General features: G+C 42.1%; 7 protein-coding genes across 10 annotated transcripts; 3 read left to right on the top strand and 4 right to left on the bottom strand.

Moving 5' to 3' along the window:
- Positions 1-43632: 43632 nt before the first annotated feature.
- DCP1A (decapping mRNA 1A) lies at positions 43633-77269 on the top strand. 3 transcript variants are annotated; one of them, XM_086469987.1, is made up of 10 exons: positions 43633-43767; positions 44789-44829; positions 46638-46765; positions 56153-56219; positions 61485-61623; positions 65837-65956; positions 70068-70823; positions 73330-73395; positions 75395-75613; positions 77152-77269. In XM_086469987.1, the coding sequence occupies exons 1-10, from the start codon at positions 43633-43635 to the stop codon at positions 77230-77232; spliced, it is 1752 nt and encodes a 583-aa protein (XP_086326113.1). In that variant the 3' UTR covers positions 77233-77269. The 3 variants fall into 3 exon arrangements, with proteins under 3 accessions (XP_086326113.1, XP_009944481.2, XP_086326114.1); XM_009946179.2 differs by having other exon boundaries at positions 70059-70823; XM_086469988.1 differs by lacking the exon at positions 65837-65956 and having other exon boundaries at positions 70059-70823.
- Positions 77270-91218: 13949 nt separating this feature from the next.
- On the top strand, positions 91219-120584 carry TKT (transketolase). Of its 2 annotated transcripts, XM_086469650.1 has the most exons (14): positions 91219-91345; positions 96788-96905; positions 98511-98624; positions 99289-99386; positions 101059-101250; positions 102084-102202; positions 103926-104119; positions 104707-104871; positions 106460-106616; positions 112974-113104; positions 114443-114526; positions 114706-114799; positions 116483-116605; positions 120286-120584. In XM_086469650.1, the coding sequence occupies exons 1-14, from the start codon at positions 91239-91241 to the stop codon at positions 120471-120473; spliced, it is 1884 nt and encodes a 627-aa protein (XP_086325776.1). In that variant the 5' UTR covers positions 91219-91238; the 3' UTR covers positions 120474-120584. The 2 variants fall into 2 exon arrangements, with proteins under 2 accessions (XP_086325776.1, XP_086325777.1); XM_086469651.1 differs by lacking the exon at positions 114443-114526.
- A 2727-nt stretch (positions 120585-123311) lies between these two features.
- TMEM40 (transmembrane protein 40) lies at positions 123312-132570 on the bottom strand. Its single transcript, XM_086470376.1, has 11 exons — positions 132517-132570; positions 131568-131707; positions 130836-130989; positions 129247-129354; positions 128351-128404; positions 127808-127843; positions 126343-126375; positions 124814-124879; positions 124435-124506; positions 124278-124352; positions 123312-123516 (listed from the first exon to the last, which is right to left on the bottom strand). Exons 1-11 carry the CDS (start codon positions 132563-132565, stop codon positions 123431-123433), a joined length of 873 nt encoding a protein of 290 aa, XP_086326502.1. The 5' UTR covers positions 132566-132570; the 3' UTR covers positions 123312-123430.
- A 17169-nt stretch (positions 132571-149739) lies between these two features.
- BRK1 (BRICK1 subunit of SCAR/WAVE actin nucleating complex) lies at positions 149740-150215 on the bottom strand. The gene is made up of 3 exons (XM_086470302.1): positions 150077-150215; positions 149892-149974; positions 149740-149804 (listed from the first exon to the last, which is right to left on the bottom strand). The coding sequence occupies exons 1-3, from the start codon at positions 150192-150194 to the stop codon at positions 149778-149780; spliced, it is 228 nt and encodes a 75-aa protein (XP_086326428.1). The 5' UTR covers positions 150195-150215; the 3' UTR covers positions 149740-149777.
- A 124-nt stretch (positions 150216-150339) lies between these two features.
- Positions 150340-203453, bottom strand: FANCD2 (FA complementation group D2). Its single transcript, XM_086470649.1, has 43 exons — positions 203359-203453; positions 202486-202620; positions 201826-201893; positions 200845-200948; positions 200249-200312; positions 199103-199155; positions 196564-196642; positions 195692-195816; positions 194343-194430; positions 193300-193404; positions 192033-192133; positions 191435-191543; positions 190662-190697; positions 190136-190279; positions 188870-189004; positions 187357-187488; positions 185208-185315; positions 181948-182057; positions 180487-180544; positions 179661-179786; positions 178258-178331; positions 178029-178169; positions 176755-176855; positions 175931-176046; positions 174472-174580; positions 172478-172576; positions 169649-169758; positions 168033-168179; positions 166787-166903; positions 165752-165880; positions 165437-165552; positions 163702-163815; positions 163111-163238; positions 161663-161762; positions 159178-159300; positions 158342-158435; positions 157736-157807; positions 156118-156156; positions 155403-155477; positions 154254-154328; positions 151164-151310; positions 150550-150624; positions 150340-150423 (listed from the first exon to the last, which is right to left on the bottom strand). The coding sequence occupies exons 1-43, from the start codon at positions 203435-203437 to the stop codon at positions 150340-150342; spliced, it is 4344 nt and encodes a 1447-aa protein (XP_086326775.1). The 5' UTR covers positions 203438-203453.
- A 1241-nt stretch (positions 203454-204694) lies between these two features.
- On the top strand, positions 204695-210028 carry EMC3 (ER membrane protein complex subunit 3). The gene is made up of 8 exons (XM_086469838.1): positions 204695-204876; positions 205031-205088; positions 205624-205717; positions 206417-206521; positions 207207-207288; positions 207436-207515; positions 208121-208203; positions 209788-210028. Exons 1-8 carry the CDS (start codon positions 204722-204724, stop codon positions 209914-209916), a joined length of 786 nt encoding a protein of 261 aa, XP_086325964.1. The 5' UTR covers positions 204695-204721; the 3' UTR covers positions 209917-210028.
- Positions 210029-214436: 4408 nt separating this feature from the next.
- Positions 214437-259310, bottom strand: USP4 (ubiquitin specific peptidase 4). Its single transcript, XM_086470540.1, has 22 exons — positions 259156-259310; positions 258902-259029; positions 258461-258591; positions 254810-254936; positions 253490-253635; positions 253225-253286; positions 243810-243956; positions 243048-243165; positions 240243-240416; positions 238186-238344; positions 235739-235963; positions 233024-233107; positions 232177-232271; positions 221573-221764; positions 220493-220581; positions 219295-219510; positions 219148-219218; positions 218424-218539; positions 217385-217534; positions 216571-216674; positions 214918-215006; positions 214437-214775 (listed from the first exon to the last, which is right to left on the bottom strand). The coding sequence occupies exons 1-22, from the start codon at positions 259308-259310 to the stop codon at positions 214674-214676; spliced, it is 2880 nt and encodes a 959-aa protein (XP_086326666.1). The 3' UTR covers positions 214437-214673.
- Between the last annotated feature and the right edge of the window lie 4064 nt (positions 259311-263374).

The following is a 263374-nucleotide window of genomic DNA, read 5'->3' as shown; positions in this document are numbered from 1 at the left end:
GCTGCCGCCGCCCGCTCCTCCTCAGTACCCCTCCTCCGGCTGCTGCTGGCCGCCGCCACAGGGTTAACTCCCTCGCTGCTGCTGCTGCTGCCGCTGCCGCCGCCACCTGCTGCTGCCGCGCTCCTGCGGCCGGGCCGGGCGGGGGCGCGGAGCCGCTCTCTAATCGCCTGGAGCTCAGGCAGCCGCAAATAGAGCCGCTACCGCCGCCGCCTTAACCCCTCTGCTGCCGTCTTAACTCCTTCGCCGCCGCGCGGCGACTCCCGCCCCACACGCCGCCTCACCTGGTTCCCGCCCCTCCACCGCGTCGCCCTGCCCCACGGTCGCCACGTCCCGGCGAGGCCCCGTCCGCCCGGGGCCGCGCAGTGCCCCGTGTACCCTCGCCCGCCCTCAGCCCCTTCCCCTCCCGTCCGACCCGCGCCGCTCCACACGGCGGGTGCTGGTGTAACGCCCGGGACACCACCGAGACGTGGGCGGCTTTAGCGGCCCCCTCTCCACGCACTCTGGCGACTGTGTGCTTCGCTGTGGGCAGCTCAAGGCTCCCCGGCCCGGCCTTCTCCGTCCACCCCCGCCTGCAGCGCTCCCACCCCAGCTCGGCTCCTCGCCCCCGGGGCCTCCACTCAGCCTCGCCTTCACCCTCAGGGAAACCCAGCAGGTGACCCCAGCCCCAAGCTCTCCGCTCCCACCCTGACCTGTTGAAATGCCGTCATTCTGACTTCAAGCTAACGCTGAGATTTTCAAAGAGTACCCAAACAGACAATCTGCATAATTTGGCTTTGAAAAATTGGGAGGTTGGCATTGCCTTTCACCACAGAACCCTAAAACCTTCATTTGGGCTTTGGTTTTGTTTCATCGGCCTTGCAACCACCACAGAAGCCCTGTGTGCTGATGGACATGGCGGGGGGGGGGCATGGGGGGGGCTAGGAAGGAGAAAACTCAGGACCGCTGCCTTCAATACTGCAAGGCAGTATTTCAGTCACTACAAAAAGTAATTGATGAAATAAAGTGAGGTTTGTAGACATGCAGATTCAAACCAGAATTGACACTTCAAAATTAAAGTTTATTTTCTCTGCAATTAACATTTTTCCCATTTTTTTTGACGAGCATTTTATCATAGTTTTTTTCAACAATCCACGATCAAACCTGGTTGTTTTGAACCTTCATTTTTAACAAAGGTGGTATTTTGGTAAGAAAACATTTCAGTGAAACTACTTCTACCCTCCCTTTCCTCTACCACTCCCTTAGTCGTGTCCCTATCTGCTTTTAGCCATCCTTCGTCCACAACTATCTCCATCTAACTAATAACAAATAACAACTACAGACAGCAATTAGAAGAGCAATAAAACCTTAATACTGCCAATATTCTCCAGGAACCTGGTGAAGATTGCCCAGCCTCTAGCTTTATAAGAAGCTCTCCATTAGGCAGATCCTATCCCTTTTGGCGTTACCTAGGTAAGCTAAGGGATAAAACCCATTAGCAGCAAGGCTGCTTTAGAGAGAGATCATTTAAAGAAAGAAAACCCCAGTGCCACTTCTTGACCTTGGTTTCAGCACTTTCTTTTTATGATCTTCTGACCTGATGGATGCAGCTATTGCAGTCATGAGTCAGTCTGTTGGCTTGGTCTAATTCTGAAGGTACCACACCCACTTGACAGGTTTCCATCATTACAGTGCATGTTTTTCCAGATTAAAACAGTCTACTATGTACTTAGGTACTTGCCTTAAATGTCCATGAAAGTCACCAGAACTTATTTTCTCGACAGTCAGATATTTAGGTGTCAAAAATGCTTGGTACATTTTCAAAAGTATCTAAATCAAGACTAGTTGCCTAACAACCACTGCAGGCACTGAAAGTAGGCACCTAACGTGCTTAGCAGGAGCTAGTGCCTAACCTGCTCAGGCATTTAGCACCTTTACAAATCTAGACTAGGGTATCTAAATCACTTTTTCAAATAAGGATTATGAAATTAAGCACTGAGGCACTACTGAGAAATTCATAACTAACAAGGCCTGGATCTAACATAAGCAAAGGGAAATAGAAAAGGGCTGCTTCCCTTGCAAATATTTTCATTAAATTCTTGGATTCTGTCCTCGCCAATGCCTATTTTCTAATGCCCAGTCCTTATAATGGACCACAGCAGTATGTACTGGAAGCTACCAAACACTCCTCAAACCCAAACATCACGAGCCTCCCAATAAAACCATGAAACACAATTGGTCCAAACCTGGGAGCATATAGTTTTGCATATTTCAAAAGCTAACTGGCCATTTATTGCTGGGTGAAATCATCCAGTATATTTTCAAAATCAAAACTGTAGTTAAGAAATGCAAGTCCTTTAGAAAGTTTTGAGTAAGTATTCAAGAACACTGGTACTGTTTAGTCACAAAAGAGGTAATGACTGAAGCCATCGATTCTTCTCCAAACAGCTGTTTTCCCTCCTTCTTCTGGAAACTTGTGTCTAATTGTTTCACTAAGATTGCTTCACTTTTATGTCACTTTGCTCTTAGTTACTCATTCCTGAACGAAATGGCCAGCGCTATATGGATGTTTTAGAAAGTATACCAGCTACCATAGTAAGTGATGACATTGCAAATGGAAACAGCCATTGTTCAGCAAAAAAAGAAACACGGGTGTCCTCATCTGTCCTACACTCTGTGCTATACCATATTTAGGGCACTTCCTTTATCTGTTCAAGAATGGTAGAGCAGGGAACAAATACATTATTGCAGATTTGCAACTAAATTGCTATCCCTACCGCTCGATAACATGTATTGTTTGTCAGGGATTTGTTCTCTGTAAGGGAAAGAGGTGGCCAAAGAAGCAGCCTTTTGTGGACATCATAGGAGCGGAAGCCCTTTAAGAATTTTGGAGCATTGCGCAGAAGGATAAACCTGCTTAACCAAAACTTCAGCCACGATGAACTCGTGGAGCGGTGCACAGCAATACTGTGCAGCAGTTCATTGCAGGAAGAAAGAACAAATCCAATTGCAATTGCGCGTGGGAGGAACTTACGTAACAAATACGTAATTTTATAAAAAATGGGAAGCAACAGAACTAGCCTAGTCCTTAACATGGCAGGGATTCACTCATGCAGGTTAATCCATTATTAATTCTAATAGTCCAGCTGAAGTTATTAGTATGCTAATATATACTAAACTACCACTATCCTTATACACGGGAGGAATACTTTCCTGGAAGATGGCTATGTTGCAAATGAGGACTTGCAGGATTCATTCTCATCCATGTTATTATGTCTTTCTTTTTAATTTTGCATATATTTCAGGTGCATCCTCTTCTTCTGTTTGCCTAAAGACTTCTATTTTCATTCTTCTCAGCTGAAGAATGGTAGAGCTACTGATTGAGTTTGAAGATGTTGTTTGAATTTTTATCTAAAAAAGACCATGATGAAACTTAAATATATCTGTATATTGTTTATGTCAGATCAGTGAATATCATCTTTCTGATGTTCAGTGCAAGTAACGGTGACTCTCTAAAGAACTTTAAATAGCACTTTGTCATTACGAATGTAGTTTATATGGACAACTATAAAAAGTGCATACTTCTGAAAACCCATTAACTGGGATCTCAAAACTAGATAAAAATGTGCATAAATGGATTTTAAAATACTTAATCCACTATAGAATAAAGATGATGAGAGGGAGGTTTAATTGTCCATGTTATTGACCTTATCTACACTTGAGATTTAATAGGTAAAAACTTCCAAGAGGATATAACACTGAATTTTTATTCACCCTCTACAAGAATAATCATTTCTGGTTTTGCATAATTATTCTTATTAATTTGTGTGAGTAAAGTATCCTAATACTCAGTATAATTTTGGTTTTCTTCTCTCCTATTTAGTGTTTGACAAAAACATTCAAGATACAAGAAACCTACCACACTGAGGTCTTACCATGTAATCATTTGCATATAAGCTCAACAAAAATACAAATTTTTGAAAGCAAAATGTAAATGAAATGAGTAATACCACTTCAGTCTAGCTGGAGATCTAGCTGTACATTTTGTGAAAAAAATCTCATTGTGGAAACTTGTACTGAAACAGAGAGGTAAGAAGAAGGAGGGAGAGGAGGAGGGAAGGCAGTAGGGTGCAGAGACAATGCTCTTTTCATTTGTTTGGCTCAGCTACAGCTTCAAGTAGGTCTCAGATTGCCCATGGATTAAAGAAATGGGTGATGGTCCCTGGCAATGCTCACCAACTCAACAAAAGTCCGAATTTCTTTTTTCCATCCCCTCAGCAGAACTTTATGCAAGGGGACCCAGATAGCAAGGGACAACTGCAAACATTACTTTGAATTAAACACTTGCTTGTATATATCTGTGAAACTATATTTTTCATTATCTCTATATGCAAGTATAAAACAGTGTAATCTGCTCTGAACATACTGAAAATCTGTTAAATTTAAAATCCAGTTGGATTTTTTTCAAAACAAATTACTAAGAATGTAATGAAATGTGTTTTTCTGACTAATTAGATTCTTTGGCATTCTGTGGCTTCAATTAGGATGCTATTACTCAGCGATACAGTTTATATTCTTCCAGCAGTTCCCTCTACTAGCTATAGTTCTTCACAATTTTCAGTGTTCACCATATCTTTTCACTAACTTGCTTTGATTATTTGACTGAAAATACAGCCACTTAAAAGATACTGGATATTCAATTGTTCTTTATCTGAAAGCTTCATTTCCTAGCAGTCTTCTTTTTCATCTTCTCCCTGTTCCCCTCTGATCTACAGTCATGGATTGTCCTCACATTTTTGTCCAATGATCCCTGGTTATTAATACATACTTTCTTCCACGCTCTGTGTTATCCACCTTCCAGAACTCCTACATGCCTATGCCAGTCCCGGTCGATTGAGGCTCAAGAAAATTGGCTTTGGTGGGCACCAGGCTGGGTTCCTAGCCAGAAATTATTTCCAACTATATCAGTGTGCTAGCAAGGTGAACTGAAATGGTGATACCAGGACTACATCACCTTAAATTTAGAGTATCCATATTTAGGATAGAAAATATTTAAACTGTTGACTGCAGGAACACATTTCAAACTGTCATTTAAGTAGATTCAAAATTTTCTCTGAAGAGTTTCATCTCTATTTTTAGTGCTCAGTAGAATGATGATTTCACAGATGGGCAACATAGCCAGCTACCAAAAAAATTCCACTACACATAATTGTGCTTGAAAATGTCACAGTAAAATGGATGGATGACTCACAGCATCAGCACATGTGCCTCATGCAAACAAATAACTTTTATAAATACAAGTCACACTCCAGCTTCTGCAGGATATTCTGACAGTGGCTTGTGATAGAGTTTCAAAACCCCGCACCGGAGGCTGGAAGACTACTAAAAACTGCACAGATTTTAGACAGAAGCAAACACGTTTATGTGTGGGCTCTCCCACGGCGACTGCAGGAGACAACAGCCAGGCAGCACCAGCCCTCGGTGAGTGCCATGGGAGGCAGTGGGAGAGGGGGTGGCCGGGTGCAACAGCATCAAGTGGGAATTCCAGCGCTGGGAGCTTCTTCTACCGCCCACCGTGAGTGCCACCCAAGGTGCTGCCCAAGCACTGCTCCCAAGTGGAGCCCAGCCCAAATGAAAATACACGTTTGGGTGAGAGTCCTCACCCTTCCTACGAAGCCCTTTGATTTCTCCTATGAAAGCGCAAATGTACCCTTTCAAATGTAAACTTTGCACTTTTAAACCAGCTTCTTCTGCTGTCATATCTGTAAGTATTTTTGCCAGAACAAGGAAAATTCATTGGCTCTGTATTAAATATTAAGAAATTGACACTTAGAGATATTAGGGAATAAGTAAAAATACATGTTTTTAAACATGGAGCAGAGTGAAATCAAATTCTCAGTTTCACCTGTCTCTGCTCCAGTTACTAAACACAACACATTACCTGGGGTTCAAAAAATGTTTCTCCTGTGCCAGACACAGGAAACATGAATTTCACAAATTTCTCTGCAGAATCTTTCCCAAATAGATATTTTAAATTATTTTGAGAGACATTCCGTGTCAAAAGCATCTCTTGAAGAAGACTACAGCTGCACAGTTGAGAACACCAAGGTCAAGGAATGTCCTACTTCACTCTGGGGCTGTATCATGACACAGTTTCACGTGATCCATTCTTGCTTTTACAGGAATATGCACTACACAGTGTGTGAGACGGACTACACTTACAGCAAGAAACTGACGGTAAATACTTGTATTTATCTTTTAATCCGATTAATTAATTCATGTATTCAGCAATGGATATGACACAAAATGTATTCCAAACTTATTTTGTTGGAAGGCAAATTTCCACTGCAGCAAAGGCATGCAGGATTTGCCAGTGCGTGTTTCACAATCAGTAGGGCTAGCAGTAAGCACAAAAACCTCAGAGTAAGTAGGAGCTAACAACTGCAAAAAGAAAGCTTTCTATCTGTGCTAATTGGTACCTACTGAAGAAAATGTAGTCATGTCTCTTTGTTGGTATTGGCACCCCGCACTGAAACAGGGACCACAGATAATAAGAAAATCACAGGCCTATAGAATGAGGGAGGAGTCACAGTAACTGCATTAGAGAATGGGGAAAAAAGCATAAAATGCTACTGAAGTAAAACACAAGTCTGGATTTTCCGATCTGGATCAAACTTTTAAGGTCTTTTTCCTTTAAAATTTTACATTCTTATAAGTAGATCCAATGAGTTGCATTACTCACAGAAGGATTACATTAAATATTTTAGAAAGTGTGGTATAATCTCAACATTAGATGATACAACAATCATTTTTAATGTGCCTCACAACGTAGAGCAGAGACTGTCAGATAAAGATCCCATCTTTGGCTTTAACATGAACATCTCATATATATGTTTAGTCTTTGTTTTTATGACTACCTAAACACATGTATGAGATGCATATTGTTCAAAAATTTCTGTCCCTGTCTTTCTGAATGCTGTAGATTATCAAGATTGCTACCCTTCCAAAATTTTTTCTTCCTGGCTCTATGGTGACATTCAACAAAACATGGAACCATGTTAGGTCAAACCTCTGACAACAGTGCTTTCACTGGAGTCCAAAGAGTTTGAAAGGACAAAAGCATAAAAAAGGAAGCAAAGTAAATATCCTTTAATATCATAAGACTTCACTGTGTAGCTCTTGACAACACAAAGACCAGCTTAATAGACTGGGGAAACAAATCTCTATAGAAAAGCCAGAAGGTACCATGCTAGTAGTAGACAAGGCAACAGAGGAGCTTTCAATCAGTAATAGACTAGATGCAAATAACACAATTCCTTCACGACACAGTGGACTCTCTATTTAAGTTTTTCAGCTAGCAGGTGCACTCATCAAAAGGTGGGGTATGGTTTGTGACTTAAAGGGTTTGGGGATTGGGTTTTTTTCATCAGAGACACCACTGCCAACACATGCCAAATGATGATATGCTACGATGTGTTTAATTTAATGTAAATGTTCCAGTTTTGCATCATACTAATATTTCTAAAACAACTAACAAATTCTGTCACACGTTTGCTTTTTTCTGCATGCCCTTGAAACTAATTGAAAAGCAGCGAGTGCAGCCAAATCTCAATATTGTGTAATCACCCGCCTCACACAGTTGGCTTGTTGATGCAGTTCACTTATAGCTTTGAACTTATGTGTAAAGCTCCTTCCAGTGACCACGGAACTGGCATCTCAAAGTAGGGTGCCATTTCCCAATGAAGGGGGTGTATCCCATTATGGATATCTGCTTGAGATAGCTGACAGACCTGTCAACATGCTCTGCAATTTCAAACACAATAAAGCTCTATTATGCATGCAAAATAAAACTTGGGCTCAGGTGGATTATGTCTTGGGGCTTTTTGAGTTTGCTATTGTAGAGCAGTTCTCCAAGCATTTCTTTATGCGGAAACCTAGCTATGAAAACGTTGGACACTAATACCTTCAGTCATTTAATATGCATGCTGCTTTTTTTTTTTTTTTGCCTGGGGTCTTTATTTCCTGTCAAATAAAAGGATTATTCCTGAAAATGACTCTCACTAGACTCGGCAAGATTTTTATCCATTTCTGCATCTGAAAGGTTTGCATCATCAAATAAGAAACTAGAGATTATGGCTATGAAAATATGTGAATAAAAGCAAAGGGACAGATGCCAAAGCCATAAAAATTACTAAGGCATAATCTGTGTTTGCTGTTCCATATAAACAGACAATTTAAAAAACAAACAAAACAAACAAAAAAACCAACTAACACCAACAGAAAACAACATAGAGTACAATCTCAAAATTTGTTTTCAGCTTCTAGCCAATTCAGTATATGGGGGGGGTTTGTTTTGTTATGTACAAAGGCCAGTGATTGAGCTTATTTATGGGCATATTTTAATTCTCTAGAGATTGCTTCCTCTTGTCTCATACCAAATTTAGAAAATTGTAAACAAACCAAATGGTGAATTTCACTTAGAAGTTCAATTTAGATTAAGTTGATTTCAGTTTAAGGGCTCTGCTCAGCTGCAGCACATTTTGACCTACTTTGTGTACTACACGATGGGTAAAACAACACTTGATGAGAAAGAAATGTTTTTTAGTATGCCTCCTGAGAGCTCATGTAGCTCATATAGGTACCAAGCAATATAAAACACATTGAGTGCCCTACGCATACAAAATCCTATTCTAGAGTCACACAACGTGGGCATGTTACAGCTGTACCTTCTGTGTTACACAGTCTCTCATAAATTCCAGCACAATTTTGATAAAAAATTCAAGATTTTAAACAAAGTTGAAAGAGACAAACACAATTACTTAAAAAATCCTAGCAAAGACTTTGTCTCGGCCATCACTATTTTTGATGTCTCAGAGGAACCTCGGAACTGCTTTAGCCCTCAGTACATCATGTTCTCGGTGGAAATACAAATGATTCTGACCTTTGCCAAGGAGATCCCTGGCAAACGATACAGTTTCTTAGCATCTTGCAGTCAAGCATATACTTGAAGAGTCTCCAAGGTAAATTAAGGTATGTCAGATATTAGACCAGCCCCTAGATGTAGTCCTGGATTGCCAGAATGTAAAGATGCCTGTGAAGTACCTCTTTCCATCAGTGCCATCTCTCCACAGAGCAGTTCTAATTGGAGAACAAATTGTAGTTGAATGTTTTCTTTGAGAGTAGAAAGCAGAAAAAAGAGCTCAAATATTTCAGGCAGTTTCAACAAGAAAAAAAAAAAAAACCAACCTGCAGGTCTTTTATTACTTTCGGTATCTGACAGAAGAAAAGCAGGCTAATGCTGACTTCCCTGCTGCCCATATTCTTGAACAGTAGATCTCACCTGGAAACACACTGCAGGCAGGTACTGAGGTACACACAACATACATATGCCCACACATGAACACTCACTCTAGCTAGGGAGTAGCTTATTATAATGAGGCATTAAAATGTTCCTCATTGATGGCAGTGAGGCATGGTGCCGAGATGCCTGGGAGGTACAGCTTCAGAACTATGGAGAGAGCAAATGGAATAGGGACTTCAAAAAAGGGTTGTTGTGAACCTATTTTTTAGAATAACAAGCTGTTAAACTAAGAATACATGGTGAATCAAGAAATATAAATATAGGAAGGGATGCTTCTTCAGTAGGCTGGATTTTTGTCAAATAGTCTACACTGTAAACCCACATGAAATACTCTTTTTCTCCATCCTTCAATTCTAATTCTGTTTTCAGAGACAATATTTCAACATTGTAACTCCATCAGAAACACTACTTAAATTATATTCAGATAGAAAGGGTTGGAGTTGGAGTATGTGTACAGAAAATGGATTGGGTCTTGCCTCTGATGCACAGGTGCCCACTGTAAAACCAGAAGCCATGTATGCATAATGCTTTAGCTGATATACTCTACAGACTTTTTCTGGCTTCCTAGAAATTCAGCACACTATCTGAAAAACACAGCAATTTAAGTTTATTTTTTTACCTATGCCTAAGCATCCTGCTTACATACAGTTTTACCTTTTGACAAGCAAAATCTGTATCTATTCAGTCTGTGCCTGTTGCATCACCAAGCACCACCTTCTCTGCTGTTCAAATGAGCCAGCAATGTGGCAGTGGCCTGGGGGCAAAGGCTGACTCAGAACCACTGAAGCTAAACATCAATGCTTCCCCTAAATAGGCAGACACTTCAATATCATTGACTTCCATGAGATCTGGTATTTCTTTCAATCCAGCCACATCCAGTGCTAAATAATGAACAAAACAGGAGCTGGGGCAAGGGAGGGAGGTCCAGGGACTGTGAAAGCATGTGCAAGATTGGCTATTCTAGGCATAAAAGTGATGTGGAAGACTAAGAATGTCAGAAGAGCTCTTGAGGAAGAATAGAGGGTGTATGACACATATAAGAACATGAAATCTGAAGAGGATTAAGAGAATTATGAACTGAAACTGAAAGGCTGTAAAAAAAACCCAAACTCAACAACAGCACTGTTTAGTGCTGTCAGAACTGATGAATTGAGAAGATTGCTCAGAAGGGGAAGAAAAACAATAAAGGATCTCAAAATATTTAAGTGATGTGAAGATCAACAAGGAATTAGCTACTGAGCTGTTAACAGAACCTGTGCCTGAGAAGACTTAACAATATGACAAGATAAACCTAGAAATGTAAATGCACACTTCCATTCAATATCCATGCAGTAAAGAGCAGTGAAATGCCAGAAAAGAAAACATAATTTCCGGAGGACGATCCTGTAAAAATAAGATTTTAAGAGCAATAAAATATCAACTAACCTTTGTACTATCTAGAATAAACAATAACATAGAGAAGCTGTGAGGCTATATTATTTGTGGCAAATATACTTGAAAGAAAATTTCAAACAACAGTGACCCTTTAACAATGATTTTGCAGAAAGAGCTCAAGATGAACATAAAAATAAGTGAATGTTGCTCCAGCCTTCATAAACCAAATCTGAAAGAACTAGTAAAGCACAGATTGTTGCAGAAAACACCAGATTTAGGATTTTAAGACACTGCTTAGAAATCTCCTTACTTTTCCCATCTTGATTTAAATATCAAGAATTCTAATTAGTGAATATTAATAGGAGAAACTAATTATTATATTGGGAAAATAAGTCTCAAATGGAATAAATGATCAAATAAGAAATAAAATCTGTATTGCCAATGCTGCTAGCACACTCCTGTAAAATTCCAGACCTAAGGTATTCATTAACCAATGATCTGTTAGTGGTTAGAAACAAGGACAGTATGTTGTAGTCCAAGATGTCTGCTAGACAGGATTTATTATGGTACCTGTTGTGTATAATCTTTGAATCATACCAAAGCAGGTACGAGCCAAGAGCCTATGAGCCAAGGACATGTTCCCTGACCATATATGGTCAATTCGAGGAGTAGTCAAGACCTCCGACTCGTGGACCACCTACCCAAATTATACCACCTATTCAAAAGGGAACAGTAGAAGACTACGACAGAGGCTGCGCACTAATTTGCATCAGAAGCGAGAGAAGAAGAACCAATCATCGAGAGGGTGAAATTAAATATGCATTGTATAGACTAAATATGTATGAATTTAATATATAAATATCTGTTGATTGCAATGTGCAGGCAGACATCTTTGGGAAGGATCCCATGTCCCCGGTGCGCACGGTGTACATCATTAATAAAGGACGTCTCTACTTCTCGAACTTTGTGTAGAGAAGTTTTTCTTGCCACTGCAGATTTGCAACAAGATGACTCATTGTAACCTGAGTGGCCAGAGTGATCCTACCAACATTAGAGCATGAGATCAGTAACCATGTAGAGCATCAGGAAGAAATAAAAAGCATTCCATAGCAATCCACAATAGGACAACCTTTGCAAATGTAGTATATTTGCAACTTCATTTTCCATTACTTTGAAGTGAAGTCAATCTGAGACAACGGTCTGCAACCTCCCTCTCAGTTCCTGTCCTTGTTTTTTCATGGAAACTAGTGTCTCACTACTTGGGCAGAACTATTGGAGAGCAGCAGCACCCATATTCACAACATCAGGGAAAACTTAAGACTGACTCTATTAAAATCTGATGGCAGATCTGAAAGAACGGGCATTTCAGGATCAGTCATGAGCCTTATTTCAGCAGTGGAAGACCTTCACACCAGGGTATCTACCAGCTCTTTGTATAAAAGGTCAGCAGGCCCATCCTGCATGAAATCACTGGCCCTAGATTTAGCAGCATGAAGGAAGGAACTCACAGACCCTCTTAGATTCGAAAGATACTATCAGACAAGATTAAAGAACGTAATATTTTGTTGTAACTTAAAGTTAGTTTAATTAAACCTTTTGTATCTAATAATTTAGTCAACCACAGAAGGAGAGAGAAGCTAGAGCCTTCTTGGCTTCTCTACACCTGAGCGCAGAGAAATAAACAGTAACACTGCTATTTTTTTGATGAATTACCATATTTTATGCTGTGAATAGGTTATTGAACTGTTGCCTGAAGCCTAAGAATTGCCAAAATAGGCCGCAAAATACATTTTATCCCACTATTCTCTTAATCAGATTCAGAACACTTCTGCTCAGATTTTGCACACTAAATAAGCTCACCGCTATGAAATTTGCTTTCTTTTTCTCTGTAGATACCTGTTTTTCTAAATGCACATTCAAAAACCTTGTGGGTTTTTTCACCTTTATGTCATTGAATGCCTGCTTAATTTAAATGTCTGTGGACATGCTCCTTACCTGCTTACTGACCTTTCCCTAATAGCCTACACTATCCCATGTTTCAGGCTGTACCGAAACTACTATGGATGCTCTATTTGATGACATTACATTGAAGAGATTCACGCCAAAACTCTTTGGCCACCATCATCACTGCTGATGTCAGCATGGCTTTAAGAGCCCAAAGCTAGTTAGCTAATTGCTTTACAGAACAATCACAGGCAACACAGAACTTGGAGCCAAGTGTTTTGCTGGAGGAAGCAGGCAAAAGGCCATTGAAGACACTTATTCCATCAGGCCAAAATTCACCCTTGCAATGACAGCCAGCACAAAGGTTTATGTATGTGCTTACGAAAACAAAGAGCAAGGCTTGCATCCCACGTAAGCGCAATACTAATTGTCTGTATCAGACTGAATTTTAATTACAATCAATCCGATGATTTGTGAGCACCCCAAAACAGTAACCTTCATTGCTTTATATTGATTTTTATCAACATCAGGAAAGGTTGTGCATTTAGGATAAAATCATGGAATGACTGAAACCAGAGGGAGCTCTGCTGTTAATTTCAATAGTGTTAGAACTTAACTTTCTGTGGCAGAAACTATTCCAACAATGTAATGAAGATTAAATGGAAGAAAACTGACTGATGTTAGATAACAAGCCAGTGACAAGGGAGTGTACAAGCAGGCAGAATTCAGACCCATATTTTTAATAGCCTTATTTATATCAAAACCCCTGTTACATAAGATTTGTCACAATAGATTCTACACACTATAAATCACTACTAAAATTAGTTGTAAATAAAATAAACTATGGTAAAAATTATTATCTGAAGTGATGAAAATGGCACATTTTAATATTAAATAACTTTTCATGGAAAAGGAGAAGGAAAAAGTTAAATACCTCTATAATAGAGTAAAACTGAGAAATTATGTAATACTATTGAAGTAACTTATGACAATTTAAAGACATTAAAACAGGCACTAAACTAGAATAAACATATATAAAATCAAATTTGTAAAGATAAACTAAGAAATCTTGAGGGAAGTACATTGCATTGAATAGCGTAATACTTTTTAATGGAAAAACAGCCTTAAAATCATGGTATTTTGGCAATGAAGTTGCAGCCAGGACAAACATTAGAGCTTAGTTTTAATCATCATCTGCTATTTAGTATGGGACATAAAGTATTAAAGTAGTAAATCTCTGGAAGTCTACAGAGAAATCTAAGCGACTATCATATTAATCTGAAAAGTTTCCTGAACAATTTCTTTCCTTTTCTTTTATAGAGCTTTAGTAATGTGAAGACTTTTCTAACTATCCATGATGATATAGTTACTTTAAGCACTACTAAAACTAACATTTTGTTTGTGTGCCTGCAGCAAAGTATGAATGAATGTGGCCATTCCAGAATAGCCCTCAAATGTCTTTCACTTCCTTTGTATTTAAAAATTTAGTGCAGTACTTTGGTAAAGCAGAATGCTCTCTTAGATGACATGCACACCGAATTCATAACCAGCCCGTGATGGTTTTGAGTTCTCCTAAAGATTAATGTGCTCTTGTGAATTACTTAATAACTAGCAATATGGTTTAAACTCATCATTATATGACCTCTAAATAAACTATTATAAATCTTTAAGTAGTAATGCAACCTATCATCCCAACTTGCACTTCTGTGTGCAGAAATTCCAGCACTGCAAAGACATCCTATGCTCACTGATCACAGAATTAAACACTTCAAGAGAATAAGTATTCAAATTTTTACTCCAGCAATGTTAATTCTTAAAAAAAAAAAGTATCATGTGTTAAGTTGTCCTCCACTGCTACAGGCTTTTTTTTAGATATAAAGCTTAATTATTTAGAAACAGTTTTATATCTCAGTGACATATGCACGTGGTTTTGTGATGTGAAAAATACAGTGTCAGTTATCATTGTTAAAATTTCCAAGGACAATTTCCTAACTTGGAAGGAGAATTCAGTACTAAAATGCAGCTTGACAGAAAAAAAGCTAAATCATGCCAAATTTGAACAGAGTAAATGGAAGGACCAAGGTAATTATAGATCTGTCAGCCTGACAGTGATCTTGGGCAAAATAATAGAAAAGCCAGCACTGGAATTTTTTAGTAACAAAAAATTAAAAGAAGGTAATATAATGCATGCAAGTCGGCATAGGACAATGGAAAATCTTTCAGACCACCTTGCCCCTTTTTTTTCTTTCAAGACTGAAATGTTTTTATAAAATAACTTCATTAATGTATTATATTTACTTTTCTCTATGTTATTTGACCTGTCCTTTTGATTACTAAAAGAGGATGGTAACATCAGTGTGGCATACGATGTATTAAAAATTGTCTGATGCACCTTATGAAGAAGGCGTACACTGTGGGCCTGCAAGGGACTTTGCAGTACTGAAAATCTTCAAATCAAAGTTGGGTACTTTTCTAAAAGCTCAGTTCTCTTTCAGTCATAGCTGCTTGACATGATACAATGATTCATTCATAAAATTACATAGATCAAAATAGACAGTAACAATGGTCTCTTATGATTCTAAAATCTACAGCTCTAGACTTTATACACTGTCATGTAGAATCACCCTTAAGTGAAGATCATTCTTTCGACAACTTTCCAAGGCACAAATTAATGGTTCGTATATCTCCACACGTTCAAAAGCTATTACTGAAAACAGGAAAGGCTATTAGTGGATAGGTGGGATTGTGGCATTTTTATAAAAGCCACTGAAATTTCTTCTTTGAACTGAACATGAATTCCTTCAATTTGTGTTTTGAGTTTCAAAAAATAAACTCAATAATGTCATGAATTCAAGCAGGAAAATGAGAAAAATATTTTTATAGTCAGTACAGGAAATGCAGTAAGTCTGATAGACGTATAGACCTTCCTTTGCATTATATTAATGTATCAGTATCTCGACAGAAACCTTATGTTTCATTACAAGCAGACATATTTATCCTCCAGAAAGTGCAAATCCTGGATTTTGTAAGATTTTATGGAAAATATTAAAAAATTTCTAGGGAAAAAAGGAAGCCAGCTCTTGACCAAAGCTCCTCCTGGAAAGATGCAATAAAATTTTCCACCTTTACATTTAACCATTTCATTTCAACTAAGCAATCAAATATTTGTCTCAGTCTGTGAAACTTTGGTATAACAAGAGTTACCTATTAAGAAAGCCAAGCATATAAGACAGCATAAGAAACTATTCACAGTAATTCAAAAATGTATATAGAAGCTCACAGTGTGAGGAACTACAGGAAGCACAGGTCTCAGACAGACATCATTTAATTCAGCTAAGCTAGTAGGAAGTAGAACAGTTACAAAGCATCAGAGGCAAGAAGCAAAAGAATTAGCAGTGTTAGCATAAATAAACCTGACTGCAGATGAGAAAATACAAGTATCTGTGTGCTTTGTTAGGTTAAAGTAACTTTACATTTGTGAAAAGATAATAAGATCTTTGCTGTGAGATGGTATTTCTCTCACTTGAATTGCCATTGTTGGAGAAGTTTCCATCTAGAAAGTGTAGACCTTCTTCAAAGCTTTCTCTCTGATCCTTCAGTCGGGTAAGCTTTCCTTCTTAACAGCTTGGCAGCCTGTTACAAAATCCTGTTTGACATTGGTAGATTTATTTACAGAGTATCTATACTGCATCGTGCTTCATTTACTCTTTGTCTCCTTTTTAAAATAATATTTTCTTTAATGTTCTTCTAGATTTACTGTGACGATTGCCTAATCCATTGGGGGCGGGTGCCTTGGAAGTAATTTGTTCCAGCTCTGGAAGTCAGGATATGAATGCAGGTGCCTGCAGCTAAAGGTATGGCTAATGGCTTTGCTGGAGTCTGCCTGCATCAGCGATTCAGAGGCAGCAGGATTTACAATTAAAAATTGCATTGAAAGGGAGGGAAAGATACCATATGACGGTGGGCTGGGACATTCTATTCCCATGCTTAAATTGTCCACTTCACTCACAGTGCTGAAGTTACAAACTAATACATCTGTGCATGTTCATGCTGAGCTAAGTTAAATTTATTTTTAAAAGATCACACACTATGTATTATACATACTATATTTTCCTTAAAATAATATTCAAACGTAATTTTTACCAAAATTATGACCACATCTTTAGTGCAAAACCAAGTAGAAACAGCTTCTTCATATATAACTATGACATGCCTTTAATTCCCTTTTCTTCTGAAACTACAACAGCCAGAAGAATACATTGATTAGACTTCTGAAACATAGTGAACTGTTGCTTTATGATCCCATCTTTTGTCAGTTCCCAAAACAGCAGCAATGGTACCTCATCTGCTACTGCCTACTTTCATTTCCAAACTCACATTTTAGTGGTCATAGCAATTTGCATTTGCAGAAAAAGTAAAAAACATTTTCCTGAAAGCATCTTTTGGAAAAAGCTTTTCCCTGCACAAATCCATTAAAAATCTGGAAAAAAGAAGCAACTATTGAACCTCCCATCATTTCATCATAAATGTTATTTAGTACTGAAAAACTGAAGTAATAGAACCTTAGAAATAGGCTTAGCTGGAAAGCAGTTCAATATGCACAGGAAGAATTTTTCTGGCACTTTTACACAAAATGAACATTTCTTTCTCCAAACAGTGGTTTTATTTATGTTAGGAAGTCAATCAGTGTGAATAGGGCTAATGAAGTAGATGCCAAAATAGGGCTGATCTGTCCACTAGGCCTTTAATTTCTGAATTGCTGTGGCTGCATTTTCACTTTTTTCAAACACAGGAATGTCCCACTAAGCAGTCTGGATACATCATCAGTTGTTTCCTATTTACTGCAGTATTTTAAATCTCAGAATTAAAATTGCAGGGTTTAAATTCTCCATCAGCTGTTAATTAGTATCTATCTCGAGAATCAAATAATTTTAGACTATTTTTAAAATAGATGCTATGTATTTTCCCTCCTCTTTTTCTACTTTCTTACAGTATACAAGATTCTCATTCAGTTTATGTATATTTGACATTATTGAGTGTAAAGGACAATGAAGGAGATAATAATCCAGATTATTTTGTAGCCCAATCTCAAAAATCAGAAAAACCTCTCCCAGCTAAAGGCACACAGATGAATGAACTGTTGTTAGCAATGAAATGGTTTCAGAAACATTAAATAACTACTTCTCTATTTTTCCTGCCCCTCAACTCCTCTCTAGTCATTGTGGCTCTTTGTCAAGTCATGCCTCAAATTGCATTCACAACAGCAGGTACAATTTGCATCTCAGAGTGTGTGTGTGATTTTGATGCTTAGTTATCACTAGAAAAGTATTTCTTCTGTTTGGTTCTCTGAACGTTACTTCATGCCAATAAAGAGAAGGCTTTATTGAAGAAACTAAATGTTCTTGCTTAGTACAGGCCCTACCAGGTTTCATCTCAACTAGGAGTTCAGGCAGAAACTTATGATTAGCCCTGATACCAGCAAAGCCAGTTGCAGAATTGGCCGTTTTCATTTATCCTCATTCTGAACTGGGCTAAGAACTAAGCTTAAAATCCCAGTGGAAGTTTGACTTCAGGCTCATCCTGCACATCAGTCTGAAAAGGAAATACAATGTGCAAAGCTGTGCAGCAGTCATAAGAATGAAACTTTTCTTAGCTGCCTGAGAGGATGCTCAGAATGCTCACTGAGACATTTTTTGAGCTCAGCTGATGAAAGTATTGCCTGATCCGAATAAAACTGTTGTTCATTATCAATAAAATGCTGGACTCTTAAAGAATTGTATCTTCCAGGAGACTAACTGACTCTCACTTCAGCAGCAGAGTGACCACAACCCATCACTATAAACAATGGCACTGAAAGGTCCACTGAGTGTAAGAAACAAATGTACAAAGTAATATTTTTTTGTCACTGGCTACTTACGGAATATATTTGTATGTGCGCCCATTAACACACAACAGCAAAGCAAAGTTCCACAGAGAAATGAAACTCACCAACAGGTATTTGTAACCTGGCTAGATGTATAGCTTGAACGGAGGTGTCAATACACATTTTCACTGTTACAGCCAAGGAGCATAAGAGTGACTTGAAAGCTGAACCATCATATTCTGCAAGGTTTTCAGTCAGTATACCACAAAACGGGTGTAAAAGATATAACCAGAGTTTAAGTTTTTACATTTTCTCAAAATCAAGCATTAAGCCTTTTTTTTTAAAGTATGGCAGCATTAGGAAAATTATGTGGGTTTATTCCTTTAAACTCAAGCCAAAAATTACATACCATTTGTGCGAACACAACACAGCATTCCAAACTCTTTTGCACACTGCATACAGTGCATACTACAACAGTGGTTCTAATAGTTGTAAGAGCAGATAAGGTCAACAAATAATTTATTGAATGACCTTCTAAACACAAAAACTAGAGGGATTATATTTCAGAAGACAGTTGTGTGAAGATTTACCTCTATAAAATTACTAATTACCTTCATCTGCCTACATTGTCCGGGAAGGGTATGTGTCCATAAATACACTAGCTGTCACAATGTCGCAAGGCTTTGTGCAGGAAAAAAAAAGGTGTAAGCAAGGTTGGGTTTAAAACTAAAGCAAGTAGAATTTATATGAGACTGATTCTCATCAACCAGAAAAAGATCCTCAAAACAAAATTTGCCGTACAACTGTATTTGACTCCAGAACATTTGGAATAACATTCCTGTATTTCATTTCAAGCTATACAGAACAAATATATAGCTTACTCCTCACATATCAAATATATGTTTTTCAAAATTAAATGTTCTGAACAATAGGAATAATTTTTCTGTCCTTCTGCACAGAAACCTCTGGAGAAAAGGACAGGAGGGCTCTCCCTTGGAAGAAATATCTCTAAACAGAAGGATACTAGGACTTCACTGGAGAGACAGAAGAGACTCACACTCTTCAGTGACAGGAAAATACGTATCTCAGTGGTGGTTGTCCCACTTTCCACCTATGCCACCAGAATAATCCAGAAACTCAGTGCCACTAGTTTCCCCCACTCCTTCACAAGCACATCTTTCTTGCTTCTCTCCTTTGCTCCCAGTCCATACACATGGTTTTGTATTAGCTGAGACTAATGTAGACTCTAGGTATCATAGAACAATCTCAGACCGGTGAGGAAATGGAGTGGGCTGCCCTACAAGATCTTTCCCTCGCTAAAATTCGTAATTTAGTGTTCTCTGTAGTGATGAGGGAACAAATTTATGAATGGCTGGGTCACAAGAGAATTAATGTACCACAGCAATGGAGCACGATATGCAGATTGGAGGAGGAAAAACGTGGAGCTCAGCATATCGCTTCTTTCTCATGTAAGCTGATGCTCAGCTTATAGAGGAAAACCATACTAATGATGCAGCTGATGTCTTGTTAGAAAACATCTGAACTGTGACCAATTTTTCTTGGCAAGAATTTTTATTCTGTATAAAAATGAGATGCTTAGTCATTTGGAAAATAAGGACTAAATCAGTGATGTAACTTCATTCAATGATGAAATTTCAAAGAGTTTTTTTTTCCTTTATTATAAAAAAATCTTTTAACAAGTCTATTGAACCAGCCCATTAATAAGCCTTTTTCCCATCAGCATCAAAAGGGAAGTGAGAGCATAATGTCTAGAGGATAAACAAGGATATAAGACCTTTTCTTACCATTTTAAAAATCAAAGTTTCCATGTCTCTGCATAAGGCTGTATGTGTATGATCATACACAAATAAGAACGACAAGCAACAAATATCCTTGACAATTTTTAGCCTCTTGCTTTACATGAATGAAGGGCAAATAGAGAAGAAAATGTAATGTGTCACGTTGACGAATTTTTTTCTCCCCATAAGATATATACTAGTCCTCTATAGGGAAATCCGCAGGAAAGTAATTCTCAGAATAGAATGCAGACTTGCTGACAATGTAATACATATACATTTAAGTGGGGAAAAGGGAAACACCAAACTAGTTAGGACAAGTTTTAGCAGCACTTCATCAAAGTTGGTGAGTGAGCCCAAAGACAGGGAGGGAGCCGAAGGGACTGTTGTCTCCCACAGGTCTCTGCCATAATCCCTCTGAAAATGAAATTCTGGGTTTTCTTTTAGCATCCAGCAAAAAGGAGGCTGCCTGAAAAAGGTCACTGGGCAGAGGTGGCTGAGAGCACACCCACATACCTGTGCACAGGGTTTCCATGTTACCATATATACCAGAATGTCCTAGCATCAAATATTGTGTCTATAGTCAGGGATGTGTGGCTTATTGGGTAGAATGTATATATTTAGTTTTCTAAATCTTTCCTCTTGACTTTACACATTGGACTTCCTGTAAGCTGTTTGGAAAAGTGGTACAATGGACAAAAGGACTAGAATTTATTCTAGTATGCTAGTGCTTTGGGAAGTTTTCTCAATGTTTACTAGACACTCAACAAATCAGTATTTATATTTATATTTTAGCTCATGTCTGTGTCTCAAAGAGTGGTTATAATGAAATAAGAATAGTGCTTAACACTCAAGTCTTACTAATTGTTGCATAACTTTGGTTGTACACTCAAGCAAATACGTGTGTCTGTCTCCTGTACCTTATCTTCCCAACCCAGGAGTTACCGAGATCATCATGTATCTGTTCTGGAGGTACTGTGTAACTGCCAAGGTTTCTTTATGAACTCTTTATCTTACACTGCAAAACAAGAGTCCAGAAAAGCATTCATAAATACACATCTGGATTTTATTACCATTGTCACCCAGCACAGCAGGCTCCTAAACAAAAAACTTTGGACTTGCATGTCCTCCAAATATTTTAAAATACTTTACAAAGATGAATGGACTAAGCTTCTAATCATCCTTTTAAATATAAATCAAAAATCTGTATTTTACGTGGAGGTAAGATCAGGCAATGAGAAATAAAACAAGTTTTGTTGCAATTACAGTCTGGGGTAAGAATAAAACACCCAAAGTTCTGACTTTCCTTCGTCTGCTGTGATCTGCTCTGGAATATGGTGATGGTAAAGCAAAATGAAGCAAGCAGGTTACCTGGACATTTTCCCATAAATTTTCTTATGCTCATATGCTTTATGACCACCAGAATACTGTCAATGAAGATCCCAGAAATACAGAAAACTCTTCTAGCTGAAGAGTCAGACATAATCCAAAGAAGGCTGTTATCACCTGCTTTGCAATTCTGACTCTCAGAAGCTTCTTCTGACGACTTTTTACCTTCTTTAATCAAACCTCAGAGAATCATGATATCAGCCCCGTTGCTGCTGTTCTCACTCTTATTAATATTGTCCCTCAAAAGACTATTAATAACTGGTCGTAGCTGTCAGTTCAAGAAACCAAGCGCTACACCCAGTTGTAAGGGCAGTGTGTCTGCGTGCCTTCTTTAGCTAGTGAAATCTTGAAAGTCCAAGGGGAGTTAAAAAGAAATAACGATCTGAAGAGTTTCTGCTGTTTCTTATGGAAAGAAGCTTGCAGCAGTGTTCCACATTTGTGTGATATGGTTCCATGAACTCTCAAAATCATAGCCCAGAGAACCTGAGAAGTGGGTGCAAGTCCTGCAATACAATGCTGTCACACATGAAAAGCAGAAAAGAAAATGAGAGCAAAGGCAGATATGATGCACAGTAATCTCTTCTCCGTGAATGAACATAATTTCCATACAGTAAAGCAAAGAAAAAGTGGGATGATTTCAGACAAAGCAGGTGAATTCCTGAGGCATAAGTATTTCGATTTGAAGATCATAATAAAGAATGAGAGAAATACAGCTTTCACAGTGACAGGGAAGTACAGGAGATCAAATGAAAGGTTGTACCCTGACTCTACTGACAGCAATGAGCTAATCTGTTGCTGGTATAACACTGAAGGGTCTTCCTTCAACGATCCTGCCAGAGCTATTGGCCTCCCTCTAGGCAGGTCTAAGCACCCACTGGTTGAGTAGTTTAGTCAGATTCACAAGACAGAGGACAACAGTTTCACTACTAATCTTTCTTTGAATAGACTGGATTCATAGAACAATATCAACTGGAAAGGACCTCTGAAGGCCACCCTGCTCAGGGCAAGACAAACTTAGAGCAGGCTGCTCATGGCCTTGCCTAATCCAGCCTTCTCCATGTCCAAAGACGAAGATTTCATTTTCCCAATGGGGAAATGGGGCTGAGCTTCATAAGGCTCACATCAGTCGATGTCTGTAGGCTGTTAACATCCCTCTGCACATACATTATGCTTTGTCTTTTTTAATGTATGCATACTATATTTATTTTGTTCAAATTAATACAGTGTTAATCTCAGTGACCATGGAAAAATATATGGTGGAGCTAAAGGGATTATTAGCATTACCTGGTCACACGGTAAAGCAAGAGCTTCTCACCCACTCACATAGTCATTGCATCCAACTGGAATCAGGCAGATATTGTCCAGAGGCAATTCTGAGAGCCAAATCCTTGTCCAGTATAAAATGGCAGGGCATATCCAAGATGAGAGGGCTTCTGCCATTTTAGAAAAGCTAGAGTTCTAATACAAAAGGCCTCTTGAAAATTTCTTTTGCTTTCACTGAAATCAATGGGAAACTCACAGGAGCATTACTTCCAGGTACATGCAGGCAGTGAGTGGGCACTTCAGTACGGATTCATGTCTTGTCCATGCATTATTTGTGCTGTGGTAATGTCAGAAACATTTTGGACACCATCCATACACACAGGAATGCAGAAATCCTGCTCCAAATGACATACAATCTGAAATATTAATGCCTACATCATCAACTAACACTTCTTTACTATGAGCTGAATTTTCTCACTCTTAAGGCTTCACTGTATTCCCCCTCACAATAGAAAACATGCTGTTTCTTCCACCTTAGAGGACACTGTCCTTACCTCAGTCAGAGGTATATAAAATAAGGCGTCATTAGAGTGGGTGTTCACAGCGGGTAAAGTTGATGGCAGTGCTGGAACGGCAATATAGTATGGAACATCTTGCTAACAGTGTTCTTCCTCCCTTCAAACCTTGAACTTTTCCACACCTCTAAATGAAGAAGGTAGCCCCCAGAGAGGAGTCCTTCCACCCCACTGAACAACTCACTCAACTGCACACCTTCTAAGCCATAAACCACTTGAGTCATCCCACTGCTCAACACAGGATAAAAGGAGAAAATAGCATTAAAGATTTAAAGTAAAGAACACAGCAAACTCAAATGATGGCTGTGCCATTCACGTCACTACAGCTGAGGGCTTCTCAGCACTTTCATTATAATGCTCATTTCTCTGCTGTCACTCCAGGCTAAAATTTGGCAGAGTATAAAACTTAAAGCACAGACAGACACAATAAGGACACAGTGAAAAGGAATGCAAAGGCTTCAAGGGCGGCTTCCTAAGATACCTTCACATGTCAGGAACAAACAGTATCTTACAAAGCATGATGCAAGAAGTTAAGCTGGGAGAACTATCCCTTCTCTCATTAAGACAGTGTGATAGAGAGGGAATTGCACTGAAAGCTCAGTGGAATATATTGTTATGAAACTACTATGAATGGTTTAAAAAATCCAGAAGGCTAAGTATTAATATGGCAATTTAAGTTAAATCTATGCTGCAGCACAATGGAAACAAATAAGCTAGAAAGAAGAGGCAGACCATACATAAATATTACATCTGAACAATTGATATCAGAATTCACTCAGTGTATGTATGAAAATATGTCTGCTTGAACTGGTTTGGGGAGTGGAAAGTGCCACTAGTATAAGAGATTTCTCTCAAGAAGTGTAGAGTACCTTTCTCCCTTCCTCCTTTCAGAGTTGAGACTGTTGCTCCAACTTTTGTTGTAATGTCCAAATACAAGTAGAAATCAAGAGTGAGCATAGCATCAAAGTATCTCTTATATTTCAATAGTAAGCCTTACATTGTAGGGTAGCACGAATTATTACTGCCATTGAAAGAAATGATCTCACTCTCACTCTGCTTCATCCCCTCAGCTCATTTGTCAGCCTAAATACTGGTACCTGTATGGATGCAGAATGCCATGTGGGTGCAGAATGACCCAGAGTAAAGAACTAAGTTAGATTGAAACTAAGCTATGATGGCAGGTCAGTTTTAACTTGAACGAAGCCCTGAGCAGCCTCATCTGAGATCAGTACTGATGCCTGCTTTAAGCAGGAGGCTGGACTGGGTGACCTCCCTTCCAACCTGAGAGAATCTCTTTTCCTATGGATCAGCTCGTGGACAAGGTCAGAGAGGTTCAGAACCACTTCTTGCAGTAACAGAGATAGTTAGGTTAAAGTGTATGTAGAACAACAGTATTAGTTATTAGTTATTAGTTTTCATATTTTTTAAAAGGCTTTAACAGGTTTGAATACTTTCATAGAAAATGATAAGAACAGCAAAGATACAGTTACTGTTACACAGACGTGATGCATTGGATGGTTTATTCACTCCCCATCTTTGTCAATAGGTGCTGTGGGACTTAGCGCAAGCCATTTAATTTTGTTTCAGCATCAATGAAGATGCTTATCTTTAAAAAGCACTTAGAGATGAACTGTACTATCTTTGCAACATATGATTTCTGTTATTACCTCAGTGAAATTTTATGAGGATTTGAAGAATTCCAGTAAATCAAAAAAGAAGGTGCTTGTTCAGAAATAGTTATAACAAAGACTTTAAGATAACAATTATATAGGTCACCATATCCCATTGACTTTGTTAGGGTAGCATCTTCCTTGATTTCATGAGTGAGTGCAGGTTTGGACTGTGACACTATTTCAGTAGCTCTTGAAGAAGGGCAGCTGTGCACCCTTCATAATATAGGGTCAAGTGTTTGAGAAAGTCTAGCACACCATTCTTAAAGCAGAGCAACTGCTGAACACAGAAAAATTATATTGTACTCATCATATGAGAGCTCCAATGGATGTAAGAAACAGGGAATTAAAGGCAATATTAAAACAAATGCATGTCCACGCAGCATCAGTTTAATTGGGTAGCAAAGGAATTCTTTTCACTGCAGTAATTAATAATGCTGTTGCTTAAGAACCACAGTTCTGTCATAAGTTTATCAGGCCACACATACATGTTATAATATAAAATTTACTGTCATTTATCACAGAGAAGAGGTGGAACTCCTCTCCCCTGCTTGCCTGTGTTGTCAGGGAAGGGTACGCTGTTTGCATAAGATACAGGTCACACATTCAAAATCATTTTCCTGGCACTCTCAGTCTTTTTCCTTTGTGCAAAATGCTGATGCTTTTGAGATGCAAAGATTTAGCGTGTCACTGTGCTAGCGTAACAGATGGCACAGGAGTGTAGAATGAATGAACAATGAGGGACCACGTTTCACTTTTGTCAGTGTGTGTTATTTCAGTGGTTCTGATACAAGGCATCTATTATTTACTCTTTTTAGATCAATGTGCTCACTTTGTTTAACACTACCCAGTTAACAGACATTTTTTGAAAAAATAGGTAAAAATTCAGTGCAGCATGCAGAATTAATGGAAGAGCCTGGTCTTTTTAAACCTGAAGTCCTCATTCCCTTCTAACAGGACCCCAGAATGATGAGTATTGTCTTCACCTTGTATCTAACCATACAGCTCCCCGAATCAAAACCAAGTGTTCCTTAGTCCTTTGCTTCCAGGCCTCCTCTGCAAAGTCTTGCGCAACCCTTCTGTGTCACTGAAGACCCAGGTAACACCTGAGGCAAGATTTTTAAGCAGAGTTAAGCATTCTTGGGCAAGGACCTTAGACTTTGCACTGACTTTTTATACAAGGATAAAGCTATACAAGGATAAAGCTTATAAAGAGTAAGAAAAAGACAAAATAGGTCAGAGGTCTTCAAGGCAGCATTCAGATGGGTGGCCATGTTTATCCACTCACTAGGCATGAGGAGCAAAGACAGTGGATTAAAAAAACCCGTTTTTACCCACAGGTGAACAGGAAATACCTGTAATATAAAATGCAAAGTATAACCGCTCCTGTCCTACAAGTTAAGGATCACGGAGGCTCAGCAACATTCTTACATTTTGTCAGACCTCAGGCAGCTGTTTCACATATTTCAATAAGTACAGAAAGGAAGGAGTGATATTTTTAAATACTAGTGTATATGCTAACATGGGAAGAGGATGTATCAGGTGGAAAATAAGTTATAAGCTCTTCAAGTGCAGGTATTAAAACATCAAGCTATGAAAAGCACTGCAGTGTTCAATAGTAACAGTCCAAACATTACAGTCTAAAAATGTTACAGAAATGTTTACATAACCGGATCTAAGGACCTAATCCAATGCTCACGGACTTCAGTGAGACTAAAAATCTTGCTGTAACTTCTTTTTTTTTTTTTCTTTAAATAATCCCTTGGAACTGTAAAAAACAGTTCTGTGCCATGTATTTGGAGACCAAGGGTTTTCCACTTATAAAAATCCCAGAAAAGCCATTATTTTGTGAAGTAGGTGCTGTCTCTGAAGGTTAAGTAACATTGGCTAGGTTTAGTTTTAAGGTGAAAAGAAACATGATTTTTTTGGTCTTCATTTCCCTCGATTTTAAACAATGTGTTACTGATATACACAGCTCTTACATGCTACACATTTTTTCTCATCTGCCAGCTCTCGTGCTTTGATAGTCAAGACTGCAAGAGGAAGCACACTGCCTTGTGTAATAAGGACACAGATCCTGCCTTAGGGAGCTCTGTGGCAAAACCCCTTTTAGTTAGAGTAATAAATCGTCTGTCCTTCGGGAAATTCAGGCATTTCAAAATTTATTTTCCTCCTAAATGGATAAAAAATATTGAAAACCCAGAATGTTTAGTAAAATGTGGATCGCACTGTCTTTTGATTTGGCAATATCATCCAGGCCCTGTTGAAATATTTTTACAGTAATATTATAGTCTGTACGTCTGAAAGTTTGAACATGAAAAAAGATCCAAATGAAAAATGGAACCATTGAAATAGAGCTCTCAACCTCATTTTTAAAACATTTTGAATGCTTTCCATAGCAAGTTCTTCTTCTGTATTACTAGAAGACATTTTGTATTAAGTATTTTCCAACAGCAAAAAGCCATTTTCCTACAGCTTACTGGAACGTTTTAATTTTATCAGCTTTCAAAGAAACAGTAAAATTAAAAAGACCTACCTGAAGCTGCCTGAGTTTTAGGAATGTGTCTGCACTTGCACACATTTTATAAATCATACAACCTGTGTCTGTGATCCATATTCAGAGAGGGAGGGGAAAAAGAGGCTAGAAATAACAGCTACTAATTTAATGCCTATACCAAATTCAGAGACAATGAAGTTTAAAGGTGTTTAAAAGCTAATGCACTGGGTTTTTTCTTAAGTCAATATTTTATATTAACAGAAAAAGGAATTACGATATCACTCTTGAAAAGATATGAACAAATACTTATTTTTTTTACCAGCTTCTTTCTCGCAAACTGCTAGACACCTAGAAGTTGCTTTTTTTTTCCAAACATAGCTTCCACATCACATTTTTTTACATAGTTAGTTTTGAAGGCTTAAATGACCTACCAGCCAGCCAGAAATGTGTGTCAAATTATTCAGTATCTATTACCACACTATTCTCTAAACCCAAACCCCAGATGTTTTATTTGGATTCTGAGTGTATAGAAGACATTCAAGCACGCAGGATGGGCAAGGCCCAGTATGCTCTGCAAGTGTCTCTGCCCAGGCTGGAAATGATGTGGGAACTTCCACTTGGTTGGTCTCAGTGCAGTTTCCAAACAGTGCAAAACGGACTTGAGGGGAGCAAGGTCACAGAGGATGCTCGTCCGTAGCTCTGCAAGGTGGGAACTCTCATGTTGAAAGGCATTATTAGCTCTTCCTGCAATGATACCAAACTTGTATCAAGGAAAGCCTGATATGTAACAGCAGCAAAATGATCTCATGGTAGATACTTCATCCACTATTTCATTCCCATCCAAGCCCACGTGGCAAGAGGAAAAGGAGCCAATTTCATGCAGAATGCAGGAATAGACCCATTACACCTGCTCCTACCAGGAGGGTGATGGAGCAGGGGAAGTGCCTCTGATTCAGAGTAAAATAAAAACACTCGTGCACAAATGGATGAGTCAGAAAAGAAACTTTTCACAGTAGTTTTGCAATCATTTTTCCAGTAGAAAGTTATATTAATTACTTCCTGAAGGCCGTTATGTTTTAGATCTAAGTGTAAGATCCATGAAGTAGATCAGAATTACAGTGAAAAACCAGCAGCCAGAACAATTCTTTGCTAGCCCATACTTCGAGAAGGTTAAAGGCAATTTAATCTCTGCCATCAGCATGGAGGCTGTGAAGTTGTAAAACCTCACATCCAACCCTCTAGCACACCCTAAACGAACACAATCTTAAGGCTGATCCCTCAGCTGGGGAAACAGGCTGGTTTAAAGGCACCTTTGATCCTCTGCCATACAGCAAGATCTTGTTGCAAAAAAATAGATATGGGGCAGGACCTAGAAGATAATCAATTCACTGGAGAAAAAAAAAAGCCTCCTAGGCTTTGGCAGGTCTTTCTCATACATATGGAGTGTTTGTGCATTATAAAACGTGAGTGAGATCAGTCAACATGTCATTATTAATTAACAATAGGAAGTAAAACGGGAAAGCCAAAGCCTGAGTGCCATTGACATTGACAGCTCCGATGACTTTTTTATCTCACAAGTTACTGGTATGCTTTCTAAAATATCAGAAATAAAACTGAGTTAGAGTCCACAATGCAAAATGCAAGTCTTATGTGACATCAAATAGAAGGAATCCATGGAAATTGCTTCTCTTAAAATCATGATCTTCATATACATTGCTGAGGCATTTGAAAGTGTGCATCAAGACAGTGAAAACAAACCAGGATGAAATAAAACTCCAGCTAGTTTTGCAAAAACAAAAGACAGCCGCACCAGTCGGTGAGAGACAAGTGCTGCAACAGTAACCCCTCTGATGGCAACCCTTCAGATCTTCATAAAGAGCAAACTGGCACCACCATCTGAAAGTTTTCTGAATTCAGTGTAATTCTTTACCTAATTCCACTTAACCATTCAATTAAAACAAAAACATTCTAAACAGCCTTTAAAAACATTTCCATAAGGAGAGATTTTTTTTTAAATAAAAAAGGAATCATTATTGTTTTAAAGGATTACTAACGCCTTCTGCCTTGAAAACTAACTACTCCTTTAAATGATAAAAAAAAATATTTAGAGGACCATGAGGTCCTGCTTCTCCTTTACCTGTAAGAGTATTCACTTTTACTATTCGTATGAAAAATGCTCTGAGCTGACTCAAGGCCAAGCCTGCCAAAGCCCAAAGATGGCCTGATCTGTGTTGTCCACACCCATGATTTCTGATCTGTAACAAGAGGACAGTGCAATGTTTCAGCCTTGTTCTTTAAAACACTTTGGTCCTGGTGTGAGTTAGCTGTCGCTATTATGCAAAAATTTCTTTTCTGTGCTATTTACTGCTTTAATATTCTAAAACTGTGGGATGAAACATCAGCAAAACTGCCGTACCACAAACACCTCTCAAGAATGGGCAAGGGTTTACTCAAGAAATAACTAACAGACATCAAAACTTATTATTTAGATTTCTGCTTATTATATACGAATATCTAAAATGACAGTTTCTTTCTTCATAGCATACACATTTTGTTAAAAACAAAGCTTCATGATCTCACACAAATTCAAAATGTGGCAGAAAAGTTGTAGATAAAACTAAAATCTAAATTATTTTAACAAATAGACTACAGGTTTTTAATTTTTTTTTTATATGACCATACCATGAAGTATAGTCTTATACATTTAAACTAGTGTTACCAAGCCAGGTTCCAAATTTTACTACATTTACTTACCTACTTACTGCTTTGCAAAAAAAGTCCCTTCAAATTACTCTTCTACAGCACATTAAATTTCTCAGTGTACTAATATACAGAGTTAATCCTTGCTTTCCCTGTAGAAAAGCTGCAACAGATGAACTACAATGCGGTGTAGAATAATGTTTTAACATGCCTGTGTTCAGTTTTGCAGCAACTATATATTGGAAAGGAGTACCTGAAAGACTGGAGTGTGCTTCCATCCCGGTTAGCATATCCCAGCATTAAAACTGACCGTCGGTATTACTCATTAAGTAATACCTAGTAAATACCTATATATACCTTTTGTGGGCTAAGGTATCTTAGATACGCTGCAAGGACTGGTCCTAAAAGAACAGGGTTAGACCTAAACATTGAATCTACTGACCTTCAATTTTCACAATTTATTTAGTAGTATATTCTATATATAAACAGCAAATTGTCTGATAAGGCATTACAGTAGCAGAGAGCTTGTGCTTTTTTCAAATGGATGAGAAGAATGACTATGGTACACAGCCTCTCTTTTCAAAATAACAGCTGTCTCTACCCTGCAGGAAACAGAAGAAAAGAACTTGGGCTTTTGGACCCCACTCCAGGGGGGTTCAGCAAAAGAGGTAAAGAGCTGGCAATTTTCAAAACACTGCCTTAACACGTACCTGCTTGCATTCACCAGTCAATTTTCTGTTTATAAAACAACAACAAAAATTATTACTGGAGGAGGGAGGTGGGGTGGTGGGAAAGAGAACGTGGTGGTATGACTTGAACTGACAAAATGAGGTGCTGATTCCAGACCATATGTACTGAATTCTCCCCCAGAAACTGAAAGAACAGTCACTGAGTCCATCTGGTCCCCATACCACAGAATAAAGCCTCCTTTGCTCACAGCACTCCATGCAGCACATGTATGAAATTTAACTTCACCTTCCTATAATTATCTTAGTACATTCCCCAGGAAGCTTGTCTTATCCACTTGACAGCTACCAAGTGATCTGGGCAGACCCCAGTGCTCTTGCTGAGCCAGTGGCATGTTAATGGACAGCCACACCACAGAAGATGTGACAGGGGAGCTGAGCAAAAGGTTTATCATGCGTTTCCTCCGTACGTTTCCCAAGCTACTACACAAGCATCAGCACTTAGTGGAGCTGATTCTCCCTATCTAAGCAGCCTTGCTAGGGCTATGACAATGATTCCTGTTTGAAACGTTATGCTGCATTCCTGAGCAGACCAAGATTACACTAACTGTGGAAGAAAAGGATAGTCAGTATTTCCTCCAAAATTATGCCGCATCCTTACTTGAGGAACAACTGGATCTAATTCACTGAGCTCTGTGAAAGAGAAAGGTGTGACGGAAAGGTTTGTAAGCAATTGAAAATATATGCCCTGTATTTCCTTACATCTCTTTTTGCCATGGAATATACCAAGTAATTAATGCTTTGTTATAAAATACTATTGGGGCTGCCTAAATAGTCTTGTGGTTATTTAATAAATCACTCGGCAAAGGAGTGAATTTAGCCAGGTGTCCACTGGTGAGGAGACTGCTAATTAACTGATATCCAGGCAGACAGCAATTATCCTTCTCCTCTCAGACAAAAAGGATATCTCTATTCCAAATACGTGTTCAGAAAGAATTAAGAGCTCTGAAATGTACATCTCTTCCAGTAGGAAGTGATTTGGAATGGAGTAGTAGTCAACCCGAAGATCTCAAGTCATTTGAACTAGATACAAAAGAAGATAAAATAAAGAATCTGAGCTTTATGGAGGGAGTCAACTGGCTTCAGAAATAAGTTTCCAGCTGGGACCAGATTGCAAATGCCTTGATTCACACTGCAGGAGTAGTTATTCACGCAAACAGTCCCTGTAAAGCCAGGGAAACGAACTCACGTGAGCGTGTAGTCATGACTGTGAACATGAGGCTTGCCATCTGACCTTCAAAACCGACAGAATTTTGTGCTGCTTTTACTGAAAATACTACAGCGACATTCGGGGTTGGTTTTATTTTCCTTATATATGATTTTGCTGTCATTTAATATCAAATGCCTTAGGAGGAAATTGATTTATTTTTTAATTTATGCAGAGTTTTTCATTCTGATACATTTGATCAAATCAGCCAATTTACAGGCTGATGTCTCAGCAACAGATTTCTGGCAAACAGGATGCCGGGATTTATCAGGCTTCCACTCATTTTGTTTTCTGGAATGTCCAGCCATAAAGAAGACTTCCCATGGCCACCTGGGGCTCAGGCTCTGCTGATGGGCACCCACCCGCCTGCACGGAGGCCAGGAGTCATCCTAACAGATAAGTGTGAGCATAAAGGCAACAAGTGACTACCATGTTGAGTAGGAATCAAGGATTCCTGGAGTGTCCAAAAAGGTCTGCACTCTTAGTTTAATGGCCCATGAGAGAAAGGATGCATTTAGAATCAAGCCAAATAAAGCTGTTATGATTACAAGGGTTTTGACTGATTTAGATAAAGGCTGAAAAAGAAATGTAAGAAGTACAATTAGTGACCTAAGGGGAAAATTCAAAAGCACAAATAAGATTTAAGTGCCAAGCTGCAATAAGCAGTTGGAGCTAACATTTGAAACCAGAATCCAAGCCTAGGAGAAGAAGTGATCTATCACCCACAGACCAGCAATCAGGCTAAATGTCAAAGGTCAAGAGCCTGAGTCAGAAACCAAGACACAAGCCAAGGGTTAGGACTGAAATAGGTCCTGGCTGCAAACCAAAGGTCACAAAATGAGCATTTTCAAACAGCCACACACCTCAGCTACTGACTAGTCAAAGAATAAATTTAGATACTCCCTTAAATAGCACTGGTGCTAGCACCAGTGAGCATTCACAGCGGTGACCATAGTCATCATGACTGTGGACTGGCTAAAAGGGTCAGCCCAGCCTGCAGTCCTTAAGAGCCCACCACTGAGGTCAGTCTGGGTCATTTGGATCCAGAAGAAGACTGGTAACAGCTTCCCCAATCACATAGACGAGTGAAGCCCCTAATGGACACACATATGCTCGCAAAGTTTCCCAGCAGAAAAATAAGTTATGGAGATTTGCAAAGTTCCTCTCTCCAACAAGCTCAGTGAAAGTGCAAAAAAGGCAATTCCAGCTGAAATATGAGAAGAACCTGGGCCCCAAAAAGACTGTAGAAGCCTTGGAAGCCTATGAACTAACAGATCTTGTCACAGATCTACGTCTTAGTTGCCTTTTCCTCTATTACTGTTTTGCTGATTATAGCAGAAGTATATACACAAGGCCTGCTGCTGCTCCTTTGGCTACATACAAATAAGCAAGATACTCTCTCTTGACAATTTTACAGAGTAAACATTTTCTAGTGTTAGTTTATTTTTAACGAGACACGGGTAACAATAGTACCAAACCCAATCATTTTATGTATAAATAAATATAATAAATTAATCTTGATGTCCCATTATATGCCTCATTAGCATATCCTCTGGAGGATGCTTGATGGTTTTGGGAGCCTTTCAAGAACCACTACAACACTGCTTAGTTAATTGAAACTACAATTAAGAGATATCTTAAATAACAATCTCAGTGAACAGTTTGCAATTAGCCCATATACCAGAATATGTTTTTGCAAACATTAATAATTAAATTCTGACTAGAAAAGTCAACTTAAACAGATAGACTATAGACAATTTTTTTATCTTGTACTCTTATTTTATGTCAAGGTTATAAAGACCTAATGGGGATTGGAGTAATTTTAATAAGTCTGTCTGCTCTGCTGACATGACAGTAATAAATAAAATACATTTGTACAATTATCTTAATTATTATATTTTCTTTTTTTTTTCTTTCTTGAAGTGTTTGACAAAGTGCCCTTATACTGGCAGTGGTGCTAACCTGGTAAAGTCAGTGTTTCACTTACTAGCTTTCACTTGAAGTGGATTTTACTTAGTAGAACTCTCATTGTTTAAAAACAAACAAATAGTTACCACCCTTCAAACCTCTCAGCAGTTGGCATGGAGCCACTAAGCCATGGAGAGCGCTTGGCAGAAGTGTGACCATTAAACAAGCACCACGAAGTAGCGATTAGGGCTTAAAAAGGAATACCTGAAATTGAATTAATGAAAAACCCCTGATATCACACAGTAATATTTCCGGGATTTTTAAAGCAGCAAGAAAAATAGATCATTGCTCCTTTAATTTCAGAATTCCCAACAGCTGTTAGTAAGCCAACAGCAGGGCCTAGCTCTCATGTCACAGAGGCTCCTGAACCACATGGTGGCCCTGAGGTGCTAAATCTCAAAAGTCCGCACAGCCTACTTGGCCATCTCCCCATTACAGCTCGAATTTATGACTGAGCCCAAAAACACCAAGAAAAATAACCAAGATTAACTATAATGGGAGGATTTTACAAAAAATATATGCCCATGATACTACCAAAGTCAAACAGTCCCCACACGGCCATCTTTGCCTGCTAAGACCTTCCTTCAGCCTGAGCTCCCCTGCTACTCCTATGCAGACACTCTTGCTACTGAGAGCTAAAGCAAAGAGCAGGAGGATCAGCCTGCCTTCTCTCTCCGGCTGGTCCCATACTCCCCCTCCACACACCACAGCTACACCAACAGCTCTCCCTCCCTATTCAGCTTGCCTCCTAGACATAACCACTCATGAATTATTCAGGTGACAAGTCTGTCATGAAAACGAAGCTGATGAGAATTTTTCTTAATCCAAAATAGGCAAAAAAACTGCATGCCAGTTTTATCCCAGAGTGAAAATGTTTTACAGAGGTAATTTTTTATTCTGTTTTTTGGTAACTTCTTTTGAATTCTTTTCCATTAGGGTAAAAAAGTGGACTCAGGTCATTTCTGCCCTGTAGGACAGTTCATCACTTCTGCAACTCAGTTCTCTTGGTTGGCAGGTCTGTTTTGTCATGGAAGTGTCAGGCTTCCTAAAAACACTCTGTCTCTGTCTGACCAACATTAGGTGCACACATGGGGAAAGTCAAACATGGCAAGTTTGACCTACCCATCACCAATTTCCATGCCAGCTGCCATCAGCCATAGATTGCACTTACAGGTAGAGAAGGAGCTGGGCAGCTACATGAACACTGGGTTTAGACCTCCAGGACTGCAGAGCTCTGCTGAACTGGCCAGCCCAGGAAGGCATCACGCCAGAAGCAAAAAGCCTCCTCAAGCCGGTTTTGTAAACATGCATTGTTTACACTGGAGCTCTCAAAGTCTGTTAAATTTAACTGTTTTGAAAATCATGTAACTTATACAGACTTTAGAAGAGGTAATGATTTTGAAAATGAGAAATAGTCATCATATTGACCATGAGAGTTTTGTCATGTCATGTAAACGGTACTCAAGAGGTGTTTAAATAATTATTTGTGATTATTACAATCTATTGGAGAGATGCTCATCAGTTCTTCAATCCTTACCTGACAAAATGTATCACCCCTACACAAGCTCTTTGAATTCATCATTTCAGTACACTAATTCCACATGTAAAAGTAATCTTATTGTGAAATACCACTGGGGAAAAATTACATTATGAATGCAACAGATGGTTTCAACACACAACATATTAGTTAGTTCTTTTCCCCTTGAAAACATACCAAACTAAGCAATGTAATCTGTAGATTAATCTTTAAAGTTACACTCATTTTCAAAATTAAAATTCACTAAATCTGTACACAGAATTTTGTAGAAAATATTTTACTAGTTGACTGCCATTTTGCTTTACACATATGACTGCACACAACCCATTTGAAATCAATTAAATAAGATATTATTACTTTTGTTCTTAAATAATTTGCTACTATCAGATCACTTACTTTCTAACACCAGTCAAGGGACATGAGGTCCCAAAATTAAAGGCTGCAACTGCACATCTACCACAGCACTTATGGCCTGCCTGAACTACAGCAGTTTCTTATGCTAAGGTCTGTGCTAGTTTGGTCACAAATTTCCACAGCATTGCATGTTAATGCCTTCCCCTTCAAGCGCCCTTCCTATGCCATTCCTCACACACCTTAACCACAAGGGTCTCCAGAGGATCTTCAGCAGACAGCTTTATGGCTCTCTTCTGAGTGACTACAGCAAAGGAATTCTCCATCAGCCAGAACTTAATTGGGGAAAAGAAGTCAAATGAGAGGTTAGGATCTCATCCAGTTTATTTACTTAGTCATGGTGTAATTAGGCTTCCTTTTTTGCCAGTATTTAGCCTGCCTTCCTTACCGCCTGGAGGAAGGCCATCCCATCCCAAACTGGGTGGGTCAGCCTCAGAGTTTCAGTTCAAAGCAGAAACACGTTGTGGATTCTTGACTGCAGCTGTTAAGAGCAGAATTTAGCACACAACACACATTAAATCCACATGGTTATCTCACTGAACACTCTTGGACTTGATACATCCTGGAGAAAGCTGACAAAGCAAAGAGCAAGAGATACATGTGCTCACACTAAGACTTAACCGGCGCTGTTCCTCACGTCTCTGGCTACACGTGTATCTTTCCGTTTGCAGCCCAGATGAGCACCCAGAGAAGGTGTTAGGTGGCAGTGAGGGGCCTGGGGAAACCCACCCTGCCAGAGCACAACAGCATTTCTGAACCTGCTCCTTTGTCATGACTGCAGCATCAGGACGACAGCAGCCAGCGCAGCTGCTGCCCTCACCTTCAAACAAGGTCTTGCAATAGATCAGCAACCCACCAGCCCTTCCCCGCATGAGTGAAATATCATCATAATGCCTACTGTTTGTATTACTCTTTTTAAAAGTATTTCAATTAAATTTATAATGATGAGTAAATACATTGATTTTAAGTCTGGGAAAACGAAGTTACAGAGAGCTGAAGTGGTTTAATAACCTATGAAATGAATGCAGGTGTACTGATTCCCATTCCTCTGACACTGCAGAACCTAAGAAGCATGAAAAGCAGCCAAAATCACCAGGCTGTTTTACATTATATTTGCTCCCCGTCATTTCTGAAAAGTTCTAGAAGCTATTTACTCTCAGAATTGTATTGCATCTCTTTTATTAGTACTGTACCACATCAAGAAAAGCCTGTTGAAAAACACACACTTGGTCATAAAAAATTTATCTAACCTATTTTATAGATGATTGCTCTGATATGTGCATATTCTGCAAGAGGACCAGCTAAAAAATATTTAAAAGGAATTCTGAGTTGCTATTTTACAGCAAGGCTTCAGAGATAAAGAAGCATATAAAACCACATTTTAAAATGTATGTGATAATCTCAATATTCAAAGGGCTAGATACAAAGAGGCATCAAAAGTGGTCAGGAACCTTAAAGGATACAAAAGAATGCTTACAAGGAAACAAAAATACAAGCAAACAATAATATCATAAAACTGGCACAGTATATTTAAGGTAGATAACTCAATAATTAAAAATCATCCAAGTTAAAAACTGACATAGTTCTACTAAAGCAGCTTTCTCAAGGCTCAGGGTACCTACTATGACGTACAATTATTCCTGACGTATTTCTCAATTCTGTACACAGCAGAACCTTGCTAATCTAATTGTCTTTTTTTTTTTATCTGTGCAGTCTATAATCTGCATAAGAAGACTTCAGAGAACCAGCTACTCTGCCTTGTGATAGTAATTGCATATTGTTTTTCCTAATGTTATTATACCAATAAAACAGGATCTATGTGTAAAATGAAATAAGCAACAGAGAATCCCTGATAGGGCAACCTTTGCCACTGCAATATTTTGTCCAATTGCTAATTCGCCACAACAGGGATTTGCAATAGAATTCATTTTCAGTAATGAAATTAGTACAGTTCTAATATATTCAGCAGCAGGCCTTGCATCTACTGTTGGATAAAATATGACAAAACTGGCTAAAAGTCTGTTCAAAGCCCTATATATTACCTCAAGTACATAAATCAATAGAAGCCGGGCTGTTACACCTACGTCTAATGTACTTACAGAGGCTGCGATCACTAGAAGAGTTGTGTTGAAAAATAAATTGTATTTAAATTTTTGGACAAACCTAGTCAGGAAGAACACAATACTGGATATTTATGCAATAGTCCCAGGAATAATATTTTCTCTCTAGTTCTGACTTATGTCAATGACAAATTTCTCTCTTTACTCTGTTCAGTGACAGATTATAACTAAGGGTGAACATGATATAATTTCTGAGCCAAACCTCTGTGCTCTAGTGAGTTTTATCTGTCTAATTTCACTACCTACCTTAGTCAGAGAAGAGCTGTCATATTTTGATGCAAATTCCAGCAATTTACATGTTTCAAACTGGCAGGCAATGTCTTCCTAGAAAAAATTGCCACCCTTCCACCATCCCCTGTGAAATGGCAAACCAGGTTAGAAAGACAGAGGAGATTGGATTACCTGTCTGTGCCAGATCATTGTTTCTAGGAGATAATCCATAAATGATTAATCCCTCTAATGTTATTGAGCAATGCAAGGAGGGCTGCCTGTGACCTATTTCAACCTCTTGCACTGTTGTTGTGGGAAGAGCTTTACTGTATAAACTAAATTGAGTATTTTCCATTCTCTGGGGTTTATTGAATTGTGAGTGTAATCTAAAGCCTTTTCTTTGTTCAACTTTTTTTCAGCATCTCTCAGAAGGACCATAGCTGTTGGTAATACTCATGTCCAAAATGGCAGTGAACACACAGATGGCTAAATGTCATTTTTATATCATTTTCCTTGTACTTTATTAAATCACATTATTTCAGTAAATCACTGTTGTTTTTAACGCTTCCTGCTTCACATTTTTCAGAACATTTTGCCAGTTGTACAAGGAGGGGGGAAAAAAAAAAAAGAAAGAAAAAAAAGTCATCCATTCCCGTTACAGAATCATGACTGCAACTATTGCATGACAAACTATGGACAAAGTAATTTATAGTTAAATTCAGATTACAGTATTGCAACATCTGAGAAATGCAGATACTCTACAATGTAGTTATGTATTATCTCTAATTTATGTACAGCACAGAAATAGTGAAAAAATCCCATACCTACAGCTGGGTAAGTCATCAGCCCCAGAACTATTTTCCTATACCTTGTCACTTCAATGTGATGACACTCCAAATCCAGGAGTCGCTTTACACACCATCCTATCCCATGGATTTTAATTATTTAGACTACCACTGCTCTGTATCCCTCCAGACTGTATTTGCAGATGTAGTCACACACTCAAAAAAACACAACGCTGTTGACAAAATCTAGGCCAGAACCTGTCACCTTTGGTGTGAAGAACTGTAGAACCAAATGGTTGGCTTATTTCTTAATTCTGACTTAAACAATTGACTTGGCAGCAGTGAAGAGGTACTGCTCTCCTGAGAAAGGTGGGAGAGAAATGATACAACAGCAAAACAGAATAATTACCTTAACTAAAAGGCTCTGCATAGAGGTAAGAATAAGTATGTAAAGATCATTCCTGACAGATACTGATCCTAAAAAACAACAGTGAAGACCTGTAACATCCTTCGGTAACTTGTTATGTTGCTTAACAATTCCAACTGACCAGGATTGTCAGGATCTAGCCTAATTATTTTTGCTGCACATTAACCTGATTTCATGTTGTCCTTTTGCCAGCAGGTGTGGGAAATGGATTTCTGTAACAACCTTTTAAACATCACGTGTAAAATGCCATGCTCTTTTTTACATTTTCTCTTTCTTTTGACCCAGCAATGTAATAATTTATTTTGCTTTCTCCTGCAAGGCATGCACTCTAAGCCTTTTGACATTCCTCCAGCTCTTTGCACAGTCTTCTCAGTTTGTCTATAATTACTATTTACTGTACCATTCAAACACGACATTATGAATTGACAAATATATCATGGAATTAATTGCTAAAAATCCAAGAAAGGGATCATAGTTGTACATCTGGTGGCAATCAGCTAATGTTTTAACAAGTTTAGTTTTGTAGCCAGAGGAAGAAGGATAAAAGGACTGTTGGTGACCAACAGATACTGCAGAGTATCCAAATTTTAAAACCTCTCAGGTAAAAGGGAAAAATTTTGCTGACCTATAGTACTGTAATGCTAGAAAACTTTCCTCTAAAGGTGGAAAAAGATTTTTCACAGCTAAAAGTGACATATCTGTTTGTATAACATAACTGCAAACAGCAGAGCAGACATCAATGGAGAGACCCAGCCACGCTCACAAGCAACTGAAGGTGTAAAAGAGGGTCTTAATTATTTCACCTACCTTAATATTAACATATATCAAGTAGATAGTAGTACTTAGGGTAATAAATCATTATATACTGTTCTATAAAACCTCAGGCAAATAACTGAAATATAGAACATAATATTCTCTTCACTTGTTGAAACACAAATGGAATCTGTCCCACTCACAAAGAAAACATCAAAAGGGCATTATGTACATCACCCCACTTCTGCCTGGTTCAGTGCAAGAATCAGGCAGGAACAGAGAGTGATAGATGAACATTTCCCCAGCAGTAACTGCTGCATAGCTTCAAGGGAGGACAAAGAGAACAAGCCTGAATGGACACAACAAACATTTCAGTTTACACTGAGGTCACAGCTTGAGTCTAAGTATACTACATACTTTGGTGTACTTCAAGGTTGAGGAAGCAGATGGCAGGCCATATGACTCATTTCTGATATAAAATATTTTATTCCAAGGCAACAGTGAAGAAGGGCAGGGAGAATAAATTCACTAAAATGCAGAACTGGAATTAGCAGATGAAGGGAAAAAACACTCCATAACCAGAAAACACTACTTCTCTTTCCTTATTGATGCTTCTCATCTTTCACTTTTAATTCAAGATGAAGCCAAAGATCTCACACAGCATAAAGCTGTCCTTTACTTTGAAAGATACCCTTGCTTTACCGTAATCTTGCAGAAAGGAGCGGTTTGGTGTAGGTGTTCAAGATGCCATTTAAAACCAGCTCTTGAAAAAGTTTTTGTCATTTTCTTTCTGTTTCACTTGAGCTCTTAGAACATTGACTGTCTCTTTATAAAGATTGTTTTTGAACTTTAACTTTCTCATACTTTCTTTTCCTAACATAGAGTGTTATTGAATAATAACTAGACATTTTACATCAAAGTATGGTTGACATCACAGTAAGTGTCATTGCTTGCCCTTGATGGAAACAGTTTTATGTACTTTATTAACAGAACCAGTAAACCCCAAATTTTATGGATTATACTGGGCCCTCCTATGGTAAAATCATTAGAAGGGGATGGAAGATTTATGGAGCTCTAAGACATTCTGTATGATCTTAATTTTATTTTTTTTACTGATGCTTAGGTCTTGGGATTCAGGGATGAGTGACTGGGACAAAGTACACAGGAGTTTTGTGTCCAGATTACATTTTTTTCTAAGAAATGTCTTCACACTAGAGCTGTTTGACACCAAAGCAGGTAAATTAATGTTCTCTCCAAAAAGCTTTACTTCTATAATTTAAAAAACCATATTGTACTGAAACTTGATATTTCCACTGCTTGTCAGAAGGACTTTTTATGGAACCACACAACTGCTAGATCCTTGCTTATAGCTTCTGCACAAAATATCTGCCATTGTGGGAGAGGATTATGCTGTAAAGCTGTATTAAAATCAGAAGTATGTCCACCTGCAATGGAGAAGAACATGACCCGTGGCAATACACAGCTTAGTGGAAATTCTTTACATTCTTAGAAGGGTCAGAAGCTTGCCACAAACATGGTTTCATTTAGAAATTTACAATCCTGATTTTTCCTGTCAGATTTCATAAAATGCTACAAAGATAATTGAATCTCAGCAATCTTATCTTTGAAGTCATTCATGCCTTGGTCCTAATAAATATTGTATACTTTCTTGTTACTAAAATCCACTAATGATTAAAAAAATTGCAGGAACAAAGCTCAGTGCACTGAATGTTACCTTGTTCTTATTCTAGCAAACTTAAATATGTACTACATAGGACAGTTGGTGTGTTTACTGTACCTCAGAAAAATATTTAATTTTAAAATTCTTTTAAAATATTGAAAATTGCATACACTGCTGCAGACTGTGAAATATCCCGATACCAGATAATGACAAACACGTGAACAAACACCATCACCGCCAAAGTACCAGAAGCTGATTCCTCCAGCCTGTAACCCAGCTCATCCCACTTCATATGCCAGCCTGCAGCAAACTCTGAAGTCTTTGTATTACTGATGTCAGTCAATAAATAATAACAATAAAAATAAGGACCTCTTGCAGTGTGAACAATGCACAGATCTTTAGCTTAAGCTGTTCCATTGAAACATAGAAGCTATTTCTCTTCATGACATGTCCAGATGTGGAGAGGCAACTCAGAAGTCACCTGAACACCTCACACAACGTAGTCAAGGGCACCAAGTACAGGGAGTGGAGCTGGGTAAGGGTGGCCGATACGATCCCTTCTTCGACGAAGCACTAAAAGCCCTTTCCTCACAGCATCGTGTGAGCAGAACCTGAGCGACAACGCGCCTGACAGAAACCCCCTGGATGGAGCCAAGCCGGCTGGCAGGGAGCGAGGCGGCGGGGCGGGAACGCAGCTCTGCTCGGCGGGGCACGGCAGCGGGCAGCGCCTTCGGCCGCCTGGCAGCACGGCAGCGGGGCGGCCGGCGCTCAGCTGCGCCAGCCCCGGCAGAGGAGCCCGGCCAACCCTGCCGGCCAACCCGGGCAGCCACGGCGGCCGCCCGCCGCCCGCTCCGCCGAGGCCCGGCAGCGCCGGGGAACGCGCCACGGCCCGGCTGCCGCGCGTGACGCTGAACGCCATGAAGCCGGTTTTCCGCCCAGCCGCTGACCTGCGGGTCACGGCCCTTTGCCACAAGGCCGCTAACCCCTCCGCGGCGCTGCCGTGCGAGCGCCAGCCCTCTGCCCTGAGTGTCGGCAGGGGCGGGCGGCTGCCTCGGGCACGGCCGGCGCTCAAACCCCGCGGCCGTGGGGCACCGCCAACGCCCCACGGCCCAGCGGGGCCTCGGGCACGGGAGACGCGAAGTGGGGGAGAGGGGAGCCCGGGGAGGGGGCGCCGGGTCCCGAAGCGGCGGGAAGGGCCTCGCTGCTCCGGGCTAGCGGGGCCGGCGGCTACCGCGGCGCAGCCCCGGGCCGGGGGCTAACCGCCGGGCGGAACGGCAGGAGCGGGGCTCGGTGTTCCGGCCGGCGGCGGGGACGGGTGCGCCGGTGACACAGCGCGGCTGCTTCTTGCCCGCCCCCGTGAGTGGCTGCCGGGATCCAAGATGGAGTCGGTGAGCAGAGAGGGGCAGGAGATCAGCCTGGCGGCCCTCAAGCAGCACGATCCGTACATCACCAGCATCGCCGACGTGACCGGGCAGGTAGCGCTCTACAGCTTCAGCCCGAAGGCCAACGAGTGGGTAAGTGCGGAGGAGCGGGCCCGGCGCTCCCCACGCCCCGCTCGCTCGCCCGTGCCCTCACCCCAGCAGCCGCCTGGCCCGGCGCCTCCGCACGGGGCCCGGCGGAGGCTGCTCTCGTCAGGGGGGGAGTTTGGCGTTTGGGCACCTTCCCCCCGCGGAGGCGGCGGCCCCGAAAGGCGCTTGTGCCGGAGGAGAGGGGAGGAGAGACAGTGCTGCGGGCGGGGGCGCAGCGCCGGGCACTGCTCGGGACAGCCGTGCCCGAGGCAGCTGCGGGGCTGGAGTCTGTTTTGGTCTTGGTGGCTGTTGCTGGGTTGATTTTTTTTTTTTTAATTGTAATTTGTTGTTATAGCACATGCGTGTCGAATAGAGGCCTAATTCACGAAGAGCGTATTTTTGAAATACTTTATTTTTCGTCGTTGCGTTAAAATGCAGTTTTTACTTGGCTACCGGTTTTGTGACAAACCTATAACAGCAGAAGTTTGTGGAACTCCACGTCGTATGCAACACTGGCGCTGCACGCAGCTTGATGTGCTTGCGGGTCACAAGCACATGGTAAAGGTCGTCTTGAAAACTGGGGTGTGAAACGGACTCATGGTCCCTAGTGATATTGTTTTGTTGTTGACTGTGCTGGCACTGCTGCCCTTTAAGTAACACTGTGGAAGGAAATCTCTCTGATAGTTGCAGGCTAATGGGCTGTAGGCCATGTTTAAAATAAGGAGTTGAGAAGGGTGTTCAGCTCTGACTCGTCAGGCTCAGCATAGGAAGGTTGCAGAATACTGTATGTCACATCTTCAGATTGATAGCATGAACAAAATCTTCTGGAAATGGGTTCAATTTCCTAATCTCACTAAGAAAAAACAGGTATTTTCTGAGAATAAGAAACTGAATTTTTAGGCCTATGATGTTAGACTTCATGGAAAGATAAGGATATTGTAAATCTCTGTAATTAAAATGCTATTCAAAAGCTACGTAACTGTGTGCAACAAGCATATCCCTTAAATGCAATTGCTGTCTTTTGCAGGAGAAAACCGACATAGAGGGGACCTTATTTGTGTACAAAAGGTAAGGTTGGTTGGGTTTTTTGGGGAGGATGTCGGGGGATGTGTGTTTGTTTTCCTTCCTTAAGAAGCAAGGCTCGGATGGCTTCCTGTGTAGCTTTCATACCAGACTTACTGCATCAAGTAAACAATTACTTATTTGTCCAGCTGTTAATGTCTGTGTGCTCATTTGAAAACAATAAACTCTGCACCTAGGTGAATAACTGTCAAAAGCACCTAAAAGTACTGCTGAAAAATCCTAAAACTTGATGAACACTGCATATATGTCCACACAAGAACCTGGTTTATGGAGCTTATTTTGTTAATCCGGTAGCATTTGTTAATGTATCAATTTTGTTAAATGCTGAGTCTTCCTTTGTCTCTTAAAATCCATAAAGTTGCTTATGAAAATAAGATGACAAGTTAAATAATCTGTTCTAATTTGCTATCAGGAAATGGCAGAAATTTTTGTAAATGGACAAAGTTGCCTAGAAGCTGGAGATCTGCTAGTGTATGGTTCGGGGGGCTACTTGATTTCCTCATCAAAACTATGAAAAAAGTTTTAAATTATATGGGATGGGGGAGAGTCGGGGGTGGGGAGAACTGGCACATAAAACCAGTCGTGAGTTTAAGTTTTAAATTACAGGCAAATCAAAATCTTAACAATTAAGTAACTCTCGAATGTAAGAAATATAAATGATGCAGACTTAACCCATCCTGAAAGAGACTGTCATAGGCTAGGTCGTTAGAGTATTTTATGCTGACACTGTGAAGGGATGCTAGTAACCAGTTCCTGTCTATTTTACTTTAGCTCCAAGCTTAGAAATACTTAGTGGAGAAAGCCAACCAAACTAAAACGCCAAAAAAATAAGCAAAAAGCTTGCATGTGACTAGCTGATTATTTCAAACAAGTTCTGTTAGGGGCATTAAAAGACTAACTCATGATGGTAAGGAATTTTTGCCCCCTCCTTAGAAGCTCTTGGCAGGTTTTCTTGTTGATCATTCGGTAAAGATGGCCATATTATTACAGAAATTTTAACATTCGCTGGGGATCTATATCTGATTTTTACCCTGCCTTCATCACACTGCTGTATGATTGTATGGCTGCTTATAGGCACAGCTCAGCGGGCTGACATGACATTCATGCAACAAGAGAAACAGATTTAAAACTATCTTGAACTTCCAGTGCTTGCTCGCTTGAAGTTTTCTTTTTCCACCTGGTGTCTAGCAAAACTCTAGATAATAAAAGTTGTTTTGCTAAGCAATATAATTCTGAATAATTTAATATCTACTTTGAGGACACTGGGTTAAGTGTTTTAAGAGTCTCTGTTTAGGAAGAAATTACTGCTTGTGGTTCCTCTCTGAGTGTATTTCGTGTTACTTACACTAACAGCTTTTTTAGTTGTTGTACCTATTCACAGTAATGTAGTTGTTGCTCTTGAAGTTGTTTGGGTTTTCTCCTCTTTTAAAAGATTCTAAAATGCCTCAAAACAATCTTATATAAAATATTGAATACACTTGCATTTTGATCCTGGACCTGCCCTAGGTTATTTACTAGATTATTTTTTTTGAGGCACGTCTTTGATTCAACAGTTTAGCAGTGTAGAACTGTAATGTTAATCTTAATCCTACTTTGAGGTAAGTGTAGTTTTAAATTGAAATTAGTTGCATGCCAAGAAACAGCATAGAAGAACAACTATTAGAGCTTCAGGACTGCTAAAGCTTCACCTAATAAAGCAATGGAGATTTGAAAATTAATTCACAACTGTTTCAGAAAATTGTATAAGTTGATCTAAGTATTAATCCTTGTTGTTGTTTTAATTGAAAAAATAGGTCAGCTTCTCCTTATCATGGTTTTACGATAGTGAATCGACTGAACATGCACAATCTGGTTGAACCAGTAAATAAAGATTTGGAGTTTCAGCTCCATGAACCTTTTCTTCTCTACAGAAATGCTAGCTGTGAGTATAACTTTCTTTAATCCCTATGAACTTCATGTTCTGTTTTATAATGTAGACCACTTCTGGTTACTGTGATGTCGGCCTCAAGTGTAATATAATGGGGCAGGTTCCAATGAAATGTTGTCTGATGTTTTCTGTCTACGGTGCTACTCTTACTTAAATAGCTGTGCTACTATATTATGATGACCACCTGCTTTCAATAAAGAATGAATACAGCAATATTGAACTTTGTTAGTATACTTTTTATTTAATGATCTGATAGTATTTAACACCAAGAATAGTTCTAAGGGCTTCCTCTTTTGCAAGCAAAAAATTAATCAGTAGCTTCTTCAAGAAACTGAGAAAATTGCTCAGCTCTAGATTGAAGGTTTCTTTCTCCACAGTAGCTTTTGGACTGAGGAGATACATGTCTATACTAAATTTCCTGGAGTCTAGACTCCCGCATGTCTGGGTGTAGGGATAGTCATTATACAGATGAGTGGTAAAATAGTAGTCAGTATCTTCTTGCTGCTTTTTGTGTTCTGGTAGTGTTTTGGGTCATCAGTCAAACTTCAGAGTTCCAGTATACTGTGTTTGGATCAGGTACGTGCTAAAAGTCCTGTTACTCCAAAGAGCTCGAAGTATAAATTGTGTAACCTTTGAAGAGAGGAAGAAGGAGTGTATGTGTATATGAAATTCACCTTGGGTTAAGTAGATAAATAAAAGGCACCCCACAGAGCAGACGGTCCTCCTGATACAAAGGTGTCATCTCATGTCCTCTTTTCTAGGCAAAGTTCTTGAAACTAGTTTGCTTCTGTCCAGTGCCAGGTTCCCCTTACTGAATTACTCGGAGAACCTGTATGCTGTCTGGGTACAGTAATTGCTCAACTCCATGTCTTCTTCCTGTCAGAATGTTCCCTTGAACTACAGATAGAAACACTGCTTTTGCTAAGTTTCAGTGTACCTAAAAGAACAGTCAAATGCTAAATTCTTCCCGTTTCCCCCTTGGAAAGCCTCTAGGATCTGTGGGGAGTAGGATAGATTCCATTATGGTGACAAAGAACAGCTTAAGGTAGGTGGTCTCCTCTGTTTAATAGTCTTAGCCATCCTCCTTCTGCAAGTGTCATTGAGAGAAAAAAGTCAAAACTTGTCAATAAATTGAGAAGTCTGGGAAATTGGGGAAGTAAACGGCTGGCAGGAAATTGAGGAGGGAAAAATATTGCATTGAGTTGGATCTTTAAGCAGGTTGGTTGGTTTGGAAGGAAGAGGAGCTGTAGATGATGGTGGTAGGAGTAGGGGTGGCTGAGGTGGCAGTAGAGGAAAGAATTGAGGTGATGTAAGGGAAACAGGAAGCAGATTCATTTGTTGGAACTGCTGATGCTATCAGGAAGCAGGAGCTACTGTGGAATTCCCATGGTGTATGCTTGTGGGAATGACTAGGGGATCACTTTAAAGGAAGCAATCGGAGGAGGTAGGCTGCGTGTGAGTTCATTGGAAACCCCTAAAGCTAATTGTATGCCTTGCATTAATAAAAGCTCTCCTTTTCCTCTGGGACACTATTGTGTAGGATCTGTGGGAGGCTCATGGCAGTTAGGATAGAGATGACATAGAAAAGTACGAAGACCAAAGAAATTCATACAAAGATGAGCAAAGAAAATATTACAGACTGAATATGGGAAGTAGTAATTCTGAAGTAATCAAGAGTATTTCTTTTTTTTTTTTTTTTCCTCTTACGTCTTCCTTATAGTCATTTTAAAAGATTTTGGTCAGAAACTGTCCTTTATTTGATCACTCTGTCCTGTCTCCTGGAAGAGGGTGGCAGCATGTCCAGAAACAGTCTACATTGATTGTGAATTGAAGATGTTCAATGTAGTTAGTATGTCATTAGTTATTTCTCTGACTGCCACAAGTAAGGAGCAGTTCAGTTTTTGTGTGCTCTGCTAGTGTTCCCTTTGTTCAAATACAAGCTTAAAAGCATAGAAAACAGCATCTAAGCTTTTTATTTCTTACGATTTCAGCACCACTAGCTCCCTTACATTTTGCTAATAGTTGTGTTTTGGATTTTCTTCGTTATATGTGGTTTCCCAAATTTTCTGACCTCTGAATATCCCCTGAATTAGTTTAAAAAAAAAAAAAAATTATATGATTGAAACATTCAGTGTTAAAGCTGTTTGCCTCTATCTGCATAGTATTTGTGAAACTTTAAAAACCAAGCAAAAAAAAAAAAAAAAAAAAAACCACAAACCTTCAGGGTTGATCTGGATTTGCAGCCAAATTTCAAGATGTATATGTTTTATTTGTATGGGTAGATAAGGGGATTGTCCAAGTTCTTTTCTTGTGGAAGGATGTCCTTCATTCTGCTCAGCTGCTGGCTGGCATGAAAAACCTTTGCATTTTTGGGACTAATTCAAATAGGAGTTTTAAGCCAGTGGATGATACAGTGTGTATCCCTAAGGGCTTAATGTGAAGTTTTTCTGAGATCCTTTAATGACTGAAGAGAGTGGACTGCTGGGTTGTGCGAGAAAAAACTACCGCTTATACTGAGTGTTGGCCACAGCCCTGTTTCTTGTAGAGTGGTTTTTTTCTGTCTGGCTTGAGAAAGTCTACTGTGACCATGAGGAAGTCTACTGTGATCGTTAGAAACTCTTTAAGAGTAAGTTGTCCTGCTAAGATGGCTGAATGATTGAACTAGTGATTCCATTTCCTTAGCTTACAGATGGGTAATGGTTCAGGCTACCTGATAAAAACCTAAAACCACATTTATTAATGCTGCTGTTTGGCAGACACAAACATATTTTATGCCTGTATATTTAGGTTGTAACAGGATCAATGACAAATTGTGGTTTACGCTTCCGTGGCGTGTGGTAGAAATATCACATCCTGATCAAAGCAAAATTATGCCACCACATATTTGGGGAAGGTTCCATGTCAACAGTCTTTATAACTGAATATGATACTACTGTTTTATAAATGTCACTTTTTGACTTTGCTCTGGGATTCTGTCTTGGCTTAAGAAGATAATAAGGGCAAAGTCTGTTATGTATACCAGATCAGACCTCTGGCATTTCTGTCTTAAATGGCATTAGAGCTGTTCAGGGTATGTCAAGTGACGTGTTCCATGCTGTGCAGAGCCATTAACAAGGTATATGAGAAACTTTGCAAATAGTATGTAAAGATTATTTTTGCTTGGGTGGAGGCTATAAGAATGGTTTGCCTGTCTTGCTCAATCACAATATTTTTGGTGAGGTTTACTGTTCTTTTATAGTTTGGTTTGTTCAAATACTGATTTTTAATCTACAATGGAAATTTTAGTTTGTTGCATATCAGAACTTACTTCTATTAAGCTGTAGACATGAGATCCTTTATCCAATTGCACAAAGGCTTTTTCATACTCCTAGAACAAGACTAGGTAATTGCCATTTTATTCTCTTGGGAAAAGAGGCCAGACTTATCTTTCATAGTTGTTGGGGTTTTCCCCCTGTTTTTGCAGGGCGGGATATGAAGAGTCTTTCATGGGTGTTCTGGAAGGGGAATAGACCAAGCGATATGGTACCTTTCTTATATCTACCTTTTGTGGAGTTCAGAGTGAAATGGAAGACATTTGGGTCAACTTGTTATTTGTTATTCTGGTTAGATTGAAGACATATAGAGGCGCTTTTAGCCATTAATGGGGAAATCTTTCCCAACTCCAGATTTTTCTTTATTCTCTAAATCATTCTGGCTACGTAATACGGTTCAAGCCCCAAAAGAATACTTAAACCCAAAATTTTGAGAAAGGCTATGCCTACTTTAAAAGTTATATACTTTTAAAATATAGAAAATTGCCCAGAAACTTACACCCTTTATTCATGAGACATCAGATCCTAAAGCAAAAATGACAGGGGCTGTGACTTAAGAAGCTGTGAGACGTTATACCGGTTACATGTTAAATAGAAAAAAAGGTTTTCTACTTTTCATTGTTACAGAGAATCAAAGAAAGCAAATATCTCCACATGTGAACAAATCAAGAAATTACCAAAATAAAAGGAAATTGTTTGTTTGATTTAATGTAATGTATTTTTAATTTAAATTCCTCTTAAAAGGTAAACCTTTTTTTTTTTAATACTTAATGTGCTATTATTATTGCTTAATCTGGAATATGTGTTGCTAGGTGCACTTGATCCTTGTCTAACTTTCCCTCTGGACGTGTACATATTCTTGAGAGTATTCAGAGTATTTTTTCATGAAGCACTGAATTTCCTATTTTTTTTTAATGAACCTAAGCTTATTTCCTCTTATCTGTATTTTGTGAAAAGTATGTTAAACTTTGTTTAAAAAAATGCATGCAGGTCTGCCAGTAGCAGTAATAGTAGCCCAATCTGAAAGTTCAGTACTGTAAATCTGTAATGTGAGACTTTGGAACTGATAGTTGATAGTTTGCTTAATAGAGGAAAATGAGTCAAAGTTTTAAGCAATGGCCAACTTACCTCTTAAAGTCTGCAAGAAGTATTCTTCTAAGTCTTTCTCCTTTATAACTTTCCCTCTCTATTGGTGGTGTTGATCTTGATTAAAAGGCTTTTTAATCCAAGCTATTTCACTTGGGAGGTCAGGCAGATTGATTTCCATGGTGCTGAAAAGACAGATGCTGAGCATAAAACTTGGGTATTAAAATAAATGTTCCTTGTCTGTTGTGAGGTTGTTGTTTATTTTTTTTCTTGTTTGCTTCTTATTCCTGTCAAGGGTAAGAGCAAAACAAAAATAATGGATTTCAGAGAGGTTTGTACGTTTAAGTGGAAAACTCAGTGACAAAGTGCTGTCTTCTGGACTTGTTGTATTATCATTAAACTTGTATTCAGAACAGCAAAAGCAAAATGAGTTACATTATTTCAAATTACTTTTAAAATTCTTTGAAAGAGCTCCTGTCTGGTTTCAAAACAGGGCAACTTTACTGGTTAGGAAAGTCTCTCGTTATCACCTTTGTTTCCAGCTGGCAGTGCGTTAAGTATAACATATCTCTGTGATTGCTGAAGCTGAATGGCTGTCCAGCAAGCGCATTAACCCAGTGGTTTAGTCTGAGATAAGAAAGGAACCTGTTCTTGATACCTTAATCGCAGAAGAAGCAATGCAAGCTAGGGGGAGGGGAGGGAGGAACCATTGAAAGCCGTTAAGAAGTTCTAAAAATATTTTGTTTGCCCTGAAATATGGCACTGTAACTGGAAAGGTTTTTCCACTCTGGTTCAGTGTTGCAAAGTAGCCATCCTCTCACTGCACACTGGTTTGTCAGATGGCAGTTTATTAAAGTGTTCCTGATCTTGGATGCTGTTTGCCACCTGCTGAATTACTCCAGTGCAATTGCATGTGGGATTGGGCTGTGAACTGTATTTGTGAAACGGCCTTAGATATTCAAAACACTAAGAAAGGGAAGGACTTTTTTATTAATTCTAGTGGTTTACAAGTCTATGTGGCAGGCTAATATTTAAATTGAGGAAAATATAAGTAGTGAATAAGGAATCTCGGTGAAGAAGATGTTAGAGGAGATTGACTGAGGAGAGGTGGCATTTCAGCTAACCTTGCTACTGGAAGAAATATGAGCTTTGAGAGAGATTGCTTTATGTGCTTTTGCCTTAAACTCTATTTGAAGTGTAAAATGGTGTGTATGCTGTATGCGAATGATACATATATGTGCTTTTCTTTATGGGGTCAGATCGGTTTAAGTTGACTTCCATGATTACCTTATAGGATGGGTTTCAAAATACAAGTTGTTTTTTCCAGAAAGAGTCTGAAATGTTATTGTCCTCCACTTCCAGTTGTTCTGCTTTGTTGTGTAGCAACACCCAAGTTGGAACTGTAAAATAAAATTTTTCTCTCTCTTCTATCAGCTCTTCCAACTAATTAAGGTAACTTTCAAACAAATCATCTTTCTGAATGAGATGAAGCTGTATCTGCACAAACAGCTAAACTGCACAAGGCAAGAGTGATGGTGTCTGGAATTTATGACACTGGCAGTGCTGCTGAGTCTCATGTACACTTCTTCTGGCATAGCATTCTCAGCCTACGTTTTCATGAACCTTTTAACAGTTTTGTCTTACTGTGCTGCCCCCAGCTTCTTGCTTCTGCCCTCTCTTGTGCTAGATGGCGCGTTTGCGAAGCTGATGCGCAAAGTGTTGAGGAGCTCATCTGGACTAACATGTATCTAGCTGACATAAGGCAGAGGGGGTGAATGGGGTAAGGTGATTTAAAGACAAAGCTGTTGGAATGTGAGCGTGGTGGCACTGCTCCTTTCTACTTACTTAAAATGAAAACTGAAGTGGAACTACAGCTTTGAGGTGCAACTTCATTTTATGTTGCTAAAAAGCGAGGCCTGTGTCTCACTGTGGTGCTTTGCTATCCCTGCTCTTAATTCACGTCTGCTAACTGGGCAGAATTGGAACAGTAAGCTGACTGGCCCATGAAGGAATGGAGACAATGTAGAAGAGACCAAGACCTTCCTTTTAGTGCCATCCAACTGTTAGGCTTGAGCAGGAAGACTTCCATAATGCTTTTGTGTTCTCAAAATGTCTGTCTTCCCATAGCAATTTCAATCAAGTTTTAATGGTTGACCCAGTCAGGTTTGGAGAGAAGTTGAGTGCTATGTGTTTAGATAAATTTTTGTGCGTCAGTGTTTCTAATAAAAATTACATATGTCAGAGAAGAATGTAGATGAAGATAACTGACTTCTTTTAATTTTATGAAATCTGGTTTGTCTGTGATACAGTTTACTCATGACTTCATGTGTGTCAAAATATAGTGTGAATCCAACCAAAAGATAATTACAAACTGCTTCTACTTGATTACTAAAGATGCCACCTGCCATTCAGTGTAGAAAAGCTGGATGGAAAGTGTTGAACTAGATGGAAAAATGAGTCACTTAATTTGGTGACTTCTGTTGGATGAAACTCTTAAAAGAAAGATATGCCATTACAGACTCACAGAATGTTAGGGGTTGGAAGGGACCTCGAAAGATCATCTAGTCCAACCCCCCTGCCAGAGCAGGAGCACCTAGAGTAGATCATATTAGACATGTGAACATTCAGCTAATATTTATGCTGGGTGTAGTAAAAAGATCACAGATTTGAAAAGAATGGGGAACTACCAACTCTGTTTTTCATAAAGGATGTTCATCGCTGAAGTTGCGTGCGTGTAAGAAGTATGTCAGATACAGTAATGCAGTTGGGACACACACACGTACATCTGGGGCAAGGGAGCTGAACTGATTGCACAAATGAGTCCTCTTTTGAAAAGAGGAAGGTAAACATTCCAGCCTGTTGGACCATATCTAAGTTAATGCCCAAGTTTACTTGTTCCTAATCTGCTTTACGTCTTTGTAGAGCTGTTAATGTTTTGCAGTGACTCCCTGTGATTGCTTGCCAGTAGTACAAAGTGGAAAAAAGCCTGAAAGTCTGCACACCAGACTGAGATTTGGATCTACTTCTGGTCTTGTGTAGGCCTGTTTCTGGCAGAATTGAGTGTGACTTTTATCATTTGTCCCATTAAGATATCATTATAGGTTCCTTATCTTCATTTCTTCAGCAAGTATGCTTTTGAAGATGCTTTCTTCTCTTGTCAGTCTGTCTGATAATGAAGTCAGGGAAGGGAGCTTTTCTTTAGTGTCAGAATATGCTACATGACTAAAGAAATAGCTCAAAGTGGAAACATTTTCAGGTTTCTGTGCAGTAGACAATCCAGTTGTATTAAACTGTAAATATTAATGAATATTTTATAAGTATTGGCTACCTGTATGAAATGCTTTTTTATTTGGCTTATGTCTTTTTTAAGAAGAAAGTTCCTTAAATTGTGCTGTATTGATTTCTTTGTCTATGACTTGAAAAGCTTTGTTGTCTATTACTTAAGTTGTAACTTCTAAAGAAACAAACACCCATAACAATATAGCTGTTATTTAATAAAATTATTTTTTTTAAAAGCAGCAAAGTAGAACTTGGGTTTGTCTTAGGATATTGTTATAGAAATGAGGTGTGGGCATGATTTTTTGAGGGTTTTGGACCAATGCAGTAAGCCTAGGGGAAATGGAAGGTCTAGAAAAAAAGCTTCGTAAATAATTGCCCTCTTTGCCGTGGCTTGAATTAATTTTGAGTGGGCTTTGGATGAGATTTTTGAGTGTTTTAACGATGAAAAAAAAAAGTGGAGGGGGATTTAACTTTGAAATAAAAATATGCATCAGGCTGGAAAAGGTTGTGGTTTGGTTTTTTTTTAAAAAAAAAATACATTCCTTTTCTTCACTTTAAGTCTTATTTATATAATTGGCTAGTGATTTCAACTTCATAAAAACATTGGCAGGAAGTGGAATATAAAGGTCTGTTTTAAAAGGCTAAAAGTATCTTTTCAGAAATTAAAAATATTATAATGGGAACATATGTCAAGTGTCCAATTGCCTTTGTACTTGCACACTATGCACTGACTAACTTAATAGGTGAACCAAGATTTAAAATAACCTGCTTTGTGGATTGGATTAAATACAATTCTGAAAAGAGTTCTGCAGATTTGTTTTGTTGGCAGAACTGTGGGGACAGTTGGGGACAGTGAGGAGATGAGTGTGTGGAGGGCATCTCTGGAGTGGGATTCCTGATGAAAGAAAAAAAGAGCACATGGTCATACTGACAAAGTTTCTCCCTCTGATGGAGTATCTTTCAGCTCAGTGATCAGGGTTTAACTCTGCCAACTTTCAGTGGAATTTTACTTATTCTGAAAGCCACAGTGGGGCTTAGTGTCTTGCTGAGCTGGAACCCTTTTGCCATCATTGCTTTGTCCTTTATCGATACCTTCAAACAGCAGGGTTCAGTGTGAATCTAGCTTTAATCTGCTCCATGAACATGATAGTACGATTGGAGTTTTGGTGCTGCTTCCTTCCTATACAATTACTGCTCTTAGGAAAAGGTTTTGGAGAAGGAACTTTCTGGAGAGCCTCTGACTGAACTGTCATACCGTAATTCAAACTTGAGTATTTTTGTTAAGCTTCAAAAATTGACAAATTTTAAAATGAGTGTTTTTAAAAAATGTGGATATTCTTTAACCTAGTTTAAATGGTAAAGTCAGTATTTCAAAACAAAGTTGCAACTGTAGCGAGAAGACATCTGGTAGTTAAAACATCATTTTCCTGCCACTTTTATTTACAGACAGTGTCAACATTTTGTTGTTCTTGCATTTAATCTGACTGAAGTTGTATTTGTGTTTGCACATGTGCTATTCCCGATTACTTTATAAATAGTAGTTGGTCACGCACAGAATAGTTGAGTTGAATGGAAATTGATGGTAATTCATATGTTGCAGATCTAATGGGCTGCTGGTTTTTTTGCTTTTTTCCTATTGATTTGATTTCTTTATTTTTTTAAACCTTTGTTTTACACTTGCTTTTTTTTTTTTCTTATTTTCAAGTGTCAATTTACAGTATCTGGTTTTACGACAAGAATGACTGTCATCGAATAGCAAAACTCATGGCTAAGTAAGTACTGTGGTCATCTTATTCTGCAATTCTTTTATGCAGTACAGAAAAATACAGTGTCCTTGCTAATGCCAGGTTTTTTAGTAATCAAAATGTTGGGTTTGTTTTTTAAAAAACTATATAATCAGAATTTTCAATTACGTGGTAAAAGAATCAGTTTATTAGTTGGTGTTCCCCAAGGAAGCAAGTATGAACACTGTTTATTACTGTATATTTTATTTTGTATAGGGATGCTAGCAATAGATCCTCTGATACAGAAAGTATAATCAAATAGATGGTGGCTGTGGGTTTTTGGTTGGTTTTGTGGTTCGTTTGGTGGTGGGCTGGTTTTTGTTTGGACTTGTGCTTGGTTTTTGGGAGTTTTTTGAGGCTTGCTTATTATTCCTGACTGAAGTGAATAGACTGGAGAATAGTGGGAGGAGTAGGTGGAATCTTGGAGTTAAAGTGATGTTAGGAGAGTAAGCAAAACTATGAAATAATAGGGGCTGATTGTTGCTAACTTCTGGATTGTTTGATTTATTTTTTTTAATTTTTTCTTTTTTTTTTCCCCCTTTTGGGGATAAATTTGGTTTATAAAGCTGCCATGTCGCTTGCTCTTATTTGATAGTTTGAAGGGCTCCTAGAGATGTCATGCAGCAAGATAATTTCTGATCTTAATTTAAAGAAACCTTAAAAGACTATATTTGCAATAACACCAGTTTGTTAGTTTAAGCTGCGGTCGCTGTAGCGATGCAGTTAGTGTATCTGTACTGTAGATGATGTACTGTACCTGAAAAGGGCTTCAGACTAGAGTACAGAACTTTGGGTGAACAGCAGAGGTCAAAGAAGAGTGGAACTGGTTGAGCTGTTAATGTGGCTTAAAGTATTTTGTGATCGGAGGCTGTTCCTGCACCTTTCTGTTCCTTCAAGTGAGGTGCCTTGCAGGTTAAGCCAAGACTTTTTACTGATAGAAAAAGATGAAAATTAAGTTAAGCAAATCTTCAGTGTCCTTAAGAAAGGAAGGAACTTGAATTGTGTGACAGGGTAGTTATACTAGCGAAAATGCAAAATTGCAAAATGCAGATGGACCACACAGGGTATCCTCTCATCCTTTCTTCTCTGCTTTGCTGCTTTTTTTTTTTTTTTTTTTTTTTTTTTTTTTTTTTTTGCTATCGCACTGCTTTCCTGAACTTTCTTTTCTATTGCGTGCCTTAATCAGCATGTTGTGTCTGGCAAGTCAGGACAACTTGAAAACTGGCAAAATTTAATGATGTGGAAACTAGTCATAGTGTACGTGTTTTAAGCTGAATTATAATTTCTTGGTCTGGGGTTTTTGCTTTGGGTTGTTTTGGAATTTCTCCACAGGAGCAATGTAAGACAACACAAATGACAGGCTTTGATATCAAGATCTCTGTCTAAATCCTTATTTTTCTTTTCTCTCATCCTGATAACCATATACAGTTCCCATTTCCCACTTCTCTTTATTCTCTTCCCAGCCTTTTTGCTGTTGTTTGGCTTGTCCAAATACAAGGATTAATTATAAGGGTTAATGGAAAACAATTGTGTGAAACTGACTCTCAGAAACTACTACCAAAGCAAATAACAAAATGTCTATTGCCACTCCTTTATAAACATAGCATCGGAAGGGCATAGCTTGCTTCCTTTTTTTTTTAATGCACCTTTTAATTTAAAACCGTGATTAATGTATGAAGTGGGAGAGGGAGCTGCACCCTGCAAACACTACTATATTCTGTCACACACAGTTACACTGCAGATAGAAGTGTCATAAAAGCAAAACTTGAGTTCATTTGGTATTAAACTAGTCTAGTCACTATAGCACCAGTCGTGGGCTACAAATACCGCAGGAATCTTTAAAAGTGTTATTGGGTAACAGACCAGTCTAGCCATGGCACAGCAGTCCATAAAGCACATCTACCCTTTTTTGCTGAATTCTGTAATATTCTGGAAATAACCGTAACCCAGCAGGTTCATTTAGTCTGGGAATAATCTAAACTTTATTGTCATCTCCTTTGTAAACTACTGTAGAAGTGCCAAAGCTGGCATTACTGCTTCGCCCCTGTTTATGGTGCAGATTTAAAAAAGTAAAATAAAATTAAATCTTAGAGAAGGAAAGCTGCATTTCAGCACATGGTAGCAGGCTCCATTAGGCTTAGTTCAGTATATTTTGAAATAAATATTTATGTTGTCTTCCACGAGTATTAATTTTGTTCCACAGATTTTTTTTGTCTTGAGTGGAAATCTGGATTTGCACCCTTTTGTTTAGGTGGTTTTTTTAGCACTGATAGGAAAAGTACTGCCTTTATAGTACCTCAGAGCTTCAAAAACATAACCATAAAAGATTTCAAGGAGATTTGCATTCTCTTTCCTGCTGTTTGACTTGACCTTATTGTGCCAGACTGAGTTAACAAGATTGCAGGACGTCCATTTATATTTTGGTGACTTATCTTTCAAAAGAAAAGTAAATTAGTGTTTGTAGGCTTTGTAATCACAAACTTCACTTCTCACGTCCTCTCTCTGCCTGACCCACCCTCCACACTTTCTGTGAGATTGTGCCAGGTACATTTTTCAATGCTATGACTGCAGATATTCTTAAACAAACTGTCACAGCAGCTGCTGTGTCCCCGAAGGAACGTGTGCCTCTTCCACTATCTGATATTATGGAAAGAAACAGCAGGCCTTGCTTTAAAAAGATTTAATCCTGGATTGCTTACAGAGCATGCTCAGTGCACAGATTTGCATCAGTTGGCGTTTTTTCCCCAGCAAAGGTATTCAATGTACAGAACTTTTTCTTTTTTAAAAAAAAAAAGAATTCTAGAATTTTCTAAAGTGAAAAAATTTTATTGGAGTCATCAAATTCCTAACTTTGGAAGGAAATAATTTTGGTCAAGTTAAGTCATGATGATTGTTTATGAGGGATGAACTTCCTAGAAGTAGTAGGACAAATTAGGGTTTTTCAAATCTTCATGAGACTTGCATTCTGATGTGTAAATTTGCAGAGTTTTCTTATTTTTAGGTTGGTTTATAAGCTTGTTTTACCCTGTTTGAACAATCAGACCCAAAGTGGCTTCTGAGATACAGGCAGCAAGCTAGAAGTGGGAGAGTATCTTAGAGAGTTTTGGGGATATCCTGTTTCACATTTACCCCATCACCACCAGCTGAATGTAACCTGCACAGGACAGAAGATCTCCATCTCTGTCTATTAGACAATTATCTACATGAGAAGTTTTTGGGTTTTTTTTTTTGGAAGAATAACAAAGTAGTAAACTTTATTTAAAGTAACAAACACTTCAGAATGGACAAGAGGAAAATATTATGAAATGGTTTTCAGAGATCTTTGGGGAACATTTCTGTAAAATAGATGTACTCATTGAAGAGGTTTTGCTGTGAGACCAATTAGTGCTATTTTAATGGGAAGATGTTTTATCAAAACCTTCTGGACCAACTAGTTAAGAGCAGAAAGAGAATCCCAAGACCGAAGCCTTTGCTTCACCTATCAGGCAGCACATACATGACTTCAGCTGTCCAGAATTTTCCCATTAACTGAAGTATCTATTTTTGTGATACAATTATGCTGACATAAAATCTCAGCAAAGTGTTCTGGTTCTTTTAGCTTGCCCTTTGTCATCCCCAGTTTTGGAGTTGAGTTTGGATGGGGCCTAATTCAGGACTGTATGACCGTGTGGGGTAATAGAACAAAATGTTCTCTCAGGGTGTCACCATAGAAACATTTGTACAGTATTGAGCTGCTTCATCCAAACGGGCACATGCTGCAGTTCTTAGAAATTGTCAGAGTCTAGATTGGCCTCCCTATTCTGAGTTACACTTGCAGATGAATGCCTGCTTATAGAGAAGGGTGTAATAGTAATGAAAGCTGGTTAAATAAGCAACTGATATGTTTTCAAAATTACTTTGAAAAATTTTTAATCAAATTGAATTGTTAAAAGCCAAATCTAACCCTTCTTCAAATAAATGCAGCTAAACTAATGAAGTAAAGAGGTTTAGTTGCTGGAAAATTGGAGAGAAACTTCCAAGACTTGAACTATTTTTTTGCCTCAGAAATGGCAACATAAAGGTGCATATAAATATCTAATTACTCTAAGTCTATAAAAACTAGAGTTTGTCCTGAATCCTAACTGACCCAAAGAAACTGGAGGCTGGAATGATTGACACTTCCCGTGATTGTTATGATGGTACCTCTTGGCTCCCCCATCAGCCATCAGGTCCACAGCATGAGAGTTCTCAAGCAACATGCCAGCTCCAGAGCTTTGCCCTGTTTACAGTGCTTGTTTTTCCTTACATATTTGATTAATGCAGGCTTAAAAAAGAAGGGATTACAGGCTGGTGTGTGTTTATTTCAAGAGGATAAGCTTTAGCACATTGCACAGCCATGTATATCTTGTGAATTGCATGTGGATTAGGAGTAGAAGTGTATGCTGCCTTTACTTTTATTAATGAAACAGATCAGGTACACATCATCTTCTTACATATCTTGACCATTTCTTAAACTGAAGTTTTTTGGTACTTGAGGCAGGTAGAGGTGGAGCAGAAATGGTGAATGAACCATAGGCACCAGAGGCCAGAGGAAAAGATGTGCTGTAAACCTGCAGGCAATAGGCATGACTGCAGGGCAGCTAGAGAAGAAAATGGTTTGCCCTTCTTCCCAGAGCCTTAAGTGGGGGAGGAAGGGGTGACTTGCTCTAAGCCTCCTTGCAGACTGACTCCAGAGACATCTGGTGTGAGCCAGCTCTCTCCTTTCCCACTGTCTTTGTTTTGTTTTATAATGACAGGCCTCATCCTAAATCAGATCTGTTTTGTAATTGATTTTGTTGAATAGCATGGCTTGATTTGGCTAAATATGGAAAAAATGCATGTTAGGAAGTAAAGGTTAAAAGATGTATTATATCATAGACAGTAAAACACATGTGCTTTTTGTATATAACATGTGCTCAAATGTCCACATATTTTATCATAAAAATGTCTAAATATGATAGTTTTACTGAAGTAGCGTTTGCCGTAGGCAAACTTTGTGAGAGACAGACCAGTGCTGTCTGTATTGGAGATAAATCATACGGACCATATGACAGTTGACTTGTATAAACTTTGTAGCAGATGAAAACTTGGGCAACTTTGGTCAACTATGTGTTAGGTTTTTATTCAGGCAAAACAAAATGTGTTAATATGCTGCGAGTACATCTTTCTTTACTGCTTTTTGCAAGACGTTGACTGCAGATAAAATTTTAACATCTTTTTCTTTTCCTGTTATAGGGTGGTAGAACAAGAAGCTCAGAGATCGCAGCAAGTTTCCCAGGACAGAAAAAGTCCCAGCAAAACCAATGGCTGCAGTGAAAACAGGCCCATTGACATCCTGGAAATGCTTAGTAAAGCCAAGGATGAATATGAACGAGTAAGGAAATGTCTTTTTCTTTTCTTTCCCCCCCCACCCCCAAACTTATGAACAAATAAAAACTCTAGTGCTTCTGAAGAAGGGGCTTAGGACATCGTATGGAGTCCACTGTTATTTTTGAGGGAGAGATCATAGAAAATAATTCTTATACACTAAGTTGTCCTCTGCAATGCACTCTAACCCAAGATTGCAAAGTAGTGCACCTAATCCATAATTTAATGGGCCTGTATATTCTTACTTTAATTGCTACCTTCTGGGGGGAGAAAAATACAGTTTTAAAACCAGATGCCTGGAGATGCAGATGCAACGAAGTATTTTTCTGAAATAGGTGCATGGGCTGTTTAATCGCAGTGTTTGTCTACTGTCTTGTTTTGTTGTCAGAGATCATAGTCAGAGGAAACGTGAACAAATGGATATATATGTACCCCTGAACATGTCTGGTTTTGTGATCTTGAAGTTCCATTAATGTAAATATTGCTTATAGTGGCTGACACTTTCATTTCTTCGTTTTTTTCCTCTGTACTGAAAGTCGCTGGAGGAGATCTGCTATGATTCATTCCATAATCAAGAACATTGTTTGAGCTGCACAATAAAATGCTTTTACATGTTGAATAATATAACAGAAGCCCAGAAACTTTGTGTACTGTCCCATGTATGTGATACAAGCACAGCTGTACAGTGACTTAGAGAGAAGGGGTAATGTGGGGAAAAATTGGTATTTTAAGACAGTGTGGGATTTGCATGTTGCATGAATTCCTAAGTTTTATTTCTGTAATTGTTACCTTAGTGGTCAACTCTTCCTATTTTTCATTATTTTTTCATTTTTTTAAGAAAGCCTATCTGGAAACTAGTTTTTAACCCATCAGCTGTGTTTTGTTTTAAGAGCAGGCATTCTCTGCCATTGTTTCAGTAGCATTGTTTTCAGACTGATGACTTGTTCCCTCCCTCAAGTACGCTGTACTAGGAAACAGCCTCTGATTTCAGGCAAGATAGGTTGAATATCAATGGTGTGAAATGTGGTAGGCGCGTTTTACGACTTCTACTGCTGTGAGAAAATTTTATCACTGGGGATAGCAGATAAAAATTGTACCCAATGGCGTTTTCTCTTTAGTTTTTAGAAGGTCTTGTGGTATTAGAGATTTAGTCATTCGGTGCATTTGTAGACTCTATGAAGCATATTTTTAATAGCCATAGACTAAGTGTAATGATACTGTTCTTCTGTTCCCCAATTTACTACTTCTGTCCTATCCGCTGTGTGTCTATCCTTTTAATAAATTAATTTGTTTCAGAAGGGTGAGTATAGTATCTTTTGCCAGTGCTGAATTCACATAATGGAGAATATTAGTTCTTTTAGAAGGAATTACTTTATATAGTCCTGAGGACCACATTCATACATGAAGGATGAATATAGAGTAGTGTGTAGGAGACCCAAAAAAAAGAAACAAAGGTTCTGAACATGCTCTCCCCAAGTATAATAATACAAGAATGTGCAATAGTAAAGTAATGTGTGAGTATAACATGGCAGAGCTGTGCTATGTTTATTTCTTGCTGTACTGTGGGAGAAGAGTTAGCACGTCAGTAGACTGCTTGATGCCTTCTGGAGGTTGCTTGTGCAGTAGGTCACAGCAGAGTTCCTTTAAGTACTTGGGATCTGAGTCTTTGTAGGATTCTAGATTGTTACAGTACAATGAGGAGAAAAGAATGAACATGTGGATTAAGTGTTGTATGAGCCAACTAGTCACTTTCTGACATAGAGTGAAGGCAGGAGAATGTGACAAACCGTACAATATAGTTGACCCAGGCTAGATACTAGTTTCTGAAAATCAGTAATGTGGATTTTTAATGCTTTAAATACAGATTGGAAAAAAAATGCTTTTGATTCTCTGAGCATCAATACTGTTTGGGGAGGAGGTGTCTTTGTATGAAGGCCAGCATTGTGGAAGTAGCAGCTTTTGTGAGAGCACAGAAGGAATTATCGAAACCTGGATCACTCGTCTTTCAGTGTGTTCAATTGAGATGGATTTGAAGAAATTGAAGGCTTTTTGGAAAGAAAAAAAAAAAGGCAAAAAAAGAAAATGTGCACCCCAAGAGCTCGCTGTTTTGGTAGTGCCCTCTTAGCGGTGATGGAGCTTTTCCCCCTTTTTGTCTTTGCATTATTTGATAATACACGTTTCTGCCAAATGGCTCTTAAAAATTACTTGGGATATTCCAGCTTCTCTTCTCCTAAATTTCCAGTCTTTTTCAGGTGAGAATACTGAAAAGCTTTTGCTAGAAACAGAGTTCCTAAGCATTGTGGGTGGAGCTTTGTAGACAAGTAAAATGCTGATAAACAGGCAATGGTATGCAGATTTTGTGGTGGACAGTCGATGTCTGCGGTGCCTGTGATATAATAGGGAAATACACAGAGCATGGACTACAGTAGAGCTGCTATATAATTTTGTGTCTTGATCTTGATTTTGTGTGTTTGGTTTTCTTGATGCTTTCAGAACACTAGTGAAACTAGAATAATTATTTCATTTCCTTTTTGTGTATGTGAACTGTAAATTGAATCTATTGAACATAATCCCATGGCCTGCTATGATTGCAGTTGTGTAGAAGTTGCCAGATAAACAGAATTGAGCAATGTTGGTCACGTTTCAAACAAACTTCCTTGGAGAATGTTCTGTTGACTACCTCTGCTTTAGCAACAAACCTCTGGCATGTTAATTTTGAAACTCCTTGTAGCCAAGGTATGTCAATGTTAACATGATGAGGTAACCAACTTGCTTTGAAGATGGCTTCTTGAGAGACCTTCCCTGTCTTAACTTTTTTTTTTATGTTATTTTGTGGCACTTGGTAATTACACATGAATTTGCATTTAGAAGCAGAAAGTACTTATCTGCCTGGTACATTCCAGATGGATCATACAGTAATCCTTGTGTGCAGCCCATGAGATTGGCAGAGTGTCAGCATGAGAAGAGGGCAGAGAGAGTGAAAAAGAGATTTATGAAGGTCTGAGTGATTTAATCTAGGATTCCAAATCAGCTTAATCCTTCAAGTACTTGCTACATCAAGTCCATATGTGAAAATGAATGAATTTTGAGATTTTTTTTTTTTTAATGAAGTGAATGGATGCTTTTTATAGTGTGGTGTTTTGTGTGTGTGTTTCGGTATAAACATGGAAACGTACTGCAGCTCATCCTCTAGTGAAAAGAAAACTGTGCTTTGGCTGATTTTTGTAACCACAAGGCATCTGGGACTTCAGGTGCAGAGCTTTGACCTTCAAGTTAGTGGCAAAAGTCAGAAAGATGGGAGAAGTTGCTTCTCACCTCTGTCCCTAAATCACAATTATAGTTTTGATTTAGTATTTATTGCTTTCAATTAGAAATTGAAAATAAAAGAATAATGAAGCTCAGATTGTTTTTTAACCTATTGTTAAAAAGTTTAATTCGTATCTTGCTGCTGTGGGTAAGTGACCAGAGCAATCGTCATGTGTTGTGCTAATGAGCAGCTATATCATATGCATAAGGTGTAGCTTACCTGTTGAAAGCTAGACTGTCTACAGCTTTTTTTTTTTCACTGGTCATTTAAACTGTAATACAGTTTCTGGTTTTGTTCATGTATGTATTTATTAAAGATTAAAGTCAACTTCATCTGTAAACATACTGTCTGTTACAGTGCAACTATCTGGTCTGTTTTCTGCCTTGTTCACAGAAAACCACGTTAACACCTTCTGAAAAAAACATGTACACAGTTGATTAAATCTGGTGGAAATAAGTCAGTGACAAGCTCTCCTGCCAGCCACTTAGAATGATTTCTAACAGGATGCTTTTTCCAAGTTGTTTCTAGTTTGGGCTCTTGATTTAATGAAATATAGCAAACTTCCTCATTAGCAGCTAACACATAAAGGATATAAGTCTGCCTTTTTTTTATTATTTATTTTTATTTTATTTCTCAGTGAAAAAACTATGAAGCCTGTTGTTTGGGTTTGTTTTGTTTCTGTTTTTTAATAAAGAGTAAAAGCTTTATGAATACGTACCAGATGGTGGATGTCTTGGTATGATTTTTATTTCCTAAAATTTGGGAATTCCAGAGCGTTCTACAAAAATCAGTGCTCTGTACATTGTCTGTGTTTTGGTCAAAGTGCCACATAAACAGGATTGTAGTAGTGGATAAATGTAGATTTAAAACACATGTATTTGTGTTAATTTTTATTTATTTGTTTGTTTGTTAGAATCAGATCAGCGACTTAAGTATTACGTCAAGTTCTGGGATGCAACAAAATGCAAATCCACCAAAGCCAGAAAGCACAGAGCCTTTAGAACAAAAAACTTCATTACAAATGCAAGAGCAGGTATGTTTCATCCAAACCTAAATAAGGTGCTATTTATTTTTTTTGTTGTTTAGGACTTTTGTTTTGATACCAAATTGGTTTTTTTCTTAGAATGCTTGCAGTGTTTTCTGTGGAATGTATTACTGGTTTGAATAAACTAATGGGTTTGAAGACTTTTAAGGATCCTAAATTCTGTCTTTTGACTTAGCGCTTAAAAATATGAGGCTATGTCCACACTACTGTGAATATCCAGGTATTTTTAGATGGGATAGCTTAGATTCTGGAAGAAGTCAGTCCATGGTAATGTGCAGGATGACTTGCAGAGCCAGGAACCAAGAAAAAAATTCCCTCTGCCACATTATTGGACCAAATATGGCATTGGATAGCTGTATATTGTGTTGTAGACTTTAACACGGGAACTCAAGCCCTGTTTCCTCATGTTTGAGACATTTATTTAAGGTTTATCTGCGCTGCCTTCAAAGCGATAGCGACAGTCCTGCTAACTTAAATCAACAGTGAATTGCTAGACGACATGGGAAGCACTTCAGTTGTGACAACACTGAATTCTCTCTGGCATAGCTGAAAATGTATTTACCTATCTTCTCCCACACTTCGTAGCTTGCATTGAACCTCTGCTTGTGTGACTGTTTGGTAATGATATCAGTCAGCTTCGCTGATTCCTTCATACTTAGATTGTGGAAAAAGCGTATGTGGCTTTGTGTTGGTTCAGGGGGTTTTGTTTTGTTGGGGGCAGGGGGGAGTATTATTTGTTTTGCTTTTTTTTTCTATGTTAAGAACTTTTTGACAGTACATTCCTCCCTCTGCAGGAGGGGAAATACTGTAAAAAAAATTTCAGTGTTGCTGGGGAGGGATGTTGCTCAAATTGTGGTAATACTAGTGCTGAGATATATTTCAGGTAAGTGTTAGATACATCGTGTTGAATCAGCTTGTATCCAGCTATCTACGAATTCTAAAGCTTGTTGTTACTGCTGTAATTAAAGTTTAAACCGCAGTAGAAATGCTAGAAAGTAACCTCTGCTTCATTAACTGTTGTCTTTGAACCACAGGAAAACTTACTGCAACATACTTAGTATCATCACTGGAGCGGCTGGTATAGGTAGCAATTGTAAAGCTTTTGGCTCCATTTTCTAGTAAGCATTTCTCACAAGGAAGCTGTAGCTTCATATAAGACTTTTTAGAGATAAATTTAGGGAAAAAAAAAATCTGCAATAACGAAATTCCCTGTAACACCCAAGTAACTTCGGCCTGCTTACAGTGCCACCCAGTGGGCCCGGAAAGGGCAGTAGTAGTTCTCAGAAAATACCCCATTGAGGTAAGCTGCAAGGCCTGCCTTGTTCTTGCCATAGTTTACTGTTGTGTTTCTGATGCAATAAACCACCATGTCTGGAAAATGAAATGCTCTATGAAAATGGGCACAACCTTGCACTTAGGTACTTGTAAACAAAATACTTCCTTTGTAGTAGCGGTAGAATAATTTCCAGTACAGATTTAGGGCTAGGGTATGGGCAACAGGAATCTGTTTTAGGGGATGGGGTAGTAACAGTTAATGAATTAGAATGAGGGGTGGGAAGTTCACTGGGATTATTGGCTATTGCAGCCCCCTCTACCCCCTCAGCAGCACTTCTGCTTTTGGATCAGCACAAGTGGTAGGCTGACCCCTGGCAGCCAGCTCTGCTTGCAGCATGCCTGGTCTTGAGACCTGGCAGCAGGGCTGCCTGGGGCTTTGTTTTAAAAGAAGATACTTCCTTTTGGGTCACTCTGTATAGACTGTACACAATCAGCTGAAGTGTGTCCCCCCCCCCCCCCGACAGCGCATGGGATTGCAGAACAGAAATCAAATAACTAGTAAAGGAAAAATTGGAAAAGTAACATTCTAACAAATGGCTCTGAAGATATTAAAGGGAAACAGTTGGTATGTAGGACAGGTGAAATGGTATATTTTCAATTCTGTTGAGCTATTTAAAATAATAGCTGCAGAGATATTGGAAAAAAATTACCTGGGTTAATATAAGTTGTCATAATTCTGTAAAAGTAGTTAACTGGGTTCAAATATACCACAAATGTGTTAGTTCTTAATCATGTTTTTGATAATGTGGACAACTGGAAGACTACTGGAAAAACATTCTATTTCAACTGTAAAAGTACATTTTTCATCTAGTTGAAGCAGGTGACCAGTGAAATTAAAAAAAAAAAAAAAAGTGTACATATAAGTTGATTGCCTGATTTCATTTCATGCTAAAGATATCACAGATTTGGGAATAAAAATAAATGTCTTCTCTGTGATATTCTGAAATTCAAGGTTTTTATCTTGTCAGTTCAAAATGATTATCAGTTGTGTCTTGAAATGCTTCCGTGCCAGTGATTGGCCAAACTGAACCAGGACACTGTTAAACTTTATAGTGCCGGCTCTGACTACTAATTCATGTTTTGATACAGCTGAGATTATTTCTGGAGAAACCCTCTGAGCAGTACTCTTTTCCTATGAAGTAAAGTGATCATGTTACCTTTTTGCAGCCCCTGCTGATAAGGATCTTCATAACACACTGAGTTGATGATACGCTCAAAATACACTTTAGCCAGAGATGGGACAGGCAAAAGATGTGTTTTATACTTCAGACTGGAAATTAACTTCATGTTTGTGACTGTGTCCATGTAAGGGGCTAGTCTGACTTGGATCAGAGCATGATAGAGATTTCTGTTTATTACTTGACTATTGTAATGTATTAATAAAGGAAAGCTAGTCAATTTATCGCAGTGAAATGAAAAACCTGAGTTTGAAGTGAGATAGAAAAGTGATTTTTCTCTTAACAGAATCTTTACAGCTGAAGGACAGGTCTCCAGAACAGTAAGATGAGTGGAGAAAAGTAAGAACAACTTTCTGGGAAGAAACATAATTAACAAGAGTTTTAAACTGTAGAATGTCTCAGCTGCAAAATGTAATCGTGCCTGACTTTAAGCTAGCTAAAAATTAATAATAACAATGGCAGTAGAGATTAGTGACCTGGGCAGAAGTCAATATGATTTCAGGCTTAAGGTTGTTTTGTTAGACTACTTGCATGCTACCTGTACAGCCATCCCTTCGCTGCTGTTATCTGTGCTAGTAAAATTTGAGCTAACATAGCAATGTCATGGTACAGTAGTTGTCACTGTAAAATAGCATCTTTGTTTAGACTTACCATCAGCTTGAATTGTGCTGCAGGCCATTCAGTTTTCTGAACAGAATGTTGTATTTTAGTCCAGCTGTTTTACGTAACTTCTGGTCCTGTGCAACCTTAAAATGAGGAAAAAAAATTAAAAAAATTAAAAAATAAAAAAACCCCACAACCATCCAGGAAAACCTTGAGACCAGGGGTGTTAATAGCTGTTTCTTTTCTCTTTATTGAAACATTTTAAAATACTTTCAGCAAAATATTAAGAAGGTGATATCCTTAAAATGGGATTTTTCTAACAATGTCAGTAGTGTAGGCTAGATGTATATTTTTGGGAGAGACTAAAGGAACAGTAGATGACTCTGTGTGTGTGTGTGTGTATATATATACATGCTTTTCAAGGAGATATATATACATATGTTTAGGTTTATACAGATTCTTTTACCTGTTGTAACTTCTATTGCATTGTTAATGGAAAGGGTAAGAACTGTGTAGGCATGTATTGCTAGTTGTGTACTTTCAGGTTTCTCTTGTTCCTTTCCCATCTTTTAGGCCACTTAATTATTTCCAACTCCATACATTCTGTGTGGATTTTGTTCAACATGTATGGTCTTCCCCCGCTCCCAAAAGTGCCTTGTGTAGTTAGGGCTGATCAATGATGGCAGGTGCCAGCTTGATGACAGAATCCTTAGCCTTCCACGTTCTTTACTGCTAGCACAGAGTCTGTCCATAGAAGGCTGTAGAGAAAAAGCTTACATAGACAGGATGTTCCTTGTAAATTAAGTTGATTTCAAAATTCCTGTAAATTTGGCACACTTGATATCTAAACTGTGTTTTAAATGCATTTGACCTAGTTTTCTTTCACAGTTTTCTTGAAATTGTAATAGACCGTGTGAGGTGCACAGTGGTATGTATATTTCTAAACTGAAAACTTCCTTTTCCCTTCTTTCTAGCCATTTCAGTCAAGGCAGAAGCATCTGACTTTGGAGGAACTGTTTGGGACCTCTGTACCGAAGGAACAACCCACAGCTCCGTATCCCAATCCAGAGAGAATGGAGAAGTTGCAAACTGACACCTCTGCCAGAGAGCAACACAGTTTGCTCTTGCCTTTTTCCTTTGACCAGTCAACGGTAATACAACAATCCCTAGGGAAATCTGAAAGTCCAAGCGTTAAAACCAGTGCCAATCCTATGAATCAGCAGGAATGTTTAACACCTATGCTAATACCTCCAGCTTCAGTTTCCCAGCCTGATTTAAAAAATGTTTCAAGCTATTCAGTTCGTTTAAGCCCTGTTCTTAATTCAGCCTCAACAATGGAAGCTGCCCCTGCTCAGATGCTTCCTGGCCTAAAACAAAACAACAGTATAATGCAAGTTATGCAGCAAGCTGCCAAGCAGATATCCCCACTAGTGAATCAGCCACCATCCGAAGTGAACGACGCTCCACAAAATCTGATGGCTGGCCAAAGCCAGTTTATAGCACCCTTGACATCAACAAATACAGGAACTGTCTCAAATATATCCCATACAAGTGTTGATCTTCTCCAGAAACTCAGGTTGACCCCACAGCATGACCAAATGCAACAGCAGTCTCTCACTAAGACTTCCTTAACACCAAACATCTCTGCCTCGGTTGGCCAACTTGCAACACCAGAAAGCTTCAAAGAATCTCACAGTAAGCCATCAGCCTTGAACAGCAAGATAATCTCTCCCTTTCAGGTATTCTGTGGGGTTTTATGTCCATGAAGCTTTAGACTGTTTTTTAGACTACATGTATTTTCCCTTGGAAAATGTGTTGTTATATAGTAGCCTTTTAAAAATAATTATGGACTTCCACTGTGTGATATTAATTGAATCGCTAACTTAGAAATCCAATTCCATAGTTTTATATCATTAGCATCTGCTGTCAGTGACAGACCTGTCTGTAGAGGTTTTTCAAGCTGATGCTGCTAGGGGATGAATAAGTCCTAAAGAATACAGCTGTACTTATGTCAGAAAAATGCTGTTAAGAACTGATGATCTGAGAAGGGACAGAAGGTTACAGGGTTATCAGTGTTATGAGAGTTGATGCTGTGGAAGTCTAGCCTGTCCTACTTCGAAGCTACAAAATTAACAATTTCCTATTTCTGGTTATTTTCCTTTGGATGTTTTGACCCCATTTTGCTGGCGATACCTGTAGGCTACATTGAGATATTGTTAGTTGTTTAGTAAAATGGATCATAAACTGATTTGTTTTGTGTAACTGATTGCCTTGGTTTGTTTTATGTTAGTATCACTTACAAAGGACCCCTTAAACTTCTTATTTCTGGGAGGAGGTTCTATTGTCTATGCCTTAACATAAGCCAAAGCAGTAAATCTGTTTTGAGAGACTAGGTGAAAATGTCACTGCTAGCCTGTAAGGTTAATGCAAGTGGCTTTGTGTTACAAATTGTTTTCTATCAGTTAGTGTTGGTCTGCTGTATAATTGGCTACCTAAGTAGTAAAGACATTAATGAGTTTGGACTTTTTTTCTCCAGAGGGAGTAACTTTTTGTAGTGCCTGCCTCTGAGGTTATCCAAAGACTTATCTTCATTTTGTTGCATTATTATTTTATTTTATTTACATTCACACAGACTAAGCCAGTGTTTGATCATGTCTTCTTGCATCTTGGGTAGAGTGATAATGCAAGAATGAAAAACACCAAACAAAACTACTTACAAAAGCTACATCTGCATGAGTTTCCTAATTTTTATTATTATCCAGTGCTTGCCACTGGGTTTTACCAAGGTCTTTGGCAGCCATGTCTGGGTCAACCGCTACTCTTTGTTATGAAGATGGTGATCGTATCGGAGGTCTAATCAAAAGCTCAACTTTTCAGCCTGTAAAGTGTACTAAGCGTTCTTATAGAATACCCTATATCTTTCAAGTGTTGTTTTTCTGTCCTCAGAAGCGTTATCCCTGTCTTAATATTTAAGAAATGGATGTGTTTTCATTGTGCTGGCTTTCTGATTATCTTACTGCTGCTGTTGAAAACTTTCAAGAAGGCTGCTACGAGCTAGGATTATTTTACTAGTGATCACATTTTAGAGATGTTTGGACTGCTTCATTTTGCAGAGAGAGGAGAAGATCCAAGTACAGCATTGAGCAGCTATCTTGATCTAATATCAAAGAACTGTACATTCTGAGCAGTATTTTTCTTTTGTGTACTACTAAACCTTGATACACATGTAACTGAATGTTGTGACATCTTCGAGCGTATTTGGCTGGGTTTATCCATAACTGCCCTTGACTGCGTTTATTCAACGTCTGCTTGACAGCCTTGAGAATTAGCTCATCATATGCCAGCCTTATACCGTCTTTTCTCTCCATTGTGTCCACATTGTGTATACATTTTCATTAGACAGAATTCTCCATAGCCCAAATATATTCCAAACTAGCAAAAGACTTCTTAATTCTTGTGTAATTAGACTTTAAGAATTTGATCTTGTGTTCGTTACCACTTCATAAAGCTTTTTTTTTTGTCGTTAAGGACTATCAATTCCCCAAGTGTTTTTTCATTGCAGTTCAAGTAAGCAAAGTATTGTCTGTTGCAACCGTTTTTTTCCTGTTCTGTGTTGCTAAGAGGTATTCCAAAATGGCTGTAACAGACCTTTTGAAGTATGCCCTAGGAATTTACTAAAGTACCTTAGCTACATGCCTTTTGTTGTGTTTTCTTATATTTTGTAATACTTGAATTCTATTGTATTGTAGTCTTGAAATCTGACTAAAGAAATAATCTGGATGCTGTTTGTAAAGGTATAAAATACTTCTAAAATTCTAGCAGAAAACAGCATTTGATTTTTGTGGAGGTGATTAGATAAAACTCCTAGGAAAAAATACTGAATTTAATCTTCCCGGCAATTTACCAACTGATTACAAGGTACTGAACTCTTCACTTCGTAGCATTCATTTTGTTCCCAGTTTCAGTGGTTTAATGTTTAGATTTTTTTTTTTAACTGTAGTGGTCTTTCTTCCTATGTGTTTTGTTATGGCTTTACAGGTTTGCTGTAATATTGAAAGCATAAAACATGAAGTCAAATCTTTCCACTTTTTCCAGCTTCCCATTGATTAAATCAGTTTTGCAAATGGATTGAATTACATCTAAAAGTCTGAAATTTGCATTTTTGTGCTTTCATAAAAACAGAACCACTGCTGGAAATTGAGCAGTGGGTGCTAACTTGTGAATTATGCTTTCTTTTTAACTTAGACTGTGCAACAAAACAAGGAATCAGAAGTATTTCCACAGCCAAAGACTTTATCTAAAGCAAGTCAAGTAAGTGAATAAGTACCTCTGGTAATTGTTTGCTGATTTTCTTAAAAAAAACGTGTTGGCATGAAGCAGAAACACGCTGTACTGGAGCCAGGGGGAGTTTTGGCAGAGTGCTGTGAATGACTGCACTTTTTTGTTCTACGGTGCCTCTTATTGTTGGTACTAATGCAGAAATGAGAATATACTTTCAGATCTGCGATCTTGCTTTCAGTCTTCACTATTTGAACTGGTTTTTAATCTTGTAAGCAGTGGTACTAATGCTATGATATTGCAGTAGGGTCTGTTAGCCTTAGCCCAACCTTAAGCACCCCAGAGGCATAAAATGCAATCCTTGCCTTATTGTCTCTTTCAGTTTTCTTGAGATACCTTGTGTTTTATAGAAATCATACCAAGCAGGGGAAAAAAAAAAAAGGAAGATAGAAGAAGAAAAGAATAATAAGCATTTCATACTGCAGAACTTTCTAATAGCAAGTTTTATTGATCTAAATACAGGTTCAACATTATTAGAACTGCCTTTGAATAACAGTTCAAAATAATGTCAATATAAAATGTCAGGTTGCAGTTTAAAAGATAACTGGTAATAATCAATTCTTCAAGAACTGTTTTTGATGACCTTTTTGTTGCGTGTTCTTTTCAGAATGCCATCTGTAATTTAATTCTACTTTTTCCTTACCCATACCTTCCTTTTTCAGATCTGTTAAATTGCCTCTCTTGTCCAACTTTCGCTACTTAAAAGCAGTTTTAAGTAGCACACTCAGATCTGATGGTGAAGGCAGTAAAAATGGTCCTGCTTAAAGTAAAATACTGGTTTAGCTACTGGACTGCCATAAGACAAGCTATACAGTCTGCTTATGACACAGTAAATAATAAAAGCATTTTATATGGATTTTGGAATTTTAAGAAACATGTGTATGTTGTGTGGTAAACTGCATGTGTTGGTTTAAACATGTCTTCAGCTGAAATCCCACACTGTAAATCTTCACAGCTTTGACTAGAACAGAATCAATTTGCTAGTTCTGCTGTTGTTGATGATGTTTTGTACACATTACCTTCAGATGGTTTTGCAGGTTTTTTCTTCTGAAGATTTTTGATTATCCAAGGGGAACTCTTCTGCTGACATATCAAACATCTGTACATGTCACATGTAGTCTTGCTTTCTTTTGAGTGAGATTGGCTTGTTTATTTTCTTTTCTTTTTCACATTATTGGTCAGTCTGGAAGCCTGAGCAAGATGTAGACTATCACACTGAATAATGATCAGTTATCTGGAGATGTCAGAGTTGCTCAAAGCTGTGGTTTATTCACATCCACTTTATGCAAATATAATATTCCTATACATTTGCAGTCCGTGTTTAAAAGGAAAAGTGGTAAAGATACTGCGTGGATTTCTGTAATGAAAGGGACACAGACCTGTGGAGCAATGAGGTGGGAAGATGGTCCTCAAAAGATTCTTGTATGTCTCCCCCCCTCCCCCCAAGGGAAAAGGTACTTTAAATGAGAATATTTCCATGTACTCCAATGCTTTAGTTGTAGTTCCTCAGTAATTTTAAATATCTTTGAGGTACTTCACTTCAAATTATAAGTGTATTTATTGGAGACCATAGAAGCAGCAGTGTGGGAAGCAGGACTAGCCTTTCTGTAAACCCCTAAGGAAAATAATTGCAAAACAACTACAGGCTCCTTTGATTGCCTAGGTGAAAAGCTCAACTTTTATTCTATGTGTTACATTTCAAAAATTCTGGAAAGTAGCAACCGCATGAGGAGAAAGGAGTCTGCATACAGGAATATTGAGCTGTTACCTTATTCAGCTTTTAAAATGAGAATTACTATTGATACTGTTCTTCATAGGTAGATATTTCTTCATTAAGAGCAGGATTCTGTAATATCTGACTGAATAGTAGTGGCTACGATTTACTTAATTTTTTATGCTTGCTTCTCCAGCCTTTATAACAACATTCATTCTTGCTAGGCACAGTGCTCATTAATTTTCTGTTCTCTTACAGGTTGCACCTCCACAGTTTGTTACAGCCACAACTGCAGTAACCCCTTCAATCCTCTTGTCTCCTAGTGTTTTTCAGCAATCGGCTACAAAAGCTACTGAAATGGAGAATAAAGCAAATTCTTCTTCGCCTTTAACACTTGGAGCAACAGAAATTCAGACTATACCTCCTACTGTTCTCAGTAGGTCACAGCTTCAAGAAGCACTGATACATCTAATAAAGGTCCTGTCTTTACAGAGCTTGTTTGCTGAGGGATGGGGTTCCAAGTACAGTAGCCAGTACTGAGAAATCCTGTACCCCTATAATTCCTTTTGCCCTGAAGCATTACAGAAGTTGTTCTTTTCTGTTGGAAGGGGTAGATTACTTCATACTGTACACATACTATGGCAGAGCTTGCTCCGTTTGGTTGCAAGATGGAGGACTTAGAAGGACAGAGCTATACATCAGATGTGTCCTTTCACATCCGTATGAATTTGTGGACAAGTGAGGAAGAAGTTGCACTAGTAGAAGCCCTGGTATGCGGATGAGAGGGGTTGGTTTTGTTGTCTCTAAGTGTTCCTGCTTTCCCAAGGAAAGCTTTCCTGTTTCAGTTCACTAGAACTGTTCCTGATCTTTAACTGAAGTATGTGTCTTTGAAATGGAAATTGTAAAGTTCTAGTTCTCCTATTTCTAGGGACTAAAAAATTCTGATGTTGGGAGTAGCCATGCATTGAGATCATTTTCACCTCTGATGTCATGGTGAGGTTGCCATGAATGACAAACCATTCTTTGTTAACTCAGGAATCTCTTGCCCCCTCCATGCTGATCAGTAGAGCTTACACCCAAAATGCAAGTGTAAAAATAACAAATATTTTCCCAGCGTTTAAGTTGTTAGGACCAGGAAGGGCCACTACCAGATCCTGTCATTAGATAGGTTGCCTGATTTATCTATGTTGTTTATTTTTGCATAACCTCTTTGTGTATTGGTGTATATGGTTTTTTCTCTTTGAAGACTTAAACTGGGTAACTTGTAAGTCTTGGAACAGAGCTCAACTGCCAGAAGTCTTATTCTCATTAGAGACACAGTGCACTGATTCTCACCCAGTAGTCTGAAGAACATCATTGTGACTTTAGAGAGCTGACTGGAATATTTGTTACCAGTCTTCCCTTTACATAGAGGGATAGCGAATAAGCATACCCTGCAGCACAGGAGTACTTTCACAGCACTCTGAGCTGTGCAGATCTACATCTTCTAGCGAGCTGATTAGATACCAGTTTTGTAAACTTGCCATTTGAAGGAATTAGACTCAAGAAATACCTCTAAATATTGTCTATAGACTAAACTAATTCACTTCCCAGTCATGTTTTGACATGAGAATTCTTGTATAACACACTGCAGTCCCTTTCAGGCTCATCTGACAGATAGAAATAACATTACTTGTGACATTCGTGCAGACTTTATTTGGGAGCCTGTACACAGGATGGAATTTTCTGTGTCTAAGGTTTGGAGTCTGGAGGGAGGTGAAATTCTGTGGCCCAGGCTGACCTAGTGACCGTTGTTTGAGCATCCAGTGAGCTTAGTGATCTCTTTACCTGTCTTACTGGCTTCATGGTTCAAAGTCTGTATGTTGTCCAAAAAGCATTGCCTGGTTCTCTTCTCTTGACTCTCAGATAGCTAGCACTAGAAGGAATACTTATGCACAACTTAAATGGTGTTAAATTCAACTTTTTTTGCATCTTTTTACTAATGTTTCTAATGTGATTTTTTTTTTTTCCTGCAGAATGATTCCCGTTTTCTCAGTACTATTCATGAAGTCTACTTGCAAGTCCTAACCAAGAATACAGACAACATTAAGCTATAATTGAAGCTAAATCTACTTAAAATATATCCATTTTAGAAACAATTATGCCTCGTCTATAAAACTAATATTTTTATAAAAGAATATTTAGTTTTCAGTGTCTTGAATTTGAACCTGTTAGGAAAGATTATTCCTTAAATACTCTGAAAGTAATGTTCTCAGAATTGATCTAGGCTTTCACTGTGATCATCACCAGCAAACCTTTATTTTTATTGGGGAGGGGACTTCAGTTGCATTTGAGCTCTCATTAGCATTAAGTGAATGTGCAAATGTTTGCTCTTGGCTTTTCATTTCTAGTGGTATTGACTGTTCCAGGATTACAGACTCAATACTATTTCAACCAGCAGATACATTGTACAGTACACTATACCACACCAGAACAAAATTCAGTTGTGGGAACCTAGTTCCAGTTTGAAGGCCAGGAAAAGAAGAGCAAAATGCCTTGTGATTAAGTTGGCAGGTGTGGGGAAGGGATGGATCTGGAAGCCAGGCCTTTGGAGCTAAATCTTTAAGAAAAGGGTTAAAAATGTGATGTGCTCAATACATTAACTCTGCACATAAATTAAGCTTTTAAATACTCCATTAATCTTATTTGCTTCTGCATCACTGACATTAAACAGGTATCCAAGTGAATAAGGCCATTTTCTCTAAAAAAGCAAAATTTGAAATATGCAAAATCCTCAGTGATTGTTGGTTTGGGTTTTTTTTGTTGTTTTTTTTGAGCAACAGAGTAGTTCTGTTGCATGTTGAAGTTCTCTTGTTTTAATTTGTAGTTAGGAGACCACCACTGGAAGACCCTCTTCCTGTTCAGCAGTGTTTGCTATAATTTAAATATTTTGTTTCCCCTTTAGCTTAAGGGTGGACCATGTCATAGTTGGCTTTCATTCTTCAGTTGCATTGGAACTGCAGTGTTGAAATCTATGCAGATGGGGAACAAATGCATGCTTTTCTTATGCTGCCCTCTCCCCAGATTGTTAATGCACACTTCGTACTCTGAAGTTTATAGTTGAAATGTTACTGCTTCTTATATGTGATTTAGTAATTCACTAATGTAAGAATTTAACTGGATACTTTCCCATTTGAAATCAGAAAATTTCTAATTATGGTTTCTTATGCTGCTCTATTGGTTTACCCATGGCTTGTATTTATTTCTTAAAGGCATGCAAAGGTAACTGATAAGGCTTCAGGTCCCAACTTTCTCCAGTAATAGTAGTTTTAAAGGATGCTTTTCCAGTAGAAAAGTTTTGGTTTATTGAGTAAATAGATAATCTGTACTAAGTTATGATGCACTGCTGTTTTCTTTTCCCTCAAGTACTATTGAAATATGAAGAAAAAAAATTGTTTGGCTCCTTACAACCTGTATATGTATATATATCCTAAAGATTAGTTAGTGTTGATGTAGTCAAGGTGCATGGTCATTTCATTGGAAACTAGTAATTGAGCTTTAATTGTGACTTGTTCACAAATCAATATGTTTTAGATACAACAAACATTTACATTTTTATGTATTTGATCTATTTTAGGTTTTTCAATAGGTTTTTTTAGTGGAAATCATATTTTGTTTAGCACTACCTGCCTTCTGAAAAGCTCTTCTCAGCCTTTGAGTTCAGTGTTTTCAATTAAAATATATAGTATTTTGTTAGAAAAATGTGCAAGATTCAGGGAAAGATGCTAATATCATGCACGTTCATCAAGAAATATATCGGCTTTAATGGTAGCATTTGAATTCAGCAATATAAACTCAGCCTTGTTAAGGAAGATAGGAGCTTCCTACATAAATTCTAAGGTTATAATACTGTGTATGTGCATAAACAGTGAGACTCAAATTAGATCTGAGGTCTAAACTGATTTGTTTTGTTGGGTTTTTTAGAAAAAGTTTCACTAAAAGGGACAAACTAATGAGCAGTTCCTCTGAACAAAACTGGGTAGCCTAAACCAAATAGAGAGTTGCTTTTTATCTGGATTTAGCAAAAATGAAGTCCATAACTTGACACTTCTGGACAGCTTCCAGTTTCTTCAAAGGAAGATTTGATAAAGTTTCAAGAATAGAAGTATTGGAAACTGATAGCGCGTATTTGTACTGTTTGTTAAATACAGTCATGTCCAAAGATCTATAGAAATGGTAGGAAGGAGTCGTATTTTGAGTTCCTCAGTTACATACAGTGACAAAAGTAATACTGTTCAGAGTAGCAATGCTGTTATGAGAGTTTGACTCTACTTTGAACATCCTTAACTTGTTTTCAGCTGTGCAGGAACCCCCAGTAACACAGATCCTTACTTTACTTTGGTTTTGTAGTATACTAGTAGCAATACATATTGGTTTACTTCCCCTCCTGCCCTGACTTTCAAAATTAATTGGAAGAGAACCAGAATGAAATCCTAGTTACTAGGCAGGCTTTTTTACCACAAGCAAACCTGTTCATCTTGAACACCTGCACATGCTTGTTCTAACCTCTCTACATGTAGCCAACAGACACTGGAACCAGCCTAGGTGTCACCCGGTACACCACAGAGATTTATGACAAGTGCCAGGGTAGTGAACAGTTGCATGGTAAAACACAAGCTCAACTACAGTGTAGAATTGGAGTATTCTTTTTTTAAATAAGGACTGTGTTATTTAACAACATTTTTTTCCTGCTTATTTTAACTTTTTGTATAAACCTAAAATCACCAGCTTGTTACAGGGCTTGATTCGTGTTATCTGCATGTAGGGATAACTAGTACGTAGCAAGTTACCATGGCTCATGACAGGAAATTACTGTAACCGTTTTCAAGTGTTTGATTTGGTTTTGGGTTTCGGTTTGTTTTGGGTTTTTTTTTCTGATAAAATTACTGGCTTAATGGGATTTTACCCATTAGTTCTGAGAATTAAAAGCTTATTAGTTTAGACTATACTCCCCAAATTAATTGCATTGTCTACGCATGTGTTTTGTGGCTAGTGTTAAGTCACTTAAAAACAAAACAAAACAAAAAAAAAACACCAAAAAAAAAACCCACCAAAAAAAAACAACAACAACAACAAACCCCAGACCACCACCACAAACCCGATCCTAATCAAAGCTGAATTAAAGACAGTTTTAAAACGTACAGCTGCTGAATTGTTCAGGAAAATCAAAGTTCTCACTTTTGTAGTTAGACTTTATCTGCTGTTATTTAATAATGCAAAGTTTATATGAAAGGTGCATAACAGCTGTTAACTTAGAAGCAGTATATCTTTCCAAATTAAACAAGATTTGCAGAATGATTGAATAAAGTTAAAAAAAAATGATTCATCTTGATTTCATATAAAATGTTTAATTCTGTGTATGAATACTGGATATAATATTTAAACACTTGCTGTTGGGTGTATCTCACTTTTGCTTGCATTTCTAATTGCTTCAATTTGATATATTTCTGAAACCCATTATGCCATGTGTAGTCACTGATATAATTTCTGAAATATTTTTGAAAACAAAATTAATTTGGGACTTCCTGTTTTTAAAAGTATTCTAAACAAATTGGCCACCTTTTTGCCAGGTGTTGCTTGGGTTGCTTTGTATGGCATATCTTAACAGGAGGAATGTGTGCAATATATATCACCTCAGTCTTGTCTGGCAACGTTACGAAAATGTTAAGATGCAATATCTTCTTTTCACTTCAAGCTGGAAAAATTGCAGTATCTCTCATTTGGTGGTGTATTTATTTTTATCTATTCAGTGTATGGGCATATGGTTAGTTAGGTTTTTTATGTACATTATGTGCTTTTAGTAATTTCTGAGTTTTATCACTTTTGTGGATGCACCAGTTGTACCCATTTGCATGTTCTTTCAATATGAAGACCATGGGGAAGGGGGGTTCAGGAAAGATATCTGGAAACCGGAATGAGAATAATTGTAAGTCAATAAATGTAGATACTGCATCATTAACTTTTTTGGTATGGTATGGATTTTATAGCACCTATGTATGTTTGCAGTTATTAAGTTATTGCATAAATGTTTAAGAATGAGCATTTTTCATCCAAAATTTTGTATGTTTGCAAATATATTTTTGTAATAAAACTTCAAAACCAATGTTTCAGCACCTCCTAAAACCTTACCATGTTTCTTTTATTTCTAGAGCTCTAGCAGGCTGCTAGAAGGGTAAGTTCGGATTTTATTTAGGGTTAATATTTTCCAGAGAATAAATTATTTTTCTTACTTATTTCATACTGGGGGCAAAAACAAATTGCATTTGTTCACTAAAGAAAATGCAGCATGCCTGCTTGAAGGACAGTTGAGAATAGCATCTGTCACTTGTAACAGCTTCTGGCTATCCTCTGTACTGCTGCGAGTAGGCTTGCGTTTTGAATTTGATAAACAGACCAATTTCCTTTCATGTTAAGAAATGCAGCTGCAAGTTCACTGTCTCAGAAGTACAGCTGTAACTGGGTTTAGTGCCTTCCCTTACCACTTTTTTTTTATGGTATCCCCTCTCATCTGTCTAGACATAGCATACGGTACTCAATCCAGTGTTGGGCTTTGATCATAGAGGTTGGAAGTTGCAGTTGTCCTCTTGCCATATCTGATTGGTATCATGCAACTGATAGATCCAAATTTCACAAAGTAAAATAGGGAAGCTGAGGAGGAGGAAAACCATAGCAGAAGTTCTGTTGGAATAGTCTTGAAATTAAACAAAACCTTATGCCAAAGTGCTTTATCCCCATTATAACTACTCATAAGAGTTAGTGAGGCATACCACATGTCAGGAGAGGCCACTGAAGAATGGTGTTTGCCGCTCTAGTAGTTAATATTGAACTGTCTCCTGCACTATATACAAAAGCAGATTCTTCTAATAGAAGACTACCATACAAAGCAAGTACAGAAGTCATGGATTTACTGTAAGATAATTGAGAAAAAGTGAAAACCGCTGAAGCTTAGAATCTAACTTTAAATTCCATGTTAGATGTGTTGCCCGTTTGGTCAATATTGAAGTATTTTTTTCCATTGTTGATGCTGTTAACCCTTTTGTCTTCTCTGGATCCAGGTATTCCTGGTTACTGTTATTCCTCTGAAGTGCTACCCTAAATCTTTTTGGTCTTCTCTCTCTTGCTAGTTTGTGTTCTACTGTTGTTTTCCAAGAGTACGTGACAGAATAAAGTCAGTCCCTACTACGATGGTGATACAGCACTAGATAGACTCAAGGAGTAAGCATTAGGCTTCCTAAAACTCATCCACCAAAATTCAAATTTTATTTGCAGTCTTGCAGTATGTTTAAAAGCCAGTTGTGTTATTTCAAAGTTGTAGCTTGTGTTCATGGGCCAAATTAATTGAAGTCAGTGGACTCATGTATTTGGTAAGGATTCAATTGTACTTCATTCTGGATATACAAGATACTAAGATACTGGGGCGGTTAACATTAGTATAGAGGATAAGAAACCTGTCACTCGTACAACTCTTCATTATGAACAGGGTACAGTGAAATCACTATATACAGACTTTAGTATAGCTGAGATAAATTTCTCTAAGTTTAGTGACCTAATCTGAAATTCAAAAGTGTAGAAATTGTATGTTAAACAACTCTGAAAATTATTTTCAGTGCTCAATAGTGGAACTTTTTTCTTTAGTCTTCACACAACTTCAAGTGTGAATCAGCTTTTTTATCTTCCATATTTTAAGATTGAGGGATTTACTTTTGAACTGACCTACTAATTTAGGAGAGTTAAACTTCAGTGATAGACCTGTAACTGAAATATGGCTGTTAACGTAAAGCTCATCATTTGTTGGTTATGCAACATTTTTTCACTTCCTCTTAGAATCCTTCTTCATATGAGGTTCCTAATTATGTTCAAAAAGTATTGGGAAAAGAGGGCAGCGAAGAGAGAATATTTTTATCAGTTGCTGCATTTTTGAAAGAGCACTTGAAATAAAATGAAGGGGAAAGGACCAGTGAATAGAAGATTCCTGAGAAGTGAATGGGGAAGGAATCGCAGAAGAGTGTAAGTAAATGTGAAAGGGAATACTGCAGAGACACAAGTATGGTCTGTGAAGGTATTTCCTGAAGCATGGCAGGATTTAAGTTACAGGTTTGTTTCTGTACTGCTGTATGTCTTTGTCAGGTATTCCTACAGCTCAAACGCGGTTTGTCTATAAGAATACAGAATAGTTCAGGGTGTGTTCAAAACCAGACTGGTTAGGCATGCTTTCCCTGCTTTAATTCTTGAGGTAGCAATACGTAATTTGTCAGGTCTGCTATGGGTTTATGTCCAGTTATAAACCAGCATAATGGAGTTGGCTGACTCCTGGCAGTATCTGATTTTTATCTTTGCTTGATGGCCTCACGTTATAGCTTAAAATCTGCTACATAGGAGAAGGCTGCTCATACCTAGTTGCCCTTTTTCTTTCATTTTAAATAGACCTTTAAAAATACTTCTACCGTAATCCAGTCTTTAAAATTCAAGAAGCTCCATTTTACAAAATCAACCTTGGGAAATACAACCACAGAAGAATAAGCTTGCTTTATATTGCTGGCTGAAATGAAAGCACTTGCCCTTAGGCCTTACTTGAAAACATGCAGGTATGTGATATAAATGCATAAGTTGTGTTTCTTTTCTCCCCATAAATAAGTCAAGAAGCTCTAAGAGTATCTACAGAGCAAAGATCTCCGAGCCTGTCTCATGTATGCAAAACTCTGTGGTCTTAATTTAGAGAGCATATGGCTTGCACATCCTGCTTTGCTTCTTGTGGCTCATAAGAGGGATGGGAAAGGCTTAGCAGGTTATCCGTCTGACTTTCTCATGTAGACTTGAGGTTTATGGGTAATGCGAAGTGCCTTCTTTAGTTTACATATTAAGCATCAAATAAATTAGCTTCTGTTCTCTGGGGACACAGTTCTTCCATGAAACAAAATTGCTGTAAAGACGGCTTCTGCTATCTTAAACTTACCCCAAGAATTGAGATACAAAGGTGAAATTAGAGCCTACAGGATTGGGGTGTGTACACAATCTGTTGTGGCTTACAGCGAGCCCTGTTCCTGGTGTAATCTTCAAGATGGAAGACACAGAGCACCCATTGTAGGGAAAGACCTCTGCTTTTCAATGATTGAATAGGAAAATCCCACCACAACAGAAGCCCTTACAGAAAACCCAAAGGCTTGGTTAGAAACACATGCTGTACTTCTAATAAGGGGTTGAAAATAAACAATTCAGTATTCTGCAGACATGAGGATAGCTGTCTGAAGGAAACTGCTAAGACAAAAGATGTATGTGACAGTAGCGTAGATTGCATGTTACATGATGTAGCTCTATCTGTATCTTCATTTTAGATGGCAGCCTGATCTTACTACTACACTGATACCTGTTCCCATGCAGTAGGTATCATTATTTCTTGCAATTCTTGATGCCGTGTTGCACAGAAATTGGAGATATTTTTAGTTCTTTTTTAAAAAACTTTTAAATTCATTAGCAGCTAAATAATGTTATTACTGAAGACTATCTGAACAATCTGTTCCAAGTATAACTGAAGTCACTGCATTTCTGCACATGCGGAGGGAGGTGCTGGTGACACATAATGGTCTGCATGATTAGAGACTGCTTTGGCATAAACCCATCTCAGCCATTCTTGAACAGTTCCCTTCTTGAAGGGCTTCTAGTGCAGCTGTTCTTTCAAAGGACAAGGAAGTCAAAGCCTGTTGTCTTGCAGAGGACAAGCTGAAGAAAATTTCAGTTTCTTTCCATACGCATTACAGCACAAATAAATCCTGCTTTAGTTGGTCGTTATAGCTGTCTCTCCTACCTTCTAAATTGACACAGCCTATGAAAGCACTGCTGTCTTAGCATAAATTATCGATGATAACTTTATTCTTTTAACTTTACCAAATCCAGTTATTTGACTACAGATATGCTTTTAAACGGAATCTAACTTCGCAGCTTGTTTGAAGAGGAAGTGTTATGGAAGCTGGATTATTAAGAATCAGATAGAGAAAGGAAATGGGATGAAGTGACTATGGAACACTTATGTATTCAGTAGGTTTTTCAAGCATAGATGCAGGCAAATGCCTCAAGCTCCTACTGCATAAGTATTTCAATTTATGCTAACAGATAACACAAAGAAATTGCAACCAGTGAAAATTCGGTTTGTAAATTTAAAAAAAATTTGTAAACAATATTAATTTAGCAATTTGGTAAACTAAAGTAATCTGAATACCCTCAAATATTGCTGTATTAGCATTACAAACTTCAATTTAAATACTATAATTTTGTTGCATTGCTAGCAGACATACTTCCTTAAATATGATCAAACAGCAGAGCAATTACCAAAACCAGTCACGGTGAATTCCTTCTAACTGTGCAAGATGTGCAAAGATTTGGTTTTTTTCTCTGATAGGCTACATGTTAGGTAGAGATTAAAAAAGTGTCTTTGTATAAAATTTCTCTCAAATTATTTGGCCTGTTTAGTTTAATCTGAACTTTTGTCATGTATCATAAAATTGTCCTAATATTTTGGAAACATTGCAAATTTTGCTTTGTTTTCCAGTCTTTTTTACTAAATGACATTTTATTTAGAGGCAATACAAAAATTACTATGACTTTAAAATTATTTTTATCCAAAATTTGGCTGCTTGTAGCTCAAAAATGGTTTGTTCTGTAATGGAGCTTTCCATAAACATTTTTCCTTTGCAGATTACTTTGTCAGCTTTATCTGAGGAGAAGGTTATAATTGAGTTGAACGACAAATACATTCTGCACGTATATATCTCTTTCTTGCAGCTTGCTCTTATGGATTTCAAAGATGAATTGATTTCCCTGTCTGGATATTTCTGGATCAGGTGTTGCATGAGAACCTTGCATTTTCCAGGTTGCTGGTTATAACTGTTTGTAGCCTGTGTAGCAGACACAACTGCTGTTCTGTGGAAACTAAAGGATGTTTAAGGTGTTTTTCATGCTCCAGTGGTAACTGCAGAGCTGATCATTATTTCACAGCCTGCTGAATATTCTTTTCACAGGGTGTTTACTTGAGTGTGCACTTGTGCTTAACTAAAACCACTTGCTATTGCTGACAAAAGTACAGAATTTGAGTAAGATGTGGCAGTATGGACTGAGTCTCTGGAAAAGTTGCAGCACCAGATCTGGTCTGAGAACATACTGCATTCCCATGCACCAGACTACAGTGATCGGAATTCCACTGCATCCCTTGTCTTTTTTAAGGTACCCTGCAAATGAAATGAAACCCTGTACACTATACAGAGCTGTTCTTACAGTCCGTGCCAGCAGTAACTGGCAGATTGCTTTTCAGTTTGGAATCTGTTCTGTGCAACTGCGCAGCCCACTGGTCTCCTCCCATGCCTCCACTCATTTTCTTTACTCACTATGGTTTGGGTTTTGTAGGTGATGAGCTACCTACCTACTCAGTGTACTAGACTTTGATTTCGGAATTTCCTTTGAGAACAGTTTTTAAGGCAAAGCTGGGCACATAACCCCATGGTAGCTACACGGCCTGAATTTCAGCAGTGCTGAGTGCATGCAGCTCCTGCTCTGGCAAACCGGGTTGCATGTACTTACGTCAGCAATGCATTTTTGTGGTATCCCAGCAAAAGACAGCCATAGCTTAGTTTCCATGCTTCTGCTGCACATAATGCCCTGACTGTGAAGTGTGTGGAGAAAGGGATGGAAAAATCCAATTGTGCTGTATATGTATTTAAGAAGCTGTCTAGTCTGGTAGTTAACACTGAAGCTAACGAGATGTGATTGTATATACTGAAGTGAGACTGTTTGTCCATACATCTGCATCCTTGTTTTAACCATATTGCACGTGATTTCAGAAGCAAATGCCAAGAATGTGGAAGAAATGTTGACTCTTGTACACAATGTATACCATGACTTTAGCTATTGCTTCACAGTCCATTGCACTTGGTCAAAGTTGTAGAAATAACATGCCACTTCAGTAGATCAAAGTGGAGGCACTGGCACAAGGTGGAATTTCATCTTGTGTATGCTTGAGCTGCTGTTTTAACACCACAATACCATAAATAAGCAATCAGTGATGGAGCATGAGGATTCAGGAAAAGGAGGGTGAGTTGTGGGCAGTAATCTCCCAATTATCTAAGTTAAGTCTATCTTAAAGTTTTTCTACCATCCGGATAACAATGGAGGAAACTAAGTTGTGAGCCATAGTAATAGCGGTCTTATCCAGATCATCCCCCTCACTTCCTTACAGGAGGGAAAAAAGAAAGCACCGTATGTCCAGCCTGAGAAGGCAGTTGATTGCTATTGCTACAGCACGCTTGAGAGGCAGTTTGTTAGGGAGCCATCCTTACAATGAAGATTCAAGAGCGCATCTTCACTGTAATCACAGAGACTTGATCACAGGCCTTACTCTTCAGCCAAAGAGTGAAGTCAGCCTGGACCAGTAAAGCCAAAATTGAGGCTATGATCTAGTCAGTGTATACTTAAAAGAACGGCAAGGGAAAACAAAGGATGTCGACTAAGGAGCAGGGAGTGACTGGACTCTGGTTTAGTTTTTTTAGACAGTTTTCTCACTTTGCCACTACCAATGATGCATGCAGAGAGAATCTGCCTGGCAATGCTTACATATTAATCACTGTGTGTATACATAAAACATGGAGTAAATTAATCTATTAGAAGCAAAACCATAGTGTAGAAATTACTGGATTTTTCTCATGATACCTGCTCCCATTGTGATATTTTTCTACTGTGTTTATAGACACTACTAGCCATCCAGAAACATGAAGTACCCATATCTCTAAAATAAGCTTTTTGTTTCCTGATGCAAATGTGGCTTGGGAACTTTTGGAAACTTATTGTCTGCAGCTGAAATTGGAAGGGTGTACAGCCATGTTTTCTTAATGTAGCTTCAGTCAACACTAAGCACTGTGGAGCTTGGCATCATAGCGGTTATTTCACTTAGGCGTGGCCTCGTTTGAAGGATTTACATTATGCACCTCTTCTAAACCACAGATGAGGGTAGACCAAGTTATCCTGCCTAACCTTGCTCAACTGACATTGTTATCCATGTCACTGAGATGATGGTTGAGCCAGCTGTCAACATGTGTCTAAAGAAGAGTGTTTAAATCGCAGGAGTGACAGAAAAATTGCCATTCACTTCCCTAGCACAGCCAGTATTTTAACAACTGCCCTTAATCAGTAAGCATGGAGCAGAGCTCAAGCTAATGAATGCTGCTGTGCTAATAACATGGTTCTGTGGCTTCATCTACATCAGCAGGTAGCAGATTCCAGTATAGCAGGTCTGTAGAGCACATCAGACCGTGCTGAAGACTCAACGTCCACACCATATGTGTGTTTGAATTGTGCTCCAGACTAGCTCTTGTCTGTCGGGTTGAACTGAATACTCATTAATGACTGGGGTATATTAGCTGCCTTCTCAGACTGAATCTTCTATTTCATCTTTATTTGAAAGGACTCCAGTTCATGAGCTCTGAGACTGCTCTGCAGGGCAAGCCTCAGCACAGTAAGTAGGGATGATCAGGAGATTTGGTCCAGGACGGTAATTCTGGCTCAGAATTACCTTCTGACCATATGCCTGCAGACAGAATCAAGTGTGGTCTTGCCCTGAGGAAGGCTAAGAGGTAGTGGAAAGGATACAAGGAAGGACAAAGAAGAGGAAAAGTTGTCTAACTTGCTCAGAGAGATTGGTAACCCTCACTCCACAAGATTCAACTGGTTTTAGGCCTATTGGAGGCCATGGCACAGGCAGATCTCTAGTGAGATATTTGCTGGTATACAGCCTATGTACACTTCAGGATCAGTTAAGGATCTCTTATGGGGAACTTAAAGTTTTAATTTATTGTTACTTCTCCAATAGTTAAGGTAGGTTTTATAGCTGAAAATCTGAAAAGGAGGAGCCCTGAATCAGTATTTCTCTTGTAGATGCTACTTGTAACTCTTGAGATCTTTCATAGTCTCCTACTGACCATATTCCTTTGGGCATCATGGCACCAGGAGGACAAAAGAAGTCCATGTATTGTTGAACCAAAGTGGATTTCAACAGGAATATTGTGGGGAAACTTACTAAGAACAGCTGTTGATTACCACCGGCATGTCTGGCAGTCCTTTTTCTATGTTTCCTCAGCTAGGATCTCTTTGCTTTGATTTCCTACACAACTAGCTAATTTCTAACTATCAAGTATTATTTAATTTCCAACTTGCCACTGAGATGTAGCATGTTATGGGGTACATGATGTGTCTTTCTGTACCCTGAGACAGAAGCAAATGTGTACAATGAACCTTGAAGCGCATTACCAACTTAAGTTCTTGGCACTCTGCTCTAAGGGGGCATTGCTCTGCTGTTGGAAGCATTATAGGTCATGACTTCAGAGTTCATATATTTAAACGAAGCCTTATGCAATTCTCATCAGGCTTTTCCATATCCCAGTTTTATTGTCCATACCACTTCAAAGTGTATTACTGAAATTAAAAGATTTGGGTAACTGGCTCTGCAAAAAGAAAATAAAATAGTTGGCCCACCTGATTATTTTAAAGTAGAATATAGATCGGAGCATAGCAAATGGCAGTTGCAGCAACTAACCTTTGCATAGTGCTCTCTAAAATGACCTCTGCACTTTGCCACTGTCAAGTCTGTTGTTCGGCTCAGCTTTTTCCTTCTTCCTGGGATATAGCCTATTTCCAGTCTAGTTTTTCTTCTAAGGTTTTTTTATTGAAAGGGGTTTTGAAAAGGCAACTGATGGAGCAGTTTAAGAAAACAGTTTAGCTAAGGGAATGGTGTCTGCATTTATTTCTTCCAATAAATCGGTTAGTTTATGGAAAAAAGTTTTATCTTACCCTGTAAAGAGTTTCAATGTTGCTTTTTAGCTGCAATTTGTCAAGTGAGCATGGATGGATACTCTGTAAATACAGGTGGCTTCCTTTTTTTCTGAAACCCAAAGTCTTGGGAGTCTTGAAGGTGTACTGTTTTTAATGTAAATGGTACTCATCAATAGTGTCTTCTGAAATCAGATGATGATAGCACTAGTTCACTAGATGTGATGGTTTACATTTAAATCAGATTTTAAAATACTAATGTATTTTAAAATCATCTAATACAGCTTTCAGGACAAACTACCCGTGGACAGAACACTGAAATACAGAAAGGGCCGTGCAGGAGTACCAGGTTTCATGAGCAACATGTGAAGTTGATTTTTTTTGTTGTTGTTGTTGTCTTTTTAATTTTTTTTTTTTCAGATTGTGACTTCTAGTGCTGCTTGACCTTTCTAGAACAGATATGAAATATTTAACTTGCCTAGTGAAGTCTGTAGCTTTAATGCCACAGTGTTCAGAACTGCTAGAGAAAACATATTTCCTTATTGAGAGCTGGTGAAGTCAATCTCTTATGCAGAAGTTTCTGTATTTGTCAAATTTCTATATTGTAGAAATATGAATAATTTCTTGAAAGGAAGCCAGGGAGGATAATTCTGTTAGCACATCTCCCGACTGCCTCGAGGAATAAGGTTTACTGCTCAGAGGCACTAGATGCAGTGACATTCTGGTACAGACCGGAACGGGCTTGAGGGGGGAAACCCTCTAAAACGGCGCTCTCGCACAGGGTCTGAAACACCCGAGCGACAGCCCCTGCCCCCGAGCCCGGCTGGTCCCGGGTCCCGGCCCCCCGCCCTCACGGCCGCCCTGCTGGCCGCCCGGGGCTGCCCGGGCACCGCCGCCCCACCTCCCCCTCACCGCCTGCCCGGTGCGGGCGGGAAATGGCGCCAACGGCGCCTGCGTGCGACCGTGGGCAGGCGCCCAGCACCGCCCCCTGGGGCCGGCAGGGGGAGCCTCCCGCACCGCCAGGCCGCGCCGTGCGGACCCGCCCCGCCCCGCCCCTCCCGCAGGCGGCGAGGCCGCGTCCGGCGCAGGCGGGAGGCGGGGCGCCCGCCCGCTCTCTGTCCCGCTCTCCGCCCCCACCGCACGGCCCGGCTGAGGCGCGCTGCCCACAGCCCTCGCGGAGCGCCGCCGTCCCTGCCCAGCCCCAGCTGCCACCGCCGCCCGAGCCCCGCTGCCGCCGCGGCCCTCCTGCTTCGCCCTCATGGAGGATTACCACAAGCCCGACCAGCAGACCCTGCAGGCCCTGAAGGACACGGCCAACCGGCTCCGCATTAACTCTATCAAGGCCACGACGGCGGCCGGCTCCGGGTGAGTGAGGCAGACGGGATGCGCCTCAGCCCTGGCCGCTGACCGGCCCCGCGGTGCGCCCGCCCCTCCGGCCAGCCGCGGTCCCGCATCCCGGGTTGTGCGTCCGGTTGGCGGCGAGGCGGAGGCGGGTTGGCGCTGGGAGGGGCTGTGCCGGGCTCCATCAGCCCGTTACCCGCTCCCTGGGGACACGCCGGTGTCTCTCGAGGACAGAGCGCCCCCCCCCCCCCCCCCCCCCCCCCCCCCCGCTCTTCTGGGCTCTCCGTTTTCCGCCCGTTGTGCAGAACAGCGAGCGGGCGGGGATGCTGGGGGCCCATCCGTGCCTCCCGCGGGTAGGCGGGAGGGCTGAGTGGGGCGGGCCCCGGGGTGGGACGTGCGGTGCGCCGGGATGGGGGGCCCGAGCGCGGGGTGTGGGGGAGGGCTGGTACCAGGAGGGGCTCGGCTAAATCCCCTGCATCCCCCACCCTGAGATCCCCTCGCCACGTTGGGGGCTTCGCGCGAAGCTGCTCCATGTGGAGGTGCTACATCTGGAAATGGCGGCCGTGGGCGAGCAGCGCGGGTGAGGTGTCGGGATCCCGTGGCCAGAGGCGGCCCGGCCTGGCCCGGGGTCGGCAGCCGCCCCCTGAGCGCGTCCACGTCGGTCGCCGGGGCCGGCGGGTGTTGTGACAGCGGAGAGAGGCCGGGAATGCGAAGTTGATGCAGGACTGAAAACCAAAGAATTTGTGCCTGAGGCGCAAGCGGTTTCTTTTTCATTTCGTGCCCGTCAGTTGGAACTAATTCTGCACAGAATTTCAAGTGAGCCCAAGTGGGATTATCTGTGAAATGCCCGCGGTCTCAAATAGGCAGTTTATTCAGGCCTCTGGACAGGATTTAGTGCGGGCTCTGATGTGTGCAGATTCCAGGGTTATCCTTCCTTTGATCGTGCTTTACCTATGGAAAAAAATCTCTGCAAACAATCCACTTTTACTCACGTAAAATTAAAGCTATTTTTTCTGCTTGAATAATACATTTAAGTGCTTCCATATAGAGTGCTGGCCTTTTTTTTTTTTTTTTTTTATGGCCCATCTTTTTGCAATTTCCTCCTTTGGACCTCTTTGAAACTGGCTGTAGTGTTTAAAACAAAACAAAACAAAACAAAAACTTGAACGAATCCTTTGGATGCTGATGTTTGTGTGGAGAAAGATGATGTGTAAAATATTTTAAAACTTCTTTGAATTGCCTTACACAGCCCTGTGTCTGGCATGGGCTACCTCACATGGCTCTTTCTCAAAGCATACAGAAACTGAACTTTACTCATTCCTTTTGCATACAGCAAATGAAAATGCTGCTTTGGTTCTTCCTGTGAAATGGGGCGTTGGGACACAGGGAATCTCTCAGCTATACATGCAAGTGGATTTTTACAAAGCTGTAGCCTGTTTGGTCCATTCTGGAGAGAGAAGTACAGGATACCCAACAATTACTCTTTTAATTCCCGATTTGTTTCAAAGCTATGATGTACAGGCAGTATTACACAAGCCTGTGTGAAATAGTAGGTAAGAAAAATTGTGCTAAATCTACTTGGTAGAGCTTGGGCTTCAGTCTTGAGCTTGTAGTGTGTATTTTAAGCAGGCCAAGTTGTATGGTATCAGTTATCTGCAGATAAAATTATTTCTCTGTTTTGTCTGATGTGCTATTGAAGAATAAGGCCCTTGCTACAGCCTTTGTTTCTCTTCTGCGGTCCATGAAATTCATTCTTTCCATACTGATGAAGAAACAGTAAAAGCAGTTTTACCCAGGCTTTTTATTCTGGTTCACGTATGCTACAATGCTGAGTACTTCTTGTACAAAGGCATTTAATTAATCAATCCAGCATATTCTAGCAGTAGTGTTGTGTAGAGTCTGAAATTACTACACAACCCGCAATGAGCAGATTATGAAAGATCGGCTCTGGAGGGAAGATTCTGATGACAAGTCATGTATTTTCTTAATAAGATTTGGTTACCAAGATGATGTTGTAGTAATGTGCCTAAAAGAAAAAGACATTCAGAGTCTGTTGCAGCGTTGGGCAAATCACATACATTTCTAAAACAGCTATAGGTTATGAATGTGTTTTCCAAAACCTGAATGAGGCAGTAAGCTTTGCTTAAATTGCTGGTATACACTAAGAATGTAGAAATATGTTTGAATGCAAGTTAAATTTAAATAGATGCTTACAGTTAATAAAAAAAAGTTGTCACGCTTGCATTGATTTTGCTAAGGAAATTTGTGTTTATTAAAGGTTTAGTTTGTAAAACTGAAGGAAATACTTGCAATAAAAGCACTTCAAACAAAACAGGACCTGCCTCCTTCTTTCAAGGAAGTAATTTCTGTAAATTGTGGCATATATTGCAACACAAGTGGTTCCGTGGCAGATCTGACACACCAGTTCTTGCAGTCTTTACTTGTTCTAACTTCTGTTAAGCAAAGTACAACCTTTGTCTGGACAAGAGCTGAAAGATCAGGCAGTCTGATCCTGAAGATGCTTAAACATATCAGTTTGAGTACTTTACCAGCTGTAGTGGAAAAATTCAGTGAACTGGAGAAAAATCTTGTGCTTAAAATGCCTTAGGTGGGGTAAAAATTTGATTACGTTAGTTGTAAAGATTGAACATGCTTTCTTTTGGGCATGGAAGAAGTTATCCTATTAGATAAGGAGTGCAGACATGTTCATCCAAACTGGTAGAGTCTCTTTTGTAGCTAATGATAAATTTCTGCAGTTTTGCAACAGTGCCTGGCTTCCTAGAATTAGATGGTTAAATTCTTAAAAGTGGAAGTTGCAAGAGTTTCTTAAGAGACAGTTAAGTTTCATAATATGTGGTATGATCACTTGTTAAAGATTATTTTCTCCATCAGTTTTTTAGCTTTTGTCTTGCGCTCAGAATTCCATTTCAACATGCCACCACTGATCTTTTTAGCTGAAATGTGTAGATGTGTGTAGATGGAGCTAATATAAATTGATACAGTCTAATAGAAAACTCCACAAAACTACGTTGGAGTAATTATTTTACTCTTGGTTTGTGTGGATCCAGGATTTCAGTGTTCTAATATACTTTGGTTTGGTTTCCTACTAAAAAGACTGTATTTCTTCTAAGTTAAAAGGCAGTTCTCCAGTAGAGGTTCTCTGGCAGAGAAGCGTGTTAATCAGACCACTGCTGCAAAGTTCTGGGCTGTTTGTCAGTCAGGAACAAAATGTGGAAGATTGTGTGAGAATAGTGGCAATGACTTGCTGTGGGTTTTTTCTCCACTTGTACAAGTAGTCCACTTTGCTAGGCTTAACAAGTAATTCTTTTAACAGAAATTATTAGAAAGTACAAGTTAATAGAAGACCAGCAGATGTCGTGAAGATGGCTATATTTAAAGAAAATTGTGTAGTTGATTTTAGAATGATTTCTGGTATCCGATATGTAGTTAAATTTTGGGTAATTTCTGTTCATAGGAAGTAATTTAATTAACCTGTAGTTTTAACAAGAATTTTTAAATATTTTTTTTTCCCAATTTTCAGCTTATTTATTAAATTTTTCTACCTTTTTTTATTTCCACATGCTACCATTTTAGGTTGTTTAAAACTTTTTTTACCAAGACCAGGAGTTCATAGAAGTATGGTTAAGTATAAAGTTAATAAAATTAAAGGAATGAAAGCTTTAAACAAGCATGTAAGGCTTATTGATTAACTCAAATACATAAATATTTACTAATACGTTTGAAACATGGTTTAAAGCTAATTCTTTTGGTTCCCTGTGTGTGAGTACTTACTAAGGGATGGACACTAACCATAATTCGTATTTTGCTAGTGTTTTGCATGTTTTTATTCTCTTATTGCAGCACTGTTGGGGATGTTGGGAGGGAAGGTTTATTTCTACCAGAAGAGAGTATTCTGATTAAAGTTCTAGTGAAAGTGTTGTCTAATCCTAACATGCATGGTAAATGTACATGTGGGAAATTGAATGTGACACTTTCATAGTACGTTTATCCTGTTTTACAAGTAGGGTGAAATATTTTAAGAGTATTGTGTTAAATAAACATTGAGGGGTAGAAAGTGAGGTGAGACTGTAAGTTATTCTCAAAGCAGGTGCAGATTTCTGCAGCCGTAACCTTCTTACTGTTCACCATTCACTTTCCTGTACTTCATTAGCAACCACTGATGTCAAGAATGATCCTGTTTACACCAGTATAATCTGAAAAATGCTACTTTCCACACTCAATAAAGGTTTTTAAAGAGCCTCCTTACTCCTTTTAAGCTTTATCACAAGTGAAAAGCCAAGGCTAATATACTTGAGTGGTCAAGTAGTGCCATCCCTTCAAGGTACATGAGAGACTTGCAGTGATCATTATTTAAGTTACAGTAATGTAGATAAATAAAAGTAGTTGCATGCCCTTCTATTGCGCTTCAAATGAGATATATACCTTGTCTTGGAATAACTCGATATTTGCCACTTGGAAATTACCCTTTTCGTGTAACGTTATATTCACTTGTTGGTACTATGTGGCATCGTTGCTTCTGAAATGGGCCTGTGTATTTCTAAGGCAAGTTAGAAGTATTAATTTGTACTGCTGTCAAAAATCGTTGCAGAAGTCATCCCAGAGAGTTCAATGGGAGACACTATCCCAGATACTTGTAAGTGTTTGATAAACCAACTAGTTCACTATTTCAGACTGATACAGATGTAAATGTAGAAAATGCTGGTTCCTCTCTTAGCCAAAGATTAAGCAAATTAGTATTTTACAACATGTATCTGGATGTTTACTGGAGACAGTAAATTTCTGTCTCCAGTTTCGATAGAAGATGACATGCAAGAATTGTATTATTTGATGCTCTCTTTAGAAATCAGAATTCTAGTTCTATCAGCTCTAACATGGTAAAATGAAACGGGACCTATGTTATACAGTTCTAAGTGTTCCAGAACTTCCTGCAAAAGTTAATCTTGGATTACCAATCCCTGCCTATGTGACGGGATCTGAACAAGTCATGATGCCTCACTTTTCATTCCTTCACTCAGTGAGTGACTGAAGTACTGTGGAAAGCTGTCTTTGTTTCCTTTGCATCAGTGTGAATTTCTGCTGTCAGACAGATCAGTGGGGTATGGTTTCAGGCACAGGGTCATACTGCTTCCTGGGCCGCACAGTCACTGATTAGGGTGGTGGTCCTTGGCATGAAGAAGAACAGAGAGCTCTAAAAGATGCATCCTTGAGCTGTCACCAGGGTCTATCTTTTAACATCCACTTTGACTAGATAAGAAAGCTCCCTTTGTCTCAAAGTACAACTAATTGGCATTGGGGTAATGGTAGATGGGATGGGTTATCAAAAATGCTTAAGACTGTGTATTTTAATGCTAAGGAGTAGGGGACTAGTAAAGTGATATTTTAAAGATACCGTCCTGAGCAAACAATAATGAGAAATGGTAATCTTGGGTCTGTCTTAACTTGTAGCCACCCTACATCATGTTGCAGTGCAGCAGAGATTATGTCTGTGCTGTTTTTCCATACCATGAGGTACAAAGTGCAAGATCCCAGAAACGCCAGCAACGACCGGTTTGTTCTTTCAAAGGTAAAATAATAACTATTATGCTGTACTGTTGCAGTCTGCTAGTAAAGAGCTGTCTGTCTGTAAGTTAAATTGACTTGTTTTCCTTGACTTATGCTTACTTATGCTTCATCTATGCAGAAGTCTATTGGAAATATTTGAGAGCTTGGAATTTGTCTACTTCAGAAAGACAAAAAAAAGACTAGTAGAGTTTAGTTGTAGCATAACTCAAAAATAATTAAAAAGTGTGTGTATAATGTGTCTTAATAAGTCTTCACCATGTTAAGTTGTTCTAGTACTAAATAATAAACGTTACTGTACTGTCTATAAAATCTATCAAGAAATATTCACATCTGATTTATTTTGGCATAGCCAATTTTCTAACGAGTAACTCGCAGTTAGCTTTTGTGCTCTACTTGTTAAATGCAGCCATGCTGTTATGCCTGCAGTCACGTCACAGTGCGCACCAATTACTGTCAGCTTTTCAAGGAGCATTATATGAAGTAGTTTTGTGGTAGGTCAGTGAGTAGATTGCATTCCTACTGTGCCAGTATGATATTAGAGTCAATACTACTTCTGAAGCTACTGTGGTTCAGAAAACACGTGAAACCACAATCTGGACTGGCCATTAACATTTCTATCCCCTTTTGCACTGTTCCCTTGCAAATCACGGGCATTTCGATCATAGGATGTAAAGGCAGCTGAGGGGCCTTCAGAAAACATAATGATGTAAAAAATGGCAGATTAAGTACTCCAGTGAGGCAGGTTCCATCTTTGAGTCAGAGTTCCTCACATGGTGGCTTACAATAGTGCTGCATAGCTGATGGTGTATGTCCCTGCATTGGGTATAATAGCTGTTGCCACTTCTGATTGCCATTCTGAAATAAGTAAGTGCATGAGAAGCAAGCAGCTAATGCTCAGGTGGTAAAGCACTAAGGGAGAGTCGCTGCTTCATGTTCGCTTTACCTCTCTAATTAGTCAGGGTTTCTGCTTAGAGTCACTAAATGGCTTCAGACCTCTGCATGCTTTTTTGACTCCTAATGATTCCATGGGTGGAAGATAACTACTTTGCAGTGGTCCAGTTGGACGTGGCCACAAGGATCTGAGTGTATGAAGCTTAAAATTTTGTCTGTTGTCACTCACTACATCTTTCCTTGGATACATATGTATTGAAGAAGTTCTAATGGAACAACACTTGCTCACACATCTGCTTACTAGTTAAGTGAACAGCGCTCTGTTCTTGAAATTGGTACCTAAGCAAATTGATTCAAGGTTTTTTGTTTGGATACCGAAACTACTTTTTGGAATTGCACCTGCATGGCTGAGAGACACCTTACTTAGAGATGCTAATTTTCTTGAGAGCATACTAAATAGCTCTCAGGAGTGCTGCATTCTTTCTGAATTTCTGTCTTAACTGTAGTTAGCTATCTGGTGTGCTCTAAGCAGGGGCATGGGGGACTTGGAAACAAGCATAGGTGTCAATGTTGCATTGTAAAAGTTTTTGTAACTTTTACTGCCTTCTTAGTGGACATAACCCAATTCCAGGGTTTGTCAGCTTCGTAGAATTTTGCCTTGATACTAGGATATTGTGAAACTTGTGCTTTACTGAAATTTTTTGTTTCTCTCTAGGGTCATGCAGCACCGATTTTATATTCTGTTTGGGCAGAAGCTGGCTTTCTACAAGAAGCAGAATTACTGAACTTGAGGAAAATTGATTCTATCTTAGAAGGACACCCAGTACCAGTGAGTGCTCATAACCTTTGATATAAGGTGGTGTTTTCTGTAAAACAAGAAGTGCATGTATTTTGCAGCAATTCTTGGTTGCCAGCTACGGTACAGGAAAGCTAAAGACTTACAAGAAGGGTGATGGTATTTATGGCTTCACAACTGAATCAGTGTCTGCATTTGAATGAGCATGTAAAAATGACCTTTATCGTTGTAGTAAAGTTCCCCTACAGTCCTGTATGTCAATATTTTCCATTTTAAAAAGGTTTATATAAAGGACAAGAAAAGCCATGGTGGAACTTTTAAGAACCTTTGAGGTATTTCAGGAGTTTATATCCAGTTTGGTCATCTCATTGGTCTTTCCATTCCCAGCTAGTTGTTTCAATTGATTCTTTTTTACACAAAATCATCAATTCTTAACTGTTGCCATCCAAGGCACAGCTGAGAAATTCCTGGGCCGTAGGTACCATTCCCTCTCAGAGGACCTAGTCAGCTTGCGACACTGATCATCAAGGTACTGCATTGAAGGAGAAGAAGAGGAACAGGGCAAGATTTGGAAGGAGTTGCACTGTGTTGTTATAGCTGAGAAGCTGAATTTTGATGTATGTTGAACCATCTTCTAGCACTGGAATTTACTTCTCTGTTTCTTAACTCAAAATAATTGTTGTCTTTTTGTTCTCAGAGACAAGCATTCACTGATGTGGCTACTGGATCCCTTGGTCAGGGTCTTGGTGCTGCATGCGGAATGGCATACACTGGCAAATTCTTTGACAGAGCCAGGTAGTTCCATCTTCATATCTCGTGATTACAGGCATTCAATGGGGAATATTTTGTGAGAAGAAATTATATTCTTATCTCAATCAGGAAAAAAAAACCAACCACCTTTATTCTATTCTCTGTTCCCCAACAGTAATTTCAAATTCAGGTTTTAAGTTATAGATTACTAGCCTGATATTTACAAAGCCATCGCCAGTGAAACTACCAAGAATTTAAAGATAAGAAAGAATTAGTGCATATGTGCGTTCCTTTTGTAACTTGGCAGCATTGCAAGAGATGTTTGTGAACAGAGAAGACTTACTAGTTGTTGGAACAGCATCTTCTAACTTCCAGAGAGTAATTAGTGGCCATTTTGAGACTGGTATGTCTCCCCTTAGAAGGAAGACACAAACTAGAGTTGCATCTGTTCAAAGTCAGATGACAAATAATGGGAGAACATATATCTAGATAAGGAACTGTTGCAGTCAATAATAGCAACATTGAATCATAAAGTAGGCCTTCATAATGTTATCAGAAAGGCACTCAACTCCATAGAGACAAAAATGACTGCTTCTGCCATTTGTTTTGTGCACAGGAAAAGTCTAAAGGCAAATCTGTATGAGGAGGAGAATAGCCTGATGTAGTTGATATATTTTATGTGACAGTTCTAGTACATTGGAGCATAGGCTGCCCAGTTAATGTGTCCTACACTTCACTAGCTTGAAATCATTTCTGTGAAAGATGACTTGCTGATTTTAATTGAGTTTAGCAGATGCTACGTGTGGAAAAAATCTAACCAGTGCTTACATGACAGAAGAAAACGGTGGTCTTGCGTGCAGTACTGGGGAGCAGCTTATGTGGAAGGAGTTCAGATTTAGCTGAAGGCGAGTGGGATTCAGGTCAGAAGTCAGTTATGGCTTAGTGTCTAATGAAAAAAAATTACTGACAGCCATCTTGATTATTTTGTTTTAAAATTGTGTATTTGAAGGCTAATTTACTATTCTTTTTTAATTTTAATAGGTAATAAACATTTATAAAGCTTTGTCATGGAGTGGTAATAAAAGAAAAATACAGTGGTTGAATTCTGTAGAGATCAGGCAGTATGCCTGCTAACTGAGTTTTACCTAAATAAAAAGCTTCGGTCTTTGGAGAAATAGTCTACAAAGTCATGTCACACTGGTTAGCTTTTTCCTGAATTTTGAATTTGGTTATGCAGCATGCTTTAATCCATAGTTGAGTTCATCCCCAATTTATAGTTTCCTGAAATTAAATTATTGTTCGTCCTTCCAGGGAGTACATGGTAGGAATGAGGAAGCAGACAGTAACCTTTCATGCATTGTTAGTGCTCTTGCTGAGTCACAGTGACAGTGTTTAATGGGCCTGTTCATTCAAGCCTTGCAATAGGAAGCTTAAGACCTGATTTTTTTTGAGACAACAGTTTGAAAAGGAGTACAGTATTTCTCATCTTATTTTTTTCACATGTAACAGTTCAAAAGTATTTTAATTTAATTTGTCTAAGGTTACATAAGATTATCTGAGGTGAATGCATTGAGCAATGGGAGTTGAGTTCCATAGAGTAGAAGGAGCAGTGGATTCTCAGTAAGAATTGTTAGAGGGGTTTTGCTTTTGATTTAATTATGCTTACACATCAAACCTAATTTTAAATTTTTTTTTTTTTTTCAATTTCTTCTTCTAGCTATCGAGTCTATTGTCTGCTTGGAGATGGAGAGTTATCTGAAGGCTCTGTTTGGGAGGCAATGGCCTTTGCTGGGTTTTACAAGCTTGATAATCTCGTTGCTATATTTGATGTTAACCGTCTTGGACAAAGTGACCCTGCTCCTCTGCAGCATCATGTTGAAATTTACCAGAAACGCTGTGAAGCCTTTGGGTATGTGATTGGAAGAAGTTCAGTATACTCTGAATAAAGCAATAAACTCTGTAGGGTTTATTTGCTTTTCAGAATTTTTCAAATGAACTTTCAGCTCTAAGAATGCCATCACCGAGAAGGTCTTTCATAATGCCTGGTAATGGTTGACTTTATTGGTGCAGCAGGAATATTAAAAGTGGCATAATTTTTTGTTCAGAGGAAAAATAAAAGGACTGCTTACTCACATAAATTTGTTAGAGTATCTTAAAGCATTTTTTATCACATTAAATACAGATTTTATAACTGCTTGTGTGATAAAATGTACTGTCATAGCAAGTAGATCAGAAAAAAGGGTATGGAAACCATTGCTCATAAAAGAATTTTTTGTGTATTGGCTTTCATTTAGTTTAGAAATGTATATTTCTAAGTAGATGCAAAAATGCATTATAAAAAACTGTCAGTTACAGTAACAGCCATGCCAATTATGATGGAGCATTTTTATTTTAATAACTTCCGTAATTTTTTTTTAATTGATTTCTAGATGTTTGATTTGCCCTTACCTTTGTTAAAAATGTCTGTTATGTCTGAAGAAATTTAAGATAACTTAGTTATCTGTGGGCTGTGAATTTTGCTAGTAGCTGTTAATCCCTCTGTGACTCATTTTGCATTGTAAAAAAGGGACTGATATTTTCCGATCATAAATGAATGCTAGTTCGTGTTTCTGGCATACTTTGGATCTCTTAAAAAGACACTGCATTGGAATGAAGTTAGTGTTCATTATTGTTATTGCTAACTACCAGAGAGTGTCACATGCTAAAACCCTTTAGAAACAGTTGATCTGTTTGTGTTCTTAGCTGGCATGCTATCATCGTTGATGGACACAGTGTGGAGGAACTTTGCAAAGCCTTTGGCCAGGCCAAACATCAGCCAACAGCCATTATTGCAAAGACTTTTAAAGGCAAAGGCATATCAGGTAATAAAACATCTATTGCTTTGCATACACATGTGTGTATAATGATATGTACATAGTGCTGCAATGAAGGTGTAGTCATTAAAAAATATGGTTGTTTAACATTTCGTACATTAGAAAAAAGTTCATATCCTATCAGCTTTTTGACTTGATCATATTACCATACAATCTGAAAACTCAGAATTTCACCCTATTGGTTTTTTCCTTTGTTGCCTTTTCTTATGGAGGACATTAGATTGATGCTTCATTGGAAGCAGGCGAAGGTGTGGCTCTCAGCTCTTTACATTATCCAGCCAGGTGCGCTTCCATGTTGACTGGGCTTTTACAGATCCCCAGTTGCAGACTAGGATTTCCTCTGCTGTCAGCTGTACTTGAGTTGTTACACTTTAAAAAGTCTTTTGTAGTCTGGAAGATGGCGAGGGGAACATTGGACCATATGACTTGGTCTTGAAAATTGCCCTAGCAAAAGAGGGAAACATTGCCCTTGATCCCTAGTCTTGCCCTTGATCCCGAGACTCACGGAGGCTACTCAGAGAAGGGAGTAACTTTGTCACAGAAGCTCCCTGTGTTGCAGATAACTGGATCTGCTTGTTACCATCCAGGCAGTATAAATGCATAGAAAACGAGGAGGGATGCTGCAGTTACACTTTTGACAAAGCTGCATGAGACGTGGTACCTAAGCTACCTGGTCATACTACAGGTTATTTCATATGATCTGATGTGTAATTCATTGAGATACAGGTACAGCAGTCCATAGAAATTATTTCATAGGTTAGCAGCTGTTTGAATTTTGGAATTCATGGTGCCTCTAAGATCCTTTTGTAGTTTTCACCTGGTGTGGAACTTACCTAAATGTCATTGTCCAGGGAAAAGATATGTACCTACACATTTGAGCAATAGCGCGCAGAAAGTATTTCGAACTCTTTGTACTTCTCAACAGCATTAGTGGTAAGAAAATTGTTTTGGATCTTGCAAGCAAGATGTGTGCTAGCTACTGAGCATTGTATCCGTAGAATGGAGTGAATGCATATTCAGTGTGTCAGGAGTTGCTGTGATTCTGTTCAGCTACAGCTTTTAGCAGCACTCTGAATTTGTCTTTCTGAACAGATAAATATTAATAATGGGAGTGAATATCTTAATTCCTTTTCATTGAGTAAGCAAGCAAAATTCATTATTCTTGGTGACTTACTCAGTGAAAAGCAGCATATCAGCCAGAGAGGTAATTTTGCTGTTAGTGAGGGTGCACAAAGATAAGAGTCATCAGAAGGTATTAAAATAAAGCTGTAAAACATCAGGTCTTGTTTGAATTAAACAGCTTGGTTAAGTGTTGGTTGAAACTTAGCTGAGTTTGTTTATTTAGGCCTAACTGTTGATATTTCATGTTAACTGTTCATGCTGATTTACTGTTTACTTCTTGTCACACTTATGGACCAGGTCTTTTAAGTTCCAATTTAAAAACAATTTCAGTGGAAAATGATGGAATTTCATCACTGGTTTGGAATATATGGAATTTGACTATTTCTCTTACGTATTTAAACATGTCTTCTCTTAATGCAGTTGAATATTACTATACTTATTTACAGTGGGAATAGTAAGGAAGTTCTTCCTTGGAAGAATATAATAGACTGTCATACTCCACTGCACTTTTATCTGGGTAAAATCTGCAGCTAAAAACTTAAATAGCTTTTATATTTCTCTTATTTGCAATGAAATTTTAAATACACAGGTGTTGAAGATAAAGAAAGCTGGCATGGAAAACCCCTTCCAAAAAACATGGCTGAACAAGTCATTCAGGAAATAGATGACAAAATCCAAAATAAGAAAAAGCTTTCTCCAGCCCTCCCAGAAGAAGATGCACCTGTAGTAAATATTAGAAACATTAAGATGCCATCTCCACCAACTTACAAAGTCGGAGAAAAGGTACTCCCTTCCTTTTTCGCTGTTGGTCAGATATCTTTGAAGTGTGAGACTGTTTAATGGATGGCAGGAGGTTTTATGTTATCCCTTGCCACAATTTCAATTGCCCGCCTGTTCTCTCATATTTTGAGTATCCTGGTAAACACCTGCCTCTGTGGTGTGACACACAGGCATTCAACTTACTGGATATTGAAAGGACATATGAAAATAGAAAGACTCAAATCGCTCTTCTTCATTTTGTGATCATTATCAATTATCCATTATCCCTACATATTATTTTATGTGTATTTAAAATCAAAGAAACTCCATGAGATTCAGTGGAGTTCCATGATTGGAAACCAAGGTTTTCAAAATTTTCTAGCTGGATTGGTAGGGAGTTGCTGATCTCAGCACAGATGTGTGTCCTGATGCTTCACTGTATTTTTCTTTTTTTGTTTACTCTTCTGTGTGTCGCTGTTCTCATATGTGCTTTGATTGTGTTGTGTTTCGTTTTTAATTGTGTGCACTCATGGAAAACCAAGAAACTGGGCGAAAAAAAACTTCTAGAAACAGAAAGTTGTAACAGTACTGCTGTATCTTTCTTCTCCTAGTGGGCTACCCGCAAAGCTTATGGTGTTGCACTTGCAAAACTGGGCCATGCTAATGATCGAGTGATTGCTTTGGATGGAGACACAAAGAACTCCACCTTCTCAGAGCTTTTTAAGAAAGAACATCCCAGTCGCTACATTGAATGCTACATTGCTGAACAGAACATGGTAACTGGTCTATTGGTTATATGGAATACTGGTGTTACACAGCTGTAGGAGTAAGTCAACAAGGAGAGAAGGGATGGAAAGAGTTAACAGGATTCAGGCAGTTCCTGCCCTGAGCCTTGAACAAGAGTAAAGGAAGATAACAGGGAAGTAGGTGCAGACTGTTAGACCTGAGAGGAGCGCAAGCCTGCAGGATAGCAGCCAATGGGCTTAGAGGAGTGGCGCGTGTACAATGCCTGTACACCAGTCACAGCTTACTTAGTGGCGCGTGTACTAGTAGAGAAAAGTATATAATGATGATGCAGCAAACAATAAAGGCCTTTGGTTTATCCCCAATTGGAGTCCGTGCCCTTAATCTCCACACACAGCAGGATCTGAGACCATTCGGTCTGAGTCTTTAAAAAGCGGGGTTTTAGTATTTGCTTTTCATATGTGTGTTCACGGATGTTTAATTTGACTTGCTCACTTCTTAAGGAGAAACTAGGCTATGGCAAAAGCTTACAAATGTGATACAACAGGAACGCTTCTAATCATTCTTTCCTAACTCCCCCTCTTTTTTTATTTTTGTGGTCATATTGTCTGCATTTCAGCAGAACACAAGGAGATGTCAACATGTAAACGACAGTAATTCCATAGTGTGATTTATAGAGATTTACCTCTGAAAAGACTTTTTAGGGTTTTTTTTTTTCTTCACAAGAAATGGAATGTCACAATGTGACAATGAGTTCTATGCTAGACTGAGGTATAAAGATGAGAACGGAGAAACAGATAATAAATTTAGCCTGATGGCATTTGTACAGAAAGGACTAAAATAATTTGATAACTCATCTCTTTGACTGAGTCTTTGGTTGCTACCTGTATGGGTTCACTGAAGCACATGAAATTGAAGACACAAATTCAGGCAGAAATTTGTTGTAGTCTTTAATGATTTATAGCCAAAGAACCCATGGGCTGTCTCTTGCAAATTTTCTACTAGGGCAGTTTCAGGAACTTGAGTCAGGCCTTTTGGATTTACATCAGCTTAGGAGAAGAGATGCTTAGAGCAGACCAGTTTCTGTGTAAAATAAATGAATGGGGTAATTGTAGCAATAAACAACGTAAAGACCTTGTTCTAATTTCCATCTTGCTGAAGAAGGGCCCCTTTAGTAAATACCAGTTCAAATAACACAGGTAAATCCATTCTCACTTAGTAATGATGATTTTTGTCTGCTGGAGATAGTAAAACCATGTCCTTTGGACTGAAAGCGTAAGCCTTTGATCCAGGAAAAGAGAGAGGGGGATAAGTCTTAAAACTCTGTGAATGGCTGCTTGGAGCAGATAAAGAAAAGAAGCTGCCAGTAAGGTTCAACAATAACAGCGAGCGGTTGAGGCGAGGAGCAGAGGAGATGCTGGAGGATAGATACTGGGAGAGTGAGTTGCCTCCTTTTCTTTTTGGAAAGGCCAACAGTTAGGAGCAGGACGGGACAGAGATTTTTAGTCTGCATTGAGAGCTTCTTGCTAAAGTTTTATGGTAGGAAGTCCCACAGATGATCTCCTGGAAATACTGATAAATGAGGAATTCACTGTTCTTGTACAATCTCTCTCTTTTCAGGTGAGCATTGCAGTTGGTTGTGCCACTCGTGACAGAACCGTTGCTTTTGCCAGTACCTTTGCTACTTTCTTCACACGGGCCTTTGACCAGATCCGTATGGCTGCCATCTCCGAGAGTAATATCAATCTCTGCGGGTCGCACTGCGGTGTTTCTATTGGTAAGGGCGGCCTTGACTTATTTATCAGCAGTTCCCATCCATTGAGTGATAAGTGTTTAGCAGGGAAACGGATAATGCTTTGTGGAGACAATCAGTAATAATAGCTGTGATGGTTATAACAGTGGCACCATTTATAGGAAGAAGTCATATTTGCAAAAAACAATCAGACACATTGTATTTAGAAAGAATGAGAAGGATTTTAAATTTTCATCAGCTCATGTGCTTTTTTTCTCGTTTATTAGTTTGGCCTGATAAAAATAGGACTTTTCCTTACAAGTTTTTCTACTTTATGAGTATGGAGTGATATAAAGGGATTGATTTGAAAGTGAGGAGGTTGGGTTCCTTTCCATCTTTGCAGTTGACGTCCTCTGTGATGAGAACAGTCATGTGCTTACTGTACCTTTGTTTCCCATTCCCTAAAATGAGAGACTAATGATACTTATTCTTGCACAGATGCTCTTGTCCACCATCTCAAAAATCCTTAACAAGGAATAAATATTTTTATTTTATTATGCCTTTGAAGATCACAGATTTTAAATAATTGCTTCAACTTATCTCAGTATTTCTTACTACCAGTTAATTTATTGATTAAAAAACCCAGAAACCTCAAAGTACTAATGAAAGAAGAACTGTGAAGCTGTTACGTGATTCAGGAAATGGAATCATAGAACAGTTTGGGTTGGAAGCGACCTTTAAAGGCCATCTAGTCCAACTCCCTTGCAATGAGCAGGGACACCTTCAACTATATCAGGTTGCTCAGAGCCCTGTCCAACCTGACCTTGAACATTTCCAGGGATGGGGCATCTGCCACCTCTCTGGGCAGCCTGTGCCAGTGTTTCACCACCCTCCATTGTCAAAAATTTCTTCCTTATATCTAATCTACATCTACCCTCTTTTAGTTTAAATCCATTACTCCTTGTCCTATTGCAACAGGCCCTGGTAAAAGATTGTCCCCATCTTTCTTACAGGCCCCCATTAAGTACTGGAAGGCCGTTATAAGGTCTCTCCTGGAGCCTTTTCTTCTCAACACTGAACAACCGCAACTCTCTCAGCCTGTCCTCATAGGAGAGGTGCTCCAACCCCATGGTCATTTTCATGGCCTCCTCTGGACCCGCTCGAGCAGGTCCATGTCTGTCTTGTGCTGAGGACTCCAGAGCTGAACACAGCACTGCAGGTGGGGTCTCATGAGAGTGGAATAGAGGGGGAGAATCACCTCCCTCGATCCGCTGGCCACACTTCTCTTGATGCAGCCCAGGATGCGATGCGCTTTCTGGACTGTGAGCGCACAGTGCTGGCTCATGTCCAGCTTTTCATCCACCAGTACCCCCAAGTCCTTCTCGGCAGGGCTGCTCTCAATCCCTTCATCCCACATCCTGTATGGATACCAGGGATTGCCTGAACCCGGGTGCAGGACCTTGCCCTTGGCCTTGTTGAACTTCATGAGGGTTCTCGAGCTTGTCCAGGTCCTTCTGGATGACACCCTGTCCCTCAGGTGTGTCAACCGCACCACTCAGCTGGGTGTCATCTGCAAACTTGCTGAGGGTGCACTCGATCCCACTGTCTGTCATTGATGAAGTTACTAAACGGTACTGGTCCCAGTGCGGACCCCTGAGGGATGCCACTTGTCACCAATTGAGCCATTGACCACTACTGTCTGGATGCCACTATCAAACAAATTCCTCACCCACCAAACAGAACACCTGTCAAATCTGTATCTGTCCAATTTAGAGAGAAGGATGTTGTGGGGGACCGTGTCAAAGGCCTTACAGAAGTCCAGCTAGACAATATCCGTAGCTTTTACCTTGTCCACTGATGTAGTCACTCCATCACAGAAGGCCACTAGGTTGGTCAGGCAGGACTTGCCATTGGTGAAGCCATGCTGGCTGTCCCAAATCACCTCCCTGTCCTCCATGTGCCTTAGCATAGCTTCTAGGAGGATCTGTTCCATCATCTTTCCAGGCACAGAGGTGAGACTGACAGGTCGATAGTTCCCAAGGTCCACCTTTCTACCCTTTTTAAAATTGGGTGCAGTGTTTCCCTTTTTCCAGTCACCTGGGACTTCACCTGACTGCCATGACTTTTCAAATATCATGGTGAGTGGCTTGGCAACTACATCAGACAGTTCCCTCAGGACTGTGGGCTGCATCTTGTCAGGTCTCATAGGGCTATGTATGTTCATGTTTCTCAGGTGGTCACGATCTTCTCTTACAGTTGACGTCCTCTGTGGATCTTCTCTTACAGTGGGAGGGACTTTGCACCCCCAGTCCCTGTCTTGCGGTCCATCCTCTTGAGAGGTGGGGGAAGAGATTGTCAGCGAAGACCAAGGCAAAAATGCTGTTGAGTACCTCAGCCTTCTCCTTGTCTGTTGTTACCAGCTTGCCAGTCTTGCTCATCGAAGGGGGTACACTTTATTTGACCTTCCTTTTCTGGCCAACACACCTGTAGAAGCTCTTTTTATTATTCTTTGTATCCCTTGCCAAATTCAGCTCCAGCTGTACCTTGGCCTTCCTGACCCTATCCCTACACAACTGAGCAGTGTCCCTGTACTCTTCCCAGGATATCTGTCTCTGCCTGTGCGTTTCCTTCTTGCCCTTTAGTTTGACCAGCAGGTCTTGACTCAGCCATGCTGGTCTCTTGACTTTCTTTCCTGAATGCTTACACCTGGGGGTCAAGAGCTCTATGGGAAGCATCCTTAAAGATCTGCCAGCTCTGTTCTGCTCCCTTGGCCCTGAGGGCTGTTTCCCAGGGAGTCCTGTTGACTAACTCCTTGAACAGCTGCAAGTTTGCTTTCCTAAAATTCAGGGTCCTGACTTTACATTTTGTCTGACCCATATCCTTCAGGACTGTGGACTCCACCAGTGCATGATCATTGCAGCCCAGGCTGCCTCCAGTCTTGATGTCACTGATTAGCTCACTTGCGTTGGTGACCATCAGGTCCAGTATGGCATCCCCTCTGGTAGGGCTGTCTATTACCTGGCTTAAGAAATCGTGCTACTTTTCCAGTAGATGTTGGGGTGGTATAAGTCCCCAGCAGGACAAGAGCCTGCAAGCACGAAGCCTTCTGTAGCTGGAGTAAGAAGACATCGGCTCCCCTTGATTGGGTGGCCTATAGTAGACAGCAGCCACAAGGTTCCCTTTGTTGCCTTGGTCTCTGGTTCTTACCCGTAAGCTTTCAACCTGCTTGTGGCTGTTCTTCGTAAACAGCTCTTTGTACTCCATCGATTCCTTGATGTAGAGGGCAATGCCTCTGCCCCTCCTTCCTCGCCTGTCCCTTCTGAACAGCATGTAGCCATTGATAGCCGCACTCCAGTCATGGGATTTGTCCCACCAAGTTTCAGTAATAGTGACTAGGTTGTAGCTTTCTAGCAGCATGGTGACTTCCAGCTCCTTTTGTTTGTGGCCCGTGCTGTGTGTGTTGGTGCAGAGGCAACTTGGGCTGTTGGCCGTGTCACCTTCTTAGAGAAACACCCCTTAATTCCTTTGAGATATTTCACTGGTGTTTCTCTGTTGGCTCCTGTTACCTCAGGAACCCCCAGCTTCTCTCTGTAAGACTTCGAGTGTGCTGCAGTGTAGCCAGCGCGCCTCAGAGCAACAGGCTGAGGGCCTTTGCTAGCTGTGCCTGCTCTGGTCTTTGCTTCCCATCATAACTGTTTGGTACATGTCAGATTATACTGAGTTTTGATTTTGGCTTGAGGGAGGAAGGGAGTTTTGTTTAATGAAATGCATAGACATCATGCATGAAAGCAGGAGCAGACTTGCATGCCAAGAAGGAAAATGCCAGTAGAAATTCATGCTTGAAAAACTGCTAGGTATCTATAGGGGAAAAGAAAGAGAAGGAGAGCTGACAGGGGTAGTGGATTAAGGCTCTCTGCATACATCAGTGTTTCACTTGATTCAATAGTTTTGGCTAGCAGTATGGTTTGGAAGAGGCTTGGGGTTTTTTTTAAAAGCAAAATAAGTTAGTTTAACCTGTCATATTGGTAAAGATTTAAAGATGCTTCGTAAACGTGTGTAGTCTCATCCAGAACCTCAAGCTTAACTTGCAGCTGTATAGAGTATGCTTTAGTAGTGGAGACTGTAAGTAGAGTATATCAGATTATGGCTTCTGTATGTGTCATTAAGGGAGGGATTCTGTTACAAGCCTCTTTTCTGTTTAAAATCAGTCCTCCCACCTCATGATAGTCTAGTTCAATCCAGTTTAAGTCTTAGCAAGCAGCAAAGGGTGTTGGTGCACAAGCCAATTAGCTTTGGTCTTTGCTCATTTAAGAAGATAAAACTCCTTTGGGTTACCTGAATTGTCTCCTAGAACTACACTGCCAAGTTTCAGTTTTCAGCACTTGAAATGTTCTGCTGGGAACTGTGATTGCGAAGTGCATACTTAGATGTATAAAGTTGTTTGAGTTACAAATCTGATTCAGGCCTCAACTCTGGTTTTCAAAAAAGAATTTGAACCCAAAGTTTTGCAACCAAGTTGTAAAAGAAAGTAATTCAGAGAAATCCTTTAGCAGTTAGAAAATTCAATTTTAAATGGAAGGGTATGAATTAAATGTTCTTCCTATTAGAAGTTCGGGCCTGCATGAAATTCAGAATCCTAACTAGATCTGTGGTGAAAATTGAAGTTTTATATATGAGGTTCTAGGTAGACCTGGGCTTCTGCTGCATTGAAATTTGGACCCATTAAATTTACAATAAATAGCTATCTCAGTGACCTTCTGAACTTGTACTAAGTTCACTCCTAGACCAATAGTTGCTGGTGGACTGAAACATGTATTGAAACATTAAGTATATTTTCAAGGTCATAAGAGAATAATGGAAAACCTGTATTTTCCAAACTGAACATGTAGGGAAATAAATCACAGTGTATGTGTGTCAAAAATAGAAATATCAGTTGTTTAGACAACCAGTTTTATATTCTAGATATTTGATACTGTTCATATTAAGCACTCACATTTTTTTTATTAAGCTATAAATGTAGGTTTTTGCAGATGTAATTGAAAATTACTCTCTTTTGATCTGCATTACTCTAAAACCAAGTAAATCAGGATTTTTTTAAAGATGCACTTGGGGCCGAACTCAGCTTAGTGCTAGTCTGTAAATTACCAGTATGAACTGTGAATGCTGGTATTATTGGCACCATGTTAGCAAAAGTAGGACAAGCATGAGTACTCTGTTTACCTTGGGTAAGATTCTGATTCAGATACCTGTTAATTTTGTTCTTCATAATTTTGCTTCTCTTCTGTGTGTACATTGTGTGAGTGCATTTTAGGAAAGGAAAATGCCACTGAGATCCCACTCATTCAGTCAGAGTGCATACGGGTTTAGAAACTGTGATGTTGAGAATTTTTTTTCTTGTCAAGACTGAAAACGTCTTTTCCTGGCTCACGCTTACTTTATTAGTAATGTAGCGTGGCAGAGTTCAATGATTGATTTCTTTAACATGTTTAAAGTTCTTCAGAGTTTTGTGCTGCTCTTATGAAAATACTCTCCTCCTTCCTCGTGAACTCGTCCTTCTTGAGTAACAGGTAGTGGGTGCATGTGGGAAGGCTTATTGCCCTGCTTCTGCTCTGCAGGCTGTGACATGACTGGATTCAGAACTCTGCATGGTTATTTTGGAACGGTGCCATTCCCAAAACACCGTTACGTAAGGTCACTGGGGGTGGGGGGTGTTGTGGGGGTTGTTTCTTTAACAATGTAAAATCATGGCATCCAGCACGTGTTCTGACTAGCAATTCTTTTTTATAGATCTGCAGTTTATGCCATAAGGTGCCTGAGTTGTTAAATTAACAACACAAATGCCCTATTGCTCTTTAAGAGACTTTTTATAGTATAGAAAAATACATACCCTTCATTTAATCTTGAAGTGAGCCTAAGAATTTGACAGTAGTTGTGCCAAGGGCACACTCTGTTTCTGATGGAACACATGCAATTCTCCTTTCACATTTCCAGCAGTTTAAATAAATCTAGAGGAGCGCTGTTGACAAGTATAAATTTTGCTTGTGCAGCCTCAGTACATGTAAATCTGAAGATGCTCAGATATCTTGTGACCCTCTTTCAGTATCTGTGCCCTTCCTACTTCAGTTGTCTTCCTTTTGTATTGTTTTATTGTTATACTTTATTTTCTATCTTTTCCTTTTAACCCTAGTTCTCTTTTTTTTTTAGTCTCTTTCTATCTTTATTTACTGTTTAGATGGTTCCAAGTTTAAGGAGAAGATGATTCTTTTCTCAAGCAGGTAGATTTGCATGCCCTGTGTGTGCCTGATTTTATACTTTTTTTTTTTTTCTGATTTACATTGAACCTCACTGTGATTGTCAAAGTGTACGCTTACTCTTTTTGTAACCCTGGTTTAATTCTTTTAGGTGAGGATGGGCCATCTCAGATGGGACTGGAGGATCTGTGCATGTTCCGGGCTGTTCCCAATGCCACTGTGTTTTACCCTAGCGATGCTGTAGCCACTGAAAAAGCAGTGGAAATAGCTGCCAACACCAAGGTATTTCTGAGCCAGAGAATAATTTTTTTTTTTTAACTACTTTTGTTGCTTCTGGCATATTTCTCGCACATCTCTACCCACATAAATTCTTTCAAAGGCTCCAGTGTAGCAGTGGGATGTTTTCTTTGCATGGAAAGATTGCAGACATTCTGTCCAGGCTAGTGCAGAATGAACAGTCTGGAATGCTGTGGGCCAGGTTTGGAGAGATGTAAATGACTACATAGCAATTGCACTTGGGGTCTAAACTGGCTCAGAAATGAGGGCAAGTGTAACCTCTTACTGGTCTTTAGCAAAATTACAGAAAGTACACTCATAGTATGATACGTGTGGGCTCAAAATTGAAGCTGGGTGTGGAAGGATAAGTTTATCTTGAGGATTTTGATCAAGTGCCTGTACATGAAAACTCAGGAATCTAAGACAGCTACCTCTTTTGGAGATACTGAGAGCTGGTACTTATGCTAGCTGGCAGTCTCACTGGTCATCTTTTGCTCCTCTGATGGCAATGATGGATTGCAGTTAATTTGGACTGAGGCTGAAGACGACTAAGACTTCCCATGTGGCTGTGGCAGATTTTCTGATCTCTCTTACCTTCAGCTAATTTAACATAGAAATGGTCAATCGGAACTGGTAGTATTGGGTCGGATCATTTCCTTGATTGGTACTTCTTTTGGCTGCCATAAGAATTTACCTTGAGAAAGGAGCAAATAATCTGAAAAATTTCAGTTTTGCTAGTACAGCTTTTAGTGAAAGAGTGTGGAAATTTGGACTGTAACAAATGTGATGAGTGGTTTGTGAAAAAAGGATGGGGAGGAAGGGAAAGGAGTGTCAGGCAGGTATTGTGAGGGAGAGATTAGATTTAAGTACTGGTTGGTTACTTCTTTTGGAAAGGCATCTGAACACTAACTGATGGAAAGCATTTTTCCTTGCTTTCAGCTGAGCATTTCTTCTTTTGCTTTAAAGTCACTAGACTAAAATTTGCACATGTATGGCAAGGTTCTAAGATTCTAATTGACTGGAGTAGAATTCTCCATTTCCACAAGAGATCAAAAGAGAAATAAAGATCTTGGAATCAGAAAGAAAATTGTAAGTTATCAACATGCTCTAAGAAGATGTTAACTGTATTGTAATGTCTGAGACAACGAGCTATTGAAAAAAGACTTAATGGGAATTGGGCGGGAGGGTGGAGAACAGTTTACTCAGTAGAACCAGAAGTAACATAGAAGGGTGGAAAACAGACAGAAAAAGTCATTTTGCTGTATTTTTTTCATAGGATTTACAAACTAGAATGTCAACACCTTTCTGGTTTTGTAGTTTATAATGTTTTTACTTCTGAAACAGGGCATTTGTTTCATAAGAACTAGTCGTCCTGAAAATCCTGTCATTTACAACAACAATGAAGACTTCCATATTGGACAGGCAAAGGTAAATATTGCTCAGACAAATAGAATCAGAAAAAATATGCAAAGTTCATCCTGTAAAAGCCTCTTTCCCTCTAAAGCATTCCAATGACAAAAATTTTATCTTTTTAATAAAATCTCCAGAAATGTTAGAACTACCAGTAAGATTTATTGTTAAAAATATGTGGAAACATTTCCTTGCAGGTGGTTCTGAAGAGTAAGGATGACCAAGTGACTGTGATCGGAGCAGGAGTCACTCTGCATGAGGCTCTGGCTGCAGCAGAGCAGCTGAGAAAAGGTGATCAGATTATGGGTTTTCTTTTTTTCCTGTTTTTTGTGGTTCAACACAGCAAAGAAATCAATACCACTCAGCCTAACTGCTCACCCTTTGTCCTGGTAAACATTAATTAAAATGTTACAGACAGCTAGTCACCTGTTAAGCTGATACAGCGCTGCAACAAAATATATATCTGCCAATCTTGCCTAATTGAGTTGGTTTTAGCTGGCTTAGCAGCATTACTAGCCATGAAAATTGCCAAACTGATCAGATCAAAGTCTCCTTAGAATTGCTAATCTGCCTGAAGGTGCTCTGTGAGCAGAACCTTACGAGGAAGCATTCAAGAAGCAGGAGTGATCCTTCCCCGGCACGTTGTCTGGGTGGGCTAGGGTACCAACACAACAGTATGCGATCAGGCTGGGGCCAGTTAAGAAAATACAGCTTGTCAGCTGAGCTACTGTGCGAGCTCTTACACAATACTGTTGATATGCAGTGCCTGTGTGTAGATACGGTTCACTGCTAACTTGTTTTTTTGAATGAATGTATCAACTTTTAACTAGTGTGGGAGGCAATAATTCCATGGTAGTGCTCAAATATACTGACATCTCACAGCGAAGATAAAAATCCTTCAATGAAATAAGAAGACAAAGAAACCATCAAAAAACCATCTGTGAGTCAGTAGCCTGTGCCCAGGAAGAGCTTACAAATAGTAAGAGATAATACAATTAATGCTGCCTGTGGCTTACGGGTAGCTTTGTATGCTGTATCTAGGTGGACAGATATTTTATCATGACCTTGAGCCATCAGGCTTAGGACATTTTGAAAGTTGTATTTTCAGAACTATTGTTATTTTTCTGTTATTTGCTGTGCTTTGCAATGCTCTGCTGATCTTGAAGCGTGAATAACCAGCTGTGGAGAGATAATCCCTTAGAGTAGAGGCAGTGTCTAATACCTAAAGAGCCTTCAGTCACAAAACTGTCAACATAACATAGGGCTTCTTTATGTGTGATAAGAGTTGACTCAGTGTTCAGCTAGCCAAGATCAGACAAAACCTCACGTAATTTGCTAGTCTTTATAAACAATCACCATTTGTACATAGCTTTAACAAGCAGTCTGGGCCTGCCTTATGATGACTGTATTCTGGGTTTGATGCCAACCTTAAGGGCACTGTGATCAGGGCAGGGGCAGTTCAAACAGGCATACCTGATAGGTGGGCAACCTGCAATGAAGAGTTCAGAATGCCTACAGACCGAAGAAGCAGGAGAAAATTGTGCTTGGCTTGACAATGAAGTTAATGGTAAAATAAAGGTCTGGGAAAAAAATTGTGATGGACAGTCTGAATGAGGATGATTTCCTGGTGACTAGATTCCGTTCTTACCTGTGGGAAAGTCAGTTAGATTACTAGTTTGCTGACAGGAACTCCTAGTGGCCTTGAATCACTTATCCAAGGCTTTTGTGCCTCAAGAGTTTTGCTTGCGGAATGGGTGGATATTACTGTCTCACAAAGCACATGAAGAAAGGATACATACAAAAATTAGGGTTGGCTGGGTTCTGTGGTAGACAAGCCATAGGTACAGATACCTGGGAGTTAGCATAGACAGTTCTCATAATGGCTTTGAAAGATCGTAGGGGCTGCCTGTACCACTTGCGTTGTCTTGCATTCTCCGAATTCACGTTGCAAATCATTTCATTCTATTTCTGCAGAAAAAATCTTCATCCGTGTGATTGATCCCTTCACTATAAAGCCCTTGGATAAGAAGACAATACTTGAAAATGCAAGAGCGACCAAGGGCAGAATCATCACTGTTGAGGACCATTACCATGAAGGTGAGCTGGGTCCAGGAGGTCACAGCCCACGCAGTTGTTCCCCGGGGTTTGGAAGCTCACAGCTGCTCCTGACCTGAATGAAAAGTATGGGACCTGATGCTGTCATTCAGTTAAAGTAAAAAAGAGGTTTTAACCTTTTTCATTGCTGTTACAATTCTAAGATGATGCTGAGGGTTGGAAGTTTCCTAAGATATAATGGGTTAGTCAGGGCTGCCTTTCTGATTAGCTTGGCCTTGTGTGCCCTTCTGTATGCTTGGTCCAAGTGAAGTCTAGATTCATTTGTGTCCAATGAAATTGTAAATTCCTGCTGCGGTGCAGTGCTTCTGCACAGAATGTTCTCAGAATGGCTTTACAGCAGCTGCTCTGCAGTTTGTTAAATTGCAAGAGAGACCATTGCTGGGCAGGTTTCTTGAGTTTTTCCTGTGTCCAAAAGCATGATTCCGGACAGAATCAGATTGTTTTGGCAGTTTCTGCAGTTGCTCTGGGATAAATTCCTCTTTTTTTCTTCTCCACTACTATAAAAGAGCCGATCAGGGCCTGTGAAGAGCCAGAGCACTTCACAGTCCTCACTGCCTCTTTGTTCCTTCATTTCACGTGCTTACAGGGCGTTTCAAAATCTGTTGCTGGTATATGGTAGTGTTCTTAAGCTAGGGTAAAAAGTGCATGGTGCATGCAAGAAGGAATTTCTAAGATGATTCCCAAGTAAATCTTAAGATAAAATGCTTCTTGGGAGAAGCAGAGTAGTCTCTATAAGACCCCCACAGTTTCTGCGCCAGGATTTTATTTAGAATCATAGAATCATTTAGGCTGAAAAAGACCCTTAAGATCATCAAGTCCAACCATTAACCTAACACTGCCAACTCCACCACTAAACCATGTCCCTAAGTGCCACATCTACACATCTTTTAAATACTTCTAGGGACGTGACTCAACCACTTCCCTGGGCAGACTGTTTCAATGCTTGACAACCGTTTCAGTGAAGAAGTTTTTCCTGATGTCCAGTCTAAACCTCCCCTGGTGCAACTTGAGGCCATTCCTTCTTGTCCTATCACTTGTTTCTTGGCAGAAGAGACTGACCCCCGCCTCGTTACAACCTCCACTCAGGTAGTTGTAGAGAGCAATAAGATCTCCCCTCAGCCTCCTCTCCAGACTGAACAACCCCAGTTCCCTCAGCCACTCCTTATAAGACCTGTTCTCCAGACCTTTCACCAGCTTCGCTACCCTTCTCTGGACACACTCCAGCACCTCAATGTCTGTCTTGGAGTGAGGCGCCCAAAACTGCACACAGGATTCAAGGTACGGCCTCACCAGTGCAGAGTACAGGGGCACGATCACTCCCCTACTCCCACTGGCCACACTATTGCTGATACAGGCCAGGATGCTGTTGGCCTTCTTGGCCACCTGGGCACACTGCTGGCTCATGTTCAGCCGGCTGTCGACCAATACCCCCAGGTCCTTTTCTGCCAGGCAGCTTTCCGGCCACTCATCCCCAGCCTGTAGTGCTGCATGGGGTTGTTTTGACCCAAGTGCAGGACCCAGGACTTGGCCTTGTTGAACCTCATACAGTTGGCCTCAGCCCATGGATCCAGCCTGTCCAGATCCCTCTGCAGAGCCTCTCTACCCTCGAGCAGATCAACAGTCCTGCCCAACTTGCTGTTTTGTGCAAACTTACTGAAGGTGCTCTTGATCCCCTCGTCCAGATTACTGCTAAAGATATTAAACAGAAATGGCCCCGATACTGAGCCCAGGGGAACACCAATTCTGACTGGCTGCCAACTGAACTCCATAACCTGCTGCCACTTGCTCTCTGACATGTCTTGTTTGCAGAGGTTCTCAGGGGCTTGCCAGTGCAAACACCCCGGGTGAAGATGAGACCATGTGCAAACAGAGAGCAGCTGTTGTGAATTGCATGTGTCGTGGTTCAAACCCAGTGAACAACTAAGCATCACACAGCCGCTCACTCTTCCCCTCAACCCAGTGGGATGGGGAGGAGAATCAAAAACATGTAAAACTCATGGGTTGAGCTAGGAACAGTTTAGTAATTGAAATAAAAATAAAATATTATCGTGAAAAGAAAGATAACATAAAAGAGAGAGAAATAAAACCCAGACAGACAAGTGATGCACAGTGCAGTTGCTCACCACCTGCTGACCGATGCTCAGACAGTCCCCAAGCAGCAATCGGCCCTACTGGCCAACTCCCCTGGCTTATATACTGAGCATGACGTCCTATGGTATGGAATATTCCTTTGGCCAGTTTGGGTCAGCTGTCCTGGCTGTGTCCCCTCCCAACTTCTTCTGCCCTTCCAGCCTTCTTGCTGGCAGGACATGAGAAGCTGAAAAGTCTTTGACTTAGTATAAACACTACGTAGCAACAACAAAAAACATCGGTGTGTTATTGACATTATTCTCACACCAAAGCCACGACACTATACCAGCTACCAGGAAGAAAATTAACTCTATCCCAGCTGGAACCAGGACAGCGTGTCAGGCTTGCCCCTCTTGAGGGGAGATGGAGAAGTAAGCAGAGGGGCAGTTGTGAACTATGGCATTAGTAGATGTTGTAGGTACCTGCTAACAGAAATTAGTACCTACTTCAGGGTGGAGCATCACTTTTGCCTGGTATCGGAAGTGATCTGGTATTACTGTAAGTGCTGTTCGCGCCGTGCCTTTGTCCCAGGCTATGGGTGGTGATAGCATCACTGAGCCTTGCTATTTTCTACCTTGTCTTTCAACGCTGGAAATATTTTACTGCAGATTTACAAGATGGCAAAATTATCACACTCTGAGGTGATGAACATGCGATTTACGCTGGCACAGCTTTCTCTGTGTGATGCCATCAAGGAAGGTCAAGTGTACATGCATCACCAGCCTGGATGCATTGCAAGTCCACGTCAGGCTGATCTTACGAGGTGCATCCGTGGAGGTGCCTCTGGCTGGAGGCTAAGCTGGACTGGTTAAATCACACCATGCCTGGAGCTGTGAAAACCCCTGCCTTCCTGGATACACCCTAACTGAAGTGCAGCGCCAAGGTGTCTCTCCTGCCAGGTCTCAGAGCACATGCCCTTGACACTAGTCCTGTATCATCTTCTTCCCTGGTACTCCTGCTTCCAGTGTTTCTCCTGCCGCCACACAGTTGCCCGTTGCATCCTTTGTCCCTGTGACTGATAGTGATTCAGTCTGAGCGAAGCTCCAAGCAAAGGTCATGGATACGTTACGTAACTCAGAGAGGTGCCTAGTGGCAGGTACAGGCACAGTGGAAAGATGGAGCTCTTAAATGCTGTTGAGATTGGTGGGAATTAAGACTTTCAGCGCATAAAGTACACTTGCAAATACTCCTCAGTCTAAATATATTTTTAAACCTGGCTCTCGGTGGCTGATGCTGAAGCGGTGAGGGCTTCCTGACAGTTCTGTGCCCTTTGGAGGTGTTATGTTTCTTATTGCCAGTTTGTAAGTACTTCAGAAACGTCAGGCTGGTTGTCCTCAGAATGCCTCCGAAATAGGGAGTTGTTTTCATTTCACACATGGGCAACTCGGGTGTATATTGTGATTGATGTTTCTCATAAGCACGTGAATTGAGGATTTAACCTGCATGGACTTTTGGATCAGATATATGTGCAACCTGTATGTTGCCTGTTGACACATGCAGATGTATGTCATGTTTGACTTTTTTTTTCATAGGTGGCATTGGAGAAGCAGTGTGTGCTGCAGTAGTGGGTGAGCCTGGTATCACAGTCAGTCGCTTGGCTGTGTCTCATGTACCACGCAGCGGGAAGTCAGCTGAGCTCCTGAAGATGTTTGGCATCGATAAAGATGCCATTGTGCAAGCTGTTAAGGTGGCAGTGTCCAAATCAAGAAACGCGGAGTAGTTTGAAGCATCTTGTGCTGTGTTACGGAAAAGCAGTGTTCGGAGAAGTACTGTAAGTTTAAGGCAGGCAAAGGTGCTTTATGTAGAGAGTTCTAATAAAAATACCAGCTTAAAAAAACCTTCTGGTTTTTAATCTTTTTTTTTTTTTTTTTTTTTTTTTTTTTTTTTTTTTTTTTTTTTTTTTAATTCTTATTCTGAGGAGGTTTTGTGCAGTGGGGTAACATTTGAATGTTTTCAGTCATTAAAAAGCCTTCAGGTTGTTTAACAGTTTGTGGGCAGCAGCCCTTCATCTGTCTGCTTGTGTAGCAAGAACATTTTCTGGTTTGCAACTTACCTTCCCTACGGTGAGCTCTAGCGTGGGAGCAGTTGGGTGTCCGCTGAAGGTCCGAGCAGCCTGTGCTTCAGCAGGGGAATAGGCGTTGGGCATCGTAGCCTAGGGTGAATCGAGTAACTATCGTTCGATATTTGGTCCAACTTACAGCTGAAGATTAGAATCCTGTCTTGAAGGGAGTTTGCCAAAAACAGAGGTCTTCCCTCGCTGCCAGAAGAGTTGAGTGGCCCCTTTGCTGGATGGAAACTTTAGGCATCAGGTAGTGAAAAGCAGGAACAGGTATAGCAGGAGGAGGGTGGCTCGTGCCTCCTCTCTGCATTGCCCCCCAGCCACCTAAAACCAAAGACAAGAAGGAAGTACACTGGGTGCCAGGTGAAGCCCGAGTGGAAGGAGATGTACTGGGTCTTGGGGAGCCACCAGGAGGAGGTGGAGGCCCAGCGGAGCTGAGGGAACGAGTGATGAGCCGTGGGCTCAGGAGGGGTCGGAGAACGGTAGCACAGGGAGCACAAGCTCATTTACGGAGGTTGAACCTCTTCACAGGAGCTTGCATTGTATTTTTGAGTGCTTGGCCAGTGCTGCAGCTAGGGTGGTACGTGAGACCAGAACGAGAGCATGGCTGTTGCGGAAGAGGCAGGAGTGTTTCAAATACTGAGGTGGACTCAAGAAGAAATATCTGAAAGAACAGCAGGAAACTCCCAGATACCCACAAGGATGCAGCTGAATGTGTAAGTTGCTTTTTCCTAGAGAATTGACTGTTCCCATGTGAGCTGCTGTAAGCTGGGTGAGCTGCTCATCTTGCATGATGGGTTCCACTGGGTGATTTTTAAATGTTTTGCTATTAAATGTTTTGCTTATTTTACATTATTTCACATGAACAACCCTACACTGGTCTGAGCAAGACTTTATTTGCAGACTAACAACACAAACTATACAGTATTTTGGTGTGACACGCTATTTCTACAAAGACATGTAAATAGTACATGTAAATGAGAATATAAATATTACAGCATAACTTCTATTCATCCTTATTGCTTAATTTAGCCCCAGACATGTTAGGTAACTGCTGTGCTGTGCCTGCATACAGTTGCTGGTATTTCTGGATGTGCAAATGGAGCTGCAACACACAAGAACAATCAACACTGGTGCTTAAAATTTAAAATTAAATATAACTAAAAAGTAAGCATTTTACTTTTCTGAGCAAGGCTTGAAATTGCTTCTCCAAAACTTGGGGCTGTTTGGGTTGATGGCTTTTAGATCTACATTTCCTTACAATTTCATGTTTTATGAACAGGAACTCTTTCTCTCTGACAATGCCTTCATTCTTCTATGGGTATGAAGACCTTACATTTTTACTAAAAATTTAAAGGTATCCCTTTTTTTACAGTCTGCCTATGATTGCATTAGCCCCACATATATCATGTGTAACATATCCCTGTAGAATGAAAGGAATGTCAAAGTTGCCCTTTTATTTTACTCAAAGAAAGAAAAATATTGGGGGACAGGTCAAATGAAGCCCTTTATTTTTCCCCTCAGAAGAAGAGATGAAATTTGCTGCTGTTAATAATCTCATTATTGCACCATTATGTCACTGCATATAAAATCTCACCCAGCTTTCACTGGGTGAAATCGTTATACGCCCACTATATTGAGTTCTGCCACAATCAATTAATCTGCTTCAGTGCTATTGCGCTGTTGGGGCTCAACTGTGTAAGCAAGCAGCTGGTGTTTGCCTGGTTTGCAGCATCACAAGGGGTGAGGAGGAGGTGGCTCTGTGGTTGCCAAGATTCCTACTGAAACATCCAGAGCCTAATCCTGAACCAGCGGAGGATAGTAGTGATCATTTTGTTGATTTTGAGACACCATAGGCGGACTAACATGGTTGCATGGGGGATGGAAGGAGAATGTGCTTATATTTAATGGAATTAAATATAAACCTACATCTAGATTGTTTTATGAGCTCTGCTGAGCCACGAATCCCTTCAGAAGAAAGGGTGGGACCCTGTAACACAGTTTTGGCTGTATTTTTGAGGGGAGGGAACGGTGTCTTTCTATGGTTTAGCATTTCGATATTTCACAGTAGCCATTAGGTTTTTAGGTTCGCCTCATAAAGCAGTTCTTTCAATACTAGAAATTCAGACAGCAGGCTTTTGTGAAACTCTCCTGAAATACTCCTAGGCAGCTTTCCTCATACCTGCATGATGAAGAAAAAGACAACTGTCAGGTCTATTGTGTTCAAATTGTCATGTACCTATGCGGCTTTCCAGCACTCTTCGTATTTTGTGCCCATGAACACAGATAAACATGAGCCTGGAGTCTGTTTGAAGACCCACAAGAGAAACCTACCCCCACTCCCTGAATTTTTAATTGAGCTATAGAATTCTTATTCAGACATTGTCAGGGAATAGTTAATACCCAGTACAGGGCAGAGTAGTAAAACTGTGAAAATGCTCTGCCACATGGAAAGAGTCAAGAACAATTAATTTTCAAACCCAAGCAGCTGTAACGGATTGTAGTAAAATACTTCTTTTTTTGTTAATTAAGAAGATCTGAATTATAATTTAGAGAAGTTGATCTTAAGACTTGACCAGAATGAAGTACCCAGGAAGGTCTAGGAAATGTGCATGCAGTCAGTAAGAAGATTCACTATTACCTGTTGGCCTGAATTTGTCAATCAGAGGAATAAAACTGTAAAGTACGCTCCGAATTCGATACACTAATTGTGAAAACAAACATTTTTTTCAAGATTAGCCAGACAGCAACATAAAACATAAAACCAAAAAATGGCAAAAACCAAACACTGACACTTGCGATATTAATGAAATGAAGATTGCTGTTTAAATAAACACTTTTGTGATAACCATTAGTAACAAATCAGCAACAAGGCTGATTCCTGAGATACCTATCCACAACCTACCAAAAATATTAGCACAGGATTACAAAGAGACTTCTGTTCCTAGCTGGGAAGCCACAACTTGCTGCTAGTTGCACCTTTCCTATGCCATCCCAAGGGATTGCCAAGAATGCCCATTTTTTTTCCATATAGTTTTCAGTAGCTGCCGCCATCCAGGTTCTGCTGAGAGCTCTTCCTCAGGGCGTTCAGCCGCCTCGGTCCCAGGGGAATGAACGGCAGGCGGAGCGCCCTGCACCTGACAGAGTGTATCTAGGAAGACTGCCTTCCTGCTAAAATTATAGGTTGCCATGGCAACTTAGCATTCAGTCATTGCTGCAGAAAGAGGTGACTCAGGGTCTTGTGATTGTTGAGAACGAAAAATGAGTCAACCTCTCCTTTCAGTGTCACTGAGGCACGTTTGTCTCCAGCCACAGTGTGCAACTGTGAACAAAATGTTACGGGGTAGTTCTGGGGTGAGTTACAGCGCCTCAGCACTCCCAGCTTTATAGACTTGCATAGTTTAACGACTGTGTGCCCCTGTGTCCGTGGTGTGGTACAGAGCTGGCTGCTGTAGAGACACTTACCTAGACCAAAGTATATCCCAGTGGTTTCCAGGGAAGCAAAGGTGACTAAACCAATTCCAAGAGAAATAGTCCAATCTAAGGCAACAAAATGGATGTTTGGCTTTGTTCATTTTTCTACTATGCAGCAATTTATTCTTCTGTTGAAGCCTTGCCTTACCTTTGTAGTAGTAGTAGCAAATTAGTAAAGCTCCAATTGCAAAGCAAAGAATGACAAAATGGAAGAATTCGTCTGCAATGGAGAGGGAAAATGAGGTCACAACTGCGGGCATGGCCCCTACGACTACACCTTGAGGCACAGTGTAGCACTGAGTGAAGGAAGTCCGTTGCCACGAGACGTCTCATACTCTAGACTCAAATGTAAAACATACGTGCACACAAGTTGTTATGAGAAGCCTTGCTGCTTTTCAACAAAGTACTTATGTTGGGGGGGAGGGGGTGAAATTTGTTTGAACCAGAGATCTTATTTGTGGACTAAGGTTCAACAGGGTTGACGTCAGTTGAATTTAATAAAAAAAAAAAAAATTTTTTTAAATTACCATCCTTCCGTATGCCCATCCACCGCACCGTCCACTGGTGGAGGTGAGTGTTCTCGTTCTCATATGCTACAAAAAAGAAATGTCTTTTATTGCTGTGGAACTCTGAAATTAAGGAGTTTTAAGTTTATTTCCCTTTTTGTATCTGAAATCGCTTCTCAGAGCAGAATATATGTAAACCTATTTGTTCAAAGCAAAGATCTGCGAGCCTTTCAGAAAGATCAAAGTGGCAATTTTAAAGTCACTGCAAAAAGAGCAGTTGTTGGTTTGTTGTTGGTTTTTTTGGGGTTTTGTTTTGTTTTGGGGTTTTTTTTAAGAGCATAATCAGATGGCTGCATTAACAATGCAGAATTGTTTTAAAGCACTCTGGGTCTTTTCTGTCTAGTCTAGGACAATCAGTAGCCTCAGAATTACAGTGGGGGAGAAAAGCAGCAGTGCAAGGGAGCTTCAGCTTGACTGTTGGGTGCTGTGCGCAATCGATCACAGCTACAATAATAGAGCCATCTTCATTACTGAGTGCATGAGTACCTTTAACCTGCTCAAGCCTGATGTTGAAGTGTTTCTGCACCTCCCAAATCAAGAACTCGGCTGACATTAGTCTCTTCCAGCCAGCTACACTGATACATGGAAAGAACAACACAAGAACAGGCGAGATATTTTTAAGGGTTTAAATAGAGAGCGTCTTGCTCTACGCTAGTTGTGAGCAGAGTTGCCAAAATCCATTCTTTCTCCAATTGTATTGTCAGAAAGAGCTGAATATTTTACCAGATTTCTAATGACGTGTTCAAAGCAGAAGGTTTTTCCTGTTTTCTTTACGTGATCGCTTGAGAAGACCCCTAGGCAGGCTGCTGCATATAAGCCGTCGGGAGCTGATTCATCACAAGTTTTAGATGCTGATTCCACTTCCACTGGCTGAGCATCCAGGCAACCACTGCCTGGCAGTGAATTTAATATTCTCTAAAGATGTAACAGGAGACTACTGGAAATGTACTCCAAATGAGCTACAGACTTCTGCCCTTGTGCTTTTGAACTGTGATGCAACTAAACTGTGCCAAAAAAATTTTGTTCTGGGTCACGTGACACTGGAGTTAAATTTTTTACTTTTTCTATTCTTTGAGCATTCTGGATTGATCAGATTCTGGTTTGGGGACAAACTCAGTTGTTTGATTATTGAAGTTAACATAGCATTGCACTATTCTGACTCACAAATATTCCTCTGTGCAGGTGTATGAATGATCTATAGACACAGAATTTATCAGAACATCAATTCATATTTGGAAGTGTCTGTTCTGAATTACTCTGCCTCCTAAATGCAACAGTCCCACTGTCACTTTGTGTTGTGGAACAACTTGCATGGTGCTCCTTCTATTAAAGCATTACAGTGCATTTTAGTAACCATTCTCAAACTTCTCCTTTTTGATTAGGAACTATCTAGGTGTCAAGGGGCTGGGACAGCTAGCGTCACTAAGCAAAACTCAGTCCTGAAAGACAGCACCCACAAGAAAAACTTTTGTTCACTTGTTTGTATTTACCATCCGCAATTGACTCTTCTCTTCTGGCAAGCTCTGAAAAGCAACACAGGTTTATTATTTATGATGGCAAAAATGCAAATATATTGTTTTCCACCATTATCAGCACTAGCAAGCACAGTGAATATTCACCTATTTGCTGACTCAGTATAGACAAAACAGCACTTGAAAGTGCCAGGAAATGAAGTTAAAAGGGCCCAAGAACAATTAACAATAAAACTGACTATTCACAGTCATCCCAGGTTCTTTGAAACAGCTGGGCAGTGGAAGATTGAGGGCCTCAGTGTTAATATTCGGTTGCTAGAACTGAAGCTAGAACCATGCAGAGCTGGGATCACAAGTGCTGCATGTGTGTTTTCACCCGAGCCTGTCCGATGCAGTAGGCACCGAGTCCTGTGCTAGCTACGTGTTTTCAGTGTGTCGGGCTCGTGTACTCAAGTAATCTAGAACTGAAACAACAAAGGCCATGGTGAGAGGCAGAGAGGCCAAATGCCAACTGGAAAAGTACTGTAATCCTCTTTCTCTCTGCACCTGGCAATGTGCAGAGAATATTGTATTACGGTGTATTCCTCTGCCCTGGTGTTTTACGTAGCTCCTTGGCAACAGGGAACCCAAAAACCTCCCCTAGGGATTATTCTGCAATTTGTATCTTCTTCCCAACGCTGTCCTCAGCTGAAACAGTCCAAGTCGCAGCAACTATTCCCTGCTGCACAGAAGAAAAGTGGTTGAGCGGGTGTCCTCTCAAAAAGGCCAGCCTGCTGGGCTGTCTGCAACTTGTAACCCATGAACGTGGCATTGGCCTGGGAGTAGGGGGAATGAGGGCAGTAATGCCATCAAGGCATTGAAAATTTCCCACTATGGGTTTTTTACATTGGTTCTGCTGCTGCTCAGCAGTGCCTGCTAACAGGAAATTTGCCTTTGACTGACATGTCTGTTCAAGCCTCTCAGCTTGGTGCTGTTTCCCTGTTGCTTGTCATTTGGCTTTCACCTAGCATCTTCCACTGGGGGGTGCCCTGTGCTCCGAGCTGGGTACCACTGTTTCGCAGAAACCAGGTTCCAGCTCCCTCCCAGTCTTGCAGCCCTGTTCAGCAGGAGACAGGGGGCTGCAGGGAATGCTGAAAATTGCCTGGCTTTCTTGGGAAAGACTGAATAGTCACTGAATAGAATTACTGGGTTTTCCCCTAAAAAGGATGACAACTGCTGTGAGCTGATCTTGTGAGAACCCAGCAGCCTACAAAAGGATGAGTTAAACTGCTGGAACACCTTGTACAATTCTCCTCCTCTCAGCCAGCCACTATGACAAGCTTGCAACAAATGCACCATGCCCAGGTCTGACACCAGGCTAACTGGAAACCAATGGATTTACAGTTATAAATACAATTTATATTAATATATAAACATGTCAGAAGGAAGAAACTGCCGTTAACCTCATCCTGCTGGAAGGAAGACTGTATCTGGGAACACTTACCTGAATCTTTGTAGGGAGCAACTTCTGCCAGCATCCCTAAAATACCACGCAAAGATGATGTAGATTAATATCCATAACAAGTATGCACACCTTGCTGCCAGCCCCAGCCCTCGCAACTACTGAAATCAGCGTGGTTGTGTAAAAGGGACGAGGCAGATTCTAACTCATAGCCTCTGGTCAGCACTGGGGGCTGACTGCAGACCCTGGAAGTAGTGACTCTGAGAGGTATGTTCAAAACCCTTTTGCTGCATTTCAATGGCAACGGTTCGGACCCAGGCAGCAGGACTTCTCTGCAACAGGAGATCTTTCTATTCTCCTGGTTCAACAATAAACAGGCTGAGTGTTGGTATTGCTTGAGCTTCATCTTGTAGGAAATGCCTTTCCAACAGCCCAATACTGACTGGTCATTGTCCTACATCTATACATGTTAATACACCTTTGTTCAAAAGTCAAACCAAAGAATGCCAGAAATTATCCTGTTTGTTTGTTTGTTTATATTGGTTGTCTCTAGTAAAAACCAATACTGTTGTCACTTTGTCCTACCTGCCAGTAACTGGCCTTCAGTCTTCTGTCTTCCTAAATCTTCCCCGTCACTGTCTGGATAGAGAAAGATTAAAGAAAAATGTGCCAGCAGAAACAACGGCACTGTAGTTGTTTGCTCGTAATATAATAATGGCCACTGGACGTGCAAGGCTTTGAAATGCAAGTATCATTATTAGTGGCTTTTTCCTCACAGCTCTTTTCAAAGCTGGCTGAATAGGAGAAAACCAGCAAAATCTGAAGTTGAAATAATGTGTATAAAGGGGTGTAGCGAGAAAGTTCTTATTTATTTTAAACACATACATCACCAGCACTGCTAATCTGAAAAATTTATCTCTGAATGCAACTCGTTTGATCTTAATCAGCTAGTGGCTTCCTGCAACAGAATAAGCCAATATGAGCATTATCACTTCCATGTTGCCTATCACTTCTCATTTTCCATGAATGAAATGGTTTAGTGGCAGCCAAAGTGACTTTTAATACTCTGTTATGTTTGCTAATAAGAAAAGAAATGCCAGAGAAGTGCTATAGCACAGCCAGCTGCTACTGTGCATTGGCTATTCTTTGCCTCCTGCTATAGTGCAGGCTTCAGTTAGACCAGAAACATACAGCAGATCCTTGCAGTTATGATCTTTTATTTGGGAAGAAATCTTGCATCAGGTTTCTACATTTCTGAAACCTCCAGCATCCACAGAAGCAGGAGGCAGCCGCTATCTTGCTGACAATGAATCTAGAGGTACTGATTATTTTCTGTGTTCTCTCCTTTGCACAATTTCTTACTTTTTCAGAGCTCTGCAGAATTGCTGCCGAAATGCTGCAAGTCTCCCGTGTGAATCTCTTATGAACGTGCAAGCAGATTAAATTATGTATCAGGGAAAAATAAAATAAATCCTCTTTACCTTGTGTATCTTCATCCGTGGACTCATGGGATGAGTTTTCAGCCTTTTTTTCGCCTTGTGAAAGCATGAGATTCCTTTCCAATCTCTTCAGGAGTTTCAATTTTTCATCTGTTTTATAGACACAGAAAAAAAATACTAAAACCAACTATGCACATTTTCTCTCTTTTACAATGACAGCTTTCACAATGCCTTATTAAAGATTGTCTGGCAGGAAATCAGACCCTTAGTCTTATTTCAGTTGTGGGGTTTGCACACAAGGAGTGGTACAAAGCATTACAAATGCAAGCATCACGTATCCTTCTGCTTAGGCTTTTTTAAATGGATGTGGTAGATGGCTAAAGTTTCATGTTCTGGCCTTTAATTTACCCATAATGCTGCCCCTGTGAACATTCATACCCCCTGAAGCAATAGCAGCTGCAGCTGAAAGATGCTTTAGCTGCAGAGTAGTTGCTCATCCTTCCCTGAGCTATTTCTCCCTTCGCCCCTGTGATTTCTGCTGGGGCCCTGTGTTTGTGCCGCAGTGCCAGCACCCTCTTGTGGCACAAAAGCAGAGCCCGCAAAGCCTCACCGGGGAGGAGAAACCCGGGGGATGCTGACTCCTGGGCCAGGCAGTGAGGTGCTCCTGGCTTGTGCGGCTGGAGCTGCCGGTGGTTCTTAACAGCTTCCAATCCAGCTCTGTGCTGAGGGCCGGCGGGTCTGGGCATCTCTTCGCCATTGGTTGCAGCGGTCGGACATACGTAGCTAGACATGATTCCCCCGGGCTGCTCAAAGCTGCCTCACTGTACCAGAGCAGGAGGGGTCCCTGCTGTGCCACACTTTCCTGCTCTGACAGGTGACCAAAGCCGGGCTGCTCTCCAGCCTGGGACGTCTCTCCATGAATACGTTTGATCAAGCCAGGAACGAGAACAGCATCTCCTTAAGGGTCTCTGGTTAAATTCAGGGTCATCTTAAGTCGGCGCAGCTCTGCGATCTATTAAAGACAATCAATGACTCTGTGGACCCTGTGGAGCTGCACTTAGTGTCCTATTGCACAACCAGGCCAATGAGAAGTGCTCCAGAGTCTATTTGTGTCTTGTTGCCAGGCTCAGCACCCTGAGCGACATCCTCTATCCGCCTCTTTCAGTCAGTACTACGTGTGCTGCTAGGGTCATGTGCAAAAATATTTTCAGTGGCTCAGCTCGGATTTGCTACCACTATGAGAGCTCAGAGAGGTCCAGGCCGGCTGAAGAACAGTCCATGGAAAAAACTGTCTTTATTGTGTCATGAATCCAGCTATACAGGAAAAACTGGGGCACCACTTTAAGTTAGAGAAATTTCCTTTGGAATAATCATCTTAGGACATCCTGTCTCCCTAAACACACAAGTTTTCTTCCCCAGAAGAAGCCAAGTTAAACTAAAATAAAATACTGTCTTTGGCTCCCATTATCACTGTACCAAATTGACTTTTCTCAGCAGCGTTTCTAGGCATTTTAGTGGTTCACTAATAATCACTTCCAAGCATCTAACAGAGTTTTCAAACTGGTGTCAAGTCCCACTGGCACTGTGGTAATTGTAAAAAAAGAGCTGACAAGCAGCCAGGTAGGACTCACCCTTTCCCTTGGAGCTGGGCAGCTGCCTATATCCAGATGGGTCGGTTGTCTTCAGCAAGAGGTAAAGAACAGCCATTGCCCTGACTCCTTTCTTCTCTACGGCTTGCAGGCAGGTTGCACAGCTTCCAGGCGAGGCATTGCAGCTGTTGAGCAGCTGAAAGAAAAGTAAGTAGATAGCAAAAAAAAACGTAAAAACATACCCTGCTATACAAATGAAGGTATCTCACCCCATCTGTGGGAAACGTAATCCCCTGCCCCTGCTATACAGGGGGAAATCAGAGACAGGGTAATGCCAGAGATGGGAAGGGAATGTAAACTCTATTCAGCAACTCGTCAACTGGGAAAAAAACTATGATGTGTAACAGTTAACTCTTTAAAGTGCTGGAGCAAGAAACACAGTAGTAGGTCTGAAAACGGACATGCAATCTCTGCAGTATCTTAAAGCAAATGTCACTAACAATGGTCTTGCCTAGAAAAGAGTGAGCTGAACTGACCCTGAGGAGTTTATACGAAGCCAGTTACTTTTGCACATGGAGAACAACGAAGTAAAAAGCAGGGGCCTGAGTGTCATTTATCTAAGTGCCCTTTCACAGCATTTAGCATGTTTCAGATACAGTCCAATTATCTGATATGCTAAAACGTATGTTTTCCCTCCCCAATGTATATCAGAGAATATAAAAGTATCTGTATAACAATGTCTTACAAAGGATACACGTCTCTGTAGTAACTTACATTGTTCTTTTCTTCAGTATTCAGGATAGGTGGGTCAGTGGTTGCTAAACATTTCACAAGTGATTCCCAGAAGGACTGGTTCATTTTCTCATGATTCTCCAAGTAATTGGCATCAGCAGTAAAAACCCCCTGGAAAACATCTGGGAGGAAAAACAGGGAAATCACCGTGCAGCAGCAGAGGTGGGTTACAGGGCAGTGTTCCTGTGGTGCTCAGAGTAGGTGCAGTGACAGACAGCAGGCTCGAACTTGCTGCCCAACACCAGCACGTCAGCGTATAGGAAAGATGGTAGTGCTGTATTGCATAGAGCAGCTCAGTCTGCCAGACACCAGCACAGAATCACAGAATGGTTTGTATTGGAAGAGACCTTAAAGACCATCCAGTTCCAACCCCCTGCCACGGGCAGGGACACCTTCCACCAGACCAGGTCACTCAAAGCCCCATCCAACCTGGCCTTGAACACTGCCAGGGAGGGGGCAGCCACAGCTTCTTTGGGCAACCTGTGCCAGTGTCTCACCACCCTCACAATGAAGAAAAATGTCAATAGTCCCTACAAATTCCTGATGTCTTTGTGATGCTATTGGCTCAGTCAGATAAGCAGGGAAAGTATTCTGAGCTATTTAACAGGTGGTCATTCTGACCATGCTATTTTACAGACCGGCACAAAGATGCAAAGGGCTGGATACCAAGGTACCAAGATGGCTCATTAGGCATTTAATGCACAGCAAAATCTCCTTCATGCATCTAAATTCCCACAAGCCCATGCCTAAGGCCTGATGAGAAGGCTGTGGAAGAGCAGGGAACTGACTACTGGTCTCTCTTTTACAAGCAAGGAGACAGATGGAGTGTGTTTCAGAGGAAACAAGTTTCATTGACTCATGACCACTCTTAACAATCGCTCTCATGCAGTGTGAATGAGACGAAGCTTTGATCTTTCTGTGCTACCCTCACCTTGCTGTTCTTCAGTAAGATCTGGGAATAGGACATTCAAGTTCTCCATTGCTGCACCTGTTCAAAAGGGGAGAAAAAGCCTATTTAGAAACAGATCCGTCTGAGCTTCTCTGGTTTTCTGCCTTACATTTAATTTTCTGCAAATGTGGCGTCTATCTCTAGGCACTTCAGTTTTGAAATCACTTCTCTGTTGCAACGGGAGTTTCACATCATGATTCATTTACCTTCCTGGGACCCACTCTTGACTCCTCTGAGTGAGTCTTGCTGGGCTGGCCTTTTGTTATTAAGAAAGAACAAAAGTCTGATCATCATGAGTAAAACAAAAAGAAGTCTGACTTGATTATTCACATTGTTGGTTTTTTACAACTACCAAGGTGTCTAATTAACTATTTACTACAGATGTGAGTAATTCAATTGGCCCTGCTCCCTTCACAAAACAGAACAATTATTCCGTACCTTTGACATCCCTACACTTAAAATGGACCAGTCAGGGAGAACAGTGGAAATAGTTTATAGGAAAGTCCCAGGAGTTGGAATCCTTGTCTCAAGGAAGACTTTGACACTTCAATGTCTGTTCTTCCCAAGTTGTCATGAAAAGGAAAGTTCCACTAACTTCAGGTTTATGAATAAATTTTTTTTTTTAAAAAAAAAGTTTTCATCCCAGATTTCTTACTGGTATTTACCATGGAAACAAAACATTCTGACATCCCCAAAATCCAATGTTTCATTTTGTTTTGCTAAACTCACCCCAGAAATTTTGCTTTGAGGCTGTTTTATTCTGACAACGCATTTTTTGGGGTGGTTGTGATTCTGAACAGTTTCCTCCACCTACTGTGGTCTGGGCATCCTGCACTGACTGCATCTTCCCTCGTGCAACACTTCAACTAAAACACTATTGCATTGAGCGATGCAAAAGATTTTTGGGGAGCCTGAAGTATAGTTTCCACTATGCAAGGGTGCAATAGAAAAACAGTTTATACACCCACACATTTTCCTTACAATATGACTTTTGGGTCCATTCAACAAAACACTTTCAATCAAGCAGTTTGAAAACTAAGTGTTTCCTTTAAATTTTCCAGATGGAAAACTCTTTCTTTTCCTACAGGCAGTTTCAGTTCACCAAAGACCATCATAGCAGTCACAAAAATATCCTAATACAAAATCCAAATCAGGTCCAGTCAATATCTTCAGAAGGAGAGCATAACACACCAGCAAAACCATCTTCTTTGTGGACATAGAACAAGTTCTTAATGTGTCATTTCTCGGATAGAGGAAATCCGACACAAGCAGACTCCAAACAGCTGCAAAACCCACCCCTCCTTTGCAGGCAGGGTTGAGGTCCCACATTTTCAGTGTTTTGGTTATTCTGGGGGCTTTCTCCTTTCCTAGGCTGCCAGTGTTCTTCAAGTGATGAGGTCCTTAGTTTGAAACTCCTTTTAGCCACTGGTTTGCTGTTTGGCTCTGGGAAAATTACGTAACCTCTTTACCCACTTTTAAAGGCTAAGCCCAGAAAACTGCTTACTGACCTCCTAGGTGTATTGTGAGAAAAAAGTAACTTCTTATTTTAAGAACGCTTTGAAATTATCCCAAATGAGTCCATGCAAGACATCTACAACAGCAGACAATACCTTTTATTTAACCACCCGATACACCTGGAAAAACTGACAAGTTTCTGGCCAAACAAGCTTTGAACTCTTATCAATTAGTCTAATAAGAGTTTTTACCTCTCCCACAAACCTTGCCTGACTTACAGCCGCTGCTGCTGCAGCTGTGGCAGCAGCGCTGTGTCAGTCCCTGGCAAAGCGAGGCTGTGAGCACCCGAACGGGAACGCAGGAAACGCTCTGCCCAGGTAAGAAACAGCTGATGTTGAAATGCAGGAGCGCAGCATACCACACCCTGGGCAAACTCGTTCTTGGCCGCACAATAAAGAAAATTATTTCTGTGCAGTTATCTATCTCCACCTATGATTTTCAGCCATTTTCAGTATCTTTCTTGCCTTCTTGTTTCCTCAACTTAAACCTTGCAACAGTGTTTGGTTTTGTAAGTTGAATGCTTTAGGCCTCTTCGTGGTCTGCACGGCTGAAACACCAGGCCTAAAGGAACAACTTCACTTTAAATATAAACAGGTCTTTTCTGACTGATGAATTACATTTCATAAAATATTTATAAATATCCACAGATTTTACTGTTGGGTGAAATTTAGGAGGTTTGTCTTTGGGGCTCCTAATACCTAGTGAAGGCTCCTTTCACTGGCACATTTGGGGCACGGTGCTCTTCTCGCGACACAAGCCTGTCACAGCAGCTGCCTTAGGCCGGCTCTGCTACACCCCAAAGACAAAGCGAGCAGGTAGGCACCAGCAGATGAGTCCCACCACGCGCAACGGAAGAGCAGACGCAACACTGAAGGCAGAGGAGACGCTGTCCACCTCATTTGCTATCAGACTGATTTACCTTAAAACTGTTCATTTGCTGGCCCAAATGACAGGACTGCCCAGCTATACCAGCAACAGGAACACATTAGCCTAATGCACTTACGCGTCGCGCTGTGATAAGACCTGGATAGCACAAGAGGATGTAGGAGCAGCCAGCGTCTGCTCCCGTCTCCCTTTCTGCGCCTCCAGCACAGCCAAACCCAGTCAGTCCCTGAGCTTTACGTAACTAAGGAAGTTGAGTACCTAATTTCTCTTAGACTGTGGACAATTAATTCCCCCATGGCTCTTCGGGAAAGAAAATCAGATCTAAACAAAGGATAAGCATAGGCATTTAATTATTGTATGTTTTTAAAGTAATTTAGTTTATTATACTTCATAATGAGAGGAGGATGATGATATACTGCCATTTCAGCCTAGCCATGTGCAAATTGGAGAATGACATGAACAACTGACCTCATCTTGCTTTCCCCATAGCAAATCAGAACTTAATTGCAGTGAGGGCTTTTTAACTTGTTAGGATAAAATTTGTGTGCAGAGTCAGACTTCTCCTAGTTGTTTAGAAAGTGAGGGTAATAACTGCTATACACAACAGCTTTTTGCTTAGCTGCTAAAATATATCTGGGTGAAATTGTTCAATGGGATAGCAAAAAATATAAATAAAGCAAAATAAGGTTGTTTTGACTTCAAGACAAGAATCAGACAATCCTAAACCTTTTCCCTTTGAAACTATTTTTACCTCTCATTTTAAGTTACATGCTGACACGCAATCTTGCTAAATTTTATTTTAAACACAAACGTTAACTCCCTCCTGCCCTTGCCTCAAACCAAACCAACTTCATAAAGTGCACCTGCAAGTCTTAGGCTGGTCCTACTAGTTGGTTTCACAGGAAGATGTCCTGCAGGACTGTGGCCGTGGTGAAAGCTGATAGTTTCTTCCAGCGAGACAATAAAAACCAATACACGTTGGCTCAGTTTTAAACCATTCCTACTCTAGTCTCCTCAGGCAATGCCACCAGTGAAATAATTCTGCTATTCCTCAGCTTGCCTTCCTGTAGTCAAACATGGATGAAATGCAACAAAGAAGTAGAAAAACTCAAAGTCTTTCCAGTCTTTATCCTTCAACACAGGCAGGTGGAGAGACCCAGCAAGTGCTTGTCCCCGTGGGGAGGGCAGCTCCCCAGGCTCGGTGCAACCGTCCCCACGGGGTAAGCAGGGAGCAGGCACAGCCCATCCACCCCTTGCCACAGCACCAGCACTTCCTTCCTCTCCCGGCTCTTGCAGCAAGCCCAGGCACGGTGGCTGTGCTGCTGCCAGCCCCACATCTGCAAACCTGGGGTGGTTTGTGGCCTGTTTTCCAGCCGCACTGGTAACATAATGGCAGCACTCCCGTACACATTTACATACACCGTTTGAGATTACCTGGTTTGTGTTTCTTCTTACGCGCTGTGTGCTCCTCTCTGTGGCTGCTGGAAAGCTCTGAAGGGAAGCAAATGGGCTCATCAGAAGCCAGAAGAGCTCATGTTTGTAGTCTGAGCAAAGTTAATGCAAACAAATCTTTCTCTAAGCATAAAGTGCAGGGCTTGCTGCAAGGATTTTATAGGGAAAAAAAAAAATTAAAAGATGGGGAAGTGAGTCAAGAAGACACAGAAGTTACAGGGAAGTCCTGCGGCTCACCCCCACAGCTCCCCAACCCTTCGTACAGTGGCACGATGCCTCGAGGAGTAATCAACAACCCCGCCATGTACCAAGAGCCAGGATGCAACCCCAAAACACCCTTAGTCTCCACCACAAGAAGCTCCCGAACACTTCCCCGGCACTTACCTGCAGGGCTGTCCGTCAGTTCGGGATCCCGGGGCAGGGCGTGCACAGCGCTGGCCCCGGCACGCGATGGCAGGCGGGCGGAAAGGCATCGGGGCCGGCACTGGGGCCTCACGTGGCCTCCCCTGACTCACAGTGAGAGCAGTGGCAGCTCCGTGCCATCCTCTGGCCACCGGCAGTCATGCTCCAGGTACGGCAGGAGGAACAGTGTGTTTTCCATGTCCCCGAGCTCCAGGGACATGGCCAAGGGCCAGTCCCACCAGCGCAGGGTTGAGGAGCTGGGCAGCCTCCTGGCCCATCTCAGGCACCAACCGGCCTCAGCGGCCCTGACCAGCCGGGACACCCCCCCTGCCCACAGCTGCTCCCACACAGCCCCTGCTCGGGCTGTAAGCCTGGGCCCGCATGTTTGGCCTGTCTGGGACACGAGAGGGAGTCCAGCAGGGATGACTCTCTGAGGGGAAAAGCCTTGGGCTCCCATAAAGCTGAGCAGGCATGCCATGATGGTGGTTTGGAGGCCCAGGCACACTGCCCTCCTGCCCAGAGTGGCCCCGGGCTCATGGGGAATGTCCATGTGGGCAGCAAGGAGATGGGTGGGGTTTGTATCAGTCTCATCAGGAACATTGCCAGGCAGAGTCGGGTCCAGCCTTCTGGGCTGGGTGGCCCAGGAAGGGCCCCCCCCCCATCATCCCTGAGGCAGGCATGCTGCCCACGTCCCTGTGCCCCAGGGCTGTGGTGCCCCGTGACGGAGCAGCGGGGCTGCTGATGGGGAAGGGAAATGTGCCCTCCATCACGCCTGTCTCCAGCAACCAGAGAGAGGGTGCTGGAAACACAAAGCCAGAGCCACCCCCGGGTTACAGAGGTGCTCACCGAGGCACAACGGACTGAATCACACTCAAAACCTCCCTCTGCTGTTTGCTCTGCACATGAAGTCACCAAGAGCTCCTGCATAGGCAAGAGGCACAGCTACACTTCTGGGGAAAGGACTTTCTACCACCCTGACCAGGTGATGAGCAGGAAAACAGCACGATCTCCTGCTGTGTTTGCAGGTGTTTGGGGTACGAACGAGGTGGAGCGGCCTGTACCAATTGCCAGGAACCAGCCAGGTTATGAGGAGCAGTGCTGGCCATTTAGTCGCAGGTAGTCCATCCTGCTTGGGCCAGCCCTCAGCCCCTGGGCATGGTCAGTCCCCCTGAACCCCCAGCAAGCTTATCTGCTCAGTATCAGACAGGAATCCCAATATCTAAGAAGTCAGTTCAGGCAAAGAAAATATTAGTATTTCCTAAGTGAACCTCCCCAGCCTAGCATTTGCTTTTGCTATGACCAGGGGTCTCTCAGGTCTCGTCACACACCCTGCAATAGATTTCCAACTGAACTTTTTGCACATACAAAAGTTCTCTGAATTTCATACTTAGATTTTTATGAAATTAGGAGTGCTTTTCCAGCAACACATATAATAAGCGAGTGAGTGCAAATCCTCCATTTGTTACATGGTCAAGTATCACTCGCAGTGCATTGTCTGCTTGCTCTTAGAAAGCACAGGGAGCAGCCTTGCTGGGTCCAGCCTCCAGTCTCTGATTAGCCTGAGGTGGGAAACTGGGGTGGGGGTGTTTGTTTTGCCCTTTCGCAACAATCTGTTTTGCTGTCTGTAACTCTTAATGGCCTCTTGAGTTCTGATAATAGTAAATATCAGAGATCAGAATGGACAGTCCTGAAAGACAAAGGACCTCCAGGTCCTTGAGTTGTCTACAGGCAATTTCCCGCATGCTAGCAACCCGCTTGCATGTCCTCACTGCCCAGCTGCACAGCACCCATGTGCTCTGGCTCTCTTGCTGTGTATAGGCTGCTACACACTCTTGGCCACTCAGTACCAATTTACTTTCATTATGGGTATAATGCTCTATCTTCTGGCAGGAGGAAGAGATACAAACTCTTTCCTCATAATTCTCACTGCCTCTCTTAGAATAATCTGAAACAAAGCACCCCCCTGTTCAGCTTTGCTTGTCCTGTACCTGAGGTAAGCTCACCTGTGCTCTCCTCTAAGCCCTTCTTGTCCACCTCTGATGCATATAACTTCTTCAGCACAACATTAAACTGAAGTCACCCCAGGGTATCTTCTGTTTTCAGGGGAGATGCTTCTTCATTGGCAGATGATGGTTTCTGACCCAGCCAGCCTTCAGCAGAAGGCAACAAGTGAGCAGGTAAGGGGAGGGCAGACCTCCCCTGTGTACAAAAGCAGAAAATAGAAGCCCAGCTCAGCACCCAACATGTACCACCCACACTGAAACAGGCACTTTCACCTTGGTTTTTCCCACTACAGCTGCCCCTGGGTCTATAATTAATCTAATTAATTAAGCCTTTCTTAGGCCAGTCTCCTGCCTTTAGCCCCTAGTATTCTCATCTAAGGAAGCACTCCAGCTCCCTTAGCCCCCTAAGCTCCTTCTAGGCCTGCTCAGAGGTAACCCAACCTTTCAATTGCTGGACTAAAATACAGTTCTGGGTTTGGTTTCATACCAGCAGGGTTTCTGTTGCATTCTGCTGTAAGAGTTCCTTTTTCTCAGCAAGTGTCGCTTCTGTCTAAGCGTGATGTTTGGTCACATGTAAAACATGTGTGAAGAGCGATAGCTGGTGTCACAGGAGACTAGCAGGGGCATTCCAATAGCACGGTATGTTTATCGATTACACAAGGTGTGGTCATGTTAAGTCACTTGTTCAATTAAGCTAACGGTTTCACCCTGGTGCAGTTGGTGCCCGAGGAGGGGGTGTGCAGAGCAAGTTGTGTGCCCTCCCTCTGCTCTCTTCTTCATGTACTGGTGCTTCTGGAGAGACTGGGACATAGACAGAGAAAGCAGTTTATACTTCCTGTAGTAGGTGTGCATTTCTTTTCTTCTTTTCCAGTTTCTTTTTTTTTTTTTTTTGGGGGGGGGGGGGGGGGCGGGGGGCAGTGTTTATTGGTTTTTTAAGCAGGCTGTTTCACTGGTTTTCCACAAGTGGCTATTCAAGTGCCTTGTCTCCCCTACCCCGACATATTTAATTACCCGTAATGTTTAACACTTAAAGCAGGCAATACTCTGCATCTACTTCTGCTGAGAGAATATCATCTAGTTAATTAGAATGCTTTATTATGTGTTACACGTGTTTATTTTGCCTTTATGTGGCAACTGTCCTCTTGAGAGTTAGGAGAATGGTGATTTATCCTTTGTATTCTGGGAAAATTGCTTCCAGGAGGGGTTTAGAGACATGATACACAGGCTGGGCAGCTCTTGCACTTGACACTAATTGGGTACAGTGTGCAGATTTCTCATACAGGCAAGTTGCATGAGAAATGTAGAAATACTCGTGAGTGTAGGAGGGGCCCAGCAATGGTACATATTCAGAGTAGTAATTGCTCATTTAGTCATCACATTTCTGACAGATTGAAACACCCCCATGACACCTCCTGCCCTGCCCTGACTTTTAACCAAAAGGTTGGTTAAATTTGTCCCTTCTGTGCATTCACTTAGTTGCAACTTTTTTTTTCTTTAAACAAATTCTGGTGAAACAATCATTGTGAGGCTGTGAAGTACGAGTAACTGAGGGAGGATTATGCTTCACTGTCAGCTGCATTTTGCAGGCTACAGCTAGTTTACAGACACCTGTCTGGTTTTAAACTCTAGACGCCTTTGAGTTCTCTCTCAGAGAAAAGAAAAGCAAAAAAGTGCAACCCACTCCCCTAACCTTCCAGACGATCACCGAACTAGTAGCACCCTCTTGTGCTGGGAGATCATGAGAAAGCAGCCATTTGCCTTGGCTGAGCTGAGAGGAGGTCCGAGGTTCAGCCATGAGTTTTTGCAGAATTGTATGGGTGAGTGGATCCCATTGTACCTTACTGAGAACTTCTGGAGATTTTTTTCTCATTCTGTACCTTTTTGTGGAATTACCTGACATAATAACTAATTCATTAAACTAGTATTTCAAACTAACGCAGTAAAATTTTTGCTAAAGCCTGTTAAACTTAAGATTAGGCCTAATTTTATTTAGTTTTTATCTAGAAACAGGAGTTTCTTGTTCTATACAGATCTTTTAGTATCTCTCCCAAACCCCACCAAGAACCAAGCAGAACACTATTCTCACCTCTATGCCTGGTTTTTTCTTATTGTTTCCTTAAAATTTTACTTCTGGTCAAACTTTTATTTTCTTCAAATTCATTAGAAGCTTTCTAATATAATATCACGTAGAAAGCGGATCAGGGTGCTACAGCTAGATTCTAACAGTAAAATGTCAGTGATTGCATTAAAACCCTCCCATTTCTAATCACTACTGAGATAGTGGTGACAGAGGCTGAAGATGCTCAAGATGAAATTAGTGCGTGTTGCAGACCCTACTGACAGTCTCCACAGAAAACTTCTGCTTTGTTTCTCCTTATTACCAACGATAACAGTGCCAACAGCAGGCTGCTCCGCAGACTTGCCAGTCTGACAATTTTTCCTTTTTTTTTTTTTGGCCAGGTGTTATGAAGACATTAAGCAGCTGTCCTGGGCCTTTGCTGGCAAGCTGAGTGCGTACAGACCTTGAAACAAATAAGCACCAGGTTTTGCTACAGCAGGTCTGGAGCTGTGTGGGGCAGCTATTGAGCCACCAGCAGCTTTGTTAGGGCGCAGCGCGCGTTGCTTAGGTGTGTCGCAGGCATATGGACGTGACCCGAACATTTTGTGCCACTCAGGCGACTGTGGCTCCTCTTGCAAATGCAGCTCCCAGTTTGGCAAAAGACAAACGCTCCAAAGTCTCTGGAGCTCCCCAGAAGTTGTTCCTTTTTTTACCCCTCTACAAGCAGTCAGCATTTCAACACCCACCCTCTTGTGGGGTCAGAAGTCAGGGGAAAAAGCCACCAGCCCATCAGCACTGCTGACCTTCCTTCGATGTGTGCTGAAGAATTTGTGCAGAAGGTCTGCCACCGTGTGTTCTTGTCCCTGCCCACGGGGACAGGGTGCAGGAGGTCCTTGCCAGCAGCCCTGCTCCCGCCCTGCCCTCCCACATCACTCTCCAGGGATTTGGTTTTCCTTGGCTCTGCTGGTGCTCAGCTCCGCAGGCCGTTGCAGGCACAGGGTGTCCCAGGCCACTGCAGGGGCTGTGCCTGCCCGAGCAAGCCCTTCCCAGCCGCATTTGCTGCTGTGCCATAAAATGAGCAGCTCCGGCTTTCTGCAGACGGCGGGAACAAAGCAGAACTGAAGGCCGGCTCAGACTGCTGACCTGCAAAGCAAAAAACGTCATTTCACAGCTCAGGCTTCTCGTGGAAACGTGCAGAGTTTCTTAGCACAGAGCACAGTGGCTTAGCAGCCTCTCTTGAAGGCCAGACACAAAAGTGGCAGCGCTAACCTGAATGTCACAGCACAGCCCTCCGGGTCACAAACCCCAGCTGCCCAAGGGAGCTGCTATCAGATTTGAGTTTCTGCTTCTCTTATACTTGAAGCATTTGTCTGAAATGCAAACCTAGTCTGGTTTGGAAAGGAGTGAATGAGGACCTGGGTCTGGCACTTCCCTATGAGCTATTTCTTTTCCTGACTAGTCTCTAAAACAAAAACGGCCTGTGTTTTTGGAGCTTGGGGTTCTGGATCGGGGCACATGGTAGGATTTGTGCGTGATCATACAGGAAAGGAGCAGCTGCTGTAGCAAAGCAGATTCATGAACTGTGTAATCTGTTTTCCCCAACAGTGGACTAATTAAACACTGTTCAAAGGCATGCACAGCACCCAAAGACAGCCAGCATGTAATCCTCATTCCCACAGAGACATGGGCACTGAGACACGGCAATCCACACCTCTAGAGTTTCACCTAGCTGAGGGATGGGGGTCCTAATGTAGGTTGGGTAGAGGAGGAGGAGAGCTGGGCTCTTCCAGCCCCTTTCCTGCAGACACCACTAAATACAGAGCTGGTACCAACGCAGCACTTTTGGATTGGCCATGAATTGTCTGGCATGTGCTGGCATGGAATACTTTTTAAAAATCTTTTCATATTTATAGTGGTAGCTTTTGTAGCTGAGCTTTAGGAAACAAAAGAGGGGAGCCAAGGAAACCTGAACAATGCTCCAGTGCACTGCCAGGCAGCAAGGCACCAGGCAGCTACCTTGCTATGCATCGCATGAGCCTTGAACTAGAGGCTTCCCCATGACAAGGCACCATCTACTTTTCAAGTGGGGAAACACTTCAGAGGTCTGATTTGGCAGCTGCAGTCTCAGGACATCCCGTAACCAGAGGCGCAGTTCCACACGCCTAGTGAAGCAGCGAAGGCTGTCGGGGTGTTTGCGCCTTGAAGAGAGCTTGCACTGAGTGCATCCATTTATTGCCTTTCATTTGCATTTCCTTTTTAATTCCTAGAGAAACAGAAGCCAAGAGATGATGATACAATGCCCAGGATTACTGTAATTTGACATCAGATGCCTACAAGGCAGGTACCTACATTCCGCACTGTTGCTTCATCCCTCCTTTGTGCTCGCTGAGGCCCTGCCAGGGTGCAAACCTTATGATTGTTTTACACATCTGTCTTAGGGGGAGAGCACTGCCTTATAGTAAAAGCCCACCAACGTTTTGTGCAGGCACCCCCGCTAACTAGCTCAGGTGCCTAAAGTTAGATCACCTGAACACTATCAATGAGTCCGTGACACTTGGGGGCAGGGGGGAAAGATTCCAGTCCTGCTGTTCTCAACAGCTGGATTGCGTCAAAGCAAAGGCTGGCCCAGCCCAGGGTCCCTTGCCTGTGGGCGAAGCCCAGAATGGCACATATGAGCCCAGGAGGCACAGGATCATTCCCCTGTGGTCTCCCCCATGCCAGGAAGCTCCATCACCTTGGCCTACAGGCACGGCTGCGAACAAGGACAGGACGGAACAGCTCCCATGACACAGTTCAAGACACTTCTTCAGAGCAGAGTGGCAGGGAGCGCAATCCAGAAGGGGTTACTCCATGGCACTCATCTCTCCCTTCTACTCAGGAGCATCATGCAAAGAGCTACCGTGTGCCTGCAGTGGCACTGTGCTGGGACAAAACGTGCTGGAAGAAAGGACTCCCTGGAGCTCACAGCGGCTCTGAACTCAACCCAACAAGGCGCTGGCTTGGCAGCCGGCACTGGGAACAGCTCAAGCTCCGAGGGGACGCAGACAGCTTTGCAAGGCAAAGCGCCCTGGGGCACCTCGCTGAGCCCAGCCCGTTCCCTCTGCTCTTCTGTATGTCTGCGCAGAGGCCACAGAAGGAGCAACTTGCATTTCACAGAAAGCAGATTAAAAGGTAGATGCTCCTTCCTCCCCCGACTTACCTGTGGGATTGCTCTCAGGCTCGAGGACAGGAATATGCCAAGACATCAGGGAGCCATCAGCCTCCAGCTCCATTCCCCTGAGCCAGGCCAGGAGGGCTCTCCCAGGGAAAGCAGCCTGTGCGCTTTCGGAACCAGTCCACCCTCCATAGCTAAAAGCAAAGCCAGGTCTCCTATGGGGGAACCCCTCCCCAAACGGGAATCTCTCCTGGTGGCAACATCCCCAGCTCAGTCCAAGGTCATCGCAGATATGGAAGGTAACAGCGTGGAAAGAACTTCTTCCAAATCCTGACCAGAAATGTGCCAGTTTCTATTCAGTTTAAACTGTAGTTTATTATATTCCTGATGGTAAATTTGAAGACTGTGTGTTTCATCACATCTATATTTGTGTCATCAGTGCAATTCCATTGTTAATACAAAAATGCTTGCTCTTGCTCCCACAGGGCTGCAAAGGAGCAAGGGGAAGACTTGGGGTGCCAGGGATCTGAGGAAGGGTCTGCTGGCTGCTAGAGAAAGTGGGGAGCAGTGAACTACACCCAGCCGCTGGCCTGGCCGAGCCCACAAATCCTGCAGCAAGCACAGGGGATCAACACGGGGTCTGAGGGCACTCTCCCCACCCACCGCCCTGACCAGCCTTCCAGGATCAACCTGCAACAAAACCAGCTCAAAATCAGCGCCTCTCCTCTTGGTTCCCTAGGGTCCCTTCCCACCTCCATCCTTCCGGGCTCTCAGTAGGGCTGGAAGCACCTCGTGGAGGCAGAGCTGCAGGCAGGGGAGAGCACATGATCCCCAGGAAGCACAGGGAGCACAAGGGACCACTCCCTGCTCCAGCTTATCCTCCCTCTTGATACAGCCCCTTTCCTCAGCACTTCTGAGCACACAGGCAACACCAAGGATTTCACTGTTAAATCCTGTGGAACGGGTTGGTGCTAGAACCCTTTTGTAACCCTGTCAGTGACGCCAGCTGAGACCTGGCCTCCCACCACCTTCTCAGCGACATCCCTGCCAGGAGATGGCAAGGCCGGGAAGCAGAAAAGCCCACAGGGGTAACGAGGCACGAGACATAGGGTTACTTGCTGACACGGGGCAACACCAGGAGAGCCATGCAGCAGGGCTGGGGCTGGGCCAGCAGCTTAGCTGCACGGACAAACCGGGCTTGAGCACATCACGGTGTCCCCCAGCTAAGGTGTACCCACAAACCTGCCACGGGTCTGACTGATGTCAGCAGGACTCTGAGTTTGGTCTACCCGTTGTTTCCCCAGGATACTATTCTCAAACTTTTGCTCTAGGACGTACCTCCCCTCCCCAAAAAGAGAGCTCCGTCAACTACCTCATAATTCTGTGATACAAAGTGAAATCGCTGTGGTGGGTTGACCCTGGCCAAAATGCCAGGTGCCCACCAAAGCCCCTCTATCACTCCCCCTCCTTAACTGGAGAGAGGAGAGAAAAAAATAACAACAGGCTTATGGGGCTGAGATAAGGACAGGGAGATCACTCAGCATTTACCATCATGGGCAAAACAGACTCAACTGAAAGGAAACGTGATTTATTACCAATTAACTCAGAGAGGAGTAATGAGAAATAAAACCAAATCTTAAAACACCTTCCCCCCACCCCTCCCTCCTTTCCCGGGCGTAACTTTGATCCTGATTTTCCTCCCTCCTCCCCCCCCAGCGGCACAGGGGGAAAACAGGGAATGGGGGTTGGGGTCACTTCATCACACCGTTGTTTTCTGCCACTTCTTCCTCCTCAGGGGGAGGATTCCTCACACGTTTCCCCTGCTCCAATGTGGGGTCCCCCTCACAGGAAAAGTCCTCCGTGACTTCTCCAGCGTGAGTCTTCCCATGGGTTCAGTCCTTCATGAACTGCTCCAGTGTGGGTTTCCTCCATGGTGTGCAGTCCTTCAGGAACCAACTGCTCCAGCGTGAGCCCCCCTCATGGGGACTCTGGCAGCAAACCTGCTCCAGCGGGGGCTTCTCTCTCTCCACGGGCCACAGGTCCTGCCAGGAGCCTGCTCCGGTGCAGGCTTCCCATGGGGTCACAGCTTCCTTCAGGTATCCACCTACTCCGGCGTGGGGGCCCTCCACAGGGTGTAGGCAGTCATCTGCTCCACCGCCCATGGGCTGCAGGGGGACAGCCTGCCTCACCATGGTCTTCACCACAGGCTGGAGGAGAATCGCTGCTCCAGCACCTGGAGCATCTCCTCCCCCTCCTTCTTCACTGACCTTGGTGTCTGCAAGATGTTTCTCTCACATATTCTCACTCCTCTCACTCACTGCAATTACTGCTGTGCAACAGCTTTTTCACTCTCTTAAATACGTTACCACAGAGGCGAAAAAATCTGTCGCTGATGGGCTCGGCCTTGGCCAGCAGCAGGTCTGTCTTAAAGCCGACTGGCATTGGCTATCTCTGACATAGGGGAAACTTCTAGCAGCTTCGTACAGAAGCCACCCCTGTAACCCCCCCGCTACCAAAACCTTGCCACGCAGACCCGTTACATCGCACAAGGATGTGTCGGACTGCAGGGGGAGAGGAAGCTGAGGTGAACCCACGCTATCTGCATTAGGAGCAAGTCCCAGGTCTTCACGCTTTGCTGAGCTCAGAGCAATACTGCTCGCAGTTTTTTGGAAACCGGACACACCAGTCTCAGAGAATCTGTGACTTTACCAGCCCACTGACCTGGTGTGAGCAGCAGGCAGCCACAGGCTGGCAGGGCCAATCTTCTCTGAGAGACAACTGCTGTCAGTGCCTCGGCACTACGATGCAAGCAGCCGCCATCTTCTGGTATCTTTAAAGAGAAGTCCAGCTTTGCTAAGCTATTAGGGACAAAGCACAGCTCGCCCTCAACAACTCAACTGTGTCCTAACACATTTCTCTCTTGAGATCACCTCAGGTCACTGAATTGTTACCAGGTTCAAACACCGGCAACATAGAGGGGATGAAGGTACATTTATTTGACTTTAAAGCAGTTTCCTAAAATCAAGGCTCTGCTAGAAATAACTACCGAGAGAGGCCAAAGGTTATTTACTAGAAACTAGAATTATTTGTGAAGTCCAGTCCAATCCATTAATCTTAAAACACGTGCTTTGGATCAGACACTACAACCTTTACGGGGCACACAAAGCTTGAACTTAAGCTCTATCTCCCTCTTCTGCTGCCACCAGAAAAAAAGGTGATGCCAATGCAGCATCACCTCATCTCCCGCCCGAGATCAAAATTCAGTACCACCACCCGTTCCCCAACCTCGGAACTATGAAGTCCCACGAGGACTGCAGGGTTGCTCCGACCACTCTGTGAGCTCTGGCTGCCTGTCCAGCAGGCAGCGAGCACTAAACCCCACTGTTTACTACTTGAGGGTGCAAACCTTTCTCAAACTACAGATGTGGCTCATGCTCTGACGAAACTGCTCCATTCCGGCACCTTTGTAAGAGGTCTCAAAACAGCTGCTCTCCAGTTCAGGCTCTGGGAAAAGGTCTCAGCTGCCAATAATCAGAGCTGCAAGGGTGCCCAAGCACCCAGCTCGCTCAGGACAAGAGGAAAGCAGGCTTTGAGGACAGAGTACACTGCGATCTCCTGCTATGTTAAACGTGTGGTGGGGAGAACAGCACCACTAACACGGCACATAAATCAATCTCCTGATTTAGAACACACAAATCCACTTCAGAAAAGTTTAATGTGGGTTCCTGGGGCATCATATTCTGAAAAAGACACAGTAAAAGAAAAAAAAAGCAAGCAGAATTCCCCAGTCTTTCAAACAAATATATCAAAGCCCCACCTACTACAAGGCTGCACACCACAGCAGCTGCTGGAAGAAGCAGTATCAGCCCAAGGACCAGGAGGCTTCTCCACCTCCCAGAGATGGCCCGGAATAAGCAGTACCCAAATCAGAAAGCCCAGCCTGGCAGAGCCCGAGGGAACTACTGAGACTCCCCGAAAGGGAAAGAAACAGGGCAGAACTCCATCCTGCAGTGAGGTGCCCAGCATCTCTGCCGGGAGATGAACCAGACCGGCTGATCCCACAGCGCACAAGCTCTATGAGAGCACGTGTCCTGGGACGGGTAGCACCCTCCAGAAGACAGATCCCTACACCTAGACTGCTTTCGTCACACTGACTGTGTGGCAACACCTACTGCTGTGAGAAATCCTGGGGTCAGAGGAAAAAGGGGAACCATTACAACAGCCTGTCAGGAGACCATGAAGGGATCTGAGGGACACAGCACACTACCGCCTGGCAACAGGAACAAGCAAGGGATCTCAAGTGCAGAGGTCAGCCTGGTATGGCCCCAGTCCCAGGGATGCCTGTGGTACCCTGTGTCTCCTGTTCAGTCTTTGGGTGAAGGATCTTAAGACAATTTAGGCAGGAACCTCTGGTGGTCTCTAGTTCACCCCAGGCGCACACACACATTCAACGCAGGGCTAACTTCAGTCAGATCAAGCTGTTCAGGGCCTTGTCCAGACAAGCGTCAAGTTATCTCCAAGGACGGAGATCTCGGGACTCCACTCCAGCACACCCAGAATAAGCAGCATGTGGCCCACAGGTATACTTTGGATCTATCTGGGCCACAGAGCAACTGCCTCTGAGGAAAGAGATAGGTGCTTTCCCCTCTGCCTACCCATCTTGTATGACAGCATCATCTCTCTCATCACTTGACATCACCCCCGGGCAAAAGTGATCCGTGGCTGCTCCACTCCACTGCAAGCTCTGCAGGGTTGGTACAAAGCACTTATTTTCCCTGGAACTATGCCCCAGAAGCAGCCAAGCCTCTCAGATGTGCAGCCTAACCTGACAGTAAAGCATAACTGGCTAGGTGAGCTGGGGGGAAGGCTGGAGGAGTACTTCTTCAAAGAACAGAAAACAGAGCTTCCTAGAGAACGAACCTCGGAGGAGGACCGATGTTGAGGAACAACCAGCTGATGTCAGACCTGCCAGCCTCAAAAATATGAAGAACAACATTAAGCTATCCAGGTGCCCAGTAAACACTGCAGACACCACACTGCCATCAAGACAGCTTCCAGATGGAGACTAATATACCAAGCCATTTAAAGCCTGCTGGAAAACAAGATGACCTTCACTGACACCAACTCCATGGACTCCCCAACAAACACTGAGCATGAGAAGTGAGTCTGAAGCTCCAGATGCCCACTGAAAAACTGAGATAAACAGAGTGGCGGAAAGGGAAGAGTTTTCCTCCTCCTCGTCACTTGCCTCCCTAGAGAAGAGGATCAGCACCTCCTCCTAGGAACCATCAAAGGGCACTCTCCTGCAGCACATGCACCACACCAGGTCAGCCCACTGTCCCCATGCAGCCCCGACAGCGTGTGTACACAAAGGCTGAGATACCCTCCAAACCATCAGGATCACCACATTTTCCGCTCCAACCCCAGCAGGAGCACAAAACACCTCAAAGGTTGCTCAGGCGCCTCCCGGAGCTGACAGCAGCCAGGCCCGCGGCCCCTGGAGTGTCTCCCCTCCCACCACACCCCCATGCGTGGGGCAGAACGTGGACCTGCACCCCGCGGCCCAGGCGGATGGAAGGGCAGGCTCTGGACATCCAAGACGGCGGCAGGGAGCCGGGCAGCCCCCGGCCCGGCCCCAGGCAGGCAGAGAGCAGGCAGGGCAGGAGCACAGCGGTTTATTGGCAACACAAGCAGAGGCGGCGGCGGCAGGCCCCGAGCAGGGTGCGGGGCGGCGGTGCTCCGGCGGGGTGGGGGGCCCGGGGCCGGCCCAGGCCTACGTCAGCGTCTCGCCCTTGGTGACCTGCCGGGAAGAGGAAATGCCTCAGGCAAGGCCGGCCCCGGGACCGGCCCCGGCCCCAGCCCCCCCCGCCCGAGCCCCGCTGCTCACCCGGGCCTCGATGTACTCGATCCTGCGCTCCAGCGCCGTCAGCTTCTCGTTGAGGGTGGCCAGCCGGGACCGGCACGACATGTCTGCGGGGAGGCGGCAGTCAGAGAGCGAGGGCGCCCGCTTCAGCCCGCCGCCGCCGCACCCCCCCCCCCCCCCCGCCCCCGTCCCCGCCCCGGCGCCCTCACCGAAGGAGTTGAGGAAGTCCGCGATCTTCTTGATGGAGCTGGTGATCACCTCGATGTATTCGCGGTTGGCCCAGTCCTGGTGGATCTCCCGCTGCACCGGGTCCTCCTGTACCGACATGGCCGCCCCCGCCGCCGCCGCCCCGGCGCGCACCGCGCCTGCGCGGAGCTCCGCACCGCACCCCCCCCCCTTCCCCCCCCCCGCGCCTGCGCGTCACCGCCCCCGGCGCCGCCTCAGGCCCCACCCGCTGCCGCCGCCCGGTGTCTCAGGCGTCCGCGGGGTCGGGGGCGGGGGCCGGCCCAGCCGCCCCGTCGTCGTCGCTGCCGTCCGTGCCGCTCCCGGTCGGCTCCTGTGGGGGACGCGGCCGTCAGAGCCGAAGCTGCCCCCCCCCCCCCCCCCCCCGCCTCACCCGCCGCCGTTGCGCTGTAACGAGTTTCAGCCCGGCCACTCAAAGCGGTGGGCACGCAAGGGGTACCTCGGCGGGACTTTCGACGGAGCCCTCCTCATCGGAGTCCCTCTCTTCAGAGGCTTGAGACAGAATTTCTTCTCCCTAAGTCGAACGCAAAAGACCTGGACTGAGTGTGTGCGAGGCAGCCAAAGCGTGCTGGGAGAGGATGGAAGAAAGGGGCATTTTGCTGCCATCTTAAATAAAAAGCTTTTGAGTAAAGAGCAGGTTTTGGTTTGACTGTCCTGCCTCTGCAGTGAAAGATGAAGAAAACGGCCAGAACGCTTCTGTTAAAGCCACGCACGGCAGTGTGTGAAGAGCTGTCTGAGTGACCTTCACCTCTCCCCCTCTTCGTGCGGCTCTCGCCACCCAGCAGAGGAGGGATCCCTGTTCCCATTCGTTACAAAAGCCAACAGCCGACCGCTGCAGCGAGAGCCTCACTGCACGGAAGCCCCCAGAAACGCAGGCCCTTAACCTTGAAATAAACTGCTTCTCTGCTGCACTAGGCATGACTGTAATATGCTCACAATGAATTTGGCCTTCTAGCTCGACCAGCACACAGGGCAGAGTCACAGTTGTCTGGGCAAGATGAGCATTGTCCTCTCCCAGGTTTTCATTGCCCCAGGCAGGACAGTGATTCTCACCTGAAGATCCCGATTCTTAAGGATGCCCACCCAGAACGCCTCCTGGCAGTGGTTGAACGCCAGCATTGCCTTCACTCGGTATACAAACTGTTCCAGAGACTTCTTCAACAAAGGCACGTGGTTGGTCAGTCCAATGTCTTGGCGAATCTACATAGGAAACAGTACCACATGACCACAACTGAGTATTCTGGCTACTGAAAAAGCCATTGGTTATACGGGTGGGAGGGATGGGACACAATCCCCACAAAGCTTCCCCAGATTATGTCATTTCTTGGCCAAATCCTTTTATAGCTTTTGTTAAATAAGTATTTAACAGTAATTTAGCAGTAAAATGATCCCTTGCAAGAATCCAAACAGCCATATCCACTCTGGATAAAAACAGAAGGAGTCTCAGCTTTTCGCATGGAGGCTAGTAACTCCTCTATGCAAATCAGAGGAATTCTGCTGACCCTTGGGAAATTATTTTGAGAGTTTGCTTTTCCTTTGCTCCATCATCTCAGCAATAGACTGGTGTCACTTGCTCTGTTCTCCAAGAACAGTGCACAGCTCTTCACGCAGAGATTCACACTGCTGCCATCTTCTCGTGGCAGCCACAGCTTGCTCACACACAAATGCCTGGAAGCTGCATTGCTGCTGGTGCAGGTGGTGTGTGTGACTGACGGTGTTTGGCTAACTCTGACTCACCTACTAGTTATTGCTGGTGAAACAGCTGAGTTAGCTATGGAGGTCAGCAATGGACAATCACACCGTTCCAGTCCAAAGAAAAAAGCAATGCTGAAAGTGGCCACACTCCAAAACTACCTGCCTAGGAAGGGAGACAGCTACTCACTCATAGCCAGGAGCTGCAAACTAATGCTGCAGGGAGTTTCATGTCAGGAAATTGCTGAATTCCCAAGCACAGAGAAGAAAGAATGAGAAAGTTGTTGAATAAGCCACTGCAATGACAACCTTTTCTTGCTCAGTGTCTGATGCAATTCCTTTTACACTAACTACATGGGATGTGTGCACACTAGAAACTTCAAAGCCAGCTTGTCCAGACCAAAGCAGTGCTGGTTTTTTGGAGAGCTAGGAGAGGGGAGAGTTGCTGTAAGCAAAAACCGGCTGAGGAAGGGCAGCTATGCCAGGTATTTTGTGAGATTTAGCTCTGGGTGACCATCTCTTCTTGCTAGGCTTGGATCTGCAGTGCACAATAGAGACATTGCTAAACCAGAAAACATGCCGAGAGCCATAAACAATTACATTGTGTGTAAGTATTTTCCTCTTTCATGAGGACACTTTGTAACCTTCTAGCATGAAGATGCTCTCACTAGCTATACTCTGAAATCACATCAGCTTCATTTCTTGGAAGAGTGCAGCATGCCTGGGAAGAGGGACGCTGCTTTGCTTCGTGTTCTGCCAACATTCTGGGGAAACGGGTGACTGAGTACCAACAGCAATCTGTTCTCTAGCCTGTGTAACAGCCAGGACCTAGCACTCATCAGCACTAACTGGAACCAAATCAGGCAAAACCTCACTAATGACACAATTGACAATCACAGCACTCCCTGGGTCTTGGAACCTGCCCAACTGTCCGCAGGCATTTTGGAGACTCAACAAAGTACCGCGGCGTTTGCAAAAATCTGTCTCCAGAAACTGTCCTTATGACCAGCACTAGATATGTAAACAGAAGAGAGGCTTGGTGTGAAAGAGTAAGTGACAAATACTTAGGGTACTATAGGCAAAGCCGATTGTTCTTGTCTGCTGTGTGATGCTCTTTAAAGACACTTTATGAATGGAGTGTAGCAAATCTTGGGTAACGCTGCATGGTACGGCAGTGAGCATCTACTAGTTTTGTATGAAAGTGAAATCAAAAGTGGTGTAACAAATGTGGGTGTCAACTCCTCTTCAAATAGGTATGGAGCATTCATTGCATACACTTATTTGCCTAGATTCAGCTGCTGCTTTCTCATTCCTGCAAAAATTATTTGGCACAGCAACCAAATCAGATTGCACCAGACACAAGAGCAGTGGGAAAACACAGGTGTTCACCAATTGCAGTTATATGCTAACAGGGGCCATGGGACACAGCACTTGAAAATGCTAGTCAAGCGCAAACAAGGTGTGACAAGCTGCAATGATGTTATCCTGCTTACAGGGTGACTTGTCATTTTAAAGCGGGCATGAGGATTTCACTTTCAAACACGAGAAGGACTTTTTAGCATCTCCAGGGTTTGTGCCAGCTTCCAATTCTCCCCTGTGCTGATAGCATGTTCTGATCTCCAGCTAGACTTTTATGGTCCTGGTGCCAGCTCTGGACTACGCCAGTAGCAAATCTAGCTTGAGGAGCTATGCTAATAGCTGGCTTTCTCCCTTCAGCTACTTTAGCAAAGCTCCCTTCTCGGACGTGGTTTCTTGAACCTCATAGTAGTCTAACAGAACAAAGCAGCACACATTCTTTCTAACTGCCTTCTCCCATGTGATTCTCTCTTGTGACAAGCACTGGCTCTCCACACTGTAAGCAGGGTGCTAACCTCTCCTTCCTTCCTGCCCCAAGTCTCCTACAGAGCGACTGGCAGACTGGCTGCACATTACCACCTTCCTCCCCTCCCTTTGCCCTCTTCCCTAGCATCAACATAACAATGCCAAAAAGGCACCTCAAGACAATTTTGAGTAAGGTTTTCCCCTTGTCCACCTCCCGTTGCTGATTCTTCTGACTCGCAAGGCTGTTGATCTTTGCCAAAGCTTCTCTCCCATATTATCAATCTGGCATCTATACTTTATGCAAGTTCTCTAAGGTCTTAGCTTGTGTCCTCAGAAACATCCTCTTACAGATGCCAACAACCAAAGATGTCAAGAACCCCTGTCCTAAAAAAAAAAAAATAATAAGAGTACGCTAACCTTATCTGACATCCAAGTCAGCCACTTCCAGATCAAATACTTCAACTTTTGGGCCATTAACCAAGGCTATTTCTCCTCCTTTCAGAGTTTTTGCTTGTACAGACACTACTGGAAGCCTGAAAGTAGAACCTGCCTATGCTCTGGAAAAGCCGTGGAAGGGAATTAAATCATTCTTGGGACAGGAGATTGTGCTACAGTTAGAACTTATCCTACCTTGGAATGGCCACACATGTGATGAAGTTGTCTGGTACTCAGCTGCAAGGTTTTCAGCAAACTCTGCACATCATCCTGCAAGTAGACCAGCAAATCATTCTCAAAGGATTTTTCCAGAAGGGAAATAAGAATAATGAAACAGTATTAGTCCTAGTAATCCTTTCAAAGGGTTATGGGATAGAGATATGATGCACATATGCAGGAAACATCAGATGAACAGGATTAAGCCATAGGAGACTTGCACTGTGCATATAAATAACAGGTAATAAAAGTACAACCACATGTCATAAGGCCTTCAAGCACTTTGAAATGAAACTGATTTTGAACCAGAGTTTGGAATGCATGCCTACCAGTGAAAGTGGGCAATTAAAATCAGGACAACCGTGTCACATCTTGCCTTGAGTGCAGCCTTCTGAAACAGGGGAACCAGAGGAAAAGTATAAAACATACCACTAGACTGTGGTAGTTCAAACGCATCAAACACAGACTCTGGGTATTAATACTCTCTGTGGAGAAAACTACATGGCACTTTCTATTGTCCAGTGGCGATGACTAGATGTCTGTTTGATAACCTCATTCCCTCAAACATCCATGAGAACAGATCTTACATTTGCAACAGAAAGGAGTTACCTATTAGAGAGAAGTTGTGAAGACTAAGCCAAAGAATGAGTCTCACTGGCAAAGTTGGATTGCCTTGCAATAAAGCAGGGAGAATAAGTGAACTGTTCTTGCTTGTCATGTAGTGCAGCAAGATTGGCCTGTCGATCTGCACTCATGCATGCTGTCCTGCTCAAAGCTCCAAGAATTATTGCAAAGACACCAGTGTCACTGCCCAGCTGGACCACAAGCCCTCAGCAACCTGACTGCTCACGTGAGCAACACCTTTGTGGTAATAACTTTTGAGGTTGAATGGGCTTCCTTTACTAACTGTGAAGCCATACAACCAGAAGAGTGATGGCAAGTTGGGAAACAGTGACCTGTTTGCTGAGAGAGCTCTGGCAGGCAAGTAAACGGAGCAGAGCACAGCTGGAGACATTAGACACATTTGTCATGAAGTGCTACAAGTGACCAGAGACGGGAATCTCCTTCTAGCAAGCATCAGTCACGCTTCCCAGCTGGTTCCAGACAGTTCTGTCTCCAAAAGCTTACCCTGTGCTTTTTAAAGCTGTAGTCCAGGAGTGGCATGGCAAGCTTCAGAAATGCTTCTACAAAGAGACGACCGTACTAGAAAAGAATGACAAATATATCAGAAGGCAAATTTCAATTCCTTTTCAAAGAACCACCACAAAGTCAGATAAGGTAATGATACATTATTTCAGGCTACCCCGGAGACTGTTCTTGCTTAGTAAAGGACTACATTCATGTGAAGGCTGTACTGGAATGCACAGGATCAGTAAAGGGTCCCACTTTAATCACTGCAAAGGGAGGCTAGAAGAACAAGGTCTCATCATTGTACACATCCCTGGTTTTATTCACTAGCAAACTGGGAATAAAACTGAACTAAACACAAAATGTTAGAATCACTATGCATATGTATGAGTCCCAGCCAGAAAACAGAGTTGCAGAGGGACGTGTGACCTTTCTGGGCTCCAAGGGAGACCTGTCTGCTGTGATGCCTCCTCTTATTTGGAGTACCACAGGGAAAGGAGAGATGGAAGAGGGTCTAAAGTCAGTAATGCAAATTGCAGTAAGTTCGTTGTGGTCCAGCCATACGATGAGGATTAGTGGAAGACAGTTAAAGGTATAAGAAACAGTATCTGCTTCTTCCAGAGAATTCAGTAACCACTCCACTCCACTGGAGGCAATGATTCAAGAAAGCTGGTACTTAAACTGCTCTCTTCAGTTATTTTGAATTCTTGCTTACCTTCAGGCAGATGCTGAGTACAGGCCTGCTGTCAAATACCTACTTGGGTGAAAGGGGGGAAAAAAAAAAAAGCGCCAGATCAGTCCATAAGCCTAAAGGAAACAATGTAAGCACAGCAGCCAGTTGAAAATAGCCCTTCATTAAAGTGTGAAACCTGTTCTAAGGCAACATCCACTCTCAAGTTTCAGGAGGGAACACCACATAGGCACATGAAACGTAGTGGCTGTCAGGCAGAAGTACTTGGCAGGATGGTTATTTGGTGATCTAAGGTGCACCTTTTGCAGATGGCACAGAATTATCTCAATGAATCTGAAGTTCTTAATAGTTTGGGACCCAAGAGACCCAAGTCCAGCTGATGGGCAAGTAACAGATGAGGCAAAACCAAGATGTGCAAAATAACGTCTTTTGGAGGAAATAATGAAGCTATTACATCAACGGTGCCAGCTGGCAAAAGACACCAGGTCTCACTGCACAGGTCACACACAGCTGTGGTCCCACAACCAACAAAGAAATAGAACAGACGATCTCAGCTGCCTTGAAGGCTTTATTCTGGTATACATTTGTGTATATATTTTTGCCAGTGACCAATTCTATACCTAGTTAGTGAATGTTTATTCTATACCTAGTTAGTGAATGTTTTAACTGGCGTAGCACACAGATACGAGTGAGAGCTGTGAAGGTACCCTGGTGCTGCTATGGATTGTGAAACAGAACGAGCTGGTCCAGCTCTACCCTTCATGCTCTCAAAAGGCATCTGGAGCACCAGTGAGTGCTGCTGCGTAGAAGAATCCAGCTCAATTCACCGGAGCTCTTAACTTGAAAAGGCTGGACTTGCCAGTCATCACTTCGGCTATGATAAAAGCAAACAGCAATGACCAGCCTAAGCAAGCACAAAAGTGCAGCTGCACTTATCGCCTTCTGCCCAAAACATTACCACACTCAGTGACACTACGTGTACCAGCTCCAAAACTGACAGAAGGGAATATTTCACCCAGTGAGGCCAGCCTCTAGAGTTCATCACCACAGGATGACGTGACTTGTCAGCAGGATTCAAAGGAAGATTGTATGTTACCGTAAGAGCAAGTGAAGCTGAGGGCTATCAAATAAGCACTGAATGCAGGTTACAGGCAGTAATCCCAGCCTCCTGTTCGGAGTATTAGCCTGCCTTCTGCCGAGTACATCAGGAAAATGATTCCTGTCAGACATTATTCTAGATCTACCCGAAGGGTTTCTCCCATCTGCCTCTTCCACAGCTGGCAGTGGACTCTATCAGACACAAAACACTGGTCTTGCTTAGTAAAAGACTATATTCATGTGAATGGGGTGTTCGTTCAGTCCTTTTTCTTCACTGCCTTACATCATCCTGTCTTTGTGCAGACTTATTATTTGTGCGAGAACTATGTTAGTAAGATGTGCAGGCTGTAAGAATTAAGTAGTATTGAAGGGAAAGCTAAATGAAAATCCGTGCACACAGATTATAACTGGCTTTATTTACCACTTCCAGGTTATTCCACTAGTCAGCCATACTTCACATTTTTCCCTTGTGCTCATAAACCTGGGTACGCTGGGCTTTGCTGGGGATCTGAAGGTACAGCCAGAAAAACAACCAGAACCTCACCTTGACCAAGTTAATGAGGATATGGAAATTCCGCACAGCAATGTTCCACCGCAGCAGCTTCTCCAGTTGCACCTAATGGGATGCGAGGGGACAATAACCCAAGATGGGGTATTTCCTCTCACCTTGCTGGATGCTCTCTCATGTACCCAAAGTATTGCTGTTGTTGTTGAAGACAGAGGAACAAGGCTTTATCACAGCAAAACCACTTAATAGCAATTCCAGCCTGATCAGTGCCCACATGGCTCAAAAAGCTGAGTTAACACACTTCCTTGCTCTTTCGGAGCACCTCTTGGTTGCAAATGAATTTTGTGCTCCCACACAGGTGAGCGGACCAACTGCACAGCTTAGTATTTTGCTGATTACTACCACTTTTCTGGTTATAGCTTCTGCTAGATTTACTGGATTTTTGACACGGTACAAACCAGAAAAAAAGGATGTTATTGTATGTTTCCCTGTATATCAGTTTTCGCTGATGAATGAAGCTGTCTGCACTTCCTAGACAGTTCAGAAGTAGATTCCTTTCCAATTTATACATTTTTATTGTACTCTACAGTTTAACTTACGTCTTTTTCCCCCTCAAAGTGTCCAGTGCATTTATTTTCCTACCTCACTTGAGTCTGATGGTTTCCCAGCTGGGATGCTCTTCACTGAACTCTCTAGCTGTGCCATCATTACTCTGAAGAAAACGGGGAATGTTTGCCTGTGGAGAGAGCGAGAGCAAAACTAAAAGCCAGCTCTGAGCATCTAGATAGGCTTCTTGTCCCCAGAACAATGTGGAAGACTTGAAGGTTACCCAGCTGGGTGTCCTCAATAGGAAATCACAGGAGATTGACCCAAGGACTCATAAGCATGCCTAGCCGAGCCTCATTGCACAGACAGATGGAGAATCCTGGGAAGTCTCTACCACTTCCACAGTACGAACCACACAGCTCTGGGGGATGCACAGCAAAAGGTTTGCGGCTGTCAGCATAAGATGATTTTGGGAGTTCCAAAGTGCAGGAGGTTTGGCCACCCCTGTGTAAACTGTGCTTCCAAAATCCTATGCTAGGAGCCCAAACACCCTGAGTGTGCTTTTGCACACTGTACTCCAGCCCAGGATTGCCTACAGCCACCCCAGGCCTCTGAGGCTGACTTTTGGGGTGCTTTATACCACCACAATAGCATGGAAAGAGGCAACATACCTGCTGACAGACAGCATCCTCCAATTAAAATGGCTCACAAGCAATAAACTCAACATTGTGTTAATGCACAAGGCCATTACACCTTGAAATAAAGCTAACCGTTGCATACTACCAAAAGAATGTTTATAAATGCCCAGAGTAGTCCACAGCAGTACTAACATGAAACCATAATAGACCACAAAATGAGAAAATTAAATATTAGAAATCAGAAATTGCCATTGTGCATCTCATGAAATTCAAAGTCTCTATTGATATAATTACCTGCTTAGTGTGGGGTAAGTAGAAGAACATCCATCTTTGGCAGAGTTGATCAGTTCAGGAACACCAACACTGGAGATGTCTTCTATAGCTTTCAAGATGTTATCTGTGTGCTCCAGGTAGACACTAAATCCAAAACCAGCTTAGTTCATCAGTAAGTATTACTTAGAATAACACAGCAAGTTCTTGAACGCTGCCCTACCTGCAACATGTGGCCTGAAATTGTCAAGCTCGTTCTTATGCCAAAGGCAATCATATACAGGCAATCCAAAGCAATACTTAGGACTGTCACAGTAATGTCATTAAAAGCTGCCATGATCTGAAACAAACCTGGATTTCGTATTTGCTCATTTTTGTACTTAGGAAGGACAGGCCGCAAAGAGGAGGAGAGGGAGTTGTCCTTTACGTGAGAGAATGACGGGAATGCATGGAGCTCTGCCTGAGGACGGGTGATGAGCCAACAGAGACAACGGGCAAGGATGAAAGTGCCAACCAATATGGGTGACACTGTAGTGGGTGTCTGCTATAGGCCACCTGGATCAGGAACAACAAGTAAATGAAGCCACCTACAGACAGCCAGAAGTAGCCCCGCGTTTGCAAGCCCTGGTCCTCATGGTGGATTAACCACCATCATACCTGCTGGAAGGACAACACAGCAGGGCATAAGCAACCCAGGAGGTTCCTGGAGAGCATTGATGACAACTTCCTGACCCAAATGACAGAGGAGCTGATGAAAAGAGGTGCTCTGCTGGACCTCACAGTTGAAAACAAGGAAGGGCACTTTGGGGATGGGAAGGTCAAAGGCAGCCTTGGCTGCAGTGACCATGAGATGGTGGAGTTCAGGATCCTGAGAGGAGGGAACAGGACAAACAGCAAGATCATAACCCTGGACTTAAGGAGGGCAGACGTTGGTCCCTTCATGGATCTTCTTGCTATGGGGCAGGGGCCTAGAGGGAAGAAGGGTCCAAGGAAGATGGTTGATATTCAAGGATGACCTCCTCCAAGAGCAGAAAGTCAAACAAAAATGCCAGGAGGCCTGCAGGGATGAACAAGGAGCTCCTGGCTAAACTCAAACACAAAAAGGGAGTATACAGAAGGTGGTAGCAGAAACAGGTAACCTGGGAGGAATATAGACACACTGTCCAGGCATACAGAGGGGTGGTTAGGAAAGCTAAAGCCCTCCTGGAGTTGAATCTGTTGAATGTAGTGAGGTACGTCAAGGGCAATAAGAATGAATTCTTTAAGTACACAAGTAGCAAACGGAAGACTAGGGAAAATGTGGGTCCAATGCTAAATGGGCCAGGGGCCTGGTGACCCAGGACATGGAAAAGGCTGAGGTTCATGTTAAGAGGTTGAACGCCTTCATCACCTCAGTCTTTACTGGCAAAACCCGTCTCCAGAAATCCCATGCCTCAGAGCGAGGATAAGTCTGGAGCAAGGAAGACTTTGCAGAAGAGGATCAGGTTAGGAAATAGATAAGCAAACTGGACATACATAAGTACACAGGCCCCGAGTGCTGAGGGAGGTGGCTGATGTCACTGTGAAGCTACTCTCAACTATCTTTCAATGATCATGGTGATTGGGAGAGGTGCCTGAGGGCTGGAGGAAAGCAAATGTCACAGCTATCTTCAAGGAGGGCAGGAGGAAGGACCCAGGAAACTACAGGCGAGTCAGCCACACCTTGATCCCTGGGAACGTGGTAGAACAACTATCCTGGAAATCATTTCCAGGCACATGAAGGACAGGAAGGTGATTGGGAGTAGTCAGTGTGGATTCACCAAGGCAAAGTCACATGTGACCAGCCTGACAATCTTCAATGAAATGACTGCCTTGTAGATGAGGGGAGAGTAGTGCATATTGTCTACCCTGACTTGTAAGGCTTTCAACACTGTCTCCTGTAAGATCCATAGAGTAGCTGTTGAAGTATGGCCTGGACGAGCAGACAGTGAGGTGAGCTGAAAACTGGCTGAACAGCCAAGCTCAGAGGGGTGTGCCCACCATGGTCCCTGGCAGCCTGCTCTAGGTCACCCTGCTGGAGCAGGGCAGTTGGAACAAGGTGACCTCCAGAGGTCCTTTTCAACCTCAACCATCCTATGATTCTGTGATTGTATTTCACCTGATACTCAGTCCTGCTCTTCTTGACTTTAGTGACAGCTGATTTGCTTTCAGTTTAGTGAAAACAAAACCAGATACTTTGGTTCAGATCCACACTTACATGTGTATGTATGCACGCATACACGTATAGATGAGTTGATGTATACCAACAAGCTACAGTCTCGCAAACATGAGGTCCAAACATGCTTCTATGGACAACAGCTAACAGAATTCTTCCTACCCCTCACTGTCTTTCAGTGCTGTAGAAGCAGTGCTTTAGGCCAAACTGTGCAAGTATGAGGGTTATGACTGAGAGGGGTCATTCCTCTGCAGCAACAGTAATTATTAGAAAAACAGTGTCTCGGCATGCTTGAGACAATGGCTTGCGCCTTACCAGAGCAGAGTATGCAGCGCACTGTTGAACTGACTGCCCTTCTCTCGGTCTCCACTGGGCTTCACCCATGACTGGCAGAGGAACTGCTTTGCTACTGAAGCTGTAAAAGATACGGGATAACTTACTGAATGAAGAATCCAAGACAATTTCCTTCTTCCATATAAAGACAGTGCATCCAAACGGCTTTTTGAAAGATCACAATATCACTCTCTCTCAATATGCCTGAACTTTGGTAAGTCAGGATGCATTTCCCCTAAAAAACAGTAAGGCCACAAGGACATATATCATGATAACAAAATATATGCACATCCAGTATGTTCCTGGTCTGGAACAGCTGCTCAAATCAGAACCACGAGCCATCTCTGGCCATTTCTCCCTGACAAACTTATGTTAAGCTTATTTTTTGGTAGCTCCAACAGTGTGCCAACCGCTTGTTTTTTATTAGGCAATACGCAATCCTTAGGGCACGCGTTTCTAGAAATGGAATTCCAGTAACAAGTGACTTGACTTTTTGGCCACAGCACTATAATAATGAACAGGCAAGTTTACAGATTTCTTAAATCAAAACTGCTAACGAATGTGCTTGTCTCTTGCAGAAATGTTTAAAACCAGGAAATTATTAGGTAAAACTGGTTATTCCCTGCCATGCTCAGTGGACAGTTCTCCCATTGTGGGACTGTTTAAAATAGTGAAATAATCTCAAAGTAGGGAATTCACAATTCTGAGTGGCTATGGGGATCTGAGAAGGACAAATTCTAGAGGTATTTTAGTATGACAAGGTATGGCCGAGAGAGGTGACTGTCTGGAGTCTTTATTTCAGTGTGTAACAAAGTGGAGACCCACTAGTTTTCTTGTGTACTCCCTGCAAGCACGTCTACGCCTTATCTGCTTGAATGCTGTTCCTCTTACAGAACAGGTCCTAATCCATCAGAAGAGCTCTCTTAATTGAAAACATCTGTTGCATGGGGTTAAGAACATATAGGTTTTCCTCCCTCTGCCCTGAAGTAGCAGCTGTATTTGCAGTTTATGTCCATAATTTTTGGAAATCAGCTGTCACAGACATCAGTACTTACACTAGGAAGCTACATTGGATTAAGTCTATGATCACCTCCATAATCAGTGATTAAACTAGTACCAAAATTGAACAGCAGGCTTGTTCTTAGAACTCTTAAAAGCTGTGAGGCTCTGATTTAAAAACACCAGCTAAGAGAGCTGGAGCCTGCCTTCTTGCACATGACTGAGCACAGCAAAACAAACACTGAAGAGGTTCCAATATATTTACTGCTGTTCTTTTTATTAACTGTTAGGACTGTTCACCCAGTCAGATTACTAGGATATCAAAGGGAAATCTCTCCCTCAAAAGATGCACTCCAGAGACAGAACCCACAATTTACAGGCAAAGGAAAGCATAAAAACTAATCTGAGATTAGAAGTTCTTCACACATTACCCATTTTCTCTTTCTTCCAGCCAGCCATTGGTTTCTCAGCGATGGCAATCAGGACCTGAGTGAGGATGAATGCACAGTGGAAACTGGGAACACTCTGCTGGAAATTCAGTAGGTACTGAAAACTCTCACTGGGGATGACAGGAAAGGGAAAACATAAAAACACTGTAGATAAAGTTCCAGAAACCCATAAATAAAAAGGAAGTATTAGACCAGCTCAGATCCAAGGTCTCCCTAGCCCAGTATTTTCTCTTTGGCAGTGTCCTTCTGAAGAAGGGGTAGTCAACCACTAGTAGATGAAAGTTCAGTCACCACGAACCAAAGACTAAATTCATGCCTTCTGTGAATCCTACTAATCTCCTCGTCTCAGCATACAAAAGAATGAGATCCATAGACTAATGCATATTTTATCATCCAGTAGGTCCTCTTCATTACGTTTGACTGCACTGTCATTCAATTAAATAAAAATCTCTCTGAAGGTAGTATGGTCTCTGTGAGAGCTCCCAAACACCCATTTACCCATAATGCCCACACAAACCAGGGAAAACTACTTGGAATTCATCCCTTTCAGAGCTTGCGAAATACTGATTCTACCTTATCAGCTCCTCAAGAAGAAGAAACTCTGTCTCTCCTGGCTTTAGCCTGTCCGCAAGCACCTGGAGAGCTGACCTTAGCAGGTCAGTATTTTCATGCTGAGAAAAACCATTCCTGAAGAGGGAGAAAAAAAAAAAAAATCCAGTTCATCACCAGACTAGAAGAAAGAGAGGTATCAGATGCAAAAGCATATCTGGGCTTTTTTTTTTTTTTTTTTTTTTCAACAAGAAAAATAAAGAAGCTGGATATGCAAGAAGAACCCTGCAATATGAATGTTACAAGGAGACACGAAAAACTGAAAACTGATTTTGACGGCAAACTGGGTTCATACACACTTTATCTTTTCCAGGGAACAGAAAACTTTGTGCACACACAATACTAACTTTTCAGTTAGACTGCAGACCTGGCTAGGAGGGGACAGGACATGTCACATAACTGGAGGTCCATATATACTAAAACAATGCTACATAGACCTGAAAAAAAGAGTATGTCTAATGAGAGTTGCTGTGCAAGTGCAGTGAGATGGGCTGGTCGCCTCTTGAACAACAGGTAGGAGCCAAACAGGGAGGAAATCTGTAGAGACCTTCATTAATTCTTTGGACTACCAGTGTCTGTGAAATCATTCAGTGAGGGTATGCATTCTGGAAAGGCTCAAATGCATCCATGTTCTAGATCTATAGACTGAATACATGGACTTGATAATGGTAATGCTCAAGCGCACCTTTAACACACAAGTCAATTAACAATTGGTAATATAAGAGTGCTTGGTTAAATGTATGCAAAAGGAGTTGTAATTTGGTTGTTGGCCTTAAGTGCTGGACAGCTAGCCCCAGTATATGGCTGCCTGACCTACAGCAAAACAGAATTATCTAACTCTCTATCCAAACTAAACAGCGAAACTGATCTTGAGCTGCCTGTGGTTACAACATGAGTCAGGTTATGTGGTTTACAAGATGGGTACACTCTGGAACAACTAACGTTCATACTGGCTAATGAGAAAATGACCAATCTGGGAATAGCCAGGAGTGGATCAGGGTCCCTGAGGCTCCAGTAGTGGCCAGCAGGAGAAGGAGACCTCAGACTTCATACATTTTTTACACAGTTGCTACTGTTTTTAAATACAAAGGTAAAACACTTTCCACACACAGATCTAAATTGGGGTTCAGAAAAGACTTCCTGGGTTATATTATCAGATGCAGAGGTCAAATCCAGGCTGCACACGCATTGCTGAATTTGGCATTTATGAATCCAGTTTGAGTGCATCAGCAGCACAGGCTTTTCGTCAACAAAGTACACATTCATCCTTTCCCATTGGCAGAAGAAATTCTTTCATGGCTCAGGATTCAGGCAGTGACAATTTAGCAAAGAATGAGGGGAGTTACTGGGTAAGGAAATCCAAAATCCCTAGGCAGAATGGGAGTTGCACAACTAGGTGTGCCACTATGCCATTTATGCTGGTCTCAGTCCAAAATTACATTGAATTCTAGCCAGTTCAGCGCCTCAACATGCATTCCCCGTTAACCACATGCAGTTTTATTTCAGCTCAGGACCAGGCAATGAAGCTTGACATAACTATAAAGTGCTTGAAAGTCTCCAACCACTGCAGTGTGTTGTTCTGCATGGCTGACAGGCCATTCATTGGGTATGAACACCTTAAAGAAAAGGAACAAGAAGAGGAAGCAATAAACAGATTATGCTCATTTAGGCGACTATGTATTCTTTTGTTTAAACTCACCAAGCAAATAGGGAGCGAAAAGTTAGTAACAGCTGTTGGTAACAAGAGGACATCAGCTGGTGCTCCTGGACGTTCACTTCTGGGTCATCTTCCACACCCCGATTTTGTGTAACTGCCTTTAATACAGAACAAATAATTCACTAAATGCTATTCCAAGGAAAGAAAATGGCACAAAAATCCATTTCTGTAAATTCCATATTTAAAAAACCTGAAGAAAACAAAGCCACTCTCTTTTTCCCCAAAAAGAAAATAAAAAATGCGTTTAGAGGTGACAAAACTTGACAGTTTTTTGAGTAAAAATTGCTGCCCACTGACCTGGAAGTAGTTGTGCATGTTCTCCATGTGGCTGCACAGAGGCTTTAGTAGCTTGACTACACAGGTAGCAACTTCCTTTGGGGATCTCTGACACAGGTGGGAAAAGCCAATATCCTTGTAGCCTCTTTCCTGCAGGAAACCCAGAAGATTAAAGTCACTTCATCAGCCTTATTTGATAACAACTTTGCACCAAGTGCTACCTCTTAGACTGCTTCTGAGCAGTGCAATTCCTGATGTCATACACTCAGTAAGGAAGGGTCACAGAGTAAGGAAGTTGGCTTCTGCTGAGCAACCAGCATGAACACAGACAAGTGGATAACTTGATGAAAAAAGTAAAACTGACATGACACGTAGCTCTTTTATAGAATCATAAAATCATTTAGGCTGGGAAAGACCTCCAAGATCAGAGCGCGCAACATTTTACTCAATACACTAAGAGAAGGCAGTCTCTGCATGTGGGAATTAAGATGGCTAGAAAGACAAGGAGAAAGAACACTGAGTGTGATAGAGTCCATCAGGGTGTAGTGAATTTCTCATAGTTTAATGCAGTGGTCTACATGTTTACTTTCCTCCTGAAGGCATCAGCCAGGAATGCAAGGAGACACTGCACTCAGAGTGTTCTTCTAAAGACTGCAGAAAAAGAAGAAGCATGGATCCAGCAGCTTCTGTTAGATGTGGCTGCTATCTGGCCTACCTAACCTGAGCTGCTGCCTGAACAGCAGAGACAGTCTCCCCAAGGAGGGCTAGGAAAAGGGTCACTTGAGTTTTGAGGCCATAAGGCTTTCCCTCAGCTGTATACCCTTTCCTGAGACATGCAGAGAACCAGATGCAGCAAACACTTCAGCGAGGGAAGTGGTACAGAAGTCTCTTTTCAAAGAGCGAGTGCTCCTCTGACATACAGCTGGGTGTCAGACTTCCATTTAACTGTTAGGTGAAAGTAATTCTGAAAAACATTCCTCTTGGGAAAGGCCTGGAGGCCACTGATGTGCTCTGCCTCAGCCCAGGTCTAGACCCATTGGCTGCTGCTGTACTTGCCTTTGGAAAGGGCACTCTCCTTGTGGAGCCTGGGGTCAGCACATGTTCCAGCTTCCAGCACAGGTCATCCAGAAGAAAGCAAAGCTCAGCAGGCCCCAGCTGCACAACTTCACGAGCCTGCAATTACAAGAACAGTCAATCCCAGGACCCAGATGTAATTGTAGTGCCTTGAAGCTCAAGTTCACCCCCTCCATTTCCAGTTATGACTCCTGGCTTAGCTAACCTCAGCCAGGGACCTATTTGGTGAGTGCTAGGGTTTTAGGTCTCCCCCATTGCAGGTGTGGGGCACTGGTTCTGGTTACTCAGAGCGTGAAGCAAATCTGGTCCTCCAAACACAGCTGAGGCAACATCAGTAACACTTAAGTACCGAGAGAACGAACAGATTTATATACACCGACATTGAAAATAAGCTCCTAAGGATAAAAAGAGGTTTAAGCCCAGAAAGTCACAAAATTCACCAACTGAGTAATAGTCGAGAAGTAATTTGAAATACCACATAGCCCAAGAGACTTGTCAAACAGTCTTCCAGTTAGCCTGCGACCTGCGTGCAGAGACAGCTGTCCTTGGAGCAGGCCAGGCTGTACTCCAGCCTGCCATGGCCTTTTCACGTTTCACAAATCTTACTGTAGCCTAACAAAATTAGGCTCCAGATGGACTCAGCCTGCCTAACAAAATTAATCACTTCTGCTTTCCACACCCATAGCAATGAAGTTTTATATAAGCTCTCAGATGATAAACAGCACCCTGCCCACTGAGAGTACGTCCACAAAACCAGTCCCACATTTGTGCTGAGTCTCTGATCTGCTGATGCCTTGAGACACTGGCTGTTTTGCAACACAGGCTTTACTTAAATGTCATAGGTTCTTTTTAATAGGCAAGCCGCCTCTTAGTGTATTTACCATCCTAGAGTTCAGCAGCATTCAGGATTACAGCCCCTTTCTTTCCATTAGGTCTATACATGTTATACTGAACCTTTTTTCCTTTTAGACAACATTTATATTACTTTGTATTTAACGTTGCTACACTACATGTCTGCTGTTCTCTCAAAGTCCTCTTTATCTCAGTGCCTTTAAGTACTTTGGTTTCTTTGGGGGCAAATTCTCTCCCAGTGCCTAGCTCACAGCCCTGGACCAACACATCTTAACATCAACCTTCTGTTCATTTTAATGGAACAGAAAAGGGACAAGGCCTCAGAAAGACAGCGACACAAAGCCTTATCAGTACAGTTTTACACTGTTCCATTCACCTCTGTATGCATCTCTGTGTCCAAGACAGATTTTGTCAGCAGCCCACAGTGGAGTACAGTGAACACTTCAAGGTCTAACTCTCGGAAGTATGGGCGATAGCTCTGCAGCTGTGCCAGAGGATTTCCTGCCTCTTTCTCAGCAGCAGTCTGAAAAGTAAATGGCAGAATTAACATTGCAACCTGCAAGACTATAAGACTTTCTAGCTCAAATAAAGCTTTTTTATTTTTTTTAAACACAGATTTCTATATTTTGTGCCAGGGTGAAAAAAAAAAAAAAAAAAAGACTAAGAAGAATTCATGATAGCTAGTAGCGAGACAAGCACAGAGTATCACAGAATCACAGAATGAGAAGCATTTTCATTTTGGACTGCTCAAGTCACTAAAAATTTTCTAGAAAAAAAAATACTTAGGGAACTGGAATAATCTTTGCTATCTCCTTTCTGTGAATCAGTGGCCATTGTGAAACCCATTCTGGGCTTGCACCACGAGCACCCATAAGCACCACAAGAGATGAAGGCATACGGTTTTATCTTTGATAAATACCAGGATAGTAAACTATGGGATGCTCTGTTGCTGCTGATTGACAATCTGGAATTTCTTAGAGATTCATTCCTGGCTGTTGCAGGAGCCAATGTATGTTAGATGTGGCTCACAACAGGATTTCTGTATTCTGTTGTCCTGGGCTGGGCACATCTAAGAACTAGTCTGGGACCAGTACTCTAGTTAAGTAAGAAAGATTAGATATTTTCCTTCCCAAAACTATTTGAGACTTTGCTTATTCCCTGTAACTTAAGTGACTTTGTTACCATACCTGACTCAGTTATCATATCTGTACTATAGCAGGGAAGTAGAAGCATATTTGCCTGACTGATAAATGGGCTCTGAATAACATCTAGTAACAGTGACAGAAGTGGGGCCTTGTGGGATGCTTATGAGATCCCACGCCCCAGGATGCTGAGCCCAAAGCTGGGCACACTTCCCTGGCTTCTCTCTTTCAGCCAGCCTGCATTCCAGACATGATAACAGTACTGTAAGAGCTTATTCAAAAGAATAAGAAATAAAATTGAATAATTCATTAGTTGATAGGTTTGGGAAGTAGTTCTTAGCATGTGATGAAAACAGATAATTCTAAAGATGCCTTATCATGAATACATTGATTAAATACCTCAAAGGAAAATTTGCAAAACGAGCACCAGTGCCTGAAGCAGGCTAGAGTCTGCAGGAGATACGGTCCTTACTAGGGTTTGTCTTGTCCAAATTCATCTCAGTTTCTGACCTGAGTCCAGGAATGGCAGGTTACTGCAGCAATTTGAAACGGGACACTGGCTCAAAATAGAAACCTTTCATAGTCTTAACCAGAGAGTAACCAATAGAATTATTGACAAACCTGCACATTTGCACTGCCCTGAACCACGCTGCCTGCTGGAGAGTGGCCAGCCTCTGCAGCAGACAATTTTCAGCATTCAGATGGGAGGCAGGTGTCAGAAAGCAAGTTGAACCACTTGACTGTGATTAACTTTTTAAATGAACAACCCCTCTCTCAAAGCTTTTGTTTATGATTCTATGTTATCTTCCCTAGCCTGTCTTTCTTGTAAGTCCCCAGGGTATACACCTACCTTCTCCAGCTCGGAGAGCTCAGTATCAGGCTGGTTTCCCTCAGAACTGTCATCTGCTTGAGAACGATCTGCAGAGCCGGCTTTGCTGGCATCAGTCTTTTTTTTCCTTCCTTAAAGGGAAAAGCAACTTCAGAAACAAAGGCTACATTGCGCTCAATGCTAGGCAGCATTTGCAGCCAGGGAAATGGCACAGGCTGTACTTCAATCAGCCCTAAGAAAGCATGGAGCACGCACAGGTTGTGTGTCATCCGTAGGCAGGACCTCAGTCCAAAAGAGAGTCAAATGCATTTGGGGCTCCCCCACAACCAGCTTCTCTTTTATAAGATCACAGTAAGAAATTAAAGCAACTCTTACTGTTCTTACTGTAGCTTAAACATTATGAAGTGATTGCAAAAATAAGTGGGACATCATCTTAAAAAATGCTTGAACCACAATTGAATGGTTTTTCTTCAGACACAGTATTGAGAAAGGAAGCGGACCTGGAAAAGAAAGATAAGACACAGCTACAGAAGGGACTTGCAGGGATGCCAAGCCAACAGCAGAGTAACTCAACAAATTCCTTGCAATGGTCTCCACTGCTGACAACGGTAAGGAGATTCTGAATACTTGACATACTATGGAGCAGAGAGATCAAAGAAACAACATTGATTTCAAGTAATTGCACAAGATGCATTAGACCAACCAGACAGCCAATAAGACACCAGGGCCAGGTGACATTCACACAAGGTTCCTCAAAGGCATTCAAATGCAACATTTCAGAACTGGTGGCTGCAGTGCCAGAGGACTGATAGCTTGCGAACGCAATTCCTCCAAATAAAAAGGGATCTAATGAGAATCCAGAGACTCAAAGACTGGCGAGTCTATCCTCCATTGTTGGGAAAATGGCAGAGCTGTCTACCATATAAAATAAGATCACTGAGCACACGGACATACAGTCTGTTGGGGAAAAGTCAGCAGGGCTTCTGCAAAGGAAAACCTTGCCTCACTAGCCTGCCAGGGTGCTGGTATCATGTGGATAAAAGGGATCCATCACCCAGAAGAGATTTAGATTTCATAAAAAACTTTGGCAAGGTTTTACACCAGAAATGATTAAGGAACTGAACTGGAATAGAGCTTTTTTGACTGAAAGCTTGTTAGAGGAGAAGCAGCAAAAGGTAGTACCTAATGTGCACTTTTCAGATGGAATCAGCCATTGAGTTCTTCAGGAATCAGTTTTATTCAACTTCATAAGCAACCTGGATAAGAGAATGCTCAGGGAAATCCCCAAGTGCCAAGTTTGGTATACACCTTCATCTGCCATTTTATAGCTGCTGTGCTGCTGAGCATCAGAGACTTCTGCTTTTGTATCTCTCTGATCCTTTCTGGGGGCCAGGCCATAGATGAATTGAAACAGTATCAATGAAGCTGGATCTTTCATTGCATTGTCTTTGGAAGAGCGGAGTCAGACAGAAGAAGGTATATTATCATTATAAATAAACCCTCTGAATCAGACTGGAAAGTGAATTTGCTGTGTATCTCCCAAGGAGCTCCTTGCTCCCTTTTCCTCTGAGAAATAGTCTTAGGCTAGATTTTATGACAGTGCTTGAGCTGTTCTAATGGTTCAGGGGTAGTCCTGCTCCTTCTACTACCTCTTTCTCCTGTTCCCAGCCACACACACCTGACAATTGCCTTGCACTGACTCAGGAAGCCTGACCACTGGTTAAGCAGTCAACTTGTCAAAATAGAAAAAAAAAATAACATAGTAAAAAGTAAATAGCCAAAAAGCTACCATGTAATAACACGGGGCAGGGAATCAGGCAGCTGAGAGTGCAGGTGTGAGGGGGAGAGTGAAGCCTTCCCCTATTTGTTGGCATTAAACTATTTAATTTAGCTCAGCTACAATGAGATGCTGCACACCTAAAGGAGGAGCAAGGCTGGTGTCAAAACTGTATGATCTCAAGGCTGCAACCCATGGTCACAGTACTCACTGATTTTTTTTGTAGGCAAGACAAGCTAAGCTCAAGAATCTCTTGGTCTGAGCTTACTAGTCTGCTCCTTCAAAATAAGGTATCTAAAGTGATGGATCCTCTTCTTCCCTGCAGAAGATAGTCACAACTTTCTTTTCTGCCTTAATCACTCTTAGGTGACAGAACCAGTCCCTGCAGAATGGGTTTGGCACAGGAGAAGGCGCCTCTCTAATCTGTAGCCTCCTCCCATTGTTTTCATTGAATGGAATGTGAATTCTTGTCCAGTTTGGCTCAAAGGCGGACGTGTTCCCAGGAAATGTTAATCTAAACTAGAAATAGAACTAGAGACAGAAAGAGCAAAGCAAATCTACTTCAGCTTGGAAAAAATGAAAGGCAAGTTCTGTTTTTTCTCTGTGGGAGCTGGCAATGGGAAAGGATGAAGGAAGCATTTCCTAGTGCAGTAGACCCATGACAAGGTTCCTAAGAGAACAGTCAGGTACAACCTAAAGGTCAGGGATTTGCAAGGCAGCTCAAGCCACAGGTTCAGTACCATACAATTGCACAAATCCATCAAAAGCAGAACTTACTGCTGCAGAAAAAACTTTGGCAGGTGAAAACGGTCAATGAAAGGTCTAGATTTTCACTGTTAAATGCTAAGCATCAGCTTTCCCAAGGAGATAGACTATCCAACACCTATTTGGAGTAGGATATTTTTACATCTCCACTTCAACTGCAACAGGAGTTGATCAGAGAAGATTTTGAGCTAGATAGACCTTGCCAGGAATCCTGTGCTTTACACACACACAACTGCAATGGCTACAGTGCAATATGCCAATCAAACCCCACATCACATGTTTGCTTAAGTGTTTTAAACTTTCTTTACCGTTCCTTTTCCTCACTGGCCCAACAGCATTAATGGATGGTACGGCCTCCAGGGCTTCAGAATCAAAAGTAGCTGGTGGTGGAACATAACCAGGGGCTGCTGAAAGAGCCAAAACATAGAAATTGGGTTGGTTCAGCTCCTGAATTACAAAATACAGGAAGATACACATCTAAAGGAAGTATCATACATTTCACCATCCTGGTGAACTCCCTCTGGTCTTATGTTTAGATGCATTTAGCTCCAATTAGCCTTATCTTATGTCGACACACCACTGTAATTACAGCTCTTTGCATCTCTCCAGCAAGGGAGGATAACAAGTGCTCAGCTGTTGTTGGACATCTGTCCATGTCAGTGAAGCTTAAAGGGCTGTTCTAGCACATCCTAGCCCTTCCTGTGCTGGCCTTGCAGTGCTCTCAGAGCAGCAGAAAGTGTAGAGGCTGCACATTATTTCAGATGAAGTTGGTCTGTTGGTTTACAAACACAGCTCTTAATGGATAGCTTGTGGATAGGGTATGTGGAAGGTGATGCTGTATTCTTCATTACGTTTATCTTATCAAAGACCTTTTCAATGTAAAAGGAGATAATAAGTAAAGAGGGAAGCCGTAAACAAGGACAGACACAAACCTGGTAGACAAGGGATAATGGAGCCAATGCCAAAGATCAAAAGTCTCTGGTTTGTAATTGATGGGCCATTAAGAACCTCCAGGTATGACTTTGGGAATGGACACCTGGACTTTGTAAATGATAAGATGGGAGGAAAAAGAGGAACTGGAGGATTTGGGATATCCTGGCAGGGGGGCGGGGGGCAAGGATAGAACTATGCAAATTAATGAAGGAATGTGCAGGCAAGTGGAGCCGGGAGGAACTAAGAGGGTAATGGGCAGAAACAGTGTAAAAGGGACTGGCCATGAGTAAAGCTTCACGGGTCAGTAGAACTGTGCGATCAGTACGCTTGCCTGACTGAACCCTGTGCCTGATCACCGCAGTCTGTCCTATCTTCTTATTAACTACTTTCTTAACTATATGTCAGTGTAACCTCACTATTCTCTGCATGTGTGTGTGCGCGTGCACTGCGAGGACTAAATGTCAACTACTGGTGTGACCTGTGTGAGTAAATACTGGGCCAGGACCTACAGTTGGACCACCCTGAGCCTGTGGTGTCAGCGACTGGAGTGAGCAAGGGTCTCAATGTCAGTAGTTAAAGGTGCCATAGTTCTTGGGAGCATCTCTACAGGTCACATAGACATTGTGGGTGGAGCCTGTGCGATAAGTGTGTGAGCGTGCGTGTCTGTTTGCTAGCGAGCAGAAAGCTGGAATAGCCAAGGAGTAGGGGACCCATGGAGCAGATTAGAGGGCCTGGGATCTGGGCAGGCTATTGGGCAGACCGAGGGTCTGTGCCAATACTTGTGGGATGTGCAAATGTTCATGTGCTTGTGACTGTAGAGTGTGTCACGTGTGTGCCTTCACTAGTGAACTTCAGTCTTAACCAGCTGAAGAGCAGGGTGGGGACTTGGCTGTCTGTACTTATGCTTTATGAGAGTCCTATACACAGATGCCATTGAAGGCAGCACCTTGTCAGTGGCAGTCCATGCAGCTATGTCCATCAGCCTGGTTCAGAGACCCTGGCATCTCCATGCTGGGCTCCATCAGCTAGGCAGGAGGAATTCATGGGCCTAGAGCAGCTGGAGGCATCAGATTCTTATAACATCTCTTAACAGCTTGTTACAACCTGAATACTGGAGAAACACACTGTTTCTTTAGGATAGAGGCTGGTTTATTCCAGTATCCACCATACTTGGGCAGAAGTCTGCCTGGGAACAGTCAAAATGCCACTGGACTCAAACTTGAAAACAATTGCTGTCTATGCATGAGCTCTTAGGCTTGTCTAAAAATGCAGTATGTATTACCACATGCTTCCTCCGTTGATGTTTAAGCCAGTCTCCTTCACTTCACAGCTGGTGCAGGCCCAGAATGTACAAAGGTTTCATACTCACCTGCCAAGCATTTTTGCAGCACGTTCTGCAGCTCTGTGATGTTCTGTAATCGAGTCAAAACCTTCCCCTTCATCTCAGCGTCCTGTTGCTGGCAGAAGGCATTTACAACCTAGAGATACAAACGAAACCCACTGACTTAGGGAGATTTGTACCTGCATTTACTACTCTTTCTATTCTGAATAGCATCCTCAAGTCCTGAATAAACACACAACACAGCGCAGTGGCCTGTGTGAACAGATCCAGACTGCATGAACAAAGCTCTTCAAAAGCCCATGAGAATATGGACATAATTGGTGCAATGTACAAAAATCAATAGAGCTACAGGTCTAACGTTAACTGAAGAAGAGGAATTAGCAGACAGCACATTGTCGACTTCTGTGCTGCTTGTGGCTGTGGAGACCGCTTGGCACTTCCCAGGTCCACCAGAAAAGAAGTAGCCCTGGGAGAAGAGCAGGAACAGGGAGGACTGGGGATGTGGAACTGCACCAACTCTGACATAGCTCATGTTATCAGAATAACCTTAGCAGGGAACATTCCCACTGACCACCGATGTTAGCAAACACATGGTCCAAATCTGCTTGAAGGCACTGCACTTCACCCTTCTGTAAACTCAGAGGTACAGAACAAAATGCATAATCACAACCGAGTTTGCAAGGGACCTGTGGAAGCCTCTAGTCCAACACCCTGCTCAAAGCAGGTCAGCTAAACAGGTTGCTTAGAGCCTTTTCTAGTGGAGCAGTGAGCATCTCCACGAAAGGCACAGCTTCTCTGGAAGTGGAGCACAACCTCTCTGTTAGGTAACAGAAGACCACAGCAAAAGACCACAACATGCCCTCCCCTCTGGCCTCCCCTCTCCAGGCTGAACCACCTCTGCTCTCCCAGCAACCCCTCACACACCATGTGCTCCAGCCCCTCATCAGCCTGGTGGCCCCTGCTGGACTCACTCCAAAATGACACAGCCCCAAACTCAACACAGAACTGCAGGCAGGGCCTCACACATGCCAAGAAGGCGGCAACAATCAATGTCCTTGACCAGCTGGTGACTCCTCTGCTCTCCAGCATGGTGACACTGACCTTTTCTTTCTGATGCCCCCTTCATAGTTTAGAAATATATTACCTCATAATTTAGACATGTATTTGGGATTTACAGCATCCTCCCTGTAACAGCAAAACCGATTTTCATAGACCGAAATGTGCCAGAGTGTACAGACTGCAGCTGAGCAGCAGGTGGAAAATTCACATCAGCAAGGCAGCCCTTAGAGCCTCTGTCCAAGAAAGCAGAGTTGCTGCTAGCAGCAGGATAAAGGATAAATGATAATAAAGAGAAGAACACCAGGACCTTGCTGGAGAAGGTTTCCAAGAGGCAAGACTCTTCTTCGACAACAAGAAGCCTAGGGTTAGTGTTGTAAGTGCTACTCCTCAGTGACACTCCAGAAAGTGCAGACAAGGCTCTACTCACCTCACGAAACCAGTTGAGAGCATAGAACAGGAGTGAGCACAGAAATTCCCGTTCCTGCTTGGATAGAGAGTCCAGCTTCCCTTCAACCTCCAGGTCAGTCAGGTACAGGGGGCAACCTGGGACAGAGCAGGAAAAGAACATGATGGGCTGGGTTTGCTGCCCACCCTTTGGTCTTTGGACAAAGGCTCTTACCAAAGCCTGTGTCAACTCCAAAGGCTCTTACCAAAGCCTGTGTCAACTCCAAAGGCTCTTACCAAAGCCTGTGTCAACTCCAAAGGCTCTTACCAAAGCCTGTGTCAACTCCAAAGGCTCTTACCAAAGCCTGTGTCAACTCCAAAGGCTCTTACCAAAGCCTGTGTCAACTCCAAAGGCTCTTACCAAAGCCTGTGTCAACTCCAAAGGCTCTTACCAAAGCCTGTGTCAACTCCAAAGGCTCTTACCAAAGCCTGTGTCAACTCCAAAGGCTCTTACCAAAGCCTGTGTCAACTCCAAAGGCTCTTACCAAAGCCTGTGTCAACTCCAAAGGCTCTTACCAAAGCCTGTGTCAACTCCAAAGGCTCTTACCAAAGCCTGTGTCAACTCCAAAGGCTCTTACCAAAGCCTGTGTCAACTCCAAAGGCTATCTGGAGTAAGCCTCGTCAGTCACCCTATCCCCAGAAAAAACAATTGTCTCCCTCACCTCCCTTCCACTTTGTGGGCAACAGAGCAGCTCAGCCTCCTTCACAAACCACACAATTCTTGCTACAACTGCAGGAAAGTCTTTGCAGATCTGGGACAGGAACAAGTCTGACAGACAGACTCTAGAAAAGGTCCATTTCCCATACCTAACAAGGCATCGATCTCCTCCAGACTTCCATTGTTTTGCTCTCCAGTGTAGAACCTCAGCAATCGCAAACAGGGTGACAGACATATTGGTGACACTACCCTGGGGGGAGGGGGTGAGAAAGAAATTTAGTGGGTCCTCCAGAATGCCCATAATTTTTCTATTATGTCCTATGTCCTCCCCATTCCTCCCCATGCCACCTTGCCTATGCCTTCTATTTTGCTTCTTGCAAGTCCCAGTGACACAGAGCAGAAATGCACCATTCAGTTACAAACAAACAAACAAAACCAACAAAAATTTGGGATCATCAGTTTTCTGCAAAAGCATGTAAGGACAGAAAAACTGCTGCAATGGACAAAAAGTGGGGTCTGATTTATTTCTGGTAGAAAGCAAAATTGAATAATTCAGAAAGAACTGTAAGAAATTGTGCAAAAGATCTAAGCAGTGAAGAAACCTTCTTGAATGTTTCGGAGCATGCTGCTGCTCCCATTCTGAATGAGGAAAATTATAGTTTTTTCCATAGATGCATGTAAAGTAGCTATATTTTATTTCAAAGTGATCATGTCTTCTTTTAAGCACAACTGAAATCTCAACAAAATCTTATGACAATAACTTATGCAGGATATGAAGGTGCCAGTTATAAAAAAGAAAAAAAAAGCCTTTTATTATTTTTAACTTTGATGCCCTGCTGTTTAATTGGATGTTTTTATTTTTTACATGCTTCCTGTTCCATTCTCCAAAGACAAAGCCGTATTTCTCAGTCAAATTTCACTTGTGGCTGCAAGTTTGTGGTTTTGCTCTGGAGCACAAGTCTACGTTATCCAACTACAACTGAAGTGTAGTTGTAGAGAGTTGTAGAGAACGAATCGTGTACTATTGGTGCAACTTCTTGGTGACTCTCTATTTGAGAATCATTGCCCAAAATATTGATTTTACTACCTCGAGGTTGCCTATCTATCTCAATATGGCATTCAATATCACCACAACACTAAAAGAAAGAGCTACCATTCTCATATAACAGATGCAGCATGACTTACCCAAGATCACCTAAACACCCTGAGCCAGAACAGACTGCCAGTTCCCAATCAGCTTATGCCTCTAGACCTATCTGAATACACCTAACAGCAAGAGAAGGAAAAGAACACCTAAAACTAGCAAATTCTCTGAAAACTAGCAGCTCCTTATCAGGCACTTTGGCAGGCAGAGCTGATAGTAAAGTGCACCAAATGAAAACAATTAACTTTGCAGTCATCTCATAGTTAAGTGACAAAGTACCTTTTACTTTGGTTACTCATTCCATCAGTGACCCTGCCAAGATCACTCTGTGACACCAACGGTAAGAGGTTAATAGCAATTGCTCCCTGACTTTCCTCTTCATCCAGATTATACAAGGACTTCACTGGGAACAAGAACGAACTGCAAGGGAAGACAGATGAGCTGTTGTTAATGAACTCAGTTCTCAGTGACAGAAGCATTACAAATAACTAGCCAGTGATTAGCATACCCATCCACTGTGGGGCTGAGATCCACCACAAAGTCACTGGGAAAGTCCTCCACTAAACTCTTCCCAAACTCATCCTATAAAGAAAGGAAAAAAACCTGCTCAGCAAAGGGACTCAGTGAAGAAAACCTTCAACAGCAGCAGTGGAAAATGCATAAGATAAGGCCAAGCAAAAGTATCCTGGAACAGTCACAGCAATGAAGCCCACTGCCTGCAAGGAGAGCCAAGGCCTGCCTTTGGCGACAAAGCCCGGAAACATTCTAAGCACGCACAACCAGTTTCTTCCCTGCTCTTTGGATGCTGGCTTGTCTACAAGTTCTGCAGTGCTGCAGAGAGGCAGAGCAGCTGGCTGGAAGAGAAAAGCAGCCAAGAGAAGTTCTCTGTCCTAAGAGCTGATCATCAGAATGAAATGGCTATAAAGTGTTGGCAAAGTTTTATTTCACACAATGTGTCCCACATACTCATACTTCACATGCTTACGTTATTAGAAACAATTAAGGGAGAAGTAAAGCAATAGATGTGACAGTCTGGACAAACAGACAACAAAAAGACCCCAAAAAATCTGCACAAAAGTTGTGAGAAGCTTAGCTTGCTTTTGCATTTCAGTCTTGCACAGAAAAAGGAGAAACCTTCCTTCCTTTGCTTTTCCTCCTTGGAGCACTCAGCTGGACCTCAGGAGACTAGCCCTAGGCACAGAGCTGTTTAGAGTGACTGCCAGCACTTCACAGCTCCTGGTCACCTTCCCTCACTGTGACATGCAGTTCCTCGACTCCATAACCAGCAGGTGCAAAGAGCACTTGTGCCACAGAGAATGATCATTCCACAGCAGCCCTCAACGCTCTCCTTGCCCCAAGATGGCTTGCTACCGTCCTGGCAGGCACAGCACCCATGCAAAAAGAGTCCCCAGCAAGAAGAAAGAGCTGTCCAGTGGCCTTCACAAACGTTCCTATTACCATAAAATACCATTTATTTATTACCATAAATGACTGTGGCTCTTGCAAATCCTTAGGCATCAGATAACCTTAATAGTCTGACCAGAAGCCAATTTCAATACTAAGTTTAAAGTTCTTTCAGATTCTACTTTTATCTATGAGTCTCACAAGCATGCTCTGAAATGTCATTTAATTTCCTTTAAAAGGCTTCCCTGTTGTGATGTGTAAGTTCACCTAAAGGAAGCTGTTAAAGCACAACGAGGAATCTATCACAAACAAAAAAAAGCTGAGAGCGCTGGAAGAGGATTTTGTATCTGATCAATCTCTTACAGGATCTTAAGCACACCTAGAACAAAAAGAGAGTTCTCAGATTGGAGAATCCTCAAACTGACTCTGTCCTGCCAATGCCTGAAAAACATCATGTTTCTGAAGAATTCATTTAAGTGATTAAGTTCAAACTACTCTGCAACATACCAGGAGCTGCAAGTCCAAATTCCCCTTCTGCTTCTCAATCAAATTGGCAAGTTCATCATAGTACAGAGCCAAGACCTCTGGTGTTTGCTCACAGCAGAAGCCCACAAGTTCCAGCAGGGTTGAAAGCTGAAAGAAGAAAAAGCAGTGTGGAGAAATGCGTAAGGTAAATGGATCCAACTCAAGCTTTTATCTTGAGTCCTTTTATGCTAATTTACTCCAAGGCATATCCAAAGCCTCATCTCTAGGGTAACAGCCCATGGTGACTGGTCTTGCAAAGACCCAGTTTTAAGAAGGAACCCATGGGTCCATGGGTCTTTTAAGGTCCTGGCCTAGCTCCACCATGAAATAACACAAGACAGTCTGCCCAGGACCACCCTTAAATAGAGTGCCAGCCTAGAAGAAGGTTCTTCAACAGGAATTAAGGAAAAAGGCCAAGGATAGGCCAACCCTGCGCAGCAGAAGTACTAGATGGCCTGCAAGGCACTGCTGCCAAGCTGAGAGGAAGGCTAAGGTTGCCACTGGCTCACTGAAGCAATTGTCCTGCTTCTTTCCTTTGTGTTTGAAACAACTTCTGGATAGAAGACTGTCACTAGATGGCTGCAGTACTGCATGTCCTGGACTAGCAGCAGGCAAGACTATAGACTTTTGTTTCTCCAAAACAATTTCTAATAGATACTTGGCTCTGCAGTCAATGTACAAGAATCCCAAGCTCAGTAAATCTAACTCGCAGACACACATACTACTTCAGTTAAGACTGCGTTTCCAGTCACATCTCCTTGCTGACCATATTCTCCCTCTCTCCCAGTGCCCCATTCTTGGTACTCACCTGCCCATCACGCTCGCTATTCAGCTCTGGTTTCTCCGATGAACCACCATCTCCATTTCTGAAAGCAATTGATAACCTTGCTTTTGTTGCACAACATTTAAGAGATGGCAAAACCCGTAACACACATAAGGTTCTCTCTCCAGAAACTGGAGAATTGTGCATGAAAAAGATATTCTTTGGAACACTATTAGGAAAAGACCTGCTGCTGTTTGGGACCTTTGGGACAAGACTCAACATCTTCTTCAAGGATATGCTTTTTCTAACCTGTTGAAACCTAAGCCCTGTAGTTATCCCCTCTTCTCAAAGCCACGGAGCCTCGCCTTACCATAAGCCTAATATCTATACTTTTTCCTCTGGTAATTTGGCTTTCAAGTCTGTCTTCTTCAATCTTTTTCTGAGGAAATCAGACAGGATGCCAGTAAGATACACAACGATCCACTGTGATGCAAAGACATTTCTCAAGTGCCAGCAGACAGATTTTCCCCATGCATTTTGGTCAGACTTGAGTGGGAAGGAATTTCTCTACAGGTCAAACAGATGCCCTGGGGATTTGCTCTTTTCTCAGAGGCAAAGAACATGCTCCACCTGCTGGGGTCATCTGTGTGCACTTTACTCTGCAAACTCCCTGTCACTGAAGGTGCCTTGATGCACTGATGACCCCACAGGCTCTTCTGGTTTTTTTTCCCCCTGTAATTCTTATTTTAGGATCTTCTAGATCTCCTCTTGAAATAACTATATTAGCATACCCTGCTGAGACTTGAACCAGTGCCTTTAAATTAGTGACTCTGATGCCAGTGCTATGGGAGCAACCATAAGGAAGTCCACTGACTCAGGGCCCAGACTTAGGATAGGCTTTTCACTTCGTGTTATAAACAGCAGAAGCATTTTATTAAGAAGTGCAAAATCAGCAAGCTAAATAATGCTTCCCAACACCAGTCAAATCTTTATTTTCCAAGTGCTTTAATCTTTGCCACAGCTCTTGTCAGGAGTTTGCCTGGTTTACGAATCCTGTTTGTAAACTATTTATACAGTACATTGGAAATTGTCATGCCAATGCCCAGCACAGCAGTAATAATTTTTCTCCTTACTTCTCTTTTAGATTTCCCTGTATTCAAACGTGGAGCACATTAGGTTATTCAGCCTAGTGTCAGAAGTTGATCTGCAGTCAGTCCACCACACTGCTCAAAGTATTTTCCCAAGCAGTAGGTCCTGCTGGTGCTAATCAAGGCATCCACGAATAGGCATTGACAAGAAATTTTGGATGCCTTTGAGATTAGCAGCAGGTGAGCAGCATTGAACAGGTAACACCAAACACCACAGTCTGCAAAGTGAGTTTTAACTTCCCGGATTTGATCAAGATATGCATGAGCTCGAAGTCAACGCCCCCCTTTCTTTGTTCCACTCCAGGTTTGGTCTGAACTGAAAGCACGTTATATTCATCTTTGCCACAATCTTTCTCACCTTTTTAATGCCACGCTGCCTATCATAGTAACAGCACCAATAATCCCCATTTGTTTATGGTTGGGAACTGTGCTGGAGAGCCATTTCCTGATCACCATGTGCATATCATCCTAAAAAGCAAGACACAGATCACGTCACCACAGAGGTACTTGTGTGCATCACTCACAGTTCTGTTGGCATCTTCACTTAATGTCATCTCCAAAGGCTGCAGGAGGATGGTTTATTTGGATTAGATTTGCAAACGGAATGCACATTCTGCAATTTCCTTTATTAAGAAAATACTTTAAGTAACTTTAGTCACAACTTTAGGTAAGGCTGAAAACAGCGTTAAAAGTGACTTGCTTTGAGTTTGCTCTAATTACTACACAGAACACGTAGTTGGTTCAGGTTTCATCAATAATTAATAGAAGAATATACTAAAAAATAGCAGATGGTCTTGGAGCCCTTCACACACAAACAGCAGCTGCAGAGCTGCCCTCCAAAACACTGTGAACTTCAAGAGGCAAAGGGATGGAGCAGTTTTTGGTGAAGGTCCAAAGAGAGCTGTAAGTAACAACATACCAGGCACCTGGGATTAAGACATTTCTCATGCTGCCTCCCTTGTCCCCTGGCTGTGGGCAAGTGTGCCCTTTGCAGTTCTTTGCAGCAGCTCCGTAAGCCCACAGTAGGTCTCAATGCAGGATGCTCTATTTCAACAGCTGTGTCGAGCAGCTGAATTGCTGCACTTTCCCAAAATGGGGACATACAGTTTTGAAGACTTCTGAAAATCTGGACTGCTAATGATAGACTAAGAGATTTCCCACCACTGAGAGCATGAAGCATACTCAGTCGCAGAAGCTTCAGGAAAGTCGGGAGACCGGTCTTCTGGATAAGAAGTTCTAATACCTGCTGAAGAGATTGAAGGCAAAGCACACAAGAGTGTCTAGAAAATCAGCCACGGGAATCCAAGCTGCACCTGCGCTGCTGGCAGAGGAATGCTAATCAAGAAAGCAGTCATCTTGAGAGGTGAGGATGGAACAGTTGAGCAGAGGCTAAAACAGGGCAGCCAGCAGGCGGTCGATAATAGTGTCTCTGACAAAGGGATATGTTCTGCCTGGCCCCTTAAACTGATAAACTGTAGGTGAAAAAACCCAGAAACCTTAGCTAAGCAGACAATCATGGAAGAAGGCTACCAAGTGGGTCTTGACCAAAGATAAGGGACAGCTCAGCTTCCTGGTATCTAAAAGTAGCTATCAGGAAGTAATTGATTTCAAAGCAGGGATAGAACAGTGAATGCACTAAGCAGAAAACCCACTTATTTTGGCCAGTTACCAACAATCCTATTGCTAGCTTAAGCAGCGATCACTGCAGAAGAGCAGCATCGCCGTTATGAGGAGCAGCATTCCCAGACAGCAACGCAGCATGTGTGAGAACTCGGAAGCAGCTTCATAAAAACAGCAAAGCTCTTGCAGGCCACTGAAAAACACTACGGAATCAAAACAGCCCTGGTTGCATTGATTCTTATTAACTCTCCCTACTGGTCCTGCAAAGGAGGAGGTAGCCAATACAGAGATCCTCAGGGACTGAGAGCTGCATGAAAAGCACAAGCTCCAACCAGAGACGGGTTTTAAGACAGAGGAGATGAAGGCTCGAGTTATGCTACACAAACTACCAGTGCCAACAAGATCAAACTGGTAGCAGAGAAAAGGACAGAACATGTTTATGCCATTGTTTCCTGACCTTCACTAGGCAAGATGCCTCTGGAACGGCCTGTACAGTGCAAGGGCAAATGCCTAATCTGTCTGTAGTGATTCTCGTGTCCAAGAGGCATCGGTTTTACAAGTACAGTTAAGAGAAGGCAGAGAGGAATTTGGTTCCCCGGATACTGATGTCTTTGGTAATCTACCGCTGGAGTCTTTGGTATCACTGAGGACAGAGTCAAACTGCCAACCTTGGACCTCCACAGTCACAAACTCTCAGCTCAGAATAAATTCAAGAGCTTACACTCCTCCCCTTCTTTTCGCAATTTATGAGGGTGACAGGCAGAACACTCCTTCTTGACAGCTAGTCCTTCTAGGCTGCAAAGTCACCTTGTGTGTTGCCAAGGCAATTTTCACAAGATGCATGTAAGAAAAAAAAAAAAAAAGGCTTGGGGATGTGGGGGGGAAATCACTGAGGAAAGTAGCTCAGAAAGGAGCTAAACCTGCCACACAACTGGAAATTTTGGCAGTGACGAGCTCCATCTTAACAGGGCAAGTGGGAAGAAATGACTACAGACATTGTGTTTTACATGCCGCAGACCAATCAGGAAAAGAAGAGCAACAGTTCTCCAAGCTAGCATGTGCAAACATACTCACAACTAGGAACTATGCAGGGACTCAAAGACAGACAAATAGTCCTAATTTCTAGGAGCTGATCTTTATGAATGGGAAGATTTTAAACCCAGACATCTCCATTGTGAAATAAATGTCTTTGAGATATTTCTTTACCTTTATCTGATCACTGCCATGCTCAAGGCATCAGAATCCAGACAAAGGTATCCAATACCACCACTATTACGCTGCAAGCAAGTCATACAAGGTATCCTGTGTAAAATGAATACGAATTTATGAATTTAGACAGACCAGATTTGGTAGCTTCTCGTGCTTAAACTAGAGGCACAAAAGGTGTGAAGTCTACCACCTGACAGCAGAGTCCCCTGTTCTTTGTAGTTCAGTTCTAACATGAGAATCTTTGCTGTGTCTGATGTACAAACATTAAGCAGCTGAACTGAGATTAACATCTCTGGGAAGAAGCTGCACTATGCTTTCTGAATGCTTCCAAGTGATGGAGAAACAAAGCTTGACAAAGAGGCTGCTAAATTCACACTTTGGCCAGTCTTCAAGGCTCAGCTAGACAAATCCACAATCAACCTGACATCATGTTGGTGACAGTCCCACTTCAACTGGGAGGTTAGATTAGAGACTGCCATAAGGCCCTGTCCACCAACATTTCTAAGAACTCTACCTGTCTTAGATGTGCAAGAGAAGAGGACTTTTCTGGGAAAGATGTGATGTATGCAGTCACTCTGATAAGCCCTTGCTATACAAGGTGGAAAATCTGGAGCCGCAAGCTGGCTTGCAGCCACTTGGGGAGAAGAGCATTTTAAGCTGAAGGACATCCTGACGTCAATCACTGTTCATAGGTGAGGCCATCATTCACACAACACAAACTCTGGAAGCGAGCCTAACAAAAAGGATCAAGGCACAGCCTGAACTCCTTTCTGTTGTGTCTCTGCTTACCTGAATATAGCTTCCTTCTTGCCTCTGGCTGAATGCTAGTGTGCTGAGAATGTAGAAAAGCTTCCGGATCTGGCATGGATTCAGTTTCTGTGTAGAGTCTAAAATGGTCTGCAAGACAGAAGCCACAAACTAGCTCAGAGGTATCAAAAATCTCTTTCCACATTCCCAAAAATACATCAATTGTCAACCACAGGGAAGACAATTAACTTGACCTTTTTTTGTACATGCAGGAAAAAGCTACATTCAAATTAAATAAACATAAATACAGAACTATTGCTCTGGCCTTAATTATGACAGTTCATTTTATTCAGAGGCTGAACGGGAAGAACAATCTGGCTACCATAAGCATTTGGGGCATGCTCCAGTCCCATTAGTGACAGCTGTTTATCCTCTATCACAGATTTGGTCACAGGATTGAAAGTATTTGACAAAATGAACATAGGTTTTTTAGTAATATTTCCATTACAAGCCCTGTAACAGTTAAGTTGTTAACAATCCAGGGGTTGAATTTTCTGTGCTGTCTTGTATCCTCAGGATATTTCTTCTTCCAGTGCTTCAGTGAAAAACAGTCCAGCTGTTTCCCACAGCCACGCTACCTTTCCTACCACTGACATGGCATTTTGCTGTCATTATTTTTCTCCTACTACTGGCCAGCTTCGGGCAGGATTTGGAATGAGATGTTGAGTTTGACAGGATTAGATAACCACTTTTGCAACCCTCAAGACAATTCACCCAGTTTTAAGATTAAAAAATAGCTGTTTGGGGAGATGATTTGTGCTAAGATCTGCATGTTCTCTCTGTGCTGGAGAGGCTCCAGCTCAGTGTCTAATACGCCAGGCATCTGCTGCTCTGCAGATCTTTTTACAGGTGACTGGCTGATGTCTCAACCACCCTGAGGTGCATGTCAAACAAGGTACACTGCCAGACTTTGAGGTGTGGCCAGAGCACCGATTAATCTGTTTCACACACAAGCTTTGGTAACGCATTAAAGGTCAGCCCATAGAAACCATAAACTGTAAATGATCTGCCAGCACAAGAACATGCAAACAAGGTCAGGAGGAAGGTCAGCAGGTCTTAGCGGACTGCTGTGAGCAAGTACCACCCATCGCACTTTGAACAACACATTCAATTATGAGCAGGAGTTTTAGGCTGTCTCTTTCAAGGACTACTTTCAGCCTGAGTCCTTATCACATCTTCCCTCTGCCAGGAGGCAAGCGAGTCTCATTTCTTCCTTGTTATACCCATCATGTGTGACAGATTGCACTGCAAATTCTTATGGCAGATCCTAATGCCTTTTTAGCATATTTTAAGCAAGCAATTTACATTTAACAATCAACCAGCTAAACAACAAAGAGTATATAGCTTTCCCACACTGTGTACTTAAACTACAGAATCCATCAACACTAAGGGGCCACCAAAAAAAGTCAGAGGGGTGGGTGGAGTACCCGTACCCACACTCCTCAAGGGCTCTTACATACAGGGTGTCCTTAAGCTACAAATCACCACAGATGGGGGAGTGTTCAAGGAGTATTGCTACACGCTTATCTTGCTGTTTTGCTCTTCCCTCAATCCCTGCTTCTGCTACTTTTGGAAATAGGTGACTGGGCAGGCCTGACCTCCTTGTCATTCTTAGGAGTCAATAGTCCATTTTTTAATCCCCATTGAGTACTTTCTTCTTTTAAATTCTAGGACATAAGGTTTTTTCCATCCCTGCCAGGAGTTTTTGTTTAGGATTCAAATACTGGCTAAAGTACTGTCAGTCTTTCCATGTGATAAAACAGGCAGTCCACAAAGGGGGCAGGTTTTTGCCAAGTATTTGAAACGCAAAAATAAAAGACAGCATTTTCCTTCCATCATGCTTGTCTTTCCATGCCTGCAATTTAAGCATTCTCCAGCTACAGTGAAGGGTAACCTTTTTTGTCCATCTCTATTTCCCCTGTCAAAAAAATCATACAGTTGTCTCTTACAGCTCGTGATTTCGTAGCAGACACCTTTCACTTCTGACCATTGCATTACTCAAGACAGACAGCTTTTACAGGTGTGAGTTGTTCCAACACCTTTCTTTCTGGAAAGTACTGACCTGTTCTGGATCTGAGGCAAAGTGGTGCAAGGGACCTGAAATATAGTATGTCCCCAGAAATAGACATACCTTCAAGAAGCTGGCATAGCGCATCAGCAGGGACGTGTGCAGCATCACCAAATCAGTGAGCACATCCAGAGAAATGTCCAGTTCTGCCTCGTTTCCACTGCACACGTGAGTCACCAAAGCAGTCACAACTTCCTAAGGAAGAAGCCCACAGAGAAACCATAGTGAAATATCAACAGAAAAAATGTCTGCCCTATTTTTCTCATATAGAATATGTTGATCAAGTACAGATAAACACCCTGAAACTCAATCATATTATTCTAAGTCCTTTCTCAGTTTGCTCTTTGATTCTTGATATACACAATAGTGACTATCTCCTTAAGCCTCAATCATATTCAGTTCTAAAAGCTCCCACGATTCCATAAAGCAGCTCTTCAATATTTTCCTGCCTGCTTGCAAACTGCAGCTTCTGCTTTTTGCTACCAACACGTAAGATAAAAATCTGCCATTTTCTTAGGCACACATAACACTGCACCATACCCAGGAAGACATCACCTCTAACTTCAGCAGTTCCAGTGTCTTCACAATCTTCACCAACAGCAGTTCAAAACTGACATTTTTGTTTCAAAAAAATTCTATGGCCTTACTTCAGCTGACTTCTGGACGAGAATCTCTCTCCACTCCCATTCACAGTCTGAGTGTCTAACTGCTAATACAGCCATCCTCTTTTGAAATTCTTAACATCTCAAAGCATTACCAGACTCACTAGGTTGTTGCAGATTACACTGTATGCCTTCGCATCCCAGGTTTTGCCCAGTTGCTTTTTGTCTGTCTATTTGTTAAGTTTGCTGTAATAAGTAATACAGATACAATGCTGGAAACAGTCTTAATTATAAATATACTCTGTCTAAAAAACTGCAAATACATTCAAAATCCTGTGCAGAGCTGTCTTTAATCCCCAAATTTTCTAATGTTAGCATGTCTGCAGGAACTCATGCTCAGAGCGGGAAGTCTAGTCTGTGATCATTTCAGAGTACGCAGCAGGAGTCAAAGTTCGTCAGAGCTCTGAGGGAAATCTGTGTAAACTTTTTCATCACAGTAAGTTATCCAAGGAAAAGGAAAAAGTTTCAATACGAACTATAACAATGGCTTTTTAAAACAGAGTGTGCTCAGAGTGACTAGGTAAGACAGAACAGCAATATGGATTTATGAATAAATCTTCTCCGTGACCCTGGGGGCCAGTCCTGACTTCCTGGCTAGATCTGTCAACTTGTTTCATTTTTGAATTGCAGCAAACCCACCACAGTCCCCTCTGCTCCTTAATTATTCTTCGTTCTGTCACTTCTGAGGCCTGTTTGTTTGCTCCCTGCTCCTCCCAGCAGCCTCTGTGTTTGAGTCGCTTGCTACCAGTCTTGCTGTGATTATTCCCGTTCTCCTGCTCGGCCTACTCTACAGCGTAGACCTCTCTCCAAAGGCTTCCAACTGCCTGAAAGTCTCTCCCCCTAAAGGATCATGACACACATTCTAGAACACACTGAAAACACAAATAAAACAGAAGCCATCCGTCACACTATACCTGCTGGCAGTAAGAGTCAAAGGCTGCAAAAGCTTGTTTGTACATGCAGCTGCCAAAGGAGACTATGGCTGGGTGTGCAGAGTGCAGAAACAACTGAGCAAGTGCTAGGATTGAAGGGAAGAAGTCTTTGATAACCTGAAATACAGACATCGTGAAAGAGGAGATTATTGCCGCTCATTTTAAACACACTCAGCTCCCTAAAAAAAGTGCATGCTGCAGCTCGTCCTGAAAGCTTTGTCAAGTTTAATGAGCGCTTTCCTGCCTTCTCTGACTGTCCTCTCTCACACAAACAGGCCAAAAGAAGAGATAAGGCACACCAGAATGAGTTTCTCCAACCCCTTCCACACAAAGGATTTACAGATTGGTTAAGAAGCCAACGTGCAAACCTGCAGAGCTCACAGCAGCATATCCCTTACGGGCGACACCAGTAAAGTCACATTACAGCAATGTACCACGAAATAAAAGCCCCAGGACAGACACACTCTTGGCCTGACTTTAACAGAAGGACTCCACTACATCAAGATACTCAGAAAAATCTAAGTTAACTTTCAAAGTTAGCTCAATTACACAGAGCTCCTTTGAACAGCAAGTTCTTATTCAGATGTCAAGTGGCCTGATTTACTTTATCTTAACTTGTTCTGGAAGCAAGTTAAACTAAAACTGAATTAAACCCACTTATATTCAGAATAAAATGTGCCTACTTAAGGCATTATTATAGTTCAACTAGTTAATTTTATACACATAACTCAGCATTTCTCATCTGTCCTCTACCTCCAACAAGCAGCACTGTGTCTTTTTTCATTGATCTTTTCAGTATTCTCATAGTAAATGGTAGTTTACATTACATTACAAACATACGCCCAATATATATATATATATATATATATATATATTTAGACCTAGAGACCATTACACTTGAAAAACAGTGCATGTAAACATACGAGCTCCTAAAAATACTGTGGGAGACAACATCATGCCCGGAATACACAGTAGAGATCTTGGGCTAGACCACATCTCTTAGGCTGAGAGGTTTTGCACCAAAATAAAAAGCCCATCCAGTTCCGAGGAAAGCTCATCTCTAAAATACCATGTGACAGTTACAACAGAGGACATATGCCTTGGGAGATTGATCTGGAACCAAAAACTAAAAAACAGAAGTAACTGTACATAACAGTGAATAATGCCACACAGGGTTAAATCATCATCTGACAAGATCTTTGAGAGATAAAAGAGAAGAGGGAGTCCCAAAGCACAATCAGCACTGACCGTTGAATGATTTTGGAAGGCATTCTGCATGAGCTGTTCTGGCATGCAGCCCAGTCGAATTTTGCTCCTCAATACCTTCTCGGTTTGCTTCCTGTTCTTGGTGTTTGTAGAATGGATCAGCAGCAAAACTATCAGATCCAGAACCTTTTAGAGGAAATAACCGCCAATCATTATGCTGAAAAGATATTAAACAGTCCAGACAACTATACACTTTCAAATCACAACTGAGACGGAAATCAAGAGCTCAAAAAGCCCTGACAGCCACAACTGTAGAAACCCCTCATCCAACAGGACAGGATAACCCTGTCCATTGACATTTACAAGGGATGAACTAAGAGTTAAAAAGAAAACGGATAGATGTTCTACTAGGAACAAGTCAAATACCAAAAGAACCACCCACGCAACATCACTGGCCGTTTCTGCTCCAACTAGAAAAATCTCTTCATCTACAACCACGAAGAAAGCCCTTGAAAACACCAGCAGAAGACAACACTCCCAGAGACAAGTGCAGAGTCAGAAGTATTACCTTATGGTCAGATACAGACGTGCTGTTCTCAATAGCCTAAGAGCAAAAACCAGAAAGCTGTTATGCCACAGTACGATACTATATTCCAAAACCAAATCAAAAAAGGCAGACTCTAAAAGAAATACTGCTCACAGATTTCTCTCCTCTACAACAGGACAGCTATCAAAGCCAGCAAACTGGATCTTGCCAACAGCAGAGAATCCAGAAGGCATTAAAAAAAAACAGCACAAAAATTCAGCTTGAACAAGGACGTTCTCAAATAACATCATGCTTGAAAAAGGAACTAAGGTACTGAGCAATGAAAAGCTGAGGACAAGAAACAGTCTCATGGTTTATATTGAAATGCAATTTAAAATTAAATTTAGCCTAATACCAGCCAATATTGATATCTTGCTGGACATCTTCAAGCACCTTAAGGCTTCACACAGCTCAGTCTTAGCATATGGGTACACAGTTCTGCTCTCTTGCAGACAGTAAAAAAGCTAAGATTATTTTTCCAAAACTCTCTAGTAAACCAGGTTTATCCTGCATTTTGTGATCTGGGGTTTGTACAGTGGAGCCCAGGGGCCACTTTGCAAGCACTGTCAAATCAGTAACTGAAGAAGAAAAGACTCCTGAAAAAAGCACTGCTAATTTGGAACACAGAATGAAATCTGTATCAGCAAAATTAAGGGCTAACGTTTGTCTTTTGATACCACATTTGGTTACAAGAAAGGCTCAGGCTCAACCTAGGAGTCCAATTAAATAAGGAAACAAGGACTGAAGCATCTTACCTTAATCCAAGCTTCAGAGACATCTTTCTGAAATCTCACAGCTAACTTGATCACATCAAAAAGTAGCTTCACACAATCCTGGCTGGTGGTTACTTGGCTCATGGAAGAACTGCAAATGATCAGAAAGGAGGAGACTCAGTCATTATAATTACTGTAGTGAAAGAACAAGGCAGCCTAGCAGTCACAGCAGTTACTTCAGCCATTCCCTAGAGAGAATGCTCTGGCAAGGACTGGGAATTTCAGAAAAGCATTTCAGAAAAGCGTGGAAGCAGAGGTTGCAGAATCAAGACATACTGGAGGGAACTTAGATGAATTAGCAGCAACAGTATTATAAATGGAGTTACATACCCCCATGCAGACATGGATACAGACGGATTAAAAGGAATTATGTGCATGGCAGGGGAGGCCAGCTCCGCAAGGATTGACAAATGTTTTATATCAGCACCAAATGGGAAGGAATAAAGATGTCAGCGCCTTTGTTTGGGATAAGTTAGGCTCGTATATGTAACCATGTGTGCCAGAGAGACCAGAGAAAGAAGAGACAAAGTTCTCTTGTCCCATCTGACCCTTGGAGAATCATGTAAATCAGCTCAAGTACCTGGCCTGGACTTGGCTTTTAAGCTTCTTCTGGGAACCTAGGATCTGCAGGGGCAGAACACACGATGACAGATCCAAGCTCTTGCGAAGATCAGAAATCACCTGTAAAACACAAATCACTGTGATGTATGAGGACAGAAAAGTATGAGGAAAAAATAAAACATTATCTCACAGAACGACCTTAAAATTACAAATCAAAACCTCCTGTATTTATAAAGACTTATAAGCATTTGACCATGCTCAGACTTCTATTTTTTTAACACTTAAAAAGTGAACAGGACACACTTTGCTCTTCACTGTCATGCACACACACGCAGAAAGCACAAGAGGATTTCTTAAGAGTTACTCCACGAAATTCCCATCTATATCTGCTGCATGTTGCTGTGAGCTATTTTTATCCTGTTTAGCAGCAGAGCAAGATATGACAGCCACAGGAATTCTGGGGCATGTGAATTTATCAATTTAACTGCTGTCAAATTGTAGTGGGTCAGCACAGACTGGGTTGCATGTTATACACATGCTGTTTTCACAGTCAACTCCCCGAAAGATTTGGGCAGATCACAATCCACATCTGGCTTAAGCTGAGGCTTTCTCCAAGTATGAAAAAAAGCATGTTCAATAGTTCTGCAAGGCTGGCTGGACAAAACAGATCTGGTTCATTTTAAAAATATTCTGAGTATGTTTCCTTAGATAAAGCAACTTCAAAACCGAGGAAGTTTACATCTTAGACTGAAAACAGTCTTCCAAAAGGAGAACGACTCTTGTAGGGATGTTTCCAAAACCTGATTTAGAACAGAACTTAGTGGAGAAAACAAGAAGAGAATTACCAAGTTGCAGTCCCAGGTCTGTTGGATACTTCTGGAATTTAAAACCCTTAAAAGGTCTGTACAACGCAAAATTCTTAGATAAAATTCAAAGGCTTCAAGTTGCCACCTAACCACAGTTTTTCAGTCTAAGGGTTTAACTCAAGACAATTTGACTGCTTTCAGTTAAGATGTTTACACCAAAAAAAAATTATTCTAAGAACGAATGAGAAAAATATGCAATAGCCAGCAGAAGGAAGGAGGTTTCAATTCTCATGCCTGAAAGCAGACCCAAATCCACGCCAAAGGCCAGATTTAGTTTCTACATGTGCTTTGAGCCTTGGAAATATTAAAAATTTTATTTGAAAACATTAAAGCATACCCTTCTGTGTGTGAAGCAACTGCTCTCTGTTAAAACATGCACTGGATTAGACAACTTACTGGTCTTTAGCACAGAGAAAATACCTCTACTGCATCTGCTGCCTTGATGTTATGGAGGATGAATTTTACTACTACAGGCAAATCCTCCAGTTTTACAGAAGGCACAATGGTCATGGCAGACTGCCGCACCTGAAGAGAAAGCGATACTGGATCAGCTGTAAGACTATGGTTTGTAGAAACATAGTCATGTTAGTGGGAAGGAATCTTTGGAGGCTTATAGTCCAGCCTTCTGCTCAGAGCAGGAATACCGCCAGTACTAGATCAGACTGCCTTTGGCTTTGCTCACCGAGTCTTGAAGATACCGAAGGATGGAGCAAACCCCTCCCAGGCCCTGCCACCTCTTTGACAATTCATGTCGGTGCTGCAGACCCTAACTCATTTTTCCAGTCTGAACCTCCTAGGCTGTAATTTATGGCACTGCCAAGAAGAGCTTGGCTCCATCATTTTTTAACTGGCTTTGAAAAGGGAAAAGCATGGAAGAGGTCTAGCCTGTTATGCAGCACAGGCCTTTGGGGACTATGTAAAATAGTATTTAATGCACTCAAAAATTCATAAGAAGCCTAATTGCAAGAAGTGCAACAATCCAGCACATCCAGAAGACCCAGGGCACATCATCTCATGTCCTTCATCATTATTCTGCAGAGAAAAACTACAACCAAGCGATGATTTAATCATCAGTTTGCCTCTTCCTAGAATATAGCAGTCTAGTCTGGTCACCATGCCTCAAAAAAATAAACAGTTACAATAAGCAGGTTTAGGATGGGCAGTAAAATATTTACTGCAGCAGGACAAAGGGTTTTTGCATTTTCTAGGAGAACTGTGTTTAAAATTTCTGAATGATACTGTAACAGCCAGAAAAATTCACTCTGCTCCACACTGCATCCCTCATGCATATTTCCAAAACAGTTTTAATTTCTCCAGCTCTTTCCAATTTCAGCTAGCTTAGGACTTTTGAAGGCCTATAGGAGTCAGATTTAGCAAAATACTTTGAATGACCAAACAGCTCCAGCTCTTGTGTTGCTAAGGAGGGGCTGGTTTCTGCTCAACTGTTCGGTAAAAGCTCTTACCTCAGCCAGAAGGCTTGCATCAAGATCCAGACGAGAAAGGGCATCCAGGATTGGAACTGTTAGCCGTCTGCCCTGTTTTAGTAAGGAGCTGATACACAAGGAAAAGAAAACAAATGATCCTCTTAACAGAGCCATGAATGGGTCTTTAGCAAATTGTGGTCACTGCAAAAAAAAAAAAATCTCCGAAATCGCCACAAAATATGCCATAGGCCCCACGGAAAACTTGTTCCCTAAATTATCGCTCCTCTCTGACTATGTCGAATTGTGATTCTGGGGTTGCCCATTAGAAGCAGATATGAAGAATCTAGGGGAGCATAGACAAAGACCTAGTACAAGCCTCAAGCAAGAACTTGAATATTGAATCAGAAATGGGTAGAGGCTGTTAAGAATATGGAAATAAATATGCCTTGCTGATACTGTTTAGAATCTCTGTTTAGAATCTCAGCTTTGAAAAAATACAGGTAGAGAAAACAGAAGTCTGAGGAGTCTGATTAGCATAAAAAATTAATTGTGAGAGGCTTTTTTATCTAAGAGCTGAGACAGTAAAGTGAGAATGGGAACACAAAGTTGCAATTACTTTTGAGAAAGTAGAAGAACAGGATACACTACTTGGAGGTGCAGGCTGAAATAACAACCACAGGTGTGAAACGATAATTAGCATGGGCATAAGTGTAAGTGATCTGTGTAATGATAAGAATTAGAAACACTGATGTGTATAATATAGGCTAAGGACACTGAAAAAATTATTTTGTAAAATGAAACACTATGAAAAAAAGAGAGATGTAAGGGCTAGCTTAAGGTAGCACTCTCTGGGAGGACAGCTATTGGTATTAGGTCCCCCTGTTCTCTGGGTCAGTAAATATGCTTGAGAAATGTATATAAAACAGCCAGAAAGTTCTGCTTCATGCACACATTTATTGTGTTGTGGTTTTTTTATTAATAAAAATAATGTTGACCCTTACTGTAGCAGAATCCAAGCCAAATCAAAAAGCTGTCTATAGTAACATCTAAGTGACTGATCACAGACTGACCCAGCAAAAGTAACGAGTACTTAATTGGATTCTACCCATGCTGTATCCAGGTAGTCACAAGTTTATTAATTTTTTAGATAAAAGCACTTTTGGAGCATTTAGACCTCTGTTTAAGAGCATACAAGCACAAACAAAATGTCCTAAGCCAGTGCTAGCTGTCCCTGAACGTTACTGTTACTAGAAATGGACTGTTGTCCTACTACTTGTCAGACCTAGTGCAATTTGCAGTAATGCATGACGTCGTCTTCTGCTAAGTGCAAGAGGAAAAAATAACAAAAACAAACAAACAAACAAAACCCTCAACAGAATCATCTGTACCTGAGCTCTCTGGCAACGTCACTTTGCTGGGAATCCTCCAGAATCTCAGGTAAACTGGTGATAATATCATGCTGGATTGGTACCGGAGAGACACTAACTGTCTGCATTAACTTCTTGACAAGCTCCTGCAGACAAGAATAACACTTGTAAAACGCATGAGTCTTGCTGTGAGCAGGCGGTTCATAAGCGTGGCAACAATATTATGCATGTAAGGTCACTCAGTAAGTCATTTGTCTGGATTTATGCCAACCGTCCCATAATTCGTTGTCGTGTTGAAGCTGTGAATCATGCATAGACTTCCATGGAACAATGGTATTTTACAGGTAGGATACAACTATCTCAGTAAGCAAAGGAAACCAGGAAACACAAGAGCAAGCTTCTCAGTGTTTAGCATGACTTCCTGACTCAGTTAACTCTGGGACTCTCTAGTAACAGCCCTCCAGTACAAAGTAACCCACAGAGACTGACTGATTTAGGGAAAGGAGGAAAAGAACCAAAGCAGGAACAAAGAACTCTTCCCCAGATGCCTACAGGTATCCAATATCTCTTGTTAAAATTAAACAAGAGGCGATTGTAACTTCCTGACAGCAATAGCTTTAAAATGGGGTCACCAACGTGGATACATATGTACAGATACAAATTTATGAAAAAGAAGACCGAGCAAGAGAAGAAGAAAAATAGTAAAAGGGGATACTGAAAAGTCACTGAAGGCAATCATAATAAAACAGAAAGAATTAAATCTCTCCTTCAGCATGTGATTATGAAAACAACATCAGTTCTCATTAGCATAATAATTGATTTCATCCCACCTATGAGGCATTCCAGAAGCTGACTGGAGAAAACATACATGTGATTGCACCATCAGTACCCACCTGGCTGTCAAGAAGCCTGTCAAGCCACTTAAATTGATTGACGATGAGCCGGGGAAAATTTGTTCCAAAGGTGCCCACGCTAAAATAGAAGAATGTGAAACACAGGTTAGTCAGACCTACAGACAGACTCAAAAGCTTTGCTGCTGGTCAGCAAGACCATGAGATGCAATCCCAATTAACCAGCCATCAAAACCATATTATGAAGTATCATTAACGCCCCTAAAGATTTTAGCACCGTCTTGGAAGACCCCTACTTCTTACTGGCTATACACACACAGCAGGGATACTGCCAGCCTCAGTTTCAGTGCACCCCCACCACCAGCATCCTAAGTTACGGCACAAAAAGCAAAGCATACGATGTGACCTTGCTTCACATCTGCTGTGCTACCTGCCATAAGAGCGGATACACTAGCTTAGCTTAAATCTCCTTCGAGCCCAGTATACCCATCCCCAGCCGTAGTCGGTATTAGATGCCTTTGGGTAAGTTTTGGGTAACAGGGCATTCACAGAGCAATCTTTTCACAGAGCTTCCATTCAGTCTCCAACAATAAACAGTTTGGCAAATCTCCAGGGTAGCCACTCCATGTCTGCTATCCAGCAGTACATTTATCCTCCATTAATTTCCCTAAGCCTTTTAAAAGAAAAAAAACAAACCCACAACTGTGTGTCATTTCTAACCTCCACATTCTCCAACACTGAATTCAACAGGGTAATTATGCATGATCTGAAAAAGTACTTCTGCTTTTTCTGTTTGCTGCCTTTCATAGTTAGAAACAGTGGTTAAACCTTCCTCAATTACCTTTTCTAAATCTTTCTTGCTTTTACAGACATCTATCAGCTCTCTGCCAGTCATGTCCTTTGAAGGCAGGCAGAGTTCTATTTTGTTTAGAATATTTTTCCCTACTTGCATAGAAACTGTTCTACTATATGACCAGAAATGCATGCAACATTCAAATTGTAATTGTACCATGCATTTACAGTGACATGATGTTTTCCATTTTGTTCCAAATTCCTTCCCTAATATTCTGTTTGCTGCTTTGGCTACTGCTAAGCATGGAACTGATACTAAAAGTAAGAAACAAAAAACATCCATACAAGATACCTTTCCTCAGTGAAAACAGCAAGTTTGTCATTGTATTTATACAACCAGCATTACTTTTAATCTGATTTTTTTTTTAAGAAAACAAGGTTTATCCAGCTGTACTGTCTAAGACCTTCTCCCTGTTCTGTAACTTCTGGTCACACTGGTCTGGGAGCACACATGTATTAATAAATTGGCTGTTTCCAAATCACATGGACAAACCAAGTTCTCCCTACCCTTCCTATAGCAAGTCAATAGATGGAACGTCCTCTGTCCAGGCACCGACTGGCATTAAACCTGTAGAGGTCTGATAGATCTATGCATTGACATCAGATCTGTGAGAAACTGGCTGGTCAGTACAGGTGTGGTTACAGACTAGCTGTAATGAATGTTGTTTCTTGTCCCATAATTAAACAAAACAAAAAACAGTAGGAAGTCCACTGACAAAACTCTATTGTTCTTCACAGTTAGTTTTAGATTAGATTATCCTGGAAATTGTTACTATAAATCATTACCTCATTTTTAATTTCCTTTTCATTTACGAACGTGCCAAACAACCCAGATCTCCACTTATTTCTTCCTTTTTTTTTTTTTCTCCCCATTTTTAACTGGTTATGAATACAGAGAAAAAATTTCACTCTTCAAACAGTTTGATAGGAGATGGTGTAACAACATCCATTTTTAAGAGTTACTAAAGGGCTCACAGCACAATTAACAGCTTATCACTTTTACACTCAAGCTCCTTTAGAATTCTTGAAAACAATTCAGTCATAAGGACTGTGTTAAACCCTCCTCTAACCAAGATTTCAGTCTGAGAATTTCTCAGACAACCTCTGGACAGCATTTGTATCCTGCTTGATACTCAGCACAAACAAATACTGTATCAGGAACAGCCTCAGCTTCTTTCTGTCCTTTGATCTGCTCCACTAACTCTGTAATTAGCATCCAGGGCACTGGAAAAAGAGCTTAAGTGTTCGGGTCTTGCCTATGTTGCGCCTCAAGATCTCTCACTCCGCCACATTCTACATTCAAAAACCAACAGGTGCATTCCCTATTTTCCTTGTCTGAACAATCTGCATTTTTAAAAGGAGGTTTGTTTGCATCTAGCAGCCTCCTAAAACTGTGGCAACCACTCCCATCTGTTTTTTCAAATAATGAGACACTCTGTAGTCCCTCTGATGAAATACTTTCCAAGTTTGTGCCAGCAGCTACAAAAAGCATAATGAACCATGAGGTATGTCTGTATTTCAGCTTCTATAAATCTGTCTTCTGCTTTATGCACATATAAGTTTAAAGTCATGGTACTCAGATAATTTTACACATGTATGAAGAAAAAAAACCCATCAGTGTGAATGTCCATTCAGGTAAATCTGAATTAACAGTTAAAGTCAAACCACTGGTGATTGTCCAAAAGGAGAAACTTCATTTCAAGGCAGAGGGAAGACAGTCTATACTCACACATCAAAAAAGAATTCAGGGATCTTTTCCAACAACAGTGTTGTGACAGCAGGCTAGAAGAGAGGCAAAACATAGTGTTAGGAAGATGGTTTACTGCTTGTGCTGTGGCATTGCCACAGAACTATCTTTCACAAAAGATGAAATATGCACAGAGAATAAAAGACTTAAAAGGACAAATAAAAATATTTCCTGTATAAGAAATCTCTTCCCTAATGCCAGAAAGGAGGCATACAGCCTGCAAGCTGAAAACCACAAATGCTGAGTGTGGTATAAACTATCCACATAATCCAATAGAAGCAGAGCATATGGGCAAGTTGTACAATTCCTCTGGGCCAAACGAAGCTTTCTTTCTCAGACCCATTTGAGTTGCTTTTCACCACATAGGAATCCAAAGCATCAACTCTAGATAAGTTTGAAAGCAGAGCCCACACATCTTTCTCTTTGCAAGTCTAATTCTTCTCCCCTTTAATCCTGGCCCAAGGGCAATTCTAAAAATGTATTTAAGACAAGAACTTTTAAAACATTTTAATTAGAAGAGGATTTAAATCCATAGCTGCTCTACGGTTTCCCATGCCTTGGTGAGGTATCTGTCACCTTCCACTCCATATGCATCTTGATGCCACTTGCTTACAACTTAACAGAACTTGTTCTTGCCAGCAGGTTGCTCAGTGTCTTGCCCATTTTTAAACACCCCTGAGATTCAAATTCCTTTGGTAATGGAGTTTCCATCACCTCTCTAGCCTACCTGTTCTAGCACTTAAGGAAAACATTCTCCAAAGTGGAAGTGGTTATACCCTATCAGAATTTCCTGTGGTTGACCTGAACCACCACCTCTCATCCTGCCCCTGTTCACCTTTGAGAAGATCTGTCTCTGTTTTCTCTACACCATGCAACTAGATATTTGAACACCACAAAATCTCCCTTAATCTTCTTTTCTTAAGACTGAACAAACCCAGTTCCCTCTGTCTCTTCTTGTATGCCACATGCTCCAGGCCCTTGTTTCCCTAAAGAAACAAAAAATTGGACACTATTCCAGATGCAGCCTCATCTGCCTCACAACCAGTTCTATTAACTCCTACTCACGTACACAAAAGGATCCCTAAATAAATCAACACCACTGTAAAAAGCAAACTATGCTGCCCATACCTGTAAGATTTTAATTCCGAGAAGAAGTTTCATGAGGCTTTCGCAATATGAGTGCACCAAAGTCCTGCAAGATGAAAGATTCCATCACAGTTGTAATAAAAACATGTTAAGAAAACAAGCTGTAACTCTTTCCATTACTGTTTTTTGTAAAAACCACTTACAATGACTTATGGTAACATATGGTAACCACAGGCACACACAATAAATATTTAAAACTGCACTTTAGCTCTGAAGAAGTTTACTCTCTCTAAGATTAGTATGAGCTGGAAATGCAAAAGTCAAGCTGTATCTCCTGGAAAAATTGTCAAAATACGGTTGACCTTCACCATCCTTGTCAAATTGTTTTCCTCCGTATTTAGTTCTTGCCATAAAATGTCATGGAGCCTAGGGCAGCTAGTGAATTCCATGACTTACCCCTTTAAACTTACTGCTATTAAATAGCAATGCATTACACTAGCCTCTTTTGCCTAAGAAACAAATCTTGTTGTGTATCAGCTGGAGCTGTGGCCTTTCCCTCCGCTCTGCTCAATGTTACATGACATTTAACTAGAGACTGGCTCTGACTGAAAGGGCAGACAAAATACATTTTCTCTGACCTCGACCCCTCAGTCCGTATGGGAGTGCACGGCAAGAGGCAGTTCTTGAACTGGTTTCTGTCCCTGATGTGAGATTCCAAGCCGCTGATAAATTGCTTCACAACCTGCAAAGCAGAGAGAGGTCATCCACTTCCTGAAAAGACACCTCGATCAACTGCTGTCTTTTAGGATGCTCTTTGTGAGCAGACGATGCGAACACGGGAGAGCTAGCCAGGGAACTGCAGACAGACAAATTACGATGAAAGGAAAGCTGGATAAATGCACTCTAGTCTAAACCATTTCCAAAAGCAAACACTAGTTGTTCTACAAAATAACTCTGAAGCAACAGTCTCACATTTCACTTTGATTTAAAAGGGCTTTGCCTTTCTTCCTGTTCAGCTGAGACAGCAACATTTAATGTGACAAGAGTTGCATCCAAAAAATATCTGCAGGATTCAAATTACTGGCCTCAGAATTTTCATGCTGGCCTTGTTGACTGGAAAGGAGCACCACATTGTGGCAGTTTTAATGCTTCCAGCTCCCAGGCAACAGAAAACCAAGCACAGCTTCCGCTAGAAAGTTAAGCAAATTATTTTGCTCCCTTAATAGTACTTGTCTGTTGAATAATATTGCCAACTAATTACTGTGACAGGGCAAGGTGGTGGAAGTGTAACACTTGTGCTTGGAATTATGCAAAACCAAACTTGGAGCACGCACACCAAGGCTGGCTTAAGAGAGGCACATGCTGGTCATCTCTATGTCTGACTATTCAGACGTAACAGCTGAGAAGAGACAGATACAGCAGAAGGACAATGGAACCAAAAAGCTGGGACGGAAACATTGAGAGAATTAGAGAGTTTGGACCACAGAAATCCAAGATAAGCTACCATGTTGCATACTTCTGTATGGGACTAGCAGAGACAGGCAGCTGCACTTGTGCCTTTTGTTACACAGCAAACAGTTTTAAAGCTGGCTCCTGCCAAAGCCTAGTCCATTACTTACACCTGGGTAAGCAGGGTGCTTCTCCAGGGCCAAGCAGAGCTTCTTCTGGAAAGCCATTTGATCTACGGCTAAGAAGAAAGTTTAGACAGAAAATAAAGAACCAGATGCATTTTACTTGTACAGCATCATAACAACAGCTACATAAGTACAAGCTCTCAAGCCCAGCCACCAGTGCTTCTGCATTTGCTCTCTCGAGACATACAGTTAGCAAAGCCTGAGTGGTATCACCACTTGTGCTTTCTCCAGTCCGGGCTGAGAGTAGCTGATAGCACTAAAGAGGCTTAATACACAAATTCCTGAAAGCTTTGTCTGAGCTGGCAGGCAACAATGACATGTTTCAGAGCTCCTGCCTCTGTGACTCAATACTGTAATCACAGATGCAGACTAATCTTATTCCATATACATCCAATAATCTTTCAGAAGTCTTTTGACTTCACAAGTATACACCCAAAAATTAGTTTATGTGATGCACTGAACTCAACAGGAACTGTACAATTCAAGAGGTATGTAACAAACAAGAGCCCAGATGAAGATTTACTTGAACTTTGGAACAAGCTGGCTCAAGCATTTTTGCTCTGCAAGCAAAATACATCTTTACTTTGTACCAGTCATCTTTGCAGGTTTTCAGATAGAAGCAGAGAGAGCAAGTTAAACCCATACCTATTTCGTTCTGTCCCTCCCCAGTTTTCAGTGTAATTCCTGATGTTCTAAGGAGCTCTTCAAAGACTCCCTCATTCTCCACTCCACCATAGGCAGAGGCCTTTTCTTGATGAGAAATCCGTGACTTCTTTGTTTCTGAGAAAACAAGACATGCTTCATCAAACATACCCTGCAATAAACATAGCAAGGATCCTTCAAACAACCAATTCAAAATTAACCTTCTAGTGAGAAATTAGAGGAGCACAGGAATACACTTATGGGACCAGACCGACAAACTGTACTGCTACTTGACAGCAGTCAGTAGCCGACTCGGATGCCAACGCACAGATCCGATAAAGCAGTTATCCCTGCAGCATGACACCAGAAAGGAACATTTCTTGCTCACCCATAACCACAGTTAAAATACACCTTCAGTGGCTTACTCCGGTGGGAGACATACCCACTAACAGATTATGAGCAACGCTAGAGCACATACTTTCCTCTGGCCTGAAAAGCACAAATTTAATACAGGTTCCCCCACCAGACCTGTCTCTCAGGTACCCACCCATCTGCTAAAACAAAAACTAACTCTCTTCCCTCTAGCTATGTAGAAAGGTTGTTTTGGCTTGACTTATAGATATCAATTTTGATCAAACGTGATTAATCTGCAGACTCTGAAGGCAGTGAAGCTGAAGATGATAAACACTGATCAAAAGTATGAGAAAAGATAGGGCACTTCTTTTAGTGTTGTTTTATTGCGATTTAAAAAAGCGTTCAAAGATCAACAGTGTCACCAACAATTAGCACTATCCAAACTGTCATTTTGGCCTCCTCCCTCCCTACCCAGGAGCTGCTGCCTCTACCAACAGGTCTCCATTCCCCATAAGATTATACCTGAGCACCTACTCAGCAAGTCTGTCTTGCAGCTCTCTTCGGAAGCATCAGTTTTTGACAATTTCCTTTTTGAAATCATGGTAACAAAACCTTTGTTGTTGCCTAAAAAAATGCAGGAAAAAGACAAGTGAGCAAAGGAGACACGACTTGAACTTAGGGGTTTTTTTAAGCAAATCTAGAGTGTATTAGTGAACAGCAAAGGAAAATGCTCCAGAAATTGAAATTGCTCAAAGAAAGGTAGATCGCCTGGTTTAACTGGTATCACGCCACATTCTTCTGCTGTACAGGTTGAGATTTTAGAGCCTGTCATGTTTAAATAGTGTAATACCTCGCTTTTTCTAAAATTCAGTTCCTCGTAAAACAAGGCTTAGCTCTTCTTTCAGATGCCAGGCAAATTAAATCAAGTAACTAAGAGATCTCAGATGGTGTCCACAGATCTAAACGTGATCCTCTCCTCACACCCAGAGACAGCTGCAAAGGGTCAGCAGTGTAGCACTCATGAGCCCAGCCCCGTTCACGCTCCTAACCCAGCACAACTGCAAGAAGAGTTCTGTCACTACAGACCTCCACCTGCCTTGTCCTCTTTTGGTGGGTGGCAGTGGTTAAAAAGAAAACAATACATCTTAGCTCACCTTTACACTTCAAAATTATTGAAAAAAGATGCTTGATCACGTCATGCTCAATTTCAACTATCTGGCAGAGGCTATTAAAACGAGCTACAGAAAATACCAGAGCGAAAGCAGAGCAATTCCCCAACAAAACCGTGAGGAGCCTTCAGCAGCTCTTCCGGACCCCAAAGCAGCGCGCTGGCTCCCGGGAAGCCCTCTCTCTATCGTATCTGTTCCCAAACGCTCGGACGTTTCCGCGCAGCCAGCCCACCTCACCCGAGCGGGGCGGGGCGCAGAGGGCTGCCACCGCCCGCAGCTCGGGGGTGCCGCCTCCTCAGCCGGAGGCCGGCTGGGTCCCGGCCCAGGCTGCCGCCCCGGCAGGCTGCCAGGCCCTACGGCCGACTTTACGCTCTCCGGGACACGCAGCCGGACTTGGCCCAAACGCGGCTCAGGCGCCGCCCCAAAGCCCGCAAAGCGCCGCTGGGACGGCTCGGGCGGGCGGGCCTCGCTCCTCCGCCGAGGGCCCCTCACCTGGGCGGCGGTGGCGCGGTGGCCTCCTCCCTCGCAGGGCCCTGCCGCCTAACCGGGGCCGGGAGCGCTGGCCTAGGGGCCGGGCTGCCACAGAGACGCCGCTCGAGCTTCCCGCCACCGGCGCGCGGTGACGTCCTTCCGGCGGCGGCCACGGCAAGGCCCGGAAGCGGAAGCAGAGCCGGGGCGGCCCAGCGGCGGCCGGGGCCGGTGGCGGTACCGCCAGGATGAGCGAGCCCGAGCTGCTGCTAGACTCCAACATCCGGCTGTGGGTGGTACTGCCCATCGTCTTCATCACTTTCTTCGTGGGCATGATCCGGCACTACGTCTCCATCCTCCTCCAGAGCGACAAGAGGCTGACACAGGAGCAGGTGTCCGACAGGTCAGGGCCGCCGCCGGGCCCCGCCTCAGCCCCGGCCCCCTCGGCCGCGGGGAACGCGGCGCCGCCGCCGCCGCCTCCCGTCTGCCGGTCCCCGGGCTCCCCCGGCCCGGCCGGGCCCGCCCCGCCCCCCTAACGCGACGCGTCTCTTTTCCAGCCAAGTCCTGATCCGGAGCAGAGTCCTTCGGGAAAATGGGAAATACATCCCGAAACAGGTACGGAGCTGCATGCTAAAATGAAGTCTGCGTCCAAACCATCGTGTTTAGTACCTGACAACAAATAGACGGGGATTTAGAAAGAGCTTGGGGTAATGAGCTGCTGGGTTGGGATAATGTCAGCTGTGGTGTGTGCCGAACTAAAAACTAGTCGCCCCTATTGGCTCGGTTGCTGCTAAATATGTATATTGTAAGATCCAGAAGTCAGCTGGGGGGAATGAAAATGTCCAATGTACCAGTATTGGTACTGAACCAGCAAGAACTTTGCACAGGGCGCTAAAAGCTCTTCAATCGACGTAGATTCTTCTTCGGAGAATTCTTAGAATTTCAAGAATTTTAGAAAGCCAGAGAGTTGGTGCTCAGGATCCAGGGAAACAGAAGAGCAAGGAGCTTTAGAGCATATGGGCAGTGAAGTACCTCTCCAAGAAGGATGCGTTATGAAAGAGCTCATAAGATGTCTACATGTCTGAGCAAGAAATAACCTTCCTGTCCTTTCATTTCTTATGGTGTTGGTATTGGCTCTTCTTGTTTTCAGTCTTTCCTGACCCGGAAATATTTTTTTAATAACCCAGAGGATGGATTTTTTAAGAAAACGAAAAGAAAGGTAGTGCCTCCTTCACCAATGACAGGTAAGTTAAGGTGCCATAAATATAGCCAGGCAGAAAAACTGTAAGTTTCTGCAAAGGTAGGAAGGTGAATCGACATCACAAAGCACTCAGTGAATGTGAGGGAGGGGGTGGGTGGGAATGTGCAGCTGGGTATTGGGGAGGAGGGAGGGTGAGATCCCTCTCTTTGCTAGCAACGTGTTGGGTCACTTCGTTTTGCTTAACTTCAGCCTCCCGCTGCCTGCAGCGTCTCACGAGACCACGACCACCTCAGTGCTGCCAGAAACGGGACATCCTGCTCTCACTCGGGTCCTTTTGTCAGTTTTTTGCACCAGCTCCTGCAGGACCTTCTCTAAACTGATGTAACTTACTAACGTGGCCAAAGATCTCAGCAGCAAATTAGCTGGATAGTTCGTTGTCCCTTTTCTAGCTAAATCAGCTCGCAGAGGGCTCAAGCAAGTTCAGCGATCTGGAGCAGGGGATGGGGTCAGACACAGCGGAGAACACAACACCCCTTCAGCAGCAGCCACCACCACACTGGCTGCTCATCTCGTTTTGCAAAGTGTTTTACAACAGTGGAAAATAACAGATATGGGATAGATAGTGGGAGAGGACAGTTATCTCTTAGGAAGTTCCTTAATTAAAATAGCTGACATTGGTGAAGTAATGTCTTGTTTCCCTTTATTGTGATACACTGCTCTACATCTCATCTATGATTTGCAGATCCTACCATGTTGACAGATATGATGAAAGGGAATGTTACCAATGTTCTGCCTATGATCCTCATCGGCGGTTGGATCAACATGACATTTTCGGGATTTGTCACAAGTAGGTGGAATAACACAGCACGTGGGTCTGGCCAGTTTTCTCTTGGATCACGTCAAGGGTATGGGCTGCATCAGAGATTTGCTCCTCTACCTAAAAGCATGAATTTGGCTTGTAGCACTGCCACTATTAACTCCATGACTGGACTGATTTGCTTGCCCCATAGCAAAGGAGTGAAAATTGTCTTCGGAGTACCGGCCATGGTCACAAAGAAAATAGCTCATTCATTTGGGAATAATTGTAGTGGCAAAGCTAATATTTGAATTTATTAAGGCTGGCTACACTTCATGTAGATACAGTGGATTTTCCTCTGAACCTGTCCAGGGAGTTGGTTACTGTGTAATGCAGGGTGTAAACATCAAAAATACTTCCTTAAATTCACAGTTCTGTTTTTTTCCTTACTGTTTATGTGATAACTGCTTCCTTAACGAAATACATTCCCCTTCAGAGTCACTGAAACAACGGCTGTGAGGGTTTGGTCATGCAATTAAGTTTCAAAAAAGTCTTTTCGTATTAAAATAAATACAGAAGTACAGCTTTTTCAAGAGCACGTGTTAACTTGTTATTGCATGCATTGCATTCAGACTACGTTAGGTTTAATAAAAGAACTACCTACTCACTTTGCCGTTTGCGTTGCGGTTACGTAGTGTGACTTGGTGAAACGGGGCTTTTTTTATTTGTCCTGCAGCAAAGGTCCCGTTTCCTCTGACGCTGCGTTTTAAACCAATGTTGCAGCAGGGAATTGAACTGCTCACTTTAGATGCGTCCTGGTAAGCCTGTGTCCTCAGCAAGCAAGGCTGAATATTCACTTGGAAAATTCTGAGTGTGTTAATAACCCTTGAATGGTCATTGCTTCTGAAATGAGATCACAAGCCAGCTTTGAACTGAAATCAACCATGCTTGTTCTGATTTATCAGGGTGAGCTCTGCTTCCTGGTACTTCTTGAATGTGTTTGGACTCAGAAGCATTTATACTCTCATCTTGGGCCAAGATAATGGTAAGACACTTGTCATTTCTGTGAAAAAGCCAGCTTCTCCTTCCATGGGATGAATTCTGAGGGAGGCTGGGGAAGGATTTCTACATCTCCAGCCAAAAAGCTCTCAAAAGCCTCTCTCACTTCTGTGAGATTACTCTTGCTGGCCAGGTTGGACCTGCAGCAAGTACCCTAATCGTCTGCACCAGCCCCTGGCTAACTGCTTGTTAACTTCCATGGTAATTAACCCATGCTTTCCTTACCATCAAATTAGTGTGCAGGAATTTTGCTCTCAGGCTTGCTTTTCTTCCTAGCAAGTACCAGTTTTAAGGAAAGCGGCAAAGATGACTTAATGCTAGATGCAGGACAGGACAGATAGTGTTTCTGGGGGTATTAGGAATGTAGAAGACCAATTTTTTGTGAATTTGTCTGCATATTTTATGTAAATTTAGCTAAGATATAGGGGGTGGGAACAAGATGTCTTGTGAGAACTCTTTCTGGCACCTTAGTATTGCGTTCTGGGTGTTTCTGCAACTTTCCAGTCTCTAGCTAAAAGGCAGCCGGGGGGCACTGTGCTTCAAGAAATGCTGTTCGGTGACAAAAATCCACCTCTCATTTCTCTTTTGTAGCTGCAGATCAGTCTAGGGTGATGCAAGAACAAATGACAGGGGCAGCAATGGCTATGCCAGCAGATACTAACAAAGCATTTAAGGTACAGTATTCTCACCTGCATTCCCGTTTGCTGTGAACTTACAGGATTGTAGGCTATATGTAACTCAGCCTCTCCCTGCATCAAGTAAGGGAATTGCTCTGGATTCCTGTTCCTAAAATTAGAGCTGACAACTGATGAAGGGTGTGGAAGTTGCCCTGGGTCTGGCAGAGCTCTAATACCCCTGATTAGTTACTCATTCTTGATACAAAAGCTGAATTCACGTGCCTCCTTCTGCTTTTGCAGAGGAAGATTTTTTTTTCCTCTTTCCCTTGAGATCTAGTTCCAAGCAGAAGCTGGCTCCCAAAAAGTAGTGTTAGTAGTGCAGCTGAGCAGAGTCCAGCAGGCAGATGGTGGAACTTGGGTAACAAAATCACATAAGCAAGTTTGCTCAGCGGAGAATCTGTCAGGATTTGACTGGGTCTTGAAGTTCTCCTAAGCAGTCTCTGTAGGCACTTGCTTATTAGACTGCCTCTACCTTTCACAACCCTAGTTTATACATGAAGGGAAGGTCCTGGTTCTGGTTTTATGTACTATAGGAGAGGTCTACCCCCACACCACCCTCCCTGGGAAGTCAGGCTGGTCTGCTCCTGCAGTTCGTTGTATTCAGTAGCCTTCCTGGTTAAAAAACTCCACATCACCCAGCCAGAGGCTCAGCCAGGGAAGAGGGTGGCTGCAGTCTGCAGCTCTGCTGGAGCAGTGTCTGCTCTATCACAAACTGTCAGCACTGAGGTGCAATTCCAGCCAGAACTGTGCACTCTCCTGGCTCACGTCCCTCCTCTTCCTTTCCGGGACTGTCTCTCAGAGCAGTTTTGCCACTCAGCCCTGTAGGGGCCTAAACCTGCTACGTGGTCCCCAGCAGGAACAAAGGAAACAAGCCCCTATTGCAGAACTGTGTTCTGGCCAAGAAATACAAATCTCTTGCTGGGCATCACATGACGTGATTTTGCAGTCTGTGTGCAGCTCATTCCACACTGCTTACTGGAGCAACACTTACTGGACTAAGAGGAGGTGAGACTGGTGTTCATAGGTGGTAGAAAAGGAGTAGTGGAGGAGATTGTTCTCATATTTAGAATGAAATTCTGTTCTTAGGCTGCTATGAACACCTGCGTTAATGAATTAAAAAACTCTGCAGCTCCGCGGTGCTTGTTGGTGGGAGAACAGTCTAACAAGGCACACCAAGTCTGTGATCAGTTGCAATATTTTTGGCCTGTAACTGTTTTTATCAAATATTCCCTGAACTAAAGAATTAACTAACCACAAAGCACTTGACACTCTCCCCCAAATGGACTTGGCTCTGTTTCTAGAGACAGCTGTTTTAGAAGAAAGGGACTATTCTAGAAGGTTTAGAGGATTTTCAAGAAGCAGTTAATGTGCTTTTTCTAATTTCTGTGATGTACTTGTATTGACCAACTACCCAATTAAGTATAAAACACTGATTTCAGGGAGTTGACAGGATTGCCAGGTTTTTAACAGAACTTGCTCCTTGTTGCAGTTTTTAAAGTAAGCACTGCTTTGCATAGTTCTTCTCTAACTACTTTAATACTGTGTTGCTTTCCTTCCTCCACCTGTTTGTTATCAATGCAGACGGAATGGGAAGCTTTAGAATTGACTGATCATCAATGGGCCTTAGAAGACGTAGAAGAGGAGCTCATGGCAAAAGACCTCCATTTTGAAGGCATGTTTAAGGAAGAACTTCAGACCTCCATCTTCTGAATTTGAGAACATGCTTTTGTCCTTTCTTGTAAAAGTAATTTGAAAAGAAATCTGTTACTTAAAACTATATAATGTCTTTTAACAAAGCTGAAAATAAAAGAAAACCACCACGTTCAGAACTGCAGTGACCTAACTTTGATTTGAGCCCCAAGGACTGAGTATGTTGTATTTGAGCCAAAGGCGCTCAGTATGGGTTTCTAGCTGGAGTTCTCTTTCTCTTCCTGGGAAATACACGCTAGAGAAAAAGACCTAAAAGTTCTAGTTTTAGTACGCAAAGAGACAGCTTGCTTGAGTTAAGGAACTTAGAACTTCCTAAGACTGAAAAAGTACAAGTAGTGTCTATGTTTCTGGTTTTATCCTTTTAAACAAATGCATAGCTAGTTATCCTTTGCTATTGAACAATTAAGACAACATCACCATGTTAGCAATTTGAAACTGACCTAGCAACGAAGTATCTAAGACATCTTCAGAAGTGGCATGAGGATTCAATTTCTGAAAGCAGTGCTTGTCCTTCCCCTTTATACTCCCTTTCCTGTTACAGTAATTGGGGTTTGAAGCTTTCTCAGAAGAAAACAAAAGCAGGAGGGAGATACTCGCCACCTGCCCACAGCAAAGCAGAGGACCTCTTGCATTCCTCTCATATCCAAGCCTGCACCAGGGCTGCCCAGTGCTGCAAAATCCCATCTGCTTTCTTCTCCCCTGGTCAACCTGCTGGTGGACACGCTGGTGGTCACAGGGGCAACTTCTGGCCCCCTCTTTGCTGCTTTCGTTCCTGGGCAGAGCAGCTCCTCAGAGGTCTTTGGCAGCAGAGAGCCAGAGATGGCATTTCTATGCAGAGGCAGCAAAACACACAGGACTACTCCCCTGTTAACGGAGTCCTCCCCAAGTCCATTTACAAGCACCTCAGGCTGCCTACAGAGCCCCTCCTGCCTGCCGCACTCGCAGCAGGCTGTCCACCTAGCAAGGGGCCCTGGCTGTTCCCCGTAGTCCCCATTCAGTTATTTACTGTGCCAGGTGGGGAAAATAAATACCTGTTTTGTTTAAGCCTCCTGCCTGATCATCTTCTTGCACTGTAGAGAACAGGGAGCAACTGTTCCTGGCTTGTCCTTCTGCAGGAGCTCCTCAGATCTCTATTACCCAAGGAGAAGAGTCCTAACCTGGGGAAATGCATCTTAAACAGATGCTCTTCCATACTCTGCAGCTGTTATTTTCTTCCCCTCTGTATTCTGAGCCCCTTTTTTGGGGGGAAATTGCTCACCCTCTTCAAAGCAGGAGCTGAGCCAGGGCTGAAACAGCCCATTTTCTGTTCTCACCAAAATCATCTCCCCTCTGAACAGGAGCCTCAGCTCAGAGATGTTCTTTTCTGTCTCAGAGACCTCTTTCCTGAATGCTAAGAACAGTGCTTCGCTGATAACACAACTTGTGTTATTTTTCCCTCCCTTTTGCAATGTGGAATTTAATTTTGCTTCATGCCCTTGGCGTTCTTGTATGAGCCTTTCTGCGAGCTGACGCACAATACCCAAACACCTCTGCATCTGAAAGCTGCCACTTTGCTTTCCCTTCTGCCCGTGACGGGTTTCACACTACGCTTTGGAGGTCAGCATTTCATAGCTAAGCTCACCATCTGCTGTTCCTCATTAAGGCTCTTCTAACCCTCTCTGAGGCTCCAGCGAAGATCAAGCTCCTCTGCTATTACACTGTAATCAGGACATGAAGGCTTCAAACATCCTTACTGGGGCTTCACAGTCCGCCTCGACCTGCAAGACTTTGGCAATCCCCCGGTTTCCCTGCACGCACACAAGCCTGTTGGATTTCATTTCCTCAGTCTTTTCCAGCCTACTCTCATATACGTGTTCGGGTTGCCTTGAGGAGGAAATTGCAGCAACTGCGGGACCACCATTTCAGTGGTACAGCCACAAGCAGCCCTGATGCCCCTGAAGAAAATGGACAGAAAGAAGGCCAGGATCCCCCGCGATCTGCAGAGGAAAAGGAACGATGAGGAAGCTGTAGCTGCGGCTGCCCAGTGCCACAGAAAGGCAAGGACGGGCTTTGCTACAGCACCAGATAGCAGCAACCCAGCACCACAGGCGAGAAAAGGCAACTCCAGAGCAAGCACGAACTCTGAGATGGACAGAGCAGCGCAGGCAGCAGCTGCTTTTCTCCCAAATCCCCACTGGCAGAGCAGGGAGGGTTGGCTCTGCGGGACTCGCCCTCCCCCAGCTGAAAGAGCTCCTGGAGCACCAGGCATCCCCACAAACAGCAGTCTCAGGTCACATAAAGCTAAAAATACAACAAAACCCAGTTTCAGTGCAAACCACTCTTTAATTTTCCTCTTTGTACAATAGAGCCAGCCACTTACAAAGTGCTAGTCTAAAAAACAGGTCTGGTATTACAGCACGCACACACCAGCCAAAGCTGACCAGCTCAGAGGCAGAGAAAGTAAGAGCTGGGCCACTTTTTCTGCAGTACAACAGTCTGTTCAGCATCTGAGCCCCACTGATGCGCTTCTCAGTGTCAGCATAGGTAGGGAGGCGAGGAGGAGAACAAAGGCTATTGCAGATTGATTTTTCTTTTAAAAGGACTTTTACTCCCCTCCCTTTCCTCTCTTCCCCATTTTGGAATGCCCGTATGATTTTCTTTCAGGGTAAAACAAACAAAAAAATGCTGATCAGAGTAATTCAGTGCAGTGCTACAGCTTAAAAACTGCCTTTTGGATGCTCCCGTAACAAGGAAAAAAAACAAACAAACAACAAAAACAACACAAATACAGTATTAAGAGCTGCTAAAATCCCAAACCACCCCAAAACCAGAACAGCAGAAGCAATTAAGCAATTCTGATCTCAGATCAAATTTCAATGCTTTAAAAGCAAAACTCTGCAGAAGAGGATCACAACATTAGTGTCCCAGCTAGAGGCAGCCCTCCCTCCTCCTCTCGCCTTCCAGCGCCCTGGCTAAGGGGCAGCATGGTGCTGCCCTCCCTTCCCATCACTCAGAGCAGAAGACAGCGAGTAGCTGGCTGGGCTTTTGCTTGGCTGCAGCACAGCAGAGGCTCAGGGACGGGCACCCAACCATTTCCTACGGGGCTGGATGCCGGGAGCTGCGGCAAGGGAGCTGAGCTGACATATTTGCGGTTAAATGGATGACTGCTGTTAGACTGACCGTCAGAGGAGGTCATGGCCAGCAACGAAGCCACAGGGACTGCACAGAGGACAGTGGCTGCAAGCACACGTTTCGTTGGGGAGGGGGGTGGGGGGGTGGTGGTGGCACAGGAAGCACAGCATCAGCCTGTCGTAGCCTTTTTGTTCTGCCAACGCACTTGGCTCCATGAAGGAAAACCCCTCCTGTTTGATTCACCACCTTGAGCTAGATCTTTCCCTAAAAAACAGACTAAGGCTTTAGATTTTTACAATTTTTCACACAGAAGACCAGTTTTTAACTGAACAGTGACCTGATCTAGTGCTCACAGGAGTCCTCATTCAAGAAGCTAGACTTGAGTCCTACAAGTAACACAGATGGCAAAGGACAAAGGGAAGAGCATTTGCCAGTTGCACCAGAAGGATGGAGCAGAACTACTGAACAGCTAAGGCAAAGAGAGACCTCAGACAGGACCATCACACCTGCAGCCTCACAGGAGATGATGGGATGGGGGATCTAAAAAGCAGCACTCAAGGGAGGAGGAGAAAGGCTGAAAGAGCAGTCCAAAAAAACCCAAAAGTCACAAGAGAAAAGGCTGAAAACTCACACAATCCATTGCATTGGGCTGTCATCCTTACAGGTGACAGCTCCAGGGACACAGTGCTGAGCTTTGCTGGAGAAAAAGCTCCAAGGAGTCACATAAATGAGAAAAAAAAAGGATAAAAATGCTGCCACTGCACAAACCATAGGAGAAATGGTGGAGGCAGAAAAGTGCTTACAGAGCAGCCTGGAAGTGAGGGGCATAGGAGACGGGTGGCAGAGGACAAGAAATCACCAACCTTATGGATGGTATTTTCTCTGCAGAATGGGAGCCAGAACAGCTGTATCCTGCACCGCTGCACGGATCAGCCTGCCATAGGCAGGTACAACTTGCTTCTGGCAAAGTTTCCTGCGTTACAGGATTCAGTGTTCACATGAAAAAGGCCGAGTCAAAACTGCCCAGAAGAGCCTCAAACACACCAGTGAAAAGGACACAAGACAAGAGAAACATTTGCTGCTTAGCAAGGGGACCAAGGTACGATGGCAGAGACTGCAACAGCCAGGCCACATGTACAGAGATTTGAACTGAGTTTCTAGAAAGGGTGCAGCAAGCCTCCCTAACACAGGCAGGGCCCAACAGCAACACCAGAGGGCTGGAGGAAGCCCCCACGCCGATTCACAGAATCGTACCCACTGTATTCCTCCATGGGCTCCTGAAAGGCTCACCTGTGACCTGGCCTCAGCTCAGGCTGTACTCTCCTGACCCCAGCTACAACCCTCAGCCCAAGACCCATAGCCCCAGCCCAGCTCAGCCCCAGCCCCTGCCTCTAGCCACACAGCTCAGCCAGATTTTAAAAAGAACTTTATTGAAGCTCCAATATATATTATTTTTGGCCTCTAAATACCCAAGAGTCAGCACCTATTCCTGGCTCTCCAGTGCTATTCTGCAACTCGCAGCACTGAATCTTTCAGTGCTAGATTTTCTGCTTGACTCCTACAGAAGGAAGAAAAATTTCAGATGCCTCAGGCATGGCTTTAGAAGAGCAACTGCTAACATGGTGGCCGAGTGCCGGAGGTGACATTTAGTTGGTATCCATGCCGTCACACTCTTCTTGGGAAGGAGATGGGGCACTATGTTCCTCACTGTTTCGGCGCTGATAAAACAGCACATACGCAGCTTTTGTCTACCAAACAAACAAAGAAGAAAACCATCTGAAACAATCCACACAGCTTGGCTGGAAATGTAACACCCCAAAGCAGGGAACCACACTTTCAGCACAAACTTTCTTTTAAGAAGGTCTTCTCCGCCTCAGGCCACATACTCACCACTATTTGGTCTTCTGAAGCCACTGATACACTGCTGTCATCGAAGTAGTACCACTTGTCATTGGCTTTGTTCTTTGCGTAGGCAGTGTCTGTCAGGAGAAGAAACTGCAGCTCAGTACTCATGGGAAGACCCCAGGTAACACCACACCAGCTGCACTGCACTGGCGGCGCTCGAGACTCACACTGAGTGTGCATGGGAGGCCAGGAGCCAGCTTTGACATTAACCACCCCAAACCTAGCTCACCACCATGCACATCTTCCAGAACATGCTAGCTGGTCCAGACCTACCCCGACAGCTGAGATATAGGGCAAAGAAACTCAGAAAAAATATCATAGTGCTTTGTTCATCCCCCTTGAGCCAGAGCTTTCCCAAACACACAGTTTAAGATTCTGCATTTTCACATTTTCTCATGAAAGTTTTCTGTTGATGATGGATCTGGTCTAGCACTTGCAAGAGGCCTCACTCAAGAAGGAAGTTGGACTAAAGTCCTGCAAAGTCTCTTCCAACCAAGACTTCTGTGACTATGACCTCCAATCTCAAAACATGTCCCCCGTCAGCTAACACTATCCTACAGTGACACACCCTACGAGTTAAGCACATACACTGCCCAATGGGGGTTCATCATCCTCTCACAGTAAAACACTTCTGGGGGTTCTAGAAGTGTCACCTACAGCATGGAACTGCGCAGACACCCGATACAGGGAACTCCACCTACAGATGCATTTCATCTATGCTGCAACAAAACCAGCAACAGAAAATACAGACTTGTCATTATGTAACAAAGGGGTTTTTTCTCCTGGTGGCATCACATTTTCCCTGCTATGTGAGCCCTTGGCAGTGCAAAGGTGGAGACATTCTACTGCAAACTCGTGCCAGCTGGGCAAGCAAGAGGTCCCAAGAACTACACATTTGTTTGTGGCTTGTTTTAGAAAGAGTCTGGAACAAAGGAAAATGGGGGGGGGGGGGCGGGCGGGGAAGTGCTTTAAATTGCTATTGCAGCAAACAGAGTTCAGGATAGGAAATACAGAAAGGCATCAGACTCAGACTCATGACAAGGCACGCCCCCTGTTCTGTCTTCCCAGCCTACAGGCAACTACTGCTTGCCAGACCTTGTCTCACCACCCCTGAGGGAATCTGGCAAGCTCTTGCTTGGCTGGCTCGACTGCTGGCAATCTGCTCTGCAGCCGTGACGCTGCACCCGCACTGGACAAGCAGCTGTCCTCTGGCATGCTGCAGGGCAAGCAGCTGAGTCCTGGAGATGAACTGACAACTTACGCTGAAGACTCTCCCCAGCACCCTCCAGTAAGAAGCTCCTTTCCACGATTTCACATTCAGCATCGAAAAATCCTGACTCCACTCGTAAGTTGGGGAACACCATCACACACTCCAATGACTACTAACCAAGGTCCTACAGACCTCAGAGTCAGACCTCACGCAGCTGCAAACTACACAAACTGGCTAGCTGCTCTGCAGATCCTAATAGGAAGGACATTACCCTCTGACATGATATTCGCCTGCATACAGAACACAGGTAAGTTTTGGACTAGACACCCTTGGTGAGGGCTGCTGCAGGTCTCCAATCCACAGAGCCCTCCCATGACCCCTCTGCTTGTATTTCCTTGCACACACAAGACACAGAAGCAGTTACTCACAGTGGCCTACTCCCATGGCTCCATAGTGATTGGAAACTGCAATGAGGTCATACACGTATGAGCCTGCTCTTGGGTCGCAGACAAACTCGGACATGTTTAAACCCCTGGAAGGAAATCCAAAAGTATACCAGTAACCAGCACTTCCTAAAAAGTCGTGCATGACACTAGGGAGGCATCACTGGTGGAGAAGTGCTGCATGCTGCTGCTCAACTGCCAGATGATATTAGTGTGAAGACCAGACACATTAACCCTCCCACACAGGGCAGGTCCTGGCAAACACATCAAGTGCTGCCAAATGATTTAAAAGGAGGTGCCGAGTAAAAGACAGTTCAGAGGGTCCCTGTGTAGACATGAAAAGTGAGATAGGAGTAGTAAGGAATACACTTCATCCTTGAGCAGGATGCTGACAAGCAAAAGCAGAGGAATGAGGCAGACTTTCATCTTGTACTTGTGTGATCTTCAGTACTACAAGTGCAGCTCTGCCCAACAAATTTGCTAAATTCTCTCAAGAAGTTCTCTTGGTTCAGCAAAATCACATTGTTTTAACTTAATTTCAGAAAAAAACAGTATCTGCTAGTAATTAGCATTCTTTGAGATGTGTAGAACTGATTAAGGTCAAGGTTAAAAAAAACCCTAAACCCCCCACAAAAACCAACCAACTCAACTGATGCCTGCTGTCTTGCATTTCAAGCCCAGAAGACAGAACTGTTCCAGCTACAGCTTTAATAACAAGCCTACCCAATAGTAACATCTGAAGTAGATTTCTCTTGACCAGCTTCTTCAAGCTCTTCCTAGCTTGAGGGAATAATCCTACCTGATGGGGAATTCCACAACAGTGTCAAGTTTATCCCTCCAGTATCTGCTGTATGAGAAGCGTTTTAAATGCACTACCAAAATCCTGGGCAAAGACCACAAGTCAAACTTCTTTGTAGCCTGTTGATGTTTCTTACAGTTAGGGCAGTACCTGAGGAAGGAGCAAGAAACAAGAAATTGAGTGACTACGTTAAAACAAAAGCTTCTGACCTTCCATTAAAAGATGCCTCAATAGCGCAGTACAGTCCCGGCCTCACAGAAGGCATTTTGGCTGCAAAACGCACAGGTGAACACACTTCCTCAGGTTTCCAAACTGCAACTTGCTTCCACTTCATAGGCAAAATGTCCTACAGCAAGTGCATTAACTGAATGTTGTATAAAGATTAATTTTTCTTTTGTAAATTAAAAGAGAGGTTTAAAGGTCCCATTACTTCTCTATTATCTCCTGACGCAGCTCAAACAGGTAACAGGTGCAAACACATCTATAGCATGTAATTGAAAATTAATAATAAACAATCACTTACTACACTATGTTGTTTTCTTACATAGCCAGCAAACCACCTTCACAGATCTGCACACACAGCAATCACAGTTTGGTCTCTTAGGACCTGCTGTACCTAGGTGCTCCGGACTAGGGACTTTTGGTAGAGTCTGGAGCAGGTCAGGGCTAGTTCAAGCTAGAAATAACAAAGGACTAAACCCTAAGGTAGCCACAAGCTTTCTCTCTTTATTACCACAACTGCTTCCTCTGACACTGCCTGGACGACAGACCTAAGCTGGGGAATTAAAAAGTAGCCTGATCTTTAGAAGCTACTTTTGGTAGCCCGCTGCTACCTTTCTTTTAAAGGCAGGAAACAAATACTTTTTATTAACCCATGTCTGCAGCCTATTAAGTCAATGACTTAACACATAACTGATACACTTCTCACAGATAAAGACAAAAGGACAGGCCTGGGAAGTGATCAGAACCCCATGACAAGTAATGTGAACTCAGTTACGGCATTTTACGATAAATGTGGCAGGCAGGCAGAGGCTCTTACCACGGGTCATGTTCACCAAGGGTTTCCATAGTAGTGAAGAGCTCTATGCAGTCTCTGAGGGCTACCACAGCTTTCTTCTTCTGTGGTTGTAGCATACTTCCATGTTTTTCAAATGCCTAGTGAAAGAGACACATGCTTTATCTAATTCCACATAGTCTGTAATCCTTGACATCACGAAAAGGGACACGCTCACCTTCACCATGCTGCCTACTTCTGGCCCCCCTTTCCCACCTACACGATCATCTCAAGCTTCCAGCCACTCCTTTCTTGTGTTACAAACAGTCCATAAGAGAGAATACACCAAACTTAGTAGGTTTAGGTTTGGTTGCTTTGGGTTTTTATTTTTTGCAAAGGAGTAACAACAACAGGTTATTCTGTTACAAAACATGATCCAGCAGAACTCTCACAGAAAGAACACTGAGCTTTCTACTAGGCTCTATGAACTTGGTTTCAGATTTCTTTCAAGTTTCAGATGTTTGTTTTGTTTCTTGAGTGGACTATGAACTGGACTACTTGCTTTGAAATGAAAAGGTTTACTTTTCAGAACACACTGGAAACAGATCAGCAATTATTGATCCATAGACCTTATCACTAGAAGATTCTACGTAAACATCTCTCACACTGGTGACTCCAATTTTTATGAAGGGAGCCACACCTACGTTTCACCATTTACAGTACCATGCAAATTCACATACAATTATTTACGAAAAGAGCATACTACAACCTGTGCCTCCTGTTCATCAAAAAGTAGCCTCCGTGTATCAGAATCCCAGTCAATTGCAAGCGCAGAAAAAGCTAGAAGAAAGAAGAAATATTTATTGCAAAGGCGTAAGGAGAAGGAAAAAAAAAAAGATAGCAAGACAACGATTACCATTCAGTTTTAAGATTTTTCCTTCTACAATGGAGTTTATCTCGGAGGTCCCAGAAGAATTCACGAGGCTAAAAGTGAAATGCTGCTTCTTGCAAGGCTGCAGGTCTCTTGCTGACTCGATCTGCATACAACCTTCAGAGTGGCAGGGATCAACTTCTGCCAGCTTTTCCTTGCTTTCTTGTCCGCCATCCTGATGCTCCATTTCTTCAATGTCACCTGGCAAAATTTAAAACAAGCACAATATTAAAGAGCTTCAGTGTGTTTGGACTGACACCTCACATGGACACTGTTTGCATGAGCCTGTTATGACGCACCCTGATTACTCAGAAAGTAATGAAAGGACACGCAGCAAAAGAAATCAGCGCTTGCTAACCACTACCTCTGAAGCTGTATTTCTTCCTTTAGCAGATGCCAGGTATTGTGCTACGTTTGCTATCCTAGTATAAGACATGATGGAGAGTGCTCCGTTCACAAGAGGTTAACAATCACACCTTCTGATAGCACACCCTAATAAACATCCCAAGAGAGAATCATCAGGATTGTAGTTGGGTGTCTTTACAGACGGTAGCACATAAGTCTCCAGGAAAGTTATTTCCATTCTTTGGGGAAAAAATGGGCATACTTTTTCCCCATTTAAAATTTCCCATTTAACTTGTTCCAGTTGTTACCTCCACAGCAGCACAAGTGAATCATTCCAAAGAGGAAAGGGAAACATGCATTTGCCATCAGGATTAAAAGCCTCCTTGTAAACTAGGAATTCCAACCTAGGAATGATATCTTGTGATTTTAGGTCCATGAATAGAAAATACCATTTCCACTTTATTTCTCCAGAACTTGCCTTTGTCACCTAACAGGCCAGTTTTCATCACCCAAGGGCATACTAGGAAAGGAGTTGCCTCTGCAGGGAGGCACCTGAACACCTAACAGGGAAGCAAGGACTTCCCTAACATTGGTTAAGATGAATGCATACCACACCTTGTTCTCCTGCTGCTGCTTACGCACATCTCACCTCTCTTGGAAGGAGAGTGGTCTACAAGAATTCTCACCACACCCTGCAGAAGCCCTATGCAATAGCGTGGTTTAACCATTGTGAAAAAACAATCTGTTGGAGCTTAAGCCAAATACACAGCACAAATCAAATGCTAATAAAGAGCTTTAAGTGCCAAAAAGCTTCCAGCCAGTTTTTAAAGGACTTTACCTTCAACTACACCATTGGAGCCATTACAGGTTCCTTTGTCCAGGCAGGGCGTAGAGTATTCTTCTGCCAAAGGGAGCTTCACATAGCGGCTAAAGAGAGGGAATGTTTTTATCACACGATCATACTAAAGCTGTACATCAGAACAACAGCATCCCTCTCCATCATCAGTCCTTGTTGTCCAAATCCTCTCAGCAAACCAGAACCCATCTGTACAGCACCATTTACAGGGCAAGAGCTCTCATTCTGAGTTGAACAACAATTTGGTAAGTCTCTGTTCTCCCTGCTTGTTCCATGTTTTACTGGCAGCAGATGGAAGATAAATAAGTTACAGCAGTACCATCTGAGAGCCCTGAAAACATGGCCCGAGTTCCACGCCTGACCCATTTTGCAACACCAAGCAGACAGCTTCCCTTGTGACCGCCATCAGCGTTATCTTACGGCCTGTTTTACTAGAGCCCAAAAAACCAGGACCTTGGAATGTCCTTGGGGTCTCTAGACACTAATGCAATGCAAATTCTGGTTTATAGGTCACACACAAATCACAGGATCACAGAATGTGAGGGGTTAGAAGGGACCTCGAAAGATCATCTAGTCCAATCCCCCTGCCAGAGCAGGGCCACCTAGAGTAGATCACACAGGAACACGTCCAGGTGGGTTTTGAATGTCTCCAGAGAAGGACACTCCACAACCTCTCTGGGCAGCCTGTTCCAGGGCTCTGTCACCCTCACAGTGGAAAAGTTTTTCCTTATGTTAATGTGGAACCTCCTATGGTCCAGCTTGCACCCATTGCCCCTTGTCCTGTCATTGGCCATCACCGAGAAGAGCCCGGCTCCATCCTCCTGTCACTCACCCTTTATGTATTTATAAACATTGATGAGGTCACCCCTCGGTCTCCTCAAAGCTAAAGAAATCCAGCTCCCTCAGCCTTTCGTCATAAGGGAAACGTTCCACCCCCTTAATCAAGGAAAATAAAGGAAAATTCTTCCCATTAACAAGGACACAGTTATCCTATTACAGTGTAACTGAATAAGCAACCACTAGAACTTTGCATAGGATTCAAAAGGTACCGATGTCACTTACCTGATCTGCTCCAAAACCACACTGTACAAATGATCCACAGTGAGCTTGTGTTTCGGCACAGATATTAATAGCGGCTGACCAAAGAGCACGGTCCCTGAAGTGTTGCTGGATTGCCTCATTGTCTTTTCCCGAAAGTAAACAGAGAGAGTAACATACTCTGAGCCATCCTCACCTGGCTTGCAAACTTCATACCTGTTTGAAAGACAGATATTGCCACAGGTTATTTCCACTGTTGAGAAGCACAGCAAGTAGAACCAATATGAACTCAGTCCAACAAGTCCCTCCACCAGGTCCTCCTGAGGACAAGAAGGATTGTACTCTGTCTTCATGCTACAGAGCAGTTTCCTGAACATTTCCCATGGCTCACAACAGCATAGGATACACACCTACCACCGACTCAACTGTCACCTTCCCTCTGTCTTTACTCCTAATTCACATCCCTATTGCCACTCGCCTCTCAAGACATTACCCTGACAACTACACGTTGCTTCAACCAGATCACAGCACCAGTAAAAAATACTAAATGCACTTTGAGATCCCTCAGACTGTGTTCCCTCTCAAGAAAGAAACCATCTCGATACCTTGGGTCTTGCATTCTCCCAGCCTCTCATACGGTTAATGGCCCGAGCTCACACCACTGAGCAGTCAACGTTTCAGAAAACCAAGAGTTTGGAAATGTCTGCTTCATAGAAAAATCCAAGGACAGTAAACACACCAGAAAAACATTCTGGAAGAAAACAAACAGCTCTGGAGAACAGTGAGGAGATGAGGAGACTGAGATGCAGCTTGTGCTACTGGGCACAACAGCAAATGAGATATTTGCAGATGTCAGAACCAAAAGAAACCATGTGGTCCAACACTATCACATTGTTCACTTCAGGACTATTCATTACAAAAGATTTTTTTCAGGAATGCCAAGTCATGCTGCTCTTTAATTTGGTGAGTCACCTGTCCCAGGGTTATCTTAAAACTGAAAGAGAAAGAAAGATTTCATGAAAGATGTCACTGCACGTAACAACCAAGACCACAATCACTCATCTGGAGGCAACAACTCTTAACAGCTCTCTTGCATTAGACAAGCCACTTCCCTCCTCTCAAGAGCCAAGAAACTTTTTTTTTTTTTTATTCCTGTGTTCAGAATGTTCTTGCAGAGCAGGGAGAATAAATTTCAGAGTTGTAGTTCTGCCCCACCGTACTTAAACAATAAGAGATCCCAGCTTGCACTGAATCAGTAGAGTATATGAAGAAAAATATCCTTCCAGGGAGTCCCACTCCAGCCTACCAAGAGCATTAGAGATCAGAGTCACGAGTAAGACAGTCCAACACAACTGGCTGTTGAGGCTTTCTAGGCTGTCAATGCTATTCAGCTGTATACCAGCACTGGAAACAATTCACACCTTCTAAAGTTTCCTGAGAAATTGCACCAAAGAGGTGAATTATTTTACTTAGCACTGTTTAAAAAACAAAAGACCATACTCTATCCCAGAATATCATCTATGATTAACTCCAGTTCCTACAAGACCCTTAAACTGGACTCCTATAAAACAGGTCGGTACACAACACGCGCACATTCCTCGACACGGGTGTGACTGCCTCTCACACCACCTACACTGTGCTCTGCAAGCAGCAATTAATGCAGTCCCCATTTATACTACACCCTCATATATCTGAATGAAGCCCTGCCCATGCGACGGAACAGATGGGAAAAAGAAAAAGCTAGTTATTACCCACACGCAGGCATCATCCATCACAGCCACCCAGCATGCCGTACCCCTAAAACGCTCTGCAAAAGAGCATCTCACATACTTCTTGCTGAAACCTAACAAATTTGGTTACCCAAGGGCCCCCCTACCTACTTCACCTCAGAACAGCTTTTACACACTAGTACTAGAGGCAGACATATCAGAAACAGGATCTGTCATTTTCTGAATCTTTTGAGCAAGTCATCCCTTCTAAAAAGAAAAAAAAAATCTAATATAAAATACTTTATCTATAGTTTAAGGATGGCTATAATGCTGATACTGGGAATTACTGGACAATAGACTGTAATTCTGTATCTTACAGTTTAATTTAAATAATAGAACATAAAGGTGATGCTACATCAGACCACAACATGGTTTTAGAAGTCCACGTCATTAGCTCAGCTGCTACCACATTGCCGGATATTGTCTGGTTGCCTTTATAATTCATGACAGCTCTGAAAAGTGTCTGAAAACTGCTAAGCAATAGGGCAGGACTTGACCAGTCTTCATCAGTATTATCAAGGCTTCAGGTCTGTGGTTATGACCCAGAAAGGAGGCAGTGAGCAATGAAGTATGTAATTTCTGTTCCCTTGCAAACTAAAAGTTAAGCAAGTGCACACAAGCATGAAAAGCTACAGAAAGACAAAGCAGAGCAATGTGAAAGGGCACTGAAATCAAAAAACACCACGAGCTAAACACCAGGCTTCTTGTATGTTATTGAAACAATCCCTCCCAAGTGCTAGGATCTATGATACTAATTCCATCTGGGAAACACTATGCGGATCACAAGTCAGTCAGTCAACAACCAAGAAAAGAAGTATATTTTGTAAGAGGACATAGAAAGGTAGGAAAAAAAAAAAAGCCATTGCAGAAACTGACAAACAGATCCTTCTGAGCAGGATTACTATGGCACACCAACCCAGAGATGCTGCTGTGAAATTACAGAAAGTTCAAAAGTTGACAGTAAGAATGAACAGAGGACTAGAAAAAACCTGGGGGAAAGTGCTGCACATATTCTGATCTCTTCTGGGAAGTGGAAAAACTCCTAGTCTGTTCACTTTCTCTCGTAGTACCAGAACACATACAAACAAGTAAACTAGAGATAAGAAACTGTAAATGTAACTTTTTCACAAAACAGGTAGTTTGTCCTGCAGAAGCTGGTCACAGGATTTTGCCAGTCTTACAGAGGAGCAAGATTAAAAAGGATGAGGGAACTAAACTATAAAGATTTTTACAAAGCTTAAAAAAATACAAGCTCATTTTGTAAAGTAGACAAACCCGTTACTTCAAGCAAGAAAACACCAATTTCAGCAAGCGAGAACAAACTTCCTCGATCGGTGTGCTACAAGATCTCACACATCTCAAACATTTCATATAAGACTACTGGACTAGCTGGTTTGCTGACCTAACTAACTCAGTCCAATAATTGCTGTAGCCTCAGTCACGTTAACAAACCTGATGTTTCTGCAGCCAGACATGGTTTTTTCAAGACCATGAACTCATGTAAATTTAATACATAGCATGTTGAAAAGAAGGCGGAAAACACGGTATGTATGGCAAGCTAAATATGTCTTACTGAAATACGCACAATTTTATAGGTTAAAGGTGACCTGCAAATCAATTTGTGATACTTTCATCAACATAAACAATATATATTGTATTTTATGCCCCATTAGCCAGGCTAAGAGAACAAGGGTATCTAGTTTATCCACTAAAATGTTTTTCTTCTTAGGCCTTAAGAACTAAGAAGAAATATTAAGAGCAATACCCTTGAAACGGGCTGTGGAGTTTGTTTTCAAGTGTTACTTACCTGACCCCTTGTAGGCCGGCTCCAAGCTCCAGCAGGATCCCTGGGTGATGTGATATCACCAGCATGGTGCATGTGTGGGTGTTACATTGGAGCGGGAGCCAGGGGTCCTAGCAGGGCTGGACTTCACAGAACCTAAGGAAAAGAAATAGTAAGCATTTCGGTTATGTGCTGAATGCTGGTCCCTGCTTAGCCTGGAGAATGAGAGCATTCAGCACAAACACTGAACTGTCGTCAAATTGATTTGCAGACCACCTTTACACAAGTGACTTTCTGATCATTTGCCACAGATCTCCCTGGCCTTTCACAGGAACAACATGCCTCGAGAGAAACATTTACAACGCTGTGAGAAGCAGGCTTGTCCCACCGTTCTTTGGCTGCACTGCCCCTACACATCATGCCAGCGATCTTGCCTCAAGTCTTACATCAAAGCCCCCTATTTCTGCAAGCATCTCACCTCTTTTCTGATGCTAAATATTAACACATCTTGCATCAGGCCTACATTACCTTTCCAAACCTGTTATGATGAGAAAGAGGGGACTGCAAAGCCCCACAAAAGAACGGCCTTGGAGAATTCTAGCCCCAGAGTCTCCTTCCCTTTCAGGTGACCTGGAGAAATGTACAGTTGTGTCCTTTTGTGAAAAAGAGGCCAAGTTCATTTTGGCATGCATCTGAGAGTAAATTAAAGCCATTTAAATATTAAGAAGCCCAGTAACATTCACATTTCTTCTTTTTGAAGTTTTATTATCAGAGAGCACAACAGATAAGGTAATACACCACAAGAATCCATGAGCCAGAAACTGAACCAGTGAAACATACAATGTATCTTAGCCATCCAGACAGGTTTGGGTTTTTTCTTTCAAATTACTGTCCATTCAGCTTAAATTCCAAATGGAGTCCAATTCTCTTTCCTCTGCCTCCCACCAAGACTCAGCATCTCCTACCACTTTAGTGGGAAATGAAAATTCACAACACATGTCTCAAGATGTCCAAGGTGCCCTCCAAAAATCACATAAGGCTGAATATGTTTCCCTCATATCCCTACAGTGAAAACAGGAAAAAAATACAACTCTTCTGACCACTGAAATCACCTTAAAAAGGTGCAAGCTCAATATTCTATACATCCCACATACTGCACATTTCACAAACATTCATCAACAGAACAATCTGGGCTACAATATCTGTGCCTGCAGACCATGTCCTCTATCAAACAAATACAAGAAAAACAATAAAGTACATTACAGCTGTGCTACTCCTACTACAACGTGTTATGTGAGTTCCTGCTCAGTGACATTTACAACTGAAGCATTTCATGGAAATCGATATTCTGCTCAGTAACCAACCAATTCAGAAGCCTAAATCGAAGTTGAGACTTAAGACACTGGTGTCAAAAGCAAGACAACAGTACAAGAGTAACCTTCTAGTTTAAATCATGTCCCTGCTGAGGCACAGATCATCTATAGTTACAGTATTAGAGCCTTTCTTGATTTTTTAATAGAGACGTGTTGCTAGCTGGCTAACACACAATAGTCTAAAATCAGAAGTCTGTTGAACGGGGATATCATTGTCATATGCAGACCCAGGTCTGGCTATTGCTTTCAGCAAAGCAAACCTGTAGAAATACTGCAAGGCCATTCATATTTAAATTTTTCAGTCCTGAGACAACTTGAGGTGATGCTAAGAAACGCACAGAAGGCAAGAACCGCCAGTTTAAGTTACTACAAGACCCTAAAGCTTCAGAACCATTGAAACAACTGATTTCTGTTACAGAAAACAGTCACTCAGGTGATCACAGCTGGAAGATCTGCTGGACTCTGAGCAAAGTCCTGTTTAGAGGGGACAAGGAGAACAAGGAACAAAGGAACAATTCAATGGCAGCTGCTCATGAAGTCAGAGCCCAGGGCCCTGTAGCTCCCTCTATCACTACACACCCATTCTTTGCATTCTCAGACTCTAGCAAACAACCACAGATGATTACTAACACGACCTTGGTTTGCTGCTGCCAGCGGAAGAGAGGAATACTTTTCAGGTGAGGAAACTGTTACAACATTAAAAAGATGATTTAAACACTAGCAGGAGTCATGGAAGGGTGCTGTCTTCAGTTTATCACAGCTACTCTCATAATTCTCTCAGCATGGCTATCAGGAATGAACAAACTAGAAGACCTGTGAGCACACTCAAATTCAAAGTCTAGGCAGCAAAATCCTTCAGGAAAACACCTCAAAAGTCAATAGGACCCACGGAGCAGTCTGCAATTTTAAAACAGAAGTTTGGGAAACGTACACATGAGAAACCTATTTCTGAATATGCTGTACTGATTTAACTTTGCACTTCGGTTTCTAACCAGTGAAAGAAACTTTGCATCTACCTTCAACTACTTAAAACAAGTAATGAGATGTACACACATTACAGTTTGCCAACAAGGAAGTCTTGCCACTGGACATTACTGGAAAATAAGAACAGAGGATCGGTATATAAAAGGGACAGGATCAATAAAACATTAATTAGGAAAGAGTTCAAGTATGCGAGACTGAATATCGTGCTAATTTAAATACAAGAGATGTTTTGATTCTAGAAAACATCTCTTATTTAAATACAAACAACTAACTAATGGTGCCCAGTCATATCCCAGGTCACATATTATATGTGAACTTTAAACACATCTAGGTTAACGTTTAGTACCTAAGAACACACCCTGCAAAAGGTACCATGATTACCAGACAATCCCCTCTGGTTTGTTTTTCCCACCTGATAGCTGGCATACCTCTCACTTAGCTTTGCTGCACTGTCAGCACAACACCCTGAAATGATGCAGTTTTCCTATGTGATTTGTAACATAAGTAATGCTACTAAAAATCCCCTCATCTTTTCCATAACTTCTATGCTCCTAGAATAGAAGCTGATATGTTTTAGTTTTACTAAACAAGGCAATTAAGAGATTCAAACAAGCCTTAGGAAAAAATACGTTTTTAAATCATGGTAGGCAAGCAGCTTCCAAAGGGTTTGTTCCTTGCTTATAAATCAATTACTATCTCATCACACCAACTTTAGAAAATCGTCTTAGAAGTTTATTTTGGGGCAATATCCAGTATAAATGTAGTACAAATAAATTTTTGATGGGTTAGCATGATTTATTGATTTTTTTTTTTTTAGGTTGTTATTTATTTCCCTTGTGAATTCTGGGTGAAAAAACTGTTAATGTAAACTAATGCATTATACTTTCTAATAAAAGGCAGCTGTTCCCCTTCTTTAATCAATACAAAGATAGTTTTCTTTCAGGAACAGAAGAGAGATACATTACTCAGTGTAACTAGTGACACACCCCACAACTACATCACCAGTCAGCACAAGAGAATATTTTCCAAGCTGAACATTTGTGGACTACACAGGCATACACAGCCATCCTTCAAGTCAGAAGCAGCAAGTCTTTTCCTGTCACTTCTCTGAAGAATTTGCCTTAATTTAAAAACAAAAGAACAAAATGCTTTTTAGTGAGCACTCAAGTTTTCTTCACTGACTTTGGGGAAACAAAATGTTTCTCACCTACACATTATTTCAATTACATATTTTTAGTTTCAAGTGGAAGCAAGTTTGTTCTTTAAGGATGGAAGATTCTGCAAGACTTACTTTTTTTTTTAATATTTTTTTATTCCTCCACTTAATAAACAGTGAGATACTTGCCTGAAATCTAAGGTAAGTAAGGTGCTGGGATATCAGAAGCTCCTGAAGTTACTGGCAGCAGCAGCAATCTAAACACACGACCGCCAGGTTGCCAGATTCTCCAGCCACGCATCACACAACATTTTCAGGAAGGCAGCAAGCCCTGATCTGACATGTTACCATTGATAACTTCTGCCAGAAATGCAACAGCTTGAGGAGCACCTGAAAATTTTCTCTTTAATCCACCCCTGTCCCACTCTTAAGCCACTTCCATGCATACACCAGCTCCACGCCAGACAAGAGACTGGTTGTTTTAACACTGCCCTGTATCCTGACCCAGGTTATCTTCTAGTTCTGCAGCTACAGCGACCCAGCTAAGGTACAGAACGAATGCAGAGTGTTACTCAACTAGCACTTAGGATAAGCGTAAGCTACATTTTCATGCTAAAACAAATAAAAAGCAGGAAATTTTAGGAACACTAAACCAGTTAGGCTAGAAGGAACAAGTTAACCAGAGAACACAGGGGGAGTGAATGGGGCTGCTCCTACTCTGGTTTTGGAGAAAAGGCCCACAAAGAAAGCGTGCAGTGCAGCGCCTGGGTCCAGCCCCAAGGCAGGTAGCCGTGGCAGGTAGGAAGTCAGAGCAGTATTTGGTTCTCATCAAAAAGAGCAAGAAGGCAACCCAAGAGAAGTCCCAGCATTGAAGGAAAATGTACAAGGGCCAGCGTGATGGCTAAAGTGCTGAGGTGGGGTCTGTGCAGGAGTCCTCTCTAGCAGGTACAAAATCATCCTTTCTGCAAGATGCAAAAGGCAGAGATGCACCTCCACAGCTACAAGAACATTCCCAACGGAAAACAAGTTTTGAAACCAGCAAGACAAAAATATTCACACTACTTTGGAGTTAAGCACTTCTTTAGCAATGATGTACCAAGTCCAAACAGACAATATTACCCCTTGAAAAGCAACTCGGATAATTCTCAGTCTTAAACATTAAGATTTAGAAAGCCTGAAAAACACTTATACAAGACAGTTTCAACTTACTGAAGAGTTTTAATTCACAGATATCTCAAGGATTCCTGAGACCATGGGCTAAATACGAAGAAAAAATTAAAACATTTCCTGCAAGGAAAAACACTAAAGGAAATCATAATTTCTTAAAAAGACACTAGAAACACGTAACACATGGGGTACCAAAAAAAAAATAATAAAAGCTTTCAGCGTATTCTTAATGTCATCAGTTTGCAAGAGCCCAACGAACCAAAAACCTAACACAACTAGTCTTAAATTCCTACAGAGTCCTTTCAGCAACAATTTTCAAGGTTTCTCCCAGTGCCACTACACTCTCACAGCCCGCTTACCTCAGGCTCTATAAGCAAGTAACAGCAAAAGGGTAAAAATTCCTAAAGATTCACTCAAATCTGCAGTTCAGAAATCCCAAGTTGAAGACCCACCCTGATTGCTCCCCCCTTGTACGGATCTTAACACAAACCTCAGTACTGTCAACCCCTCCTTTCACAACCACTTCAGCAGATACAAGACCTTAATAGATGGAAAAATGTAAGAACCTTCACACTACTATTACCATTTCCTGAATGATTTAATTAAATTTTAGAACACCTGAGAGCAGCCTTTTTAGAACCAAACCAGGTAAGCAGATTGTCCACGATAAAAGTAATTATGCACTTGCCTTTAAATGAAAGTTTTGCTCTTTATGAACAAGTGTATCAAAAACGCAACAGAGAAACAAGACTCCCTTTCAATAAAAGAATGCTGGGTTTTAGCTGTAGGTTAGAATACTACTTTACATATCTTTTTCCTGGTAGCATCACCTATTAAAGGTAGTTCCTCTGAACAGCCTTCTCCTAATTCTTTCCCTGGTGCCTGGCTGCTTGCTCTTGCGCCACAGTGCTGAAAACATCTTAGAGGGTGTACATAGAAAAATAGGATTAGCAAAACTTCCTCCTGCTACCTCTCCTCTTCTTTGGAGGGTTATTTTTAACCAAGGTGAGTTCACTCCCTATGCCTCTGACTCACAGCATCACCTCATGTACAGTTGCACCTGCAATAAAAGTGATTGCAAAGGAAGTGGTGATGGCAAAGGAAAAATACACATGGAACTGCAGTTCAGCTAATGCTTCCCCCCCCCCGACCCCAGAGCAAACCTGAATCAGACACAGTTGCCCTCTGTGGAGGGATATGCAACATGTGATGCCTGTAGGAAAGTGGGGTATTTTTTTTTTTAATTACCACTGTAACATCATGCTTCTTGGATTTTTCAATGTTTTACTAGCTTTGGAGACAGACTTACTTACAATCTAACACTTTACAATACCCTCACAAAACAGATTTTGCAGAAGCCAAATGTCCTTCCCAGGCATCCTAACCAGCCACACCTTTAGCTGCAACTGAAGAAACATGACAAGAACTTTCAGAAAAACTCAGACATTACATCTCAGCAGTGAGGTCACGACAGACAGCATGACAGAATAGCACCAAGCAGTATGTCACAGCACCCACTCAGTGAAATGTACACGCTGCACCAGAGTACGTTAGTGCAGGACTTCACACTGGCGCAACAACTGTACGGAAGAAACATCCTTGCACTGGAACAGTCTCACATGAGGAAGACTGGACTTGTGATGAAGGGCTGGATTTGACTTCACAAGCCCCAGGTTCAATTGCGAGCCTCAAAGTCCATTTTGCACTTCACGTGCAATATTCTTCATTTTCCAGCTGCAATACAGGAACACTAATTTTGCTCACCAGATTTCATGGATAACTGGAGACATCTGATCTCATCCACCACGTGTACGTAAAACATGAAGCACAACCAAACCCTCAGAACCACAGTTAAGGCACAAATAGTGTAAGCACCAGTCAAGAGTCTATCAAGAACCTCCAAATCATGGTTAGCTGCATGCTATAACACCTATGTTGGCTGTTAGGAGAGGCAGAGTAAACCAGCTTAGACTTCATGCTATCCTAGTAACAGCTCCAAGGCATTTGGCTGATTTGGAGCATAAGAACAGTAAGCGTGAGCTTGCCTAAAAATGCCAGTGAAAGTGTAACTGTAATCCAGACAGCACATTGTCTCTGATATAGGCTTGCAGAAAGGTCCAAACTGCAGAACACAGACCAAACAAAAAGTTCATTATTACCCAGGGCCATGACTTCCTTTATGTTAGAAAAACACCTACTAAACACTGCATATGCTGATCTGCTGCTAGGAGAAGTACTGCATTACTGCTAAGTCATGCAAAAGGTCTATAGGAAGGCTTAGCTTTTGAAAGAGGAAAATAATTTAAAAAAAAAAAAATATCGGGTTTTATATCCTGAAACCAAAGAGAACGTTTTGTAGCATTCTTTGTATCACGGCATCTTCCCACTTTACTCACACAAAGATGTCGTCTTTTGGCATGATATGATTTAAACCTTCATCCATTTGGAAAATTTTGTGGAACCGATGATTATACACGTCTGTCACCACCATCTAGAACAGCAAGTGATATTTGCAAAGATATTACAGTAAAAGCTTACATAAATACAGGCAAACTAACTTTAAATTTAAGCAACAGTTTATTCCTATTCTTTATCACAATTTTCAGCACACCAACATCAGCACTGTTCTGTAACAGCACCCAGCAGCTAATCAGCTGTATTTGTTAAGATGGATCAGAAAAACACAGGAAACAACAGGCTGATTTTACAGAGGTACTGAGGAGATGCAATTCCAACAGCTGCAAGTCAGCCTGATGGAAACAACAGCACTGATCCCAACATCAAAGTGGCAACAGGCTAATATTTCAGGCACTCACATCTATAATTAACTGAAATAAACAGAAGCACCACACTAGCATCCTGAGAATACCCCACCAACTACAAAACCATTCCCTCTAGAAAAGCTCACCTGACCCCTTTCTTATTAAAAGGATGTCCAAGAAGAGGTGGACCCAAAACAGAAATTGAACATCTCTCAGTACTAAGAAGCTGCACTTATCAGAAATGCTGGGGGTGAGGGCTAGCTTTCTGCCCCTTCTCTTAAACCTCTCTACTGCAATGGGAGCATCAGAATAAACATCGATTGTTTCATGCATCTTTTTATTTCACAAAGAACATCTAAACTTGTTAGGGTTTTGTCACTATTTCATTAAGTTCAACTTACCCATCTAAAAGCTAGGCCACCAAAATGCTTCAAAAAAGAACACACATTTATCAAAATTACTGTGCTGCATTTATCCTTACATTTTCTGCAGGAACACCAGAGAGTTTGGAGAGTGATTCACACAGATCCGAGATGGCCCCCATCATCGGCACCACAACCCGGTACTAGAAACAAAGATAACATCATGCTTACACCAGGCAAAATAAACCAATGCAAGGCAGAGCACAAGAAAATGGAAACAAAACCTGAATTTATAGGAGTTCTACTGAAGTTAAGGTCACAGCCACACACTTTCAGGTCTTCCGGACCTCAGCTCTTCCTTACAAAGCAGAGATTTGGAAAGAACGAAAGAGCCTTAAACAGCTGTTTTTCTGCTTTAGTCGGGCTCAGCAGTAGTAAAACACACACAGATGCACACACCCCCAAACCAACCCTCCTGAGCAGATTAGACTACTTAAACCTTCGTTTGATGGGCAACTTCATCCATACAGGCTGTGGTTCACTTCTTTTAAGAGTTCTGTTCTTGACATGCCCTCAGACTGAAACGAATCCCCAAAGCTCTCCCTGAATAGGACACACCATGCATTATACTGCACTGAGGCTGGCTGGGAGGGAGTTACTTTCCCTATAGCACCCTGTACGGTGTTGCGCGTTGGATCTGCAGCTAAAACAGTGTCGATACGGCACTGATGTTTTGGCCATTGCTGAGCAGCACTTGTGCAGCATTAAGGCTATCTCTTTGTCCCCACTCTGCCCCTTCAGCAGATGGGCTGGGGGTGGGCAAGCAGCTGGGAGGGGACGCAGCCAAGACAGCTGTCCTGAACTGCCCAAAGGGCTACTCCATACTATATAATGTGATGCTTGGCAATCAAAATTGCAATAGAGAAAGAAATGGCATTTTTTAGCTTCCAAGGTTATTGCTCAGAGACTGGCTGGGCACTGGTCTGCTCATGGGAGGTGGCAGGTGATTTCCTCTGCATCATTTGTGTCATTGTCCCCACCTCCCCACTTTTCCTTCACCTATTAAACCATCTTTATTGCAATCCATGGGCTTTCTTGCTTTTATTCTTTCTATTCTCTCCTCATTCCCACTGTGGAGAGGGCAGGGGGGAATGAGCAAGAGGCTATGTGGGTGCTCAGCTGCTGTCCCGGGTCAGTGCACCACTTTCATTAAGCTACAAAAATCATGAGAGGCACTGTCAAGAAACCTTTCACTCTCTAAAGCAGAAATATCTTTTAAGTCAGTGTGAACACTCTACCTTAGATGTTAAATAGCTGATAATCCATTGATTCCACTTCTAGTGCTCTGAACACTTCCCTGAAGATAGGTCTGTGAGCTTTTAACACTGCTAAGTGACATTCTGCAGACAGGAATGTGAGTGGATGCAAGAATACAGGTGTACCAGAACACAAGCATCTATAGTTTGGTTTAACCTAGCATCCCTCCTCCATCAAGGAATCAGTACCGTATGTTTTAGAGAAGGACTCAGAGGCACTGTAGGTTCTAGACAGGCACAAGGAGAATTATGTTGAACACAATTGCCTTGACTAAAATGAATATGGATACTGATCCGTAACTCCACAGGATCTTCTCAGTTATACTATCCATCTGCATATTGCACTGTGGCCATCAGAGCCCTCGAGTTCACTTTCTCTTAGCACAACCCACATGGCAGAGACACAGTTCCTTCTCGTGTCACACACCAGTGGGGAGCAGTGGTGCACATCTCCAGCCTCTCAACTGAGAGACCGCAAAAGGCAAAGAATTGCTCACAGGGAGACTGAAGGTGGGATGTAGAACACGCACGTGGCCAACTCATCTAAAAGAGCTTCAGCTAGTGGAAGTTCCATTGATCTTGATTTTTCAAAGTAGAAGAATTTATCCTTTCAGTCCCTATGCTGTTGGTAATCTTGCTTGTTTTGTCAATGAATCCCTCCTCTGTTCTTGCCCCTTATAAAGTTTTGGTGACAAGAACAAAAGCAGCTGTCTGATTTCACAGCTGCACAAAAAGCAGGATGAAAAACTACTGTCAATTCAGCATACATCTCCACTGTACCTACAAACCCCCTCAAACTAACAGTGCATACAAAAAACCACAAGTTTTACCACCTGCAGTTATAACCCATAGCACATGCAAATATTGCCAATCAGTGCCACCGAAACTGCTTTGCTTTTTCCTTTGGTAAATGCCCATCTGCCATCAGGGCATCTAGTCACTCTGCCTGGGCCTCCCAGATCTTGTGTTTTGATATGTGTGCCAAGCACAAGGTTACTGCAGGTATGTGTGTGCCCAGGCACAGGCACATTTGAAAAAAATTAAATAAAATCCTCTACCTTGGAAGCTAGCAGGCTGTAAAATCAACCAAGTAATTTTTGGTTTTCTTTCCGCTCCCCTCCCCAAGAGGAATTGTTTTTCATTTCTGTTTGAAATTCAGAGGCCTTACCCATTGAGGTAAGTTTCACCTTTACATTTTCCAAGGTAACACAAGGTAAACATGCCAACGCAAACACATTACTGCTTTCAGGGAGCAATACATCATACACAGGTAATCTCATCACAGGAACAGGTAAGCTACTTCCAGCTGATCCATGACCCTGGTCTCACAAACCAAGATTTTACAAAGCCACTTGATTTCCTGTGTTCAATTCTCACCTTTCACATTTAAAAAAACGCACTCTACCTCACTCAAAGGTGAACATCAGTGTCCTTTAGATTACTTGAAAAGCCTCAACTTTAAAACCCAAGAGAGAGACTCAGATGACTCAAAAGAAATTTGTCTTCAACACGCCTCACCTGGACAGGTCTACACTGTGGGTCTGCATATACCAGGGTAACTTCCATGAGACGATCTCTCCTCAAAGGCAGTGGCAGGGTTAAGTAACAGAAGGGATCAAAAGTCACAGAAACTTTGGAGCATTTGGGACAAACAAGAGTAGATTTGAAAAGACCGTGAAAAATATCCACAATGATAGAATCATTCCTCAGCCTATGATTCTCCCAGGCCTCTTTTGCAACCTCCTACAAAAAGAAAAAAAAAATATTAAAAGTTATTTCTCACGAACACTTCCACAGTATGGCAAGCACAGGGATGAAAGAAAACTCAGAAAATTCATACTGACAGGTAAATTTCACAGAAATGGGGGTCTACCAGTGTGTCCAGCATAACACACTGGGATTTTTTTCTCATGGAAACTAAGGCCTTGCATCAAGTCAAACGTAATACATCTGTTTCAGCTGAGTCACTTGGTCAGGTATTCCTTGGTGCCCACAATGCCAGAAGCATGAATGGAGCTGAGGGGACAGTGACAGGGTTACATGCTGCTCTTCAGGACAGAAAGCTGCTAATGAGATACGCTCCAGCCTCCTCCATAAGGAACAGGCTGCTGCCCTCTGCTTTTGAAAGTCAACTGCAGTTACAGCTTCTGAGGGGAAAAAAGAAAAAAAAAAAAGTTTTTTCTTCTTGGAAAATGATGGTCCATGTCTCCCAAATAAGGAAACAAATTGCAACACCTTGAAGACTTTCACAATCCAACTTATAAACTCCTTACCTAAGGGCATCTGATAACTGGCATTTGTCTATTCTGTGATTCAATGCAATCAGAGGCTCTTCTTAGCATGAGACTTTTAGTTTATCATACAATACCATATATTTTATATATAAGTCAAGTGAAATAAGTGCCATAGACACACATGCACTGCAATGCTACCATCACTAACCAGGATGCTGAGATGGCAACAGAGCAATAACCTCCAACATCTGCAGTGACATGGATGCAAGGCAGAAACACGTGGCATCTCCTACACTGGGGGGAGGGAAGTACCTAAACAGAATGAAGGCATGCTGGGCATTCTTGCCATCCCACATCAGCATTTTTTGGAGAGAAAATAAAAGATTAAATATACTACTTCTTGTGGTGTTGCCACATGCGTTTTATTGTGCAAGAAAAGGCGAAAGACATGAAATTATTGCCCATTAAGAGGAAAAAAGAACTAGTCATATACACTTCCTAAAAACAGTTATTGCATCTGGCTTTTAGAGGCTCCTAAAGCGTTTTCCCACCTAATGTATTTACTCTGGATTCTGCATTTGTCAGTAAGTTGCTGCTGTTTGTACTGTGACAAGAGGTAAAAGCCTGATCAGGAGAGCATGAGTTCACCTAGGGAAAGGCATTTCACTATTATGTATCTCAGTTTAACACGAGCATGGCGTTTCCCAGCTTCAGAGGAACAAAGAAGTGTCTGCAAGGGCCTCTTGTCAGGAAAATGGCATAAGAGAATTACTTTTCTCTATTTAGATAGAGTGCGTAACTGGAGCCCAAGGGTATTTAAATTAAAATTAAAATTAAATTAAATGTAAAGTTGCTTTAATATCAGTGTACCCATTTCCACGGCACCAGAAAGAAGAAAAATCAAGCCAAGCCTCCTAAGGAGATGCAGTTAGTTCACCAAACACTAGGAATTCATCAAGATCCATGGTTGTACTGAGTCACTTGTATAATATATGTACTTTGGTTCTCTCCTTGTCTAGAGCAGTGCTTTCATGCACCCTATTCAGCCTGTTTTTAAATCTAGCTCATGGATTACATTTGGCTAGAGGCCATGAGGGAGCACACATGAGGAGTCTGGCCCAATAGCTCATTTCATTTAACACTGCTGTCCACCAGTGGGACACTGGAATGGCTGCTTACAACCCCACACCCAGGGCACGTGTTCAGACCCTTATTTGAGGGGCACCCTGGCACCTCCACGTGAGAATGTCCCAGTCCCACCCAAGTCCACATGCAAGTATGATGCTCTGCACAGTAAGCACTCTCCTCAAACTGATGCTAAAAGCTGCTGCTCACTCCATCTGGAGAAAGAAGGTGGGCCTGAGCAGTCAGTGGGAAAGGTTATGGTAGTAACTACAGCCTACTTTTAGGTAGCTGTTATGTCCCAAGGTAAACTTCCTTCCTTTCCACTGCAGAACCATGTCAGTATTGTACCATAAGAACATCTTCCTACACACCAGTACAAGAACAGACATTCTGCTGTAAGGCAGAGCACGAGCACTGTGCCACAAGGCATCATGAAGAGTCAGCCAGGCCATAAAGCACGACAGGGTTCTCCCCTTCCAGGTACCCTGATTTGCAGGGAGGATGTTTGTGTGGCCTGTGAGTAGGAAGGCCAGGAAGCATCACAAAACCCAATTAAACTCCCTCGGAAACACTACCTGCCCTACCCTCAAGTAAAGGGCACCATACCAAATCAGGTCTGCCATTGGCATCCTTCAGCTCCAAGTAGGGCTTCTTCTTCACTCTGTTCAAATCCTCATGCAAGCCATCTAGAAGAAAAGCCAAGAGCTCCTGGGAATCCTGCTGCTGGTATCCTGAAAACTGAGGAGCAAATCGGCCAACCTGTGTCTGAAACACAAAGGCAAGAGTCAGAGATGAGTGAGCTTTACCTATGTAAAAGACAGAAATAAACATACTCATGCCCTGGCTTTTGCAGAGATCAACTCCATGCTACCTTATGTTAGCAGCAGATCACAGTGAACTGGATGCCAACACAGTAAGGGCGCCAGAATAATTTTCCCAACTCTTTTTTGGTTTTCCTCCCTAGCATTCAGAGAGAAGAATGCATTTAGTGCTGCGATGCTAGAAATGTAAGTTATCAATATTAATTTAGGAACCCAAAAACAACCAGTACATAAAACCTACCTGCCTGACGTATCTTGCACTTTAATTTCTCTTTCAGAAACCTACAGTTTCCACAGTGCAGACTTGCTATAAGGTAGCAACTTGAAGCAGGTGGCCTGCAAGACTGAAAATGCTTGCAGAAGATATTTATGAACTAACAAAACTGGCTTAAAACTAAAATTGAAATCCTCTCCACAGGAATCTCTAGCTGTTCTAAAAATGCGATATGAAGCTAAGAAACATAACAGCCCGAGTTAGTGAAAGCCCAGAACAGCACACCCATATACAGCCTTTTATTTCAGAAGTGCTATCTCACAACACTGCCATTTAGTGTTCCTGCTTCTAAAAAAAAAAAAAACAACTAAAAAAACAAACAAAAAACCCCACAAAACAATAAAAAGGGGTCTCACAGCAAACCAACAATTAGCTGAAGGAGTCATCAGTCCTAGTGACCATCACTAGTTTTCTCATAAACATGGAGTCCAACAGACTTGCAGAATTATGCTTAGTACATTTTAACCACTCAAAATGACAACTGCAAGGGAGCCCAAACTGAAGGGCTGTTTATATCACACAGTTAACACAGTCACTAAATCAGCAACAATTGGAAAAAATCACAAGTGATACTATTAGGAAATAAAGAGTAGTTCCTATTCCAGTCTTAAACAAGAACAGTCCACACTAAGACACCTCTACTGATGTCCACTACAGATTCATATATTTCCTCTGAACAGAAGTTTACAGAACAATTCTAATAGTGGTATGGATGATGCGTCAGCAACTCCAAGTCACGGAAATTAAACATCATCTTGTTGTTTCAGAACTACCTATGACTCTACAGAGGCCAGATTTCTGTAAGCCGTAAGACTTTTGCTCCAGGTCTCAAAAGCATATACCCTCAACTTCAAGACTGTACCATGCAAATCCTAAAGAGTAACAGGGTGCACATTTACATTAATATCAGATCATTGCTTGTTTCATGCATTTGGGATGTTATTCTTCCTCAGAGTACTGAGACTGCACTACAGAAGCAAACAGTGTTCCTCAGATGCTTTAATTATGTTGTTCTGCACTGGAGCATCTTTGCATTATATTTAAACCACAAGACAGAGTTACAATTTTTCTAGGGGTTCACATACAACTGCTACATTGCACTATTTCAGCCAAAAGCAGCCCTTTACACTGAAGCACCAGGAACGTTACATCAATAAACGTTATAGACAAGGGGATGCATTTTGCCCTCCACTTTGTAATTTCATTTTTTAAATTTATAACTTGCACACCTTTCCTCACTGATTAAAGCTCACAGCTGGCAATCCACATGACCTTGCCTAGTTTTACAGCAAAGATCATTTTGATCCATCTGTAAACAGCCCTCAGGTTGGAAGGTCATTTACTAAGTAAGGCATTTAACATTAAAGAGCAGTAACCAATTCCGGGTATGACACTACCCACTGGCAAGTTCCTCCCTGTACCCTGAAAAGGATTTACATAAAACATAAAACAACACTGAAGCAATTCTGTCATTACTGCTTTCGTAACACCAAAGTCTGTGGAAGGTGTATTAGCTTTCATAGTTTCTCCTGTCAGAGAGCTATGCTGCAAGAACACGAGGTACTTACTTTAAACATACGTGGGGCCACATGAGACTGTCTCCCAGACCAAATCTGTTTAATGAGCTCTGCATAGGCTTCTGCAATTTCTCCTCTCATTCCCAGTGGATTGTTCTGATTTATTTCAGCTTCATATTTATCTTCCAAGAAATAGTCAGTCAGAGGAGGAGTATTGCTCAGACACTGCAAAAACATTAAGACAATGAATTTACTGTACAGGACAATAAATCTCTGCGACAACAAAATAAACTCAGCTTTCACATCAGAACATGTGCTAAACTATTAACAAAACCAGTGAGACTGAATTTGAGTACATAGTAAAAAAAAAGACAAAACAAAACAAAACAACCATTAGGAGGGTGGGACACCATTGCAACTCAAGAGCATGGTTGAAATAAACAGGAAACACCATCAAATAAGCATTCAAAAGACTAACAGATCATTTCTGAAACACGGTTTCTCTTTGCAAATGCCCCACTGACTTCTCTCCTATATAATGTATTTGCCCACAAGTGTAAGCCTCCCCTCTGGAGCAGTTTCTACTGGTTTATCTAGCTTAAGGCATAAGGCTCACTGGTCTGCAGCTCCTTGGTTCTCCTTCAGAAGTTTCTTTAAAACTGACATCACATTTGTCACTTTCCATTCCCTTGGTGCAAAATAATTTTAAGCATTTATTTAAAGTTACTGTATTTAATAGTTCAGCAAAGCAAAGAGTAAGCAACCTTCTGAAAAAAACAACACAGACTTTTGGAAGGAAGATATCTGCTCTTGGTATTATGTCCCTCCACATTTTCTTAATTTGTTCTGTAACTTCCACTGACGCTTTGACTTGAGTGACAAAACCAAACCTGCAAGCGCCAGAGAGTAAAGTTTACAATCACAATACTCACCAAATCCTATAATGTATATTGACCTGTTTTCCACACACTATGAGGTGGTAGGGCAAGTTACCTTACTACACAGAAATCTGCATAGAACAGGTCAGGAAGATAGAGACATCACCTTAACGTTCTCAAGTCTACTTTCCATATCCACTCTCTAACCTTGAAATGCTAATATAAGCAACAGAGAGAATAAGAGAGGTCCTTGTTCATCCTTGAGCTGAACACAAGCTATACTTTGTCCTACAAAGAACAACATGCAATTGAAAAAAAAACCCACATCAAAAAGTTAGCAAAGTTTAAAGGCAGGAAGGCTACAACTCCATATTTACATACTTATTATCAGTGTATTATGGTCATGATTTAATACATCCTGGTGAATCACCACAAACCTCAGGTCACAAGTAAAACTAGCACAGGAAGTAGTTTCCCTAATCCAATAAAAGACTCAAAGCTTACAGCAAGAAGTGACACTCAGATAAGCAGGGCAAGACTTGGATAGGTGAACAGAGAGCCAAGTCTGAGATTATGATCAAAACTACTAGGACATCAAGGTACTGTAATATCAATAAAATATCAAACTTGCTCTTTCTGAATGCCTGAAATTTCAGGACCCATAGCAGATGCCTTTATAGTGCTTCATCAACTAGGTGTAGGTACAGAGATCTCCCAATATAGTTATACGTGGCAATCTGGAGAGAGTCAGGAAAGTGTAGTCCTGCCCTTTAGCCAACTCCACTTTCACTGCCTTGATGTGTATCTTGTGGAATTTACTTCCTATCAATTTTTTCCAGTTCCAATGCCCAGATGTGTCTTTCTGCTGGCAAATGACACTGAAAAGCTTACAGACTGCTATCATTTTACACCAGCCTCTCACTGGGAGACTGTGGCTGACAAAATTCCAAGAAGTTCCAAAATTAAGGCAGAAATTTGTATTTGAAAGACTGACGTCTATAAAATTAAAGCCCAATGGTAAATACAAGAAAGGAATTGGTCCTTAACATGACTAGTTTGCATGCAAAATTAAGATTGAAGCGTGTTTGGATTAAGTCATTTTGACAATAAAAATTAATTTCAAGAAAACATAATGTGGTTTAAGGTTACCATAACACAGTGGAAAATAAAGCCATGTTGGACAAAACCGCAAGGCCGTCCAAGTTTTTTGTGGTATCCTGAGTACCACATGCATCAGTTATTTTAAGACCTGTTCTAACTTTCAAAGCTACCACAGAGTGACAGAAGTCATTACATAGCACTTGTACCACCCTAGAAGTTTGCTCATTGCTTAAATTAAAGTTCATATAAGTTAGCTCATATTTTGTTTGTATTTCTTAGCAAACAACTATTCCTAACAAGTTTCTCCATTTTTTTTTAAATGAACTAAATAAACTTGAAAGATTAAGTTAAATAAGTATACTAATAATTATTCGCTTTACAAAACTGTTCAAACCATAACACCCCACAAAATGACCTTGAACCCTTCCTGAGGCTTTTCATACTCATATTTTTTCAAGAATCTTTAAGCACTGATCCCAGAACTCTATGCAGTGGCCTGCTGATGTCGCTTATGCAGCCCACACAAATAAAAACGTCCTTCATGTCAGCCCATTTTTGTCACAGCACAGCACTAGGACTTTATGCTACAGTTAGCCATCTGTTTAGTATGACTTCCCCTACAGCCTTTTCAGAAGCCATGTATTTCAGATCCAGTCCTTCACACCGTACTATGTTTTATAGTGCTAACATGTTACACGTAAGCCAAACTACACATGAACTGATTTTTTTGTTTGGGGTTTTTCTGGTTTTCATTCCAAGCACAGCCTCCTCACTGCATCAGATTAAAACATCCTTCTCTTTCCACAGATTTTAATCCACAAGCTCTGTGAGAGTGCTCTATTATTTAATTCTAGAGAAGTCTCTTTCCAATTCTTACCTGTAATGCAGAATTCATGAAGCAGGTATTTCCAAGGTTACTGAGTCCACAGAGTCCAGGTTGTGACAGGGGAGCACTGTCCCTGCAGTTGTAAGAGTTACAGACAAATCCCGAACCTCTGGAAGAAAGACAACATCGTGAACTCCAGTGAGTTTACCAAGTCTTAATACTGTTTAAGAGTCACAGAAATGAGAGGCAAAAAAACCTGTTTAATGAAATTGTGTAACCAGCTTACATGTTTCTGATGCTTCATAGTGGCTAGTATTGAATACCAGGAATGTGAAGTATACGTGCTAACTTTGGAAACACTAATCGTTACACAGTCTATTATTAATTTATGGCTCATAACACATTAATTTCCTCTGCCTACAAGTACATGGCACACTATCCTAATGCAGCAAGTGTCTATATGAGTCTATATGATATGCTGTAAGAGGTAATAAGAAAATTATGATCTCTACCTGGAAAGGTACCACAATAGCAGATGGAGAAAATAATATAATCCCTTCCCTCATACCTCCAATCCCCTCAAACTCAGGCAATGCCCTAGTGGTTAGTAAGCTCTGGAACATGCGCTACTTTTGCAAGTGAGCAAGTAATAGCAGAACACAGTGGTTTCAAAAGCAAAGTTTGGTAAACAGGTACACAGGAGTAGCAGAACTCCTCATAGGGCACCACCACGCTCCTTTTCCATACAGGCAAGGATACACAGGATTATTCACATGAAGGACAAAGAAACAAAAAGAACATTCCTGCTCTTACCCCCTGCCCAGGTGGGAGCTGCTGTTCAGTCCATAGGAGTTACTGCTATCACCGTTAGTAATGACAGAAGTGGCAGACACTGAGGAATAAGAACTTGCTGATGATTTTGAAGAGGTAGTAAAGTTTCTGCTAGTTGCAGTGCTTGATCTGGGAGAAAGGAAAAAGAAGTAGAAACAGTGCTACTACTTTTTTGACCCGCAGCCCCACCTCCCACAAAACTCCAAGGACTTGCCATGTTACAGTTAGTTCCCACACACAGAATTCACTGTTGTGATCTGTGTGATCACACTGCCAAACACTTGTCTGGAACAGAAACATCAGACAACAGTATCAGAAGCAGGAGAAATAATTGCTGCTTCGAGCCAAATCTGGGTCCCAGACTGAAATAAGTAAGCAATTTGGACAGCATGAGTGACAGGGAAGCAAGCTTTAAGTTTATGAGTAAACCACCTTGAAACAAGCAAGCAAAAAAATCCTAATCTTAAAACCATAACTTGCCCCACATTAAAAAGTGACAAAATCAGTCCTTCCCTACCTGAAACCCAGACCACCCACTCAAACAGAACATTAATTAGTAAGAAGACTAGCAGGGTGGGCACAAAACAGTTTGTTACTGAGCCTAGCTGATACAACTACATTGTTGTATTACTACAACTTGGAGGCAAGACACACCGCTATGTACATGTGGCCTGCAGAGCTATCCTCAGTATCTTGAGACTGCAGATACTGAAATGGATTTTAAAAGTTCATAAGCCTCCAGCCTATCCAGTTGTGAACCCCAGGCTATTCCACACTACTACTCTCCTGCTCCAGAAAAGAACCAGAACACAATGTTACAAAAGACCAACAAAGCACTAAAATTCAACACTGCTCTATCATAGACAGCTTTGACTCCATAAAAAAACCCAGCAAAACCACAAGATAGTACAACATTAAAAAGCTTAAAGAAACTATTTCGATACTAATTACTTTCTCTATAGCAAGAGCTAACTGGGAAGTTGTCTGTTCTCTCCACCTTTGCCCAAATAAACATGCAAAACTGAATGCAAAATGTGCAGGACACCAACAGCCACGCAACAGCAACTAATGCACCCAAAGCACAGCAGAACACCAGCAGGACGCTGCCCTTACGCTTTAGCTTGTTCTTGTATTTCTTTTAATGTGGCCCAAATTCTCAAATGATACAAATTCAAAAATGCACTTTCCTAGCTTAGATGCTACTAAGAAAAGTTTTGGAAAACCTCTCTGGAGCAAAAACTAAAAGACAAGGAATAAGCCCTAATGGCCAAGAGGAGGCAGAACAGCTAAACGGCCTTATCAGTTTGGAAATATAATAGCAGTAAAATAAATACAGAAGGAAATAAGTTACCAGAAGGAGCTTCCAGATGAAAACACAAACCCCAAACACAGTCTAAACTTGAAGCATGTTAAAAAACCCCAAAAACCCACACCAGCCAGCACAAACAAAAAGTAGACTGGAAAGTATACTAGCAAGAATGAGCAGATCTACCAAAATAACTTAAGACAAAACACGACCTTCTGGTCATTACATGTTGGAGGTGGAACTTCTCAAGACTACCTGGACACAAAGTAAGATCAATGAGACAACAAAGGGTCCAGACTAAACAACAATTATCAGACTCACGCTCCACATGCAGGAGTTTCAACGGTGAAGAATAAAATAATTAAACTAACAATTGCCTGTAAATCAATTAGGAACACATTTTAAAAAGTTTGAAGTAGAAGTGAATTATCTAGAAGCAAAGAATGACAACCTAGAAAATGCTAGACTTGAAAATGTAGCATCTCTGCTTGACATGGCTGATCCCAGTGAGAGAACAGAATAAGAGAAAACAATATGAAGAAAACCTAATAAGAAAAGGAGGACGACCTCTTAAGGGATTTGAAAACTTCCAACAGATGCACAGAGACAGTGTATAATCAACAGTCAAACGGCAACTGAAGAGTTCCAAGAAGTGCTTCAATAGTATCCTACGCACACACAAAAAAAAAAGCTAAGAACTATGGGGGAAGATAAAAAATGGATCAGAAAGCAAAGACAAGAGACAAGTCACAGAGCAGGGAAAGGTCTACCTACAAAGTCATCAGGGATCTGGAGTGAATTCCTGTTAGAAAACTGGGAAGGATCATGTAAGAAGCAGAACAACGAAAGAGAGGTGAACAGCTTTCCAAGTGGAGAGAAAAAAAATAGAAATTAAATACACTTGGGCAGATAAAAATTCTAAGCACTCCTACATTTTACAGGTTACTCTTCTACGTGTAATAACTGAAGAAAGATGGAAGACTTACTAAGCACAGCTGCTCCCCCTCATGTCACAAGATCGTCACATAAGTAGCTACATTTCAGGTGAAAGGCACAGATAGCAGCTAAGAAAAATGTTTTTCTCTGAGAGCTTCCAATTTTAAGCTCAGGAAGCTACTGTTAATGACCCCACAATACTGTAGGCTCTTGAGAAGACTGCCTCATTTGCACACATTGGTGACAACAGAAGTCCTGTATGCCAAGCATTTATCCCCAATGCCCCAAAACAGGTTTCTGTGGAACACACAGACTTTGACCAGTCAAAGCCACCAGCCCCCTCCACTGCCACCTCTCACAGTCTGCAATTTCCGCTCCCTTGGAAACGGAGGCCACAACACCTTGCTCTGAAGTAACAGATAAAAATTATGTCTTCTTTGAAGTTCATGACTTAGAACCTTTCAAAACACTCTGGGCTACTCAGTGGGTTACCACTGAAACGTTTGCTTAGTTTCCTCTTCATACGCACAACAGACACTGGACGAGAAGGTGCCAAGCTCCTGCAGTTTCCCTTTGATAACCACTCCAATGTTTCTGACAGGGATAAACACATTCAGTTACTTTTCATACACAAAATCTATACAGGAGTAAACCACAGCAAAGAAAGACTTCATGTCACTATGCAACAGTGCAGGGATCTGACAAAATAATTTCACGGTTTTGAGGATTAGGCTGCATGGTATGACTGCTGAATCAGTCCTCCTGCTTAAGCACAACTGAAGTCCCAAGATGAGCTAAAAAACATCTTCTAGAAAAATCTACCATCATGGTTTCACAGTGGACAGCAACAGCCAATCCAGAAAACCGCAGGTAAACTGTCTAATGATCAATAACCCTTAGAGTCAGAAGAAACTTGCGTTTCATTTGCAGCCTGAGTGTCTGGCTTCATCATCTGGACATTGGTTTGTGCTCATCTCCATCTGTAGAGTTTCGTCTTCAATTCCCATTCATCATAACCCACAGAAGCTTTTAAGTGTTAAAATCATCTTTTTTATTTCTCACTGATATAATACTCTAACTTCCAAGTCTTCTAGCACAAAAATCATTTGCTAATTCTTCAGCAATTCACTTGGCTCCTTTCGAAACCTCTCATCAGTCTGCTTTTCAAATTTGCTGACAACCTCATCATTGGATATGATCATTCCACATGCAGTTTTATCAGTGCATCAGTTATCAAAAAAGTCTTCTGATGCAGACTCAGCATTTCCCTGCTGAACCACTGATGCTATTTGGTTTTGGCTCAAGGCTGCTACGGGACCTCACATTCAAAGGACTGAACCAGGACTAGAATCACATTCCTACAGAGCCCAGCATGTATTTTGGGCTCATGCTCTTCATCCCCACGTACACAACTTCATGCTTCACAATACCGATGCACATTGCCCCCCATCTGCCAATTAAAGACAGACGTTTCACGTCTTGCTATGCAACCTTTCGAAAACCCACACAAATGGCAAGTGAGGAGAAATCTGGAGACTTGTGGCATAAAGAGGACAAAGATAGATTAACCTAGTACAGAAAGTGTGAGGCCATATGGTTGATAAGTAGAAAAACTGCTAAGCTGAACAGCTTGAAAAAATATTGCAAAAAGCTTTCAAGTGGCTGGAAGACAGAGGTAGGAAAAGTATTTCAATTCAGTTGAGGCTACCTTCAGAGGATACAGTAGAATTAGTCCTCCTCCTTTAAACTACCAATATAAAAAAACAACGCTAAAAATATTGTGACAAAAAGGTTTTGTCAAAGCAAGAAAAGCTGGGACTTATATTTAATTGGCAAAGCAGAGGCCATAATGGATTTTCATTTAGAAAATTCTTATATGCAAAAGCCTCCTTAACTTACCTTACATACTCAATGCTACTCTGAAAGCGTGGCATCTGCTGCAAACTCAGCACTTGAAAGTCATGTAATAAAGATCTACCCACAAAATACTTAGCCCAGTTGCTGAAGGGGTCCTCCAAAATTATTAGCACACAAGGAACTGGGAGAAGGAGATCAGTTTTAAATATGAAAGAGCATTTAATTATGTCATGATGTACCTATGAAATACATATCAATCACAAAAGTCTTAAAATTGTACAGTAATTTCTGGCATGTACTATCATTGAATGTTGTATCAGGCTGAAATGACACCTAAATCAAGAGAGTAGTTGAGAAAAACCACGTGTTACAAGATGGGTGAACTAAACAACTCCTCAACATTTTTACTGAGGAGAGTACCAAGTGGGGAGGGCAGGGGAGAGTCCACTGAGTATACAGTGCCATCAGTAAACAGAACAGCAGGAAGAAGAAACAGCAAGAAAATTCTAGCAGCAACTAAAGAACCAAAACATGTTTTACTGCTGCATACTGCAAAGGGAAGCAGACACCAAACACAACTTCACTCCTGTTTTCAAACGCAATACATGATAGAAAAGTTGCTATTTTTATAGATCTGACAATTTCTTGTTCATCTGTGCTAAGAAAATGATACCCAGGATAAAAAAAAATTAAAATAAAAATAGGTGTGCCCTAGGACTGAGCTGGAACTCTGCTAGCTCAGGATTTTATTTTCGGAGTCTTGTGAGAAACAATTAAAGAGGACTAAGCTCCACAGAATTACTGATATAATCTCCCTTCAGAAACAAAGTATGCCTCCAATTCTGAAATTCCTAGAATAAGTATAATCCATTCCCTCTTCTGAAACCTTGTCTCGTAGTAAAAGCAGTTTCAAACTACAACAAGAAGGTATTTTGTTCCTTAGGGAGCAAACTAACAAACAGCAGTAGCCAGGCATACTCTGAATTTACCACCCAAGGACTGCTGGGGAGTTTAAAGGCATTTTTTTCTGTAAAGTGTCAGGCAACTTGATGGCTGGGGAAACACGCAGGAGGCTGCCAAATATGTGGAAAAGCAGTTTCCCCTGGTAGGAGCCAGTGCCTCTGATGAGCAGCAAATGGTGGTGGAAAAGTCCTCACGACAGGGGAACCCACCCACCCCACAGTCACCTTGTGCACAAACATTCTGCGAGCAGAGAATGACATGAATTCACAGCTTCCCAAGGTCTCTTTTGGCACACAGGCAGCCATGCAGATACTCACCATTCCTCTACCAACAGCAGAGCACTCTACATCCCATTTAGTTTATGTCATCAAAACTCTAAATATGGAAAAACTTTCTCATGAGCTTTCAGTATTAAAGTGATGCAGCCTAAAGAAAGATCTCCAGATATAAAGCTCCCCATGTTCTTGTCTAAACAGCATTTTCTCCAGCTGAGAAATAGAATATTGGAGCAAAATATTTGCCTGAGGTAGGATTAAAATTTGGAGTCACTCAACTCTCTTTCAAACCACACCTCGGTACACAGCATTTGCAGTTCCTGCTGATACTAGACACAGCTAGGAGGACTCAAATTCTTCAGAACTTCCAAATGTAAGTTTATTTAGAAAGCGTAACAGCTTATCAACATTACAGACTTGCTTAGCCTCACATAAGACCAGAACAGGTTTTCATGGCAACAGTCTCACTTCTTAGTTATGCTGTTAATGCAGCTTCCAAGTCGCTTCTGATACCAGCTTTGGCTTCCAAAAAGCATCAGTTGTTTTCTACAGACAAAAACATCCTCTACTACAGAATTAGTTTCTGTATTTATACAGTGTAACCTACCCCAAACACCTCATCAGTGCACAGGATAAGACACTCAATACTCTTTTGGGCTGGGAACTCTGTACCTTTCTTCTGGACACTCTTCTCTCCTCCTTCCTCTTTCCCCAGTTCTGTCTGGTTCAATTGCTCACAATCACCCCCAGATATTATACGTATAAACAGTCCCTATAAGTTTGTACTGTACTTACTAATATGGAGACTTAAACATTAAGTATTGATTTAATGCAACACCTATACACACACACACACACGCCCATGGAAACACAAACCACGTCCCAGCCCAGTAATAAGATTTGAACCCAACACTCAAAGTTAGTGAGTCTTTTACCAGCTCATAGAAACAGTTAAAATGCTGCAACATCTCATTGCAGTACAGACACCTAATCTTTCCAGAAAAAAAAAAAGGGGAGGGAAAAAAAAAAAAAAAGATAACTCAGAACCTCAGAACACATTCTAAGTCACAGAGTATGCTTTCACTTGAGGTTTGTCTGCTGAGATCTCTAGCAAATGAAAAAATACGGTTAAAAAGCAGCTAAATTTTTAAATTATATAGAAGAGCTTTATTAATTATTTTATTTATTGAATTCCTGCTCTTCAAGGGGAGGGGGAAATTCATGCTGCTCCAAGATTAACTTCGGTAAAAGACTCAACCCAAGATTAGTAACCAACCTTTGCACTGTGCTTTGCCAGATTTCATCTTCACAGGGAAGTGAAATTTAGACAGTGTATTCAAAACTAAATGAAATATGAAACTACCCTTAAGAATGTCTTGAAAAAATTAAAGTTTCTCAATAAAATATGAGAACTAGCTGGAGAATATCCAACCATCAAATTACATTACAAACTACAGAGTATTAAGTACTTACACTTTTATATGAAGATATGCTAAAAAAGGGAAGGAAACAGTAAGCTTCAGACCTGATTATGACCGACGTGAAACAAAAGCACAGAGCAATTAACATGGAGCAACCCAATGATTCAAGAATGGGAAGTTGAATTTAGCTTACTTACTAATAACATATCAACTAACAAAAAAAAGCTTTATTACTTCTTTTTTAAATACAAGTCCTTTAAAAATAGGTAAAAAGCTTTGTGAAATAGCCCTTGAAAGAGCAGCAGAAAGAAAACTTAACATAAACAAAAGATCCAGTCTAGACTGCCACCAGCCCCCTCACGTTTGATAGGGAATGATGACATGCAACAGAGGAAGCCTCAAAAAGTAGAAGAAAAGTGACCCCAGACCATCAACATATATTCAACCAAAATAGCTAGACACAGCCAGCTCGGGAAGAGTCTGAACTGCGGGCTACCAGAAGACAGCAGCATACCACAGCAGATGTGTTGCTAATTATGACCACGTCTTACAGGGAGCTTTTTTTGCTCCACCTACATGCATCTGCTACTGCCCACACTAAGAGGCAGGCTACTGAACACACCTGGTCCGGATCCAGTCCGGCCTTCCTCATTTTCAACAGTATTGAGTACGATTCATATGCATTTTGGGGGTTATCAAGGCAACCACTGTACAATATTATCAGCTTAAAGACATAAAATGGCATAGAAAACACCACTGAACCTAACAGGAAAATACTTACTGCTCATCATCATTTGTTATCATATGTCTATGGAAGAATGACTTCTCAACTGCTTCCTCCTTCCATTTCAAAGACAGAAGTTTAAGTCCATTCTTTCTACCTGACTTGCCTTACACAACACAGCCACCTTTGGTGCAGGAAGGCATAAAGTTAGTGCAGCAGGGCTCGTTACAACCCAAAGATGTTAAAGCACACTGCTTTCCTGAGAGACAGCCTTTGCCCTAGCCATGAAAAACATCCTTATTTGATCAGCAGTTTGTGCGCTGATCAGCAAACACCAGTGTCCATCCTAAAGAGGACTGCGAGTTGAGCTGCTTCTTCCCGTCTTTGTCTTCCCAAACAATGTTTTTAAACAGTTATTATGCATTTAACCTACAAGGTTAAGTATCAGCACAAGAGCCAGAGAGCAGAACTTGCTAAATCAATGCACCCGGCCCTATAGGGAAGGCATGATGTGGAATACACATGCTTAGTTTCTTAACTAAGAGGTAAGGGCAAAGGAAATAGCCAAGACAAAGTACAACGGAACAGATAATCCTAGATGTGTGACTTGTTACAATTCTTTCAGCCACCATTATCAGTATCAAGTCAAACAACGTCACAAGTTCTACATCATAATAAGCAAAGTACTCCTACACCATTAGAAAGTATTAATCTGCATAGTGATAACCATTGTCACTCAAACATCACTAGAGGTTAATTAAAAGTTTTCACCTATCAGACTCGCTGCTGAAAAAGACTGAGGCCTGGGAAAGCTACATGGCTCCTTTTTAGCTTTGCTTCATATGGAAACAAAAGGTTATGATCTGGTCTTGCACAGCTGCCTCTCTAACACTGTCAACTAGTACTCAATTTGAATATGAATATGAATATGTAGATGCTTTTCACATTGTACTCTTACAGAAAGTTCATTAGAATCCTGTGAACACTCTCCTGATCCATTTACCCCATGTTCTACCTCAGAAGCACAGAACGGTTTCAAAGCAAGTTTCACTGACCCATTTGATCCATTCTTCAAGTTTAATGCTAGCAAGATCTTGATCTCAAATTAGGTAACCTGGCAGCAAGCTCTACAAGTTAACTGTATTGTACAGAAAAACATTTTCTTTATCAATATCAAGTCTGATGGCCTAGTCACGAGAAAGTGAGTAGGTCGACAGCCTAGGAAAATCATGGGATTTTACTTTCTGTAGTATGACTGGCTAAGATCAGTTCTTTATCATTGCAAGCAACTTCCACTCTACACAATTCACTCTATACATACAATATTTCATCAACCATCCACCTTACTCATCTCTTCTCTAAATTAGGTATTAGAGAGGTAGTATCTGTGTAATATTTACAGGCTTCTAATTGTCTTGAACAGCACAGGGGTTGTTAAGCTCTTTGTATACTCTTTTTAAGGAGGAACTAGCAGAACTCTGAGTATTCACTACTGGCAGCTTTGGAAACACACTCCAAGATCCTTTTTGTTCCACAACGTTAGAAAATCCTTCCCTTCCCCCACTCCCCCTCCCCCCCCCCCCGCCGTGCATTCTGCAGGGGTAGCTTTTTTAAGTGGCCTATCTCAATGCAAATAGCACTTTGTCTCCTAAGCACTGTAGGAACCTAAGCTTACACACTCTATGTGAAATGGGCTTTGACACAGAAGACTGTTGCTAAGACAAGAAACCAGCAGCAGAACCACTGAAGAATATTTATATTCAAGATTTTATCTCCTCCTTCAAAATACCCAAAACAAAGAAATCCACAATAAGCAGTAATAATTAGGCTTTCACAGAGAACACATGGTCACTAAAAACAAGTGAACAAGCTTGACAAAACAGCAGAACCCGTTAGAACATGCTTGCTTGCTTACTTTGCCAGGAAATACTGTCCAGGCCACGTGCCATCTTCATTTTTCACTTCGATTAGAACTACCTGAAAGAAAGTTCAGGTAATAAAGAAAGATCACTGCAAATCTGCTAGACATTCTGCAAAATCATTAACAAATTACATTTTTAGTGTTTGCCAAAAGTACATAAAAGCAAGTGGAAAAAAAATACACATCAGACAAAGCAGTACATTAAGAATCTAAAAAAAAAAAAAAAAAGAAAGAAAGAAAGAAAAGTTATGCCCCTTACCTGACCCTGATAAAGCCCTGCATCTTGCACTGTGCTATCCAGCTTGCTGAGCTGCTCGTAAGTGTTACTCATATACCTGTTCCATAACCTAGTTTCCTTCTCAGCTGGGATATTAAATAGTTTTCTCATTTCCTTCTCGATGGTAGCTGTTCAGGAAGAAAAAAAAAACATCAAAATTCCTAAAACATTAGTGCTTTTGAAAAAAAAGACTGACAAGCCAGACACTCAGCAATGAGGTACATCATTGATCCTTCAAGATCCTTTGAGTAGAAAACATATCACAGAAGTTATAATTGCTCATATAGCTTGTCTAATATTTAGTCTGAAAGAATGAAAAACTTTCCAGTCATGTATTTGTCTGTCAAGCCCTCAAACCAATCATGTTCAGAACACATTGAGAAGTTTCTGCCGAAAGGCCAACTTCTGTGAAACAGTCGTTGTTTGAAAACGCAGGTTCAAGGAGGAAGCGTTTTCAGTTACTATTGTCAGGCACGTATTAGCAAACTGGGAAGAAGCATCTTTATGGACACATATGACAGCTAACCTTCAGCATTTTACACAAGAAAATAAAGCAATGATACAGAGGGAGAGAAACAGAGAGATGGGCCCAGTTTCAGGAAGAACAGAAGTTTAGGAAGAGCCATTAAGAAGAAGTCTAAAATATTCACACATTAGGAAGAAGGAATCGTAGAAGAACCAGAGGCAGAACTGTTTTACATGAGTGACACAGATGTTTCTTAAGGACATGAGTTAGTAAGCAATGTGCTTCTCAAAGCTCTTAACCACAACTCCCCATGTTGCACACAGAATCGCTGTGGCTGGAAGAAACTCAGGAGGTTCCTAGTCCAACCACTCAAAGCAGGGTCAACACTGAATTCAGACCAAGCTGCTTGGGGCTTATCCGATCAGGTGTTCAAAACTTGCAAGGCAGGAGACTCCCATACCCCTTTAGGCCCTGTTAAAATGTCTAGCTGTCTGAATCATGAAAATATCTTCATTGTATTTGGTCAGAACCTGTCCTGTTTCAATTTATGACTATTATCTGTTGTTTTCTTGCTTTGTGACTCAGTAAATAGCCTGACTCCACGTTCTCAGTAACCTCCTCATAGGTGCTACACGGTTCCCCCAAAGCCCTCTCTTCTCCAGGCCAAATGCAGCTCCCTCAGCCTCTTCTCACACATCACACACTCCAGCCCTGACTATCCTGTTGGTACCCACTAGACTTGCTCCAGTTTATCACCATCATTCTTGTTCTGGAGAGCACAAAATATCTCTTGAGGTAGCATCGGAGCACAGCTTCATATATCACAGAATACTCACCAACAGTATCTGCCTTGCTAAAGTGGCAGCTAATTACATTGTCAGGATCACTGCTCTCACACAGCTTCAGCTCAAGAAGATAAACTTCAACCTTATAGTGCTTCACAAACAGACCATATTCCACTACCTGCAAACAGAAGGCAGATGCAATAAACAAAACACAAAGTTAAAATACTGAGCAGTCCTCTGTAAGGTACACTTGTACCTTATGGCAAGTCAAGCCATAAACTGGACACTGACTTGCTCTCAAGTCCAGCTTCAGTCACAACCTCTGTCAGCTTGTTTAGAGGTTTTTGGTTTGTTTTTAAAACATTAAGAAATCCTAGCACCTTCCTTCCACAGAGCAAAGTTCCAAAGGTCCATTATCACAGCTGAACTGATAGTGCCAGCTAATTACCCATGAAAAGTATTGGATCACACAGTCAGAGCATTCTAGAAAAAAAAAAAATTATCTTTTGCCTCTAGTCTTTGGCTAAGGTTTACATAAAAAAAGAAACAAACCCAGAACACTGGAGCAAAATCCCTTTTATTAGAAGACAAACCATTAACTATTTTTCTGCATAGTATACAGAATCTGCCTCATTACTCTCTCCTTGCAAAAACAAATATGTCAGAACTCATTTTGATGACACTGCTTTATTTCAGAGTCCTTTACAAATCAATTTTGCATTTGAGAGAATACTCCAATAGTTACATCTACCCATCCCGCTAGCTTTCAGCATATTTTCAGAAAGGTATTCTGTAAGACTAGACACCACTCTTCACCTGCAGACCATAACACACATTATGCCAGAAAGAAAAGCACATTTCAGAGACCATTGATAACTGGAGGAAAAAAAAAAAACACAGACAAAAAACCCCACCCACCCACCCCTCAATTCTCTCCACAGTTCTTTGCAGCCACAAAGCCTATGAAACTGAGACTGTACTTCATTGAACCAGCAGCCATAATTTTTAAGAGTAACACTGTTCAAGAGGCATTTTAACAATGCCCTTAATAAACTGCTTTAACTTTCATTCAGCCCTGAATTGGTCAGGCAGTTGGACTAAATGATTGTTGTAGGTCCCTTCCAACGGGAATATTTTATTCTATTTGCATGACACCAGACTTGTTACGATCTACATCTGTATCTTTTTACAAGAAAAACCTTTATCCAGCTTTGGAAATAAACGAAGGATTAAGACTAAGACTCATTGTGAAAATTTGGCAAAATTCTGCTTCCCTCTTCTGAGCTTCTACAGGGTTGTATTAGATGGGCAAGGTTCTTTAAAGGTAAATAATTAACAAAAACATTTGGAAATACCTTCAGTATTTTGCTCTTACAACAGAAAGTAAAACTCCCTGTTTAAACAGCTTCTTGACAGGCAAATTAGACAACGATTTTTTTTAAGCATGCAAAGGAAACAATTCACAAGTTCTCCATTTCTTTTTCAGAAGGAATCTCACTAAATGGGACTTCTTGTTCTCCAGTATTCTATAGTTAGAAACAAATACGTAAGAACCATATTCAGAAATGGAAGAGGCCTTTCCAAGAAGCTTCTGATCAGATCACCATGTCTATTAGGACAGATGAACGGCACGAAGTGTCTCTAACTGCCTGTGATGTCTTTTAAACAGCGTCTGATCAGCTACTGTGTTCTCTGTCAAAAGTAAAACTCCAGTCATCCCACTGGACCGCAACCCGAGCACAACACGCCTTCAACCGCAGGGGACGCGCACTGCTCTGTATTTCGCACGTCAATACACTTTGCAGTGGGACTCTATAGAAGACGGCCCAATGGTTTGAGATTATCAAAAGAAACATGAACCACAAGTAAATGCAATCTAATCCTGCTGTACTTGTCTCTTGTCAGACACAGAGATGGAAGAAACACCAGCTTGTAAAGTTACAAAGATGCCTGAAAATTACTTCCCAAATCCTACTTCTGTGGATATTTTGATGTACGAATTGCAGTTGATCCAGCTTTAGGAAAAGGATTAAAGCATTCAAGGACCACAAGTTTAAGTGCTTTACTTCCAATGCTATCTGGAGAATACTGCAGACAGATACTGACCACATTCTCAGATGCAGTGCTGCAGCTTGTGTGTCCCACTGACCTTTCACCTCCTACTTTTTGTAAGAGGCTGTAACATCCCACAAAACTACTATTTTGCTATATTTCAACATTTTTTCAATATAAAAATGCACTTCAGTTACCAGGTTACCAATAGAGACTGACACTCTTATAGCAATTCAAAACTTTAAAAATTTACTCTCAAGTGGACTGTGGTAACTTATATCTGTAAAACAGCACTAGCTCTAAGCTCAAGCCCTCAATAATTACAGTGTTGAATAGTGGCACCTGATACCCCAAGAAAAGGAGGCTCCTACAGTTAAGTCTGTCACCCAAGCATTTCCCCAACAGCTTCCAAACCTCACGAATTTTTCAGAAAACGGAGTGTCTAACAACATGTCAGGCTTTGTGAAAGCAGTTAGCCAGTTCATGAACAAAAGCTTCCTCGCTCAGAGAGGCACTGATCAGTAATGGTTCTAGTTTTCCTTCTCAGTACAGATTTTCTATTCCTCAAGAAATTATCTGTTTCTACTAAAGCCACATCTCCTTTAGATGCTACAATTCTTTTCCACTCCTGGTTTACACAGGAGTTCTGCCTACTCAGCAGAGTGAGCCTGCAGTCACCTGGTAAACCGGGACCATCTACACTTTCTGAAGATGTCAGAATTTCTCATTACGTACAATTTCTAGCCCACACCAAATGACAACATTCCGGTATCACTGATCAGCCTAAGTGGGCCTGCAAGAAAGGGATCTTACTTCCTTTTGCTATTCTGGTGCCTATTTCCTAGGTCTTGCACACCTTGAAGCAACGCTTACAGTAACATAATGCTGCTTAAACTTAAGTGATATTAATTCTGTACATTGTATCAACACTACCTGCTTGGTCTTTACGAAAGCCACAGACTCACACAGCAAAATTTAGTCAGCAAAAACTTAAAGACGAAAACAAAAACAAAAGACCTTTTACCCATAAACAAGTGTCTGATAGCAAATCAGACCAAAAATAGCAACTTGCAAATTTCACCTTCCAGAACAGGTTGTATATTCAGAATGCATTCATGACTGCACTTGTCAAACAAAATAAGACAAAAACCACAAATACGTCTCTTCTCATGATTTCAGAATCACAGAATTTTGGAAGCAAAACCAAGAACCACCTTGAACTCCAGAGGAAGTCCCTAAGCCACTTGTACTAAAACACAATTTATTCCAATGCCTCATTCTGTCCCAGAGGATCAATAAGCTTGACTAATAACTTCGTTTTTCAAGAAAGCACAAACTACTCCATGCAACATAAAAGCACTGCACCAGTCCAAACAATTACAATATAAAAAGTTAAGCAGAACGAGGTTCGTGGTTCTCACCCCATATAACCTATCAGCTGAAAATCACTGAAGAGTCAGGCATTTTAACTACAACAGGAGAAGGTCATTCTTTCAGACAACAAGGCAGAAAGCCCTCATGTTGTTATCTCCAAAGAGCTGCCGAGGATCCTCTCTTAAACTCACATCTAGCAAAACAAACATTGTCCAAGTATGGTAGAGATGAGATAAGGAAACCGGGCTAAAGAGAGCTTGGTTTGCCCATACTTACTTTTCTGACAATAGGCTGCTGTCCATCTATGCAGCCATACCACATGACTAGTTTATTCCAGGCTTCGGTGGGAACCAATACATAGTCTAGCTCATCAATGAGGTGCTCTTTTAAACTCTGATTTTCTGGATCTAGAATGAAAAAGATGTAAGAAAGCATAGCATCAAATAGAATCCTTTCTTCTCAAGGCCTACAGACATACTGCCATAACACTAAGAAATATCAATGCTCCCACGGGTACGCAGAAACCGCACCGGCCTCCTCACTCACACGGCCGGCACGAGCGCCTGTATCCTCCCGGAACACACGGCTTCAAAAGCGAAAGCTGCACGACGGGACGGCTGCACATAGGAGTCAGTCACCCCAGCCCCGGCAGCGGCCCGAGCGCGAGGCCCCCACCGCCCGGGGCCCCCCGGCCCCGCGCCGCCGGGCAGCACTCACCGCCGAAGAGACCCGAGTTGTCGATAGGCCCAGGGAAGAGGCCGGGATCGCCCGCGCCAAACATGTCCCAGCTGTCGAAGCCCACATACTTCTTCCACTGCTTGAACCAGCGGCTGTCCACCAGGTACCTGCAACACACGGCACGGGCGGCGGGGCCCCCTCAGCGGCGGCGCGGCCCGACCCGGCCCGCTCCCACAGGCCCCGCCGCCCGGAGGAGAAAGAGACGGAGGGGAGGGCCGGCCGAATGCGCTCACCAGGACTCCCCCGGCCTGAGAGCCGTAGCCAGCAACGGCCCCAGCTCGGCCCGCTGCACCGTGGTGTCCGGCCGCGCCCCGCCGCCACAGCCCTCGGCCGCCGCCATGTCGGTGCGCGAGCCCCGTCGCGGGCGGATGTCGGCCCGCGTACGCATGCGCGTTGGGTGCGCCTGCTGCGCTCGCCCCGCCCCGCCCGCGCGCCCCCTGACGGGGTGGGCGGGACCGTGCGCAGGGGTGAAGCCGGCGGCGCGGGGGCAGGGGGGGTGGCCGCCATTTTGCAGTTGCACTCGGGGGGGCTGCGCTGGCCCGCCCCGCCATGGTGGCTGTGGCACCGGCCGCCCTGGGGCCCTCCTGGGTGGCAGGTGAACGAGAGCCACTGGGGGGCTTAGCCCCTGCGGCTGCCGGGGCAGGTTACTACCGCTGAGGAGCGGACAGGGTGGGTGCCCCCCTGCCTGAGCCCGTAGTGCCGGGAGGGCGGAGAGCAGCCAGGGCTGGAAGCTTGAGAGGGTACAGGAGGCCTCATCCCTGCCGGGGGTGAGCCTCGTCCCCGAGGTGGCTTCGTGGCCCAGAGAGTCTGGTGGGGCAGCCTTGTCCAAAGCAGGTGGTGCAAACGTTTGGTGTAGCCTGTGTCGGTTCAGTCTTACATGCTCCCATATTCTGTAACTGACTTCATGGAGCCCTCTGGTCAGGGTGTTGGCTAGGGAAGGAGACTTAAAATTGTTACAGGAATAAATGGAAGAATGTGTCTTAGTAACTGGCTAGGAAACGCTCAGGATGTTTGAAAGTGTCTCTAGAAAGAACCTCTCAAGAAGTGATTTAGGCATTTGTCTCTCAAACAGCATATCCTGTGCTGTTCAGGGAGCCCATCCTTGAGAAGTGGGAAAATTGGGAAGGATTCAGGTGATTCAGAGACTTTAAACCCTGCTTTAAACGGATACACCAAAGAAATCTATTTACATCATGGGAAAAAAGGCATGGGGTGATGTGCTGGGGCTGTGACTGCCTGTGCAGGGGAGCGCTCTCCTGCAGCCCGTGTCTGCAGCATGGTGGGCAGGTGGGCTCTATCTTCTGCCAGCCAGGCCTGTCAGTGCTGCAGCTACCCAGAATATACTGCTAAAGGCTTTTTTTTTTTTTTTTTTTGACTGCAGGGCAAGTCCACCCAGTTAACACTGGAAAAAAAGGAAGAGTTGAGTCCTGTAAATTCTGTTTTTCTCAAAGGGCAGGGCCCATTTGGGCTTCAAGAAACTAACACACCCTGTTATGGCAAGACTGGGTGTGTTTTTGAAATGAGTCAGCTATTCTGAGATAATGCTAAAGCGGCTGACCTCACTGTTAATGAATTACCTACTCCTAATAGAAAGTGTGGTAAACAATTAAAATGGTCTCATTCAAAGCTTTCTGATTCAGTACTAGGAAATGACACTATTACAGTTTCACCCTAGACAGGGGTGGCTGCGTTCGCCTGTCTCCTCAAGCACTTTCCTTTCAGCCATTCGGCTTCCTGCCCTTGTCTCCAGCTGAACCTGAGGGCTGCTTGCTGCAGGAGTGGCACCGATAGGATCAAAGCCCTTTCAAGTGCCACCTGTTTGGAGGCAGGTGTTTCCTCCCTGCCTTATGATGGCAATGATCAAAAATGGTGAGTAAAGGCTATCTCAGAAGTTAGCTGGTGCAACAAAGCTCAGCAGGAGGAGAAAGGGATTTTGAATAGCTGAAAGAATGTTTAACAGGCTGAGTAAGAAAGGTCTTGGCCACTACATGATGGCATTTCTGTTGAGTAGACATGCCTGAACACCACATCTCATCAGCCATGATTTTGGGGGATGTGCTAGGGTTTGGTGGGAAGAACACTAGGGAACCCGGGAGGGGGAGGTAGGGGCAGGAAGGGTAACTTTCTTTGCAACTAGTTAACGCTCCTGGCAGCTACAAATACCTGAACTTGTTTCAAGATTTAAAGACGGCAACTATCAGCAGCTAAGGGAGGGAGGGAATCATTGGGAGGGGTGAGAAGGGGGGCCAAACATTCTCTGTTAAGGGGTGAATATATGGGACCCTGATACATAGAAGAGTGGACAAGCAGGGTGAACACTAACAGAGGGATTAGCTGTTTGCAACAGAAGTGTAGGAATGGAAAAAAAAATTGAGTGTAGGAGTGTAGATGTGACAGACACGAGATGTTGAAAGGTCAACGTCCTCAAGCCATGGAAGCATCCGAGCGTGCTAAAGTAGTAGTATTTATTTTACGGTTTCCTACTGAGTCAGTCTGTTTCTGTATGAAATTACAGAAATAGAACTGGTCCATTTTACAATCCCTGAGGAATCACCTGGGATTCTTCAGGTCTATCCCCCACATAGAACTGCTACCTGTAGTGAAATGCCTTCATCTCCTCTGGTTACAGCACCAAGTAATGTTTGGGCACAACAGCCTGCGTGGGGGCCATGCTCTTCTGGGGGTGTCGCTGCTGAAGGTTTCCAGCCCTCAGGCTGCCCTTTCCACCGCAGCAGCACGCCTTGCCCCAGAAGCCAGCTACTCCGGGGAATACTGAAATGAGACCGGGAATAACAAGGCTGGGAGGCTTTTATCTGCGCTGCAGCGTTCCTGCTGGTGTGCTTACACTGGGATCATTCGTTTTCCTGCTGGCATGGCTAATTTTCATCCTGGAGTCACGTCACTCTGCTTCTGCTGGCGTGGCTGTATGTTTCTGGAGCTGCTGCTTTGTTTTTCTGCTAGCACAGCGCCAGCAGCCGGAAGGTAAATAAACCCCTTGGCCATTAGCACAGCATAACACGGTGTAAGATGCCTTTCTGACAGGCGGGCTCACCGAGAGGCCCTTTCTGGCAGGGCTGGAACAGCATTAGGGTCTGCTCCCCCGCGGCGGTGGGGCTCAGCGGGGGCTGCAGGCTGATAAGGAACAAGCAAAGCAAAGGAGATCCCGCTCAAATGGCTCGAGTTTGGTGAGACAGGATTGAGGAAGCGCCACAGCTCATGTCGAGAAAGATTTTTCAATGCAGTGAGTTCCTGCTGCCCATGATCCTCTGTGCTCTCCACATACTTCAAGATCCTGCATTAATGAAGGAAGTAGGTTTAACTGAAAAAATAATCCCCCAAATCAAGCAGCTTGTGCTCAAAAGCTGAAATACCTACTGAAAACATCCTGTTTTTTCCACAAAGCTGTACTGGAAGTTAAGAAATAGCCCGTTGAGGATTGTGCAATCCGAGTTGAAAGCTGGATGACTCAGGGGTAGCAGCAAGCAGGGTGGAGCCGCCTGTACGTTTTGCCCCCCGTGTCTCAAGTCAGCCCGGAGGGGGGGGCCTCGAATGTAGGTACAGTAACAAACAACCCGTGAATTGATTAGGTGAGAAGCTACTAACAGCAAAAAAACCCCGAAAACCTCAAATCCCAAGTGTTTTTAATTATGAAATCAGTGCACAAAGGCTTGAAAGTCTTACGCTTTCCCTTTGAAAGCCCAAGTTTCTAGTCTGTGTCAGTGCTTCTCACTCCAGCACCAAGTTTATACTCAGTGCTGCAAAGCCTCATGGGGAGTGGCTTGTAGTGAAAATGTGCTCACAGAGGCATTTAACGAATGAAAATTTACCTGCAGAAGGACCTGAGCCACTGGGCAGTAAGATGGCAGGTGAAATTTGGCACAGGCTTGCAGTTTCCCGGGGGAAACCAATCCCAATTCCAGCCACTTGGCGACAGGCTGTGAAGCCAGGATTACCGTGCAGGAACAACATGTCAGGATTATTGTAACGACTCCATGAAATACCCATCGTCTCTGTGGTTGGTGGGAGTCAAAAAAGTGCTAGGAAAGGAATAAAAAGAAAATACTGCCTGAACCCTGGCACACCCACACTTTGTCACATGCAATTCCTGTGCCCAAAAGGCAACAAGGACACTATGAGGCAAGGCACAGTTTCTGTGGGAGAAGTGGTTGAGTAAGCTCGTATTCTGCACTGGGAACACAAAAGAACTGGTTCTTGGTGCGATTCCCTGCATTGCAAGGCGTTGGATATGCACGAAGGTGATACGGGCTTCATGTAGGGCTGGACGAGTATGTGGAGATCCGTGTTGGGCTATCACCGATACAAAATGGGATAGAGATGAGAGCTAAGCCAGCGAGGGGGCAGTGGCTCTGGGACAAAGGGAGGGACAGCAAGTTCTGCTCCTGCTCTAGGTCCCCACTGGGCATCCACTGATGAAGGCCAGATAATGAGATG

The sequence above is a fragment of the Leptosomus discolor genome, chromosome 9 (genome assembly GCF_034619465.1).
Source record: "Leptosomus discolor isolate bLepDis1 chromosome 9, bLepDis1.hap2, whole genome shotgun sequence".
NCBI classification, from domain to species: domain Eukaryota; kingdom Metazoa; phylum Chordata; class Aves; order Leptosomiformes; family Leptosomidae; genus Leptosomus; species Leptosomus discolor.
The sequence above is the reverse complement of the archived record's forward strand: the minus strand, read 5'-3'. Positions and strand labels throughout refer to the sequence as shown.

Coding starts and splice junctions, on each gene's coding strand:
- DCP1A (XM_009946179.2), top strand. CDS start 43,633: ATGGAGTCGGTGAGCAGAGAGGGGCAGGAGATCAGCCTGGCGGCCCTC. Junction 44,830..46,637: donor ACCTTATTTGTGTACAAAAG/GTAAGGTTGGTT, acceptor TTGAAAAAATAG/GTCAGCTTCTCCTTATCATG. Junction 56,220..61,484: donor ATAGCAAAACTCATGGCTAA/GTAAGTACTGTG, acceptor TTCCTGTTATAG/GGTGGTAGAACAAGAAGCTC.
- TKT (XM_086469650.1), top strand. CDS start 91,239: ATGGAGGATTACCACAAGCCCGACCAGCAGACCCTGCAGGCCCTGAAG. Junction 98,625..99,288: donor TAGAAGGACACCCAGTACCA/GTGAGTGCTCAT, acceptor TTTTGTTCTCAG/AGACAAGCATTCACTGATGT. Junction 99,387..101,058: donor AAATTCTTTGACAGAGCCAG/GTAGTTCCATCT, acceptor TTCTTCTTCTAG/CTATCGAGTCTATTGTCTGC.
- TMEM40 (XM_086470376.1), bottom strand. CDS start 132,565: ATGGAGAACTTGAATGTCCTATTCCCAGATCTTACTGAAGAACAGCAA. Junction 127,844..128,350: donor TGAAGGCCAGTTACTGGCAG/GTAGGACAAAGT, acceptor GTGGTATTTTAG/GGATGCTGGCAGAAGTTGCT. Junction 124,880..126,342: donor AGAAGAGTCAATTGCGGATG/GTAAATACAAAC, acceptor TCTTTTTTGTAG/CATATGAGAACGAGAACACT.
- BRK1 (XM_086470302.1), bottom strand. CDS start 150,194: ATGTCGGTACAGGAGGACCCGGTGCAGCGGGAGATCCACCAGGACTGG. Junction 149,975..150,076: donor GGACTTCCTCAACTCCTTCG/GTGAGGGCGCCG, acceptor GCCTCCCCGCAG/ACATGTCGTGCCGGTCCCGG. Junction 149,805..149,891: donor TCGAGTACATCGAGGCCCGG/GTGAGCAGCGGG, acceptor TCTTCCCGGCAG/GTCACCAAGGGCGAGACGCT.
- FANCD2 (XM_086470649.1), bottom strand. CDS start 203,437: ATGATTTCAAAAAGGAAATTGTCAAAAACTGATGCTTCCGAAGAGAGC. Junction 200,313..200,844: donor ATACGGACTGAGGGGTCGAG/GTCAGAGAAAAT, acceptor TTCATCTTGCAG/GACTTTGGTGCACTCATATT. Junction 185,316..187,356: donor GCTATGCCAGCTTCTTGAAG/GTATGTCTATTT, acceptor TCTGTCTTGCAG/ACCATTTTAGACTCTACACA.
- EMC3 (XM_086469838.1), top strand. CDS start 204,722: ATGAGCGAGCCCGAGCTGCTGCTAGACTCCAACATCCGGCTGTGGGTG. Junction 204,877..205,030: donor CAGGAGCAGGTGTCCGACAG/GTCAGGGCCGCC, acceptor TCTCTTTTCCAG/CCAAGTCCTGATCCGGAGCA. Junction 207,289..207,435: donor CTCACTTTAGATGCGTCCTG/GTAAGCCTGTGT, acceptor CTGATTTATCAG/GGTGAGCTCTGCTTCCTGGT.
- USP4 (XM_086470540.1), bottom strand. CDS start 259,310: ATGCGTACGCGGGCCGACATCCGCCCGCGACGGGGCTCGCGCACCGAC. Junction 253,287..253,489: donor CAGGGCTTTATCAGGGTCAG/GTAAGGGGCATA, acceptor ACTTTCTTTCAG/GTAGTTCTAATCGAAGTGAA. Junction 216,675..217,384: donor GTTGTGGAATTCCCCATCAG/GTAGGATTATTC, acceptor ATTTCCTTCCAG/GGGTTTAAACATGTCCGAGT.